Raw genomic sequence first — 255,749 nt, 5'->3', positions numbered from 1 at the left:
TGTCTCAAGGCGATTTATATTGTGAGGTAAAGACCCCACAATGATACCAAGATAAGATATAATTAGGCTGTTAATACTTTTAAATTGTACATAAGTAATTTTAAGAGTGTACAGTGTCCGAGAGAAAACATAAATAATACTGTAAATGATTACTGTAAGTCAGGGGGGGAAGATTTAATTAAGCTGTAAATAATTTTAAGACACGTGTAAGTCATTTTAAATAGTGTGTGAAATTGTTTCAAAATAGGTGAGAACATCTGTCCCACACAGTTGCTGTTTCAGATGCAGAATCAATTGTTGTTGGTCAGGAATAGAGAACCTTTCTTTCTTTCTGCCTCTAAAATTAATTGTCTCTATTGATTTTGTCTTTCTTGTAATGTATAGTTTAAAGAATCAATGGGGTCAGTTACAAACAGTATTTTCCGCTCAGAATACAAGAAGACAAACCTCCCCGATCATACAAGCTATACATTCAAATGAGCTTCATGTGATAAGGGATAATAAATATATTATATAATACCTTTTATTCGTTTTCTTCACATGTTTGGAAGGATATAATACTATGCAGGGATTTCCCTGTTTTTTGGGTTAAATGATGAAAGAGTTCAAAGGTCAAATCACAAGCCATCTCGTTTGAAGAAGATCAAAACATTATCATTAAACCTTCACATCTGTTATAATGCATTATGGCAATCACTATAAATGCAGCCACAAAATGCATTAGGCGATGATGATGTTTTTCTTTCCTGTGGTGTGGGTGGTAATGATTCAATTTACGTGATAAATAGGGACCAAGTGCTTCCTGATTAGTGAGTAAACTGGAGGGGGTGGGGATGTGTGTGTGTGTGTTTGTGGGGGGGGGGGGGGGGGGGAGAATGAGGAAGCAAAGACAGCAAAGACAGAACCAGGCTTGTTGATCCACAACCCAATCAACAAATGAAAAACAAAAAGTGCTTGAAAGGGAGAAGAAAATAAGTCACTGCAACATTTTTCTTCCACTAAGGGAACACGGCAACACAGCCTCAGGAGGGATTTTCCTTGGAGTTGAGGGGCTTATTTGAATTGGATCTGCTGTTGATTGAAATGCATCGGCCCAATATCACAACTCCTTATAACTCGATCCTGGGCACAGATGGACGAGTCATCTGAGAGGACACTTTCTCTAATCCTCAGTCCTCTCATGTGCTACGGCATTCTGGGATGTCGGAGAGGGAAGAAAGGGGACTGCAGACACCGATGACCCTTCAGGCCCTCCAGTGTATACACACAAAACTTTGCACACGCACACACACATGCACAACGATTCATCCAAGAGGCATTTGTGACTGTTGGCTCTGGGGCAAACTGATTTCATGCTAGACTGAAGAATGAGATCAAAAATAACAGAAAGGTGTAGGGGACAGTGTTTTCTTAGGTTTACTTCTCATCCAGCAGTTGAAGTTACGGGGTGCTCAAGTCAAAGGTCAGCTTGTCACTTGTAGTTGTCTAAATGTGGCTTTGACCCCTCTTCACCTCTACTGTGGTTGTTTTTCACTGAGTCTGAAAATAAATACCCATTTTTGTTTTTGATGGATGGATTTGCAACTTTTAGGTTTATCCAAAGGGGGACAAAAGTCTCTTCTTTTCTTACATTTCTTAACCCCTGGTATTTGAATCTCTTTTCTCTCTACTTCCTGCTGTTTAGCTGTCAACACCGCAGTTTCTGTGGCTCACACCCTTTCATCCAGATAAGCACAGTTGCTGATACATAGTAAAGATAATGAGACAAAGAACTGCAAATTTCTATGCAGACTGTTATTGCATCAGGAGCAGTGAATGATATGCAAACAAGACCTCATAACAAATTCAGTTAATGCACATATAAGAAAGGAACTGCATCTGACAGTCATTGACGATCATATTCTTCATAATCCTCATCTATTTTTCTATGCTTTGTGAAGATCGCATATAAAATAATTTTAGTTTCAACCACAGTTTAGCTTGCGTAAGTAATTAAAAACAATCCTAAGGCTGGTCTGAAAAAAGAATTGCCTAATTCTGCAAACATGGATTTATGCTCATTGTAATACTGTAACTGTACGCTACAGGTGGCCTGGCCTGGTAGTCAGAATTACGCTTTTGGTTTGATTGTCATAATTTAATGTTTATTTAATCTGCTAAGATATTCAAACAAATTTAGCATTACATCTTGTCAGTCATAATGCATCATTTTATCTGGTTCTCATGATGACTGTCGTACGCACAATGGAGACTATTGTTCAAAGATGCCCTTGGATACAGACTAATGGTTGCTATTTTTTATCAACAATACCTCAAAACACAACTGGTAAGTTTCTGTTAGCTTGAGTGGCCGCACACAAAGAAAGGCAATGTTCTGTGTTGACTGACAAAATATGTAAGACATAAATGATTTACTTAGCTTTAAATACCAGGGCAGGGCACCCCTAGTTGTGCAGTGTAACAAACCAGCAAAACAACTGAAGTGAGTAACCTTTTCATGCTGCTAAGTGAAAAATTGAAGGGAAAACTGGAACCCTGAACTGCTATACTGCTGTGATTGTTAGGGTCAACACAGTGGTGACCCTGATAACCCATCCACAGGGCCTGAGGGTTCATTGAATGGATTCATGAGTATGTCAGTACAATTAAATATCTATGGAAGATTTAGGACCATCGTCTGCTCTCCCCATGTGCAACAAGCTCTCCACCGCTACTATCGTAATGCAAACAGACTAGATATTTCGGGGAAAAATGTAGCCTCATTCCTCGGTTAGAGTTTATGAATGTAGTTTCATTCATGTCTGATGACGCAGTGACAGCTTGGTGACTGGTATGTGTGGGGAGACTTACTTTTAAATATGGTGCTGTTGTATATACATGTGTAAGATTTTTCCTCATGAGGGACATTTGTTGGTGAACAGCATTTTAATTAATCATGCAAACATAGCTTTCCTATGTTTTGGACAAGAAGGAGTGCATAAACATGGGTGGATGCCTCGGCGCTTTGACTGACTACTGACCTATAGTTCTTTACTGAGTCCTCATCGTTAATGTTTAGAGGACAGGCACATACATTTCTGGTCCTACTGGTATATTTGTATCTCAAACCAAGGGCAGGATACTTCAGCAATTCAAGATCCATTCAAGCTATGAACACAAAAAGGTTGCTTTACAGTGAGCTGGGTGTTTTGCAGCATCAGCTGCATTTTTACACAGAGGTGCACCCTTAATGAAATCGCAGCGATCACAAACACTTGTGTTTTACTTAGCAGTGAGCTCACAAAGATGTTATTTATTTAATGAGGTTTTCACTTCTGTTGAACGATCAATTACATGACATATTGAAATGTCAGTGTCATCTATCAATATGACTGAAGCAGATCTGAATCATGTCAGAATAAATGTCTGGATCCTGTGATAAACCATGTGAACAAAAGCATTGGGTAACACCTCTTAATCTTTTAATTCAGGTCTTTTCAGTCCTATTGCCACAAGTATGCACTTATGGTTTTAATTATGCTCACCTCACCTCTCCTTGATGTAGTTTGAAGCAGCCTGTAAAGGTGGCCTATTGGATTATACACATTATTGTATTGTTAAAACGTTATTGCAGTGCATCTTACTTTATAAACCTCTTTTTTGGATATACAGTGTGTAAGTTCTAATTCTGAACATAAGTAACAGTATGAATTAATGCCTCTGTGTCATAGTTCACTGCTTGAAAGAGCTAAGTGAGGCAGGTCAGGGTGTGTGTACATGCCTAAACCAAAAGCTTTTCTGTTAAGGACATACACTATACGGACAAAGGTAGGCCACACCTCTAATTCTAAAGCACATGGTATTGTAATAAGATTTCAACGTGCACTTGTGTGAAATGTCTTCCCTCCTAGATATTCCCCCATCAACTATAAGCAGTATTACTGGAAAATGGAAACATTTAGAAACTGGCTCAGCTGATTCAATAACTGCAGAGATCCAAGGTTCCTCTACCATTAACATCAGCACAAAAACTGTGTGTCGGGAGCTTCATGGCATGTTTTTTCATGGCCGAGAAGCTCCTTTAGGTGTAATGAGTATGTGGCCCAGTACTTTTGTCCATGTAGTGTATATTGTTCCAGTGTAACTGAATATAATTGAATGTGAGACAGATTTTCTTTTCTTGGACTCTAATCAATCCCTTCACTATCACACCACATGCAGAACACAATGAGAGCAGTATGAGGCACAGCAGCAGCAGCCACACAAACAGGTGGATCAGCCAGGATCTGACGGTAAATAACGTTTTCTTCTTCTATGGATCCTATAGCTGTTATAGACAATAGCAAAGCCGACCACTGCTCCGCATTATTTTTGCTAGCAGATTGCTCTCTCTCTCACCCGATTGGCTCATTTGTGACCAACTAATTTGCTGTTTTCTTAGTACACCGCAGTGGATTTAATAGACTGTGTCTGCATTTACAAATCTGCACATCATTACTAGATATATATTATGCAAATTTCTGTATATACTTTCTGAATCAGTACGACTGTGTACAGACTGATGTACGTGCTTTTCACAAACAGACCTTTAATGATGCGCACTAGGCATATGCATTAACAAACACATGCATTATATTCAATGTACATATTTGGTATTATGGCTTTATAGAGGAGCCATGCATGTCATTGCAGGTCTTTATCCATGCACAGGGGTTATACAAACAGAGCAGCAGCCAAAAGATACAGTACAAAAACACCCGACTCCTCTGCGTTTTCCATTAACCGTCATCTTGACACTCCACACTTTCCACACAGAGAGCAAAATTTCTTTATTTACTGTCGAGATTTGAATATATTTGATTGTCTTGAATTTCTCTTCGTATCTGGATTCTAGGAATAAGTCAACACTGTGTTCAGTTGCTTAAGTGTTTTTTTTCCAGCAGTTTAATCAGTCAAGATTTATAAAAGGAGCAAAAGAAGCATTAGGCTTGAGTTATTGAGAACAAAGGTCCTGCAGACTTTCCTGGTACAATGCAGACATAAATCATTGTATTCTTAATTGGATTAAAACCTCAAAGTGAGTTTGGAGACCTCCCACATCCAAGCAATGGAAAAAGCAAGCTGTATCATTGCAGATTTCCATCTCTTAAGGTCTTCAGTTTCTCAATAGCTATTAGAAAGGGATCCTTGTTACAAATTCTTTATTTTATTGAGGCAGTAAATCTATCATCTCTACAATACAGAAGGGTATACAAGCCTTTTTTCTTTCACTCGTTTCCCCTCAGTAAAGATGTTCCATATAAATAAACAAATGGTATCGTCCCCATCATCTTCTGTAATTTTTTTTTATCTTACTTCTCCTCCCCTCTCCTTTCCCAGGTGAAAGGAAATTGTTGGCACATGTCCATGGATTGCTCAGTCATGATGTACGAACAGCTCTGACAGTAATCCTTGCTGATCTGAGTGTTTGTGTGTGTGTGTGTGTGTACTTAGGTGTATGCGTTTGCTGTATGTTGGTGTTTGTTAGCGTGAAATTAGTTTGGGCACCTGTGTGCCGACAGCAACCTGCTGGGTGAGTAGCACCGATGACACTGTGACACATGTCAGCTGAAAGCATCCTGTTCCGTCAGCATTCATTACGACTATGTAAAGACTTACTGACACATACTGAGGAGGTTGAACATACAGTTGGGCATAAGTAGCACATACTTAGAATGACAAAGATGTTTGTTCCAACAAAATCATTTCACAATTTTAAACCAGATAGCTACAGTTTCACTATCACAGTGATAGTGAAATGTTGATCCAAAAAATAATTTCTTGAAGATCACAGCGAACAAGTAGTACATGAAACATAAAATAAAAAAGTAAACATGAACTAGAGTTGAACTCTGCAGTGATGTTGCTATAGAAGGAGATTTGGTTTGTCTATTCTGATGTTAAGTGTCACAAAACCTCTGTTAGCACAATGATTCCAAATTTGATTTCCTTTTATTCAGAAAATGAAAGAAGATCAAACTGATCTGTAATTTGGAAGGAAAACAAAGGAAAAATGATCTGTGATCTGGACGACATCTTTGACTCGAAGCTTTGCTGTGGCAACGAAATTGCTGGAATAATGTATTTATGTTTAAAACTTCTAATATCAAGCAGATCTTTTGCACATATTCAACTCCGTATATTTTATATATTTTATTATTATTATTATTATTATTATTTTATTTTATTTTTTTACTATTTAATTTGTAAAAATGTGTACACACACACACACACACACACACACACACACACACACACACACACACACACACACGTAGGAAAATATTTAGTATACACATCCAGAAATGCATACACTATTATATATTGTACATATATTTATTAGTTTCAGGTTGGCCATTCTTGTATTTTGCTCGTTTGTGTTGTTGTGTTTGCACATCTCTGTTGCTTGTGGGGCTCGCACACAAGAATTTCACTCGCATGTGCTGTGCCAGTGTGCCTGTACATGTGATGTGACAATAAAAAGTGATTTGATTTGATTTGATTTGATCTTGGAGAAAAGTCAGCCATGCCTTCATCTCATCGCTTTTGGACTTTTGTAATTCCCTCTACTTGGTTCACAGACAAAAATCCTTCATCAGTCTCTAGACCTCATAATAAATTCAAAGGTCTAAGTCCACATAACTCTCAATGCAAAAACTTCCTACCTCTTAGATGTAAAATTGATTTTAAACTTGTATTACATTAAAGCCTTACATGGCCCGTCTGGGGCTCTCCTCAGCTCCTCCCAGGAGGGTGGCACAGTTGCCCCTCCTCCGATGATCCTCCTTGGGTTCTCACTCTCTGGGGACTTTGGATGTCTGGTGCCTGGATCTCCTCCATGCCTGCTTCATGCCCTGGGGGTACGGGGGTCTATGGCTCCCCACACACCCCACACAGATGTACACACGGGTGTTCACAGACACAAACTACACCCTTCTTGGCTGCTACCTCAAAGCACATTGTGCGCTGTCAATCTTGCTTGCTGCCCAATAACATTCAATATTTAGGATTACGCCTCATACTCTCCTAAAGGTTCACACATCCCACCTCTTTATAAAAGTAAGGCAGACATTTTTGGTAAATGCTCCAAAACTGTGGACCTCTTTATCAGAGCAACTGAGTAGCTGCTCAGTGAATACTTTTAATTTCTAATGTATTTAAAAGTAGAATGGGAGGTAGAGCCCTCAGCTTTCAAGCCCCTTCTTCTGTGGAAACAGTCCCCAAAGTGCTTGCTCAAAGGTGGTCACATGATTGTTTGAGGCAATGATTGTTGTGATTTGTGATATATATATAACTGAATTAAATTGAACATATTTTTACTCTAAATCCTTCCATCCTCCCTTATCTATCTTTATTTTTACTAATTAAATTTTTTTTATTTTACCTGTAGCGATATTTTCTCTCTCTCGCTGTTTTATGCCATGTTTTTATTTACTTTTTCTTTTACTATGTTTACTTGTTTTGAAAATTGCTACAAGAAAAAAGTTTTATTACTGTTGTAATTAGATTAAAAAACATTTCCATTAAATGTAGTTGGAGTTTAACATAGAGTTTGTAACATGGAGTTTTTGTTTTTCAGTTATATCATTGACACTGACGTTTTCATCAGTGCATATTTACATATGAGCATTGGCTGAAAAAGAAGGAAGTAGGACAAAGAAAGTAGCAACAACACAGCAGCAGTTGACACCTAAAGTCCCATATGTGGCTTTTGAGCGAACATGACTAAAGCAGATTAAAAACAACCCATAAAGACATGAAAGAAAAAAGAAAACTTGTGCCAGGTTTTCATTTAAGCTCAGTTTAGACATTCAGCTCTCACACACAGGCAAAGGTTTCCACTTGCTCATCTGAAGAACCCAATACTCCCTGAATTATAGGGAGATTAGGCTTGGATTATGCCGCCTCTAAGAATCCCAGCCAGAGAGCAGCTATCATATCCATCAGTGGAGACACTGGGCCGCACCTGTTGCCCAACAGCCATATGGAAAGGGACAGTTTAGGTCCCATTTTTGGGAAATATTGTGGACATTTTAAAGCAAGAAAACCTCAATTTATTATTCATATAATAAAATTCTGTGTTGCTTTAACCTTTTATATTTCCTCTCCAAAGGAGCAATTGTACTTTAATACGCTGTATGCAAAACGTGTTTTGGATTTTATAACATTACTTCATTCCCTGGCAAAAGATGCCTCCAAGAGTATGTGAATGTGTGCATGGCCCAAGAGGTTCTTTATTGTCCCTGCAAGCACTTTAAAACCAGCTGTATGTGCAGTAATTCACTTGAATGCAATTATCTTGAAAAAGAGGCCCATAAAAAAGGCAATTTCAAGAAAATGGTGTCAAGAAAAGTTAATAAAAATAGGAGTTATTTACATGGATAACGACTGCTAATGCTGCTGTAATGGAAGGGAGGCGGTGGCAAGCGCTCACGATTAACTACTTCTCTTAAAAGTGCTGCCGACTTGCACTTGCAACACGCAAAGCCCTATAAATGCGTGCATCTTTGGGGAATAAAGAAAAATGGCATATTACTGTGTACGTGAAATAGTTGATCTTGTACCACCCATCAAGCACCACATGACCATGGACGTTGGCCTGCCAGTCAAGGTCTTTAAAAACGTGCCCCTTTTAAATCAAAAAGTAAAAAACTTCAGGAAAAAAGTTTATTTATATTTAAGTTTATTAGATGTTTACCTCACACATTACTTTTCTATGTTCTATGTGAATTCTTTCCAATATGACCTTTGATTGACATTTTAATTAGCCATGATCAGTCCATTCACTCCATGTACACAGACACAGATGGCATTGTATAAATATAGAGCTGAAGGTGGCAAAGTTGAAGATGCTAGGATTTTCACTGGGAGTAACCAGGATAGACAAGATAAGAAATTAGTATATAAGAGGGACAGCTCGGGTCAAGCGTTTCAAAGACAAATTAAGAGTGCAAAGGTTGGGGAGGTTAAGAAATGTACAAAGGAGGGATAGTGGATATATTGGACAAAGCATGCTCAAGAGGGAGCTATCAGTCAGGTGAAAGGGAAGAAGAAGAGAAGGGTCATGTAGAGTAGGGGGAAAATTATTTGATCCCCAGTCTCTAATTTTTCATGGCAGTTTCCTTTTAATGGAGAGGGACAGAATGTCTTGATGCATGCTCAATCATCCAGGTAAGTAAATCCCGAAAGGTTGATTCTGTTCATTTGGACGTAACGTTTTCAGTGGGAGAACTGACCTCACAGCCCATTGTTCATTCAGTGGTGCTAGTTTCAGTCATCGTGCAATGTAGTGTTTAGAAGGTTGGAGTAACCTGCAGTCAGCTGAGACTGAAGAAGTCACTTGGATGAGTGATTAAAACACTGCGTCCAGATGAACAGAATTAACCGACATAGACAGAATGTTAACCAAAATTCCAGAAAAAAAACTCATTAAAAAAGTATAAGATTTGAATGCCCGTACTAAAATAAATATGTGATCCCAGAGAAAAAGTGACTTGGTAGTTGGACAAGAAAACCCTTGGCAAACACAGTGGAAAGATGTTTCTTGTAGATGGTCAAGTTTGCACACATCTCAGGATGGATTTTGGCACACTCCTCTTTACAGAAATTCTCTAAATCTTTTAAGTGTCTTGGCTGATGGATAGCTGATGGATGGCCTGGCTAGGCCACTCCATGACGCTAATGTGCTTCTTCCTCTGTCTCAATTTTTATTGTCTTGGTTCCGGGCCATTTTCTTGCTGGGAGAGCCATCTTCAGTGTTCAGAGGGAAGGAGGTTCTAGTCCAGGGGTGGGCAATTCCAGGCCTCGAGGGCCGGTGTCCTGCAGGTTTTAGATCTCACCTTGGGTCAACACACCTGAATCACATGATTAGTTCGTTACTAGGCCTCCGGAGAACTGCAGGAGCTAATTTAGCCATTTAAATCAGCTGTGTTGTTTCAAGGACACATCTAAAACCTGCAGGGACACCGGCCCTCGAGGCCTGGAGTTTCCCACCCCTGTTCTAGTCCAAGATTTTATGGTATATAATCCCGTGCACTGGCTCCTCAAGTCCTCGGGTACCCTTATCGGCCCCAAAGCATGTTTCCACCATGCTTAACTGTGGAGATGGTGTTCTTTGGGTTATACTCTGCATTTCTCCATCTCCAAACACAGCGAGTTGAGTCGATGCCAAAGAGCTCAGTTTTGGTTTCCTCTGACCACAGTGCTTTCTCTCAAGCTTTCTCTGAATCATTTAGATTTTCAACGAAAACTGTAAACAGGCCTGTACATGTGCCTTTTTGTGTAGGGAAAACCTTTCGCTCCAAATCCATTACGGTTTGATGCGTTAGCACTCGTATTCTTGGTGACTGTGGTCTGAACTGTCTTCAAATCACTAACAAGCTCCTCCCATGTAATTTTGGGATCCAGTGTCTTTCTCATGATCAACCTCATTGCACGAGCGAAGATCTTGCATGGAGCTCCAGACCGAGGGCAATTAATGGTCCATTTATAGTTCCTATCAAAGTAAACTTCAAAGAATCAAATCATTATCTCACCGACTGTCTACATTTAAATTATGCATCTCATTGTGTTGTGTTTCATTGTGTGTTGCACGGGTAGCTTATTTGTACAGGCGTCTGCATAATCAAAACTATGTTTCAACAACCTTTCACTTTTTAAGAACACAAGTAGTCTTCAATATCTTTTCAGTTTCATTTCAACGTGTTTTCAAAAACTTCCTGCCGGTGGGCTATCAACGACATCAGCGCTGAAAAGCAGACTTAACTCAGTGGACTCACGTTGTGCTTACTCACTGAGAGCTTGGCGAAGAGAGGATAATTAATGGCTGGAATAAAAAATTAGATTTAGCGATTAAATAACAAGACAATAACAGCATTAAAGGATCAAGAAGTAAAGCCACTGAACACACCCTTATGCTTTCTTCCTTCTCTACAAATGTAGATTTCACAACCTCAGAATGACCGCACCTACCCCTAGCAAAAACTTTACTCTCCAACCAAGTATTTACATGGACAACGGTTAACTCATGCCAAGATGAGTTGTGCAAGCACGTAATGGTTTAACACAAAAGCACTGCGGCTGAATCAGCGAGCCCCACAGCCTGTCAATCAGAGCGTAGCTGCTCTTTTTACGTTGTTTTGATAAGGAAGTAAAAGCATATGACACAGTTATTTGAGCGTTAAAGCTTATAAAAACACGAAATTACAAGGTATATGTTAACTGAAATACTGCAATTACCCCAAATCAAACAACTACTTAAATAGAAGTGCACTTGTAATACATGTAGTGTTTAGGAAGGGTGTTTTAAAACTGTCTGCAAGAAATGGTCCGAGTGCAGAAAGACAAAAGCTTTTTCTTCACTGAGATGTAACCAGTCGTCCTGTCCCCACAAACAACAATGATATTGGGCAATAAATAAAATGAAACATTCCAGCTTGCTTGTCAAAAGACAAACAGGACAGGTAATAGTACATACTGAAAACAACCGGCAGTTGCTAAGGAACTGGCAAACAAACAGAGCATAGTCAAAAGGTGGTTGGGTGTAAATCAGCCTGAAGGGACAAGGGCCCAGTCACTGAAGCAGTGAGCCAGTTTCAAGGAAGGCCTAGCTGAGTATTTCTTCCTGTTTCTTTCTCACCATTGTTCTCTTTTTCTTGATATCCATCAGTCTTTGTTATCATTTCCTCTTATAAATGAGAGTGCATAATTATTTCTTCAATTTTTTCTGTAATGATAAGTTTCATTTATTTGATATTTTTAAAATGTGGTTTATGGAAAAGAGTCCTTAATCACTTCCCCCATGCTGGCTTGAGGGTGTAAACTTTTAATAGTTTATCAGTGGAAAAGATGCACAGTGCAGTTTATGATGTGCCTGTGCAATTAAGGGATGGGTTTTGCTTCTAAATATAGTCATCCAATCCATGTAGTTATTTTCCAGCAATAATCTTTCTTCAAGAAATGTGGCAGCTTGAAATTAGCCTGTCATATTTTAATCATAAATCTTAATTATTGTTCACTTAGCCCGTTCTGGGGCGTTTAAAAGCAAAACCATTTCACGTCGGCACGTGGGAGGTTAACAATTTCATTTGACCCCTTCAAACAACTATATGATATCCTTTTTAAATTTGAGAACGGCCTCGCAGCAGAACGCATGAACTTTGCGCGAGTCATCAGCTCTTATCTCGCAGCATGTAATTTTCTTTTCGCTTAACTTGCGCCAGCAGATGACAGAAGAGTTGAACGGGTAAAGTGAAAAGAACGCGACGTGTAGGTGTCTGCTCTTAACCTCTCGGTATCTCTGCTCAACTTAAGTGATACTTGTTCTCCAGTTTCGCTGGAGAGTTCCGCTCGACCGGATGGACTGGGGACATTCCTCAAATGAACAGGGCACTCTTAAACATACTTGCACACACCCCTGTCACAAGCTTAATTTATACCCACAGAGGCAGCAAGATCTCGTAATGTGTTTCTTCTCTTGACATGTTAAGCTGTGAAATGTGCACGAAGAGATGGTTAAGGCCTCGAGGAGGCTTAGTGGCTGTTTTTTTTTCTTTTTTACAAACAGTACATGTGGATCGTGACAGTGTGACAGGCGTTCATAAATGACCACACACACCTCTTTGCATTGAAACACAGATGCTTTATTAACCACCACTTATATAACGTCAGTAAAAGAAACTTATACTTCATGTATTAACATCCAAATATATTCAACTGGGTCATCTTCAACTGTAAAATAAAAACAACAACTTTGTTTTCTGATCTTGAATCTGCCCATTTACAGATAAAACTTCAAAGAAGTTAAGTCTCAGATTACAAACTAATGCGTGGTTCTAGTGATCACAAAAGTATGCTCACTGATAATGTGTGCTATTTATAGGCTGGGAAGCAAAAAGATTTTTATCAAAGCTGGTGTGCAGGAAACGTTAAAGAAAAAGTCAAGCCCAGACATGAATACATGTTTGTTTATCAATTCAATTAACCTGTTACAAGTCACACTTTAATATCTCTGTGTTCAAAAACCAAGAAAAGGAAGTGTGCCGCTTGCTTTTCTTTCCATATCACTCCTAACCTCATGTGAGCTGGATGTTGTTAACCCAGCTGCTGGCAATATCACTCGGCACCAGCGGCATGGTGCCGTGCTGCGAAGTGAGCTAATGGGCCCCGAGTTACTTCATCGCACTTCTAAGTGTTGCTCCATTTAAGAGAAGCCGAAATGACTGCAGAGGCACTAATAAAGCCATTCAGACGAGAGAGTGTCCCTTGAGATTTCATGGCTCTACTTGAAAATCGTTGACAAGTCTTTCCTAAAGGCCCAGGTGTATCCTTCAAATGGAGCTTTCGCTGCTCGCTGAGCTCCTCTGCAGGGTCCTTGAAGTGTCTCTAGCACATGCAACTGCTCTGCTGAACACGGTAAGTTCAGGTGCAGATTTTCTACTGTGTTCTTAAGTCATATCATATTTGATCAGAAGTTACTAAACACACAAATACACAGTGTATTGACTATAATCATGCACATTTTACTCAAAAACAAAGCTAAATTAGTTTTGGGTGTAGTAATGCAAATATTAACACTGAAAGCGATGCAAAACAAAATGTAAGAGTTGTAATGTGGCATTACTGTTTGGCCTCCAGGTGACTCCCCCATAAATATACAGAAAGAAATGTGTCTGAGGACCTAGGATGAATTCCTTAAGCAGCACAAAAATGTTGATGTGATGTAATCAGTGGGATGGATACACCTGTCCTGAATGTAATGTGATATACACATATATATATATGTTTTCTACATGAGCAGGAGCATCCGTCATCCCCAGCTGGGGTGATACGTGCAAAATGTCATGCATAAAACCCCTTGTCAAATTCTGTCTGTAAGCTCCTTGCAGCCTGCGTTTGCAGCTTCAGCCTTGCCTCTGAGGCATTGCATGTCTATAAATTAAATAACAAGTATACGACTGGTTGACAAAACACAGGGTTTGTGCATCTGTGCGAAGCTTGACATTTTGACATGGCTGTCAACACATCATGCTGGGTGTGAGCAGCAGTTTGTAAATCAACCTCTCTGTGCTTACGGCAGAGCTTTGCCTCACGACACCTACAAAATATTAGCACGGAAGAACTCCTGCTGCCCTTGTTTTCTCCCTCCTTTACAGTTACAGTAATCCCTCACTTCTTTTTAATTGATCTCAAATCAATAAAGATTAAGATTATGGCACTTATGGCACCTATTATCAAGTATAAACTGTTTTCCACAAGCTCGATCAGACTGGTGAGATCACCGCATTGGCATTGACACTCAGGACTGGACATGCTTTTCTCACCAGGTGAATTAGAGGTTGTCTTTATTTTACAAGAGAGGTATACTGTGTCTTTTTCCACTGCTCAGTGTTATTTTTCTCTGTTACTGTGATGCCAATTTTCCCAGTGCATTCACAGGATCCCATCTTTCCCCGTTAATACACATCACTCATTTCTTTTTAAGACAGGAAGAGTGATGGGAATTTAGGAGTTATTGCTAATAAATCAAGCATTGCAAGTATTTCCACTTGGAGCCATCAGGCATTGTTTTTCTTGACAAGTTAAGAAAACTTACAAATATGACCTACGTGGGGTCCTGTCTAAACAATGTGTAGTATTTGCCTTGCACAGATATGCATAGTTGAGAAAAACTAGAACTCTCTGATACCAGTGTAGATAGAGTTAAAATGTATTTCACGGTAAGTTTCAATGATCCATTGAGGACAGATTTATACTCATGCATCTAACTATACAAACAGTGTACAGTAAAGACTGCAGCAGTCAGCAGTGACATTTATCATCACACTGCTTTACAATACAATACACTGAATAATTTATAATGGTTGTTAGAATGAATAAAAGTGACTGGTAAATGCCAGATAAAATAAAAGCATAACAGTGATTAAATAAACACATGGTATTAAGTATCGCTGTAAAAATGTATTATATACTTTTCATATTAATGGAAAAGGTCCAGTTATAGAATTTCCAGTCCCTTACTGGATCAGGCAGAAGAAAACTTTTCCACTTACATTCTTGAGACTAATTCCTTTGAATATTTCTTTGTTCCAATACTAGACTGATTAATTCTGTGATATCACAATCACTTGTCATTCTGCTACATTATGAGTACTTTTACTTAATATGCTATTACATTTTTTCCAGGGGAGCACACTTGTGTGAAGTGTTCGGTGTAAAACATTACAAAGTAATGCATCACTGTAATCACACTACATTTTTTAAGTACCACAGTGATATAAAGCATTACTGTATAGTAACAATATTACAGTTGTAACTGTATCATTACTTACATTACAAAGGTTCTTCAGTTATCTGCAGGTCGGGCAGATGGAGAGAAAAAAACACAGATGGGAAGGAAAATGCTGGTGCAGTCTGCAGCAGCGATAGGGACATTACTTTTATTTTTATGGCACAAAAGGACATGAACACAATTTTAAAGTGCAAACTGTATCTGACACATAAACAACTGCATTTTACTCCTAACATAACTAAGGCTTTTTGCAAGCTTCACAGACAGCATGCTAACAAAAAGCTAGCCAAGTCGACTTTGTGTGTCCTCATTAGCATAGGGATTTGGGTTGGTGTGTGTGACTGAAGCCTAGAGTTTTATGTCATTAACTGGTAACTACGAGACAGTTCGTTTCAGGTGACTTTATGGAATAATGAGAAAGTAGCTAATTTTAGTTACTAACTTTAGTAATATTTGCAAAGGAGGACTTTTGAACATTATTTTTTTTTGTAGTTTGCCAGATTTTACTGTGTCATACTTAGCAAAGTGCCTAATTCAGGGCTATATGAAATATCATTAATACTGCATTATCAATACATGCTTTTGCTGTAGTAAGAAAGAAAGAATTTATTGCACTTTACAGATATGCTTTGCATGATCTGTTTTGGGGGGTTTTAGCCATGTTTGCAGCTGAAAGTCAAAAGCAGCAGTGGAGTCCAAAGACCTTCAAAGATGCCTTTCAGCATTCAAAACTAAGTAAAACACTGAAATGCTTAGTATTTCATAGTTTCTTACGCAGGTTTATTTCTCTCAGTCCTTCTGTCTTAGGAGTGCTGGTTCTGGTCATCAGACAGAGATTTAAGGGCACCTGCCTTGGGCAAGAGGGTTAATGAAAAAAATAAAATGAAGAATGACTTTAACTTAAAAAAAAAAAAAAAAACTTTCCTGCAGGCCTTAGCTGTTGATAGACTTAATGCCCATTGACTGATAAGGAGGAGGCAATCTTTCAGCATGCATTCTCCTGCAGGGATTACTTGGAGAAACATACAATTTGCCATCCAGGAGAATCTGTTGTTCCACACGTCCATCTGTCTCTCAAGTGGCATACACGAGGTGAGCAGTGGCATAAATAAAGGAAAACCTGCCAACCTTACCAGGAGGACAGAACAGCTGTCAGCAACTAGTGGCAAAGCGCCGTGCACGCCGGGTGTTGAAAAGCACAAAGTATATAAGAAGAACTAAAAGTGCTGTTTTCATCCCGTGTGTGGTGCTAGAAAAAAAAAGAGAGAGAATGGAAGAAAAAACGTAGCTTGGCTGGTAGCCAAGTATTGTCTGGCATACATCCAGGATGATGTAATAGTGGGTTAAGTAGTTCAGCAAGCTGCAGGAGTTTAGAGAGAAGCTTTGTTTTTGGGGTGTGTGTGTGTGTGTGTGTGTGGGTGGGTGGGTGGGGTGGGGGGAACTTTGCAGCAGGTGAACTATAACAATCACTGACTTCTTCTCCTATTTTTCTTCAAAAACCCAATGAAGCCTGTAGCTATCAACCTATTAGAATGCTTTCTGTCTCACTTTTCCGCCCATGTCTCCCGGTGCCAGGTCCCAGTTTCACTCTTGACTGTTCCTAAATGTTCACAGTCTCAAATCGTAACCTGTTTAGTATGTCTAAGACCTGCTGTCCTTGTCACCATAGCCCCACTGCATAACTGAAACCCATAACTGAAAGGAACAAGCAAAACAAAAACATTGCAAAAACATTACTCGTTACTGTCAATAATGCCATTCAAAAGGCCAACCAGTGCTCTATTCAATCAAACCATCAATCCTCAAAGCAATAAATCAACACACACCTCATAAATTATACACCTTTGCGTCAACCGTGCATTCTCCATAAACGCTAAATGACAAATCTGATTGCTGTGGCATGCAGACCTGGAGAAAATAAAAAGATGCAAGGTGGGGATTATGGGTGTGAAACAACTTCCACCTTCTGTTTTTTGTCCTTAGTAATTTAATTATGGTGTTATAATGCCCACATAATGCATCCGGCTGTCATGAAAGGTGGCTAGTATTGTTTAAAGCAGGGCTACTCCAAATCTGAATTGCACAGTACCAATCAAATGAATCACACATCTGAAATGGAACTGTTTACACAGCAACCAGGAATGCTGATTGCAGGGTGCATTCACAAGAGGAAATTTTACAAGTTCAATGATGTAAGAGATAAAGCATCGAAGATATGAAACAGTTAAATTGTTTTTTGTTGTGTGAAATGTTTATCACTTTATCAGAAACAGCTCGTCACAACACAATATGCTCAATCAAGACAGTGGCAACGGTTAAATGTGTGAGGCAATACTGAAGTACTGAGACCGGCAAAGTCCTTACCGCTTCACTGAGTATGCGCTCACATCTAGTGAAAAATTAATTAAGCTGAAAATAAAATTGAATTAAACATTTTTCACAGAATGTTAGATGTCTGGCAATCTCGTCTCAAGAAACACGATGCACAGTGCTGACATTTGGTTGCTCCTGCTCATCCTGCTTCCCATTTTTCAATGGCCTAACTCGTTGAAACTCGTGTGACCATGCAACTAGCATAGCTGCTAACCACCCAAACTCTATCAACACCTGTCCCTATGAAAAGTGGTGATTCAAAGACAGTTCTAGTCAGTATGTTACCAAACAGTCAATGTTACCAAGGAAACCGTTAAAAAGGCTGCATAAAAGATTGAATAATAAATAGAATTTAATGTCAGTGGCTAGAGGTGCCAAGTAGCCCAATATGACTTCTTGGTCAGAGCCCGTCAGTATTTAAAGCTATTGAAATTAATGGCGGTGGAGGGAAACATTATCCTTAAGTCCCATGGTCAAATTGAGCACAGAGACCAAAGGGTCTGCCAGTACATATGCAGCTAACCAAGTCTAATGTCCAAATTACATTATGGCACACTCAATCAGCCTGTGGGCTATTACTGGTCACAGGAGAGGACATAGGCACATTTGCGGAGAATGGTTTCATTTATGAAGCAGGTCGTAAAAAGTTGGTTTTGGGGGTGGTGTAGCAGGGTATTAAAAATATCTGAACAGGGGGACATGTCTTTGCTGTAGCAGCACTAACTTAGCCTTTTTAATCTGCATTGAAGTATGTTTACGTTTCAATTATGCTGAAGTAATGGGCTTCAGTAGATCAGAGTTGGATGTTAAAATTATGAGTCATGTACGATTTAGAGAAAAAAAAATTACTGAACAGACTTTTGACAGCTTATGTGTGGACAGAAAGACAGAAAAGATTCAAAAAGCTCCAGAAAGCAAAGTGAGAGTCTATCGTACATCTTTGCTGATGTTTGAAATTTTCTTGGCTACAGTAAAAGAATTACTTTGGCGTGTTTTTCCTGGTGATGGAGAGGCTTTACAGCTTTCCTCCAGAGGTCCCAATTGGTCGCTTTTACATGCAAATCTCGGAGTGACCTCCAACAACAACAGACACAGTCGAAATTGCCTCTGCTTGCACGTGTGCTTCACTTGAAAAAGATATTTAAGGTCTCAAAAACGAAGTGACGTTCACAGCACGCAGACATTTGAATGCACTTTTCTGTATGGCTTAAATTTAATAATAAAACCAATGCCTTTGCAGTGATTAGCAAGTTACACTAATTACGTACCCAACACACAATGAAGCTTAATTGAGAGGCTCTATAACAATGGCAAAACAAAAGGTATTCACAGGTGGATATTCGTGAACAAAGCTGGGACATCCTCTTACATGAATCAGTTTGAAAGGCTCATTGACCTCAAAAGCTAAAGTTCTATTTCAAATAAGCATGGCATGAGCGGCAGCATTAGTGTCCTGCTTTTAAATTAAAGTCCTTCTTTTTCCTGTTACAGTGAAGAGAGGATTTGCAGCGTATTAAGCCATTTTGCTTCACTGTCATTTAGCAATTACACGTCCGTTGAGGGGAAATGGGATGGAAATCCTCGCTGGGGGAGATGAAAGGCCGGCTCTGCATCACAGGGACCGAACTGAAACCCATGACTTTTTTTTCCCTCACTCGTTTTTTCTCTCATCCCCTCCTCTCCTCACACTCTCGCCTTTTCTCAAAAGCGTTTGCCATGAACCCTCCACCCCCCTCGGCTCTCTCTGTGGACTGTCAGCAAGTGGCCACCTTTGAGCATGGCACTGAGCTGCTGTGATCTAACAGCTATAAAATGCCAAATAAAACTTATGGACAGCAATTGCCAGAGAGCAGAAGCCTATACACCACAATGGATCATTGTTATGGAATGGGTGATGTCATGACTGTGTTGCTCTCTGAGCTGCTCTTCTTCATTTTCCCCATTTTTCTAAAGAAAAAAGAAATCTCTCCGTTCTATCTCAATGTATCTTTGATGATGTCATGTCTGATGTTCATGAAAGCTCTCCCCAAGTGTGTAACTGTTCAAATCCAAGTTCCACTAAATTGATGTGGTCAAGAAATGGAAACATATTCTAATCACTTTTGTAAAGACTTTTTTCTTTTTGCGAGCTATATGTTAAAACTTATGTTCAGATTATGTGAACAACAACATCTAAAACAGTGTCTCTAAAAGTGGTGAAAAACAAACTAGCTGAGCTAAAAAAAATCGACCCTGAATTGAAGTCCCTGTTTGGCAGACTTTCATGCTCGGTGTACGCGCAAGCTTTCGTTATGTGGTGAGCAACACTAAAATGCAACACTGGCTTGAAAAATAATAAATAATTGCATCGTTCCCCTCTGGCATCTTCACCGCAGCAAATCATTGCAGTCCTTACTGTCACTGCTCAGTTTGCAAGCTAAGTAATAATTTGATGCGTTGGCCTGATATGTTGATGTCTGCATAATAAGTCACTCGTAAAATTACCGGGCAGGTAGTAATTAAGGAGATCAGCCATAAATCGTTCCTCTGAAATTCAAGTTCGAGGCATCTTGTAACAAAGGTAAAAGGGTTTTCTTTTTTTATTTGGTCCTTGCAGTATGCTATAAATTATGTTGGATGAAGTGCATGTTCCAAACGTTGCTGGGTGAAATGTAAAGGTGTTATGCACTGCTCCTACCCGAACAAAGGGCCTTTTACTGTTGCTACCAAAAAAATAAATAATTGTAGCTTGAACTTTATGCTCTTGTGTGCAACCAGTTTGTCAAGAACAAATGTGAGCACTCTAGTTTGGTTGACATGTGAATGTCAGTTTTACGTTCACGCATGCTCACAGCGCAGCTTGGATTACCTAAAACTGTATTCGTCTGCAAGTCTGAAAGAAGGGTAAGCATAGATTTTAATGAAAGTATTCACTTTTATTCCGTAGTTAAAAATACTTTTGCAACTATAAAATTTATGTTGGAAAAAAAAAAGCTTTCAACAGTGTGTGCGTCTCTATCAGCATGAGTGTGTTCACTATTTTCTGGGTCCTTCCTACCCTGATCCTGTGTGCCTGTGTGTGGCTGGGGTAACCTAACAACAGCAGATGCAGCATATACAGCCACCATGCCATCCTTAGTGGTCCCCAGCGTTCAACCCATAAGCCCACCAGCAGGACCAGTCGAGCCGTCCACCCTTCAGCCATCCTGCGCTCCGTCACCCTGGCGTCGCATGACATTCTTTCCCACAGGCAGCCACATAGTTCCAGCGTCTCCTCATGCGAGGGGGGCTGGGACCCTGCAACAGGCGGGGGGCACTTCAAAGGCTGGCCGGCCCACAGCTGCAGCCTGTCGCTCCAGCAGCCAGCTCCAGTTTGTAATCATTATTAAAGGCTTGACCTCAGAGGCATCTCTGCCGCTGTTCACACCCCCTTCCCACCCCTGATAACGCTGCACGGGGCTCCTCACAAGGCGACTCCAGTTACCCATCAGTTGAGTGCATTGAAAGGGATGTGGCGCTGGTATTGTTTCTTGCCGTACTGATGGTTGAGGGTTTTTTTTTTATAGATACATTTGTTTTGGGCACTTGTATTAGATCAATGCAAGCATCACTGGTGACATTGCCCTGCTGGAGTCTTAACATGTCTGATGAGGGTTTATGTGTCATATTAGGACTTTGCACTAAAAAACAGACTCATTTACTTCACACTCAAACGCAACACAGCATATAATGCTTACTTCTCCTTATGATGGTCTCTTATGAGTAATAAGTGAAGCAGCTCAACACAGTTATATTATTTTTTTGTCCAAAATCTTCACAAATGGAACCCTGAGGCTTAACTGTGCACCTGTGGGGACGCATGGCCTACCCAGTCAACTAATATAGCCTCACCTGCCTACCCTCCTGCCCTGGCCACAAAGTGGTTATGAGCTTGTTAGCCCTTGTGTGATGAAGGAGGAATCTGTGCAATTTGCAGGATATACCACGCAGTGCTTAAAATGTCAGACCCTAATTCGTTGAGACAGTCAAAGTTGATTCCTGCCTTAAGGAGCTTTATTGTTATTCCCTCCCCCCATTTCAAAACCTTGTTAATTCGTAGTTAGGTTGGTCACAACCAATAAAAAGGTCTTAAGCATGAAGAAAGTCATGGCAAATGAGGGCAACGTTGCACGGCACATAGCCTCATCACTCAGCAGCTCCAACTGCAACAGCTGTGCGTATAGATTGTAAACAACATAATAAAAAAAAAGAGGGAAAAGGAATCACTTGTCTATAGCCGCGATTACACGCGTCATTTGCACTGATAACAATCATCAGAAGTACAATATACGGTGCTCTCATGCTCTGGTAATTCTTCAAATCTACAGCCAGATGTTAATGTGTCAGCAACCGGGATGGCATCCTTTCCTTTTCTCATTAATTCATCATGTACTTTATTGATGTAATGCGCTTGAGTCACTCCAAAACAAGAGCAGCAGCAGGTGTCCAGTAATGGCAGGCGTGCTAACATGAGCGGGAGGAGTTTTTACCAGGTGTGCTGCATTGGTGACAAACACTGAGCATGATAACCCTTTATTAAAGATTCCATAGTGTGTACGGCAGTTGATCTGAAACTATAATCAATCCTTGCACTAAGTCCCTGGTTTTATTGAGGCTTTTTGTCACTGTAAGGAAGGTTTGGGTGTTTTAAAAACTGGCATTCCATATCCAAGTTTATGGCTCTGTTAACAAGCAATAAATCTTCCGTGACATTTTTGTGTCGAGCTGTAGAAATCGTGCAGTTTAATTAGTCGAATCCATAGCAAAGCGTGATGAAAGAGTCTGTTTTGTTTTTGTTTTAAATGATCTTTTACCATCACTTAATTTAAAAACTTTTGAATAATGTCATTGTTAATGGCACAAATACGTTATCCTCTGTTTGCCCGTAGTGCTGGGTCGTGTTCGACAAAGCTTTTTTAATGGAATATTGAATGTCAAGTCATCCGTCAGCAGGAGATTAAAGAGGCAAACTTTGTGCTGCAAGTGCTTGAGCTGAAACCACATAAAGGATGGCTCTTATAACTAAAGTCTTAATCCTGACCACCTCTGACCTCCTGGTATATTTTAAAAAAAGAACAAAAAACTGACCTCAGAAAAAACTTTGAGTGGTAAATCTAAATCTATTTTATTTCCTCAAGCAATTTTTTTTGCATAATGAGGGGCATAAAACTCGTGAAACGTTTTCTTTGGATGAATTCTAGTACCCTGAGCTACAACCAATTCATTGAGATTGGTCTAAACCTTCCCCCTCTTTCCATGGCTACAGTCATAACAGTGCAGTAACAGATCCCTCGATCCCGTCAAAACATTTAAATGAATCTCGTGGGATAGAATCGTTTTATTAACGGAGATAAAGGATAGGAACTACAAAGAAACATCAAAACAGAGATGAAACATTGAGCTGTGTTTACATTAAACACCGTCGTATCAGTAATCGCATTTATCATTCGATGCAACGTGCCAGGAGACAGCATTTTTATTTTAAGGTTTGTGAATGGGGTGAAGCTTGTCATTGATCTTCCTAGCAGATGAGTAATGTCATGATGCTTGAACAGACAGGCTTTTATAAAAGTCTGTTGAAGTTAAATAAGACAACTGTGAAACAATGGAACCGTCTAATTAATAACACCTTGCGCAGAAATCCCCTATTAGATTTTAGGTCAGCGATTCAGTGTTTGTTTTTATTTTAAGAGTTGGCTCGCTGAAAAAGCCACATGACTGGTACGTCATATTTCAGTTATCACAACAGACGGGGCTGTGATCTGATGCACGCTTCGCTGCCTCGTGTATTTTCTATCGCCATAATAATGAGACAGCGCGCTGGTCTTTTTGACTCAAACTTCTCGTTCGCAACGTGTGTGGGTAAGCGGTGGCGAGTGGAATCATTCCAAAGGCCAAAGGCTGACCGCTCCAAACAGATGGAAAAGCCTGCCATGCTGCCTGCTCTCTTTGTCTGCCTTTCCCCTTTTGTTTTGTTGATTTGTTTATTTTTGGTTTCTATACAATCAAGGGCCCGTTGAGCTCAGAGCGCGGAGAAGCCTAGACATAATACGGCTGTGTCAATAGATGAGCGAGGCAGCATGGGACAAGACCCCCCCCCTCAGGCGTGCTGCAGGGGGCCTACTCAAGCAGGATGCCAGGAATGGCTCAAGGGTCCCAGCGGCACGAGCCTCCGACACTTAACAAGCGCCTTGCAGTTGTCCCCGGCCTTGACCCTGTCTCGTCTTAAGACACATATAGAGCTTAGGCAACATAGAGCCTCAGGGACATGATCAATTACACTGTCATTCTATAAAAATATCACCAATAGGAATATAATTTTTTTAAATCAGTTTTTCCATTACTTGTTCTCGTGGATGGCTCGACATGTATGGTGACGTGTGGCATTTCTCACCGGTTAACTCAGATGAGAGACGATTCAGACTGAATCAGAAGGTTTGTTCTGGTACAATTGTTTTAACTTGTTAGAAAGAATGATTTGAAATTAGAAAAGATGGCAAAAACGATCTGCTCTTTAACTGCAACTGCAGCGCTGTGATGCAGCTCTTGATGCATATTTTGACGCCGCGCCCCCTCGTTTTAATTCTGCCCTTTTCCCCCTTGCTGCCCCTTCCCTTCGAGAAAGTCTGGGGATTTTCTGACAGCCAGAGCAGTAGATGTCTCACCTCGGGGCTTCCTGTTACAAGACCATAAAAGACTTTGCTTGGTGAGTAACAAGGACACATTCCCTGGCTCATTGCATGTCCTCTGGGAGGCTGTGGATCACGTACAGGAATCAGTGCGCAGGTATGTAGGCTGCAAAGAAAAAAAAAGAAAGAAAGCTTTAGCTGCAATACAGGAGGTCGCATTCAACCCAATCACACAAAGCGCAAAAATGCATTCGACTAATGGCAAGGGGTCCCTTCGATTCTACTGGAGGCAAGGTTAGCAGTTTGCCAGCCCTGTGCATGTTGCGTGACACTGATGAGGGATGACTAATGTTACCATTTTTATTTTAAAATGCTTTAGGAGCTATAAAACATCAAGCTGACTCAAGCCCGAGCCTGACAGTTTTACAGTCTTATATTTCAACAGTCAAAAATGAGGAAGATCCACCGCTAATGCTTTATACCTCGTTTTTATGGGTTGCCAAAATCATCACAATGTGTTATTTTTAAAGCTGTAGATGAAAATCAGAAGGTCTAAAAATACTGATGCAAATTAAAAGTCTACAATTCAGCTCAACAGAAGACAGCGTTAAAAAGTGCTAAGCCACACGTGACAGCAGCTGTCTGTGGGATCAGTTGAGATCCTGGACTTGTAGTATTAAGTGCGCTACATGCTTTAAACAAACAATATCAGAAATTGTGTTGAACACAGATTCCCATTAACGCGCCGAATCTTTTTCAATATGGATGTCTTTATAATCAAACGGCAACTACACAGCCGCTCCTAAAAGCTCAACCATTAAGAATCAGCGCTCCACATACCAGGCGTTAAAGTAGTGGAAATTTGCCAAGTGTGGATTCCATGCAAACTGAGCTGCTCTGTCCTCTATTGGACTGGGAATACACAAAATGCCCCACATGCATTATGTGACACTGAATTGTGCTTTGGAAAACGTGGCTTTTAATGTTTCCCTAATTGGGGGGCATTAATCAATTGTGCTCCATCAGCAGAGGCTAAGAGGGCCTTTAAGCATCTGCCCACCATCCAGTTCTCTGACCCAAGACCAGCTGGCTCGCAACCCACGCTCTGCTGCAAGAAATCACTTTTGACTCCATCCATCAAAGCTACATTAATATTCTGTCTTAAGCAGCCCACTACTTGGACTGCATTCATGGTCTTAATTACCTTAGGCCTTGCCAGAAGAAGGTGACCGCAGAGGGCAGAGCAACTGTATCAGCTCTCCCTTCTTGTCAGTTACTATACATTTATACTCCATCAGGGACCGGTCACTCTTTCAGGCTTGTCTGCTTTGACTCATACATACTGAGAGTACAAAGGATGCGGGGGTAGGTTGGGTATCACAAATTGGGGACAATGGCAACAACTGCACATCTAATTTAGCTCCTTGTTTATCGCAAGTTTGTAATCAGATCCTCTGCACAATGCAGGGGAGCAAAAAGGAATGGTGATCAGGGGGCTATTGTTTTTCAGGCTAATTAGGCCCGGGCCATACTTCTGAATTCTCTGAGGTGTACAACCCCGGGGGTTAAATGTGGCTAAAAGTGGCCCACATCCCTGGTACCATTAAAAAGAGCCTTACAAGTCCATGGTATTTGGAGATGTAATGCATGATGGCCTACTTATCTGCTCATTACATTGCTCATTTCAACATTGTGCAGCACTCTGGGAGCCCAAAAGCCACATAACAGTTGTTTTTGCTCTAATGTTTTCCATTTATCTGTTATGCAGCCCTATATCAAATCGTCTTGGCCACAACTGCCACTCAAGCTAAGCTCAAGAATAACAGGGCCAGCAGGGTGGTGCAAACTGTGATAACACGACACATTTCAGTATTTGTCAGTAATGACATTTAGAATATCGCAGAACAATAATAAGTTTATAAATGTTAAGCTGCTTAGACAGTATATTCAGCTTCCCACACGCTCTCCAGTTCAATGCATCTCATTGATTGGTCTCCACTGTTGACTCAAACATTCAGCACTAAGTATGTGAACTCTTACAGGCAGAGAAAGCACAAGTTCCAAAGCAGCCTTGTCGAATCAACCTTTGACCTTAAGGCATTAGCCTCTGACCTGCAACAGGTGGAGACAGTGTCTTTCCAGCCAATCGTACTAAGTGCCGTGGGCTTTCTAGCATCTACTCTCTGCTCTTTGGCCAAATATTATCATTTTGCAGAGGACTACTCAAAAAAAACATGGTGTAGACTACATGTGAGGTCTAAGAGCACATGTTGTTACGGGTGTAAATGCTGTGTCTAGGACTAGTAGAGGCTTTGGCAAGGTGACCGAATGTGAAAACAAACCAAACACCTGTTCTGCACTAACTAACTCGGCACAATACTGGGAATTTTTTTTTCTTTCTTTTTTTTTTCTTAGTGAGGGAGGAGGCAGATAGGGGGATTTTCTCAGGGATAATAACTCATTTAAAGGCAGTCATGCAAAAATATATTGTACATGTAAGTACAGTTACTAGTTTAATCACATCAACTTCAGCCCTTCTTCTTCTGCAAATAAAAAAGTAGATTAACATTGAAACAAATTTCAGTTTTTACACTCCAATCTGTTCAAAGTAAGAAGTAACAACAATCCTAAATGTAACATTCAGCAGTTCTGTATAAGGTTTAACAATTACTCCTTTCAAAATCTTTGTAGCTTTTCTTCTATCAGACACCCTGCTGTTTTAGAGCTTATGGTTATTAGTAATGGGGCAAGGAGGCACAGAGTGCTCTCTTGGCTGCCTACCAAATGGACAATCTTTGATCTGTAACTGCATGGTTCTTGGGGCCAGGCAGCTTATGAGCCTACTGAGAGGAAGAGGCAGGCCAAGCTTCCCCAATAGGTGTTGGCAATCTCCCTCGGGTCTGTCCTCATCTTGAGAATGCACGCAAGTGGCCCTCAGAGACTCTCCCCCAACGCGGCGCTCGGTGGCAAACGAGTTTTAATGGAGAGGTCAGGGAGAGTTCCTGACCAATGGAGCCAGGGGCCAGGTGGCACATCACAGCGGCCCTATGCGCAGCTATCCCCAGAATGCGACACGGTGGCGTCGGCAAGTTTGCCTCTGATCAACAAGGGGAGGGTTGGGCATGATAGCATCGCCAAATGCTGTGGGGACTGTGGTACACTGTGTGCCAGCTCTTTGGTCTGGTCATTGTGTTTTCTTGTCAAACATAAAACTGCCAAGCGAAAACAATTAGATGTGTCACACGCAATCCAGTGGTTGTGACTTTTGTCTGACTGGAAATAAAAAACATTTAAAAGTTTGTTTGGAAGTAAAGAGAGTGCAGTAGCGATTGTTGTAAAGATGGTAAATCTGTTTGATATGTTTTCTTTGGATTTTCTGTTGATTAAAATATTTATTCAGCAGAATATCTGGTGTCAAACTTAACGGGACACTTTTTAAAAAGTTTTTCTGTAAACTCTGTAAGTGTAAAGTAGAAGAAAACTCAGTTTAAATTAAGTGTTCAGGGATGTCAAATTCCTTTTACATCATTGGCCGGACCGGTGAAACTGCCCTCCTCGTCAGTGAAAAGAAGTTTAATTACACATATAATTGAGATGTCCTAATTTAAAAAAAATAAATAAATCTAATTTCAACAGTATTTCTCAGTTTTTATACATGATAAAGAAATGTTGCTGTGGTAACTGAAATAAATGTGTCAGCACAACTCTTTGGGCTTAAAGTTTAAGAAATAAATGTGCAAAATTGCTCAGATTGTCCTGTAATTATACAACAAAGCTTCTGGTAATTCACAGAAAATGTCCTTTTTTTTTGCTTGTTTGTTTTCTTTAGGTTTTTGTTTGTGTGTTTGTTTGTTTGTTTTAACTGCAGAACTATGTAAAAACGTTCTCTTTTACACTTTCCAGTGGGCCAGATTTGACTCTTAGCTGGGCTGATTCTGGTCCCGGGCCTTATGTTTGACAGCCCTGTTTTAGATAAAGGTAAAGCAACTTTTGTGGGGAAAAAAAATGTATACTCTGAATATGAGGGTAAAAGATCTCTTGAGTGTTTGAAGCTTAATCAGTTAATCTATAATGACTCTAACTGGTTCAAACATAATACCTTCACCTGGAACACTGATGCCAGTATTGTATTAGATGCATCAGTGCATTATATCATATCATAATATTCATATGCATGACTTTTACCACATATCAGTCGCTGCTTTTCTACGGTCCACCCTTATGTAATATAAAAACTGCAGTTTAGCTTCATGTTTTAGATTTTTTAAAAACATAACAACATTTCTTGCCTGAGGAATTTCTATAAAAGAAACACGCCTTTAGTTGCAGTTTGAACTGCATGGGCAAACGCTTTTAGGAGCGTTGTCTGTAGGCTCTGAATCAAACACTTGTGCATGCTTCTTTGGCTGTTGTCATGATTGTGTTATGCCATCTACTGGCTGCATGTCACTTGGTTTGCAGAACATGCATGCAGAGCTGAAGAAAACTCATGAACACAGATATTAGTCTCTCTATTTTTTTCATCTAAGAAAAAGATGATTACATCAAGAAAAAAAAAAAGTAATCGGACTCCATTTGAACCAGTACAGACTTCACGTGTCTGTCTTTCAGTTATTTACCTTCCCGTAGCCCTCCGTCTCGCCTTAGGAGAAGGGCCTAATTATGCTGCGTAAGGCCCACAAAGTGGCTCTGTCATCCAGTGGCCATTGACGAGAACAAACAGTCCCTTGCCACTCTCAGCTGTTGGGAGATATTAGAATAACATTTTGAAACGCCAGCTGTCTTGCGGTTTTCAGTACACAATCCTCTAAAACCACAAGCCTTGTAGGATAGCAGCACGTCTGTCTGCCTCAAGTCAGGAGATAATACAGAGGGCTTCTTTTGTGTGTACTGTTCAACACAAAGCTTTGGGGATGACGGCGTCCACTTTTAAGTGCACCAGCATAACTCATTAACGACGAGTTAAGAGAACTAATCTATTCTAATTCGGAGCATAAAGGTCTTTGCTCAACACTGCAGAAGAAGCACACACGCTTCTATATTCAGCTATTTCTAATGCGCTGTTAATGCTTCATTCACAGCCGATAATTAAAGCATAATGTAAATGTGTCGACCAGCTGTATTGAAACCTGCAGGGAGGCGATGTCGTCAAAGATCCTTATTTCTAAAGAGACACACATTGATAAAGTTGCCAAGGGGAAAAGAGTTTTCAGAAAACTGACGAAAATGCCAAAGCTAATCACACTAAGTACAAAAAGAGAGAGAAAGAAAATCCTTGCAGCAGAATAATAACTCACAACTTACTCTTAAATTGAGTGCACCTCATTTGTGCTTTGTCTTTGTCCATGACTTCAGTAAAAACACAACAAACTGTGCTTTCTTTCACATTATGCAATTAAATCTTCAAACGTCGGATGCACTAGAGGGCAGACAAGATACTCTGGAAAATGCAAATGTAAATCTTGTTTTATACATCTGTGTACACATTATTCCCGTGAATTACAGGCTGCACTTTTTTCCCCTGCAAAAAGCACAACAGATTTAGCTCTTCACTTTAGAATAATAATTAGTGGAAAAGACAGCGCTGGGTACACAAACCCTATCTGATTTGCATTGAGTAAACATTTGTAATTTGCGTAAACAGATGTGCAGCCTAGTTTTTACACCTGCACCCTTTAATTAGAAATTCACTCCTCCCTAACAGCTAATTCTGTTATTTGTCTATTTTAAGGTGTCTTGTGCGTGCATGTGTCTCCTTGTGTGTGTGTGTGTGTGTAAAGAAATTATCCTAGGGTCGTAAACTAAAACTAGGCTGTTGTCCTTTAATAAACATATACAGACATCACCGTTATTTTCAGTTGTGAGAACACGGATGAGGTGTATCCATGAGTGCAACTGCTTAAATGCATTTACTGCAATTTTCAGTACAATAGCAGTATAAATATATAATACTATTATAGAAATGTGCCTTAAAAAATTACAGTTGTGTACCATGAAATAGTCCTGGTTATACATTTTCATAAAAAGGTCAATTAAATATATCAATAGATGTGCAGAAACCACTAAAATAAAGAAACTCTTTAATACAAGGGGTGTTCAAGTGAGCTACCACCATGCACTGTGGTTATGAGAACCTCGATGTGAGATCATCAGCTATAGAAAAAAGTGCACGAAAACTCTTGGCCTTCACATTAGATCTGTGTAAAGAGGGTTCTCTCGCGACTGTAACACAATAAAATGTCTGACCTTGATCATCTCTTCAGCGGCGCTTTAAACTCGGAGATCAAATGCAAGCAGCACAGACAGACACTTGCGTCCCTCCACTAAAGCTGACAGGTGCTGAAATATGATAAAGGAAAACACTTAAGAAATAAGGAGTACCATCTAAAGCCTTTCATTTGCCTCGATAGGGCAAATCCAATGCCATGTTCAAGTGCCTTCATAAGTGATATTGATAACAATCTTTTAAAAATGAATAAATAAATAAAAAAATAAACTGTGTTAAAAAAAGTTAAATTTTTTGGATTTTTTTAACCTTCATAATTTAACCTTGAATTTTAAGTTCTATAGTGATACAGTGTGAAACAATGTGACTCAGTGGCTAAGTGGAAAAAAATAGGGGCAGTCTTACCTGAAATAAGACAAGAAAAAAAACACACAGCCTTTACTCAACAGTACTAAACAGGAAGGACTATGTACATCGTTACTGTACAGGCCCCCGCAGTGACTGATCGAATCCATAAAATATCCCGCTTCCTCCCCTCTATCATTCATCCCGAACTCATCTGGATGATAATGTGGTCTTCCTCTCTTGTCCCAACAGATGGCGCTAGTGCTGCACTGCTGAGCTTCTTCCTTCTTCCCCGACAGACAAAGTGAGCCTTCAGTTTCTGCATATGTTTATATACGTATAGATGTCAGATGTGTGGGTACAACCCTCCCCCCGCAACATCTGTGTTAATTTGCTCAGAATGTGACATCTTTTCATTTCATTCCTTGAATGCAATCCTCACATAAGTTTTCAAATCTACTGTACATTAGCAGCACTGCCACACCACCGGCTTTAAGCCGATTATTGTGGAAGGCATCCTGAAAAGTGTAAACAGTCTGTTTATAACCATCTTCAAGGTGCCGTGTTTAGATGGAGCCAGAGCAGATGATGATGTAGATGCTGAGCTGATGAAAAGAAATGATGAGAAATTTGATGTGTTAAGCTTTGTTTCTTTACTTTACCTGGTAATATGTCTGTGATTTGTTTTCATCATGACATTTATGCTGTTCTTTTTTCTCCTTTCCACATCCTGCACTTACTCATGGTCTGTCAGACACTAAGAAAATGTACACAAAGACCAGAAACACACTGACACGAGCTCACATAAATAAAATTCCCCACCACACAGACATGCACGTGCGTCACCTGAAAAAGGGCACACATGAAAAAGACTCTTAATAACTCAATTCAGTGGTGTATTCACTGAACCGCACAAAGACGCATTCGAGTAAGGCGCACACACAAACACTTGATGATAAAATCTGATTGTGATTCTCGCGCTGCTTCATATTCTGGCAGTCCTGACAGCTGGGTATTGCTCAGGCCAGAATAATCCAGTCAAATGTGACACACAACATCATTTGAATGTTGAACAGCTACACCTCCCCCATTATAGTGTAGATTCTCCTCCTTGGACGACAACAAGAACTTTCCTGCATGTGAGAAAGGTATAATCGCTTTTTTTTAAAGAAAAAAAGAAACTTAAAGCTACCCGTTGCGAGCCGCCTCATTTCGTGTTGAGCATAGCCGCTAAGAGCAATTTTTCACAAGTATAAACCCATTTCTCGCCTTGTCCTTATTCAATATCTTACACTGGAGCAGAGACATCATAATAAATCCCCGGAGTGTGGGTGTAATCGAGCTCCCCCTCTTTTAAAGTGTATTATCGTCTACGTAACACATCAGTGAGCCAAAATATGGCGACATTTCAAAAAACAATGATGATAACGTACGTGGGCTTTAGGATAGTGCGCGGCTCTTCTCCCCGTTTTGCACTTTGATTACAATGAGAAAATTTTCTGTCGACGTTCATCCTCCTTTTCCTTTAAACAAAGCAAGTGTTGCTACCTGATGCTGTACCACACACGATTTCTAGTGTAAGCATGACCTTGTTTCTTCTTTTCAGTGCTTCCTCTTTTGTTATGCATGTGTGATCTGCGTTCAGATGAGTGGGTCTTGTTTTCTTTCATCGTACCTACATTTAGGTGCCCACTATAATGTGATTGTGGCTGCTGGCAATTTAAGAAGACTGAGAAATCGACGTTGCAGCTATATATTACTGCTAGTTTAGTAGAGAATTGCATCCGATACAAAAAAAGGAGATTCGAGCACAAGTATAGTTGGAAAAAAGTAGCTTATGACAGCTGATGTGTCTGTACTATGCATAGTTTTATATAACAGAAACAAAAACGCCAAAGAAGCTTTGTGACAACCCCACAAAGACTAGCTTCGGTGATTTTCCCTACATATTAGCACTGATGCAAAATGTGACACTCTTTGTCTCGCAACATTTGCTTGTATAGCAAAAGGACAAAGCCTTCAGAACGTGGCTGAAAAGATTTGTTGTCTGCATTTTTCAATTACCTCTCGCTTGATGCAAAGCCCCAACTTCAAAACAGTGTGCCAGTCCAAGGATGGAAAGAAGAAGTCATTGGAGGTAGGGAGGAAAAAAAAGATTCATCCTGTTAAAGTAAATAAGACAAGACGTGCTTCATACATTTGTGACATTCCTGAGTTTACCAAAGTGAATGCCAAGGCTCTCTCTCGAATGCAGTTTGGATGTGTGTGCCGAGTGGCTGTTGTGTCCTTGTACTAGCAAGTAATAGCACTAATGATAAAAGTTTAACCCAGTTTCCTAAATGAGTTCAAAAGCAAAACTCCCTGTTGTACTTCCCTACTTGCAAGTAGCATATACAGTATGCAGTAATTAATGCAAGAGCATTGGAGGCAAAAACACTCTCGGCTGGTCTATTTTGCATCTATAGCCTCGATGGAAACAGATACTAAATGTGTCCTTGGAGTACAGGGATATGGTTGGCAGAAGCTACTGATGTTAGCCATTGATATGCACAACACTGTTTTTTTTTCTTTTTGTCTTCCCACACCGGAGACCTCGACTTCTGCTTTTAAAATGAACCGCCCACCTCAATCAATGAGTTAATTAACATATTCCAGGCTCGCTCCGAGTAGTGTTGACGAAACTTAACACCAATCTGCGGCTCCAGTCAGTTACCCAGTGGAATGAAGACAGTTCCCAAGGTCGTACTAATCAGACAGCTGATTAAAATTATATTCTGCCTAAAGGGCTCCATAGAAGCAACAGTAGAGACTGTCCACCACAGATGAGCGTTTAAAGAGAGAAAAGATGCTGCGTTTTCACCCCGATGCTCTTATCATGTTTGTCAAACTAAGCTGCTCTGGGGCACGCGATTCTCTCAAAATGTCATAGCGTAAATCGTGCACAGCTTTGTTTAGTTTGCAATAAAATGTGCGTGGTCTTAGTCTTACTCCTCCGAGTATGTAGTGCAGACTTATTCTTTTTCAGTAGGGCTTGCAGAAATTGTTACATTATAAGCTGTTTGCAGGAGAGAAGTCAAGGGAATGAGTTACCAATCACGCTTTGAAGTGCTTCTCAGCCTCTTCTTTCTTGCCCGTCATGCTGCCCTCTGTCAGACTGAATTGCTCTTTTCTCTTAATAACCTCACTGACGAATTCTTTCTCTACCTCGCGCTCTCTCTGTTTTTAATCTCTTTCTTGCTCTCTATTCCTCTGTCACTAATGCTTACGCTTTAGGAGGGTTTTCTTTGCATCATCTGACAACCCTCTCAGTGTTCGAGTGTAATAGAGGTATGGGAAACTCATAGGCTTACACTTGCCCTGACAAGCATTCAGATCAAATATTTAACTGATGAAATGTTCTCTTTCGTGAGGGGTTTTCTTAGCCTAAGGGAAGGTAGGTGTTAGGGTCAGGGTTTGGGTTAGATGGGCCAGTTTTCATTTGGGTCTTTACTTTTTTGGTTTCTGCGCAGTTTTTAAGCAACTTCCTTTGTATTTTCATCATGCTGTGACACGTCTTCAAAATTCTGCGGGAGCGGTTGGTCTCCAAGTCTAAAAAAGGTGTTGCTAAACATCTTGAAAAGCTATTTGTCTTGTTTGTACAGATGATCTTTTTAGGCTGCTGTGACAACTGACGGCTCATTTCTGAGTGGAAGAGCTTCAAATCAGTGAGTGAAAAGTCAACAATTAAGGTACGCGAAGACTGCTTAGGATCATCCACTCTGAACCAAACTTCAGATCTACTCTTGTATGCCTTCGCTGAAATTTACTGACATTTATAGAAGAACAGATGTGCTGTTGCTCGTGGATATGAGAAACAAAGACTTCACTGAGAGCAAGTGTGACCAAACAACATATGTGTGATTAAAATAAGAAACCAGGTACACGGCATAAAATTTACACCTGTTGACATTCCTGCCTGCAAGGGTATTTACTGCATCCTTTAATGACTATGTAATTCCTCAGTATTGGGTCACACCACATCCAGCTTCGAACGTCATAAGGTCACAAAACCATAAGGTTTGACTGACTGTATCACACTTTTTATACAATTTTGGTGCTTTCCTCAGATTTAGAAACACCAGCCAGAGTACTTGAAGCCAACTTTGCAGTCTTGTCTCCAACAGTATGTGTCTCCACCACAAAGACAGACTGAGAGGGTGAAACATGTACCATCCACATATTGCAGCTAGTAATTAGTGGTAACTTTATGCAATGAGCCCATCTACATTGTCAGTTAGCTATCATTCGTTTGGATTAAACAGATATTCCAGTGAGCTAGTACGAGTATATCTTGTTGTTTCTGAAGATGTTCTGAAATCTCCGAAACGCCTGGAAATTATGTAGCAGGTGTTTGCAACTTCCTGCAAAATGTAAAATCCATCTGATATTGGTGCCCCTTGAACTCTGAATAAAACTATGTAATTTACTTCTAAAAACACAGAACTTTCCAGAAGTAGAAGCATAAATGTTTAAACTGGAACACAATTTTGTTGCGGCTTAATTTTAAATGTAAAAAGTTGCCGTTGAGATCTTATGGCAGCTTTATAATAATAACATAGAAATTAGTGCGGCAGAATTTTAGGGAAGTTTTATGAGTTGCCCCAGGAATGTGGACTGGGTGATGTTTCATTTTCATGTTATCAAGAAGGTATGCGGTGAGAAGCAAATCCTCTGGGCCATGTCATAAAAATGCCAAGGCTGAAAACTCTCAGCAAGTAGAAAAATAAAAACCTTTGTTCTTTATAATGTCATCCAATGCCACAGGGTTTCAGCAAATAGCTTACCTTACTTTTATTAAACCTTCAATCTCATGTTTTTTTTTTTGTCTGTCTGTTTGTGCAACACAAACATAAGTTAGTTCATAAGCTGCATTACTTGCCACAAAACAGTGAAGTAAAAATCTACCTGTGATATGTTGATTAATGAAGTTATCGGGTACTCTGGTCCCAGCAAAGAACAGTAGAGCTAGTTTCTTTTGTATGATTTCTAAACATCCCCTGTCCTCGTTTGGATTTTCATGGACTCCCCAACAGGCTCACCTCAACCTTGAGTTCCAGCCAGTGTGTCAGGAAACGTGTGTCTCACAGTTGTTGGAGATTGGAGAAAATGAAATATTTTTTGTAGTAAAAAGGTCAAGTAAGACCATTCTGTGAGGAAACTATCCTAAAACTTTTTTTTAATACTAGCTGGGTTTTCCCCCTCTTCCCTCTTTCATGCCTTTACAAACATCACCGTCCCACTGGATGGTTAACACTTAAATACACAAGAAATAGCTTATTGCAAATCAAGGGTGTTCTTTAATTATTCAAGCGAATAAAGTTGGAATAAGACATCATCTGCAGTCACTGTTTCTTTTTTTTATGAGGACAACAACACAGTAGTAATCCAAAGACAACGATAACTGACGTACATTTTTCTAAACTGTCACATAGAACACAAAACATGTCTGGATCTTATAACCACGCAATCACTTACAACCAGATTCCCATGACATCACCTCTTATTTTGAAATGTATGAGCATTTCATAATGGGGACAAATTGCTGGAGTTTATCGTATTCTGCTTGTTGTAGGACATCAACTCCTTAGCTGTTTGTGGCTTTATTTTCCATATTTTTTCATTGCACATTGCTCCAAATGTTTCCATTGGTTAAACATTCAGACTAAAGACATTCCAGTACCTTAGTTTTTTACTATAGAGTCAAGCTGTTAGTATGTAACATGTGCACAATGTGCTTTATCATTTGGAGCTAGGTCTTTATCTTAATTTTATATGTTTTAATTTTTACTTATTTATCTATTTTGTTGCATGACACAACTTCTCTGGTGTTCCATTGCCTCGTTCTTTTTTAGATGTAAAATACATTTTTTAATTAATCATCCATTTATTTACTTTCTTATTGGAACATACGCTTTAGAAATGTTTCTTTAAAAAGTGTTTTTTTTTCTTTAAAGAAAGTTGTAAAAGCTTTTGATTTTTCATCTTTTTCTGGGTTCCAGTTTTTCAGCTGAATGTAAGATGTGGTAACAGACTGATGTTTTTTTTCTCTTCTTTTTCAGCTTTTTAAAGTTGCCAGTATCTAAGCTTTTTTTTTGAAAATGCAGGCGGTGTATGATAACAGCCATTCCTTATGTACAAGGTACCTTGTACCTTACTGCATATGCACAGCAATTTTGGTTATCCATATCCAGACTGTATTTTATCCATGGAGACACTACTTACATGCTGCCAGAAGAATGCTGCTCGTATAACAACTTCTGACTCGATTAATGCATGAAAGAACATGCATGTTAGGCTGGACATAACCTATACATATATATGACAAAAATACAAGCAGAGATGTGTGATCTTTCAACAGCATGGCACTTTTGGCATGTTTGGAAACAGGGACCAAATGGCTTTTGTTGGTCATAAATACTGTTTCTGCATGCTCCAGCTTAAATTGGCTAATTCCACATAATAATTTGATTTGAAAATAGCTGCAGGACTAGAAACATCATCCTCCAAAACCCTGACATTATTGCGTCAGAATCTCTCCCCTCCTAAATATGGATTAAATGAGAAATATACAGAAGAGGAGATCTCATCCAGTGAGTTTGCAGCTTGCAGAGTTTAATGCAAACAGAGGAAACAGGGAGTATTTTTTAAATATATACAATGTCCAAATAATATTCTCTAAATATGGACTGTTCATTGCTTCTGGAAAGTGATTGTGCATATTACTTTTTCTTTTAACTAAAGAGCTAAATTAAAATGTTGCAGTTGGATGTCTCAAATGAAATATTTTGATAACCATGATACTTCAGAGAAATCTTTTCTGTTATCTATTTATTCTAAATACCATTTGCATCCTTTATGTGTATGTACTCTTTCAATCTTCTGTTAATCTGGATCTATCAGTATTGTAAATTGTAAATGGGACAGCAAATACATACTCAAATTTACAAATATTTCTTATGCTGATTGTAATGTAATAGTTATTATAATGTATACTGTCTAACTTCTGTTAGATGGTGCCCTGGGTTCATTATCTTAATGTGGGTATGATAACTGTTCACCTTAAAGTTAAGCAAGTAAGATCATCATTAAAGCTTAAAAAGGCAAAAAAAATTTTTATTATTTCTCTTATTTAAAAAAAAAAAAGTACATTCAATTAGTTCTTTAGTTGTGTAAAGGATACAACCTACTGGAGTTGTGCAAGAACTGCATGCTGGTAAATGTGCATTAACAGACAGGTAACATACCTGTTCCGGTTCCTGTCAGTTATGCAATAACCAATATTTTCATGGCTTGTACCGAGCGAAGTAAGCTAGTCACATGTTGCTAGTGCCACTTGCTCAGCCAGAATGGCTGTCTCCATAGGTGTTATCCAAAACAGGGGCACTTGTGTATAATGCCATGGGTTTAATGTGCTACCCTGTGCTTTGCATTACCTATCTACAGGATTCAGGATAGTCTATAGCTTAATGGTTGGAATAGGTCACCAAAGTAAGCTTTTAGCAGTGGAACTGCAGGAAAGAAGAGGTTAATGGACTGGAGTTCCTCCTTAAGAAAAATGCATAGATAGAGGAGCTATGTTAAGCACCGACTGAATGGCCTTGACCCAAGCAACACCTTCTCAAATAGGCTGCTGTGTCTTAGTCATGATTCAAAAGGAGAGCAGGAGCTGGAATGGTTTGCACTCCTGATGCTGAAGTCTCACCTCCAATGCCAGCACCCTCTTAGCTACATGAGAAGCTTGTACTTAATGAGGCATGCAACAGTAATTAGCAGAGACAGAAACCTCAACATAAACAGGCTTGTCTTCATCTTCTTTCTACTCATGTTGCCCTTTCATCTCTCACCCTTTCCTCCTCTCTCATATTTGTGAGGTGCTTTTCATCTCTCCTCCCTTTTTCTTGCCTCTGCTTCTTCTTTCCAGACAGATACGGCATCTTTTTGTCAAGAGGAGAATAGTTACAGTCGTTTACTGCAGCAGTAAAGAAAACCGTTATGGCGGATGAAGAGACATACTGACAGAAAGTTATGTCATAAAACAGGGACATGAGAGATGAACAGGTCCTGCACTTAGAACAGATGATTAACTGCTGAACAAAGCCATTTTCTTCAGGTCCCATAAGGGATTCACTCAAGGTGAACGCCAATACATGATGAAACTTGAAGCAATCTGACCCCCAGCCTGTGAAAATATGAAAGAAATCTTCTTTAACACACACATTTTGTCATTTAGTAAAAAAAAACAAAAACCCATTCTTCATTAAAATGTGAGGGCGAAAGAATATCTTATCTTATCTTATCTTTCATAGTTTAAAAGTACACACTTGCTGAAAGATAACCTAAAAGCAGCGATACACAACTTTTCACCTTGAGGCAGGAACGAAGTATGTTAGTCCTGCTCAACTCCCCTTCACTGGGTAAAGTTCACCTCCCAATAGCTGCCACTCATACTGATGAGCTGTCTTAAGTTGAAATGGCATGTAGCCCGAGGCTGAGGTAAAATGGTAAATATAAAGCCACTCCAGGTGAAGAAGTTAGAGATCACAAATACAATATAAAAACAAAAATGCTGTTTACCAGTGAATTATTTCTACTGGTTGTTTACTGTTGGCTGGTATTCAATTTGTTTTTCTTTTTACTACGCCTGCATCTACAAAAATGTATTTTTCAGAATCTTAGAAAAAAAGCAGGGACCAACAAAGAAGACACCTGAAACACAATTACATTTAAAGATTGCTTTCTCTAAAATCAACATTCCATTTTGTAATTTTCTATCGTTTGCCACAGCCCTATATACCATGTGCTTTCATTTTCAGCTTCTGTCTTTGAAGATGTCTTAAGGCAGGGATAAAAATGTCATCTGCACAAGGACCCTTCTCTCTGGCATGGTCAGATACTGTAACAAGATACGTGGTCAAAACCACAAAGCTGGTTAGTGAAGCGGATGGATAGGCAGAGGTTGAGGAAGGCGGGGGGCAGAACAGTGTGTGTTTGTGGGAAAGCCGGTGAAAGTCAAAACTGGCTTAAAGCGATGATCCAAAGTAAGCCGGTGGCCTGGCCTCGTCTAGTGTTCGTTCTTGCATCCTTCTAACAATCTGTCTATCGACTCTGTGTTTCCTAATGAGTTGTTTTGGGCCATGTGGGATTTCTGACTGGCGATCTTCCATTTGCTGTCTTTACCTGATAAGAATATAGTGTTCCACCCCCACATTCTAGAGCTTTCTTTAAAAGCTTCTCTGCTAACTTCCTGTTGAAGTTACTTGCTCATTAGCCATTATGTGATACTGTTCTTGTCAGGCATGATTCTATCTTTATAAAAAAGAAATTTAAAAAAAAGCAGTTTCACACTCTACCACATTCACACTCTTCAAATTAACATGACTCTTAGTTACTTACTTCTGTTTTGCTGCTTGTTTCACAGCTTTTCTGTAAACTGTTTAGACACATTTTCCAGCAACTAAACAAAGTTTCTCAGCAAATATAAAGACACTTCTTACATACAAAAATTAATTAAAAGACATCATCAAACTTATTCTGCATTTTAATATTATTGTGTTAACTTACAAGATGTCAGTTTGTGCATTCACGCACTTGTGTTTAAACATTTATATAGCTCAACCAATTATGTGCAATTACACAAGAATTGGCAAGGCTGAACTAATGTTGAAGCACTAGAAGACTGTGTTGTAAGGGGGGGATTAATGTTGCATTTTTTTTTTTTTTGGTTTGAATTGTTTTCACTCTTAAATCATATTGCCTAGCTTTACTAGGCCACCTACACACTGCATCTACAGAAGTTGCTTAGCCATGGTTACCCCAGCTGTGAAGCTCCCAGCACACAGTTGTGCTGATGTTAATACCAGAGGAGATTTGGAACTCTGCAGTTACTGAATTGTTGAGTGTTGGCAACATTTACACACTTTGTGCCTCAGCACTCAGCGATCCACCTGTGAAACTTCCGTCTAGAACTTCATGGTTGAGTTGCTATGCTTCCTAAATGCTTCCACCTTGTAATCGCACCACTTTCATAAACTGATTCGCTGCAACAGAAGCATGCCATTATAGTACCTTGCTAAAATTCAGTGAGCTCTTTAGAATGACATATTCATTCAAAAATGTTTGCAAAGGCTAAGTGATTGAATTTATACACATGCGCAAATGGGACTGAAAATACCTTAATTCAAAACACAAGATATGTGCTCCAATACTTTTGCCCACATAGTGTATGTTCTTAACAGAACATCTCCAGTGTTAAGCTTGTGCAGACATTCTAAAATTCCTACTTCACCTGGCTGTTTCATGAAGCAATAAACTATGAAAGAGAAGCCTTCATATATTTACTACTGTTACTGAGCACAATTAGAACTTAACTGCTGTATATCCACAAAAAGAGATTATAAAGTAGGATGCACAGTAAGAAAGTTTAAATAGGCCACCTCTACAGACTACTTTGAACAACATAATGGAACAGTATCCACAGTTAAAAGTATACATGCATAGTGTGCTCATGGAGATATGTAGTCAAAATTATACAGATGTTAACAATACCTGTCATAAAGTACAAAGCAGGAGAGACATTTTCTCAGGGTGTACAATTTGATTAATGAATTCACCATACACTTGGACAATTAAAGCGAGTGACTGTGAGTGCAGAATTTCCCTAACACATTCTCATTTGTTTTGCAGTTTTCGCCCACATCAGCAATGACTTATTGCTGCTGTGGGTATTTAAATCTTTCATTACTAAACTGTATGACTTAATTTTACTTATGGTGGCAGTTGAACAATTCCTACTTTAGGTCCACTGCAGTACTCCCATGACACAGTCTTAATTTAACTCAGCCCCTTCAGTTGTGGGAACATCAGCTCACAAAGGATTTGGCAAATGTCACAAATAGAAGCCACCACGAGTTTTATATATTCCCTGGGAGAGAGATACAAAGCTGGATTCTCCTGCACCAGTCATCCAGTCAGTTGTGGCTGCAATTTGATTGCTTGACTTGTATGGCTACTCCTGGCAACAAGATGAATCTCTACGGGCCACTTTCAGAAACCGGCTTTAAGAAAATCTGACTTTAATCCTGAACTCTGGGTTGATTAACCCTGAGATGAAAGAGTTTCCAGTTCCAGAACAGCTGATCAGAGTTAGTTCAGTTGACTCCAAGTATTTTCACCCTGAGTTAAGCAAACGCGTGGGTAATGAAAAAAAGTCATCGGCAACAGAACGTTGATGATTCCCCATGGCAACGGGTAAATAGAGAGCAGAGCCTTATTTAAATCCAGTGAAGCTAGAAATATGAATGCCTGCCAATATGGACCTTGACATTTATGTTAAATAACAAGAGTGAAGAAAGGAATCAAAAACAAACAAAAACACCATTTGATTAATGGATGATGAAGCTGCACCCCTGCAGAATATTACATTTAATCTTTAAATATGCTTATTGAGCTGTAATTACACCTGAAGATGAAAATGTGTTTAAGAGATAAGATATTGTGTATTTATGGAAGCATAACTGTAAAATCATACAAAAAATGAATATGGTTAGTTAAAAGTGTCAAGAAATGTCAAGGTACAAACTGACTGAAATTTTTAATCACTATCTTTCAACCATCTCTAGGTCATCATTGGTCAAAAAGCAGGGTACACCATGGAAGGTCTATCACAGATATTTCAACTCGTATAAATGTTTCAACACGAAATGCTGTGAAAATGCATAAAGACTCAGACTGTATTCAAAAGTTTACTCTAAACTACATTTACTCCCAGCTGCAGCAAAATCATGCTCACCCAAATGTTCACATCATGCCCCTTCACCTCCTCTGGTGTTCTACTTCGCCGCAGTAGAGCTCATCTCTGTCTTCTCGACTCGCCGTCTCCGAAACACTTCCATGTGACATCATATGACATCTTCTGTGCCTCTAGTTTGTGTCAGCATGGCAGAGGACACGAGTCAATGAACAAGCCCTGACCACTGAACTGTAAAGTCTATGGGAGCTCCTGTGGGGACAGCACCAAAGGGGCATGAACACAGCTGGCTATACTGGATATTTTGACAGTGTGTGGACATCAACATTACCTTTATGTAACTAAGCCACAGATGAGAGTGGTGTTCAATAAAATGCCTCAGTAATTTTCAATAAAATAAATTCTGCTATAAAACAAAAGCTGTATTTTAAGAAAGGCCAACATATTTCTTGTTTTCAAGTCCATATTCATAAGATATATTTTTATGATTACAGTAGTAATTGAAGGCAAAAATGAAGAGAGGCCTCACGCTGGTGTTTGCCCAGGACCATAAAATCACTATGCCTTCTTCCTGCTGTAATGATAAATGGATGTCAAGCACATACATTTTGTACCAAACTTTATTTGCCTTTCTTAAATCTTGGCGACAGTGAAAAAAAGAAGAAAACCCACTCTTTAGCTATTTATAAAAAGATCCTGGATGCACACCCACACCAAGAACACACACACATGCGCAGATGTCATAAAGGGCAATGAGCTACTTATTAGAGAATATGCTCCAGAGAGAAGCCCGGCTTTAATTAATTTTGTGCCTGCCAGTGACAAGAAGACGACAGGGAATATGGTCAACTTGGTCTCCATGGAGACATCTTCAAACCAGTTGAATGAGGCTATCCTGAGTTTACTTCCTCGATACCTGGATTTATTACAAATTTTCAGAGTGAGGAAAGAGGAATGTTTATTTTGCTCTTTGTTAAATATCTGTTTTCTCTGTGAGCAGAAGAAAAAAACTAATTATTACGTATTAATAGTATTGCCATAGTCAGAAACCTAGGAAGAGCATTGCTCTGGCAGAACATTATTCTACTTAAATGTGTCTGACTACTCTGTCTGTAACTTATTAAATTATTCTGTTATTATATGTTACCTTATATATGTAATCAAAGTAGTTGAATTAGAATACTGCTGTAGATCATATTATACCCTTTAATATAGAGTGTGTGATCTGTATGTAGTTTAGTTCTCATTATACTTTTGAGTTAACAGAACATATTCACATATTAGTTCATTAGATAAATGTGCATCACTCTGTATCCTTGATCTGCTGGGAATGTGTTACACTGTTTTCTTGACATGCTTAATTGTTGAATCATGAAGAGAAGGTTGTAAGCAGGAGACTCTGTGTCTAAAGACAGGGGAGATAGACAGACCACATTCCACACCCCCACCTTACAGAAAGCAGAGAAACAACTGCCGAGGTCATAACTTAGGCGCTGTAACAGAGAAAAAATGTGATGTTTTGGCTTTTACGACTAGCTGGGGGCCACTAGAGACTATAAAAAGCTGAGCAACCCGTCACCATTTTGAGACATGTGCCTGACCCTCTGGTAGCATCTCTCCCGTCCGGACGTTCTAATGCTCTTATTGTTGAATTGTATGTAAATAAATGATTGTTGATTGAGCATTGATACACCGAGTATTGTCCTTCCTTCAGCCCAAAGATTCAAAGAACTGCGTGTTTTCAACAAACTGATATTTCTGGACTGGACCGAAAGCATTAGACCTTTAGCTGAACCATCACTAAAGCCTCATGCCTGACTAATAAGTCTCTGTAGTCCTTATTAGGCTTGTACAAACTAGACGTATTGTGCGCCTCTAAATTCAGTGGCTGTTGTGTAGGATGACAATCTTTTACAATACTTTTTCTCCATCATATAACAAATTAAATAGACTGATTCCCAAGAACACCTCAAAGAGACGACTCTTCACTGTGCTCGTATCGATCGTGGCTCTGTAACAACTTGAGGGGCAGCTGGGAATTTTCTAAAATGGTTAAAAAGACAGTTGGTGGCTGATTAATCTGATGTATTTTGTACAGAGCAGTGGGATAGTGCACTAAAACTAAATAGAGCGACTCTGACAGAACATGAATTAGTGAATGAAACGAGGCCTACACGTAAAACTAAATGTTCTAAAATAAAATGACAAAACAGGAATGTTAATCTTCAGTTCATCATGCTGTGAAAAACATTTACACTTTGGTTCACTAATCATAGTCACTGCAACCTTTCGGGATAAATTTCACCTCAGATGAGAATGATGAAACAAAATAGGGATCAAATCTGTAATTACACAAATATCAAACCTAACATACTGTTTAATATGTACACTCACTTTATTAGGTCCACTGTGCTGGTACGGGGTTGGAGCCCACTTTGCTTTCAGAAAAACCTTAATTTTTCATGTCATAGATTCAAAAAGATACTGGAAACATCTCTCAGATAGATTTTAGTCCATTTTGATAGCATCAAAAAGTGGCAGATTTAGAGACTAAACATCAGTGATGTGGATAGCCCATTCCACCACATCCCCACAGGTGCTCTATTCAATTGAGGCGATGACGGTGGAGGGCATTTCAGTACAGTGCATTGTCATCATCAGTAAACCAGTTTGAAATGATTTGATATTTGTGACATGGCACATTATCCAGCTGGAAGCAGCCATCAGAAGGTCTGCACCCTGTGGTCATAAAGAAATGGACGTGGTCTGCAACAAAACTCATGAAGACTGTGGTGTTTAAACAATGGTCAGCTGGAAGTGTACTAAAGGTACCAAAGTAAAATATCCCCCACACCATTACACCACAGATTCAGTTGTTGACAGATCAATGCTTTCATGTTGTTGATCCCAAATTCTGAGCCTGCCATCCGAATGATGCAGAAATTCTTATTTTTCCTGGTCTTTTTCCAGGAAATTGTTTCCCAATCTTCTGTTGTCCAGTTTTGGTGAGCCTGTCAGGGTCTGGGCAGATTGTGGTGTTTTCACTTTTGCTTCCCTCTTCAGGTGGATTGGTGGCTAGCCTTAGGTGGAACTGCTCATTTCCAAGTTGCCCTTTGCACACCTGGTTGTCATCAGCTTATTGAAGGCTGCATATGTAGGACCAAACTGTGATTCTCAGCCAGTTTGTCTCAGCTGCTAGTGGTAAAACCAGCTTCCATGTTATTTATCAGCATTTTGTTCTTGCTTCCCAATGATATCTTTTTCTCATGTCCTTCTCAGTTCCTCACTCCAAACTTCACAGTACTCAACTATCAAACCTACCTGTTTTGCCTTTGGAAATCTCATTTCACCATTAAATTCAATCCCTGCCATCCTCCCAACCTCTTGCATCACTCTGATAAATGCCCCTCTTTTGATTCTGGTCTGTCTGCCCACTTTCCACTGCAGCCTCCTAACTAAAACTGGATTCCAACGTCCCCACTGACTGTCCTCTCTCTCTCTCACAAAGAGCTCACCTTCAGATACCAAGTAAGAGATTTACACCTACATCTGTTTCCATTCATCCCCAACATCCACTCTCTTTAACAATCTCTCTCCAATTCCACAGACCTTCCCTGACCACTGCCGAGTGATAGCTCCTGCCCAGTGCTTCTTTGCTTTGCTCCTGCTAAATTCTTCAGTCAACAATAAAACTTTTAAACTATCTCATAGTTGCTGTTGTCTACTCTTTGGGTTCAGAAACGCCATGATTGAGCCTGTGCAAACCGTTGCCTCAGTTTGTTGTTCTTAACTGACAGATGCGGCATCTGGTGTGGCTGCTGTTGGCCATCTAATTGAAGATTTAATGCGTTGTGTTAAAGAGTGGCCATTTGAGTTCCTGTCAGCTTCCTTTCAGCTCTAAGCAGTCTTCCTATTCTCGTCTCACCTCTGACATCAAAAAAGTACTTTCTCCCAGAGAACTGCAGCTCACTGTATATTTCTTTTATTTTGACCACTTTCTTAATACCCAAGAGATGATTGCGTGGGAAACTACCAGTAGATCAGCCCATCTGGCACCATACTTGCTGTAATCATTGTCACCCTTCTTCCTCATTCTGGTGCTCAGTTTGATCTTCAACGGATTGTCTTAACCATGTCTATATGCCTAAACGCATTGAGTTAGTGCTTAGAAGCATTAACAAGCTATTTCTAACCAAGTGCCTGGTAAGTGTACATCGTTCCCATTTAGGAACCAGCCCCTGTTGAGTAGATTGGTTTGGTAACTATTTAGTGATATACCCAATTTTGCTTAGGGTGATACATAAGTAACATGAAAAGCCACAGATTCTACATTTGTGTTGTGCAGGAGAAGGAGCAGTAGTCGTTAGTGATCGGCCAACAATTTTCTCTCTGCTTAATTTCGCAGGTTCCATGGATTCATTTTGTTCTCCATTAGCTAATTATTCTACATGTGAAACACCCAATAATATTGATCCAACTTTCAATAACAAAAAGCTCTGAGTTGCCTGAGCTCAATGTTGGCCATGAGCTCTAACCTTGTAAACAAGAAAGAAGTCTGAATACTACCAGGAGATTTTATAGCTCTGAGACATGACCTAAACACAGAGGTGAGACGTAACAGAGTACAAATGCTTCCATAATGTTCTTAAGTAAAGTTTTCAGGTATCTGTACTTTACTTGAGTAGTTATTTTTCTGGCAGCATTTCACTTTTGTTCCCTACTTTTTTAAACAGATATATGTACTTTCTACTCTTTACATTTTCAAAACAGGCTCGTTACTTTCGGTCTGACGCATATGAGGGGAGTTATTATTTCACATCACTGCAGGCCTTCAAACTTCAAACCAATTTGAGACGCATGAAAGACAATCCTGTTCACGTATTAATAGCCATCGCTATAGTCAGGGGTTTAAAGTGGGTCTGTGTCTTTTTTTTGGGGGGGGGGGGGGGGGGGGGGGGTTGGCAGAACACCAAACAACTGCAGGTGTCCATAAGTTGTGGTCGTGGTACTTCATCATCTAGCTAGTCCTATAGAAGAGGCGCGAGCATGAAGGGAGTAATATTGCTTTGGTGGCGGGTGTTGTGGAAGTTTTCCATTTAAATAAAGCCTGCAGACGAGCGGTGAGCGGTAGCTAACATTCTTTAATCCAAACACACAAATAACAGAAAACCAAGCTTGTGGAGAGCCTACATGACCGCGGGGCAGATGGTCAGCAGAGTCTCCCTGAGCCTAGCATGACTCTCAGTTAAATACCTTCTTCAGGAACAAAAGGCAGTACACAGCTGTTTCACACCTTAAGGTTCACACTCCCTTGCTACCTCCCAGGGTCCTCAAAGAGACAAAAGATTCTTCCTGTGGAGTTGTCTGCTTCCCCCAACTTCCTTACTTGTTGTTTGATACGTGCCGTTGGGGGGGCGATATTGATACATCCTTGCTATCTGTCGGACAGATTCCCCTATCTCTCTCTCTCGAACACTTCCTTACTAGAACCCCATCATTTGTCTTACAGTTTGGGTGTGGAACATGTTTAAATCCAGTGGCACCAAGGCATTATACAATAAAATAATGTGATTAATACTGTAACATTCACAAGAACCAGACGGTTGGGTCTCAGTTTGTCCGTTTATTCGGCACATAAGCAAGAGGATTGCTAACTCAGGGGAGAGCGCCCTCGTACTACACCTCTCTTCAGCCTAGCACACACTTACACACAGAACAACCAGGTCCCCCCTCCCCTTCCTGAACACCACCCTCCCTACTTCCTGCAGCACAACCAAACATGAATCCTAAAGGAAGAACAACAGTGTGCAGAGATAACCAACATGTCACTGTACAATAACACTTAACCATCGTTACAATACATAAATAAAAGAAATTCCTATACACGGGTAATTTCAAATGCAAAATTCTGTCAGCTCAACAAACATCAGCAAACACACAAACTGTTTGTGTGGAGTTTGTCGCACAGTGCGTTGCTAGCTAAAAGTACAACTGCAGTATTTTACAGGGAGAGAAAAGAAAGAGAGCTAACTTCACTCAGACATGGAGAAAGATAAGAAAGACACAGCAGGAAAGGAAGAAGAGAGGTTAGATTTAAAGATAAGGACTGCTCAGTGGGATTGGATAAAGAGGAAATTTAAAACTTGCATGTAAGCCCTCACGTTTATAAATCTAATACTGGCACTGTACTTGTGACATTATGCTTTTTCATATTTTGAAATGCGCTGCAAACAAACTGAGGTAGATTAACTGTGTTACTTAAAGGTCGGCAATGGCTTATTTAACAACAGAGTGTATTTTAAATGAAACTGTCGAGATGTGAGTGAAGTTCAGACATTTGGCTTTAATTCGTGGGGTTCAACAAAAGTATTACATTAATTGTGTAGGAATTTAATGTCACTTTGATACAAGTCCATCGTTTCGACCCATGTCCATAGGAAACATAAAGCCTGTGCGAAATTGCCTTAAAGTCAGGAAAAATCCCCATGTGCAGTATATACATTAGATACTCCATAATACGTCTTAAGTGAGTTTATTTACTCTAAGACTGCATGAGTTATAGACCTGCCCGTCTCTTTGTGAAGATTTGTGATTAATGCCAGCCATTTCTTTTGCACTGATGTTGTTCATTTCTTTAAAAGGTTTTTATCTCCATCTGACAAAGTGCCACCATTTGGTTGATTGGGCTCAGGTTTCTTCCAAGGCCGACGCATTTACATTCCAGGTCTCCAAAAACATAATTAAAAAACACAAAAGTCATTTAAGCCAACGAGGTAAAAGTGAAAGCCAAGCAAAAATTACAGTTATGATTAAAACAGGTGTTAAAAATCACTGGGATAAAATGATTAAAGGTATCGACAATTATAAACAGCCCAAAGAGCAGATGCTGTCTGCATTGTCTATGTTTCTGCCACAGCTAAGTCCCAGAGCGTTGTATTTGCACTGTTTGCCTCTGGCCACAGGATTACCCCAAATCCCTTAACCATGTGTAGAGATTCAAAAAGTGACTCACATGAGCCCTGTGTGATCTGCCACCATTATATGGTTATGTTTAGGCAACTAAATGACTTTGTTATATTTACTGTGGTTTATAAAGTCCTGGGTAGCAAAAGCTGATGGCGACTGTCGGTAGTGTTACATGCTTTATTCACCCACTGCGTTATACTAACAGCATACCTTTCTGCTCAAAGAAAACAATCTCACCTCTCAACTGTAGTCGGCTTTTTATTTAACATGAACATAATAACGAATATAGATGAGCTGAGATGTTGACAATACTCTTATTATAATAGTGCATGCTATATATTTAAATCCACAGCAACTGCTTTTTAAGGCCAATCAGCCATGATTACAAAATATTATATCAGGCTTTACAGCTTGACCAGAAAGAAATTATTATCTGAAAAGAGCCATATAAATGAGCTATGCTGTTGTGAATGTGAAGCTGAAGCAACTCACTGTTCTGTCAGACCTATACTGAGCCTGACACAACCTTTAGTTGCTACTCTTGAGCAACACAACCTGTTAAATTGGTATCCCTGTTGTGTTGTGTAGAAACTTGCAGCAGGCAGAATGGCAGAGCAGAGAGTAATGAGAGCTGAAAAAGGCAGTGTTGATTTGATAAATAATTTTTGCAGGGCTGGTGATGCTTTACGAATCAACGTTGACCTCCTGGTGTGATGGCATATGTTAATAAAAAGAACTGCATGGTGTCTTCTGCATCCTAATCTGCTGGTGTGAAGATGAAATTCTAGTGTGTTCGTGTGTGTGTGTGTGTGTGTGTGTGTGTGTGTGTGTGTGTGTGTGTGTGTGTGTGTGTGTGTGTGTGTGTGTGTGTGTGTGCGAGAGAGATACTCCACACTTCTGTGCTGTGGGGTCTTCTTGACAACTGTGGCAGCTCAAAGGAACGTGTATGTGTTGTGGTTTGTGTACGAGCACAAACTTTCATACGTGCCCACTGATCGTTATGCGTGTGGCAGACGTAGCGAGAAGCACAGCAACTAATATACATATCAATTTTCCTCATTTGAATACACCACTTATTGGGTGATAGTGGTGATAATTACCTGTTGTGCAGCGAGTAGGGCACAGACTCCCACTGGGCTTCTATTTGTCAGCCTGGGTCACTGAATCGGCACACAGTACAGTGGTATATTGCACACTGGGGACTGGAGAGAAATGACAGCACAGCGTGAGTCCCAGCTTTCCTTTGCCAGCACCAGACAATCCCTTGTAGCACGCAAGAACTATCATGTAGGAAATGACACAGGAATAATGTGCCTTAACATCGGGGATGTTTTCAGCAGCAACTTGACAATTTGTGCATAATATTAAGTTGTCTTCCAGCGAGCAATCTGCTGTGAGAGGAAGAATTGCAGGAAGGGTCAGGAAAAGCAGCGGAAAAAGACAGATTTTAAAGGTTCTCAGAATGCTGAATGGAAAATACCCACGCTATTTATATTCAACAAAAAGACTGCTACACTAAATGACACGATAGAGATTATAGCTGACAGTTTGTGATCAACGGCAACACTATGATAACCCAAAGAAGAGGCTAAAAGACTCTCCAAGTGTTTGATGCTTATTTTCATAAGAGCTTTTTCCTTCCCGTTGTCATGAGTGGAGAATTGTCTGTCACCAATATAGTTTCTAACATAATATATATTCATAATTTTCTCCTTCTCAAAATACAGCCACGCATTAATTTTGTTTTTACTATCTAAATGAATTTGTTAATACATTCAGCTCCTTTGATTTATTCAAAAAATATTAAGCTCAGACTGTTTCTTTAGGGTGAATACAGGTGACTTGTGCTGTCTACCCAGCAACTGCCCACATCACCACTGCTAAATGACTAAATCCTGAAGATCCCACTGAACAATAAAAATGATCCCTCTCATGCTCTACAGCTGCATGTTCTCTGCCAGGCCTTACCTCTGTGTTGCAGCCCAGCAATGTGCTGTGAAGGGCCCACAAATGGGGATGAACAGGTGTCACTTTAATTATGTGTCCTCTTGTTGGAACCTGGCAGAGTCGACCAGCAGATAGTGGCTCTTTTAATTAACCTTGGAGCTCTGCTGTAGAAACACAGTGGCAGTGCCACACTGAGCACCTGCAAATATACGGACAATATCTGCCAGTCTACATGACATTCTAGCATTTAATTACAAGCACAGAGGGAGTGGGCTCACTTTCTCTCGCCCTAGCATGCATTTTATTTTTCCACTCCACTCTCCAGTCTGTCTGCGCGAGACAGCTTCGGTTTCATATGTTTCAGTCCACTCAGCTAACACCATGGCCGTCAGGCCAAGTCTCAGACTGGCAGAATTCTCCTCTTTTGACATTTTCACCCAAAATGAGGTCACTTCGCTCCCAGAAAGTATTTTCTGTTATCTTTGCATAGATGTGTGGAAGCCCAGAATGAGTTGGCGCTGGAACTTTCAATTTCACTAGCCCTCCTCTTCGAAGAAGGAAGCGAATAGATCAGTTTGTCATTCTCTTCATGTTGGAATGATGCCAGAAACCACTCTAGTGATGCATATACAAGTATGTTCACTACCAATATATAAATCTCTCTGTAGATTTTCCACATTTTGAGTTTTTTAACATCACGGGTGGCTTTCCACACCACAGATTTGACTGACAATTTTATCCAATTATACTGATATTTATCTGTCAAATTACAGATGCTGCGTCTCACATGCTTCTGGCATCTCCTGACCAGAGGCTGCAGGAATCAAAGCTTATGCTTTGCTGTGATATAGCATTGCTTCATGTCATTTACATACTGAAAAGGTGTTTTAATGCAGTAAAAGAAAAACTGTAATTTACATTCTTTATAGGTTATACAGTGGAAACTGTGTTGAATGAATATATAAAACCAATGTATTAGTAATGTATTCAGCTCATTAGAACTCATGCCATCATGTTCATGATGTGTAATATACCATCTGGGAGTATTGGAATGGTTTACCTGGAGGCTTTGAGTGAAGAATGTTCCCCACCTTTTAGAAGGTGATAATATAGCTATAGATAGAGCTGGAATGGAAAAGAATGGAAAATGTGCAGCGTATAGAAGAAATGAATATGGATGATATCAAGAAGTGTTTGCTTGTACAGAAGAGAACTTGATCACATGAACCTAATCCTTTGAATCACAATGACCTCCACTGAAGTTACCACCTGAAAGGTTTAGTTGCATATTTCTAGCAAACAAAGATCGACTTGAAAGAGCTGTAAGTGTAAGTTGCTCCTAAAGGATTGTCAGAAAGCTGGAGAAAGGTTTTCCTCAGTTGCTGATGGAGTTTAATGTTAAAACTTTGTGACTTAGCTCATTTGCTTAACCTTTTAAATTACAGAAAAACACCTGGATTTAATTAAAGTAAATTCATGTTCCTTAAATGTTTATATTTAAGCCACTTTGAAATGAAGAAAACTAGGGATAATAGAATCACCGCCATGTCACGTTTTATAATCATAGTGACTGATAATGTCTTTTTCATTTTGGTGCTGAACAGGGACTGCACGCTAACTTGGAATATTTGAGGGAGAAAAAAATAAGAAAGAGTTTTGTTTCACGTGTTTGTACTTAAACTCACTGGACACTTTGTCGGGTACACCTTGCTGGTACTGGGTTGGACCCCATCTTTACCTTCAGAACTACAGTTTCTGCCCATCCATGAAATCTCTATCTGCAAAACTCCTATTTCACCGTTGGATTGAGATTTAATGAATGTGGAAGCAATTTGAGGATATTAAAATCCCATTGTCATGTTCAGGAAACCAGTTTGAGATGATTTGAGCTTTGTGTCATTGAATAGTACTGTCTCCCTCTTTTCAACACTCTCTCTTAAATCTTTTAGCACATTTTCGTCTCTGTTCTTCATCACCTTGACCTGCTGCACATCCCTTCCACTTCGATGTCTCCGTGTAGCCATCAGAAGATGGGTGCGCTGTGATTATAAAGGGATAGCAACAATATTCAGGTAGGTTGTGGTGTTTAAACGATGTGAAAGGTGTCAAGAAAATATACCCCACAAAATTTAACCACCAGCAGCAGATTCAACTGCAGAAACAAGACAGGGTGACATTTATGCCAGATTTTGACCATACAATCAGAATGTCACAGCCAAAGTTGAGACTCATTAGATCAGGTTTTTCCAATGTTAAATTATTCCAGATTTGATGACCATTTGCGTAGGTTACTCACATTACATATTTTAACTATTACAACAGAATACAGAAGTCAAATTAAAAGTTTTTATTAAAGATATTGGCTATCAATCTAGAAGATTTTGTTTTAAATAAAGACATTTCAGTACTTTCATGTTTTAAAGGTTTTTTTTCTTTAGCCAGACTGCCCAGCTGTTTAGAGTTTGATCACAGATGGTGCCTTAAGAAATATTGTATCCTTCAGTAGTTGGGACAATACAACTACCCATCCCACATCTGCACCATTAACAGTCCCAAGAGATTCAACTGATGAGGTTTCATCATCTACCTGTAGATACTAATTCTCATGACTATTATTTAATAAAAATAACAAATATCGATGCGATTTTAGTTATCGCACCAATATGCAACTTTTCCATGTAGGCTCATAATCAAAGTAAACATGCATTTTGTCAAAATGACGGAGGAACATAAAAAAACATAGCCAGCGAGCCAGGCAATGAATTGATAAATGAAAACTTAATAAGGCACTTAAGATTGTTTTAAAGTGTGGAAGCAGCAGTGTTTTCAGCATTTGATATGCAAGAATAAGGGTGAGAACGAGAAATAGAGAAAAGTATCCCTACCTCTGTAGGTGCTAATAATAATCTTTAATATCAAGGAGATACTCTTAGCCAAGTTGACAGAAGCTCCAGAGATGTGATGCCCCAAAAAACTAAATATGTATGCATTTAAGTCAGAAGGCATAATTTTCCCAAAAAATTGCCCTTTCTCTGTAAGAACAGCATTTTTTCCACATGCTCTGGGAAACTTAAATCATGTAAGTTTCTTGCTGAGATACAAATCTATTGAATATCCTTCGGTCTCGGTCAGTCTCTACTGACTTCTTTCTGTTTACTGTGAAGTATTGTGCTGCAGATTTTTTTTTTGTTCAGATTCAGCCAGATTCCATTTTCTGCCTCTTTTTCTTGCTCTCCAGCAGCCCTTATTTCTTTTTTATAGGATGGCAAGAACTCCTCTGGCAGTATTGAGTTTTAGACCTTTGGGCTCAACAGGTATCGCTCTCAGACGGCCTGCCTTTACCTCGCACCTACTGCACTCTGGTTTAAATTAGTGGATGCTCTTCAGGTTTGATACTGTCCCCCTTTACTGTAGGTATTGGATTTTCTCTCTCAAATTTCACATCTTACATCTGAAATATAACAGAGAATTGCCTCGGGGCACCATGTGTGCATGTGCGTGTATGAACATGTGTTTGTTTGCGTAATGGAATGCTCACCATGATATTGCTCACCATGTCAGTGTGCAAATAAAGTCAGGATCTTGGCCCACGCACAAATCCAATCAATAATGCTGTATTTGATCATGGTCCAATTTGCCTGCTGCACTTACCTAACAGTAAATTCGACAGCTTTTGAGTTTACTGGCTCTTGCTTCACTTGTTGTTTGTGTGGGTTAAATAAGGAATGCAGCGTTGCTTCTAGTGACATAACTCTTCCATTCTTTTTTGCAGGCCTATTGAAATGCTTGTCAACAAGGCCACAAAACAAATTCATTTCTGAAAGGTCAGAGAAGTAAGACATTTTCAGAAAGTAGCTTGGCAAAAGCAATCCGTGATTGAAGACGGCATCAATGCATCGGAAAGCTTGAAGTCTGAAAATTACCTACTGGCCACAGTGTGGAGAAATCCACAAGAATGCCATATACTCACCACTTCCTTAGGTACAGCTGCTCAACTGGCTTTTAAATCAAACATCTATTCAGCCAGTCACATGGCAGAAAATCAATACCTGTAGGCATGTAGACATGGTCAAGATGACCTGCCGAAGTTCACAGGGACGAAAGGTGATTTAAGGAACTTCCAACGTGTCATGGTTGTCAGTAACAGATGGGCTGGGCTGCTTTCAGAAACTGCTGATACACTAGGATTTTCCCACACAACCATTTCCAGGGTTTGCAGCAGAACTAAGACTAGAGCAGCACAAGATTGTACTGAGTGTTACTTTGTGGTGGTATTGTAATGGCTTGGGGGATGTTTTTGTAGGGTCCGTATTACCAATTGAGTATTGTTTAAATGCCACAGCCTACCTGAGCATTGCTCCTGACTGTTTCCATCCCTTTAATGACCATGGTGTACCCATCTTCTGATGGCTGCTTCCAGCAGGATAAAGCAGTCAAATAGTCTCAAACTAGTTTTCTTGAACATGACAGTGACTTCGCTGTACCCAGCAGTGCTCCAGTTATTGATGCTCCAATAAAGCACCTCTGGGACGTAGTGAAATGGGAAATTTGCATAAAGAATGTGCAGCTGACAAATCTGCAGCAGTGTTCTGATACTATCATGTCAATATTGGGCATCAGTATCACGAGATCTATAAATCAGCAAAAACAAAAACAAGCAAACTTGAAAAATGCAGTTAAGTTAAATAGTTAAGGGTCAGAATAAAAAAACTGTCAAATCTACTTTGCTGCCTGAAACCCAGAACCAATTTATTCCAGACAAATGTGATTTACACCATTTAAAGATTTCCTTTGATTTCCTTTTTTTAGTTTGGTGACGGTTGGTTCTGGCTGCGAGGGGTTTATTTATTCCAGCTGTTCCATCATATAAGCTATTCCCATGGCTGATTTTTGCAATACACTGTCTTGTGGCACATATTGTTTGTGAATAAAATGTGCAAGTATCTAGATCTATGATGTTTTGCCACATTGTTTATTGTGCTATAAAGTAATTCTCATATGGAAGCTGAGCTTCACACACTCAACATCATGATTTTTAACATATCAGCAAAGGGCTGAAGTTAAACTTACTAAACCACACATTTTGCATGCTGTATAGCGGTCACTAATGCATTGCCATGTTTTTAATCCTACCAGTAAACAGAATCTGTTCTAATAGTCAGTGAGTCTGAAGAAATGAATATAATAAAAATATTTTTGACCAAAAAGAATCATTGATAGCAGATGAAAGTGCTATCAAAATATAGGTAAAAGGAAACTTTTTTTTGTATCTTATATGTTTCAAGTTTTGTCCAATGAAAAGAGATTTAACAGATAACTAGTAACAACATTTGATGTTGTTCCTTAATGTCATACACATTAAATAAAGAGACTGTAGCAGTGATGTATCCAAGGATACTGATGTGCAAAGTTGGTAATAGAAAAAAAAGGTTTTTCAGACAAAGATGTTTTATATTGTGACATTTGGAGTTTCTGTAAAATTGATTTGGTTGCACAGAATAAAAAATGCTGGAAAAAAACTAAAAAAAAACACCAAATTTCAACCCACCATGTAACTCTGACAGGTTTTAGTGTATGAAGGTAAAGTGGTTTTGGTTCCATTTGACATGCGTTCACATTCCTCTTATTCTTTATTCTTGGCTATTAAAAATGGCATTCCAATGCTCCTCCGCATGGCTTTTGTACATAAATAAAAGTTTTTGCATAAATGCTAAAGGATCACTGTGTGCAAGCCTTTGTAGCATTTAGCACAATGTACTGGTAACGTTCCATAGTGAACCCAACTCAGATCTCCCCTTTGAAGCAAAGAAATTTGCATTTTCTATGTTTTAAAGTAACAATAATAAAGTATTATACGTATCTGTTCTGGGCTACTGTAGGATGACCGACTCGCAACAAAACCTCCTGTGTAGATCTGAAGGGCTCATCCTAAGGTTAACAATAACATCAGGTTGATTGTACACCACCAAAAACATATTTCGCATGACTCTTTTTGTTTTTTATTATTTAAAAAGATGCCCTTGAATGTGAAAAAGACTTAAAAAAAAGATTATGCAGGATAAATAATACACTTGACTTAGGGCATAAAAGGTTAATTAAACGAGAGATAATTAAATAAGTGGCTCCTTAGATGAAAATTTCTCCTTGTGGATGGAGCACTTTCAGGGCACCTGAAAGGTTTTAGGTTGACTTCCTCATCAGTTTTCTTCTATCCATAGACTTCTAATTATTGTCACAGTGGGAGGTGCTCTTCACTCACCTAATTCTGCTCCCTGATTACGTTTGACATTTTAATGCCAAGTGTCAAAACTGTTCTCCATATGTGTAAATGAGTTCAGAAATTCTTCATTATGCAGATGAGGTTGGTAACATTTCGGAAACTCTGGGATAAACATTCAGAGCCTATGACTCATTTGATTCAACAACATGTATAATAATTAATGATTAGAAGGGTACAAAGATTAATAATACAAATGTGTGTGGATGAAGAGTCAGAGTAACCGTGTTTCTTGTGAGTTACAGTGAGTGAGCAACAATTCTTCTCTGCTTTAACCGATGCACACAATATGGATGGTATTGACAGGCTGTAGATGGCATAAAGTGAAAAAAACATGCTGTTTAACTTGTGAACACAAGGGGGCAGTATGGAATCAGAATCCCCGAGTGAAAAGCTCTCACAAACGAGCAGGCTTTCTAAGCAGCGTATCTGCAAGTCGTGTATGTTTGATATCTGATCCAAAATGTTTGATCTCTGCTATATTCTCCAATTTGCCATTTTCACTCCTACCTGGTGTTCTCTTCAGATGTTTAGACTTTTCTAACTTCTCGACAGAATGAAAAAATGAAAAAGACGAAGAAAGAAGGAAAGGAAGAAAGGAAGGAGGAAAATAAATAAAGAATAAAATTAAATAATAATTTAAAAAATCCAGCTTGTATTGATGCCCAGTGGCATGACACATTATGAATCCTTGTGGGGTTTTTTTTGCTTTGTGTGCCTAATTAGTAACTTTCGGTTCACATAATCTCATCAAAGGGGTTGTTGTGTCATTTGAATGGTTTACATCTGACTTACCAAGAGACACTTAGAGGGAATGTTCAGCTCATTAGAGAAATGACTCACTGTTTTCTGTCCTTCCTTGACTACAAGTTTGGTCACAACCCCTAGGCCTAACCCCCTTCTTCCACGCTTGTGTGAATAACTCAATAACTCCCATCCATGGCACAATTAAGGCATTATTACACCCTTCACTGGACCTCATGCTCCGGGGTGAATTGTGGGGGCCATTCCTGACCCCTATTCCGTCAGTCCTAGCCCCACTGTGAAGCCTTGGCTACTCTTATCACTGACCCATTTTACACTCCCCATGTGCCCCGCTTTTACACGGCACACAAACAGTCCTTCACGGCTCTCCTACGCACACACATATTTACCCCCCCCCCCCTCAGTTGTCTCCACCCAGCAGGCAGAAGCATGGCATCACGAGTCACACCAAAGCCAGCAGCTGTGCAACGGGCGCCATGTGGGGCACTCGTCCGGCCAAGCAGTGAGATGGGGGGCGGTGTGAGCATCGTTAGGAGTTGAAGGGTGCCACCTTCCCTCTGTCTCTTTCTTTTTTACTCTTCCCATTTCATGCCTCTGCATGAAGGAAGCCATCTGCCTGCTGCCAGTCATCTATGGCTGCGAGAGAGTCTGTGACACTTTGCACTTTGAGCTTGTCTGTCACCCACCCACTTCTTTCCTTACACACAAGATGAAACCATGCTGACCATCTTTGACTTCTCCACTTTCCCCCGTATCTCTTATTTTCAATTTCAGCTGTTTTATGGCTTTGCACCTCCAGTCTTCACCGCCTCAACGTGCTGCTGTGTCATACAGGTGGGGATGCTGTTTGTTAGAAATTTCCTACTTCTGATGTCTGGCCCTTCTCTGGCCGTGGCATTTCTATTATTTAATTTGTTGTACTCTGTATCAAATCTAAAAGTTGTGAGAGCACGACTTGTTAGCTCAAAAATTTTATGTACTCTAAGCTGGTTTATCTATGCGATAAACCATGGGACCTGAGTCAATATTTGTGCAATTTGTTCCCCCGCAAGCTGATCAACTGCTGAACAAAACCACATCCCTTTATTCTTTATCACTGAAGCAACTCCAGTCCCCCTCTCTTGATAACATCAGAGACCAAGGTCTTGTTTTTTTTGTGTGTGGTTTTTTCCAGCATTTTATTTTTGGGAAAGATTTTTTCCAGTGGATTAACTGAAATAAAGGTCATCGCTGCCTTTCATCAGACTGCGGTAAATAATGTTTCATCGTCATTTACAGGAATTAAGTAGATAAGCTTGGGTTTCAAACAGCCAAGTCTCAAGCTGCCAAAACAACTGCTCGTGTTATTCTCTCCCTGTGTCCACTGTCCATGCATCATTAATATTCATTCACGCTAACAGTTTCTTGAATGCTTCCAACTCAAAGGGCTGAGTCTAACAAATGGACTTGCAATTGAAGGCTTGCACTCCAAATGTCACGTCTGCATGCTGTTCCATTTGTTTTGAATGCACTCCAAATGAAAAGCAATTTAAGAGCTCCAACCATTAAAAAGAGCCCTCACCATTGAAGTGCAAACTAAACCTTAATTAGGAAAATGATGATTGTTCAGTGCGTGCGCTCATTTTGCTTTACAATTAGCCAGCCCCTTTCCTTATACCACCCTCTGACAATTTATATACTTCAGCCTGTCTACATTTGCAAAATGTCAACATGCCAAAGATTAAATTAAAGCAGGTCTCTGTAAAGAAGACACATCTATCATATCAATCCTGACACAAGATTAACTGGTTGACATTTGTCTCCACTAAACCGGCACTATGGGACCTTATCCAGAAGATTCTCTATCAACGAGCCCTGTCAAACACACAAAGTGCATGATGGAGAATATAATTAAGTCAAATATCTGTTCTTTTTTTCTTCCCCAAAGAACTCTTTAAGTTTTTACGTGTTTTGTTTGCGCTCGTACGTCAAGGAAGCGGTGGGATCATATTGTCGAAAATGTCCTTTCTGTCAGGTTGACCGCAGGTCAGAAGCTGCGCACACATATCTGTGTGTGCTGAGGCATGCTTAATAATGTGTGCCCACAGCCTCACGCTTCACCTGTTATAATACAGTGCAAATACATCCGGAATAATTAACAGTCTAATATGGAAAGATGATGTTTGATCAATCCAAATTGCCCATAGTGTGGCTCCAGTCAACAAAGCTGGAACAAACAAAAGCGAGCCTTTAAAACAGGGAAAGGTCATAGGATCAATAATTCATTTAAGAAGCTCCTTGGGATTGACTCTCAGTCAGCTTGTAATCAGGAGAGGAGATTTATTTATCTTAACCAGCATTAAATGCGCATTCCTAAGGTGGAAAAACATTGTGCCAAGTCGGTCGATTTTCACTGCCCTCGCAAGGCCACCGGTTTTTCTGTTTTATTTACCACCCACCACCTGGCAAGGTTGAGCTCTTTAATAGTACTTCAGCTGTGGACTAAGCATCTGTTAAAGAAAGTTTAGGGGAAGAAAGGGCAACAGAGAAAAGTCAAGGATAAGGACAAATCCAAGGATTCGAATGCAGGGAATCACCTTGTAGTTGTAGAGTTGTACAGTAACAGCATGCAACAATAATGAATGGGAAATTGTGCTTAATCTATTTTGAGCTACGCAGTATTATGCGTCTACTGGATAGGATAAAGGAGTGATAATATTAAATAACACCCGCGTCATGGTTTATTATAACTAAATGTGCCTGGAAAAGAATGTATTTTGCAGTGTTTTCAAATATTATCTAATAAGCAGGCTATTTTACACATGCAGCTTCGCGGGACTAGATTTGGGATTCACAGAGAAAGACACCTCCTCTGATTTAAATAATGCAGCTCTGCTGACTCGCGGGGGGATACGAGAGGCTATGTTGGCTCAAACGCTACAAACCTGCCTGGTTACAAAAGATTTACTGAGTCGACTCTCAAAGCCCATGTCCAGGTGGGGTGAAGAAACAGGATTTTGCAAAATGCAGTACCTCGAATTTCTCAACAACAGGTAACAATGTTGCTTTCCAGATGAGGCTGTATTATATCAGGTGCAGTTTTGTTTCCTGAATAAATGAAGGGCCACTTTTATAGACTACTATATATTAATCAGCAGTTTAAGCATATAAAATGCATGAGGGAATCAGAGGTGGCATCTTAAAGGTTAAGGTTGGATCAGACTGCAGATAAATGTATTGTGACCATGGTCTTTCTCTGACCTTAACTAAAAGCTTCCAGTGCTTTAACATGACCACAAAAAGCGCGACGGTGTTGTCGTGACCACAAGTGGATAATTTTCCACAATATTGGGTGTTCTTGCAAAGAAAAATACAATTATGTTAATAGGAAATTTACTTTAAACAGACTTGTTTGTTTGCATATTCAACACCTCCTACCTAATGCGCAGTAAGTGGTTAAAATATTAAACAGTGACTTTTAGGATGCTCTCGTCATTTAATGTTTCTCCAAGAGACAGATGTTGGTTGAGTTTTTTGGTGTGTGTGTGTGTGTGTGTGTGCGCTCAACCAGCTGTCCTTGGCAAACAAATGACTATAAAGAAAGCATTTCATAGGCAATTGCATCAAGGAAGCAGCAGTATGGAGATTTGCTTCAATGTGTCACTCATCTCTTCTTTTTAGCTCGCTTGTAAGACCATATGGTTTACAGTTAGGAGACTACAAATGAGTTTGACTGACAATCTAATCAGGCTGTCTGCTTAGAAAAAAAACCTGACAATTTTCACAATTTAAATGGCGGCTAACACACAGCACGATAATGATATCAAGAACATGCTAGTTTTATCGTGGCGGTGACGGCGGCGGGGGAGATTTAGCCATGTATAGTTCAGCTTCTTCACCACCCCGACTTTTTCTCCCCTTCCACACCATGTAAATACTGTACCTGTCTGTAGATAATTTTCTAATAGAGTGCGTTGACATTGCAAACGCTTACTCTGCCATTTGCTCTAAATTTGTGCCTTTGTTAAATTGGATTCCAAATGCAATTATCTGCCAAGGTAATTCATGACACAGTAGCCCGTCACAACGGCTCATTTGAAGGGATGCAGAGTCATTTATGAGTCATTTTGTAACAATACTGTATCTCTCCGAATAGGTGAGGCCCATGGGGAACTCGACAAGCTTTCTACATTTTGCGGGAAGGAAAGAATGAATGATTAGCTCCTTCCAATCCCTAGTTCCAAGGAGAGTGTTTAAAGCCATAATGCAAGCAAATGTCTGGCCTAGATCTGTTCAGTAATGAGTTGGAGCTCTATGATTAGACAAATCCATCACAAATGGCACAATTTGTATAATGTTTGGAAAAACATGGCCATTTTTATTCACCACGGGAAACTTTTCAAGGGAAATAATGTTGTTGGCAGATGAATTCTCAATATTAAGACCAGACTGGTTATAGCACTCGCTCAGAGGTAAGCTTATACACACAGCAGCGAGTCCTTTCTCTGTCTGGGCTTGGTGTGCAGCAAAGAAATGCTTACTTTTTCTCTTCTAGGCTTCTCAAATAAGAGAATTGTTTCTGATTCCGACTTCAAGAATACTACATTCCCGCCTTGGCTGCAAGAGGATTAATCCAGCTAAAGAGTAATTGCCCTTGCATTGTATTGACTCTGTGCATGAAGGAATTCAAATCACTTTTAAGTTTCAGTTCTGTAGGATTGGAGCCAGTACTTCAGGCAAGTTAAGGTGTTTATGTGAGTTCATTTAATTTGGAGTAAGACTGCAATGGTCCTATTAATGGATTAAAGGGCTGCATGTAAATGTAATGGTGTGAATCTGCTGACTGCCTAGGAAAACAGAGGACAAAGCGAATAAACAGTAGCGTGCCTGCTTTTAACAAATGCCGTCAAAGTACACTTAAGCCAGCCACAAAACACTCTCGATAGCTTATTGCTGGCTGACTGTCCAACAAGAGCCACTGTGCAGGTCGATTAGGGACACGAATGTGATTGTCTCTGTTCTTGTGCTGCCACACCTGCAAAACGTTGCTTTAAACAGGATTGCGTTGGTTTTATTTCTACAACCCTTTTCTCGTTTCTCATTTTGTGATATAAGCAAAACACAAATTGCTGCCCAGCCTGAAGCTGCACGTAGCGTCTGCTTGAATCTGGACCTCATTGACAAACTATTGAAACATCACAAGGGTGTTCATTATACTCGAGTTTGCCTGCATACAGCAACTGGATCTTACATTAGTCAAAATGTATATACTGTGTGCATGTTTGTGAAGTGACTGCACATTTCCTGCACTCTTCTCGTCTACATCGGAAGGCCTGACTTGGGCCATTAATGATTAATATTTCCCAGTGGGCACCGTAGCATAAGAGTTTTCATAAAAGCTGCTCACTGTCTAGCATTAATAGGAATGAAAGAACTTTTGAAATCTGCGAGAACAAAACTAATGGTGAAGATTTCTGTGCAGACAAAGCAGTAACTCACGAATCTCATTCTCACTGACAGACCAGTGTAAACATAAACACCAACTCGAACATCAGTTTTATTCTCCAAATATACAGAGCAAAAGCATCATAGATTCACAGACCGGTACAGTTAAAATACATCTTTTTCATTTTTTTCTTAGATACAGAGGGCCACCTCCTGAAAATAGTGGTTCACCCAAAAGAGCATTTACACGTTGCCTTTTTATTACAATTACTGTATGGTTATGGTTCACTATTTATACAAATTCTTGCAATGACCATTTAAAGTACCTTCTGAGCCTCGTGTAGCATTTGCAAGTAGTTTGCGTTATTTGGAGTACAGAGCGAATCAACCAATGACGTTGAAGGGTACTCATTTGACTTCCAAAGGCATTCCTATTATACTTCCCATTTGCTTATGTGACTTGCTGCAAACTGTCTGCTGCAAACCAACCCGCACTGATTACCAATGCACCCTGCGAGACAAAGGAAACTCTGAGAGTCGTTTCCAGATGCTATTTTGTACAGGTCTTACACTTGGACTTTATTAAATTACTAACAAGGTATTGATTTGGTAGGAAAGAAAAAAGAAAGTGAGAGAAAAAGAGAGAAACTCAGTGACAGAAAGCATTTACACGGTTGAAAAAAAAGGCTTATTATGATCAGTTCAGATGGCACCTTCGCTAATGTGCTCCGTCATGCACAGTGACACCTATCATACACTGATGTAGATTTCAAATAACCCACACTTGCAAAGTCCCTTTGCAAGCATGACAAAACCTTGAAAGTACTAATGCTGAGTATTTCTTTATCTATTTTTTCCAAGTTATTTCAAACCAAGCAACATACTTTTTGCAATAAACAAACATAACATTGGCAATGAACAGAAAAAGCCATTATAAATTCCAGCCAGTGTCTTTCCTTCACACTGCTCCTAAGCTCTGTCTCTCACCTTAGAAACATTCTTATCCAGTGTTTTACAGGCTAGTCTTTAGCATCTCTGAAAAACAGTCTACGCTCCATGCTCTGCTCTGAAAGCGGTTGCTCTGTTTTATCAGGAAAGGGCAGCAACCCCTTGTAATTGTTCCGGGTCTTTGTGTTTATTCATCTGTTATGCCCTGGCATCTGTGCAGTGCTTGTAGCCAGGCAAACAGGCACCGCCAGCACCAGCCGGCGAGGCGTCCACAGGTGAGCAGGGCAGACTCCGTCCCCACATGGGCTTTGATTCCCAAAGACTGACATGGCACTCACATCCTCTAGTACTCTCATGCCCACTGTAGCTGTTGCCATTCTGGAGGGTGGGGGGAGGTGGGACAGAAGGCTGGCCTATCAAATATTTATCTGTTTGCTGTGCAGTGTGCAGATTCTCTGGACTGGGAAAATGCATTATGTTTGGATCAGTGCAAAAGCTGCATCAGATAGAGGAAACGATCCATTTTTAGAAGGACAGCAAATTTGTTTTGTTTTCATGAAGAGAGTTGCTAAAAGTCTGTATGGCAAGTTTCAAACTGGCACATTTTTAGAATTCCGATCATGTGAATGTAAAGTAATGCATAACATATGGACACTTTATTCTGTATTTTTTTTAATCCCCCAAAGTAGATTGCACTGTAATTGAATGTTGATGATATCAGTGAAATAATTTAATTCTACCCTCATAAATGCGGAAATGAATGAAAACCTGCGACACCCGTACTTGACAGTCATGGTGGTGCCAAATGCAATATATTGCTGGACATCTGGGCATCTCTCAGAGGGGCTGCAAGAATAATCACCTCTTACTGTATTTCACTTCAAAGCTGTCCTGGCTATGCTTAGCTTCTCATCCTATAGCCTCGTGTGTGCTCGGTGTGAGTAAGTTTTCCCTGTGAGATCTGGGGGAGGAGAAAACTGCTCGCACGAGCCTTTCATGTAGTTTGTGTGAAACGGCGAGGTTGATGATTTTTTGTTTTGTTCAGGACAGGAAACAAAGAAAGGAAACATCGTCTGTCTTTACAGTTCTGATGCCATGTGGTGTTTGTTGAGCTCTGGAATAGTGTAATCTGAATAAGAAAGAAAGCCCGGAAAAAAATTATATACAGAGAAAGACAGCATTAGAGATTTATATACAGTCTGCTAAGTGCCAAGCTGGATTATCAGCGTTGAAACAGAGCTTTTTGTCTTAAGCTGTACAATGGGCACCAATCCATTTGTAAAATTAGAGTCCAAACCGCCGCCACTCAAGTGGAAAACCCCATTCAAATGCCTTGAATATAATCATATGTAAAGTGGTTACAACAACAACTTGCTTTTGTTGGAAACACGGTGCTTGTTTTTTCATGGGTTGAGAGGCAGATTTTGTAGTTTCAGGTTCACACAGGTTCGTTCCAATTGACTGCTGCACTACATATGGAACAACTACCTTATTAGGTTTTCATCACACAAAACTATAAATGTTTTGTGTGATGTTTGTGTTTGATTTGACAAAACAAAGATGACAATGACATTGTGAGCCACCCTTTTTAAGTCGTTTTTTTTTCTTTTTTTACAGTAATTTTTCAGGAAGTCCGCTATATTTTACAGATCTGATAAAATAACAAACAGTATGGCTTGAAAGTAAGACCTTGAAAGTGCACAGACATATGAGGCTACTGAATGCTATAATTAAATGTGATGTGGGTGCAATACGTAACTGCAGCTATTGCAAAAAAAAGGATCTGTGTTTACTGTGAAGCGATGCTCTTATCAAAGCCTGTTAACACAGCTTAAGGTCAACAGCAATCTACGGTAGCATCCACGTGTTGTAGCATTAAGACTAAAATACGTTGGCTCTTTAGCTACACGGCATCTGCAGTGTTCCTTGCAAACCCTTTTTGATCAAAGCATGTGCAGTGTTGGACTATGACACCAGGTGAACTATGACAGGTTCACCTTAAGCATTTTACACAAAGTACGAGTGTTTCTGGTGCAAGTTAAATCACTACTCTGATTATACTCTCAACTAAAACAATTACAGTGCCAGTGATTGAAAAATAAAGCCGATCCATACATGTCACACGAGCGTGGATAACAAAAACTAAGAATGCACCCAACAAGCCACCATCAGCCCCCACAGCAGCTCTGATTGAATAGCAGACATCAAAATAAAACCATTTTTTTCTCTAAATTTGCTTGTTATGTCTCTTGATGAGCAGCACAATCACACATGGGTATACAGTCAGGATGCACTAAGCTCCAGCGTCAACAGTGATATCGACAAAAGCAATAGGATAACCACACAATAAGAAGCTAAAATATCATGTTTACATTTCCTTTAGCAGGGAACCTCAAGTACATGGTTGATGGTCTGTGGTGTTACAAGGAGAAATTCACAAGTACAACTCATTTTGGCTTTCCTGCTGCAGTTTCGGAGCTGGATTTTGGCGCAGTGACACCACGGTGGATGCAGCTCCCCCACCTGAAGAACTGATGGGGTACATCAATCTGGCTTCGTCAAAGTTTGTATTGACCCAGTTCAAGCAGTTCAAACAGACCCTCAAGGCAAGTAGATGTGGACAAGAAGAGGCGCCCATGTCTCATTTATAGTCATCCATGAGGGAAATCAGAGTCAGAAATTAGACGCTAGAAAAGAAATTACAGTCGCGTATGTACACTGATATTCTTTTATCGCAGAGTCTCAAAGTAAAATAATGACTCAGGGATTTAAAATGAGATCTCGGCCCTTCTTTATCTGCTCAGCTCTGTGGCCCAGATACAGCTGCGGAGAGGAAAAACAACCGCTGTTTTCAGCGCTTGAAATGTCTGTGGGCATATGGAGGAAGTTTTCTTACACCTACACAGGAGACGAGTTTGAACAAGCCGAGCTTAACGTACAGTGTTTAAAGGGAAAGTGGGAGTGGAGGAGAGAAAAAAAGGTGTTGTTTTAACAACTTAAAACCACATGCACATTGAATTTTGTGCTTCAAACTACAAGAGAGCAGCAGGACACTGGCTTGCGCTCATTAGCAGACAGTTTGTGCTGAGTGCCAAAACACTCATGACAACACTTCCAGTTTTTCGTCTTCAAAAAAGCGAAAGTGGTCCATCCCAAGGGTGCTGATTGTCACAGAAGCCTTGTTTTCCTGCCCTCTGATCGGTCAACAGTGTCACTGCAAAACCCAAAAGTTTAAACGCTGTACTCGTGCAGTGTTTGTGTTGGCAAATAACCTCTCTGTGGCAAAAAGCAGGGAATTGATGAGTTGAGCATGAGCGAAATATAAGGCTTCTTGATCCTTTTTTTTTTTTTTTTTCTTTTTTTGGGGACACTGGGAAGTCTAAACAAGTCACATGGTGCATTAAAGCCCCAGTGTCTTCAGGCATCCACAGAAAACACCTACTGACATTGTTCTTTTTAGGCGCTCCTCGGAGCTGGTTCTTTCAGTTTTACAATCCTAGCTGGTTTGTTTCACCCCTTTCCACAAGCCCTTCCCTCCCAAGAGGTCAGACATGGGTCTGCATGCGCTTCTGGAGGGGTCGGGTGAGGTCTGAGTTCTGTGAGGAGGATTGGGAATAGTGGGATGAGGAGGAGGCGGAGGCCTTGCTGTCTTTGTCGAACTGCACATAGCCGTCTGGCTTACTGTAGCTGCTGACGCTGCTGTCACACTGCGTGTCGATAAAAGAGCTGGAGTCGCTGAGCGAGCCGCGCTGGAACTCCCGCTCGCAAAGCTCAATGGAGCTGCTGCCCATGCCCAGCACGAAGCGTTGGCTGTAGTCATACAGTCGGTTGGGACCAGCTCCAAGAGTGGAATAGATGTTGGTGAAGGACATGCCCGTCGGTACCCGCTGCTTTCCCAGGGTACCTGTGTTGGTGGGGTTCCTCACCTCAGTGGTAGGGTTCCCTGTCATGGTAGGTGTGTGATGCTCTTTGAAGGTATTTACACTGTAGTAGCCATTTGTAGGGTCCTATTGAAAACACACGAAGGAAAGATTCTTTAGAGCTATACATCTATATATCACATATGCACACAAAGGAAAAAGAAGAAAGGGAAGAAAAACAAACAAATCTTATTTGTTTATATGTGAATGTACCTCTATCCTCAAAGCGCAACAGAAGTCAAGGTCAAACTGACAATAATTAACATTCAAACTGCTGAAATAAATAAGGAAAGAGTCTGCGGTCTGTGTAGGAAAAAAATTAAATAACTTTAAGAAAGAAAGACAAGAAAAAACAACACTGGTGAGGCTTAGGGGTAGGATTTAGTTAGCCCCCACACAGACCTTAAAATCATGTCTCTTGCTAATTAGGCAGGCCTTGATGATTCATAGTTTGGCATCCAATGTGTCATAGCAAAGTTCACTCTCATACTGGCTTTAATTGGACCTAAATGGATTGTAGTGTTTATAATTTCATGTATGCACCTAAATGGCTTCTGAGACCAGAGCTGTGCCACTTGTTTGTCTGCTTGGCTGCAGGCACTGTGCTGTTGCTAAGGGTCCAGTTAGGGTATGTGTCAGGTTTTTTTTCTGCTTCTCTTTTTTTCATGTCCTGGTGTGAACAGATGTAAATGTCAAGCATAGTGAGCATGGTGGCAAATCCCAAAAGAAGAATGCTCATAATGGGGAAATGAGAGAGACGACCTGAGAGGATGCTCGTTATGCTTGTCATTACCAGAAAGCAGACAGGGAGATTGTTTGTGCCTGCCCTTTATCACTTGTTCAGTCCCCTTTTGCTCTTGCCTCATGCAAGGTGTCATTAGCCGGGATCAAAAAAATAATAATCAAGCATGACAGAGAGAGCAGGTAAGAAGGCGAAAAAAAAAGAAGTGCACTCGCGAACGATAATGTCAGCCGTAATTTGGACTAAACAAAAACGTTTGTGTGAGGCTTGTTGTCTCCAGCAAGTTGAGCGTGAAGAGGCAAGATCTTCACAAGATGACCTGCTTAAGTTCAAACCAAGTATCAGAACGGCGAAGAAAGATGATTTAAATGACTATGAATGTGATAGACAGGCTGGTCTGAATATGGCACTTGCATGAGTTTTACAAAGAATCACCCCCAAAAAAGAAAATAGCCAGTGAGTAGCAGTACTCTTGGAAAAAATGCTTTGTTGATGTCAGAGGTCGGAGGAGAATGGCCACGTTGCTTCGAGTTGTTAGGAAGGCCACAGTAACACTCATTAGAAATAAGATCTGCAGAGGAGCATCTCTAGAGCAGACAGGCTACAGCAGCAGAAGAGCACACCGATTGTCACTCCTGTCAGCTAAGAACAAGAGACTGAGGCTACAATTCCTACGGGCTATAGACAATTGGAAAGAACAATTTTCTATAGCCAATTGGCTGCACCATTCAGATGGCAGGGTTAGAATTTGGCATAAAGAATGGATCCAACCCAATCTGTGTCAAGTGTTTAGGCTGGTTTTTCTTGATTTAATGGTGTGGGCTGATATTTTCTTGGCATACTTTGGGCCCCTGAATGCTTTAACCTATCAAAGTATTGATAGGGTATAACATTATACATTATCGGGTGGGTGAAGAAACATCATTTAGCTTTTTATAATTAATCTGTATCAATCTGTATGGAATAACACAAAAAAATAATTACTGCATTTCAAACAGGCGATGCCCTCTAAAATCTGTCACTACTGGCATTATCCCTTCATGAATGCTCAGTCCTGAAGAATATTTTAGCGCTTATGCTCTGCACATGACCTCTGCACCTGCTTGACCTGCGATGTGCTTCCATGGTTTTTTTTGCTAATCAAGTAGTCAGCTCTACTAAAGAGAAAAAAAAGTAGTATAGAGGCATCTACTTGCACACTGGCTGCCAGACCGCCTACATTCTCCCATCAGACCTTCATCCCTGCTGTGAGGCTTGCCTAAACAGGCTGGAGTGGTGCTCACTCCACAGGCCATCTGGCAGGTCTGTGCCCACTGTGCCCCACAGCGGTGGCCATCTCACTCCCTGCTAGCAATATGTCCACAGCTAAAACACTCTTTCAGGACCTGCTGGCCATCATTAAAAATGTGTCAGATCTTAGATGCTGATGACAGGTACATTGATGACCAACAGCCACCACTGTTATGGCATAGCCTAGCTTCCATCCTGTTTTACAGGGCAACATAATGAAGCCTCACTCTTGAATCAGTCCAGAGCTGTAAGGTGGTCCCGTATCCCCAATGGACTATTAGGATCATTCAACCGGAGCGCTGCTGCTCATATGCACAAGGCTGCTGAGACAATGGAAAGGGAAAGAAGGTAAATGGTACTATTTCAGTGCTGGTGCATAAAGAGAGGATCAGACAGCACATTGTCGCTGTCTGTTTTACTGACCTATCTGCAGATGTTTTTTAGATAAGGTGCTAGCCCGATCTATTTTATGCTACTGCCATCACATCTTGTCACACAGGATTCAGCAAGAGATCCCTTGTTTAAGTGCTATCTGAAAGGATCAGAGATTGTGTTCCCTTGTCAACTAGCTGGCATTTACCCCAGTGCCTCACCTGCTGGAAAACCCCAGTTCAAGCCAGGTGAAATCTGTCAGGAAATGCGGTCTTCCTCTGCTTTATCCTTACTTTCACTGAGAGAATTAGTGACCTCACGCAGGTTATCAGTCTCACTATCTTTGTTCTCTAATAGGGATGTCTAGGGCAGGGCTACTTTACAGCCAAATCCCTCTTTTACACCTAAGAGCAAGAACTACTTTTTTAGGTCAGAGGCTATCTTACTACAGGCCTTTTTTCTCCACAGTAATGTAGAAGAGGTGTTTCAATGGCTCTGCCTGGTGCACACTCGGTCTCATTATGTTTTGCCCATGGCTAGTAGACAGACACAACAGCTGCTTGTCCACCACAGAGGACACTTACTGTTTAGCGCTGGTTTTCTCACAGTCTGTATGATGCTGCCACGCAAGTCTACATACATGCAGCAGCAGGAGCAGACCTTCTGGCACACATATGGCTTCCGTGTGCACGCTGCAAGAACTTTATCCTCATCCACAGTCTTTCTCCGAGGGATGGAAGTGTCGCACATCTGCACAAGACCATGTGCATCTTTCCATGCCCCTTCATGCGTTTCTATCTGCACACTGTATCTGAGTCCTGACAGACTCAATCCCTTTTAAGCATGCTAGACAGTTGATGACGCGTTGTCAGATCTAGCCTTTTCATGCACGTGCCATGAGGTGTTCCACTAATCCCATCATTGTTTTTTAAGGGAGTGTTTTCCACACAGAGATCCATGGTAAATGAAGAACACCAGAACGCTTTAACGCACTTCACACACAGCTGCAATCTCATGTCCTTTTGCTGTGTGTAGACATTCTTATCTTATTATTTAACGAGAGACTCTGGGAGATGCTCTGTCAATATTGGCATAGCGCTATAAGATGCAGGTCCCACTGACTTGGCCTGTGTTGCTTCTTTGTGATAAAGAAAAAGTTGACTTACTGGTAGCAGATCTCGGGTCATGCAGTTGTTTTGAACAGAAGAGACCTAAGAAATCCTTTTGTGAAGCAGAAAATTTCTTCTTGAAAATTTTGCTTAAGTGGAGGGATACACCTAATACCAACAACTAGAGGACTACACCTATATTCTATCCTGTATTCCTTCTCTCTCCCCAACTGATCACAGCAGATGGCAGGGAGTTTTTCCTTCCCAAAGTGCTTCTCATAAGAGGTCATATGATTGTCGGGTTTTTCTCCATATGTTTTATTGTAGGGTCTACCTTACAATATAAAGCGCCTTGAGGCGACTGCTGTTGTGATTTGGCGCAGTATAAATAAAATTTAAATATTCATACAATGTGTGTTTACCGTACATAACCTGTGATAGTTTATATTGAATTGGTGACCAAGTGAAAATCCAATGGTTTTAAACTGCAGTATTAATATTGACCAATACTAGAAAAACTGAAACATGTAGAACAGATGGTGGCCATCCTTCACTTGATGGTGCTTAAAAGGGTTTCGAGAGCTGCAAAACTCAGCATGAATCATTTATTACAAGCGGTTAAGTCTCTTTACGTGCGATAGGAGAACTAAAGTGACCCTAGGTAAAGTGCCTCACATCTGTTTTACTGCCATGTAAATGGGAAGGTGGAATTGTTTTAAGTGCATTTTAACCAGAAAATCCCTTAAGATTAAAATCTCTTCTTCAAAGGACACCTGGTCCAAAGGTGCATCATTCCAAAACTTTATTACGTCCACTGACATATTGAATAACAAACATTTCATTAGACGCAATTGCAATGACATATTTGCCAACGAGTCTGCTGTAGAGCTCCAAATAATTATGAAAATTAAATGAAGAAGAAACATCTCCCCGAGGTTAAGAGGCTCATATTTTCTAAATAGAGCATTTGTCTCCTGTTCTTTGCCACTGTGAACATGGAGTAAGACTCACCTGCTCATGGTGTCACCACCTGTTAAGTGTTTTTGTGATTTTCTGATAGATTTCTTTGAAACAACACGACCCCCATCCACTAGTGTCTCTAAGTTCAACCGCTCTCTGATTTCATGAGCCACTTTGGCTGAGAAGCTAATTATTAAAATCAAACCCATAACAGGAATAATTTGCCTCTGGACTTACTTTGGAAAACTCATGTGTAGCAGAAGAGGGATTAATGCTTTTCAGCTATTTTAGTTCCAGAGTTGAAGACCACCATCTGCCCCAAAGGCATTCTCTCTCTTCCTCTCACCACTTCTTTTTTTTTTTTTTTGTCTTTCCACTTTTGTTCTCCTACGTTCGCGCCTTCACGCTGTCATCATTCACAAGCCGTACCTTTATGTGCTGATACTCCTTCTCTTCCTCTTGCAACACCTCCAGCTGCTTCAGAACAGATTCCTGCTGGAACTCTTCTCGTTCAACCTACGTAGAAATCAAGCAAAAGCATCTAAGAATCTGTGTAGCTTCCCAAGCTCTCCCACAAAAAGAGACATTTTGAGATGGATGGGTTCAACTTTTATCACTTGTTCTTTAAAAAAAAAAATCACTCAGACATGCTTCACCTTAACTCTGGGCTTGCAGGCACCATTAATAATTTATCCATGAATATCTTTTATTTATCTTTACAAAATGCAGATTTGTGAAGTAGATACGCTCATTTTCTCGCTCTAACATCAAGTGTCGACCGTATTTTGTAATTTGAAAAGAAATCATTATTTTGAAGGAAAATTTTAATCCAAGAGCTTTAACTACAAATAGACCAGCCCTGGAGCAAACTGCATTAAAGCCAAAACACTGGTAGAGCTCAAAAGAGGAAGCTGTTCTTTTTTGTGTCTAGCAGGCATGTGGATGCAGAGAGTACACCCACTGTAGGATTACCCAGTATACATCAGCATCCCCATAGTTAAAATGTATCGGGGTCTGTTCTCCTCACAGCGTCGTTGTTATCATGATGATATATATACACCCTACGCCTTGACAGCACATATACAACCCGCATGCCTTTCTGTTCTTCCATTACTCATGAAGTGAAGTATTCCACAGAAAATCCCCATACTAATTGCAGACCGCATTCATTACCTGTCCGCCAAAGAGAACATGCAACAACAGGGCCGAGATTCAATATTTGCAAAAGAACATGAGAAGAAGTAAAGTGGAAAGTAGTATTTTGTGACACTCACACTCACCATCAGTTGTTTCATGGAGGTGTGCTCTTCATTTTCTCGGGCTGCATTGTGGTCCTTGTGCACAATCTCCACCCGGATGTCATTTTTTGCCGACACGACTCCTTTCAGATCTAGCATAAGCAGACGCCACATATATCTTAATAAGACGGATAAACACTATTCTGTATTTGTTGACATTATAATTTCCCCCCAGTGCAGTTTGCAGTGTTACAGAATTTAACAGAGATCCCTGGGTTTGTTTTGTTAGAGCTCTCCCACTTCCCGAAGACAACACAAAGCGTTATTAATCACTTGTTTCCTGCCAACACAGGATTATGTTTGTTTTTTTTCTGCATATATATGCAATCTCACATAGCTTTCCTCGGTGGCTCATTCTGTTTGGGACAAAGCTGGTGTTATACTGTCATATAACAAAGTCTTACTTTCTGTCTTAATTTTGCTTGCAAGTTCTCTCTGGTGAGCACAGATGGAGACGGGCAGTGAGGGCATAACCAGGTGCGCTTCCTCTGTAGTGTACAGACAATAGACATGCTGAAGGGACCAGTAGCACAGTGTGGTTCTTGGATAGAGATAGTGGCTGAGTGCCTCTAACCTGAGTCACTTGGTACTGTATATGGGTGGGTGGCAATGAACACGGCGCATGATGTAAATAGCTTTAAATGAATGCAGCCAGACTGAGAGTGCATGAAATGAGCCCTTATCACAATCTGTCTATCTCGGCACCAAAAAAAAAAAAAGATGTCCATCACAACCACTGATTTCATCTCCTATTAAATGTGACACTACGTTCCTGACTTGCATCGGTAATTTCTGGCTGGCGATGCCTCCGTGTGTTTTATTTTTATGTAGATGGCCCATTTTTAAGACACCTCAAGTCACAATTTGCGAATGATCCAATTTGTAAAACATTAAAATTAAAACTACATAGATGGACATTTTTTTATGTGCTTGTGGGAAAAAAATGCAGTGCTTTAGCATGCATGCTTCAGAGGCAACACTGGAAAGGAGACGTACTTCTCTGGGAGCGGGTGCAGCAGAACGCTCCGATGGTGCCCATGAGGACAATGACGGCCACGAAAGCTCCCACGGCAATGCCGATGATCACCGCCACTGGGAGAGATTCTGTATAGAGCAACAACAACAAAAAACAAACATGTTCTTCTACAATGACTTAACAACAACATTTTATATGCACTTCCGTGTATTCAGTGAATTCAATGTATGACATGTTACAGGTGAGGACACAACAACATACAGTTATAATGTAAAAGCCACCTTTCTTTTTCAAACACACACACATTCACACTCTCTTCTCCTCCCGTCGTCCTCTTTAAGTCGGATTTTTTACTACCTAGACATTATTCACTGGGCACAAAACCAGATAATTTAAATAAGTACAGCGGTACAGGAAAAGAAAAAAACCCTCTATGTCGAAACAATAATTCAAACAAAAACTAATTACCAAACCCTTTTGCTATATGTGGAGGTAAACATTATACACACAGTAATATTGTCTCATTATCACACTGTTTGATAACTTTTAATTTACACTCATTTAGACTAATAGACGCATTTAACTGAGGGCTTTTATTTCCATTGTCGAACACAGGAGTGTGTGTGCATTTGTGAAGCGTAATCGTCCCCGTGTGTTCCTTGTTTGCAAGTAGGAAGAGACTAAACCAGCGGGCATATATCTATATGCTCTTCCAGTAGAAAAGCTCCTCATTAAAATACACTTTAATGAGAACCCAAGTTTCCAGCCCACATTTCTGACCTTGCCGTATTTTAAACAAACGCAAACAACCAAGTGCTCTTCCTACACCATTAAAGCCCATTTAATGTCTTCATTGATCAATGTCACTTTCACATAAGCAGCTTATAATTTATCATTTGCGATAAGTGGATAGAAAACACAGCTTCCCCGACGGTAGAGGTGGAAAGGTCACAGATACAAAGTATTCATATTTAAAGAAAGGAAAGAGTGTCTTTTTTTTTGTTTGTTCGCTGTTTTTTAACTGAAGGAAACCAAGTTCCATATTAAATTTTATATTGGGGTCTATGCTAAGAGACAAGAATTAGAAGACATTCACTTAATACCAGTTTTTCTGGAATTTATGTAATCATGACTTTTACAGGGATTTAATTGCAGGAATTTACAGTGCTATTGTTTAGGATGCTCACTATGACCTAAGAATGATAAAAATCGGGATTCGTGCTCAATTTAACATGTATGCAAAAATGCATTTGCACTAAAACACGCATGCGCAACCTCACACGCAACACAGTCGACGACACTGGATTTGGTCACCTGCAACAATGTACATAAAACGCCACATGGTCACTCTCTAAAAAACCACAGCCACGTGATTTGAATAAGAGGAAGGTGGAACCTGTCGAACCTTGGCTCCCACCTTGTTCCTTAAGGCGTATGATCTCGGTGTCAGAGCCAAAGCTGTTCCACGCGGTGCAGTTGTAGATAGTCTGAAAGTCTGCTGGGACAATGTTGCTCATGGTCAGCGTGGAGATGACGCCCTCCTCTGTGTTCACAGTTTCTACGGTGTAGCGGCCGGACGTTCCAGACTCTAACACCGTTTCCTTCCAAGACCAGGCCTGTAAAACAGAAAAATAAAAAAGGTGTATGTACAATGTTACTCATGATTATTATTATTATTATTATTTACTGTGGAGCAGGTAATTTTACTCCAGGTGTGTGGATCTTTGGTCTGGTACACAGTCCAATTATTAAAGGTGACCAATCAACCACAGAACACTTCACACAGTTGATTTGAATCCTGCTGGTCGATGCCTGGATTCACAGGAAGGTATTGCAATGTGGGCCTAGTCGTTTTGTCATTCCACCCGTATGTTCACGGCAAGCTCTTTATGCTATGTCAGCACGCTTCTCAATAGAGAAACATAATGACCATGAAAAGATCAACCTAGTGCTCTACGATGATACGGGGAGCGTTTGGGATGTTTTGTTCTGTTACAAGGTGGTATGAATTACTGATATCAGCGTAGAATGTTAGCTCATTTTGTCTGGTGAATAGCTCAGTGATCCACAGAAGTCTAGAAGAGGCATGAATAAATAGGAATCCATTCAGGATATTCAATGCTTCTGTGGCTGGTTAAAACTCTTCTGAATGCTGTGTTAAGGTTAAAAATGGTGGGATCAAAATTGTGCCTGTTAACTGCCCATTTGTTGCTGTTGAGTGCTCAGTGAAATTTCTCCTGGATCTGTAGACCGAGCTAATGTCTAAGCAGTTTTCTTTTCATCGCAGTGTTTGAATCACAGTCCTTTTTGCATTTGACTATTGGGAGACAGCATGCAGCCACTTACACAGAGGTGCGTGCTGTGAAACAGAAGAATCTGCAAAGAGGTACTGTGGATATTTTCAGTACAGTAAATAAATCCGAGTACAAAGAACAACAAAACAGTCTGAAGAATTCTCCATTAAAAAAAACTTGGATCAGGTCTGAAAAATAACATTTTTTTCTTTATAGAAGATGGAGTGCAAAAATGCTGGAATTCTTGCGTCCTTTAGCACATTTTGCATGCAAAACAAAAATATTTGAAATATAAGTGAATTCCTTGTCTTGGTTCTGTGAAAAGCCAGTATTGAAATAACTTTCTTTTTTATTCAATGGAGAAAAAAAGTCCAATTCTGAGTCTGTTCTGTGGATAGAAATGCAAAACCTGCATCATGTAAGATGTGGTTAAGTCGAGTTTACTCTTTAGACCTTGATTATTTTAATTGTAACTGTAGCCTCGTGAAAACATAAAATAAAATACACATTGAAACATATTTTGAGCCGATAATATGTGAACTGATGAAAAATACATTTTTAAGCGAGAAGCACTCGGAGAACTCAAACCTCCTCCGAGAGTGTTCACTCGGTTTTTTCATTCTTTTCAAGGAATATTTTTGTATATTTCTATATATTCATTTTGCTTTCTTTGTTTTTCAAGAAGTTTGTAGCGCCAATACTTTCTTTGAAGATATAACATATGTTGGGGTCAACTTGAAAGAAAGGCAGGCGTTAAATGTATACATGAGGTCAGAGGTCAAATGTGACATGATATTTGGATGAAAATTATAATGGGATACTCGAATCCCCATATACAATATATATCATTTCCTGAATGTTGCGATTGCACACAAAGGCAGCAGAATTTTAAGTATAATTTTAAAGATAAAAGACATTTTAAGTACGTTTGACCCTATTTGATCTTGAAGAAGAGGTCGTAGGTCCAAAGTAACATGATATTTAGAATCACCCTATATCATTCCCTATATATCAATATGCTCTCAATAAAAAACGATGGCATTAAGAAACAGTTTTAAACAGCTCCGACATGATATTTAAAATCATTATAGAGGTTCTCATGTTGATTTAATGCATTTATTTCTATGAAAATTTAACATACATATACAAAATAATCAATATTTTTTCAGGGGGTCTTAATACAGAGTGTATTGGTTTTTGAGATAATATTTAGATGTTTATTTTGAAGTATAAAGCATATTTATTTATGCTGGATGCAGAGTAGGGAAGAGAGATTTCTATTTTAACAAAAGCAACACCTTTAACTCGGAGCCTTGAGAAACATACAATGGGGGAAACAGGTGTGAAAGTCAAAGTCCACCATCACAGTATTCAAACTTTGAGGTTTAAGCTTCAAGACTTTATTCTAAAAAGACTCAAATCAATGTGTTTGAATGACTGCACAGTGTAAAACCAGCAGTTTTGCACGGTATACAATATGGACATCTCCTTGCCTGGTTCTATTTGAGGTTTCTTCCTGACAAAAAGGTTTTTTTTCTTCCCACTGTCGCCAATTGCTTGCTCATAAGAGGTTGTCTGATTTTACCTTCTTTACCTTGCAAGCCGTGAACTGATTGATGGTTATGAAATAAAACTGTACTGAATTTTTGTTTAAATGAAAACAAAATCACTAATATAACTAAATCAACAGTGACGTTATTGAGTTATCTCACAGTTTTTAATAGGCCCACCTGAAATAAACGCGGTATTAATAACACTGCTGGTTAATGTTGAGCATTAGTATAACAAAATACACATCAGATGACAAAGTACGGCAATTAACCACGCTCATACATGCATGCACAATATGGATACTCATGCAAAGCGCGCTTATTAAGTGTGTTTACATTGTACGAGCGCCATAAATCTTAACATGATCAGCGCAACACTGCTCACATGCGTGCATTAAATGAGAACCGTAGGATCAAGAGTATATTTTTAGGATCCTCTTTTATGGCAAAATACTCAGAATCTCAAGTATGTGAGCTAGACAGTCCGGATGCACTTACAATGCGGTCCGGCGGAGGTGTGCTTCGGATGAAACATTTGATTTGTCCTTTCTCTCCATGTAAAGCTTGCTGAGTCTGTGTGCTTGAGATAGTAGGCGGCCCTGAAAAAGAACAACCATTAAAAAAAAAAAGTTAGAAGATGAGCCACAGAAATTGAAACATGAATAATTAAATTTAGTTTCAGGTCATGTGACAAATCCTCTCAACTGAATTCTTGGTGGAAGATTATATTCTAAATGTCTCCTATTATAAGCGGTAACACCTGAAGTGTTCTGTAATTTGGGACTCCTGAGGAAGATTATATTGCTGTGAGATATGAACTTGCCTCATCCCTTAGTACAATCTAGCCAAGGGCACACCAGGACTGAACAAAGGGCATAAGTGGCAGCTTAGACTTCATTCTGGATAGAGAAACTGTTGATTTATGGCTGGCTTGATTTCTCCCGCTGAGATAAACGTTGTTCTTCGAGTGTAATCAGGACTGCACAGATGGAAAGAGAAAATGCCATTGTGGGGAGATAACACCCCTTGTCACAGTGTTTCACCTCAATCAATGTGCTTGCAGCAGAGTTGACCCCTGAACCAATAAGTCATCAAATAAACATTTAAAGCCAAAGCTCGCTATAGTTGCCCAGAATGACCTCTATAACTGAACTAATCACAGTATCGATCAAGATATTGTAAAACAATATCCAACATTTTATTATATCGAACTGTATTACGGCCTTATTATTGCAGTCAATTTTATAACCATCAGCTGACATTCTGTATAATCTGATTTTCTCAAATTGAGCCTGATCAAATGGAATGGCTTTATTAGCATTACAAACTACCCAGGCAAGGCAAGTTCATTCAACAAGTGCTGGGGCTACTGGACTTCAAGCCAGCATATGCTAAACCTTGGTCAGGCTACAAAATCTTGCCTGACAAGGGCAGCTCAGCCTAAACGACTGGTCTGCTTGCCATCTGGTCTTGAGGCTGCTCACACCAGGTGACAGCACTAATATGAAGACAAGCTGTCACACATAACCCAATTCCATCACTCATGTGATATTTCCCCCTCCTTTTGCCCTGAACTCACAGTGAGTAAAATTGGTAGAAAGGCAAGGTACCGAGCCTATGTTTTACACTTACAGTGTGATATTTAAAGACTAAATCAACCTGTGGAGGGAATATATGTTTGTTTCAAGCACGCCATACACATTAATTTCCACATAAATTCTTTTACAGTAAACTAAGAGTAGTATGATGGCAGCTGGTAATAGCTTCTTTCACAAATTCAAACCTTCATAATGCTGTTTGAATGTGAGGTGCTGATAACACTTTTCTCTCCTCTTAATTAGCTGCTCCCACCTTCAGTCTGATATTTCAAATTTGAATATCTTCAAAAGACAGAAATCCAACCTGACTGAAATAACGGGGCATGTCTGAGAAAAAAAAATCACATTCACTAAAATCATCATCCTTGACTTTAATCATGTTACTGGGGGAAAAAATTCCCAACATCCCTGAAATTCTTTGAATTAATTTCACTTTATAGTCCTCTATAGTACTTTATTTATTTTTATAGTGAATTTTCTTTTCATAGAGTGGACATAATTCACTTAAAACCCCCCAAAACAAAACAGCAAAAAATAAACATGATCACATCATTACAAACTGCATAATTGCTTACATCCACCTCTGCTTCCTTGCTTTTAAAAGCTGGGTTATTACAGAGATGCTCCTGCATAAATAGCACTGGTAAAGGCTTCCATCGGGTCCTTTATATTTGATTTAAAAAAAAAAAAGCTTTTAAAAAGCTGTTAAAATCAAGCGTTTTGTGACTCTCTTGTGATGGCTAAGGTTAAAAACATGGGTTTGAGTTTGAGGGTGTGGCAAGTGAGGTAGCGTCTTGATTAGTGAGACAACTCACATCCCCGCCGACTTCCCTCAAACTCCCGCTCTCAGCCATCTCTCTGACGATACATAATTGCAGTTTATTACCTGTCTCTTATTAAAATGAATTAGCATTTTAATGAGACTTTGCCAGATGGTGTCTTGGTATGCTACTGGAGGATGCTGGAAGGCTGCTACTGCTGCACGCTGAATGATGCAGACACTTTAAGAAAAATGGATTGAGAGCTGCTCCTCTTCTTTCACTGCTTTGCCAACATGGAATGATAGTATGAATGCGGGATGTGTGTTTCACAGTCATAATAAGGGGGTTTATATGCATGATCTATATGTACTAACCTGCTATTACAAGATGGAAATAAGTATGTGGTTAGCATGGACTCCAACTGTCAACGCACAGCAAGATCAATTGCTTGCAGGCTGCAAAAGGGTGGTGGTAGTGACTGGGGAGGATCTATTCTATGGATCAGAGCTGCAAATGAGAATTATAATTAGATAGCTTTATCTCACTGGCTCAGCCGGGGCTGAAAGTATGTGGGTGTGTGTGTGTGTGTGTGTGTGTGTGTATGCCAGAGCGTGTGCGTAAAAAAACGTGTTTGCTGCTTGCACTATGTGATCAGAGCAAAAACACGCTAGTAGCTGAGAGGTGGGTGGCACTACAACATCAATGGTAGCAGCAGGGGAGGTAATCAAAATGTTGGGCACAATGTTTCACTCATTCATTTGAGGAGGTGTTAACTCTAGAGTGGACATTGCAATCTGATTACACAATGTCGGTGTGGGTGTCAAAATGCCAGGGCTTCCATTTCCTTCCAAAACTGAGGCATCCGCTTTGAACAACAGCTTGACATTTCCTCTCTACCTCAGCGCAGCTCTTCTGATTTCTCTGTTTTCTTTTGTGATGAAAGAGAGCACAAACAGCTGCAGGGCAAGTGAAACAGAGGAAAACTATCTGATATGGTCACTGATGGCTGATGATTCCCCACTGGAGGGAGCCTGTCTATATTTTCCAGCTGTCGCGAAGTCAGCTCTTATAGACATTATGCGAAGAAGTCATACTTGTAAGAGCTGCGTCACACACTGCAGTGTGACAACACAGAAGACAGTAATCAGACACGGTTGTGAAGAGAAAGTGACTATATTGTTATATATTGACTAAATATTGTTATTAAGCTGGTTATTACTGGGAGTGACTGTGCTTAGAATAATCCTTCTGCTGTTCCACCTCCAACTGCACTATATCATAGTGTAGTGCAGTGTAGGAAAGATAGGTCACAAATGATTTCATCTTCATCCCTGATTGGCTGAGGTAACCATCATATGTAACTTCTGCTGAAATACAAATTTTCCTGGCCTGAATCATCTGACAGCTTCACCACATTAGCCTGCCCTGCTTGAATACATCTTTACGACAGGGACCAGACTGTATATTCTCCTTTCTATTCCTGCATGCAGCATGATCTATACTGTCTCCACACTCTGCTGTGAACACACATTTACAGTAATAACTCAGCATCACCACCACAGGCCACGGGCGCTTGTTTTATTTTCTGGCTACAAACAGTGCATTAACGACAACTGCAACTACAATCAGTATGCGCTAAGAGAATCTTTAAACATCAACATAAAAAATCTGGTTCAGCCTAAAAAAACACCCCCAAAACAGATTACAATTCTACACTCGAGAGCATCTTGCTTGCCTTGTGCACATAAGCATTTATTTTGAATGAAAACAACAATCTTGAAACGATCAGTCAACAGTAACACTTACTGTTCTTATGGAAAACACTTTTGAAGAGTGAAAAAACACGTCAAGAATGAGGATGGGATTGTTTGACGATGCATCTTATTTGTACTGAATGGACACACAGTGAAGGAAACGAGCACTCCACGACGCTGACAAAGACCTAGTTTTTCTTTACGGTTTTAACCTAAAGTTACCGTCGATGGCTTTGTTGAAGTAATTTTAAAAGTCATCGTCCTAATAAGTTTATAATCTGGCACAACCACATCAGCTCCAGCTATCACATGGGCACACACACACTTTCAGTACATACACTGCTAACAATTTCAGCAAACTGTGAGTTGCAGCAGGACGTGAGTACTGCGCTGATCGTTTAATTGAAAAGTGTTTCAAAGAGTTCTGACGCTTAATTTATCTAACCGCAGCTGTTTTTAATAGGTTTATAACATTATTTGAACAAATGATCACTTAACCTGAAACAGCTTTAATGTGAATTAAAATTCAACTTTCAACTTGCCTATGCAAGTTCCACTTTCCATCCACCCATCCTATGGAGCTGAGAAGAAGAAGGACAAGAGAAAGACTACAGGGAAGATTCACAGAGGTGGTGAACAAGTTTTTCTCTTCCTTCTACACTGGCTGCTTTTTCACTCATTTTCAGTCCAGTCCTTGTACCTGACCATTTTAAGAGCAATGTTATTTTGTTTGATGATGAAGCCACCTATCGTCATCATCAAATTGAATCATTCAAGCATAAGAAATGTACCTAAATGTACCTAACTCAAGGGATGAACCAGTTATGTGGTTCACATAACAGATAACTTAGCCAAGAACCGATTTTAAATGGTATCTTTAGGTAAACTGTTATTAAGAGCCGGTTGCAAATACACATCATATGTTCTCATTTCTTTAATTAAATCCATTAAAAATGCCAAAGATAAAATAGTATTTTTGGACCAACAAGATTATTGTGCTCCAGCTGAAAGCCTGGTATAGCTCCACATTTTGTATGTTTCTGTACTGAATGCAAGGTGTCCTTAAAAAGAGCTGTGAAAACCAGAAAAGTAGAGAACAACAGAAGAAGTGGCAAGTCTAAAAAGCAGATGAACAGTATCTGAAAGACGCATCCTTAAGAAATAGGAAAGAAAATAAAGCAAAGACCTGCCACAGAACCTGGGAAATGCACCTGCTCCTTCATTTAATCCATCAACTGTTCACTGAAGCCTCATCAAAAATGGTCTCAGTGGCTGTCAAGAAGCCATTCTTAAGGAAATGAAACGGGGAGAAAAGGCTGAAGTAAGCCAAATTACACAAGTGACAGCATGTTTTATGGTTTGATGAACTTTTGGTTCGAATCATCAACAATATGTACAGAAGACATCGAAAGAAAGGTCTCTACACGAATCTGTTAAACACAGCTGAGCCTCTGTCAGGGTATGGGGCTGCATGTCAAACAGTGAAATTGGGGATCTTGTTAAAATTGATTTTATTCTTCATTTTTAGAATGACAAACAAACTGCCAATTCATTAAAACACTCTCAGTTGTGGATTGGCCTCCCCAAAGTCCGGACCTCAACGTTATTAAAGCAGAGAGGGATTATTTTGACAGAGAACATAAGAAAAGGCAGCAGAAGAGCCTTGAATGTCCATTAAGGAGCTTGGAGAACTATTCCTAAAGATTACTTAAGAAATGACAAGAAAGCTTTCCTAAGAGAGTTCAGGCTGCGCTGAAGAATAAAGATACCAAAAATTGACTTTCAAGATTACTGGCATTGTACAAACTCAGTTTTTGGACTGTAGGTTCTATTGGCAGTCATTTGCACGCGGGGTCTTGAGGAATCTTGAGGGGTCGGTCAAGACTTTTAGACAGTACTGTACCTTGAAAAGGTCACAAGTTTGTCACAATACTGACACAGAGACACATACAACCATTCCCACTCACATGAATCAACACTAATTACACACACGCATGTGTTTGGACTCTGAAAAGAGACCATAGAAATGGAGGAAACCCATGCAAACATGCAAGCTAAGCTATGTTTTTGCAATACAAGTAGGATAACGCAGATAAGTGTCCCAGTTTTTTACTCAGTACCAGAAACAACAAACTGATCCTAGTGACCAGCAGAAGACCTGACCAAATTAGTGCTCTCCATATAAAAAGTTAACTACTATAGAAAATAGATATTGCTGCACATTATATTCTAAAACAGGTCACATAGTTACTAAAAGCATTGCAAGATGGCCACAAGCAGTCAATAACCACACAATATAACCACACTTCCTTCCATTTGTTACTCTACTCCTATCCTTGCTTCTCACTTTACTGAATCTTCAGAGCAAGATGTCTTAACAATTGTCCCCTCCCTGCACATAATTGACACATTTGAGCTAGTGACTTCAAAACTGTTATGCTCTAAAAATCATAAAAGCCCGCAAGAACTAGCTTGAACTTTTGAATGAACATTCCTGCTTGTACAGTAAACCTCACAGTGAGGGTATAAAAGTTTTTTTCCCCCTACATATGAAAAATAATGTCTGAGCTGAGCAGAATGAGTGCACATCAGGGGTACACATAATGGGAAAAAAATGAGTTCAAAGTCTTGCAGGAAGACTTGCAGATCATATCTCGCCAAGCTTAAATGTAGCCGGTCAGATAAAATATGCCGCATCTTAAATGTTTTCCTCTTCGTTAACTTGCACTTTTCTTTCTTATGTGGTGTCACAGCTAGTTTAAAGAAGGCAGGAATGCTAATTAACTTGGCACATAAAGACTGTCTAGGAAGAGAAACGGCAGAAAAAAAAGATCTATAACAACCCATTGCTCTGTGGGATATTGAGGGATTCTCCGTCCCTCTCTCTCTCCCTCACTGTGGTAATGGGTTTTCTCTCCCTGGGCTGCCCAAGTACTGTATGTGTGTTGTTATACATATTAATAGCCCAAAGGCGCACACATGCCCACAAACACAAACACAGACCACACATATACGTGGATATATATTAATTAATATGTACTGCCTGAGTATATAGCACTTAAAAGTTAAGCTAAATCCTTTCAAGCATGTCAGATAAGTCACCTCCTTCCAGTTTCTGCAGAATGGTCAAAAATATCATGCAAATACTGTAACTACACACATGGAGTTCTACTCTTCCTCGTATTCCCATCTACCTGACGACGATGTATGAAAAGCTGAGGACTTATGTATTCTAAAAACGTTTGTCTAGAGTAAGCAATATGTATCCATTAGTGACTTAAACAGAAACTGCCTCCCCTGCTAGCTGTTTGATTATAATTAAATTACATTCTTCCCCAGGGAAAGCAAAATCCTCATGTCTATGTGGTATGCCACAGTGGGAGCCGGTGACACAAAGCGACAGAGGGAGAGACAGAGGGAATGACAAATTATAAACACATGTAATTTAAACGATGCCGTTAAGGAATCAGGAGATAACTGCAGGGAAAACAAACTGCAGAGAAACATTCGAATGTGCAGCAGACACTGTCGCATCATGAATACTGTAAACATTCACAGCATTGCTCCTTTTTTGGGGGGTTTATTTGTATATATATATTGTGGCCGTCTGTGCAAGACAAACAAACTAAACAAACAGAAAAAAAAGTTGTACAAAAATAGTGCTAATTCGTTCGTTTATTCATCGTGAGAACCGGCCGTGCGCTTTCATTGCTGTTCGATGGCAGGATGATAAGAGGGAAGGAGACCTTATGTATCAGCAGTCGAGTCGTTGTCGTGGGACAATCAAGGAACCTCGGGAGACAACTTGGCACACGCCACCTCTTCAACCACAGTGTTTGCGCTTTCGCGAGTTTGACAATCTGATTCGCCTCAAGGTCTGGGTAAGAAATGACTCAAGATTTCTCGTGTGGTTTTGAAAAAGAGATGAATTTCAATTATTCAGAAGGGTAAAAAGGAAGGAGGCTTTGAATGTCAAATAACAATTCGGGCAAAGAGGTGGTGGGTAAGAAAAAAAACAACAACAAAAAAAACAAGAGAGAGAGTGTGAGAGAGAGGAAGAGAGATGAAGAATATGAACAAATAAAAGACTAGAAGACATTGGAAACTTACTTGAATTAAGTCTGCAGGGACTGAATAAACATGCTATTTCAGCTTTGTTCCATGTTTCCCAGTGTGCTCTGAGTTGTGTTGTAATCTTTATTAAAACAATCCGTCTTCTTTCTCTCGTGGCAGCATTTTCACAAAGAACACAATCTCCACAGATGCATGAGCAGAAACGAGATGCATCAAGATACGCCAGCACACTGGATATGGTGGATTCTGTTTACATATTAAGGCTGCAGAAAAGATGCCAGTATATGTTCAAAAGGATGGGAGAGAAAAGAATTACACATGAATTTTCCTCTTCTCTGCCTTGATTCCAGCTGAATTCCTGGCTGAAAATGAGGGGGGTTCATTGCAGTTCATAGAAAGTCATGGTTCTGATCTTGTGCTGGAGGGAATACTGGTATCCCATTCTTTCTGATATGCAAAACTAGCGTCTGGATTTTGAAAAGAAAATCTTAAAACACACTGTTTGCTACTTGATGTATCTTCATCCCCAAATGAGCACCAGTGTTGCTTACAGGCAAACTCTTTTGTTAGCTTTCAAAATGTGCATTGACACACTGTGAGAATTAACTCAACATCATCTCGTTGCCGGCATTGTAAAGCTGGATTGTTTTGTTTGGGGTTTTTTCTTGTTTCTTTTTTCCCCCTTTGGTTTTGCACAGGTTTCTTTCAGATGGACAAGAGGGAAAATAAGAAACATGCAAATCCCACAACTAAGAACCTCTGCCACACCGAAGCATGCGCCATGAATATCAAGCACTGGTAATGAAGTCATTTGTTTGAGAGTTGCCAGGTCTCCCACCAAGGCTGGTATTCATTAGTCAGTCAGTGCCTCAGAAAACACAGCTTCCCTGTGACTCACGCAGAATATAATTAGCATTTAAGTACATTTCACCTGTTTATGAAACGTGCGCCAGATCGTGAAAACACAAAGTCTGTTTTTTTTTTTTTTTCCTGTTTCATCAGCTGCCACAGTAATGATAGCTAACGAAACGAACTGGGTTTTTATCACGTTACCTTTGTTAGCAAAATTCATTTGCATGAGCATCATTTTATGGAACGCTCCTTTGCCGTGTATGCTGGTTTGTGTTTTGTTACTATGCTTGCCTGATAAAATTAGCTGTCTCTAAGAAACAGATACATTCAATGAAAAAGACTCGAGAAGAGAAATGCAGTTATATATTCTGTTGGAAGCTGCACAGAGGAAGATTTATATAAACTACAAAGGAAGCTGGATACAGAATCTTGTGACAAGTTGCTGTCTTCCTGCTGCCATTGACCTCAGACCTGAACACTCACACTTCTATTTGCATGCACTTCACAGCTTCGTGGAGGTGTATCAATACCCGTTTTTGTGTAAGACATGCAAATATTGCAGCTTACCATTGACGGTAAGAGAAACCTCCTTCTCCCCTGCTCCAACACGTGGCACGACGGCACGGCAAACGTATTTCCCAGCGTCCTCCTGTCTCACGGATTTCAGTGTCAGGAGGTTCTCGTTGCTAAGAACCTGCGGCAAAGAAGTCAAAGATCATCAAATGTAGCGACTCCAAAGTCACCTTTGCATTTGTGATGGCAGCAAAGCAGCGCTAACAGAAGAAAAAAAAAAAAACAAGGCAGCACACGAACCATTTAATACCTTAAAGGTCACCTCTTCTCAATTATTAAAATCCAATTTAGGGTCTGAGCTCAGGCGAGTAAAGCTTTGGCCTTTAATGTTGACAAAAGAAAAGGTGGAATGAGACTGAATTTGAGGATCAAATCAATGGATCTCACTTGAGAGCAGGTCACCAGGAGGCTGGGACAAAAAAAATTAGGTCTAATGGAACTTTACAAACCACTGAGCTATGATAGAAAAAATAACCCAAAGTACTTTGCAGAAACAAGTTCAGGAATAATTACAAAAAAGTTTGCTCTCGGCTGTATTATGTGATTATATAAGGTTTAAGTTAGCCTTTATCAGTGCAAACTGAAATACTCACCACCCCAGAGCCTCTTTTCATCCACACGATGGTAAGAGAGGGATTTCCTGTCCAGGCACAGTTGAACACAGCATCAGATCCAAGGTCAACCTGCAAGGACTGAGGCTCTGCAGCCATGCGAGGGCCAACTATTGGGAAAAAAACAAAACAAGAAAAACATCCATAGATCCATAAATAAAGACCCGAGTTCTTTGAGCTCAGTGTCACAACATGTAACGCAGCAATGCATTATTCCGCTGCTGGCATTAAAGGAATGCATGTAGGATTACTGAAGGAGAAACTCACAGTAGACATCAACATTGCGACTGATGTTGGTGCTGCCGAGAGGGTTGGTAACCTCGCATGACACAGGCTCCGTAAAGAAGGAGTGATCCACGATGACCTCGTATGTGTCCCCGGAGACCTCCTTAATTATACTTCCCCCTTTGGCCCACCTGGTGTTAGGATAGATGTCGGGACGGGTGTGAGGAAAATTAAGGAAAAGGAGAAAACACATTAAGACAGGTTTCTCACACCTTCTTGTGTCAGTGGTGTTCCTTTTGTGTAAATAAATCATCATTCTGGGGCTGGTTTTCTGTGCTGGCTTCAGCATATTTTTGTGGCAGCCCTCCATGCAGTGACAAGCTCCCTGGCAACTCGGAGCAGACAGCACGTTCCTCATTACGCCAGACAGAGAGTGCCAGAGCACTACAGAATGACAAATGGTTAGCTCCTCCACCTTTGAAGACATTGCTTGACACGTACTGTATTAAACACAACAGCTGACGTTAATAAATTGGCATGGGATCACATTAAAAAGCATCTGTTTGTGTTTGTGAATGATAGCCGGTGTGACGATGACACAGACCCCCCTCCCCCGACATGTTCAGGTGAGACTTTTATGATGTCACGGGCAGTGGCGTCTCACTCGGCGTGGCGCGGATGGCTCACTGCTGCCGCGACAGACAAGGCCCATTTATAAAAATGAAGCAAAGGCGCATGTGGATGTGCCGGATCGCTCTGGAAAAATTTAGACAGTGCTGTGGGGCATGCAATGCATCATGCACGCTGATATCTTCCACAGTAAATATGTGGCTGCATGCTGATGTGGCAAATGAAAACAATGACAGCGGCGCCAGTGCTTGTCTCCATTTTATATTCCTGCCAGTACCGAGAAGAGTTTTCATGGGATAGGGAACTCATTTGTTTTCCATGGCTAAGCTGGCCCCATGCTTGACTAAAAATCATTTAAATGAGAACAGATTACCTCATTCAATCAGTAAGTGAATTGAAGCAGAATTCTAATTGGGCTTCATGGGATTTTTTTTTCTTTCCCATGCTCGCTTATTTTAGGCAGTAGATCTTTTCCGAGCCGTGTTTTTGTGTGACAACAATACAGCTGAGAGCACTGCAACACCTGCGCTTCCAAAAATAATGAAATTAGGGCAGACAGGTGTTTTAGGCCTGTCTAATCAAGTAGTATTGATGTTTGCGAACTGGTCAGCTCGTGGGAGGATTACAACACACAAACTGAATATAACACAGTATGGCTGTAAATCTGCAAAGTCCAATCATTCGAGTAGCAGAGCATTACCCACAATGATACTTAGGATGTAGATTCTATACATTTCCAGATAAAAATAATGTGAAAACCATTATGTTAATGATGATGACTGCTGATGTTCCCATCATTCTGAATATGATTATTATTTTTTCAGCTGCTGTTTAGATGACTTGGATGATACAGATGTTGATGGCGAAGACGTTATTAATTACACTTGCGATGTTCTGGTAATCAGGATGAAGACAATAATAATGATGATTAGGATGATGACAATGATGATGTCGATGATGACACTGATTACTGAACAAAGAGCACGATGAAGGAGGATGAAGTACAGGAATTAGACTGGCAAACGGTTCCCAGTTTACTCTTGCTCTTGGAAGCAGCTACTGACAAAACCAAGCAGCAACTTCCAGCACTGAAGAAAAATGAAACTAAAGTGGGTCAAGTGGCTGGCCACTTGATGTTTGCTCCACGATTGAGTAAATCCCCATAGAACTTCATTTTAAACAGCAGAAAGAAATAAGTAACTAAGGCGGTAAGCCAGTCTTTCTAAAAACAGTTTGCGTACACTCATCATGTGGATGAATTTCATGGTAACTTTGGCCTTTTAATGATTGCTTTAAACTTTTCTCTTATCAGGTTGTAATAATAATATTAACAGCATATACCTTTAAAGATTTTCAAAGCTAGGATTGGGTGCATTATTTATTTCATTTATTAAATGATTTATTTTCTCTAATCCACACAGGGTAAAAAGTATGGTTTGACCCTTGGTTAATGTCCGTTAGCAAGTTGCACCTCGACCAGAAGCTTTTAGTAGCCATCAGCAAGCTTCTGGCATAATTCTGGCTGGATATTTCATCGCCCCTCTTGGCAGAATTGGTCGAGTTCATTTAACTTAGTTGGTTATTTGGCACACACCCTGCTTTTCAACATAGTCGCCAAATTTTCAAGGGTTGAGGTCATTAAATAAATTAATAAAACTAATTTTCTTTAATGTGTTCTTGAAATTCAGAAGAAAGCATGAAATTCAAGAGCAAAAAAGAGCATAAGAGGATAAAGTGCAACAGTTTAAGTAAATTTCACAAGTTATAAACCACGAAGATTATTTGATCCGAAAGCTTTGAAACAAGTAAAGTGACTCAGTAGATGGTTCATGACTGAAGATAAAGAGCAAAAACAACACAAACAGTGATGCTATGACATCTGCATTTACATAACACTATGCCACCGTTTCACTTTACCAGGGCATACTGTAGGAGTCGTAATGGGGTAAGCACAGATGTTCAGGCAGCCGGCTGCTCCCGAGTGGAGGCTGCGGCTGCCAGGTTTGGGAGCCTTTGACAGTGTTAGAGGGAGCAGAGACAGAACGCCGTCGTCCGCGGGGAGCATGGAAGCTCTGTTGGTGTGCTGGGCCTTGTCCAAGGCTCATGTCTAAACATAGCTGGAGCAGGCTAACACAAACACCTGCATTCCCTTTGGGAGGTTAGAAGGGCCAGTGCGAGCTTACTCAGTAGCTGACTCACTTTACACTGCTGTGTTCTAGTCAGGGATTTGATTCAGACAAAGGGTGTGAATCCTGTGTGCCTGAGTGTCTCTGTGCATGGGCATGTGTCTACGTGTGAACGCGCAGGTTTGTACAATGTGTGCGTGTGTTTGTAATGTTCATGGGTGTGTAAGTTAATAGTGTTATACAGATAAAAGGTCTGCCGTTAATGGAAGCTGAGGGTGAAAGTGACGTGGAGTTGGGGGAGGGGGGTGTATTTGCTGAATGTGATTAAGGCAATAAAACAATAACAATTAAATTAGGCAGGTATCTGTGCCATCAGCATTGAGACTCACAGTAAATCAGGCCCTACAGTTATTATCAGCATGGTTAAGCACGGCACAGCGCCGTTCTATTCTGCCTTCCATGCATATTGAAAGTGATGACTACTCTCAGAAGAACGTAAAATAAATATGCAGGTTTAGTAATAGCGTAGAGCCATTTTCACATGGACATAAATTATAGAGCTATTTTTTGATCTACGGAGAAACCGAAGCAGGTTCTACAGATATCGATTTGACAAATAATAAAAGTGTTTTGTGGGTCCTTAAAAGTTTAGGATAACCTCAAAAAAGTTAGGAATATTTTAGACCAACCAACCTTTCCAAGGTGCAGTCAGGGACTTTTTTCCCCACACAATCTTTATTTGTCTAGCAGTTTACTCATTTAGATTTATGCCAAGCTTTAGGTGGGGGCTATTAAAACAGTTTAGTTTAGTCTGAGCTTTTTTACTTCCCTCACCTTGACTTGTATATTTGCAGAAATGGTGCACGATGGTGCGTTTGCAAATATGCTCTGAATTACAGAGACAATTCTTTTTGGCATTTTTGTACATAACATTTTTTCTTTTCTCTTATTTCAATGAGGATTATGATGAATGTAAAAATTAGCCATGTCCCAAGCTTGTATTGATTTTGGGTATGGTCACAGCAGCGTAAGCCATGCAAGCGATCCATCCAGCAGTAGCAACAACAACAGCGCTTAAGTGTTGGGAGGACTGGGATGTTATTTGTTACAGTGTCATGCAAAGGAATGGGTTTTGCAGTTGCTCTGTGCACAGCTATGCTGTATCGGCAGATGAGGGACCTGATTTGCTTTGTTTGTTATTCTTTCTCTTCTCTCTGGTGGCTTCTTGTTTGGATCCGAGAAAACCTTGTGTGCTAGCTGCGTGATTCTGATGTTTGCCAGTTATCTCTCCCAACCATTATAAACAGTAATGAAGATGTTCCAACCCACTCGTCTTCCCCTCCTGGAGTATGTTGATTCCCTGACTGCCAGCGGAAACACATGCCAGTTACTCTTATTTCACTCTTTTGAGCATTGCATTTATCTTCACTTCCAACAGTCTCCTTCTTTCCTCTTTGCTCTTGAACTGTGATCTGGCACAAGTTCATGCATTTCAGGTATGGAAATATGTCTTATTACCGTTGCTATGTTTAAGCACGAGAGGTTATGAACAGCAGAAGGCACCATTCCTTTGACTAGTGCCCCCACTATCTTGGGTCTGTGTCTCAGGAGTCTATTGAACTGGAGGATGGCAAAGTGGTGCAGTGCACACTGGGAATGGATGGCACTCCCGGGAATGGAAAAGAAACCATCCGTCTAAGAACTCTTGTGTCCTTGTACTATATCTGATCTGGGGTAGACAGAGTGTATTAGTACTGAATAATGGCCCCACACTGCTTGACCAGCTTCCTGCTCTCCTCTGTGATATTGTTCTCTAGAGGGGAAATTTGTGAGGGTCTCTCCCTAGTCAAAGCCTATCAGGAAAGCGATATGATTCCCAAATTTTCTCAGTCTACCGTGACCTGAACGGCAACGGTCCATGGAAGTCCTAAAGTGCTTGTACAAATTGCAGATAAATCTGAATGAGGGACTATGAAACTGTGTAACTGTCAAAAAGAGTAAAATTTTAAATAATGGCAATTATTAGTCTGATTATGGTTTCTAAATCCCACTGTGGATTGTGCCAATAACAGTGGGGCGAGGAGAGAGAAAGGAAAAGAAATAATAAGATTTAAAAGAGGGGATATGGCACTTTTAGTCTCTTTTCTCTCAAGCTTTAAGCATAGCTTCCGAACCATTTTTGCTTTTTTAGTTTGTCAAACTAGAAGAAAAAGTTATCTCAACTGCCATTGAATTTTAGCTCTCGATACCCCGGGGAGAAGTCTGGCTCTCGCATTGATCCAGTCTTATAACAATAGAGGTGAAATCCCTTTTGCAGGTAAGATAGACGTTCTGTCTCTGCTGTGCACCTACACAATCAAATACAAACCTTGTTTTCCACAATATCACTGCCCTTCCTCCCCTTTTCTTTTTCAAAAGGGCAGGATCCATCAAAAGGCAACATCTCTGTTTTGCCACCTGTGAGTATGTTGTACATCCATTTCATTTCCCAGTACCATTACAAGATTCTGAGCCAGCCAATTCCCTTTGCTATCGATTTCACTCCATTTATTTTTTGCCGGGTTTTAAAAACCTCCCACACAGAAAACCATCTCTTGACAAATCACTTCAGTATTACACTTCTGGAAGGCTGTGCGAAGGCTTTATGAGAATAATTAATGTCCACTTCCTTGTGCCATTACAATTACTGATGTAAGAAAAAAAAATAAACACAGGCTAACATGTACAACTGAGAACGAGCCAAGATTTAACAGACAAAGAGGGCAACTGCTGAGGAAAAGCAGTGCATTAGAAATTAATTGTTTCTGTTTTTACTTTGATATTAAACCTGCCAGGTTAGTTGAGTGGTTGTGTGTCCACCAACATATCGGTTAAAATAGATACTTGAATGAACTTTACCATTATTTTAATGCACTCTAATGTAATCTAGCGGCTTGATGATATTTTATCAATACTCTGTCTGGCAGTCTACTTAAAAAACAGAAAAAAGAAAAGATTTGTTTGTTTAGCTGAAGCACGAGATGTGTATGTCTGACAAATACACAGAACAGATTTGAAGTAAACACACAGTATACAGCCTTCTAAGCTTGTATAGTTGCAGTACAATAAAAAAAAAACGGGAGGGGAAAATAAAAACCTCCAAACGCTTCTTATTTGAACAGCGGCTTCAAAAACGGTGAAATCCCATGACATTTTGGACATTTTTTGGCTCTTGGTACTTTAGATAAAATGAACTGAAAGGGATTTTTGTCAACAACCTTGACATAACAGCTGAAACTGAAAACATGTTCTGAAAACTGTCAGGAAACTTCCCGAAGATGAAAGAAAGCATATACGGGCCCCGGCGATGTTATCAGTCTTCAAGCCATTCAAGTGGTTTTCAGTGGCACCCTAATCTGTCCCTTTTGCTGTACCGGGCTGCTGAAGAACCTTTGCATTCTTGCACAGACACACAGATTTCCCCAATCTGCGGTCTTTGTCCCTTTTAAAGGCATCCAAATACACAAATATGTCTCTGCCCCGCACCACTCAGAAGCACCCGTCACAATGCTTCACAGTGGTGACAACATAAGATAAGCTGGGATCTGTCTACAAGAACTTGCGTTTCTTTTTTAATTAGACTAATGTCTGCCTCGTGATGAAGAGTTTGCTCATTCTGATCTGTTAACTTCGCTCTTTATTCTGTTCTAATGTGATGATTTAACCGAGTGAGTCAGTAAAATTGCTACATCTTGTGACACATCTTGCTGTGACCCTCACAATAAAACACTGAATCCAAGCGCGATAATAATATCCAATCTTTCAAACATGTGACTCATTTAAAAATACAACGAAAATAAAAATTATGTACGAGCCCTGCACGAAAACACTACGGGACATTTCAAGTTCAAGGGAGGTGAACAGCTCTACAACAAAGCCCTGCACTGGTTTATTGCAGCTCAGTAAAACATGAAGGTTTCTAAGGTGTATCTTTTGGCGAAACGTTCCTTTTCGTCTCTTCATTTTAAAGTGTGGGCATATATAATGGTGTCATGACATCATAAGGAGCTGGCTGACAATGATGAATGTGATCAATAATGAAGCGTTAATTCTGACTCTGTGTGAAAATGTATCATCCGCTGGCAACGTCAATTAGAAAAGACGTCATTTAAAGTTTACTGTGGTGCGTTGTTCTTGTACACTATATTATCATGGTTTGAGCATTCATGACTTGTTTTCATACTCTTTAATGATCTCACCTGTAGTGTGTGACAGGAGGGTTGGCCTTTGCGGAGCAGTGGAATTTTACGAGGTTGCCCTCCAGAACAGGCTGAGGCTCCACCGAGAGATTTACAAGTGGGAGATCTATAAAAACATAGAGACACAAAGACAACCAATTACTGAACTGGCAGCCTCCTCAAACATGCTGCAGTGAACTGTAAACCTGAGACAAACACTTTGTTGTCAACACTGTTTGTGGCTGAAAAAGACTCAGCAAGAAAAGTGAAAATTATGTCTAATTTTGCAAAGGAGACAAAATACCCTTATAAATAGTGGGGGGAAACATGCAGCCTCAAAATACAAGACGACCCGCTCCACCCTGCTTTCCTTTAAGCTTGTTGGTGTGGCAGGTGCTGGAGAGGGGGTGTGGCTTGTTTTCCAATCATCAAGGCTGGCAATACCTGGTCTCACTGGACCGGTGCTCTGCAGATATCCTTAGAGCGTAGCTGCTATGTGGCTCCCCAAGGCACCGTTTTGGATTATGGTTTGCTTTCTTGCACTAGCATGCAACACTGCATACACCATTTCATCACTCAGGCGCTCACTTACACCACTCATCACACTGGCCACACACACCATAGTTAGTTTAAGACTGTTCTTTGTTTCATTAATTTAAAACAAACAAGCTTTTAATTGGCTTCTGTGGGAATCTGCCTTTTTGTCCTGGCTGTGCAGTCGGGTTCATGACAACAAGGACTAATTAATTTTATTTAGAAGGACCCAGATTTGCCCAAAAACTGATTTAGCTGTGCAGGGTTGACAAAATGCTAGAATTTCAAACTCAAACTGATGCCCCCAACAACAAAAAAACCCCCAACAACCCCCCCCCCCAAAAAAAAAACAAAACAAAAAAAAAACACCTGACACGGTGTTTGATACTACAATTAAAAAAAAATTCAAAAATACTTAAATACTTAAAAATAAAGTACAATAACATCAATGACAACAGTGTTTTCAAGTGGTATGATATACTGTAAAACATTTATAAAATGAAATAAACATGGTAAAACATATACATGTATGTGTGAGTATTACATATACTGTTGTATAAAAAGAAATACAGCAGTTTGAGGTAGTTCTATGCTTGGCGACATATTTTTGTTGTTAAACAGATGTGGCTTGTAAGGTTGGCTGCCACTGTTTCTGTCTAGTTGCTGGTAGACTTTTCTTTGCGTCACTCTGGGACTTTACCAGAAACTGAACCTTTTTTAGATTTTAGATTTTGAATTTTAGATTATTAACATTCAGACAGTTAGGGCCAGCGCTGCTTGCTGCTTAGCTCCCATGTCAACATTAATATTTTATTATTAGCCACAGCTGCTAGCTACTTAAGCTGCATACAAAGAGGAAGTGATTCTCATCAATGTGGGAACCCCAAACCAATGGAAAATGAACGACAATCTCTGGGTGAAATAATCACTGGAAGTTTCCCCTAATTCCAGGCGAGCGAGTGCAGTGACTACAAATACGAGTGCAGAATACCACTGACTGAAAAAAACGACCTCGTAGCAAATATGTTACGACATAACTTAGGACACCAGAGCCTGTTTGTCGGGGTTATGTTTGCTGTAAAACTCTTGGTCAATGAGCAAACTGCTACCCTAACCCTACCCTTCTCTCACTACCCCACCGCTAACCATAACTTAAATCAGACTGTACTTATAGTTAGGGTGTTGACAATGCTAACCATAAGTAAAATGCTCCAAAATAAAAACTACAGGTAAAAGTCATTTAAATCTGGTGGTCTTAAAACAGATTACAGTGGTAGTTAGAGCAGTTGTGACAAGTTAGCATAGTTTGTTCTCCTAAGTTTTTCAAGCCATATTGTAACCCTGTGAGGTGTAGTTCATCACAAGTGCTAACACTAACCCCAACTTTACCCTAACCCTGTATTTTTAGGGAAAAAAGTAAATAGACTTTGATGTGTGTCAAATAGAATGATTTTTAATTACCTCGCTGCCAAGACTTGCAGAAGAGTGTGTTAAAAACACAAATGACATATTCTCATTGTGCAGAATTAGCAGGGTTAATGCTGGGGTTGGTGTTGTCCCCAAAGACATAATATTCAGAAATATTCATACCGCTCATGAGAAGACTGGGCGCTGTTGTTAAGTAACGCTGTAGTGTGCTTCACAGGTGTGGAGGATAACATGCTATTTTTATTCTCAAATATTATTTCTAAGGAGCAAATCAAAGGAAAACTTGACTTGATAATGAGTTTCGGCTAACGGCAATTTGCACACAGTGAATAGTCCACAGTGCAATACGCTGCAATTAAAATAATGTTATAAGGTACAATTAAAACGGGTGTTACAATTAAAAATATTCACATTATGCAAAATTAATAAACAACTTAATTTGTCCTAATTGACAAAGGTGGGATTCTTTTTGAAGATGTGCATTCATTTCCATATCAAACCCGTCCCGTGTGAAACAAGCAGCTATTTACCTCACCGTTTCACAGACGGAGATTCATTCAGCAGGGTTTCTGTAATTATGCTGGGCACATTTTGTTCAGTGTTGAGAAAATTATCATTTAATATATAAATAACCAGTAGTTGTTCAAGTGTATTAGTATTATTATTGGAAAATCAGGTGAACAAAGTGTTTTGAATTACAACTATTTTTATCCCTTGACTGTAAGTTAGTAAAACCAAATGTAATCTAAGACATGGTGTTATGTGGAAGCACTTTTTTCTGGGATACTAGTGGAATACTGGTAAGGCAGCAGCCACCAGGGGAAAGCGCTGGATCTGAGTTTGTTGCTGGTGTAGCCATCTGTTTCAAAGGTATAGCTGCTCTATGTTCAGTAAAAAAAAAAGAAGCAGGAACTGTGTTTGGATGTGGATGAAGAGCAGTGTGGTCGGCAAAGAGATTCCACATAGAATTAAAGAAACACCCAAACGCCACTGAAATGAAGCCAAACAACTTTGTGTATAGTTATGAAGTGTGATTCTGTACGACTGTGTGTGTGTGTGTGTGTGTGTGTGTGTGTGTGTGTGTGTGTGTGTGTGTGTGTGTGTGTGTGTGTGTGTGTGTGTGGGTATGAAGTGCAGGAAAACTGCTTTTTACCCTGTGGCTGTGCAGATGCTCTAGGCTGGCTCAGCTGCCACAAAAACCCAGAGAGGGGGGTGGTCCAGGTGTCATATTCCTTCCTACTCGCACACCATATTCCCCATCAGCAGACTCATTTCCCTCCAGAACAGTCCTCCCCCCCTCCCACCCCTACCCCACCTCCAACCACCTCCCACCAACTACTCTACCATGAGCTCTTCAAATCCACGAGCTCCACCTGTGCCAGCTCTCCCTGGGCCAATAGAGAAAACAACAATACTGCGGATGGAACAACCGAAGGCCACAGTCAACCAGGCACCGAGCGGCGAACTGTGTGCATCCACGTGTTTGTGAGCGAAGGCAGACATTCAAGGGGTTTTGTGTGCATATGAAAGTGCACATGGGTGTATGTCCTAATAAAACAGGAAAGCCATCCATGCCTCGAGCAATAGTGTTAGCTGCCCAGTACATTTTTTTTCTTAACGTTGCAAGCTGTTAATTGCGTGGACTTAACTGTGGGCAGAGGGGACCTCAGGGGTAAAATGACAGACGTGGCAGTGGTGGAGATGGTAATAAAATTCAGCAAGAATGTGCAAGAGTACAGAGAGAGGCATACATAAAAAGAAAGCAAGAGAGATCTGACGGATGTGTCTATGCTGATAGACACAGTAATGTAGAAGCTAATTCAGAAACCGTTTTCACTAAAAATATTCCTGAACTGTCCTTTTTAACTATGCCAACCTCTTTCTGGCCGCCAAGAGACTTCTAAGGACACAAATGCTCATTACTGTCTCCCCGGCTACAAATTAATGTTCTTTTCAAATGATTGAACTGACCCTCCCTTAAAAAATCCCCCCACTTTCTCTCAGCAAGTGGTAATGTCATGAGGATTTTACATCTATAAGTTACACCAGTAACTTCCTGGATAGCTCCATATCCCCCAAGCCGGAAGCAAAGACAGTCATGGGAGCAACAGCCGTCAAAAGTCTATCAGCAGTGCCCTGGGTGTGGATAAGGGACTGTAGCTTGTCTAACCACTGACCTTTTAGATATGACAGACATCTACTTAATAAAGTCCATTTGCTGCTATGATGTATAAATGCATGAGTTGCTGAGCGAGGGCATTTGAGGCATGATGCGACAGCACATCAATATGCAAGACTGTTAATTCCCAACATTTGTCAAGAGAGTAGTAGCAAGGGAGAGAGAGAGACAGAGAGAGAGAGAAAGGGGGAGGAACGGATGAAAAGAGGAAAAGGGGAATCGTAGGACTGATCGGAGCTTCTGTGAAAACAACAGGATGAATTGGGGAGGGTGGTGTTATAGTTGGCCGACAGCTTTTGATCGGTTAGTTCAAAGTGGAGACCAGATGGTGTTTTTGGAACAATCTTCCAACTTCTCTGTTTCCTGGAGATCGTGCCAGCAAAAAAATGCTTTTTTTTCCCTTTCTTAAAGCTCAATTTCCAGTCTCTCTGGGTCATTGCAGACAGCTGTTCTCCAGTAGGACCGGCCTCAAACTCCAGTAGCGTCAGATGCCTATGAAGGCTGGGAAAGCTGTTTGTGGGCCGCCCGCTCGTGGCTTCTAGCCTTAACGATATGGGCACACTGTCATGTGGCTGGCTGAGTGGCATACTGCAGAGAGGAACAGACTGACTGACAACCTGAGGTCTAACATTGATCATCTGCTGTTCACATGAGTAAATTCATTGAGAATTTAGTGAGTTTAATGAAGGCAGATGTTATTATTCAATTCATACAGGCGCTTAAATGTGTGCTTCCTCTAGCACATCTGTAGCCAATTACATTCCTGACCATCTCAGTTTTGTTGCTGATGCAAGGGTACGAGCCAGAGATCCTTTATAGCATCTGTGATGTGTTTGGGGTAATGAAAATGTAACATTTAGAAACGATATCTTCACACAGCTTAACATATAAGGAAGATAATTCTGTGCGGATGCATCATAATTCAGAGCATTTTTGTGCCCCTTTACCTTTTTACTCAGTCCTTCTCACTTACAAATTCTAACTCAGATAAATTTGCCATTACCTGCTTAATTAAGCACGGAGAGCATGTAGCAGAGCAAGCTACCAAAACAAATCCTCCCCAATTGCACATCTGCATGTTCTTTATTAATTAGTCTCAACAAATGGCATTCATTTTTCCCCCACATGGCTCAGCTTGTTTGCAATGCAAACACATGGAAAACCTTGGTTTTACCCGTCCCTTGTGCATTAATTTCCCACTAGCCTATGTGTTTCAAAGCATATTTCTATGTGGGGCACTGCTTTGCAAAGTATGCAACTGGACTAGAAAATGTTTGAGGAATATTTTAAATAGTTTGATGAGTGGGAACCAGCGGGACATGAAACTGTGGCACCAGAATCGTATTTCACTGCAGTGATATGATTGAAGGGTAGGGGAGTTTACTGATCTAAGTCCAAAGACTGTATTGCAAGTTCAGTCATGCTGCTGTAGAAAACAGCATCAGGGGGTAGCCACCCTTCTGCTATCAAATAATTAAAGTCAGCTAATGGACTCATATGGACAACTGTAGTCAGCAGTCTATCCAGGATTGTGAATCGCCTCTGTTGGCTCTAAATCCCTCTCATTTTGGCAACATCACCAGCGCGCACTGTATTTAGATGCAAATTTGTCCAAACCTGGGTCAGATAACACATGGACGTTGAAGGGAATAAAAAAAAAAAATGCTGAAGTGGGTGTAAATCATTTCAGTAATGATAAAAGAAAAGAAAGGTTGGTAAATGCATTGGGTTTTAGACGGGTTTAGGCTGTAGAGCAGTGCGCTGGGTCGTGTTTCGATTACGCTATTAGTGAAAAAGGGTACCTGAGCGTAGAAGCCGGCAGAATGGCAAATGTTGAGAGTGGCAGAGGGAATGAGAACGCTTTAATTACTTTTGTTGTCATTCGTATCATCTCACTAATGTGGCCAATTAGATTAGGGAAAAGAAGTGAGACTGTTCATTAATTAATTGTGGTATTTACTCACAACTAGACATCCAACAGGGGTTACCAGCGTATATACAGAGACATCTACATTTTTGGTGAATACACTGCTAATTGAGGATATTTGTTAATTCGCTGTCTTACTGACAACGAGTCGAGAGCATCAATATCAGTTTTATCTCACTGCTTTCAATAAACAGCGATCGCATGAAGTGTCAGATAAATAATTGAAAAACATTATATCTCTGGCTTTTTGGCATCGCTTGACAAAAAGATCCATAATAACCTTTCAGCAGTTCCAGTTAGAGGGAACTGGACTCCATCCTCTGTTTGTTTTGGGTTTTTTACCCATCATAGATTTTTTCAGACCAGACTATTTTAATTCCACTCCTATTTTTTTTTTATTTTCGATCAGAAAAATAAAGTTACAGTAAAGCAAATATGAATATTTGTCATTAGGTTTGTCATTAATATCATTCAGTTACCTCATTTGCATTGCAAAGCTGGCATTGTTTCACATATCAGTTATAGAAACATGATATCAACCAAGACAACATAACCTGGCATAACTTTGTCTTATGTGGTTGCTTCTAACGTTGGCTGTCATGAAGCTGTTATGAAACTATTATTAATCACAGTTTCCCTGACCTGAGAGTAAATTGGTCCAATTTGGACAAGTCATTAAAATGTCATTAAGTGTTGCTACATTTTTAAATGACTTTTAAATACCTTATTAAAGGCAATAGGCAGTGGGACAGTTTTCTTTGTGGACTTGCAGAACTAATATTTGGCTTGGCAGCTGGGTAAACAGGTCTGTCTATGAGAGCCAGGCTTCCAGGTTGAGGCTGTTTATTTATTTTGAACACAGAAGCTCAGTGATAGTGCTGTTGCCTTACACCAACAGGGTCCTGGGCATGAACTAGGGGGGCTCTGGAGTTTACATGCAACCCCCCCTCAATGTAAGTTCTCATAATATGCAGCAAATATTAGTCCATTAGATGGTTGTTACCAGCTAATGAAAACTTGTATTGTCTTTCTAAGAACATTAGCATTGCAGTCATGGCCATCTTAACAAACAGCAGCTTATGTGCTAATACTCAAAGGCTTAATGCTTACTATGCTATGTGAAAATAAAATGTTATGAGCTTCACATTGGTAGCTTAATTTGCTATTCTGCTTCTTTAACTCTCCACACGGCCCAACCACAGCAATTTCAAGAGGGCGAATGCTGGACACAAATTTCACAAAGGACCTAAAAAAATACAGCAACAGTGACAGCATATCAGTACAAAAAAGCATAATGGTAACAATGTAATCAGAGTTCAAAAAAATAATTGTAATTTTATATTATTTAAGAACATCACATAGGCTTAATTGTTTACATTTTGAGTGACATTCACATGACCCTGGTTTAAAAGTAGAATCCAGATACAGTTCAAAGTTATGGAAGTCAAAGGAAATGCAGCAACACTTGATCATACTCAGCTTAAAGAGGTGCAGTTCTGAATCATCAGTGTCTGCCTTGCATTTTTTCTACAAACACTTAACTCTGAAACAATTATGAACATGTATTGTTACATTCTTACGCTTGCCTGGTTTTTCCTCTAAAATAGAACACCCAAGAACAACTGTAAAGCAGAAACTGCAGAGAGTTACATATAACTCATAAGGTGACAGGAAGCTCCTGAAGGAACCCTTGCCTTGATAGGTAGGGTGATGGCTTTCAGCTTCTCTGAGAAAAGTCTCACTAAAAAAATATTACCGTGGAATAAAGAAATAGGTTCGCCTTCTAATATCACTCTTGCTCTGAATAAGATGTAACATGCTCTCTTGTTTGATCATATCATCATTATGATTCATTAAACCAAGTTACTATTGTTAGTATAACAAAATCAAAATAAAAAGCATGCACGCAAATACAAAAGGATCATCGTATATCTGTATGGCTGCTGTGTTCAGGTATCACGGGCATGGGATATTTGGTTACATCTGAAACATAAGATTTGTTCAGGATTGGGTGTTAGCTCTCTTGTTTGTCACTTTTTCCTTATTTGCTGCCACTACACTGCACTTTGTTTCATGCGATGCGATGTACAGCAGTCCTGTACACTTACTGAAGGCAGACGTTTCAGTCTTTCCTTTGTAACCCATCGCCCGACTGTACCTTTCTTCCCACTACAAACTGCTATTTGCTCATTTGTGGTGTGGACTCCATGCAAAGTATGTACTTCTACACAAAACAGCAAAGCAATAACAAACACACAAATCCCAGATCCATTTTAAAATCCCCGCAAAATGTGTCCGAGAAACCCATATGGAGAACATAACTAGTGAAGTCTTCTGCAATTTTCTGCATTATGACATTCCAGCAGACTTTTTGCCCTCAAGAAACAAAGTAACAAAAGATAGCGCTACCGTGTCTGCACATACACTGCTGAAGGTGTATTTGTGTGTCTGTGCAAGAGAGAGAGAGCAAATGTGTGCAGTTTCTGAGTAGAAACTCATGAGGTCGAGAGACAATTAAAAGGAATAGAGGAATTATCATACAGTGAAGTCATCGACCCAGCTAAGGTGGTTATGAGTTACTGATAAAAACAACAACTGTACTTGTATGATGCTAATTAATGTTTATCATTCTGGCAGTTCCTGCTGTTGAAACTTTGTCATGTGAGGACAGTGTCTTGGTAATTAACTTGTCCTTTATGGACTAGGCTTTGAGGAAGATCAAGCTCTTGAATTAGAGCACAGCTTGTGTTTATTTCCTCTTGTATAAGGAAAGAACTTTAGTGTGACGGCACCACCTTATAATGTTCCATTCCTGTCTTTAACACTTTTCTGAAGACGTTATATTTACAGCATGTTTGGTGAATAGTCAGGTCTTTAAAGCATAATCTTTTTGCACTTGTGTTACAGATGTTGTTGCTAAGCCAGAACCCTTGCAACCAAATAAGGCTGCACTGAAATTAAACAGATTGATATCGAGCACAAATGAATCAAAGTTCAACTGAAGCAAGTTTTATTTCAGTGGCAACTTAATTTAGAAGCGGATCTCAGCACAAACTGTAGGTTCTGCTGAACTGTGCTGAACATTACCTGTCAAATCTGGGAGAGGGCGGGGGAGGTGAGAACGAGAGAGACAAGAGCCTTGTGGGAGACAATTTGAATCTTGACAATTAGTCTCTGCTGTCGCTTGGTTTGATCTCACACTGTGAAAAATGTTTTCAGGAGCTTTAATTGTGTAAAGAGCACATTTTGGAATGCTAATTAGAAACCTGCTCCACTCATTTTTCAGGGTTAAATCATACATTCAGAAGCGAGGATGATGCTATGATGGCAAGCATTTATCACAGACGCATCATTATACATGGTGACAAATCAGTTTACATGTGGGATGACTTCCCTCTCTGACTGCATGACAAAAATGAAGAAGGCAAACTGAAAGAGTTGCAAACACTAACAATTGTTAATCATTTTTCACCCCCACGCCTGAGTTGGCCTGATCGTGTCGTGCCCGCTCTTGCCATGCTTGCCTCTTGTGGTGTGCATAATGAAAAGAATGGAGCCGTCAGTCATAACGGCTCTCTAAATAGCATTTTCTGCTTTATTAGTCATACTTAATGGTGTTGAAGGGGTTGTGAGTGATGCAAAATCCCTTTGTTCAGAGCCCTTCTCTTACTGTGAATGCTTCTTGATCGAAAAAAGATTCCCTGACAATTGAGACTGAATGTGTTTTACACGCTGGGCTTACTTTGCCTATTTTAGAGGGGAACTGTAGATGTTCTCATCAAAAAGATTGATGGCATGAGCATGGAAATAAAAGAGGTGGATACAGTTTGCACAGTACCATAACAGGCAGTGCCACAGCAGGTAGGTAGATGGACCAAAAAAAGGAGGCTCCATTCATTTTAGATAGACGGCGCCTTTGATATTGCATCAGAACAAACAAATGGAAAAAAAAGAAAAACAGTAATACAGCACCAATCCATACGCTGGATTACTATATGTAAGTAAAAATGGAAACCAATTATAAATATTCACCAGAGCCGAAAATGAATGCTTGATTTTCACACTGTTAGCCACGTAGGTATTTGACAGTGTCTTGACTCTACATGTGAGAAATACCTCATATACAGTATTTAGAAATGCATGTTTTAAGCTGACCCTTTGCCCACTGATATTCTTCACAGATGAGAATAACAGAGAGAAGAAGAAGTGGTATGCTTACGCTGAATGTCAATTGTGACACTGGTCTCCTTGCCGTTGGGGACTGCCTTGTTGGAGGCCTTACAGATGATCTGCTGACCTGTCTCAATGTTGGAAGGCGATAGGTAGAGTGTGCTTACGGTGCTTTCCCTCTTGCCATCCCGGAGCAAGGTCTGAAAAGAGGGAAGAAATACAGAGCAAAGTTAAGACAGTTCTGTGGATGAATGCTTAAGCCTCTAAATCTATGCCAAGTTTGTTTTGTTGTTCTAATGGATTACCATAGTGGGACCTTGGATTGGCTTTATCATAATCAATAAATAGAACCTGAGCTATTTTTATGCTGAGCAGAGTACTGAACTCCAAATGCTGCAGAATCCGAGGGATATTGGATTGTATCTTCAATAGTCCCAATTCAACCTGGGATTATAAATTGTTTAAGTGACGCACAAACAGAGAAAAGAGGCGGAAGAAACGCTTTGCTGGATAAGCTTTGATGGAAAAGGTATAAAATTGTTGCAAAAAGGCAGAAAATTTATGTATACACAAATCTACTCCCTTGGGGATCCAGAGACAAACCCTCAGAACACTCTAGCCTGTAGTTTTACTGCAAAGCAGATTGATATAAAAAAAAAAGTAGAAATATATTTCTTGAGTTTGCTTTTGTGTGTCTGGAGAGCTGCGCTCTAGTGCATGGCTTGTCATACTCCACAAAGGAAATCAATCTTCTTTTCAGCGTTCATCCTCTGAGCCCTACATTGTGGAAGCCATCTGGAATCAGTTGGTAGCGCTCAGTAGCTCTCACGCTCCCTCAAACGCTCAGGGGAGGGCTCTGGGAGTCTATGTTAACCAGTGCGGGACAGAACAAAGTCACTGACTAGAACAAATTGCTTGGGCAACAGGGCACAGTGTGGTCAACCACAAAGTCAGGATGCATTTCCCTGCCATCTTTTTAAAGCAGGCTCACTGTTGCTCTGCATTTCTTGAAGACACAAAAAAGACCTTCCTATTGAAGAACACCAAAAGATTTTACTCCTACGTTGACCAGAAGAAGCTCAGTTGACTTGCTTTACTGCACTGGTAACTTTGGTTTTACCTCCCAAAAATACATCCAGTACTTGCCCTTAACTTTGTATAATTTTGTAGCCAACCATTCAATAAGAAAAATACTGATGATCAGATCCTACATCTACTCAGCCGTTAGTTAACTACTGCAGGCTGTTGAGTATATTTAGATTTATAACGTATGCTGTTTAAATGACATAACTAAAACTTTGCAAGTTTTTAGTACTCTGTACTAAAATGCAACATATAGATTCCATCTACCATTACCAGTACCCATTAATCATTTTCCTGAGTCAAACTGAGATTCATTGCCAAAGTACAAACCAGTGGTAATTATCCATTCATTTCTGCACTTAATGTGAACATTTTAATTATCCACATTTATGCTGTCTTTCTCACTTAAGCATACTATATTGTAAATAGCATGATTAAAATGTCATGGAAGTTGTAAAACCTCATGGCTAGGCATTTCCAGGAAAAGACTCTGATCAAATTAAAATACGTCAGGGAAGAGTATCTACTAAACGTGTTTGAGATTAGAAACTCTGTATTACTGATGCGGAGAAAAAAAAGTATTCTCTTGTAATGGGATATTAGATCCCTTGCATACTTGTGGGAAGCCCATTTGTATGTGAAGAACCATGTGATGAAATTCATAACTGTGCATGAGTCACTTCTAAAGCAGAACACATTGGCTGTCAGACGCGGGATATGTCAATGTAATATCCTTTCTGACACAATCAGGATTGTTTCCCTCGTCGCTTTGGACCTGTCTGAAGTCATTAATCTTAGAAAAGGGGTTAGCTGGCTGCAGCATTGAATTCAACACCATGCCACATTATAATTTGATAAATTTTTATATTCATCTCCTAAAGCCATGTGAAGAATATTTTTACCATGGCAGGAGATGAATGACAAAATAACTGGACTGAGAGGGAATGAGTCGGCTTTTTTAAAGCCATAGTTACTAGGTACTAGGTAATTTCTGACCTCCAAAGGGTTACAAAAAAGGTAAAAATTGGTTATTAATAAATGTTAGCTGGAGTTTCAAGATGGGCATCTCAGTATGTCTTTTTTTCTCTCATTTTACTGGGGTCTAATATTTCCTTGCTTTGTAGACTAATTTGGTCTGGCTTAAGTAGGGGTATACCGTGCTTTCTGTGGCTTTCATTTAAGAGACAGACAGCCTTCTTTCACAGAAAAACAGCATCACAGCTAGATAGGCCCCTGGCCAGCTAATATAGCAATACCTACATAAAGCTAAATGTAAAGCTGTGACTGCCAATCAAAGCTTTAACTTAACATGAAGGTGACTTGGAAAACAAGCATGCAAGCAAACAAAAGAAATCTACTAAAGTAGGTTGCCTGAGAACTGAACGATGTCCAATAATTGCTCATCTAGAGGTGTTAAGTTGATGATTACAGCTCTGAGCATGTTTGTTTGATGGAGAAGTAAAAAACCCAAACTAACAAACAAATAAAAGAAAATCATATGCCAGTGGTTTACGGTGCTTCATTAACATAGAATAGCACAACCCCAGTACTGAGACCAGGTTTTAAGGTCTGGATAAAGTGCGTCGACCAAATTATTCAGAAACAGTATTAATAACAAGGGAGAACCCTGACTTAGAATGAATTCAGACACATGTCAAAATCACGAGTGTTATAAGTAATGCATATCCCAAGTGAAACATAACTCTGAGCAGCCAAATGTATCTAGGAAAGAAAGTAACAGTCCATACTGAAGACAGATCACCTCAGCATAAAGCATAAAAAATTCTGGAAGCTAATCTTCCCCTAAGTGGCTGCATGTAAAAAAGAAATGGGTAATGGAGAGAAAGAGAAAGAATGAACTATGAGCTTTTCTTTAGTGAGTGGTTTCAAAAAGAATATCCATTTAGTTAACTAGTCATTAAAATACATGAACCTAATTAATAATTTGTTAAATAAAACTTGACATACATACCAGAAAAGTTCATCTACTGTTAGTCCGAAATACTGTGATTACTCTGAAGCTCTCTTCTATTTGTATTTTTCTCAAATTGTAATACATGTAGCCAAAAGCAAAATGTTTTTGTCATTTAATGTCATTTAATATACAGTTAATTTAAGTGCAAAGGTTTATAGCCACCTCTAATTTTTTTAATGAAGTTATGAGCAATAGTTCTCCAGACATTCTGACGGTCTTTCACAGTTTCTCTTTGGACATTGGATACTTTTTCCACTCATTTTCAGTCCAGTTCTTGTGCCTGACCTTTTTCAGACCTTTGTTTGGTTGTTAATAATGAATGAATCATTCAAGCATAAATTGGTTTTTCTTCCTCTGTACTCAAGGAATGAACCAGTGTTGTGTCTAGATATGAAACTTAGCAAAGAACCAATTTTAAATAGTATGTACATGTCATAAAAACACATAATTAGTTCCCATTTCTTTAGTCCGATCTATAAAAAAAATCTCAAATATAATACAGTATGAAAGGCACAAAATAGTATTTTTGTATCAGCAAGGAGCTAATAGTTAAAACCATGGTATAGCTCAGTATGGTGTGCAGTGTGTCCTCAAAAAATTTGAGGAAATTGGAAGAAAGTTGAAGACATAAGCAGATGCAACCGGCCTAAGATAAAACTAATCTCTATCTAAAAGCTACGTACATAAGAAAAGGGAAAAAAAACTGAGCAACAGTACAAGTTAATAGAAAAACACACAACAGAAAACTATCAATTATGGATTGACCTTCCCAGAGCCCAGATCTCAAAATTACTAAAACAGTGAGATCATCAGTGAACAGAACAGACATAGCACAGGACAAAAGGCAGCCAACATCCAACGTTACAAAGTATCCCGAAGACTACTTACATAAATTGCTTAAGAGAGTTCAGGCTGTGTTGAAGAGTAAAGGTGATCATACCAAATACTGACTTTTAAACTCGAGCTTTGTACAAACTCTGTTTTTGCCTCATAAACTATATTTCAATGTATGTTTGTTTGTTTTTCAATCAATTATTTAATCTTTTACCCATTTTCCTAGCAAAGTATAAGAGAATGAAGGAAGTCTCGAAACCTTTGCATAGTACTGTATATAGATATAAATTTATATATAATTTTAGCCTAATAAGAAAATTTACATGCAATTTGCTACTTGTCAACACCAACATAAACTTAATTAAAACTGGAAAATCTGTAAAATCATAAGAAAAATTAAATTACATTTTTTGACATTAAGATGACCTAATTAAACTTTGAAGGCATACACAGTGATGTTGGTAAATGTACCGTGTAAAAAAAATATATATAATTGTTATTTTTCTAATAATTCTTCCAAAATTACTTTGACCTGATCAAATTATTTACATTCAAACAGTTTTCCATTTTTAATCTACACCACAAAATGTTCCTCTTCTCTGGAGTTAATTGCACACAACTTGGCACGATATATATACATGAAATATATACTTTTATTTCTTTTGTTTTTTCACATGGTAACTGAGGTTAAACAGGTTTCTTTTACTTAACTCAACTCATGGTTTTCAAAAGTTGTTGAATGCAATTAATCGAAGTGATCTATATTTCACCTTTACTTTTAATATTTAATAAATGAGGTTAATTGGATTGTCAAAATCTTTTGAGATCTTTTTAAAATGGAACCAGTGATTACGTGTACAGTTGAAACTAAGGAGCCCTTTGACTTACATCATTTCACCAGTCTCAAAACAAAAACAAATGCGACACAATAATGCTCGACCGAATTTTAATTAGTTACTTTATTTGTAAGTATTTCCCTTCCCATTATGCAGTGAGTGTGATGATTAAAATACAATAAAGTGCTCTAATTACACAAACCTCCCATGGCTTTATGAGAAAAAAACTCATAATGGAATAAAGGGACAGTAAAAAAAGCAGCTGTGTTAAATATTTCTGAGGGTTGAAAAAAAAAACAGACAAAAACTAAAAAAAAACTGTTTCCTGCTAACACTGATATTATCAACTTCATATGACCTTTAGCACCTTTACCTGGCATTAAAAGGTGACAAAGCAGAGACTGTATACAAAATGCTGAACAAGAATGGCTCATAAAAATATAATTCCTTCCTTTTTTGTTCTTTTTCCCCCTTCTACCACTGAGATAATCCTCTATCTCCCACTCTCAGGTTGCTACCAAAGTACATAGTGAAGAATGACTTTATGGTAAGGAAGTGCATCATGTTCTTCAAAAGATTTGTTGCACCATTCCAACACAAATGTATCATGGAGCAAATTTGCACACCTCCTAAGCACAGCTCAGACCTTGAGGCTGCGTGTTACAAACAGCCCTTTGCAGTTTTCTGCTGAGCAGCTCCACTGGAGCAGATGGGAGCTGAGAATTGAGCATTGTTCAATAATTTACTCAAGCCCAAGCAAGTCTTGACATTTGAACCACTCACCTTACTTTTCTCTCTAATTATTTGGGGTGCCTCCTCCGTAATACACCACAGTTTATATTTACTGAAAGCTACCCTCACTAATGATAAGCAATGCATCATTTAAGTTGCTCTCTTCCATGTGAGAACTGACGCGCATTTTTTGCCAAGCAATGGCGTTAATCATACATTTTCTCTTTAACCACTGGTCCAGTAAATAGTTTGCTAAGAGCTCGTGGAAATGAGGTTTTGAGGCCTTTAGTGGAAAATTATCTTCGGGTCAGAACCATCATTACTTTTGACATCATCAGGAAAGCTATTTCTGTGAATCCTCCACCACATCTGCTCACATTAGTCCTCTACATCTGTGGGAAATGAGAAGACCATCAGATCGGATGACGATGATGTAGTCTCCCACACTGCTCTTTGGATCCACAAAGGAGTCATGTTCTTTTAATTGACCCCCCCAAGCTCACTTCACAATGTTAGGCAATAGAGATAAAAGAGGAGAGACACACATCATTCGCCTCAACACAGACATGTGAGCATCCATCAGCTACCAGCACAGAATGTCCCCATATCTGCCTTCGCTCTGAGAGGAAGTGAAGGCAGGAAGCGCACTCCCCGCCCAGTATTAGCAAACGGCACCTCCAGCAATCACTTTATTCAAAACGGCCTGGTGCTGTACCACAGTCCAATCAATGGCATTTATATGCTCTTTGAAAAAAGCCGATAATGGGATGAGGCAGTACAGGGAGCGAGGGAAGGCGGGGGAGGTGTTAGTGCTCTAAAGTGCCGAGTCTCTTTATGTCCTTTGTTTAAATAGAAATAGAACATGACAGTGCTGAATGGACGATTAGCCTTAAGGGCTAATGTCAGTCAAGAGTCTATGGGGATCAGGTGATCCAAACATTGGGCTGGTGTGAATGGGCACTGTTGTGTACCGCAGCATCAAAAGCGTGATCTGTCATTGAGACTCATACTGTGGCATGAAAAGGTTCAGACAGATTCCAGCAGCGAAAGGGACATCGTCAAGTTTTTTAGGGTGGTGGGATAAATGCCACTGAAGGAAAATATCTAAACACCGAAGACAAACTCAAAGCCATGGATAGCTCTGTGATCTCACCACTATTTGAGTTGCTTCGGATACTGGAGGGGAAAAAAAGAAAGGAAAAAAAGCCGTATTTTAGTAATTCAAATGCAATCGGAATTTTCAAGGGACTGCATTTTTAAAAGCAATCCATCCATCGGTCACTCGGCGGAAGGGTAAAATTGGAGTAGAGTATAATTTAGGGAAAGAAAATGTTAATAATTGTAAAAAATTATAGCAAATCAAGTAATATAAAAAAAAATTCCACTCTTGCGTCATCACGTCATCAACAGCCCTTTTCCAGCTGGTCTGCATACCTGGAATGACACACACCTCTATGCTTACCTTGGAGTACATGGCCCCATTAAGGACCTCTCCATTGCGGATCCAGATAATTGAGGCCGCAGGTTTGGCATTGTCAGCATGGCAGGTCAGATTGAGTGGGTCACCGGCCCTTAGGCTTACAACTGGCCCTCCGCTGATGACTGGGTCTTCTGGAGGAACTATTGATCAGAGACAGAGGCAAAGAAAGACAGGCCGTTAGTAAAATGTGTAGACGTGAGATCAAGCTATTGTTTAATGTGTGATATATTTATGTTGATAGCAAAGTCGGGCATATTGACACCCGTATAGCATTATGATCCAAAAAGTTCAGATGACCCAAATAACACAAAACTGCCGAAAAGTAATGCCTGCTACGAATTCACAGCAAAACCCTAACTATATATCAGAGTTAGTTTCATTTTAATGGATGCACTTATGATGCCAACAGGGGACAAAATGCTAGTTCATTGTATCAAATTAGGTTTCTTCAGAAAACAAAACCTGCAACTAGTGTTAGGTGTTCATTAAAGGTAATGACTGCAGAGAAAAATGTATTTACCACACACCTAATGGAAAACTCAGTGAATGGTGTGGTTTCAAAGCAAGGAAAGCTTTGCAGACTGAAGTCCCAGCATGACTCTCTAAACAACAATAAACTCTATCATCACTCATTGCAGACTCAGCACATATGTGTCAGCATTAAACATAATTCAGACACACAGATGTACATTTCCTCTCTTTATTTCTTATTGTGTTGACAAATACAGCAGAAGGACAAAAGCAGCGCTACAGTGTTGTATGTGTCTCTAATGGCACTGATCAAAGTCATATTCCCATTTTACCCATGAGCTGATCTGTTTTCTCACTCTTTTTTTTTTATAAGTGAAACTGCAGTGAATTATTGATTGACCTGAGTGCTCATTACAATGCAGATCTGGGGCAAGATGAAATCAAAGGCTGCAGGCAGCTGCCATATTCCCGTGCAATAGCATCATGATTGGAAGAAAGGTTGTTATGGGTTAGATTTATGCTGTCAAACAGATGTGAGAAGAATGAAACCAGAGAAAATGCAATTTGGGTTCTTTCTGGACATTGAATGACAATATGTATAAAAGCACTCTTTAATGGCAACATTAGGGCTGGATGGCGTGCACTCAGCTATGCTGCTCTGTTGCTCACTCTTTAAATAACTGAAAAAAATGTTATAACTTAACTTAGTTTTAGTTCAACGTTGCTAAATGTGTTTTTAACAACACCGCTAGTTAAATCTCAGACCCAGAGAGCTGCATTTACAGTGAGAAGAACATTGTATTCCCTGCATATATTTCTGTTTATTTCCAGCGCCACATTTTAGACTCACTTTTGTTTCCCACTCAACGCTCTATTAAATTAGACATAATGCAAAACAAACCCTTCCGACTGAGCTTACTACATTCAGTATTCAGTTGTTCATTTTGAAGCAGTTACAGGAAACAGGTTCTCATTGAGGTTAGTGGTAAATACTGTTTATCAGAAATGTACTGCGCACAATAATAAGGTGACTATTTTGGGATTTTTGTCTGCAGATCCCTTTTAGATACAGCAGGAAATAATCGAACAAGAAGAGGCGGCGCTCGTCTTGTACTGTGGCTTGGAAACATGTATTCACTGAGCAGATGCAGTTTTAGAGTTTTAAATTGCACTAAACAAAGACCAATTCCTATGTTGACAAAAAGTTCTTCAAGCTGTGTTTGCTGCATTTTAAGATGTTGTATTGGTAAAATGGTCACCTATCTTTGTAGTTTGAATACACATATAGAGCCTGGTCATAAGGGTAACACAGCACTCCTGTGACAAAGACGTGCAGATCTTGGTCTTCATGCTGTGGTTGATTAGTGTAAGGGTAGATTTATGCTACTGTGACTAATATCATTGTATTACATAACATTATTGATTAAAATGTGGAAATGGGAAAAATCTTTATTAATCAAATAATCTGCAAGCATCACCATCACTACCACTTTTTTTGAGTAAATAAAGGCTTATTCAGACCAGCGTGGGAACAATGAAGTCTGTACTCTGGCTAGACCTAACTCTGACCAATCAGACCAGGAAAACTGCTATTTCACAGACAGTTCAGACTCACTGATTCCTATTATGTACTTGAGTGTGAAAGGCAGTGTTAATTCTGGCTGGCTCCCTTTCATCTGTACTTCGTTAATATGCGGAGGATCGGGAGAGGTAGAGGAATCTCAGGTCAGCACAAGCAGATAAGACAAGACAGTGTGCTGATCTAGGCAAGTAAGAAAGAATCTTTGTGAGAATGTGGTCACCACCTGGTTCTTTATCAGCAATTGGAGCAAGGTCAAAAAGATCACTTCATGTTATTCTTTTGCTAAGAATAGAAATTCAGCATGGCATGCAAATGCGAGAGAGAGTAAGAGACTGAAAAAAAGGCAGCATTATGAGCCTGGACTAGTCCAGAAAGCTCTGCCATCTGTCAATAAAAAAAAAAAAAGTGAGGCTCAGTAATGACACTTTGACTGTTGATTGCAAAAATACAAACCTACTGGTTTGCTGGCAGCGTTCCTTTGCACATATGACTGAAACATTAATTAAATGACAAGCAAGAAGGTTTTATATGGAGGGGGGATATAAAAGCTATTAGGAATTGCCAAGATTCTTTCGCTAATCATCACAACAGCAGCAGTAACAACCTCGATCAGGACAGGATGTTAGCTGATTTAAAAATGAGAGGGAAAATTTTGGTCCGCTCTCCCATACAAAATAGTCCCAGTTCAAGATTATATCAGGGATACCTTGACTTTATTTTTTTTTTTTTAATGTTTTGAATCATGGCACAACAATCGGCTATATTGAGTTCAAACTGCTCACTTGGTAATGGGCTCTCTTCTCATTCAATCATTCTGTTGCTGGCTTATTTTTGTGTTTTCGGCCATTGTACCGTTGCACCATTCAAACCTTTCCTAAACTTCAGGTCAAAACATTTTTTTCAGCGAGCCCATGAAGGAAAGCCCCTCTTTCCTTCAGTTCGATCAGAGAGACTTTGCTGTTTGTTTAAAACATGCTACCAAGGCCTAGTTGAAGTTGTGGTGTGTTTCTCTTAGTACACCTATTCAGAGTTTTCCTTGTTGTGAACATGTGCTGTTCCATTACTCTTGGGTCCTTTAGAAATATTTATGTAGTTCTTTTTTCCCGGGGATGTACATCTCTACGTTTTCGCATAAAGCTGTGATCAAGTCATTATCTGGACTTTCTTGCAAGTCATGGACTCGGGCTTGAATACCACACATTCATGTAAGGTGATATAAAGCTTAAACTGACTGAAATCTCACATAAAAAGTCTTGTTCAAGGAATGTTCAAGGAAACTTTCCTCTCTTGCATACGTTCTAACAAATCCGTTTTCTGTAAATAGGTGCTCAGCTAGGGTCGTAGGGTGATTCTAGTAATGAGTGTTGTTATACTCTCCCAGGTTGTTTTAGTAAGTAACTGTATGGACCCTTTTGACCTTTTTATAGTCCCAGTTGTTTATTATTCAGCTTTACGTATTCCTCTGAGAGGTGCAAAGTGGACCGTGCAAGAGGAGTTTATGATTTCATGCATAGTGCCGTTACATGGAAGAGGGAGTCGCAGCGAAAACGGCACTCTGGGTACGGTTTCAGGTCATGTCTCTCTGGAGGGATGCTTGCCAGGAAAACACAAAGGGTAAATGGGGAATATAACAAGGAGATGAAGGACATGCCTGGCTGCCTCCATCCAGCATACCTTTGTATCTTTCTATCCTTCACAGTGTTTGAGGTCTTATGCAGAGTGTGTCAATATGAAGACAGTTTGTGACAGCCTGGGCTGAAATTGTTGGTTGTGTTAATGAAAAAAAGCCACAACTTGTGATCATCGCCACTAAAGGAGCACGAAGAATGTTCTATTCAAAACAGAAATGCAGTTAAACTTGGCGCAGAGGAATTGGGAACATCTGACCAATAACCTAGCATTCATTGAATATATAAATGACCAAAAAATAGGATTAAAATAGATCTTTCTCTTCATCTAAGATCTTTCACTGATATCGCCTTATGACTGCCAGGTCTGACAGTTATACAGAGGCCAAACCTTGAACTTGAATCAGCCATCATCATTACTGGGCTGTTTGCAAACTCGGCAGTCCCTAATGGTTCTAAATTAGCTCTTTACTGCAGCCATTCGATGGACTTGGCATAAGTGTGGTCAGTGGTACAGATTGATCACTCCTCTTTAATTACAGGGCTGACTCATTGCAAACTCTGCTCCACTCTGTCCGCTTTTTTCTTCTCTCGGATAATAATTTAATCCCTTTCAAGGCTTTCTCAAATTTGCATTCGTCTGTGCAAATTTGCTGGCGTGAATTCACATGGACATCAACTTTTGCAGGTATTTCGGTGATTACACGTTTAATACAAATAAGCAGACGACTGATTGCTGAATTGCCACGAAGCGGTTTGTCTTACTCATGTATTAATCAAACATGCAGCATTGGCAGTGGCTGCAGCTCAAGATTTAGGTAAAGACTAACTGTAAGATATAGCCAGTTCATTACTTTCATCATTTGAAAGCTTTCTTTGGGCCTGATTTGAGTGTGTGTTTTGATCCGGTGGCTTCAGATCATAAATGTCATAGTGGGTTCTAAGGAGCCTTTTATTTATTTCTGGGATAAATCCAAATTGCTCTGTCAAAACTCACATTCATTTACCTCATCTGATGCTTCATAAGTCTCAGGATTCATTTATGTGCTTCGCGTCGCTATAAATGTCTGACTACATGCCCTACCTTCTATCAGAGTGAGTGAAAACAGACAACGATGTCAGAAAAACATAGAATTCAGTGAGATCATTTACTGGTAGTGTATAATCAATTAGACCACAGCATATTGATGTGTAATTAACAGTGAAAAGCAGTAAGTCTGTCAGCTCCAACAGGGGCTTAAATAAACCCAGGGGATCATAAAGCTGCCTTTTGTCTCATGAAACATATGAATTATCCAAACACTGGACATAAAGCTTGAATTTATGTGATAGCATGCACTAGAGTTAGCTCGTGATGATCCTGCTGAGTTTTTAGGAAACCAGCACTGGGAGAAGTCCTCCAAAGCAGCCAATGAAATCTTGTGAGCACCCCAGCTTTCCAGGAGTGCGAGCAAGGAGGAAAAGCAATTTGGAGGCAAATGAATGAGAGAGCTCCACATAAGGTGGCTGGACGATGTAGGGGAGGGGAAGGCTGGCAACGTGTCAGCTGTGCTTCGGCGGACGTGTCCTGAACATCAATGTGATTCCTGACTTTCCTGTCTATTCCAGAAGAATACTTGCACAGGCTGCCTGTCACCCTGCCGCGACAGCTTGCAGAGTTTGTGAAAGAAAGATCAGGAAAAACAGAAGAGTAGAAGGGAGGAATACCCAGCGCAGGGTGGATACAAGAGACATGTGTGGCTCACTGGCCCAAATCACCGGCCCTCTTCAAGTGCTGTCATAGTACATCTGTTTGGAAGCAGAAGATCTTCAGCCATGACTGTGCACATGCATGAGACAGGAGAACAAGTAAGAGTGAATAAAAATGAAATGGAAAGGAAAATAAGAGAAACAAACAAAATGGCAGATTGCAGTTGCAAAAACAACAGCACAGCACTGATTTGTAGAAAATCCGTGGCGCCATGGTGGAAATATGAAATAATAAGTTGCTAGAAAAGAAAAAGAAGATTAAAGAGAGTAAAGAGAGAGGTAGAGGAAAAAAGCAGCTGGACGCCAATGGGACAGTAAGGGGAGATGATCAAAAGGTGCAAAATTTTTGCTAAATTTTAATATGTACAGTGTAGAAACACAGCACGAGTCGGCATCATGATCTCTGCGAACACTGCCAAATAAAATGGAGGGAAGGAAGGATGAAGATGAGATGAGGAGTGGGTAGATGCCAGAGCTGTCAGAGATGTGCACTGCTTGCTCCGTCACAGCGCAGCCATGTGCAGCCCTAAGCTGCTCTCCACAGATTGGGAGGGTGCTGACATTGCTTCTCACCACCCAGCTGAGTTGTGCTCTATAATTACGTGTGTATTATGCATGTATGTTTGAATTTAAGGAGTGTGGTGTGTGTGTGTGTGTGTGTGTGTGTGTGTGTGTGTGTGTGTGTGTGTGGGGGGGGGGGGGGGGGGGGGGGTTTAGGCAAGGTCAAAATCCAAGTTCCAACTCACAGTTAAAAGTAAAAACTTTTCATTCAAAATTTCTGGCAGTTATCAGCCCTTGTTGTTATATTTTCTTAAGCCAATCATTAGTTTGCTGACAAGAATTACAGTCAACTGAAGAAAACTGACTCACTGAGTAGTGCGGTGCATTCAAATTAGCTCAGCACCTGTACACAGTCGGTGCTGTTGTTTCGCGGCACACGAATTCATGTCATTTCTTCTCCTTCTGTTCAAATGCTGAGAAGGAAAAAAAAAAAACAACAAAAAAACCAAACATCCTACATGCAGCCTGTCTGCCATAATCGCACACCTGCTCACTGCCTCTGATACCATAGATGTAGTTATTGTCCCATCTCATGTTGCAGAAAAGGCAGTGTAATGTGAATGTTACAGTCAAGTTTTCTCCCAGAATGACTGCCGTTTAGGACACCTTATCTCTCATTATACTACTGAGATGCTTGGCTAGGCTTAAATTACCTTTTGTAAAAGACAAATTGGTTACTTACAAGGAAATCTGCAAAGAATTTAATAAGGGTTCCTCAAAATGTGGCTCAAACAGCAGTATCCGGTAAAAAGGATACTGATATGGCTGACTTCGGTGACTGTAACTTTAACCTTTAATGAAAAAACGAAGAATCAAAATCTTAATAAAAGAAAGATCACGTGCAACTAATACAGAAAATACAGGTCTTCTATATAAGCTTTCACTTGCCCTTGGACTTACTGAAACATACTTCAAAGGCAGCACTTGAAGCTAAAATGCACATTAATAAACTATTTGTGATAATTTGTGTTTTTTTAGGACGAAAACTTCTAATTCTATAGTAGCTTTCTTGTCTTTTCTTTTCTTTTTTTTTAGCCCTGCCCTCAAAGTTCATTTCCATTACTAAAAAGATGGCAGTGTGATCCTTGAGAAATAATGAATTCAGACTTATCCACAGAAATGGCTGATTCAGCTTTGGCAGTTGAAAACAACAATAACAAAAGATACCCTTGGGCTTTTGTGTACATGAATATTGTTGCTGAAGCATGCGCCCAAAACATTAACAATGCAGGAAAGGGAAAACAAATATCTTGCACACAATGGTTCATTCAAATGGCGTGCTATCAATTATGTTTGTCAGACGACCAGCGTAATATTGTATTTATGAATGCTTTTCATTTCCAAAGATCTTCTGCGGGGGCTTTGAATTTCAACCGCTGCACCAACTGCACATTGGTTCTTCCAGAAGTCAATCAACCACATATGGTTTAATTGTAAATGTAAATGTTGAAATGCTGATGCGCAAATATGCAAGATTAATAACAGAGCTTATATTAGGAGAAAAAAGGTCAAAAATGTATCTTATTGCACAATCAGACAACTATTTAAGCGTAACTAGATAAACCGTACAATAAAGGGTTGCCACAATACTCACATTTCAAACTTGATACCAGCACTTGGAAAGATATTCAGTACTATTATCAACACATGCAAAAAACAGAAAAGGCAAAACAGATGTGAAGAATACCAATCCTTGCACGGCTCTATAGCCATGTTAATTTCCTGTGCTTTTGGTGGCTTGCCACCATGTTTTTGTTGCCGATCAAATAGAGCTGTTAAGGTAGGCTGTTGCATTTTCTGTCTAGCTGCTGGTAGACTATTCTCTGCTTCAATCTGTTACATTAAAAGAAACACAGCACCCCAGTCTTTCTTCATAAAGGTCGGGGTGCCAGTCTTGAAGCTGCTTCGCTGAGTCTGTTGCGCTACTGTTTGAGTGCTCAGCTGATAGTGAGAGGAGGGGCTCTGTGCCTGCCTGTCTGCACCACTGCTGTGTGAAGCTGTGTGTCAGCTGGAGGAGGCGACGGCAGCAGCACTGGTATCAATACTGTTACAAATGAGTATGTGATCCCATAGTTCTTTTCAGTATCCGTTTAGCATCTGAGTACCAATTTTTTGACATTATTCGGTACATATGATACATAATAAACAAAAGTTAAGAACTGTGATATCCAGAGACACCGGTGTTACACAACAAGTGATGCAACATTTCTGAATGGGGGGGATTATTGTCTACTACACAAAAAGCTTTGTAACTCTTTTTTATTTCCTCCAGATAACGTCGACATCTTAAAAAAATCTCCTGTTTTTATATCCATGCTTCAAGCCAAAAAATAATCTCATCAAGGTTAATGGATGATCAAAAAAATACTAGAGAATAGCCGGTGATGATAAATGAAAAATATTGGGCCTAATGGCCAGGCATTTTTTTTTTTTTAATCTTTTGAGTTTATCTTTAGTAAATTTTAATTAACAGCCAACAGTGAACAGTGTACCAAAAGCTCTCTGTTTGAGTTTACAAATTAACTGTGTCCTTTTAAGACAGGATTCAAAATTAAGAGAATTAACTAATTAAAGGAATTCAAGGCTGTCCATTAAGTAGGAAGGATTCATTAAGTGACTGGGGAAAAAAGGAGTGAGTAAATGCAGATGGTGACAAAAAAACCCCACTTAAAATAAAGACTAAAATGTCTGTCAATAAATGGCACTACAATTCATTAAAAGCATATTTCTTTTGTGTAAAGAATTACCACAATCCAGTTAATTTAAAATCAACCAAACACCTTAGATAAGTTTTTCAGCCAAAGACCTTAATCAAACAACAGTGATCCCACTTCCTTTCATTCCACCGGTCCCCAACCAAAGGTAGAAAGATTAGAGCAAAGGTCTGGAGAGGTGCCAACTAGCTGCAAGGGATATAATTAGCCTCAGGGGTCTTTTTTGGACCTGAAACCCTCCATTCTCTTCCTTCATGACTAATTCACAAGACCTTGATTCTCCTTTGGCATCTGAGAGTAAGCCTGCAAGCCATGCAAACTCTTATCCATTTAGTTGCCAAAGCTTTTCGATGAAAGGACTTCATTACCGTTTATAAATGTTGATGTAGTCAGTCTTTTTTAACTTCCTAACTCTTCCTTACTCTTCCCCATTTAATTATTGGCTGAAATGAATAAGAGTGAAGTAAAGGCTTTCGCTCCGTTTTCTAGTGAATGGGTGGGTTGTTTACACGTGTATTTTTTACAAGGCCAAACTCAGTGAAAAGAAAAGAGAAAAAAAGACAGAAAACTTGAAACATGCAACTTTATTCTTTAGCAGCATGAATATTCGTGTTCTGTGTTTCCAAAGATATCAAAGTTAAGTGTTGAGAAGTTACTCTGACATGGCACATGGATGTATATGGGCTGAAACTGAATTATAAAAGATGGAGAGGAGAGCTTTAGATTTATTCTGCTGTCAATTTGGAAATGGAAGACTTTGTGTGTGCGTGTGTGTGTGTGTGTGCACTGGTGGGTGTGAGGATGCATTTAAGCATAATGCATATATGCCTATGTGCCGTATTTGTGTCTGTGTGCGCGCATATAGGCATGTGTGTGGCCGTAGCTGCTTTCCAAGTTGATAGACACACTCTGTCACCGCTGGCAAGTAATTGACAGCTAGGAGTTTGCAGTGACACAGGCCTTGCATATATTTCCTCCATTACCTTGTGTGTAGATCAGCCTGGAGTTCTCCCTGGCAGCGCATTGTGGAGTCATTGAGCTTGGCAGGGGATTAAACAAACACCTACCATTCAGGCTCATGGGGAGGTATGATAAACTCTCTCGCTCTCAATAAATCAAATACGAATAAAGGTGTTCCCTTTCTCGTAGCTTATTAGCTAAGATAATACAGTTCACCCAAATGCTGCACTTCCTTGTTGCCGTGTGATGCTTACGGTTGAAATTTCAGGGTTAGTAAATAGTGCTTTATTGCTTTAATTTACTTGGAATATGCCAAGATTTGACCACATGGAGTACAGTGGGGGGTGAAATAAAACTGAAAGTAGAAAAATATTTGCATCCACTGCTTATGGCAATTGTGTGCTCCCATATGAGCATCCTTTCACTGAAGGCAGCTTTTACCTAGAAAATTTCCAAGGCCACTAAGGCTAAACAAAGTGGTGTTTAGAATCATATTAAAGAAATAAGACATAATCATAAAGAAAAGCTGGCAGCACAAGAATATTAAAAGTAATGCATTTTTTTTAAAAGAAAAAAGAGAAAAAAATGGTAAATTAAAAACAAATACAAATTAATAAAGATTATAAAGGAAGAGAAGGAAGAAATGATAAAACACTATAAAAGACACCAAACAAATAACTCAAAGTGGAAGCAAAGAGAAAGCCAGCATATAAAAATATGTCTTTAGAGGGATTTAAAAGGCGATAAAGAGCTCGCCAATCTGATCTCCTCACTGAGGTTGTTCCAAAGAGTGGATGCCCTGATAGAAAAGGCTCAGTCACCCTTGGTCCTCAGCCGAGATTGTGGGATGGCCAGCGCAGCCTTGGCTGAGAACCTCAGGTTACGACAGGGCGCACACAGCGTCAGAAGATCTGAGACATACTTTGGTGTGAGCCCAGAGCTGGCCTTGAAAAACATTATTAAAATCTTAAGATCAGTTAATATTAATAGGTAACCAATAAAACTATTTATTTATTTATTTTAGTTTTGTGTCTGACTGCTGCACATGGACAAGCTTGACAATGTTGATTCAGACATGTATAAAAATGTATTATAGTTTAATTGTAATATTAGCATGTATAACTACCTCTAGATTTCATTTGGTTACAATTTGATTGTAGAGCAACAACCTTTTTCAAACACAGGGAAGAAAGGGAAGTTTAGACATGGGTCCCAGCCTTGTGTGAACATAAAGTGATTTGGCTGAAATTTGTCAGAGATTTTTTTTTTATACATTCAACTTATAGCATTGTATTTATATAATTAATAATTATTAGTAATTAAGATATTATCATTATTATTTTTGAATAAGTCAGTGATCATTTTAACATATGGTGCCACTAAAAAAAGAAATAAAATATAAAACACAACTTCCCAAAAAAAAACAAAAAAATCCAAGAAAAACCAAAACACCCAAAACATCTTTACTTTGTCTCTGTAAACACAAATCCACAGAGCTAGAGAGTCGGTCCTTAAAAGCCTGCTTGTGGAAAAAATGATGAGGGGAAAAAAACTTTTAGCCTTGAGTAGCATGCTATCCCTGGCTCACTTGGTTCTCCGTCGCTGAACGTCTGCCTGAACCATGCACACAGTGAAAATACTGCCCAAAACAGCACAACCATAAAACACAGCAAAATCTGTTTTTTTTTTCTTTTTGTTTTGTTTTATTTAAACAACTGAAAAATTGCCAAACAGCAGATGGAGCTCCTCTATTGGTCACAAGTTATTTTGGAGCATTTTTACTTCTTTCCAGTTGTTGAGTGCAGCAGAGCCCATGCCAGATGTTAACAAGCCAGCTAGCTAGCATTACCCAGCATGGTCTTCAGTGGTGCCATTTTTACTAATAGGGATTTATTAGTTTTTGGACTAATTTATGCCTCAACCGAATACTGTGTTCCAGTAATGTGTTGAAAAGAGCCGTGGATTACTAATTGTTCCAAAAAGTTGAATCAACCTTTTGGGGATTTTCTTACCTAGATGATTGAGCATGCACCAGAACATTACTAATTGTTATTATATATTAATGAGTGAGTGATTAAAACTGTGACTGAGTTAATATAGACCTTTTTCTCCATACTCTAGACCAGGGGTCTCAAACTTAAATGAGCTGTGGGCCACTGCTGGCACTGTCATCTCATTGGAGGCCCTCTTTAGTGTTCAAGTAGTACCAAAAAAACAAACAAACAAACAAACAAACAAACAAACAAACAAGAAAACAACCACAAATATATCTGAAAATGTAGTGTTTTGTTTGTGTTTTTACATTTCAATTATTGTTTAACAACACAAAACTACAAACGTGAACGCAATTTTTTTTCTCACTCTTAACTGAAGCCTTTCATTGAACTACCAAATAAACAAGTTGTTACTCTCTTTCTGGCCGGACACGTGGCAGCACCTCTGCTATCATTTTGTTCGTATTTAACAAAATAAAAATGCAGACATAAGTGTACACATTAGCTAACTAACACAACCAATCCCTCAACATGTTTGCACTCTCTGCTCATATTAAATCATTTGTTGCTTTTTAAAGAACTTATTTTAACACTGCACTCGACAACAAACACGTCTACCCTAACAAAAAAGTAACTTCAAGGGCCAAATTGCATTATATTTCTTCACGTCAATATACGGCCCGCACTAGTTGTGATGTGGGCCGCAAGTGGCCCCCGGGCCACGAGTTTGAGATTCCTGCTCTAGACTGTAGATGTCATATGCTGTGGGAGTGTCTGGTTGGGCGTGGTCCAGGTTCCTGTCATTTGTCCCTGGGAGTGGAGTTGGCCAGCTCATCACCTGTTGTCAATCTCCGGGGCTCCACCTAGAGGGGTTTTAAGCCAGCACGGCCTGCCACTCCTCGCCAGTTCGTCCTGCTACCATCTGTGGTAAACTCGGCCTCCTCTGAGCTCTGACTCTGTATATCTGGACCTTGGGTTAATATGTTTTTGTTTCCTGTATTCTTCAGATTCTCCACCCATCGCACTCACTAGTAGTGCCGTTTTTGGTCTCCATCCTGTCCTCCCATCTGCTCGGAACCCGAGGATTATATACTCCACTTCTCCTCAGCCTGCCCTTCAGTCTGTATTCTCCATCCCCGTTAAATGCATGTGTGTGAATGTGTGTGTGAATGGGTGGATGACTGGATATGTAAAGCGCTTTGGGGTCCTTAGGGACTAGAAAAGCGCTATATAAATACAGGCCATTTACCATTTACCATTTAAATGACTAGGGTCGCCAAGTAAGCCCAAGACTATTCACTGGCACTCCGTACCTTTGTCCCTTACTCGTTTGTTTCCCATTCAGTAACATTTCTCCCCTGTGTTTACAGAAGTTCCCGTTAGAAGTCTCCCCGTGCTCTACGCCGGTTTCTCCGCCCACGGATTTCCTTTAGTTTTCTGCGTATGGTTTTTGTTAAACCCAGTTCCGTTCACGTTTTGTTCTTTTCAATAAATTATACACAGTTCTAAGCAAATTGAGTCTGCTCTTGAGTCCACCGCATTCTCGTCCGTGACAGTAGAACCTTTCAGTGGGAGGCCAGTGTTATGATTCAATAAAGTTGCTTGAAAAGCCAAAGTGGAAGTTTAATGTAGGAGAATCATGCATTAAAATGGGTTTTGCGTCCAGCAATAACATCTTGAATTGCCTGTCGGGCTTTTTTTCTTTTTCCCCTAATGTCCCCTGAGTGTGAGGTCTGATTGCAAAGTTTCTAAGAAAGTCTCGATGTTAGAGCATCTGAACTTTCAAAGATGTAAGCATGCACCCTAAAAAGGAAAGCAGTAGATGATGGGAAAAGTGCAGTCACACCAGACATTTTAAACTCTGAAGAAGTATCCATAATTATTCACTTATATCCATTTGCAGGGAGGGGGCTTGTGCTGCCAGAGAAACATTATGCTGCAATTTGTCTCCCCCTCTCTCATTTTCTCTTTCTGTTTTCTCCCCTACAAAATCGTTAGTTTCACTTTTCATTAGGCTGGATCAATATGGCGGATGAGTTGCTAGTGGTGAGGAGCGGGCGTCAGACATCCCACAAATTCCCCACTCTTTTCACTCATTCCTTCCTTCGCTCTCTTGCTCTGCCACCGACTTGAGTTATCTATTCAGCACTCACCTACTGAGGAAGGTTAAGGGAAGAACGCTTGAAAGACCCAGGTAAGAGACGTGAGCCAGAGTTTGGACTAGAGCTACCCAATAAGGCAGAAATGAAAACACTGAATGATAACCCAATAAAGTTTAATTAAGAGCCTGTCACCTCTCAAGCTTATGGTAATAATGGAAATGAAGGCTGCATGCTGAGGAAGGAAATTAAAGTGGAAATAAGGTTCTGTAAAAGTTTCGTCATATTGACACCGTCTGCCAAATGGGAAAAAGTTATCACGGATTCCTGATTCCCTTTCAAAAGCTTAAATAAAGGATCTTTTCTGTTCAAGATTTGCAACATCATTTTTTATCATGTTTTGGAAAACATCACATGAAATATCAGTTTTGAGTTGTTGCTGGAAAGTGGGAAGAAAAAAAACAACCCTAAAACCTTTTTAAGCATTGAATTTGTTAGTGTTGCTTTGAGCTCTGGTGGTGCTTCTATCCAGTGCTCAAGAATACTGGGATTTAATACATGTATATTGTTATTACACTATTGTATCAAATAATTGGAACAAAGGTGTTTACTTTGTTCTACACATTTCCCTAAGTTAAGAACTGATAGTTGACAGATTAAAAAGAGAGAAGCCAGTGCTTTTTTTTGCTTTTTTTCCACAAGCCATTTGCAATCCGGTGATTGGAGCCTGCTGGCACTGGTACAGTGGGTTTGTTTGGAGTTGCCGTGTGCTCAGTGTTGACTTACCCAGAACAGTGAGGCGGGCAGGACGGGACCTCATGGCAGCCTGAACTGCCTGGCACTCAAACACTGCATCATCCGTCAGTTCAACACGCTGGATTCGCAAATGATGCTCCCCTGAACCATGGTCGCCAATCACTGTGTAACGAGGGTAGCCTGCAGTGCAAACACATTTGTCCATTTGAAAATGAAAATACTGTGCACTCGCCAAAAGCAAGATGATAAAATGATTATTTTTTAAAGCTTTTAATAACAAAATCATTTTGTAAAAAAAAGGAAGAAAAAAGAAAATGCTGCTTCGTTACCTTTCACAGTTCAGCCATTTACATATTAACTTTAACTGAGCTGCAAAAGCATGTAATTTAGATAACAGAGAAACTGATTTTACAATGACTTTATAGGTGAACATAGCTTGAATGTTAATTTGTTACTTTACTCACAATGCATTTTCATACATGTCCATGTTTTTACAGCACTCCTGCCAATTTTAAGGAGTAGCTGTAGCATTCAGGATAATGATTTTTCTTTTTTTTTACTTCAGCTATAAACAGGAATTAGTTTGACTTGTTCCAGCAAAGCTTTCTGAAATGATTTACAGCTTAATAAGGGAAGAATGGAGAACAACATCCAAGAGACATGGACATTTTGCACAAGTCAAGAGAGATGGTTTCAAAGAAATCGCCCTCAACTATTATCGAAATGTGCACTGCGAGTTTTTAGCGGCACGCGTCCCTCGATGGGGTTAGATGAGCAAGAAGAAGAATGAGTTTAACTGGGCGGCTCTGTGGGGTATTCCGCATGCTTTTGGATTTGCTCGTTTCCTAAGATAGATTCTCTTTATTTTTCATGCTCCATATTTTTAATTACTGTGGATACAGTGCTTGGAAAACACGGGGAATGTGTGTTTATACAAATTAAACTCCCACAAATGCGAGTAACTTCCAGCTGAGAACTGCTTTTTCCTCCAGTAGCGCTTATAGAAATATAATTGATGAACCTTGAGGAGTGAATTGGAGAGTTTTACAGGGGAACAACGGCACTCCAAACATTGTGTATTGCAACAGGAAACTTCACACTTTCTGCTCACATACTCAGAATTTTTGTTCCAAAAAAAATAAGTTTTGGTTTCTTACCAAAAGATTTTTGGGAACAAAATATGGATTTTCCGATAACAACCACCTTATAAGTTAAGTTCACTTCAGCGATCCCTCAGAATCACTATAAAGGGTTTGCTCTCTGATTATATGTTTTACTAACCACAGGGAACATAACAGACTGGGCAGCCTTATAACAGCTTTTAAGTCCTTGAATTTGTCTAGTGCAAAAGCCCATCGTATGCTCAAAGTCCAATTACTGATGGTTGCTTCATTGAATCCAGTAGCCTTTAATAGAGCATGAAGTGGGCCTCATTATATGCTGGTGGGGTGAGTTACAGCCGATTAAACTACTCTCTGCATTTCATCTTCCAACATGTAGCTTTTAATCTTGTGGGCCTATACACTGGGAAGAACAAAGGACAAAAAAATGCCTAAGTATAAGCAGTACAACCAGGCAGAGGACACAGGAGAAGTTTAAAGACGTGGCACGCTAACCAAGATGACCAAAATGCCACCAGCTACTGTTCTGAGGGAATACTTAGAATGCAGTTGATAAATGTCTTTTTTCTTTCAGTTTCATATGGAGGAATGGCAGTAAAAAAAAATGCTGTACATACAGTTAACACAGGCCCAATCACAAGTAAAAGCTCCCGTGAATAGTATTAATAACCACTGCCTGAAAAGGCGCTTTCTACTTTTCCACACTCAGGAAAATTTTTTTTAAAAAAACAGAAGCTTAAATGAAAGGATGCACCATTATGTTCACAAGGTCACCCAGAGACCCATTTTGCTTCAGTTTTATGTTCACTGATGAGATTCAAAGCAATAGTGCCATTTTGGATCACAAGGGTAATGATCATTGCGCAAATCTGAATTATGTGACCTTGAGTTGACTGCAGACTACACAGCCGAGCCTTAACTGCACCCGGGAAACAAGATGCACTTCACAACTTCGCTTTGCTGGTCTTAATTGTGGCAAGGTACGAGGCATGCAAATTTCTGTTACGCAAACAGATGATCTTGCCAATTACCTCATCTGTGCCTCTGGCAAACTAAGAATAATTTCGCTATGTGAGGACATGGCTCCGTTCCAGTTTCATCTCCGTGCATCAGCCGAATCCGAAAGGAATACAATTTGCATTTGCCGTGGATAGTAAATGACAAGAATGTGTCTAATTTCCAAACAGTATAAACATGCTGAAATGTGTTTTTGTCATCTCATAAGCACCTTGATCATGTATTTTGCCAATGTGACTGAAGTTATACTGACACACATGAAGACTGATCACCTCGGCACATGTGACGCGGGTCATTGATCTTAGATCTCGGGGAATTTCAAAGACACCGCGCGTTACCCAAAGCAAACAATGTAAAATAGGCCCATTAAGGAGTAATGAATCCATCAGAGGAGAATGGATTTGTCTTCGGGCCGAATCAATGGTGACCATGCGCGTGCGTGTGTGCGTGTAACTATACAGAGACTTGAGGCGTGGCCTAGTGATTTATGGCGTTTACCTAGAGCACATTTCACACAGTGTAAGCACTGGGGGATAGAGAAAGGTTTTGCTGCATCTGTGAACAGATGACCGGAGTGTTCAATTTGATCTCATGAGAGGCAGGAGTAGCACCTGCTCGCATCTAAAGGTCTGCCATCAGTCTCTTCTCAAGAAAGCGTCCTCCTGGAGTATATCCACAAGTGCATGGCAAAACGTATATAAACACTTCCCCGTCCATCTCGCTCTGCGTGCACACCGGGAGAATTCACTTATAGCCACTCTGCCCATTGTCGCCGTCAAATTGTGCAGCAGTTACATATTCATGGCATTGACTGGCGTGTGGAGCTGCTGTGGGGCTACTTCACTTTTCTTTAATTAGAGTGGAAAAGCATGGCACAAAAGGGAATGAAGAGGAAATTCAGGGACAGATAGGAATCATTGGCTTTTGTGCTATGATTTCTCGCACTGAATGGTGAAAGAGTTCTCTCAGTTTAATCACTGCTCCTGTGAATGGAAACAGGTCCCAGGCGGAGCACGCTGCCAACGCAGCTTCTTTCTATGAATACCCAAGCAGACCTATATTATTGAAATGCTCCATGCAACATTTGATTCGTCGCACTTTTTATGTATACAGCTGCCAATTTCCTTTCTTTGTGTACATCTTGCAATGATGTACCATCACTCGTTTACTTCTGCATGCGTTACTTGTTTAGGTAGGCAGGAGCAGCAAAAAAAAAAGAAAAAGAATAAAAAAGGGACAGCTGTGGAGTACTTTATTTTGAAAAAGTGTCATCTGCTTCAATAGGAGGCACTCAGCTCCTGTCCGTATCGCTGGGTTGATTTCAGCAACCTTTCCTCCCCCGACAGGAATCTATTCCTCCTTTATATGAAACTGTGCACATTTTTAAACTCTCAAACTCTACACATCGGGCCTGATCATTCACCCAAACAACAGGAAGAAGAGAGCTGATGGAGAAGGTCAGAGTTTCTACATCCTGCCCGTGGCTGGGAAATTATTTACAGATGCGTTGTTAAAGAGTGATCTGCTGCAGTTCTCCTCGGTGTGACGACCCGACGTTCTCTCTTTCCTCTTTTCTCCACCTTACTCCGACTTTGCCCATTCTTGAAATGAGATTTCATCTTGATCGTCTTGTCTTGTTAAATCAATAAAATAGAAGAGGATAAACATCTCTGCTCCACTCTGACCCTAAATAAAATTGTGCTCCCTCTTACTCCCTCTCTCTTCCATTCTATCTCCAGCAATCATAAGTACTTTCCCTGTCTGCCTCCTTTTCCTCCAAAGAAGACTGTGGGACTATTGTTTACAGCTACCTCTCAGCCTCCCCTGTGCCTGATAAGGACCTGAAGAGAGAATAAGATGGCTTTACTGGGGCTCTGTCAGCCACTGAGGTTTAATTACAAACCGCGCTGGTGACAGGAAAAGGCCTTTAAAGAGCGTTTGCTAAAGGTCAGAGGGTAGAGGACCTCAAATCTGTAGAGCAATACATATTTAATCGCCGGTGATCACGAGAGACATTTGTGTTTTGAAAATGGCCACAGTTGGATATTGTGACACTGTGCCGCGAATCGCAATTAACTCCGATTTCTCAGTGGTCACAGAGCAGACGTGCACGAGGTAAATTAGACAGCTCTAAAATAAAGACTGTGCCCTTAAAGAGTAATGCATCCCGCTGCGTACGGAGCCCTGCGTAAACATTCAAATGAATGTTTCGTGAGAATTTTATGAACCTTTCAATAAATAATGCAACAGCGACATGGTGTTGCAGGGTTTTCTTATCCAGCAGCTTTTGCGCTTCAAAAGGTTGTTCAGGTTTATTGAAAGGAGCGATGCGTTTCCTTGAAATTCATCAAGGTCGCCAGCACACAAAGCTTTGATTGGTTTGACAACAGGCTACTAAGTGACAGTGCAGTAGTCACTTTTGCACTAAATTAAACAATTAAGACAATTATGCACGAGGTGCAGTGTAATTAGAGGACACCAGGTACTCTTCAAAAAGCCATTTAGAAGCCTGAAGCACCAACAAAGACCAGGGCAACAACTCATTTCGTGCTGCAGTTGGTTTGAAACTATGAAAGATTCAACTTTGCATGTAACAGAGTGACATAAATGAGTTCTTTTTGCTCGTTCATGTTGAGTGATACAATTAGTGCACTTGCAATTCTTGATTGATGAAACACACTATTAGGGGCCCTGCTTTATCTCTCTGTGGATTCATGTATTTGGCAAAGGGTAACTTGTTGACACGTGTGGACTTGAGATGACAAAAAGCAGCCATTTGAATATGACAGTTATATTAGAGGGTATAATTAATAGATGAAACAGAGGGCAACACAGAAATCCAGGGTAACATGCTCAAGGGAGGTAGATGCTTACCAGAGAGGTCTCTGCCCACACCCAGTGCCAAGCCGTTTTTGATCCACAGGACGACGCCGTGATAGCCGGGGATACTGCACGGTAATGTCACAGGTTGGCCTGCCACCACCACCAGGTCCTGTGGCTGCTGGGAAAACATGGCCACTGTCCCTTAAAAAGCAAAAGAAAGAAAGGCAAAAAAGAAGGGGGATGGTTTAACCGTAAGCAGATTAAATCACTGCGCTATTTTTAATGTAAGCTAGTAAAGTGAAGAGGGCAAGAAAATGTTTACATCAAAAAAAAAGAAGGAAAGAGAGATGTTTTTATAAGCACCTGCTTTCAGCGCGCAAAATACCGAGTGAAGAGAGAGGAAGGCGTGCGGAATCACGTTGAAAGAAGCCTAAAGGGTGATATACAAATGTGGCACATCCTTTCAGTATTCATGATACTGAGGCAAGATACCGCGCATGCATCAGAGGTGTCAGTGCAGCAACAGGACTGAAGCACAGGCTAAGAGACAGCCGTCACAGTTCGGCTTGGTTCATTTATGAAGGATGTCACCGTACAGATGGGCTGGGCCCGTACACACCACAGCAGATAACACAATCTTGTCTGCCAACACAGGCTCTAGTGGCATATATTAACTGAAGCTCACACCCATGTAGTCCAACTGTGTGCGACTACTATTAGATGCACTCCTCTACTGCACGTTCAAGCGGAAAGTAGTGAGTAGTGAACTCCATTAGAGGCAGAGTGTGTTAATGGGGAGGCTGTTGTGTGTGTGTGTATGTCGCACGGGGGTAGAAAGGGGGGGTCAGAATGGAGGGTACAAAGTGGTACTGATGTGTAGTTCAAAACACTGGCAGGCTGCCGATCAACTTAAGCCTACACACACTGACACACATTCATACAGACGCCCTCAGACTGTTTTGGGAGCACAAACCGCAGCAAAGGTTTGAAAAGTGTTACTTGCTCTCTCGCTTTACTCAGTTTTGTTCACAGCGCTGTCTTATTTTCAGACTTCTGAGTTCAATTGTTTGGATTTGATTTTTCTAGCCCTTTTCTCCATTAGTGTCCTGGTTTTCGAATGTGCTGGCAAAAAGCCGGCATATTTTACAGACTGCTGCTTTTTGGGGGGTTTTAACGCCGAAAGGGGCTCACGCACACTCACACATGGACATGTTAGTCACATACAAATAAAAAAAGCTGACAGAAGAGTAGCATGTAGTCAATTACGATGATAAACAGAGCAAAGACTGTGTGGGACGTTAAAGAGCGTTTTCATCTCGCATCTCTGCATCGCGCTGCTTTCTTATGCTCGCTTTTATATTCAAAAAGAATTATTTATCCTTCAAGATTTCAAACCACAAACAAAGGGAGGACTGCTGTCGTACAAGAAACAGATTTTGAATTCAACTGAGGAATCCTGCAATCTTTCTTTTCACTTTAGAGCTGAATTTCTATGATGGATAACTCGTTGAAATTGTACTTTTTCATATTCATTCTTGCTCTCGCCTATGTACCCTGTCAAGGAATACACAATGCAGTACAGGGTTGCCTTTCGATATCCATCTATCACTAGCGCCATAACCGGAAAAGAAATGAAAATAATAATTAATGTATTCTTTCTCAAAACACGGAATGGGTTTTTCATCATCTTTCGACTCAACATTTTCTCTCTGGATCACGAGGCCCTTTGAAAAAAGCATGTAAGCCATGTGAGCCATGTGAGCCATATGCATTGCCCTTCAGATCAAGACATCTTCATTCAGCCTTTGCTGTGTTTCCATGTGTGGAACTTATCTTAGTGTTATTTTGCTACCCATTGAACACACAGATGAAGGACTCTAACATATAGACCACAACTGAACAGATCTACTGTCTTGTTCAGAAAAACCATTGTTAACAAAGGACATCACTGAATCTGATGAGCTATGGCATTACTGTTAAACCGACAACCTCAAGTCAATCAATTTACCTTTGGAAGGCTGGAAGCACACATAAAGTCACTCTTTCTACACGTCCCGTATAATCACTCGTGTCTCACATCTGTGGATGTAAGAATGTGGATTAAAGATTAGCCATGTCAGTTTGTTTTGTACAAAGAATTTAAATCTAAGGACTAGTTTTCCTAGAACTGCTACATGCAAACATCTGTATCTGAAAACAGTCTCTTTAAAGGTGTCATCAAAGGTGTGACTGCGCACCTCTCTCCCACACATGAGGTATGTATGATATGCCACCCATTACCGGTAGACTTACTTGAAGTTGTGTCTTCACTGAAGCACACCACACATTTTGAGTGTTAACATCAGCTGTAGCGGAAAATATGCTCACTGTACTAGTGTGTTGCTTAATTGGGAAAATTTCCACAAACAGAATGCGTTGTTAAATGTGCTCCTGTGGCTGTTTGATAGAGTCTGCCTCCCGGCATCACATTTTAACACACTGTGTAATCCATTCATTTAGAATATGTGGGTATGTCAAAGATCTATGCAGATAGACTTCAGGAGGACTCCCACCATGAGTCTGTAATCAAATGTCTCTGCCGGTGTTGTAGAAGTCATAACCCAGAAAACTGAAAATCATCTTGCATATTGGAGAAATCTCCATAGTTGAATTCTAACTTCTCAGTTAGGCAACAAATTTGTCTTCTAACAGAAATGTTTCCAGGTGACACAAATAAGTTATGGCCCAGCCGGTGACTTTTGAAGTTGCTAACCACTCATCAGTGGTGTTGAAAAATGAGTTCTAAGTCCAGACATTCCCTAAAACATTACAAAGGGACATTTAGAAACTTAGAATATCCAGAAACTTTCCCAGGGGACACATTCACAGTGTGTTTCTGCATTTAATATTTGTCTGTTTGCCTCTGTGTATTTGAAGATTGATTAAAAATAATAATTAATGAGTTCTTTCTTAAAAAACAGAATAGGTTCTTCATCATCTTTCAACTCAACATTTTCTCTCTGGATCACGAGGCCCTTTATAAAAAGCATGCACGCTGTGAGACTTTATCAGTTGATTAAAAATGTTTCTTAAACTATCGAGCACTGAGCACCTTCGGTCACTGTGATTGGATGAGTTCTTGTGTACTCACCTTGAGCACTCAAAGTACAACATGTCTCTACTGCACACACATTAGTTCTATCTAACATTCGGACACATTCACACCCTGATGAAGGTTCAGTATCTTGTCCGAGGATACTTTGACATGCAGACTGGAGCAGCCAGGGAACGAAACACCAACCTTCTGTTTAGTAGCCTTCTGAACCATAGCCATGACATAACCTGACCCAAGAGTGACAGAAAGTTCATTTGAATTTCATTTAATGTAACTTAAGTTAAAAACTTAAGTTCATTTCAAAAGCAAATGTCTGACATAAAACAAATTGGAGCACTAGGATAACATCACTGTGCATACCCAGTACATTAAAAAGTGTCAACCAGGGCTCATCTGTGTCGAGTTAAGCTGGAAGTGTCATGTGTTGCATGACAATGTAAAGACCGTTCAAAAGGACAATGCTGCAAACATGCATACTATCTAGCAGTCTGGGCCTAACACATGACGTAGCACATGCACCACTTTTGGATCTTGGTCTTAACTTAAAATGAATCTACAACACTTTGACATTGGAATACTAAATTGCTAAAATAACCCTTAACCTGAATGTGATTATTCTTGGCTTTCGCTTGAGCACACCTTAAACAACAAAACTGTTCTCCAGCAAAGACTGAAGAACAGATGGTTTTATTCTAAAAAAAACAAAACAACAACCCACAAACCCGTGGGAACTTGAATGCAATTTCAGCTTTGCTCATTTTAAATTAGGACTTGACACTCGAGACTTCATCCGTCTTTATTCAGAAGGTATTCTTTCAAAACATTTTCTTTTAAATGCTGCCACTGCAAAACTAGTGTCCTCAGAGGACCATCAAGCCAGCGATCAAGAGAACGTAGGACTTAACCGGCACCAGCCTGTACCTATCACTTAAGCAGTTAAAAAAAAGTGACCTCCTTCATTCAATTTAAAGCCTGGCTGGGTTTTGCAGCTAATGTGTCTTCATAAGGGAGCAGCAGCAATAGTGACATGGGATGATGTGTGTGGGTAGGCTGATGTGGCTGCATCTTATCATTCATCCATCCACTTTGCACCAAAAACACTCTTTGTCACATTTCCCAGAGGTATCCATCACCGGGGAATCACAGTGGTGGCAAAAAACCGAGCCACCAAAATCTACTTTGTCTTTATTTGCCTGGCATGTGCGTGTCAGAGCAACAACTTCTCTCCTCACTTGTTCATGAAGAATGCTTTCATAGCTAAAAAGTGCAATTAGTAATTAATCCCCTCACTTAACTCTTCATTCCTGACAGGAAAAAAAAGGAGGAGGGGGACCGGGCTCGGGTGCCCACAGAGCCAGAGATCCACATTAATAGAAGAAAAAAAAAAACAGTTTAGTCGAGAGCTTGCTCGAATAAATAAATAACTAAATACAATCAAATGGAAAAGAGTCTAGACATGCCAATTTGCTGTGAGTCAAATGGGTCTTGACTTCGGGGGTTAGGTTCTGTAAATGTGTGGGCACATAGAGCAGACACAGACACCTTTTGTCTGTCGCTAGAGACAACAGACAGCCCTATGGGTTTTTCTCACTCAGCAACGGTGAGCCTGTACTATGAATAGAGCTTAAGAAAATGAATAAAAAAAGTCAAGTACTTATTTGGTTTTCATATAATGTCTGAAACAATAAGTCACATAAAGAAGTGTTTTACAGCTCTTTAGTTTTGGCAAATTGAGCAGTTTGCTCAAATCATTCACATGAGCTATCCGCCTATTATCTCACATCCGCCTTTCGCTAAGCCAGCTCTGTCAACAAAAACTGAGATTGTTTCAGAGAAAGCAAAGCATTCCCTCTCAGCTCATCAATATTTATCCGCATTTAACGCATGTGGCGAAACATAAAGACGTTTTCAGCATTTTCATATCCTCATATTGTTATTCATCTTTTATACATTCGATGCAAAGTAAATTATAGTGTATGTTTACTCGCATGAAATGATTATGATTCATGCTTGTGATTGAATACCTTGCCTAAGAATGTGAGGCGGCCAGAGATCTTTTATAAGGACTGCTCAGTTGCTTCAAATGGTGTAAAAAAACACAGGTAGTCAAAAACATAGCATGGAGCCATATTCATAATGTGGACCGGCACTTTGCATCGCCTAATGTTGTCATTTCACTTCAGATAATTTGTTTACCATTGGACGGCTGCTGCATTTCCACACACTCCAGCACTATTTTCCCCTCAGTGCTAACTGCCCCCAATTTTATCGCTCTTTGCCAATCAGGCCTGGAAATTACCATTACGGACACACATCCGTGTACACACGCACGCACACAAACACACACACACACTTCAGAGAAATAATCAGCATGCTGTCTGTGCGGCATGTGGCCACACAGCACCAAAGCTTAGCCCAGGATCATTATCAAAAACTATTACCCCTCTGGCCTGGGCATTTTATACTAGCAATTTAGAAGCACAGGAGAGATTCGGAATATGGGGGAGTGTGTGAGTTACTCATATGTGTTGTTATTTGGTCGCCACTGACCACAGATTCTGCTGGTAGTTTCTGGTGGCATGGAAGTGGAAGAGCACTGGAAGGAGGAAAAGGTTTGAGTGAGCGTCTGAAGGATATGTTTTATCTTCTTCTCATGTGCTGTAGCTGCCATTACAGTCAGGTTGTTTGTTAGAAGGGTGACGAAAACGGGACTAAATTAAACGATTCTTATCGAGTGTATTCCCGTGACCACAAAAAAGAAGTACATTTTCTAAGCACATGACTGGATTTCCATTTTGCTGTTTTCGCAAAGCTCTGTGAATTATTGCTGAACACTTCAAAAGACTTTGTAGCTGCAGTTGTGAGTCACAAATCCACTGCAGTATTAATGCTGATTATCGAAATCTTTAGCTCTAGCAACTGAATTTAAAAAACAAACCTAAATATTCAAATACAATGTACTTCCATGTCCTCCTTCATCAGACACTGATTAGTCATAAACCCACAACTGGGCTCCATTCCTCTCACTTTCCACATAAATCTAATGGCAGTGGTATCTGCACTATAATTATCTACAGCTTGAATATTATTTCAACAGTGCTGATATGTGCTGATCAAAAAGCTGTGGCTGGAAAAGAGAAAGGCGTTCAGAAGCGGAGACAGGGACTGCTACAGAGAGGCCAAGTACAGGTTCACTAAAGAAGTGGACATTGCTAAACATCAGCACTCTGAGAAAATGCAGCAGCAGATCTCAGAGAATGACTCGGCCTCTGTGTGGAAAGGTTTTAGGAATATCACAAACTACAAGCCTAAAACCCCCCACTCCACTGATGACTTGCTCTTAGCCAACACCCTTAACGACTTCTACTGCCGTTTTGACGAGCCATCAGGCAGCCTTCACACCTCCAACGGCCCCAACAATAGAGACACTTTGGACACTAATTCCCCCACCTCTCCCCCCTCCATAGAGCCATCACCACCTTCAAACCGTTCACCTACAACACCCCCCTCCTCACCCCACACAAAAGAGGATTTCACACCACCTCCTCCCACCACAACTCTTCATATTCATGAAGCAGATGTGAGGAAGCAGTTTAAGAACCTGAATGCTCGGAAAGCTCCCGGCCCAGACGGTGTGTCTCCTGCCACCCTCAGACACTGTGCAAACGAGCTGGCCCCAGTGTTTTCTGGCATTTTCAACTCCTCACTGCAGGCATGTCATGTGCCTGCCTGCTTCAAGTCCTCCACCATAATCCCTGTCCCCAAGAAACCTAGGATCACTGGACTAAATGACTACAGACCCGTGGCTCTGACATCTGTGGTCATGAAGTCTTTTGAGCGCCTAGTTCTCTCCCATCTCAGGACCCTCACGGCCCCCCTCCTGGACCCCCTGCAGTTTGCATATAGAGCCAACAGGTCTGTAGACGACGCCATCAACATGGCCCTACACTTCATCCTGCAGCATCTGGACTCCCCAGGAACCTACGCCAGGATCCTGTTTGTGGACTTCAGCTCTGCCTTCAACACCATCCTTCCAGACCATCTCCGGGACAAGCTTTCCCAGATGAATGTGCCTGATCCCATCTGCCGGTGGATCACTGACTTCCTGACGGACAGGAAGCAGCATGTGAGGCTGGGAAAGAATGTCTCGGACTCCCGGACCATCAGCACCGGCTCCCCTCAGGGCTGTGTTCTTTCTCCTCTGCTCTTCTCCCTGTACACCAACTGCTGCACCTCCACCCACCAGTCTGTCAAGCTAATCAAGTTTGCAGATGACACCACCGTTATTGGACTCATCTCGGACGGGGACGAGTCTGCCTACAGGAGGGAGGTTGAACGTCTGGTGTCCTGGTGCAGCCACAACAACCTGGTGCTGAATGCCCAGAAGACAGTGGAGATTATTGTGGACTTCAGGAAGCACACAGCCCCACTCCCCCCCATCATCCTGACTGACACCCCCATCACCTCTGTGGACTCATTCCGCTTCCTGGGTACCACCATCACCCAGGACCTGAAGTGGGAGCCCACCATCACCTCCGTCATCAAGAAAGCCCAGCAGAGGATGTACTTCCTGAGGCAGCTGAAGAAATTCAACCTGCCAACACGGACGATGATGCAGTTCTACACTGTTGTGCGCTCTGCTGAGAAGGTGATTGGCTGCAGACTCCCATCTTTGCAGGACCTGTACACCTCCAGGACATTGCGGCGTGCAGCCCGGATCTCAGCTGACCCTTCTCACCCTGGACACAGTCTGTTTGACCTGCTCCCCTCAGGCAGGAGGCTCCGGTCCATTCGCACCAGAACCTCTCGCCATAAGAACAGTTTCTTCCCCTCTGCTGTTGGACACATGAACAATAACCATATGACTGTACCCGCCACTAACACATGACCCTACGCTGTGTCACTGCATCATTCTATGTTTGGCACTGATCACCACCTGCACTCATGTATATATCTTTCAACGTAGCACTCTTAATTCTTATTCTCATGTATATATCTCATGTATATCTCATGCACATATCTTTCCACGTAGCACTTTTAATTCTTATCCCTACTTTTATTTTTTTCCATGTCTATTTAAGTGCTATTTATGACAGCATGTTTGCACTGAAGCACCGCAGCAATTTCCTAATGTTGTAAACCTGCTCAACATTTGGCAATAAACCCCATTCTGATTCTGATTCTGATTCTGATGTAGTATGACATCCGTCTTGCCCGCATCTACAAGAGTCCATTCCACGTTTGTGAAAATCACTGTTCGATTGGTGAAAAGTGAGTCCCGTATGATGGCTGAGAAAGCATTCTGACATTTGTGAAAAGAAAAACACACCCCAATTTTGGAGGTGTTAAAGCAATGTCGCTGCAAATGTGTGACAGAAACTTGGCAGGAAAAGTGCGAGCTAATTATCAAACATAACCAACCAAAGTTGCACGTCAATCAACTGTTCAATCGCTTCTAATCAAATTTATTCACAATACAATTCCTGAAGTTGCCCAGTGATTTTTGATTTGTTGCAAATGATCAGCGGCTTTGTAGGAGTTTAATTAGGCAATTACGAAGTTATTATAGATTTTGGCAGTCAGAATGCACCCTGTGCAAACTACCTCAAACCACACTGTATAACATTAGCGTTAATTTTAGTGCTAATTCTGCAGATGAAAGTTACTGAGAATGCATAGTTTTAGTTCCCTCCGAATAAATCTGTGAAAGTAGCGAGACAGGTACAGTATGCAGATACAATGAAAAGGGTCACATCTACAGTCAATGAACAAGAGAAGTGCAACACCAATAATTTTTTAAAACTCGCTGCATTCTAAAAGAAATTGCATTCCTTGCGTTCTGAAAGGCAGAAAGGACACTGTGAACAAACATCTACTTTCAGAGAGGAGGGGAGCAGCAGGAATGACAAGGCCTCAAATATTTGCCTGAGTATCTATCATAAGCCTGCTCTGGGTGGGACATGATATTCACTGTAATAATGGGATTTTTTTTTCATCCCTGTTAGATGAAAACTGAAATTCAACTTTCTTTCAAGGTTTTACACCCAGGGTTTACACAAAATGCAACCTGTAGGCCAGTGGTTAGCCTTCGCGACATTCTGTGTGACTCACAAGCACAAGAAGGAAAGATGAAGCATCCACACTTCATGCTACGCCTTATGTCCACTATATGGACAACAGCATTGCGCCAAACTTCATAATCTTTGAATTCACCGCCACAAGTGACAAAAATCAAGAACCTTGCTTGATCGATCCGTCTCGAGTGAAAAATGGGTCAATTTAAAAAGCTGGCTGAATTAAAGTGTAGTACTGTAATAGGATGCCACCATTAACGAACAACTCTAGTGAAAAAAAAAAAGCCAGTGCAAACCACCATTCTCCAACCACACGTTTCACAAACACGAGCTAAACGTGTTCGTGGAATGCCATCAATCATACCCCTGCTCGTAAACTGGCGTGTCGTAGTGAAAACTTTGAAAACCCCCCTTTTTATACGAACTATGATATGAAATAACGCAGTATTTCTCAGAGTCATTAGGCTTGTCCTACACGGGCTACTTTACTAATATAAAAATGCGATCCCTCAGACGCAGCTGGCAACGTTACAACAATAGTAGCCAATGATGAATATTTCATAAAGCTCTATCAAGCCCATTAGAGGAGGCATATATTACTATCAATCTGTCTTCCTCATCAAAATATTCAAATCCCCCTTTCCTGCCTGTCCACTTGTAAAACAAACACTGTATACAGACTGATAATACACTGGGCCTATCTACACTGTGATGCCTGCCATTATGAGTAAATTGTGTCTATGGGAATGCAAATTCATGAAGCAGGGAAGATAAACATCAGTGCTGCCGGAAGACTCTGCATTTATGCCCCCTCTCACACTGTGCATTAGTGGAGCATGACAGTTGCCAAGGCACAATCAAGATGTATCGCCCCCAGTGATGACTTCTAAAAATTACAAATGGCAACAGCGGGAAGGCCTTGCAGGAGCCCGCTTTATCATCAGCTACATGGCCAGAAGAAGTAAGATTTCATGGGCATCAGAAAGTGGAGTATCAGAGCCGACAAACCGCTTGTTAAATTTCTCAAGGCTTCATCTTTCCTGGCAGTCTGCATACAATAAGCTAGAAAAGTCATCCATGTAAAGCAAGCCGGGGGTCGTAAAGGTCGTCAAGGCTGCTTCCAAGCAGCCAGTGAGCATTCTGAAATGCCGCATAGCTAACAAAGCAGGGTGCTATACCTGTAAGATGTATATGAGATTCTGTATTTATATGTTCTGTAAACTCAAGACCTCGTCTGACCACTAATTGTAATTACTGTTATAAAACAAGTCCTGTGGGCTAGTTTCCAAGGTAACTACAGTTCAAAGAGAACAGTTCAAATATTCCAGTTAGCATAAATGCAACTGAACACCACATAACCCCCCCTACCCTGACTGGTATTGATTAAAAAGTGTGGGGAAATGGAGCGACTCACTTTGTGAACTGGACTACTTTTTTTAGCGTGCACTTTTGCATAATAGAAAGCAGGGACATAAAAGAGATGCAAATTAGTGAGGAAGATGGAGAAGAGAGGGAGTTTGTGAGTTCAGATGGGGCCTGATTGAACAGGAAGGGTCCCTTCTGTTTCTCTGCTCCATTATATCCTTTCTGTGTCCACTTTCCTCACTTCATGGCTTCCAGTCTCTTCACTACCCTCCTGTTACTAGAGTCTTTGTTAAAATGTTTGCTTTAAGAGCTCAGGGCCAGCCCTGTTATTGTCTTGTTGCTGACATAAAGATGTCGGAATATGGATATCGACACACTTGATGATTCATAAAGGATACTCCAGAGAAGGGACCGTGGAGGGTGTTCAGAGCAGGTGTACATTGGGATTGATCACATTCATTAAGGAGTGATGAGTATTTGAAACAGACTCAGGTGGCTGATTTGATGGATGCGGTGTAGAGAAGGTCTTAGTCCAATAGGGCATACACTATATTTTGAGGCAGAGCCACATTTTTCTATTATACGATATGTCAAAGGAACAGAAAGCTGCATTAAGTTGTCTTTTGTCCAGCCATAACTCATATTTTGTCGGGCTGACAAGATAAAAGTGTACCTAGACTTTCAAGACTTATTTTAGTATTTTTATTTCTTTGAGTGTGATTAAATAAAGAGATAGGATCAAATTGCTTTCAAAATATAACCAAAGTGCATGGAACAGTGTGTCTCGGAGGTGTATAGGAAAGGTTTCCAATTAATTTAATTTATGTTATCCATGAAAACAAAAACCTAAAATGGTATTCATTCAGTTCAGATTTCTTGCCAATTGGGAAATAGATTTAACTTTATAACAGCAACTGTAAAATTATAGTTGGTTAACACATTCCACTTCAAGGCCCTAACCCCTATTAACAAGGATTAGGGGTTAGGATTTAGGGCTAGAACCTTTAATTGCACAACTTCAGTAACAAATAAATATGCACTGCTACTCTAAATGAGCACTCAAAGCACGTTTTACAACAACACTCATTCACACACATTCATACAAGCACCTTTTTGCATACCTAAGCGCCTTAGCTAGCATCTCTGAAGGATGCATCGGGGGAAAGTTGGGGTTTGATTATCTTGCCCAAGGGTACTTTGACATGCAGACTGCAGTAGACAGGGAATGGATCCACAGACCCTCAGATTGGTAGATGATGCTCTCTCTCTCTATATATATATATATATATATATATATGTGTATTTTTTTTTTCTTTTAGTTTACATCTATTCTAGTTTAGAAAAAAAAAAACAAAGCAAAAAAGACATCTTTACAGAACAGGTGCATTGAGAAGAGGAGTTTCAAATGGTAAGATGCACCATAAATAAACCATACTCTGGGTTTTTTTTCCCATCCATGATAAAGCTCTCACAGAACAACAGCGAGGGCACTTTGAGCTGTTTACTCATTTCAGCATCCCACTGAAATGCACGCCATATCTGTCAAGGTAAGTCTCGCAATGCTGCGTTGTATATTTTCACTCACACTGTTCCCTCTCAACTTTGGAACACAGGCACCAACATTTTGTTCTTTTTGTGAGGAAACGTCGGGCTACACGAGGTGCTGTGTTAGGTAGCTCGCAGGATTAGCAAAAGGTTGAGTGTGATATGTGAAGAACATGGGGAAACATGGGATCAGCAAGTGTGCTTTAACCGCATCTTTCATCTACAAAAGATGCCTGTAAAGACAGGCAGGCAGATGTGGCTACTCCCACAACCCAATTCTGTGATGATAATAGAAATACTCTGAGGATGAGGGAATAAGCAGCAGTAAGTCACAGTGCTTAGTGGTAACTGATTTTCACAAACTTTGTTGTCTTGGCTTTGAAAAACTCTTTTAAAGGGAATGCAGACAGAGCCATAAACAACTGCCGATGTCACTGTTACTTTTCTGAAAGATTGTATTTATTTTCACTTGAATTTTAACAATCACCAATCTGGAATTGAAAGGGTATTCTGAAAAAAATATGCAGTCACATTAAAAGAGGCAATTTTACTGAGCTTTCTCTGACTCAGAATCCCCATTCGACACCCTCTAGACAGTGGAGACATCCATTTTCCTCTCATCGTCTTCAACTATTTGCTTCCCTTGGAGACAGCCTCATCTCATTCTTCTTCCCTGGCTGCTGTGACATTGAAAGAGACTCCTAATCAAAACATTTGTCTTTCTTTCAGCCTGCGCTCAGACCGGTGAATGAGAGCTGACACCAGAGGGAGACGTATTTGTCCCAATCAGGGCCTCATCTCTGTGTCACCGCCGGGCGAGTGTTTCATCTCGACAGGGCACTGATGAATCCACCACTTAGCCTTGATTTGGAGGAGCGGCTCGCCGCCGCCAAAGTGCCAGGTTAAATCACAGCGTCAGTGGCTCAGCCATGGCCATTACAGGCAGCACAGGCATTCTACCTTTACCATAAATGCTTGGAAATGTTACAATAATGATCCCTGCCTTGTCTATTCTAAAGTGAGCTGTAATCATATTATTATAGTACATGGAAATGAGATTCTATTATAGCAGAATTTGTGTGTTTATGATTTCCCCATAAATGCTAATTATCATTAGGTTGTCGTACGTTTTCAATATCTTTTTTTATCTTAATTTAGGTAAATGCTGAGTTGCAGGATGTCTGTCTTTATACTGCAGGCAGTGAAAGGCTATGGCTTAAAAAACAGATATACCACATTTAGACACTTATTTAACAAAGCAGGCTGCATGTCATTAATGCCCCAACACCACATAACAAAGCTTAGTGAGGTAAGAGTTCAAGTGAGGAATGCTGATCTGTTGTGTCACTTTCAGGAGGAGGTGTTTGAAAAGGAGGGATCCGATATTTCGTAACATCCATATTCCCTCTTATCCATCGTGCCTACCTTGTGCAAATTTGAAAACAACTCGGCGGGTTTGATTTTCGAATGGACAACTACTGCCGGCTTGTTTGGCGTACTCAGTTTTTCCATTGCACAGTGTACAACTTAATTCCAATCTTGTTAGCAGAATGTACGGTGTCAGCAGCTCTAACCATTAAAGAGGGCGATTGGGATGAGTGGGATCAGTTAAACCAAACGTATTTCTGATACTGCAGCACTGTGTGCTACGTTAATGGGAAGGAAAAGCAAAAAATAAAAAATTGGGGAAAAGTGAAAAAAGCCTTGCCTTTTGTGTGTGTTGTGTGTAGTGAGAGACAGAGAGATGAGAGGCAGGATCCAGCTAGCTACAGTACCTGTCAGACAGAGTGGAATGTTGTTACAAGACAAGGGAGGAAAGGAAGCTTTATCAAGGTGTGCAGGATAACACTGACACGAGATAAGAGACCTGAGTAGGAACTACATTATGCCACACCTTCACTAAGAGAACTCTGTCAAGACACGAGTAAAGAGATCCATTTCAGTGTGGGAGCCACCATAATACTTAACTGCAGAAAGCCATTACCTTTCAAGTATACACTCTACCTTTAAGTGCATATAAGGCATTAAGCAGACACTCTATCCTGTAATTTCATTTGGATTCCCAAAGCCTTTCTTTGAAATCTGCCCTTAAATGGACAAAAAATCTCATTTCCAGCATGCTGGACGCATCATTTTTAAAGTGGCTGGAAAGCTGTTGGGTGTTTTGAACTGGAATTTCACTTTTACAGGAGGGGTGATTTGCAGTGAGAAGACAAGACGAAGACCGTTCGCAAGGTCTTTCATCACGCTGGGGCCTCAACTTCGTGTCCTACAGCGTCCCCTAACCAACCGTTTCGTCACAAAGCCCCAAATGGGACCACAAAACGTCTCCCTTTGGACTTGCTTTCACACTGCCACTTTGTACACAACGCCATTTTCATGAAAATCCCTCAATCAAAGCTTAATTTGCATTTCAAAGTAGCACTTTACAGCTATGGTGAGGACATAAAATCACATCTGCCTTCAAATAAATAAATGGGAATTCAAAATGGTATAAAAAATGATATAAAAGCCAGAGCTGGCAGAAAACTAAGTTAGTCGTATTTCATGTCATTTACAGTACATTAGCAAATGCCATAAAATTGCACAGCTGTGCAGAATGCAGTAGTCCAACAATTTAGGAGACTTAAGGCAGCAATATAAATGTGATGGCGACAAGAGAAAAAGAGGTTTACCGGAAACTGTGGCGGAAAAAAAACATCGGAAACAGTTTCTTTTACTTTCACTTTTATTGTAACATTATAAGCAATTCAACGTCTTTAAAGGGCTGATGATGAAAACACTTAAACGGAAGTTAAAACTCTGTACTCCCATTTATTTCAACAGACCCTTCGTCATAGCAACAGACTCTAACCTTTACTGGATTTTCTGAAGGGGTTTTCTTTCAGATATTTGAAAGTTTCCATATGGACCAAAATAACTCTGGCTGTTGTAGTTATTGCTGTTACTTTTAAATAAGTGAGCAAGTTTATTATTTTTTCCCTATTGGTTTAATTGGGTTCACTCTATCTACTTTTACTGCTTGTGTGACAATCTGAAAAATTTGAGGTCATAAAAATCGAACTGGCTCACAAATGTTCAAGCACCACTTTATATTAGACTATAGATTCCCAGTTCCCAGATTTCACAAAACACTCTGGTTACTGAATATTGCAGACAATAGAGCAAGAACCACTCAGCTGAACAAATTATGTACCTCTACTTAGCACCTCTAAATATTATATATATATATATATATAAACCATCTGGCTTTAACACATGCTATAAATGTTCTCTAATACATAAACCAAACCATGGTTACCAAGGGCAGCAACTGAAAAAGCATTTCTACTGAAGAAGTACAAAACAACACCGAAAAACTTTAAACTCTCTCTCCTCATTTTAACCACAAACAGCAAGCCCGGCCAAGAGAACTGCTCCTTCGCACTGTTACAGAGAAATCAAGTGACCAGAAAGCGTAGTCTCCACTGTATCACAGGAATGGTTTGATACTGAAGCTCGGTACCTCTCATCTCGGGTTACTGTCTCTTAGCGCTCCTGGCCTCCCCTGGGGCACTTTGCCACATCCAACTCAGCATCCTGGTTACTAGACTGTGAAGTCTCAAGAAAGCTTTTTTTTTTTTAAAAACTACACCCCCCCACCCCCCATTTTTTTTCCACACCTCTTGAACTTTCTTGCCAACAGCATTGCCTGGAGGCATAATTCTGCTCCCAGTGGTAGGACAGCTTTGAACCCCCACGATCCTCTCATCACTACCTGCAACCCCCCCACCCAGCATTGTGTCTGTCTTTTGCTCTTTCTCGTTCTTCTAATTTGATGCCCGCTTTAACACTTGCCAGTTTTCATCCTTCTGCGCAGTTAAAGGCGTTAAGAAGTGTAGCTTTTTAAAAAAAAGAATAAACACTGCCTCTTCCACACTTTTAACTTTTAGCTGGGTGTTGATTTGATTTGACTAATGATTCTGTGTACGACAAGGACTTTACAGAGGTAGTCAATCTGTTTAGTGTAGGCCAGAAATGATTAAGTCCCTTTTTTTGTATGTGTCACTTCACCAAATTAGTCAGACTGGCTCCACAATCAATGATGAAGTGAGTGACTGAATAGTTCCTTTCACACTTTATGTCTCATTAACACCAGAGGAAAGAGGCAGGTTACTGCCAGTGACTCTTACTCACATTTAGCTCTAGTAGGAAAAGATGCAGCACTCAGACTGTTTCTCTCAATAGTCAAGTATTTACAAAGGATTTACCAGATCAATGTATTTTAAGTTTTAATAAGCTATACAACAGTAGTAAAGCACAGCTAAAATAACATGCAAAACCTCAGTATTACCTGACTGGTTTAGGTTTATAAGAACTCAGATGGGCCTAAATAAATTCTGCACAGAAGAGGTAGGTAGCCAGTCTCTTAAAAAATCCTCCTCTATTACCCATAAATCCAAACTGCAGTGGTATGTAGTGAAATTATAGCTCAGGGAGAAGATCTACCACACTGTAAGCACAGAGAAACACCCTTACACTATGGTATATTTGCTGTTTCTTAATTTGTGGATGACATAGAATTAAAAAAGTTTTGGCTTCCATTGTACAGTGTTGATTACCAATATAAACTTTGGATAACTACTATCATAACATGAATCAGTGAGTTACAGAGGAGGTGTTCCTATGAGGCTGCCAAATTTCCTAGCAACTATGTAATTAAATCTGAGTTATTATCTCATTACCTAAAACAGTCGCAACTACACGATACTTAGTTGAGCTGATGGGTCACTGTGGAAATTATTCTAGCTGTTACCTACTTATTATCTACTTATTATAAGTGTGATATAGCCAACAATGCACTATAATTTACCAAATATTTACAGATAAATAGTTTATAATTATGCTGTTCCAAATGGAAGAGTTACTCATAAGCTGGTAGAAAGAGTGGGAGAAAAAAACAAAACAAAACTGGATGACCAGAATGGGTTTTAGAGTGGGGAAACATGCTGAACTGCCTCCACTTAATGAGAGCTCATTGGGAATGTAGACTGTTACAGCCAGAATGCCAAGCATTAAAAGCAGTCATAAAAACTGGGCCATCTACCATAGAGTTCTCTCCAGAGACCAGCTATAAGTCATTATATCAAACGAGCTCCCATTTAAACCTGTTCATGATTCAGGGTAAGGTCCTCTCCATCTCTCCATTTAGTGCCCACGACTACTGGGTTATGGAGGCGTATCTTAAACTACTGTAAGTGGTGATGACATGGGTTGTAAACCAATTAGATACCCTCAGAGAGAGTGATATTATACCCCTCTCGTCAAAAAAAGTGACAGGTTACTTCCGGAGCTCATTAATTATTCATGAGCTCCGGAAGTCCGGAAGTAGGAAGTAATTAAATTAGCCCCTAATTAAATTAGCCCCTAATTAAATTAGCTCCGGAAGTCCGGAAGTAGGAAGTAATTAAATAATAAAAATATGATATTCATAAAAATATGATATTCATAAAATATGATATTCATAAAAATATGATATTCATAAAAATATAATTGATTATTTAGAAAGTTTCTTATATATCAAAATAGCATTCTTTTATTTCTTTAAGCAATTAAAAAATTTATTTATTTTTTTATGCTCAAAAAACGCCATCTGGTGGCGGGTCAGTGTGTGCGCGCGCCCGCGCGCGCCCGAGGCTGTGTGTCTGGGCGCGCGGGGGCGCGCCCGTGTCTCCGGACCGTGCTCTCTCGGGCTCCGTGCTCATGTGTTTAAAAATGTATTAAACCATATTAAAATTGTTTAGTTAAACTTGTGCTTTTGTAACGTTCAGTATGGCCACAAACACATGCTGCATGCCTTGGGGGAAAACTTTATTTCGATTTATATGCATTTGTAGATTTAGAATAAAACTCATACTCAGAAAAAACAACTCGCGATCCCCGCAGCCCCCTTAACCTAATCCTTAGATACATAAGCAGGGAAAACTCCTTAAAAAACCCTCCGCTATTTCTCCAAAACCCTACAATAACTTGTTAGGGTACCCCCTCTATTCCCAAAAGCTTATATTCGATAACAGGGAAAATCCTGAAAAAATCCTTAGTCTTTTTTTCTCAAATTCAGCGCCCCGCGGCTCCCTTCATGCTCAGCCAAACAAAGCCAAAACTCCTTTTAAAAATTTCTCCGCGATTTCTCCAAAACCCCTATAATAACTTGTTAGCTACCCCTCTATTCCCAAAAAAAAAGCGCTATAATCCAAAAACATTGGGAAAGCTCCTTACTCTTTTTTCTTCAAAAACTTGCCTCTTGCTAGCTACCTCTAAAATTCTACGCAGAGTCTAAGTTCTACCTCGCTCTTAATCGCACCGATCCCGCAACAGCTTCCAGAGCACAATTTTTTCCTGCTTGTTCGCTCCCCGCTCTGGTCCCGAATGCGCTGCTTACCTCGTTTGAAAATTCCCCCCTTAGACCAACTCCGCCTCACTGCGCCCCGCTGCCAATCACATAACCCTTGCACCGCTCCCTTCGCACCCCGGTTAGCCAATCGGCTCCAGGTCTGATTTTATGATCTCCCGCTGATGTTAAGACTATCTTCGAACCCCCAGAACACATCTGCCTTCAGCCATATCAACAACTGGAACCGCTCACACTGCTTGCGAGTTCGCATAGGGAGCGGCCGATTTCAACAGCAACTTGCGTCTCTTTCCTTATCCGCATATCATTCGGTAAGTGTTAATCTTCCTCTCTAACTACATTTTTGCATTTTCCTTTTTACCATTCTGTCAATCCTTTCATTTAAAAAAATAAATATCACAATGGTTTGTAACAGGTACAATACCCCATCCATCCATCCATTCGCCTCCACTTATCCTTTTCTCAGGCTCGCGCAGTGCGCTGGAGCCTATCCCACGTACAATACACTTTAAAATATATATAAGCTCCACTTTTAACTCCCGTAAAAGTTTATACATTACATGTCTACATCACCTATCATGTCCTCATCGGGTATCTCATATCATCTTGTTATTGTTATGTTATGCTCCTTTGATATTTTGCTAGTTTGCGTGTTTTAAAACTCTTTTTGTTTTTCTTTATATTTTTAGACCCACATGTGTTAACCTGATCCCTGCGAAACACCAGCTCTGCGTGGATTTTGACCGCGAGTGACCGGATGTTGTTTCCGGCCTGAGGTTGCATGAAATGCCGTGAGGCTCGTTTGAAAGATTGCGCCCGAGACCAACTCCGCCTCCAAGGCATGCCTACCTTTAGCTGCCACCAGTGAGATATCAGAGCCGGGCTCCACATATCCAATCAGGAGCACGAGCAAGACAGCTTTTGCAGACTCTCCAGAAATATACAAGTCCTTACCAACTGCTCTGCAACCCAGTGTTTCTGGTCCCCTCACTAACATCGCTTTTTGAGATATTTTTTATGAACCACCAAAAAAGCAATTTTACCCCACAGTACAGAAGACTGGGTCTGAGGGCAGCAGCGGGGACAAATGATTGTAATGAAGCGACGGACATTTCATGGGTGGTCTTGCATAATCGTGAGTTATTATGTCATATGGTGATAAGTACATAGTTTTGCAAGAGGCATACAAGCACTGTGGAAAAAGTAATCATAAAACTGTTTTTGTGAACACCCTACGTTATGCTTTAAAAAATGTGATACATGTAATGTGATCATCAAAGAACATGATTTTTTTAAAAAAAAAAACTTTTATTCTTATGCTTTTAAAGTATGTCAGATTATCTTAAAACACTTATTTGTATGTTATAATGTTTTTCTTACACCATGTGTAATTTTTATAGACACCTTATTCATTGTATCAATGTGTAATTATGTATCTTTTGATAAATAAATAAAATATTTAATCTTGTATTTGTGTACTTTCTGGTGATTCAATAAAAAATTAGTCACATATCGCTCTGATAAACACAGATGGCTGAAAGAAATGTTTGATGGAACAAAGGAAACAAGTGTCTTGCTGCTAAACTTTTAAGTCACCATGGTTTAAATGAGAAAGTCTGTATGTAAAACATGAAAAACTCCATATCAGTGATATCTACAAAGGTGTACTCATTTCTTTGTAATGGTACTTTACTGTTCCAATGAAACAAAAAGAAAATCTCATTTTTAAAGTACATTTTTCGGCCATCCTGACCTATTTTCAGGGGCAAGAATGTTGATGTTAGACTGTGTTTTGAATCAGGTTGTGATCTTAAACTAACTATCACAGCACTGATTTCAGTTGTAATCTCAATTAGAATCCCAATTTGGCTTTTCTCCAGTCAGTGTTATGGTGAAATTTAACTTGTTCTTTTGTGTAATTGCACATGGCCCAGCAAAGGACCCCTTAGTAAGCTGTACAGCATAAGTTTTCAATTCACTTTTGTCAGAAAACTTCACAGTATGAGAAGTTACAGCACAGTTTCTCCAAACGTGTGGTTCTTTTTCAGCCAGCGTGCTTTTAGAGCATCTACATTAGCTCATGTAGTAAAAGTACAATCAGTAAGTGTACTTTAACATTTGAGATTCCGAGTCACTCTTGCTTAGATCATGTGAACTATATCATGAACCTTTTTTTGTATAATGCATCAAACGTGTTCAAATCAGTTTATTTTCAATTTATTTTAACTAATCTAGAGACAAGCAACTCCTTTTTAGCTTCTGTTATGTATTTACCTCTCACACCTTAATCTAGATGTTAGTGTTCTCAGAGTTAACATGTCTCATGTTGCCATGTTGTATTTCTAATACCCAGCCTCAGTGTTCGCCCTGTTGACCCTCAAATCCAAACACCAATGATCTAGATATTCACAAAATTCATAAGGAGATTCTTAAGGTCTTAAGTTTTGTTGTTTTTATGTTTTACAAAAAAAAACTTCACATTTTTTATATTTTTAAACGAAAGTGACATGCAAGGATATTTTTCTTTAGTGATGTTGCTTCAGCAATCTCAAATACTAATTATTCTGGGAATTTTTATGGTCAAACTATGTGATTTTCCAAATGTGTGTGTGTGTGGAGTAAAATGACCTTGTTCTTATGATGTTGTCACCGTGAATCATTTAGGATTAACAACACAAATTGTATCGATAGCAGAAACAGTCTTATAACTTATAATTCTCACACGTTACCGCTAGTTTTACAAACGCAGTCTTCTTCAGCTCTGTTTATGTAGCTTTTATGAAACTGATTTTCCATAGTACAAGTAGAATTTAATTTTTCTTTGCTCTCCAGTATAAATGCAATAATTTGCAGGCTTTTTACTGAAACTCTCACAATGCAACACTCAATGCTCAGAGCTTCATATATCAACAGCTCTGAAAATATCTTCTTTTTTAAAGTAATGTAGGACAGGATCTCTCACTCTCTGTGTCTCAAAAAAACCCAACTAAACTGGCAATCACCACTAAACAAATGAAAGTAGTTTATGGCTTTTTTATCAGCTGCATTTCTTTCATTTATGTATTGATCCCATTGTTTATTGGTAATGCTTTTAGGTCACTGTTTTAGCATGTCTGCCTCACACTCCATTTAAACAGTTTAACAGATAGTGGGGTCTGGTAAGGAAGTTGGGGGGAAGCAGACAACTCCACAGGAAGAGTCTTTTTGTCTTTTCTCCACTGTAAAAGATAGCAAGGCAGTGTGAAACTTTCTTTGCGGGAAAGACAAAACTGAGAGCCATGCTAGGCTCAGTGAGAGACTCTGCTCACCCTCTGCCCCAGCGATGGCAGTCCCTCACCAAGCTTGATTTCTGTTCTTTGTCTTGATTAAAGAATGTTAGCTACCGCTCATCGCTTGTCTGCAGGCTTTATTAAATGGAAAATTTCCACAACAACCTCTAAACAGTGGTTTATGGCTTTTTGTCACCTGCAACACCATGTAACACTTGGATGTTAGATTCTTTTACCAGTCAGTGTTGTTAGCCCCAACCCCCAGGCTCCAGGTGTCTGAGCTCTAACCCTGGCTGCCAAATGTCCCCCTGAGGCCTTTGTGCCTTTTACCACCAGACTAAGTTTGTAGTCCTATCTACTAATATTATTTTATTTTTTTATTATAGCACAAGGTTCAGTTAGGTTACTACTTTTGACTTCCTCAATTTGAGCACATTTCTGACCCGATACTTTATCAAGCTTTTACTCGAGTGTTTTTGACACTAGCAGCTGTACTTCTACTTAAGTGAAAATTGCCTGCAATTTTGCCACCTCAGTTGCCACTTTTCTGGAGTTTGTACACTTTTTATATTGAAACGTTCAACGTTTTACGTGTTATCCTTGATCACAGTTCTAAACAAGTTAACTTTCTTCACTTCAAAGTAACCCAAAAAAAGAAACTATATGTCCAGTTCTCTTTACTCCAAACCTGGTTTAAGGCTATGCTGTTGTTGTGATATGGCCATACAAATAATATTAAGTTTAATTAGTCTTTTAAAAAAATGGCTGCTTCATGGCTACCTGTTCAGAGAATTTGCAGACTTTTATGGAAACTGTCACAATGTAACACTCTCACTGTCAAAACATGGTTGATCCATGTTTCTATGAACACTGATTAATATATCAACAGCTCTGAAAATCCTTTTTTTTTTTTTAAGTAAAGCAGAACAGGATCTCTGTATCTCTAAAAATCCCAACAAAACTGGCAATCACCTCTAAACAAATGGAAGTAGTTTATGGATCTTTATCACCTGCAACACCATGTAACACCTAGATGTTAGACTCTTTTACCATCACATTTGCAAGGGTTTATGTGTTATCCTTGATCACAGTTCTAAATAAGTTAACTTTCTTGACATAAAAGTAGCCCAAAGAAGACAAATATATGTCCAGTTCTTTTTTACTCCAAACCTACTGATCGGAAAACATTATGTGATGCTGGAAGTTTTCATCCTATCCACCTGCAAAACAAGTTTACCTGTAAGCCAACACATTAGACGTAAGCAAATTTGTGAAATTCCTGAACAATGTGCTTTGTGGAGTAGCAGTAGTACTAGAACTAGTACTAGTAGTCCTAGTATTCTGCAGCAACCAGGCTTCAAGAGTGATCACTCTTCTGGCTTTCAAATGGTGAAAACATGTCACAGTCTTAACCGCAAATCAGAAATGTTGGTAAATTTAAAAAGGAATTTAAACGTCAGCTTTGACATAGACACAGACTTTATTAATGCCACACTCAGGAAATTCACATGTTACACATGATTTAGCTCACCTGCTAAATCCCCAGAGCAATAACCACATCAGCATCATTAGCCTGAGTGTTGATCCTCCAGGTGAGTGAGTGAGTGAGTGAGTGAGTGAGTGTGTGTGTGTGATCAGAGGTGAAGCTGCTTTCTGCAAAGTCTCATCAACAACATCTTTAGAAACAAACATCAACAACCAGGAAGAGTCTAAAAGCACTAAATATGAAACAGACCATTTACCATACCCAACACTGAGCTCCTGCACAGTCAGATGGAGTGAAACATAATGTCCCAGTGGTGTTCTGTTGGATTTAGCAGGTGAGCGTTGTTGCCAGTCAAAACCTTTTTGGAAACTCTTTACAAGAATCAATGTAATTATTTGTTTTACTTGAATCAAATGTATTGGTTTATATACCTGAAATAAAACTTTTTTTTGGAAACCCGTTACATCAAATAAAACTTTCTTGGAAAAGCATTGCAAGAATCAATCGAGTTATTTGTTTTACCCCATTCAAATCTATTGGTTTCATTACATCAAATTAAATAATTTTGGAAACCCGTTACATCAAATAAAACTTTCTTGGAAAAACTTTACAAGAATCAATGTAATTATTTGTTTTACTTGAATCAAATGTAATGGTTTATATACCTGAAATAAAACTTTTTTGGAAACCCTGTACATGAAGTAAAAGGTTTTTGATCTTGTAAGTTCTGGCTTTAATATTTTCAGCTGATAAAGTGAACTTCATACAAACTCTGTGTTAGAAAAAGGGGATAGTTTACTACATGCTATAAAAACACAATCCTTAATCTTTTATTTTGCAACTTTATCTTTCTGTTCTGGTTTTTAGAGTGATTGTTTTATTGACTCGTACTTTGGGAATCACCCTGTTGTGAGAAAAGGATAAGCTGGGAGAGAATACAGCATTATACAAGCAGAGTGTTTTAGCTGTATCCGTAGATCTAAGACATAAACCTGTTGTTAAAAAAGAATAGTTAACTGAAGTGCAGATTTAATTTTAAATTATTTCACGAACTGTCCAGGAATTACAGAGCGCTTTATACTGATATGGTAAAATTCTCTGAGTGTATTGGTTGTATATGACAAGTATTTGTAAATCATTAGTAGTTACTCTTGCATAGGTGTTTTGCTTGTTTTAAATTTGTGCACTATTTATTTTTATTTTTTTGTATTTTGTAATGAATCTCTAATTCACTTTTTCTTGTTGGCCTTGTTGTGTGTACCTCACAAGTCAAATTATACATTGTGATGGAGCAGTCACAATACACCCGCACGAGACACAGTTTGATTTTTCTAACACAGAGTTTGTATGAAGTTCACTTTATCAGCTGAAAATATTAAAGCCAGAACTTACAAGATCAAAAACCTTTTACTTCATGTACAGGGTTTCCAAAAAAGTTTTATTTCAGGTATATAAACCATTACATTTGATTCAAGTAAAACAAATAATTACATTGATTCTTGTAAAGTTTTTCCAAGAAAGTTTTATTTGATGTAACGGGTTTCCAAAATTATTTAATTTGATGTAATGAAACCAATAGATTTGAATGGGGTAAAACAAATAACTCGATTGATTCTTGCAATGCTTTTCCAAGAAAGTTTTATTTGATGTAACGGGTTTCCAAAAAAAAGTTTTATTTCAGGTATATAAACCAATACATTTGATTCAAGTAAAACAAATAATTACATTGATTCTTGTAAAGAGTTTCCAAAAAGGTTTTGACTGGCAACAACGCTCACCTGCTAAATCCAACAGAACACCACTGGGACATTATGTTTCACTCCATCTGACTGTGCAGGAGCTCAGTGTTGGGTATGGTAAATGGTCTGTTTCATATTTAGTGCTTTTAGACTCTTCCTGGTTGTTGATGTTTGTTTCTAAAGATGTTGTTGATGAGACTTTGCAGAAAGCAGCTTCACCTCTGATCACACACACACACTCACTCACTCACTCACTCACTCACTCACCTGGAGGATCAACACTCAGGCTAATGATGCTGATGTGGTTATTGCTCTGGGGATTTAGCAGGTGAGCTAAATCATGTGTAACATGTGAATTTCCTGAGTGTGGCATTAATAAAGTCTGTGTCTATGTCAAAGCTGACGTTTAAATTCCTTTTTAAATTTACCAACATTTCTGATTTGCGGTTAAGACTGTGACATGTTTTCACCATTTGAAAGCCAGAAGAGTGATCACTCTTGAAGCCTGGTTGCTGCAGAATACTAGGACTACTAGTACTAGTTCTAGTACTACTGCTACTCCACAAAGCACATTGTTCAGGAATTTCACAAATTTGCTTACGTCTAATGTGTTGGCTTACAGGTAAACTTGTTTTGCAGGTGGATAGGATGAAAACTTCCAGCATCACATAATGTTTTCCGATCAGTAGGTTTGGAGTAAAAAAGAACTGGACATATATTTGTCTTCTTTGGGCTACTTTTATGTCAAGAAAGTTAACTTATTTAGAACTGTGATCAAGGATAACACATAAACCCTTGCAAATGTGATGGTAAAAGAGTCTAACATCTAGGTGTTACATGGTGTTGCAGGTGATAAAGATCCATAAACTACTTCCATTTGTTTAGAGGTGATTGCCAGTTTTGTTGGGATTTTTAGAGATACAGAGATCCTGTTCTGCTTTACTTAAAAAAAAAAAAAGGATTTTCAGAGCTGTTGATATATTAATCAGTGTTCATAGAAACATGGATCAACCATGTTTTGACAGTGAGAGTGTTACATTGTGACAGTTTCCATAAAAGTCTGCAAATTCTCTGAACAGGTAGCCATGAAGCAGCCATTTTTTTTAAAAGACTAATTAAACTTAATATTATTTGTATGGCCATATCACAACAATAGCATAGCCTTAAACCAGGTTTGGAGTAAAGAGAACTGGACATATAGTTTCTTTTTTTGGGTTACTTTGAAGTGAAGAAAGTTAACTTGTTTAGAACTGTGATCAAGGATAACACGTAAAACGTTGAACGTTTCAATATAAAAAGTGTACAAACTCCAGAAAAGTGGCAACTGAGGTGGCAAAATTGCAGGCAATTTTCACTTAAGTAGAAGTACAGCTGCTAGTGTCAAAAACACTCGAGTAAAAGCTTGATAAAGTATCGGGTCAGAAATGTGCTCAAATTGAGGAAGTCAAAGTAGTAACCTAACTGAACCTTGTGCTATAATAAAAAAATAAAATAATATTAGTAGATAGGACTACAAACTTAGTCTGGTGGTAAAAGGCACAAAGGCCTCAGGGGGACATTTGGCAGCCAGGGTTAGAGCTCAGACACCTGGAGCCTGGAGGTTGGGGCTAACAACACTGACTGGGAAAAGAATCTAACATCCAAGTGTTACATGGTGTTGCAGGTGACAAAAAGCCATAAACCACTGTTTAGAGGTTGTTGTGGAAGTTTTCCATTTAATAAAGCCTGCAGACAAGCGATGAGCGGTAGCTAACATTCTTTAATCAAGACAAAGAACAGAAATCAAGCTTGGTGAGGGACTGCCATCGCTGGGGCAGAGGGTGAGCAGAGTCTCTCACTGAGCCTAGCATGGCTCTCAGTTTTGTCTTTCCCGCAAAGAAAGTTTCACACTGCCTTGCTATCTTTTACAGTGGAGAAAAGACAAAAAGACTCTTCCTGTGGAGTTGTCTGCTTCCCCCCAACTTCCTTACCAGACCCCACTATCTGTTAAACTGTTTAAATGGAGTGTGAGGCAGACATGCTAAAACAGTGACCTAAAAGCATTACCAATAAACAATGGGATCAATACATAAATGAAAGAAATGCAGCTGATAAAAAAGCCATAAACTACTTTCATTTGTTTAGTGGTGATTGCCAGTTTAGTTGGGTTTTTTTGAGACACAGAGAGTGAGAGATCCTGTCCTACATTACTTTAAAAAAGAAGATATTTTCAGAGCTGTTGATATATGAAGCTCTGAGCATTGAGTGTTGCATTGTGAGAGTTTCAGTAAAAAGCCTGCAAATTATTGCATTTATACTGGAGAGCAAAGAAAAATTAAATTCTACTTGTACTATGGAAAATCAGTTTCATAAAAGCTACATAAACAGAGCTGAAGAAGACTGCGTTTGTAAAACTAGCGGTAACGTGTGAGAATTATAAGTTATAAGACTGTTTCTGCTATCGATACAATTTGTGTTGTTAATCCTAAATGATTCACGGTGACAACATCATAAGAACAAGGTCATTTTACTCCACACACACACACATTTGGAAAATCACATAGTTTGACCATAAAAATTCCCAGAATAATTAGTATTTGAGATTGCTGAAGCAACATCACTAAAGAAAAATATCCTTGCATGTCACTTTCGTTTAAAAATATAAAAAATGTGAAGTTTTTTTTTGTAAAACATAAAAACAACAAAACTTAAGACCTTAAGAATCTCCTTATGAATTTTGTGAATATCTAGATCATTGGTGTTTGGATTTGAGGGTCAACAGGGCGAACACTGAGGCTGGGTATTAGAAATACAACATGGCAACATGAGACATGTTAACTCTGAGAACACTAACATCTAGATTAAGGTGTGAGAGGTAAATACATAACAGAAGCTAAAAAGGAGTTGCTTGTCTCTAGATTAGTTAAAATAAATTGAAAATAAACTGATTTGAACACGTTTGATGCATTATACAAAAAAAGGTTCATGATATAGTTCACATGATCTAAGCAAGAGTGACTCGGAATCTCAAATGTTAAAGTACACTTACTGATTGTACTTTTACTACATGAGCTAATGTAGATGCTCTAAAAGCACGCTGGCTGAAAAAGAACCACACGTTTGGAGAAACTGTGCTGTAACTTCTCATACTGTGAAGTTTTCTGACAAAAGTGAATTGAAAACTTATGCTGTACAGCTTACTAAGGGGTCCTTTGCTGGGCCATGTGCAATTACACAAAAGAACAAGTTAAATTTCACCATAACACTGACTGGAGAAAAGCCAAATTGGGATTCTAATTGAGATTACAACTGAAATCAGTGCTGTGATAGTTAGTTTAAGATCACAACCTGATTCAAAACACAGTCTAACATCAACATTCTTGCCCCTGAAAATAGGTCAGGATGGCCGAAAAATGTACTTTAAAAATGAGATTTTCTTTTTGTTTCATTGGAACAGTAAAGTACCATTACAAAGAAATGAGTACACCTTTGTAGATATCACTGATATGGAGTTTTTCATGTTTTACATACAGACTTTCTCATTTAAACCATGGTGACTTAAAAGTTTAGCAGCAAGACACTTGTTTCCTTTGTTCCATCAAACATTTCTTTCAGCCATCTGTGTTTATCAGAGCGATATGTGACTAATTTTTTATTGAATCACCAGAAAGTACACAAATACAAGATTAAATATTTTATTTATTTATCAAAAGATACATAATTACACATTGATACAATGAATAAGGTGTCTATAAAAATTACACATGGTGTAAGAAAAACATTATAACATACAAATAAGTGTTTTAAGATAATCTGACATACTTTAAAAGCATAAGAATAAAAGTTTTTTTTTTTAAAAAAATCATGTTCTTTGATGATCACATTACATGTATCACATTTTTTAAAGCATAACGTAGGGTGTTCACAAAAACAGTTTTATGATTACTTTTTCCACAGTGCTTGTATGCCTCTTGCAAAACTATGTACTTATCACCATATGACATAATAACTCACGATTATGCAAGACCACCCATGAAATGTCCGTCGCTTCATTACAATCATTTGTCCCCGCTGCTGCCCTCAGACCCAGTCTTCTGTACTGTGGGGTAAAATTGCTTTTTTGGTGGTTCATAAAAAATATCTCAAAAAGCGATGTTAGTGAGGGGACCAGAAACACTGGGTTGCAGAGCAGTTGGTAAGGACTTGTATATTTCTGGAGAGTCTGCAAAAGCTGTCTTGCTCGTGCTCCTGATTGGATATGTGGAGCCCGGCTCTGATATCTCACTGGTGGCAGCTAAAGGTAGGCATGCCTTGGAGGCGGAGTTGGTCTCGGGCGCAATCTTTCAAACGAGCCTCACGGCATTTCATGCAACCTCAGGCCGGAAACAACATCCGGTCACTCGCGGTCAAAATCCACGCAGAGCTGGTGTTTCGCAGGGATCAGGTTAACACATGTGGGTCTAAAAATATAAAGAAAAACAAAAAGAGTTTTAAAACACGCAAACTAGCAAAATATCAAAGGAGCATAACATAACAATAACAAGATGATATGAGATACCCGATGAGGACATGATAGGTGATGTAGACATGTAATGTATAAACTTTTACGGGAGTTAAAAGTGGAGCTTATATATATATATTAAAGTGTATTGTACGTGGGATAGGCTCCAGCGCACCGCGCGAGCCTGAGAAAAGGATAAGTGGAGGCGAATGGATGGATGGATGGTGTATTGTACCTGTTACAAACCATTGTGATATTTATTTTTTTAAATGAAAGGATTGACAGAATGGTAAAAAGGAAAATGCAAAAATGTAGTTAGAGAGGAAGATTAACACTTACCGAATGATATGCGGATAAGGAAAGAGACGCAAGTTGCTGTTGAAATCGGCCGCTCCCTATGCGAACTCGCAAGCAGTGTGAGCGGTTCCAGTTGTTGATATGGCTGAAGGCAGATGTGTTCTGGGGGTTCGAAGATAGTCTTAACATCAGCGGGAGATCATAAAATCAGACCTGGAGCCGATTGGCTAACCGGGGTGCGAAGGGAGCGGTGCAAGGGTTATGTGATTGGCAGCGGGGCGCAGTGAGGCGGAGTTGGTCTAAGGGGGGAATTTTCAAACGAGGTAAGCAGCGCATTCGGGACCAGAGCGGGGAGCGAACAAGCAGGAAAAAATTGTGCTCTGGAAGCTGTTGCGGGATCGGTGCGATTAAGAGCGAGGTAGAACTTAGACTCTGCGTAGAATTTTAGAGGTAGCTAGCAAGAGGCAAGTTTTTGAAGAAAAAAGAGTAAGGAGCTTTCCCAATGTTTTTGGATTATAGCGCTTTTTTTTTGGGAATAGAGGGGTAGCTAACAAGTTATTATAGGGGTTTTGGAGAAATCGCGGAGAAATTTTTAAAAGGAGTTTTGGCTTTGTTTGGCTGAGCATGAAGGGAGCCGCGGGGCGCTGAATTTGAGAAAAAAAGACTAAGGATTTTTTCAGGATTTTCCCTGTTATCGAATATAAGCTTTTGGGAATAGAGGGGGTACCCTAACAAGTTATTGTAGGGTTTTGGAGAAATAGCGGAGGGTTTTTTAAGGAGTTTTCCCTGCTTATGTATCTAAGGATTAGGTTAAGGGGGCTGCGGGGATCGCGAGTTGTTTTTTCTGAGTATGAGTTTTATTCTAAATCTACAAATGCATATAAATCGAAATAAAGTTTTCCCCCAAGGCATGCAGCATGTGTTTGTGGCCATACTGAACGTTACAAAAGCACAAGTTTAACTAAACAATTTTAATATGGTTTAATACATTTTTAAACACATGAGCACGGAGCCCGAGAGAGCACGGTCCGGAGACACGGGCGCGCCCCCGCGCGCCCAGACACACAGCCTCGGGCGCGCGCGGGCGCGCGCACACACTGACCCGCCACCAGATGGCGTTTTTTGAGCATAAAAAAATAAATAAATTTTTTAATTGCTTAAAGAAATAAAAGAATGCTATTTTGATATATAAGAAACTTTCTAAATAATCAATTATATTTTTATGAATATCATATTTTTATGAATATCATATTTTTATGAATATCATATTTTTATGAATATCATATTTTTATTATTTAATTACTTCCTACTTCCGGACTTCCGGAGCTAATTTAATTAGGGGCTAATTTAATTAGGGGCTAATTTAATTACTTCCTACTTCCGGACTTCCGGAGCTCATGAATAATTAATGAGCTCCGGAAGTAACCTGTCACTTTTTTTGACGAGAGGGGTATAATATCACTCTCTCTACCCTCTTAACAAGCGGTGGTCACGGTCTTCTGCAGGTTTTACCGGGCCACTTATAGGCTCTTCTGCTCTTGCTTTTTGCCCGGTCACCAAACTGCCTCTATGACTCCAGCACAAGAGGAGCTACCCTCGGCTCTTACCCCTTGGCTCCCGTTGCCTAGGTAGTCGGAGCTTTTGTGCCACAGTTAGGCAAGAAGCCAGTCGCAAGCTAGAAAAATTCTACAAGGCATAGATGCAGTATGAGATGTGCACCCAATCATATATGATCTCAGAAAAACACAGAGATGACCGCCTATACAAATGGAGTGTCGCTTTCTGTAGTCACTAATGGAGATCATGTTGCACTATTAAAGTTCGGGTTAAGCGAGATTAGAATGGCTGCCACATAGTGACAGTCTGACCTTTAGTAAGCTAGTCCTCTCTGTGTGACTTCTCTCCTGTTGCCCTGCAGAACTGTGTGTCAATGCTTTACTTACAGAGGCTTGTACTGTGCCATAATCATTTGAAACATGAAGCTTTAAAAAAAAAATCAGCAAACATATAAGAATTCCCCCACACTTAAATTTATGAAACAGTGAAAAAACAATATCATCGTGTGGGAGCAAAACCTTCTTTTTGAGAGGGAAAAATCTGCTTGTATTAATCCTACACACACCACCGAAAATACCTTCAAAAGGAGCTATAACCGGACAGTTGCATGGAGAGGTTTGGATCCAAGTACTGTAGAAGCACATGTCAGTGAGTTTGTTTGCAATCAGCTGGAGTGAGTTGGACTGGCAGTGTGACGTGATGCCCTTTGGGATGATAAACATCTGATTCTGTTATGCTTTTGCAGGCAGTAAGCGTGTGCGCACAGTGAGTGTCAGTGCTACCTGTCAGGTGTGAATGAAAAATAGAGAAACAACTACTCCCAGGCAGTTTTAGACCTTACAAGATGCCAACTCTCTGCTGCACCTGGCTGCAGAGGAGCAATTAACATGTCACAACCTGAGCCTTCTGTCCCGAGCTTCCTCTGGCTCTGTCTAGCTCCCTGGGTGTCCATTTCTATCCTTCTCTCTATCTGGACCTTAGTTTTCACAGTTTCTTACCGCTGCTGCCATACTGTATGCAGCCCCAGAGGGGACTGAATAACCACGGCTAATTCTGCAGAGGTTGATAACAAGTGCCATAACTGTTCCCAATTAAAAGAACAGACCCGTGGACAACCTTGGACTGTAAAACCATAAATATGTAGTATAATACAATAGAAAAAAATTCATATCCATTACTAAAGATTAATGGCTGTTCACATACATAGTTGCCCAAACCATTAATGTTTAGTTTTAGCTTTAGCATGGGACAGTTTGACACTAAATAGCAAAAAGGTTTCTGCCAATGTTCTCATAAGTAACAGAAGGGAATAATAAACCAAATATCGACTGTTCTGATGGAAATAAAGGACATAAGCAGAGTGCATTAACATGCATCCCTGTAGTGACACCATTACGGCTGCCGTTCTTTAATACCCACGTTTAACCTTGGCTCAAATAGTGCTGAATATGAATAACGGGCTGCAGGTGATAACCTGTGCGCCGGCGTTACCCTGTGTTAAAAATACCCTCAAATGCATTACCACGATAGACCAGTATGCATAATGTCTCCCCATTAATTTGCAGGTTCGTATTTTTTATGAATAATTATTGCTGGTATCACGGCATCTCCGCAGTAATGATATCGTCACGTGGGAGAACAAGCAGGGAGAAGTATCAGAGGAATGAGATGTGCAAGAATAATGGGGGCTGAGGCCACTGAAAACCTCCTTAAAGGAAGAATTAGTTATAGAAGTCAACGCCAACTAAGTTCCACTCCAACTGAAAAATACCTCCTAATCTCAGAAAATGTTTTAGAAAAAAGAAACCCCATACTCTTGACTATCGAAGCACACGCAGTAGTAATGTGGAATACTAAAAGCAACTGAGAAAAAAGGAAAAACGGCAACTTTTTCTGTGAATATGTGCGTGTTTTGGGTCAGCACAGCAGGATTTATTACCCAGCTGTTGGATGATATGCCTAATGATTTACCAAATGTTACCACCATTAAGCCTGTTGCAGATGTACTAATTGATAAGTATTAATCCTGTTAGTTTGCGCTTTAGTTGCGCATGCATGCACGCACACACACAAAAAACCCTTCTTTTCTTCAAGCAGAAACTATTTGAGTTGTCATGTGGACTACAACAGATTGAAAAGTTCCAAAATAATGTTAAAGTTACTGATGGAAGCTATTGATTATGGAAGCAAACACCCAAACTTAATCAATGTATTTACTATGAAATATCAAATATAGCACAGAATAGCATCTACAGTCTAAAACTGAGCTCAAGCAGATGGTTGTTTTACCAATTTTATCTAGAGCGAAGGACAGATGCTAATGGCTGTTTACATTTATTCTCACAGTTGGCTCAAAGAAATAGAAATGATTTATTTCCATTTTTTTCTAATGGAAGACTATTAAAAATTGATGCTGATAACCCTGCAGAAATGTTGATCGAATAGCCTTCTTACCCGCAGTATATCTGCCAGCTGTCTCATCTCCGGGCAGCATGCATCAAAACCGGGTCTGACATGATGCAACTTTTCATCTGCAGGCTTCGGAGTCACATAGGTATAGATCAGGTCCTCTCCCTCTTTCTCTTTCTCTTTCTTCTGTCTGTCTGTATTCACGCTTTCTCTCTCTTTTTTCCTCCGAGCCCAAAGCATATAATTTGTCATCTGGAGAAATTGTTCCCCTCTCTCTTGCCATCATGGCGGAGCATATTTCCGTGATCTTGAGGATCAAGGGGTTTTCAATAAAAAGACTCTATATCATCCAGTGACCCTGGCTTCACGCGGCAAGGCTCCTAATGAGCCCTCAGCAAACGGGCTGATTTTTTCCTTGTCTGTGCCAATTGAGCTGTGACCCAGCTAAGGCCTTGCAAATCAAAGACATCTTCAGTCTACTCATTATTTACTTGTGACAGCTAGCAGGGAAACATGATTAAAGCAAGTCAAATGAAAAAGAGGGTAGAAAGGAAGAAACGGGACCATTTAGATATGTGAACCGATTTTTATCAAGCATTTGCTTGGCGGTGGAACACAGCTAAAGGTCACAGCTGCCAATTGCTCACAAAGAAAAAGCTGTTTATTACACTATTTTATATGTGCTGAAGATTTACACAAGCTGGGTACTGGAAAACTTTAATTAAGGTGTTCTTGCTTTGACGCTATAGGTGTGCTGTGTATACGAGCACACGGGCAACAAATATTTTCCAGTGGGTCTCTGAGGACGACTGGAAGGATGACTAAGCTGGGTCTGCGGCTCTATCCATCACTGCTGGGTTCGCACATCTCCCACACCTCTAACGTCTCCAAGAAGTCACTTTGTCCGTCACCGCTCTGTGTCACTTTGCTCAAGAACATTCCGGTCAGCTCACTCGACACGCGTTCCATACTGGCGATGATGAGTGTTTAGGAAAGTCATTACCCTTATCAAACAGTGGCACCCATGAATCAGCGACGCACACCTTCTAAAGAGTCGCAAAAACAAGATCCCCCAGCCTACTGGGGACATTTTTTTCTTTTTACAAAGAAGGCATATCTGAGCCAGTTACACCAGATAATTAGAAAATACCAACCCAAAGATTTTTCTTGTCAATGAAAGTCTCCATTAGTAAAGGTCCCCGATGATCAGAAATTCTGAGATGTGTACTGGTTCAGAGCTTATGTGCCTCAAGAAAAATAAAGGAGCTGACAGTAGATTTTTATGTTATCAAAGTTCCACTGCTCGAGCATATGTTGGCACAGACAAACATAGTTGCCAGACACAATTTACCCATTAGAAGGAAGCTTTTAGATGTCAAGGCAACATGTCCTACAGGAAGTGATAGAACAGGTCTCAAGGGAACTTAGAGAGAGAGAGAGAGGAAAACTAAATCTAGCATGTCCCCACCAATGTGGAGAGGGCTTAATTAGGGTCTGGGCTTTTCATTAAGGCAGCCATTAAAGTCAGCATCATGTAGTCCAACACTGGCATGCCACAGTGGGGCACTTGAGCCATCACACACACAGACACATATGCACATGGATGCAGTCATGGCAGTTCTCATCCAGTGGACCTGAACAATATGCAGCGGGGCAAATTTCTTTCATTATAATTAATTAGAAAACCTTCCATCCCCGATACATATTGTATCCTCCACCCGTGTTTCTTAAACGCACAGAGGCCATCCGTCATTCTGCCTTAATGTGTTTAGTTGCACCACACAAGGACAGGGGATTTTGATGAAATCATAAAGGACACTTAAATTGCCGTTACATGCAAGAGGGGATCCCATATATCACACCCCAGTGTGTGTTCATTTCTAGGAAATGACTCGGCCCCTATGCTGTAATAAATGGTTGAACACTTCCTCCATCTCCTTTTCTCCACCTCATAAATATGAAAAATATGGGAAGACGGTAGCAGGCGGTCTTGCTGCAACTTTATCATGTTGGGAAATAATCACTTCCTTTTGTTTTGTTTCCCCTAATGATAAACAAAACATCTTGGCGCAAAAAAATCATAATCTTCGCTAAATGCATTGGGAAAACGCAGCGATGGAGTACAATGTGATTTTGCTCAGTGTCAGTTTAAGCTGAGCCACTGTCTCGCTTTCTGCCAGCCTGCTTTCCATTCTTTCCAGTCAACTGATCTCTAAACCGTTTGTTAGCCTCTCCATGCAGGGACTGCACAAGTCATCCCATGAAGGGATTGGGAAGATGGGAAGACAGCAAGGAAGAAAAACAAGTGAGTGAGGGAGAGATAAACTCATCTCTGATCTTAAGTGACAATTTGACTAGGCATTTTGCCAGGAGAACGCCGTACTGATGAAAGAGTGCATAAATAAAGGATGCCGCGAAGATGTCAGGCAGGCACAGAAGAGTGGAATAGACAGAAAGGGAAAGAGAATGGGGGGAAAAAGACAGGGAGGGATAGTGAACCATTTGGACACCTCTGGCTAGACTCCCCCTCGCCCATTACGCCGTCTGGATCTGACTTCACATGCTATTAGAAGCAGTGTAAATCAGCAATTAGGTGCACAAATGAAGAAATGTCAGCAATTACCTGGAGCACAACAGGCCAGCAGACCTTGCCATGGTGCATTCCAGCACAGCCAGGATCCCTTGTCTTACAGCCAGTCAACCACCCACAGAGGTATGTGCACACACACACACACACACACACACACACATTCTCCAAGCGTGTCCCACGTGCACACGCACCCACGTGGGCTGCCACTCACTGTTTAGCTGAGCAATTCCTGACTGGTTCTGGCATCGGGATGACACTGAGCTATGTGGCTCAATTAGACAACTTGTTTTATTTTATGGTAAGAATGACAACCGTTCACTCTGGAAGAGACAAAATGTTTTATCATTTCTGCAGAACTACAAATCTCAGTCAAGTAAAATGTTTAGCGAGCCAGAGAGGCAGTGGTGATTTCCTTCATTATTAGAATAGTGAACGAAAACTAAACATACTGTACATGAAAATTACACAGCGATAAGGGCTCATTAATTTGCAGAAGCTAAGGCTCTCTGTTCATGAAGGTGTTTATTATTGTTATTATCCTTTCTTTCATCACATTTTTATAATTTCTGAAGGGGGGTGGGGGTGCAATATTGTAAAATCAGACCATTTTGCAGCACCTTCAACACGGTTGTTCTAATTATGCAGCTACCATAACGGAGCCATCTCTAATCTGGCCTATCAGATATCCTGCAAATACCAAATACCACTCCACCATCCCCCATCTCCCTCCACCACTAACCCCATCCCTACTCCGTGCACGCACGCCTGCACACAGCACAGACGCACGTGCATTCTGGCCCTGCACCCTCACCTCACGCCTTCAAAGTCAAAGACATTTACGCTGTTGCGATAAGATCGACCATAAAGATGCGGGACAGTAGATTATTCCATGTCTGGGTGTTTGTTTGCCAGTGTGAACGGCAGGGTGATGGGAGCGCTCATCTTGCAGATGCAGTACCCTCTGGGAATCTGCTTACTCCAAGTTATTAAAGCAAACATCTACATTAGCCAAAGGGAACCTTTTGTGTGAGTTGATGCTCTCCGTATTCTTCGTATCCGAGAAGTACAGCGGTGACATAAACATTCAGCATTTGCACTGCACACAACCGAGCATTCTGAGTTTCACTGACCTCTGTGTTTTGCTGCATTTACCTAAGCTTTTTAACCCCTCCCCCCAATAGCCTCCTTGGTGATTTGCTTGGTAATTAGATATATTCCCAGTGTTCTGCACGAGCGCTAAATGTCATTATACACCTCATATACAGTAGCTTCTTCCTCTGAGCTATGTAACACATTATAATGAATAACATTTTTTATTCCCATTCAACCATTATCTACAATGTCCACCTTCACGACACAACGCACACACACACTCCTCTTGCCATACTAGCACCTGGTCCACACTGACATTTTAGGTTCAGAGTAGTGTGATACCAGAGGCGCTATACGGGCAAATTAAAGTGACACCAATTTGCTCCTGTAACCCTAGGTCACCATGCGTTTGTCTGGGGAGAAAAAGTGTTAAGTTAAAACATTAGTTACGTAAAAAAGTAACATCCCAAGAGGGATGAGCATGAGGCTTATTGAGTAGACAGAAAGTGTAAGATAATGATGCACACTAATTTGTGATTAATTCAATGTGTGTTAGCATTTTACAGGGCGTACTGTGTGATACCTCATAATCTGTGTGCGTACATGAAGTCTAGCTTCTGTTACAACAACGTAAAAGAAGTTATGAGGGGAAAGTGAAAAACTTGTTGACTGTCTGTCTGCAGCACCTGTCTCCCGCTAAAATTCCAGATGCTTTATAAGTAGCAGAAAGCTGGAGGGGTTTAAAGATGCTGAAGATACTTGGAAAGACGGGGCAGACAGCAATCATGCTGCTGAAGGCAAAAGCTCTCTGCACAGAGATGCATTTTTCAGGCCAAGCCTGGCAGCAAGTTTGCACTGCAGACCCCCCCCCAAAACGCATGACAGACGTGACATAAAAAAAAGCAAGAACCATTTCCCAGATGGAATACAAGAACATGCCATGTGAGTCCTGTTATGAAAGGCATGGAATGATTTTTTCCCCCCAAAAATAAAACCGTCCATCTAAGCAGAGTTTATATTCTTGCTACATCTCCGCTCACATACGCACAAACTCAGCTGAGTAAGCACAGATGCCTGAACGACTTTTTACCTTTGCCCAACTTCTTTTTTTTTTTATTCCTCTTGCCAGATGCTGTTTGTCTTCAAACCTCATGCTTATGGTATCTGGGGCCATCTCAGCAACCCTGCAGTAGAATTATGCACTGCTGGGTTTACAGCGGTGTGTGGGAAGGATTAATGTGACAGAGCCTCCCCAATGTGCCACAAAACCATCATCTTTAGCTCTGGCAGCAAGAAACACACACAAAGGGGGTTAGTAAAGATGAGCTAACTGGCTGGCTGCTATCTACCACAAACCCCCCACAACTAAAACAGGGCTTTGTATGCTAATGAAACTCTGCAGATCAGCAATGGCAGGAAGGAGAAAAATGTGCAAGGCATTAAATCGTTTCTGTGGTAGCATTAAAGAATAATAATAATGGAGAACATTGAGACGTCTCTGGTTATTGATGTGTCTTTTATGACAGACCTCTATTGAAGAGAGTGTGACACTAATGTCTGCCCTGTGGCAGGAAGAGAAGGGGCATTAGAGGCAGCGGCCGCTGTTCATTTATTTGCATGAGGGAGAGAAAAAAAGAGCGCTTTGTCAAAACACATATGCAGTAATAATTTCAAAATCCAATTTAGCCCCTTTATGAGACTTGGAAGTATATATCAACAATACACCAGAATTTACACGCAATTCAGTGTTATCATTTCAAGTTTTTTTTTTTCATTTTATAGATGTCTGCTCAAATGGTTTTAGAGATTGGAAGAGATGAAATACTTATCAAGCTGGCTGGAGGGAGAAGACATCTTATATTGCAGCAGTTTTTCTTCAAAGCGCCCGTGGCCTGATTGTAGCAGAGTTTAGTTCGAGAAGACTCACGCCCCAGGTGCCACCGTGTGACAGTTGGGCTCAGATGGATCTAAACCACCATTTGCAGCATTGGCAGCACTTTGCTTCCATATGCTGTGAAGTGGGCAGGCAATGTGGGACACTCAGCTGGCCATGCGGAGTGGGTCAGGGGGACAGGGTCCTTTGCCCAAGGCTGTCTAGGGATTTGCTGTGTCTTTGTGTGTTTTTTCTGCGTGGGTCTGGGATGATGCTGATAACATGGGAGCTCACGTTAGTCAAACAGTGGACAGAGATACTAGAAAGACACAAATCATCACTAATGTGGCGGCTAGAGTTGCCCGACTAGACCCTAATGTGAAAATATCCCACACGGGTATAAAATAAAGCTTCTATTTTGAAATTCACACATCATATTAGTCCCTCTTCTTTTACATTTCCTTTTATTTTATTTTTAGAGCTGCTGCTATGATTCAATAAGTTCCCACAGAAGACGACCTTGCCATGCAACAAATGTTCAGTGACACCAGCGATACGTACAAGCAAATGAATATGAATCTCTTTATGTGGCTCAAATAGGAGCTGTTTTATCACTTTAGTTAAACACTTATTGATCAAATTAGCTCACAGGAAATGAATAAGGATGGATCCCATTACTTTTTTCAGCATCCACAAGGGATGGCTGCCAAGCTACAAATACAGAAAGATGCTAAACTGTTTCTGCTTTGCTTGTGCCACTATTATGCAGGGATAAAACAAAAAACAACAAAATGCCATGATAACAGGGTGTTGACAAAAAGTGATGTAAGATTCAGGCAATTACACTGATCTCTAGTAAAAATCGAATCATCCCCCTCCATAGGAATCAGTTAGAGCGGACACAATGTCACACTGGAGATTGAAATCAGCCTAACTTTGCTTCTCACCTCTCCCACTCGGTCAGCAAGCATGTAGTGTTACACAGCAGAAACCTACAATAACATGTGTTTAGATATCATTTTGATCCATCCCTATCATTCTTTCCCTCTCTGCAGCTTCATAGTGTATTCTGACACTGAGGTCCTCAAACGGTCAGCTTTGCTTCTATTTCAGTTTCACTTTTTTCATCCTCTTTCTGTGCGCTGCGCTACTTAAATTTCCAGAACTCCACCTGACTGACCCCACCCAGCACCTAAGGCCTGCCTGAGCAAGGAACCTCCGGCAGATCTCCACGTGCTGTACATGATTCGCCAAATGTGTTTGTGCTTTCCTCTGAGGGTGAGGGTAATGGAATAGCATCTTCCTGAGGCGATGGCTGAGCGCAGAGATGCTAGAGAGCATCGTTAAAAGCATATGAGCATACTCATAAGAGAGAGAGGCCAGGCTGCTCAGGAAAGGGCAAGCTTTTACAGGGACAACCTTTGGCTACAAGTGCAAGCAATCAACAATCAGCATCTTTTCTTTGTCCGAGGCTCTCAAGAATTCCTTTTTTTTTTTCTTATTTGTACTTTATTTTTGCTTCGCTCTCGGTGTCCCTCTGAAGTTTGTTGAATTTTCCTGTCACATGGCCGTGACAAAATGTTGAAGCAGAAGGTCAAAAGTCTCTAATAGGTTGTTGCCATAATAGCGCTGATTCACTTTCTTTATAACCGCTCGGCGTTAATGGGGGGGGGGGCAAGGGTGACAGTAACACCAAATGAAAAGAATGGTGTTTGCCATGTACTGGCTTGTTGATTTGCAGCCTGATGGATTTTTAATATTCATTGCTGGGTCGTTCCGGACGGTTGGTTGTGGCTATTTAGCAGCTTAGGGCTTCTGGACGGGAGCTGTGCTGCCACCACAGAGAGGAGGCAGGGGCTGGGAAAAGACAGAGAGGACAGACACTTCACATGAATGATGGTCCGTGGCAAGCCCGCTCCGGTCTTGGCCGGTCTTAGAAGAGAAGATGTATGTTCAATGACTAAAAGGTTTGTTCTAATTAACAGAAGTGACTGTGTCTGGATGGAGAGCCAATAATCAGGTTTGGAAAGACGAGAAGGAGAATGGGGACGCAGTGACCTCTTAAGGGGGGGGGAGAGATGAGCAAACAGAGCGACGAGGAGAGAGCAGTGCAGGCTTGGTTAACTGGCTGCAGAAATGTACGTCCTTGTAGTGACTCTCTGGTGTCTAAACACCTTGAGTGCAGAGCCACACAGGTCTGTTTACTCAGAGAGTGAAATGGATGTCTGAGATAGTTGCACAGTAACAGCACTGCACCTCATTCGAAACACAGTTATGTACTGTTTCTACAAAGAGAAGCATTTAACATAGTATGTAAGCAATCTCACTTGCACAAATCCAAAAAGCGTGGGGGCTGCATGATAAAAAACATTTTTTAAAAACGATCAAACCCAAGCCAACAGTGTGTGAGATATCCTAACTTGTTGTCAGACTTTAAATATTGAAAACTTAAAAGGTATTGCATTGCATTTCACCAATGTAATTTTTCATGCTCTTTGCTTTGTAGCTCAGGTCTTCTGTCACGTCCCTGAGCATATACTGACGCTGATGACATTTTCATTTGTTTACTCAAACTTTAGAAAGCTCACCCAGCCAAATAAGGCACTTTCTGGATGACTAAATTTAACTTTGCATTGGTGGTCCGAGAATTTAAGAGACTCGGTGATAAATCACTCAAATCATTTACAATGTGGAAATATAAAAAGAGAAAACGGGTGAATGTCAGGCACTGTAAACAAGGCAAACGCTTCTGTTGAACATCGAACATAATACATAATATAAAGCATTGAAATATATAGAAGTAAATTCATTTTGTAAGTATGTTAGAAATGTATTGATTTTCAACCAAGCCCACTCACTTTTTAGTAATGCGATACGAGACGTATTGTCAAATTGAGCTGGTTAAGTTTCCAGTGAAAGCATTCCGTGGTTTGTTTGTGACAGAGATCACTTACTTTCTGATGACTTCATAGAAGATCTCATTGCGGGTTAGTTACAGTTCTGCTATAACCTCGTCTGTCTTCGTTCAGAGGTCTGCACTATTTGCACACATAGTTGGATTAATCGGGAAATGCTAATCTTTTTTTATTGGAGTGAGGGGAAATCAATACAGGGTAGTATTATATTTTGCATGGAGATGCTGAGAGACAAAATGTTGATCAAATATTCTAGGAATACTAAGAACAAGAGGGCCCATCTCATTCACCACCATCCTAAGATATCATTAGCTGAGAAAACTTAGATCAATACAGCTCAAGTGAAAAAATGAAATACTGGACACACTTAGCTTATCAAAGCCGCCTCCTAATTCAGAGTTAATATTAAGTTAATGGCTCAGTCATATGAAGAAAAATAAGATAGCATGTCCTATTTTAAAAAAATCAGTAGCTACCTGGTGATTCTACTATTTTTTTTCTTTACATTTTGCAACCAATTGCATATTGTAGTGACTTTTAATCGCAAGGTGGTTGCACAGGTTGCCAGATAGGAAGCATCCTTTCTGCAAACGGTTGCAGTCTGACTTGGATCGACTGCAGTCACTCTCAGAGAGATCATTAAAGGTTTGTAAATAACTGCTGTCTAATTTATAAATGCAGACAGATTGCCAACATGTTGCCATCAGTCTGAATGAGCCTTTATCAATGAACTCAACTGGAGGGGACTCGACCCAACTTGGTCGCCAGCTGGTTGTACTGTGATTATTTTCCTATAAAACACAAAGGCTGCTGAACACAGATGTAATATTAAACAGAAAATTCTGTTAAATGTTTATTTCTGCCTATGTAAATAACAACAGATATGCAACTTTTGACAATCTTTTACAGTTAATTGCTGTATTATCAGAAACAGATTGCATGTAATCAACAACTTGACCCTATTCCATCACAGACTGACAGCAGACTGACTCATCTTATGGCAACATTTACAGCAGGTTTTAGTGACAGTGCTGTTATGGTTAAAAACCTAATTTTGCAGCAAAAAAAATAAAATAAAATGACTGCAGTGAGATAACTTTACCTTATTAGCTAAAACCAATACTGGCAAAGTTTGACTTAGAGGACATAATCTGCAGTTGAAAAGGCAATAAATGGCAATATACGTTATTAAAATACTCAACATATTGCAAAATGTTCAAAATTTTAATAACATTTTATCGTGCATAAAGTATTAGGATAATATCGTGGGGTGCCTGGTGATTCTCACATCTAGTATTTGAAATGTCAAATCTTTCTATATAACAGGTCACGTAAAACACTGTCTATACATTTCCAGAGTAACCCCTTATATCTAATGTTTCTCTTTCAAACTACAGACTGTATGTGTCTCAGGTGATGTGTTATGAATTCCCCTCCATTTGTAGGTAGGCCTAATTTGACACCTGCCTCATCATTTACAATTAGACATTATGGGATGTAATTGGCCATCTGCCCCTGCCATCTTGTGATTCTGGAGAGAGGCCATGTTTGTCTCTGGCTGGTTAGAGAGCTTTTATACTTGGAGATGCTGTTGCTCTCAACTCAACTGTTTTTTTTTTTTTTTTTGTCAAATGAGTAGCAAAGTAGGAAGTATGGGCAATATTATATACATATAGGGACCAACATGAGGTATTAGACGCTGTACTATTAAACATTGCTCACCTATTCTGCCTGGAAAGCAATATACGCTTTAGATGGGTGGTGCTCCGACTAAAAAAAGATTCTGAAATTTCCAGGTAAATAAAACCCTTAACATCAGGGCTAAGAGCCATTAAAAAATCATGTCTGACAAAAAAGTGGCGATTAAAAAGATTTGAAGGAACAATATCTAACATAAGTTACATATTGCCTCCTCAATTATCCTCACCTCTAGTGAACTCAAAGCCCTTGGCAGGCACTGTAATTGCTCTGTTCTTCCTGTCAGTCACAGTTAACTCTCTTCATAGCCGTTCCCACTTTTAGTTCCACCTGCGCTTCGTCGCCAGCTCACTGTGATGACAGGCACCACATTTCTAATGACAGGCAAGAAAATCTTGAGTGACAGCGGCTTTCATTTCTTCATCCCCGTCACTCATTCTGGCCACTGGGAACAAGTTTCAACCTTGCTTGTTGTGTCTGTACTGTAAATGCAGGGCACTGACAGTAAGAAATTATGTCTTCTCATGTGCATTTCTCAGAGACCCGTTGGCTGATGTTGAGTTTAAAGGGAAAAAGTCTGCAAACCGCTGTAGCAGTAAGTAAACAATCTCACGCACGACACAATGATCACAAAAGATTGTTCTTGTTTTTTCCAGCAGGTTTTCTTTCAGCTTCAGGGCAAAGTCCCGTGGTCCAAACAGTGCCACTGAAATGACTACTGTTCTCCTCTGAAATGTGTTATTTTAAGTCCTCGATCAAAACACAGAGGCCACAGCACCTGTGGCACTTTGATGTGTTTTCTTACTGCCACACTGTGCCAACAAGAGCTCAATCTCTCCGAAATGCTACTCGTGGCAACAGTTTCAGGGGTCAGTCTTGTTTACTATATATTTTAGTTCTTGATACGTTTTTTCCAAAAGATATTTTCTAGAATAGTTTTATTAGAAAATGGCATTTCAATCAATCAAAACATGAAAAGTCCAAGGACATAAGAGAAAACCAAATAACAAATATTTTCATTAAACAAAACAAAACAAAGACAATTACTACATAACCAAAACTGAAAATGACACCGCACCACGCGGACACAAACAACTTAATTTAAGAACGTATTCAGATTTTAGCCCTCGGTTTTTCAGTGTGAACCCCTGTGCACTGCATCTGTGCTGTCCAATCCTACATCCTGGCTCATTAGAATCTCTGTTCTCTACATTATGATGGATTAATTAGAGCATGTGGACACATATGCAGTGTTTTCTGACACTGTGTATGTGTGTATGTGAGTTGGTCATGTCACTAATAATGTTTTTTACTTTGCAGATGATACAGCACTAATAGTACCGCTCCTTAGATAATCCATGAGAATACTATCAGCAAAAATCCCAAGCCCCCCAGTTAACCGTGATAAAGTAGCCCTGTATGTCAAGCTGCATTCATTAAAGTGAGCCATATTTCACTAACAGTCTGAGTTTGTCTGTATTTGTGTTATTTTCCAGTTTATTTGCTTCTCATAAGTTATCGATTGCGCATTTCCATTGCATTTCAAATATTATTATGAGTGTTGTGTAATATACATCGTTCCAAGGCACGAGAAAAAACAAAAAAGGGAACCGATCTCAGAAAAAGAACCCACACATAAAACTTTAAACTTTTCCTTAGACGCTTGTTTATCGCTTAATGCCATAAGTCAATTTCAGACTTAGATGCTAAAGAGTAAACAGAAGCCCAGATGAACACACCACGCTGTGCTAGCCAGCAGACATCTTAGAGATTCACTTCACTTTTTCTAGGTTAGATCTAATCAATTCATGTTGACAATCAATACTTGGTTGAGCAAACTTGAGAGAAAAGTGAATCAAAGAGAATAGTTTTGCACAGAGTATTGTATAAGAGCAGCTCTAGGTGAGATGGTTCAATGTACAGTATCTGTCTCTGGAGTCTTGGTAATGCAGTCATGCGGGTGCAAATTGGAGATTAAGGTCAAGCCAGACTTGTTTTGGGTATTTTTTTTTATGATCATAAGACAACATAGTGCAGAGGGCCTGAGAAACTAAGAGCAAATAAAGCATCCTGCTCAGACTCCAATCTAGAAACTTGTACAGCAAGTTGGTATGAATCAGACGGCTGGGTCTGAAATGTAATGATGTAATGTGTGGGTATAGGTATGCAAACCGTGAGTTTGTGTGTAAAGTTTTTTTTTCAGCTCAGTTTCTCACTTTTCTGTTCCTTTGCGCAACCTCTGCTATTTATGTAATGTAAGTACTGGTAAGCCTCATTACCACAGACACTTAACCTCTCTCTTTTGTCTGTTTTCTTATATACATATCTATCTGCACGGTGACAGAGCGCGCCCTGCCGCAGAGGTGGGAGTCAGCTGGTTGCTGTATCACAATGACAAAACATGACAGATGTGTTTAGGCAGTGGAGTGCCGGACCTGCCACACAGTATTAAGCTCATACAGTCAGAGAGGAGAGCACTCGGTATTTCCACACAGGGAGTCCAATCATGAACATAATAATGGTTTGTCCACAGCGAGGATCGGAAGCCTGAGCCGGCCTGAGAGACCGCTGCAGAATCGGGAGTGCTGTAACTCAAATCTTCCTGGATATCAGGATTCACTGTTGGTTTTGTTGATGTGGAAGATTTCTAGGAACAACTTGGTTTAATGGGCTCGCGGCGTACAGAGAAGTTCAATAGCTGAATTCAGATGACTTACCGCAAATTACTGACATGAGCTAACATAAAGTGATCAAAGACAATCTCATTATTCTTCCATCATTCACCGAGACTTTTCACAAAATCCTGATTAATCATTAATTCATTATAAGGGGCCATGAACACAAGGTTTGGGGAACTGACAGATTTGACAGGTATCCTAACGCAGCTTTTTATGTTCATTTCTCATCTGCTGCTCAGCCTGTCTGAAACCAATCAGTGAACTACAAGGAAGCCCATTGTTGATAAAAATCTGAGCTGATGACGAATCCCTCTTGAAAAATTCAGCATGTTTGATGAATTATGGAACAGTATAATGGAAGTTGTGGAAGACCTTTCTTCTAATAGAGGCCCGTGGTCAAATGTGCCGCGCGATATCCTCACTCACTCCATAAAAGAGCTGACTTGAGGACATAATGAACACAGCCTTTTGTTCCTATTAGCAGCCCACCTGTGGCCAGTTTTACTGTACTGAATTATGGCAATTACCTGAAATATCCCTGATAACAACTTCAACTCAGTGTAAAGCCCAAAAAAAAGTACAAAGGCATGACTTTCACAGCAACCTTGGGAAAATGGGGCTTTGATTACCATAAAATCTACTGCCTTACAGAATGCTTAATAACACGTTGTGGGTAAAATGTGTAGTACTTCACTCTGGACCATAAGGAATACATGCATGGGAACTAAAACTAGTCAAATACTAAAAACCTAGGCAACACATGCAGAAAAAAGATCAATTATGACAAAACTGCTCATGAAATGCGGCGAAAAAGGCAAGCCGACTATGGGGAAATCAACTCTTTGTTACTTTACATTTATCATTTCAGTAGAAAATAACACTATATATATAACTAAATCATCACGAGTCTCCATGTACATTTACCTAACCTGTTTTACTACCAAAGCCCACAAACCAACAACAAACATAAACCTGTTAGAATCAACAGAAATGCTTTTAACCTTCACTCACATGAGTTAACCAGCAGGGATGAGTAAGTTTATGTCAAAAGCAGGCTGTGCCACTTCGGCTGTTTGTTAGTGAGTGATACATCACTCCATGGCATGATTTTAGAGCCCAGCTTGAGCCCTATAAATCTTCCTATAACCTGGTCTCATCACTTAAGGATAGTGGACACATCATGCCTGGGGGAGTATGTGTGAAGTGCAGCTGCTGTCAACATGACTGTGGTCACAGCAGAGGTCAGCAGTGCTTGAACCCTCTGGCTAAGGAATGGGTTCTCCTCAATTAAAGGTCTCTGTATCACTCTCACTTTCCATCCTCCCTTCTGAATAACGATCCCGACCGTGCTGACTTAGATGCGTACAATGGTTTACACTAATTTTTCCACCTCTATCTTTAATAGATGCATGGACAAACTCATAATACTCTCACACACACACCAAGAGTGAAGTAGATTTGCTGGACTCTAAAGTCTGGCAACACGTACATGATAAAAGTCCGAAATTGTCCATTAATGAAGCACTGATGCCTAAAAGCCTCACAAATTTTACTGAATGACCACCCTCCACTTCACTACTGTTCACTCAGACATCCATGATGAAACAACATCAAGCTATCATAAACAAAAGCAATATCAGTTTAAGTGGCTGCATAAGTAATTTAAGTGCCTGCAAATATGGCACAGTATGTAACAAGCCCACCCACTGTTCCCATCCTGAGTCACTTGGCTGTCGCCATGGCAATTCAGTTGCCTGATGAAAGCTGTCCACCAATGAGATGCATACGTCACTCTAATCGGTCAGGCAGCCTGATCCTGCTTACAGCAATAAATCTTCCCACTAATTTGTCAGCCGTAGGCTTTAGAAACTGCATATTTCCTTTCTTCCCCGCCTTCTATACTTACAAGAGAGCCTAATGAGAGCGCACGTGTTTGGCTCTAGACTGAGAGTGGTTCTGACTTTATACCTTAAGCTAGGACTGAATTCAACACTTGATGTTGCTGTGCGGGTGTGACATTTCCCAGGCAAGGGCATATTCACACACCTTTCGCAAGCCTCTGCTCTGGGGCTTGAATCTAAAAATAATCTGAGGATGTTGTAGTGATGCAGTTTCACAATAAAACCTCTCCTGAGCCTCAGTCTTTTACTGCTCCCTAATTGGCTACAGGACCTTCTCACCTACTTTATTGGATGTTTTGACAGTGTAAGAGCCCAAATACTGCCAGCAGCCTTGCAAAGTGTTTTCTTTTTCTTCTTTTTATCACTATTTCACCTTTTGGTCACAAACGGTACGAGACATAGCTTACGCATTTTAACTGTGTAATCAGTCAGATGTTTTGTTTGATGACCTTGTCATTCTATAGGAGGACGTTTTTGACCGTCCTCTAATATCAATAATATAAAAGCCATGTAATAGAAAAATTAGATAATATTAGCTCTCATTGATTGTGGTGGTCACTGCCCTTTAAGAGAGGAAAAAAGCACATTTGAATGCATCATTTTTGATGACATTCCTTCGATTAAACCCCCCCGTATCATTCAGTATACACATTTTGTCTCTTCCAGCTTTTGTTGTTGGTCTCTCGGATGCCGTTGTCAATGCAAAGTGAATTGCACACATCAAATGCAATATGAAAGCCATACTCCTTGGCTTTCCCGCATAACCATTGTTGATCTCATAAAGCTTTGATTAGGTGTTTCAGAAAGGGGATACTGCATAATTTGAAAGGGAGAAGCACATAAAAGATGACTGCACTGTCTTATTGAATTCTCGTATGTATTTTTTTTTCCATTTGTTTTTTCTTTTTCAATTTAAAAAGAAGACAAATCAGCACAACGCTACACTGCTGTTGCTCATATTTAGTCCAAAGCATGGGGGGTTTCCATCCGGGGGCTTTGACTGGTAGTCGGAACGTGTGTATTATCGACACACTTGCACTCCAGCATGCATGCCAGAGAGCATAGGGCTAATGGAAAAACCTGCCTGAAGGTGTGGCTTTCCACCCTCCGGCATTATTGTGCTCCTGAGCAACATGGCCCCAAGTAGCAGGAGAATTAAAAACAAGCCCTGCCAATTTTCATTATTAGGCATCAGGTGTTTTGCCAGGTCCAGTCATCATGCTTGACTGCTCTCCACCATCCTCAGAGCCTTTTAACCCTAATTGACAGTCTTAAGTCCACTATCCTGGTGCTGCTGAGGAGTCAGACACACGGGAAGGGAGAGAGGTAGGATGAGCGAGTGGAAAAACAGAGATTCAAAAAACAAAACAGCAGAAGAAACTCTGAAATATTTTCTGTGAAACCAAATCAAATTAAGATACTTCACCTTCACAGGACTAACGTGCGACAGCTTTTTTTGTGTTTTGCAACAAATCAGCATATTAAACCAAACACACAATGTATGATTCCATGTTTTCTACTTTTTTATTTAGTCGTTTTGGTTAAATAATGAAAAAATTCTCTCGGCTCTTATCATTTAATTGAGACAATGCCTCCTATTTCATTGTCTCTTACTCCCGAGTAGGTGAATACCTTTATCTGCTAAACACGGCCGAGCATTTACCGCTGAACAAGTTGACTCATAAGCTGTGTAACCATCCCTGCTGCTTCCATCGCCTCGCTCCACGCTGCAGTTAAATGCTGAAACCGGGCGAGCCATGCTAATCGGTGGAAAGAGGTGACTAAAGCTACTGCTAATCCATTCTGGAATTACGGGGGAGAACAAATTAAGAAACTTCAACTCATTAGCAGAGCTTTAATTCACCGCCCCTCCTGGAGTAATCCCTAAACTCAGCTGCTCCAGTTAATTATACCGAGGCCCTGGATGAGAGGCCCTTCATTGTGTTCCCGTTGTTGTTGTGCTGTGTTAAGTTTGTTGGTTGTGCATGTGTGCCTGTTTGCCTTGGTGGTTTTTACTGAGAAAAAATAAAGTCTGGCTAAAAGGAAACATCAATATCACATCGCTATCCTACACCGAGACTCACATAATACTAAATATTCTCCAGTTTAGGTAAGATAAGTGCAACACTTTTACAATTCCAGTGATTTATCCGAGCTCTAAGGGAAGATGTGCGTTTGCGTGCGCGGAAGCTTTTCTTCCTTTGGTATGAAAGTAAACTACATGAAAAAATAAAAGCCTTCGATCACAATTATTCTCCAGCACCTTTCTGCGTGCACGCTTGCAGGAGCTTTTGGGACCCCTGTGTGCACGTGGGAAATGACAGTGCTGCTGTGATGAGCGAAGGCAAAGCGAGAGAAATCAAAAGACTCTTTTATATAAAAAGTCACCTGAATCCGGCTGCATGCTAAATGATTCACATGCTTTGGCATTTTCCCTAAGCTCGGAGGACTCATAAATGTATCATGCTTACCATTTTGAGCTGGAACCAAAGAAGTGTAGCGTTCAGACCGTGCATCTTTTGAAAGCTTGTCTGTTCTTTTAAATGTTCAAATGTCTGGACTATAGATTAATGCTGCTGAAACGCGGCAACACCCCGCTGAATGTGCTTAAAAATTCTCAGAAATTCGAAAAATAAATATCAATCCCTCCTCTCAACAAGGCTTGTTCTGAAGCGGATTTAGATCCTGTGCCCACAAGAGTGCTAAACTTGTTTTTAGTCTAGAGCCACATAATTTTTAATCCTTTTTATAGACTCCAGATACTTTCTAAATTGACAGTAGTTGCTGTGGCCATCAGCACCTTTGGGAGAGGATTTCAATGGCTTTTTGAGATGTGCAGATGGATTCACATTTGAACTTTGTCATTACATGGGTGATAAGCCACCCATAAGAGAGGCTTTTGTAATTTCAAATATGGCTAAGAGGCGGTAGAGGATCAAGCAGGAGCGATGGATGGGTAGATGGATGGAAAGATAGATGTGCGAGCCTGTGCTTTAAAACCACTTCATGTGCCTCACTTATGTAGCCCAGAGGCATGTGGTGATTGCTGTAATCAGACAAAGGCCTCAGGGAAGCCTAATATGGACACCGCGTAATACCTGTTCCAATTTGCTTTGTTTACGCTTCATTCGCACAAGTGGCTCCGCCATTTGCGATCGCCGCCTCAATAATTAACCCCAAGTATTGTTGTCCGACAGACAGGACAGATGCTCTTGTTGTCCCTCCCTCACACATCCTGTTGTGATCACATTGATTTGTGGGCCACGGAAGGTTAGTGTGGGGCCACTTGCCACGGATCTCCCATCAGGCTAATGAGGCACGGCGTGACAGCTTTGGTGATTGGGTGAACGGAGGACGCTGCTCGCGGCGTGTTCTGTCACTGAGCAGTACATACTGATGCCAGTCCCCTTCAGTACAGTGCTGTCGTTCTACTATAGGGACTTATTAAAAACAGAGGGGTCAATATGTTCAGCAGTTCTTAAGGCGCATTTTGACGTTCTAGTTAAAATCACAGATTGCCACCGGCATGGTATATTATTTGTACACTCGCAAGAAAGCGGGACTGTTTCGGTAGAGAATCTGAGGAGACTGAGGGGGTTTGTGTGTGTGGTCACATGAAAGAAAATACACTTAGTGGAGGCACATGCTTGAAAAGACAGTTTTCAATTCATTTTGACAAAGAAAGAACATGGGGAAGAAAAGAAAACGGAATAAAAATCCTTGATCCTTTTTTGGTGTTCTTAATTAGTTTTTTTTTTTCCCCCGTACGTAGAAAATAAGCCTTTGTTTTGTTTGCCTCACCATTGTTCCATGTCTGATAGCCTTCTTTGTGTAGCAGATCTCAAGGTGTAACAAATGTTTTGGATGTCCACTGGAAAAACAATGGCGATACGGAATTTTCATGACGGCTGAACCTTCGGCATCGCTCTCAGGCGAGCTCGCTTCTCGTTACCGGATTCTGTCACCCCCGAAGGTTCAGCGTTACCCCGGATGAGATCTCATCTGATGCGGCGCGAGAACACATCCGTACTTTTGCCAGCAGCTAGACTGGGAAAAAAATAATCTGTCTTTAATACCTGAACCTAATTAGCTCTGAAATCTGAGGTTAATTAAACAAAAGGAGGTTAAATTAAGTGACTGGGATTTAAGTGGCGACATACCGGATTAAAAACACCCCCGTCTTTCTCTGAATCACTCATCCTTGCTATCCACGAAAATCCTCTTCTCTCATCATCCTCTTGTATTTTTTTAAGACATTTGGGCCTCGTGTAAAGTGGCCTATGCTTTGCTTTGCTACCAAAACACGTGCTGACGTTCCTTCATTTTCCTACAGCTGCTTGACTAGCGAGCACTCGGCAGAATAACACCAGATGAAGGAACGACTAGCAAAAAATGTACGTTGCTCACACAAAGGTCAACATAATGAGTTGATTAGTAATTAGTCATCCCACCGCAGTGCATCTGTTTGTGACTCTCTGTGGCACTTGAATGCGGCATTAGAATACCCATAAGCAGACAGTGGGAGAACATTACCATCAGGTTTGTCACGTATAAGCAGACTCGAAAGGGATCAGAACCCTTTAATAAATGCTTAATTGGTTTATCAACTAATTGTCATCGTATACATCATAAAGCAAACTAACGACTCCATTCAATGAAAAGCTTTTGTGTCAACATAATGCCTGTAAACTTTGGGTTAACAGAACATCTTTATATAATGGGCTGCACGGGCTTTCTAGCGCATGAATAAAGAGATAATTTTGTGTGACTGCAACTGCACAGAGGGAAATTTTGGCTCCTTTTGCACTGCATAACCTTAATTTTTTTGTTTTGTTTATTCATTTAAAGGGTACCCTGCCCCAGTCGCCACATTCATGATTGCACAGAGCAAAAACACAAGTTCTCCTCACTCCCACTCGCACAGTGTCCTCATCCTCCCTCGCTGCACTGTAGAGCTAGATGGAGTGTTTTCAGCACAAGAACACCTGCGATACAAACACATATTTCAAACGTTGTTATTTAAAAAAAAAAAGTTATACAAGCTGGCAAGGGATTTTTTTTTGCTTTGTTTTTTGTCTAATGAAAATGGAAAATAACTCGAGAATTTAAATTGCAGCATAAATATTTTACCTATGCAGAAGTCTGTGTGCACTTCCACCAAGGCCACTAAAAAGCCTGTCGCGTTTTGTTTAAAAGCATTGCCTCTCCACAAATGACCTTTCATGGGTGGAGAGAAGAAGCAAATTGGCCATCCATTCCTTTTTTTAGGGACAGAGGTGACATGGTGATAGCCCAGCCATCGCTGGCACTTGAAAGCCCGCTACTCTTATTGCTGCCACCTGTGTTTGTTGCACAGGCTTGTCTGCACTCAGGCTTTCAGGGCTGGTTACTTTCTCTGCAGCTTGCTAATGATGTTTGCTAGACTTGCAGTGAGAAAACCCAGATCTCCATGAAAGACTCTTTGTATCTTAACCTAATCAATAATGCCTCTTACCCACTATAGAATGTCACTGCAAATAACCTTAAGAAGGAAAGAAATGAGAAAAAAATCTTCCCTGTGGCAAAGTTTCTTCCATTAATGTCCTTCACTCAACCTGGTATCTCACAGTTTTCTTCCAAATGGTAGCCCGAGTCAAAAGGATGACAGCAAGACAATAAGCAACCGTTTTATATTATCACTGTGCTGCATACTGTGTATGTGATAGTCCTATTATTGAGCTGCTAAACCGAGAGAGGCGAACAGGCTGCTAAGAAGTCCCGACAAAGGACCAACAGCTGGATGCATTCCTATAATCATTGGATTCCTGTGTGGGTAGAGCCCTTAGTTTAACCACCATTCCCTAACCACCCCAGATCTATCATTATCATGTAGAGAGCAGCATCTTAGTGTCATTGTTGACACTCAGTGCCCACCTCTGCCGGATTGGCTTTATATGGTGTGTAGGTGCAAAAGTATAATTCTACTGCACCTCCCTCTAACTGACCGCTCTGCCCGTCCACCCACTCCCCTCCGCAGCACCCCACACTGATGCATGCACACACATTCCTACAGGATGAAAGGACTGGCCTGAGGGGGGTCATTTGTATCTGCTGCCCCTGTTCCTTGTCTTTGTTGTCCAGCCTGTAGGCCATCTAGTCACATGGAACCAGGTGTCAAAAGGAGTAATAGCACAAATCGATGTCAAAGGATGCTCTAGCGATGGGGAAGCATCCTTTCCCCTGCATTTTGTCCTCCACACTGATTTAAAACACACAGCTGGGGAGCTGTGAGGGGATTTTGCATATGTTTGTGTGCTGTGGGGTCAGAAGGGCAACACGCAAACATTTTTTTTCTTTGTCTTTATGTGCCTGTCTCACACGCCTGCAGCCAGAACATATTTATAATAAATAAAAAAATGGGCAGTTTGGGCGGCAGCTAGGTTTTGACGATTTGCAGTCACAGCCTGTCGACAGAATCTTATTTAGTGTGATTTTAAACTGGGGGATAAAATGCATACGTATTTCTCTGCTGTCAGAGAAAGTACCTTTGATGTGAAATTGTTTTAATTGCTGATTTCAGATAAACACTGGAAGTAAACGATGCTCTTTCCCAGCAATTTTGAACAAAGGCAGAATTTCTGGAGAGAGATAGTAAAAACATGCAGGTGGGTATAACGGTGAGACAAATGTTGACTTTCTTCGAGCGCTGACGTCATCTGTTTCCTTGCAGCGCAGAGGAACGTCCACATCGCCGCACGCTGCTTGCTGTTCCATAAACCAAAGCCTTTGGAAGAGATTACCGGAGTAATCATCAGAATGCGGTTCCTCCAGGAATCAGCTATGAGAATGAATGGATTACATGAAAGTAATTCCAAGCTCAATATCAGAAGCTATCCTGAAGCTAAGAAAACAGATTCTGATCTCATACTGTTGCTGTGTCCTCTGGCTCTCTGTAGCCGTCTAAGTACCTTTGAGACTCATAAACCACCTTCGGTTTATAGCACCACGAAGGTCAGGAGTTCATTTGGTGATTGCCCGCTTCTCTTTCTACACACTTGCCCAGTGTTTTCAATGTTTTTCTTCTAAAATAACAATCCTTGCGTGCATCCACATCAGAGAAGTACCTAAGTAAAAAGCCAAACACAATAACAAGAACAGCAATTTAAACAAATCTCATATCTCTAAAAAACAAAACTTCAGAAAAAAGGAATTTCACTCAGTGTTCTTTCCTACAGTAATGACATGGGTCCACATCTGTCACCTTCTGCCCATGGCAAGACCCCATCTCCTGAGAGAGAAGGTAACAGGCAGCTAATCAGCTCCCTCTGACATCTTCATCACGACCAGCACACACTGCTGCTCAGCTGCACACCAACAGACACACACGAACGTGCCCGAACAAATACAGAGACCCACAGACACAGCGCAGACAGATAAAAAGGATTAGGGTCTAACAGGCCAGCAGACAACAGGACGACGGAAGGACATGCTGTGTGCGTGTGTTATGTGTGTGCATGTATAACTCAACCAAAGCCCTCTCTCGTTCTCTGCACGGTAGATTATGTCTGTCTCTCTTACCTTGCGTACACAAACCTGAACACACAGTTCCACCTACCCCTGTGAAACCCACATCTCTGCTATGGCCAGCGCGTTGTGATTAGCGAGTAATGCAAAATTGCTTATTGACTTGAACAAAGGTTATTTCTAATATCATTGTCTAGCTCTCCTTGGGTCTCCACATGAAACGGCAGAGTGGCAGCTTTATGCTTCAGCCAATGGATGGGGTTTTTCAACAAAAACATCGGCTACCACATGCCAGGTTTCATTACGTCCTGTTTTGCATATGCACAGCATGCGTGCACACAGTGGCGCAGCAATAGAAGCGAGCATCTTTTGTGGAATTGAATGCAACAAGGTGCAAGCCATTTCAATTTTAAGAATCCAAGTGCAAGAAGCTAAGGATCTGAAAATGCCTCAGTAATGCAGTTTCTAGATGAGACCAGTGCAAGGGTAAACACAACAGCGATAAATCTGATGTCGTTCGCGTCTGATCCGAAATTTATTGCCCGAAAGCAAAACACCTTCTGTACGCTTCATTTGCCAACATGTTATAAGGAAGTTAAAGGAACATTATTGTCCTTGAACTTTGCTTGTGAACTGCTTGCAAATGCTTTGCAGTTCTGATTAATGACGAGAAACATTTCTGACAGACACTATTAAACTCGGCTCCTTACTGCGATCACAGGCTTGCAAAAAAAGTTGCATGTCCCCACGAACCCCACGCACTCGGCATTCATTTGATATAACCATGGCAAATTATCATAGATCTACTAACTCGTCGATCAAAGCGTGAACATTGGAGCCCAGACAGCTGGGCTCACACTGATTACCCCTCTCACCACTGGGTATAAATGAAACATGCTTCTTTATGCAGCGTGGGGCAGGTTCACTTTTAGACCAATGTTCAAAAAGGGCGAGAATGTGCCTTCCAATTAATGATTAATTAAAGTTCAACACAAACGGCTATTTTTCTTCACTTTTGGCTTCAGGATGAAAGATTTCTGGCTATTCTGTTAAGGACTGAGAGCTGAAAAATGTCAAATGCCATATGTGTAAATCCTCTGAGCACCAAAGAGTTCACCTACTGTTGCCCGGATTACCGATGTAGCTAAATGCCTATACAGATTACATAACTGCCTCATCAGACGTTCTTAATGGTCCTGATGATAAAATATACACAGAATACAAAGAATACACAAGAGCCTGAATAGTTGATGGATTTGAATGACTATCTGCAAGGACGACACTTGGTCAGACGAAACCTTCAAGACGTCCCGAGTTATGGGTTGACAATACCACTGTGGTCATAATATTGAACAAAACATGATCAGCTGACATGCAATGATTACAAAGTCTTAACTAGGTTTTCCACAACAGCACCTTGATTAGATCCAGTCCACTAATAACATAAGGAATATCTCGAATGGGAACTGTTTTTTTGTTTTTTGCTGTTTTCAATCTAATTTGTACTTTGAGTATTATATACTTCAGCTCTGTCACCCTGCTAAATGGCCCTTTTTTTTTACCCTTGAGAGGACTCTTCTGTCAAGAGATGTCTCTGCATTTGGCGCCATTATCATCTTTCTTTTTTGTATACACGTTTTTTCAACAGAGACCAAAAAATCTCCTGATATTCTACGCAATTTCAAAGAGAAAGCTGAGCACACATCGCTAATGAATTACATTAAGTGCTTTCTTAATGTTCGACCTAATTGATGCACCAATATGTGCCCCCCCAAAAAAAGTGGACACAGACAGGCACTTGGAATGAACATTTGACAAGATGAGCGGGGGTAAAGACTGGCTCTACACCTGTCTGAGCTGCCAGTGCACACCTGCTGCCAGCTGGGGTTAGATCAGCATTAGCCTGACATTAGCCACAACCTCGGCACCCTAAACCACGGGCAGAGAGCAAGCACCTATTGGATATTTTGCAGGGAGCAGCTGCAAAAACGACATCCAGTGCCGAGTGGAACACGAGAAGCCAAGAGGTTAGAAAGCCCTTCTTTCTCCTTTGACTTTCTATCACGTCACAGACTTTGTGCCTCTCGCTCACTTCTCACCTCCTCCCCGCTCTGCGGCCAGGCCATTCTCCCTCTGGCTCAGTCCTTCTTGCTTTTACTCTCGCTCTCTACCTTATCCCTTCCTTCGCTCATGCATAAAATATATGTGTGCCTGTACTTAATGCACGCACACGCGCACGCGCACACATAAAGTTGAATCTTGACAACCAGTGGGCTAAACCTAGCATTTACCTCAACAGCTGGGTTCACCACCAGCTACAATTACAACCATTAGCATGCTTAATTAACAGATTCACTGGCAGCTCATGCAGGCTGAACATAGTTCCCCCTCGTGCCTCAACCACCAGGTCTCCAGAGATCCAACTCCCACACTCCTCTCTCATAAGGACGGTACAATTTGGGGAAGCACGGAGAGCACAATTGTGCTGTTTAGCCCCGAAGGAGATAAATATATAAAATAATGATAGCTATTTATTTGATTTTTATTTATTTATTTATTTTGCTTGACTCTGTTCCACTGTCCTGGGTTTTTGTTGTTGTTGTTTTTATGCACACTGCCGCAGCAGTGTCTCTTGACGTGATGTGCACGGCCAGAAATAGTAAACATGTAAACAAAAGCTGTGTGAATGAAAACATCAAAGCTGTGCTCCTCGTCATTGTGGCTCGCTGGGGGGAGAGACACTGACAGCAGTGCCAGCTCTGGCACAAGTCCGGCACATTTGAGAATGCCGCTGAGCCGCACCAGTACGTCGTTTTCAGAACCACTTCTTGTTTTGAAAGAGTAAAGGTGGTGAGAAAATGTATAAAGTTTAAAGTTCAAACCATATATTCAGATTCATGATATATTGCTTCTTTACCTGCAGTTGGATAGCGCTTGCTTCTAAAAGAAAATCACAATCGAAATCAGGGATGTCAAACATAAGTACTGAGGGCTGGGATCGGCCCGGCAAAGACTCCACTAAACAGCTTCAGAAAATATGAAGGCTTACATCGACTTTAACTGTATTTTCATTAGTTTTCTAGCTTTTTCACAGACTGCCGCAACTGCCATTCATACTACACCAAAGCAATTAACAGATAAACAATTTAATTAGATTTCATTTCATTTAGTGTTCATTTCAGATTCTTATAATGCACTTTCACAAAACACCAAAAAGAAGCTCTTGCAAGTTTTCATTTTTTCCTTTTTCGAGTTTTCTCTTGGTAGGTGATGTCATTGAAACTTGAGTGAAAGCAAGTCAAATGAAGTGCATGACGTAAAGAGCAAAAAACAAAAACAAAGTAAGGTTTCATGGCTGGACAATCCTCAGTAAAGTGGTTGGGGATATGCATATAACTTCATACAACAATAACGTAACGCTACAATGATGCTGGAGGAGGTGAAAACCCAATTAGATGTGGGCACTGGTGCACAGTCCTCCAGAGAGCCTGACTGGCTCTGTTAAAAATGTATCATAGTGCTCAGCTTATTAAGATGTCATCTATGCAAGCTCTGCAGGTTCAGGATAAATACCCTCATGGCGTATTCTTCTGTGAGCATGTCGATCCACCCTGTCACCGCTTTTGCAGTCAATGGCTCTTTAGTGGCTGTCACTGGCTGCCTAGAATGCTTCATAAACATCTTGTGCTTTTTCACCTAATTAAGCTGGAGGGATTTCATTAAAACAGGGGCAAGGTGGGGCGGGTAGGTGGGAGCTTTGCATCGCCAGTACTGAAGACCCTCTGTGTACCTCTTTCCGGATACTAACCTAGTGCTCTTACTTCATCCATCCTCCCCTGCTCTGTACTTTTTCAACTTAACACTGCCACATCTTTTTTTTCCTTTCATTTTTAAAGGTCGACAGTGCTAAAAATATGTTTCTTTAAAAACAATCATTGCTTTATTTTCAGCTCTAATTTCTTCCTGTTTTATTTCACCAGTGCCATGCACACCTTTTTTCTCTCTTATTTACATATTTTTGGCAGACTTTAAGTTTATAATTGATTTTATATCTCAAGCATTGTCTACTAAACACGGCACTGTTCCCAATTAGACTGCAGCAGAGACAATACCCGTCTAATGCAGTTAGAACATTTGTTAACCCGCTTGCACTGTATCAGATTTCTGCCAACATTTGCACACACATGCATTCAGATGCATACATATTCATGGCCGTGTATCACACACGCAGTGTTGAAATGTGTGAATGAGACATCTCCATAACCAGACCAGCTGACCTGAGACTTACAGAGCTGCTGGTGACTCCAGGGAAAAGCATAATAGAATTTCTCCAGCTGCCTTCCTGTTAATTACAGCAGACCTTGGCTCTGAATAAATATTTATTCAGAGCATACAGCAAGCTGCATGCATATTGTACACGACCAGGCTTGGGCCAGGCAGGACAATGGTGCTGCAGCTAAACAATATCAGAAATAAATGATGAGAGTAATAATAGTTGTATAAGTAGAGACGTGTGGGTCTAGCATTATGCTGTTTTTAATTACCACCAAGAAAAAAAAGGTTAAAATAGATGCACCAACATTTATTATTGCTGTTATTATGAGCATGTAAATACCTTTTCGAGAAAAATGTTAGACTAAATCTGTAATAGGTACAGACTTTATTGAAAAAAAAGTCACCAACAACAGTTGGTGTTTTACATTGTAAGATAAAGACTCTCCAATAATAAAGAGAAAAGACGACCCCCTATGAGAAAGCACCTGTTGGAAGTGGGAAGGAAAAAGTCCATTTTAACAGGAAGAAACCTCGAACAGATCAAGGCTTTTTTTAAATTGCTAATATGCTAGGGCTTCTTTCTGATCTCAGAGGTACAGAAGAATTACGGGACAGTTTGTACTAATTTATCTGTCAGATGCAAACTTTGCAAAACCAATCAAGAAAAACACATAAAATTGCAGTGCCTATGGCCAAATCCAGACATATATACATCTCTTTGTAATCCACCTTTAATGGGTTTACACTCATATACCTCGAGCAGACAAGAATATGAAGAATCAATGTGGATATAACCCTCTAGTACTCATCAACTCCATATTTTTTCTGAATTTACTGTATAAAAAACTATAGATTCTCATTTGCAGATAATAATAATGTGCATTGAATTTCCTGCATTACAAATCATACTGAAAGAGATCACACACAGCAACATACTGCTGTGCTGCAAAACTTTTTCCTTGACAGATGGGGTGGGGGGATAAACTATAAAACTATAGTTTGGCTCGTTAGCTGACGGAACAGTTGGCAGAGAAAACATTGAAGCAATATAGAGAGGGAAATATGACATGCTGTAATATACCGAGGTGACTGAGAGATGGAAAAACAAACTTTTTCTATCAATACTGATTCGAAATGCACATGTACATCTACATACAAATAAATTCAACCTGATTACGTCTCCTTTTTTTTAATCCACCCTTTTTTACTCACAGCCCCACATATCTATGCACACACAAACACACACACACACACACAGAAACATTCCCCTTTGCTCTGTGGGCCAGGCAACAGCTGTGTTTGGTGCAAGTGGAAGAGCAGCTAATGAACCAAACAGAACGCTTGACAATTCACATCTGCTGACACTCTCCAGCTGCTGCCAGCAAGCTGGCCTTTGCAACCCTCCCTAGACCAAGACCTAAAGCCAGGGTAAACACCTGGGAAAGATCCTACAGACATACACACACTTTCAGGCATATAGATACAAACATGCGCATATTCTTCAAGAATTGGAACAATCTGCAACTATACCAAAAAGCCAGAGTCTGATTTCAAAACAAGTGAGGATGCAGACATTAATGCGGAGGCGGCGGCAAAGCGAATCCATTTGACCAGAGTTAACACAAAATGAAAGCACAAAAGCCACAAACGAGTGGCGCACGCCTACCGACTGTAGGTGCATAAATTACCTGATACAGTTTGTCACATGCAGCGTTGCCTTGTTATACCTCAGAGCACAACATACACCAACAACATGCTGTTCGTGCTGCTATCTATGATACAACACTCACTGCCTGTGTCTCCCTGTGCAGTGACTCTATTTATAGCTGTGTTTGAAGAGAAAGAAGCCCTGCTGCGATATATACAACTAACTTTTCCTAACTATTAGAGAATTGCAGCTTTATGGACATTAACTGTATAGGTTTAAAGATTACAATAAAATAACACATTACAGACATAATGTGCAGCATACACTCGACCCACACATGCTGCAGATAGAGTGATGCTCCATCTGCTGTAGTAACACTTAGACACAGTGATGAGGTACACAATGGTGAATGTAAAAGCAAGCTCAGTGCAGAGATGGTAAGATGAAAAGTGTTCTCCTGGGTGCTTGTCGCTGCCCTACTCTGTCGCCTCATTTAGTTAGAAATGGTTCACCTGTGCAGTGAAACTAGGAACATATATATAAGCGCTCTCACACCACACACACACACGGGTCCCATGTGTCTCCCTCTCCCTACATGCTGCACATTGTGATGAAGCATACCTGCTTTCCTGGTACACCCACCCTCCCACATACCTATACAGAAAACATTCATATAGAACTTCCCTTTCATATCCCATCCTTCTCACCACCCACTGTCTCCAATTTGCCCGAGATCCTAATGCAGTGGTGAAAAATGGCTTCGACTTTTCTGATTGCATTTGATAACAATTTTATCAAGGCTCCTCTGGCAGGCGGCGAGGAGCAGTCCCATCAGCAGCTGTAGCTAATTAGCCACTATCGCTAGCTCTTTTGGCTCACCCTCTGCTGCTTCCCTTGGCCCAGTCGCTTCTAAGTATAAATTATTGGATTGTCGAGATAAACGAGGGCTGGCAAACAAGTGAGCAAGAGAAGAAGAAAGATGAGAAGGGATCCAAGACAGAAAGCATACAGAGGGGAAAAGCATAGAAATGCTGGTAGTCAGTGTGACTCATTGAGTTTGGTCATGACAAAAAGAAATAATTATAATAAAGAAATAAAAAAGGAAATGAAAGTATAATCGATGTTTCTTTTAAGATGTACCATGGTGAAATCAATCCGATTCACATGTAGCCTTCTGACAAATCTGATATAATACTAATATAAAATAATGAAGAAACAAAAGAAAGTAACTCTACTTTCCCACTCCTACATTACTGTTTAATAAGCACACAACAGAATGCCCTTTCCCATAAATTTCCTCATAAATACGTAAGATTGAATGCTGGAGATAACACCAAAGCAGCAAAATCCCAACTCCAGAGGACTTGGAGATAATTTGCTTTGCAACACCAAGGTGCTGATAGTTGCTGACCGTACAAGGAAAATGCCACCGAATTATTGTGATAAATAGAAAGTGGCCTGATGAAAACACTAGGCAATCACGGAGAACAGAAAGTCTAGTCAAGGACAAGCGGCAAGCAATAGGACATGGGACATCTTTTATCCCCCTCTGATTAATTCCAGTACCTCTGTATTGTAAACTGAATACAGTGTCATCAGCAACCTCTATGTTATTGGAAGTTTCAGCAGGGCTGCAGGAATCTAGCCCATAGAGAGCTGTTAGTGTACCAAGATTAACCTCTTGGCCATGAAAGGCATTTGTTTGCTGTCATCCAACATCCTGCTACAGATATTGCATATGCTATAAGCTAGCAGCAGGAGGAGAAATACAACAAAAGCTATAAAAAAACAGTATCCTAAGAAAAGGAACTGTTTTAGTTTATTTTAAAAAGGTCAATCAGTAGATCTTACTAACAGAAAGTAAATATGTCATATGCTGTGAAATCATTTGAGTAGAAAGTGCTGATCAAAATATAAGGCCCCTGAACGCATGAAGAGGCAACTGAAAGCAAAAGAAATTACCTGGAACTCTGGCTCATTTTTTTTTTATTAGACCAGTTACTGGTCGGACGATAACTTAATGAGATAGATGGCAGCACACTGGAGTTTTACTGAAGAAATTGTTGCTTACGTTTTTTGGAACTGTCTCTCTAAAATGCATTAAGGCATGGCGCATCATCAGTTAGCATGCTGTATGAGCCGTTTTTGGCAGTAAGCCAGTAAAACTTACAATGACTTATGAAAAGCAAAGGTTTAGCCCACCAATTTCATCTGGCCATCCCGCTGATGATAAATGATCTGTGACCTCACACTGTAATATGTTTAATATGTATCTCAAGCAAATGAAAGCGCACAATGCGCAAAGAAACTATATTATATTCTGGGAAGTGTTTGCCATGCAGGCTATACGTCAAGTATATATTGACTTTTTTCTGTTCTTTTTTTTTTTTACTTGACCAATCTCAGTGATTTTGAAGAGACATCCTGCCATTCCGCATGCACCTACCTCTCCCACTTAATCAAGTTGGAGTTTTGCTCAGATCTTGAAAGTAATCCAGCTTTGCCTCTTTTCTGCAGATGTCCCCGCTGCATTTCCCTTTTATCAGCTGAGGCTCTAACATATTGGATGTTCAAACCACATGGGCTGTAACTGCTGCTGCCGTTCTGGCTAACAGGTTGACTGGGGAAATGGGCTACAAGCAGTGATGATGGTCTAGCGTAGGCTGGCATGATGTGCAGCTGTTAGCAGTATGATGCATATGTGGAATGCATACTGTCCAAAGGAGTTCAGTAAAACTCTAAATACGTAGATGAAATCTTGACAGTTTTGTGAGATTTATTGCCTAAAGCTGCCATTTCTAAGACGTGGCACACAGCAGGTGATAGTAAGCATCAGGCTCATTCTCACTATTTGAAATTATTCTGGTTGGTTTGTTTGTGCATGTTGTGTGGCATGGGTGGAGGGTACCGCTCACTACTGCTTCTCTGGGCAATTACTTGTGTTATTCCCAGATTGGCTCAATCAGATATCACATACTTTGAGGTAGAGAGCTGGGTAAATTCTGTCTGTCTCTAGAAAAGTCAGCATAATGGCTAAAAAAGTCATCTTTCAGAAACCAGTGGAAGATCTGCATCTGCATTTAATGAATAAAGAAGATTATGGAAGTCAACAAAGTCTTCCCAAATTGGCAACTGGTGCTAATTGAACAAAAAGCCCCAGAGGCCGTGTGTGTCAGCTAAGGTGAATGTTTCAAGTGGTGCAATTTGGTTCAACCGGCTTATTTCTAACACCTACCCACACCGGCAGTGTTTTTGCCACATCTGGTGCGGAAAGTGAGTTTGTGTGGATGTGCGTATTCACACAGATTATTATTTTTTTTTGTAGAGGATAAAAGAAAGCAAACAAATAAGTTACTGGCAGCCCTCAAAAAGCTACTAAGCAATATGTGTTTTGCAATTCGTACACTGACCTTCACAAGTCAGAAAAGGCCTACATCAGAGGGAATGGCATTGCACCGCTCATACTTTGTGTTTGTGTCAGTGTGTGGTTGTGAGAATGTGTGGTCTTGTGTGTGTGTGTTTTAAAGTTGGAGCTGCCATTGACTATTAAACATACACTAACAAATGCAGTCTATTCAGAGTGAGAGGAGGAAATAATAGTTTTTGTTATTGTAGAGAGAGGATGTTGATACTGTGTGAACTATGAGTGTTCTAATAGTAACATGAATGGGATGAGTACCTGATACCTGACTTTTTTTTTAAACCCTTCATCTTCAGTAACATAAAAAAAAACATTCCTAATTCCTTGTTCCTTGTTTCATCAATGAACTTCTCTGTGTGCATCATGGTGGCACAGTGGTTTGAAGATCACCTCCTGTTTTAAATCCCAGCTAGGACCTTTCTCTGTGGAGTTTGCATGCTCTCCCTGTGTCAGTGGAGGTGAATCCAGGTACACTGGATTCCTCCCACAGCCCGAATGCACGAATTTTAGGTTAGTCAGTTATTTTACATTCAGATCAGATGTAGATAAAGTACTTAAAGTGTACAGAATAAAGTACCCTATGAATGTATGGTTAAATGTGGCTTGTAGTCTGAAGCACTTTAAGTGGTCGGTAAGAATAGAAAAGTGCTATATAAATGCTAGACCATTTCCATCCCATCACTTGTTTCGTTTCCCCCTCCTCCATTTCCTCCTCGCCATTCTCTTCTTTTTTAACTTAACACATCAGCGTAGTTCCCGGGTGCTCGTGAATGACAAACTGTCCTTTTAATGAAATTCTTTATAAATCACACAAATAACGGCATGCACCCTCACGCCATGCTTGACAGGTAATAGACAGATTGAGGATGCAGCAGAGGTGGCATCAAATGACACAAGCCATTAGGTGCAGGGTAGAGCTATTTAAATCAATACCTCTGTCTTGTTACAAAAAAAAAAGAAATAAATAAAATCACCCGCTTCCTTTGAGGTCCAGACCTGTCAGATAATGACACCTCTATTTGTTTACGCCGTCACATTGTCCCGCCCCTCACACGCGCACGCCCGCACACACACTTTACATTTCTGCAATAAACCCTGCACAACATATTATGCTGTGACCCATCAAGCAGTCTTTTGAGGCTGCTTTTCACTGTTTGTTGTTTATGCCCCTACACCTCTATCCTTCACTCTTAGACATTAAGCGTAAACAAGCGAATTTCTTGGATTTTCCCAACTTAATTTTTCCTTCTACAAAACTAAGTTCTTTCCAAGCATTTTGTTCCCCCCACTCCAGGAGAGAGCTCAGCTGACACACCAGTGCAACATTTAATCTTAGCATAAAGAGCATAAAACGCAACTTTTCAAATGGTAGCACACCACTTTAATGAAAGCATTTCATGCTGTTCTGTACCCACTGTCCCTCAAGAGTCCCTCAGAGTATAGTGACTTAAATGGAGCATCACATTATTATTTATTTATTTATTGGCTCAGCTGTTTGGCTCCAGTTATTTTTATTTATTTATTTTTAACATAAATCCAGGACCCTTGATTTTAAGTTGACTGATAAGAGGCTGGCTTAAAATTAAATGTTAAAATTAAAGTTCGAAATATGAGATGACTTCTATCAATCACAAAGTAAGACATGTTTGTCTGTCTTACTTTGTCGCTCATGGCAACGCAATAAAAGAACTGAGCCAGGCAAAGCAGTCACTACACTGGTAGAGCAGAATGGTGATCTGAACCCAAAACACAGAGGAAACAGGCACGAGAGGCCAAGATGCTTACCACTGCAAGAGGCTTACTTTCTTAAATAAATTCTGTCACACTCTTGGAGGCAGATTGATAAATGGGCGAAAGCATAGCATGACATTTAGCATTCAGAGTAATGAATTTGTCTTTGTGTGTATAATATAATATATATTACGTAAAAAAAATCCTTAAAAAAACACTTGTAAATTCAGAAGAAGCCATCCCGCTGTGCTCAGATCTAGCGAAGCGGTTGAAGTACAAACGAGAGAGAAAACATGAAATCAGAGTGGGTTGTGACTGATTGTTTTTGAGTAATAGCTCCACACAGTGTTAGATCCTCCAGGCCCGCTGCACTGCATCTGGCCAAAGACAAAGCTAATCGCACAAGACGGCGATGTGAGGGATTGCGGTGGACGGGTCCACCGCAGGGCAGCACGGCTCATGCTGGGTGTGATGTTTGTGTGTGCGCAACGTGTGTGTGTGTGTGCCACGTTGATCATGAGCTCAGTGCAAGGGTCATAGCATAAACATCACAGAGGTTTACCTCAAACTCTACATCTTGTGCATGTGGCTTTTTCCCCCCCATCCTTCTTTTGTTTGTCACGGATGCGTTATGCACATGCATTTGAAAGCTTTGTCTTAAAAACTAAGACCACCCCAAGCTGTGATTGCTTCGCAGAGCATAAAAAAGATACTTTCTTCCTATTTTTTGTGGCTGACTGTTTACAAGACAAACAACATTAGTCATCCTCGACAGTTGCTGCTATCGCTTTGGTTTAATGTTATTCCAAATAAAGTGGACTACATTGTCTCATCTATTTTTATATGTCTCGTATTTGTTTACGCGCATCCGGTACGTGAGTTGACAAGAATTGTGAGGCCGAGCATGCCAACGCTGCGCGCTGCATTTTGCATGATAGGCTAAACTTAAGCTTCCCCAAGAGTGTGTTCTCTTGAATTGTAGGGTTGTAGAACTGAAAAAAAAATCTATTTCAAAAGCACTTTTTCTGTCACTGTGTTTTTTTTCTACTTCAGCATCAATATGTTCTTTATTCCTCGGATCCATGTATGAAATTATAGAGAGCTCTTAGCATAATGACCAAAAATGATTCACTCTAGGTACATTTAGCACACAAAAGAGCTAAAGAGGCCCGTCACGTATTTGCAGACTACCGAACCCACGCGGGATAAGTTTAGCGAGCAGGCTCTGTAAAGCTCTTTTACTGACTGGCTTTTGAAGGATGGAGACAAAAACTTCCAGGCATCTCCGGTGAGTGAATGATGAGCACAGTTGTATTGCTGTGGACCGACACCGTGTTAGAAGAATGGTATTGGAAGGAAAGTAGTCATTTGCCAACTCTGACACTGCAGGGAGGCATTGTCAAACACGAATGAGAATACTGAATGAGCGATGCAGAGTGGAGTGAGACAGTGAGAAAAAGAGTGGCCTGCTGGGTCCTCTGCACCCGAGCAAACGGGAAAAGTAGCGGAGATTGTGAATAACAAATTAATTAGAAATGGGAGCAAGATAGCGATGGATGAGAGGCCCGACGGACAGGGTCCAGGGAAAGGAGGAAAAAAAAGGGAAAAAAAAGCCAATCATGGAGCAGTGAGCTGTGAGCCCCATCCATTATGTGGGGACTGACAAGTTACCAGCAGTCAGAGCAGGAGCTGCACTTAATAAATCAAAGCTGACAACTCCTCCTTGGCCCTATCTCAAGTACAGCTTTCCTACTTCCCCTTCCCCAGCTTCCATTAAGCTTCACCTTCTGCAAATACAAGCTCTACAGCTGCCCACCTTCCAAGGGCTTTGTGTGGACTGGATTTGTTGATCCTCCAGTTGTTTCTGAAAATATGAACTTGATACTGGATTAAGCAGTGGATGTGGAAGTCGCCGGGCTAACAGGGTTAAGTTTGGGATGAATGGATTGTTGAGTCATGTAATCTGCAATTTATATTATTATAAGAAATACAAAGGAACATATTATATGGAAAACCCACAATGACAAATTTCTAAGCTTATTGGAAAGTGGAATGGGATATAAATGGAGCTTGTTAAACTGCAAAAAACAACAAATACCATGTAGATTAAACATTCGGTTTTGCACAATGTCCCTGAGTGACAACTTGATGTATTTAACACAGAAGAGTCCTGAGGTGATAATTGTGTGGAACTGCATTAAATAGGTCTGTTTTCTATAGCCTTTACATCCACCTGTGCGTATTGGAAAAGCTTTAAAAGCATGCAAGTAGAGCTGCCTGTTTCAGAGGGGTGAAAAACATCAAAGGAGCTGAATGTCATCATTTAGTACTTAGAATTTAACACCATTTGTTTTTAGTAATGGCAGAACTCCAGAAAAGTCACATTTTAATTAAAAGAAGTTTGTGCCTCCAACAGTAACAAGTTTTTGCTTTCTTTCTTTCCTCCTTTTTATTAAGTCAGAAACCTTTCAGAGGTGGATCAATTAGCACCTGCCAGAGAAGCAGAATGTCTAAACAAGTCCTGTGCAGCGCGGCACAACATTTTCAGCAATTAAGACTCTTGCTTGTTCTAAGTGGGAAAGGCTCTTTAGGGAACGCTTTTGCAGATACACACACACGCACACACACGCACAGTGGGTAAACAATTACTGTTGCAGATGTTTCAACTGTAGACCTCACTGGGATCAATTGTAATCAAGTGTCTAAAGGTTGGAAATCAGCCTTGGCATCCTTTTGTTTTCCCCCTGGTTCCAATTCCAAGGTTTTGTAGTTTTCTTTGTTTTTCTTATTAAACCGCAAACACACACATCACAGGTACAAATCTTAATTTTTGGTTCAGTTCTCTCCTTAAAGGCTAAAGGGTGAGTTTAGATCATTAAGGTCACTGGAAACACAAACATATTCAGAAAAAGAAGAGCAAAACACTTAAATCAGGTATGACTGTGACATTTTGCAGAAAAAAAGTGGATGCTCAGATGACCTTGATAATGTTCGTGATGAATTTTTGACTGAATATTTGCTTCGTTGGTAAAATTATTCCAGTGGTTATGTTCTGCACCTGATCGTGAAAATGTTTTCAGGTTGTTGTCACGGTTCTTTCTTTTTTATTTAAGACAACATTGTTAAAGGAAATGGAAAAGTAAATGGCCTTTCGATTAAACAATTACCGCCACGCTGTGCCGGTAGGCTGAGATCGGACAAGTCCCGCTGAAGCGCTGTATAATTGCGGCAAACAATGTTCTCACCCCTGAGCATTTAAATACTCTCTGGCCTGCACTGACATACAGTATGAACTGTATACCTGCAGTTTTCTGATAAAGGGAAGAGAGAGTTCAGAGATTTACTGAACACAATGGCTCACAGTGAGATAAAAAATGTTTCCCTATCACAACTAAAGCTTTTGGAATAATATGTGCAGTTTCATAATCTGGAGATCTTCTTTGATTTGATAATTAAAAATGCAAATCCAAAGAGGAAGCGCAGATAATAAGCAGCAGTTGAACTCATCTGAAATCTGGCAATGCATTTTCATCTGTTGGAAACATTTGGCGAGTTCATTTGGAGTTCTTTTTTTAAGTTCATCCTTAATGCTGTAGATGAGACAGAATAAATTTATTAAACATAAAGCAAACATATACATGAATACATAGTCAGTTAAACACAAAAACCATTTCTCCCAAGCCAATGAGCTAAATTTGGGGGTAAAACATCCTAAATTGTATGTTTCCATATAACTAAACTGTCTTTAATGACATTTTTAGCATTTGTGACCGAAATCACTTTATGTCTTCTACATTTACCTTCTTGCTTTCTTAATGTCTCTCCCTTTCAGGCAGTCAATTATATATTAGGCGAGGCAACGTTTGCGCCAAGGCTAACCAGACAATGGAAGAGCAGATTCTTTGTTAGTAAAGAGTCTATTTTTTTTTCCTTTTATACCAAAAACACAAGTGTTTGCCCTGAACCAAATCAAGTAGTGTCAGGTGTTGAAAAAAACACCTAACCCTTTGTGCCAGAACCTCACAAAAGAATCAGGGAGAACAACAAATGTAAACAAAACTTCAGTGCAATGCCCAAAATATAAAACCTAGTGAAGATATGAGAGCAGGTATAAGAATAGAAAGAAGTGAAAATATTCTACAGAAGAGTCAGTGAAAGTCTATCTAACTTGTCTCCTTTATCAGACTTCACTTGTTTAGTTGTATGGGAAGTTTTAGAAGATGTTGGTGGATTTGCATATACCTTATCCTGTATCCAGGCAGACCAGAATTAAACTTGCTTGTTCCCTTTTATTCTTTATGGCCACTGGTGACTACAGAGTTTACACACAAGATCTGTCCTATCGCTATAGCAGTGCCCAAACATATTAAATAAACAAAATAATATTATTAATATGAGTTTTAGGAGCAAAGCACTCTAAAGATAGTTTCCAGAGGCTGCCACGATAGGATAAAATAAGATAAGATATCTCATAGTGTAAAAAAAAAAAATAAAGGCTGTAGCTGAGCAGATTGGTGCTCTAATTTAGCTTCGACCTTCCTGGCACGAAAAATCAGCAGCATGCGGCAACAAGCCTACTCCAAACCCTATTTAACACATTTTGTGGGTTTAGTTTAAACCTAATGCAGTATGATGGAATATATATACAGTTTTTTCTTTGAAGACACATTTGTCAAGCAACTGTAGTGTAATGTATTAAAACACACCCTTGTGCATATGATCTTAGCATGCCATTTTTAGTGTCATTTTTCAATAAGCAGGGTAGTCTGGAAGAGTTTTAAAGAAGTCCTATAGCATCTGAAAAAGATAAAACATAAACCAGATGTTCTCTGCTGATGTCACAGTATCAGGAGTTATCACTGTCATAACGAATAAAGTGGAGAGCAAGCATGTTGCAAATGCGATAAAACTCCCTACAAACCCATGCTTAAGAAAATTTTCCTGTAATTTGGTTATGTAAACCTAACCAAGCCGTATACAAAGTAAATAGAGCTTCTACAGGGGATGTAAACTCCAGTCTTTTGGATGGAAGTTATGAGAGTTAAAACTCTACTACCCCTCCAACTCATGATACACACTGCTGTGACTTTTTAAGCTTGCCAATATGTTATTTGAGAGCACAAGCTCACACATTGAAAAAGACAAGATCTCTTGAGGTACCAATTGCTATGCATTTACTCTTGAGGGGGGGGGGGGATATTGAGTGGAGATGGGAACTTTCCCACATGAGGAAAGTTGTCACTTCACTACATGTGACATTAGCTTCATCCTGAGTTTAGGATATTGGTGTTCCTGTCTCTTGGCCCAGAAGGCTAGAGGTTAGAGGGCTCGAAAGAATAGAGCAGGAAAGGAGGCAACAGTTCACTGGCAGTGGGTATGCCTTCACAGAATGTTTCTGATGAGGTCCCATGAGCTCTGTGCATCTGCTGCTTCAGATAAGCATACCTAAGATGCCACTGGGAGAGGCGAAAAAAAGAAATGGAAAGATGAATCTTTTTTCTCACCTTTCCTATTTCAGAATGAAATGGAAATAGAACTTTGCCCACAGTAAAACATGGAAATTCACAGATGTTCAGCCTCATGTTGCTAGTGTTATAGCCAGGCCAATGTGACATTGTTGTGGCCGCTTGAGATGCTGTGAACAGAGGGGGACCGGTTCTTATGCCCTCACGCATGTAAAACTTAGCTCTTAAACACAGTCACAGGTTCCCTTTGAATTTAACCTAGCCGAGAAAAATTCTGTATAGTAAATACTATTAGACAAAGAAAAGATGGAAATCTTAGATAAACTCTCACCAGTCAATAGACTGACTTTGCTGTGTAATTCTCAGGTGCTAAACAAGGATTTGACAGTGCATACTCTCACATATCTGAATTAGAATCGAGAAAAAGTAAGAATCCATCTTTGTCTGGTTTGACTCTTTCCTCCCGAGGCCCTGTGACAGACAGATGGCTGCTGAGATTATACTAGCTGGATGTGCTGCCTGCTTTCTCCCTTAAGTCACTGTGTTTGATGTTGCAAGGCCAACACTTTCAAAATAATAACAGGCACACAGTCAGTCTCATGCATTATGAAGACAGGAAGGAAACAGCAGAACTGCAGAACATCAGCAACAATAATAACATTAGCTCTGGAAAGAAAAACAACTCAGTGACAGTAGCCTTGGCTTAGTGTTTAACTTAGCATGCTAAAGATTTTCCACTTTTCTTCTTTGAAACTCACAGCCAGCAAGCACCAGTCCAGCTGAGTACATGTCTATGTGATAGAGTACTACGAAAAAGAAAAGGGATGCTTGGCTTAAGGTATGTGTTGATATTGAGCACAGAGCCGATACCAGTGTTAACTTTATATGGCGTTGTGCTCACTGTAGGGAAAACACTGGGAATCATTCTCTCATATAAAAACAATGTGACTAATACATACAAAAAACTAACGTCTTAAACTGCTATTCATACGTAAAGTCATAAATAAAAACAGAATCAAAATAAATAATTTCTAAAATTATTAATGTGAGGTTGAAGTTCAATTAAAAACTACTGCATGAAAATAAAATCTGTTGATGTAGATCAAGTAAAAGACCTCGAAGCAACCATGGCTTTGCTGTCAGCCTTCTCACTGCTACTTCAGCTCTTTCATAATTGATGAAAACAACATACAACTGAACTGAATGGATCGACCATAGGCCACCAATGTGCCATCCAGGTTTTCTAGTCCAAACAGTTTGGCTCTCCAATGCTGACTATGGTTATGAGCTTCCTAACAACAACATCTTGCTAAAGTTACCCTTTGCTTGACTACTGTCGCGGTTCGAATTTTTGAGGAAGAGACATATGACTGAAAGTCCATAGTGGGTCAGCACAAATTATTTTATTAAAGCACATATATGTGGTGAAAATGGGCTCTGCAAAACATCAGGCTCCATCTCCCACCTGACAATAGATGGGTGTAATATTTATACTTATGATGACCAGTAACTCCAGCGAGGACATATTCTAAAAAGGAACCACTACTTCCTCTGTTCCTCCAGATGCTTCCTGTTATTACACTTTTCTAGACTTACACAACAGTTGCAATCAGTTTACCCAGACAGGCTATGTGTCTGTGTTGTTAACCTCAGTACATGACCCCCCTCTACGTCATCTGTTACCAGGCAAACTCCAGTGCAGCAGGCTGCTAAATGCACACAGGCAACATGTAATAAATTATACTGTAAACATGTAGGCAACCTTTCAATAGCTGAACTTTGCTCCATTGATCGGCCAGACATCGCGCTGCCCGTAGCTTCAAACCATTAATTAACTTGACCGAGCTTCAACCCTTTAACTATGCAATATGTGTATAACATGATTACAGTTGCACCTGCAATGAAAGATTATGTGCTTATGCTAACACCTGAAATACAGACTTTAATATAACCTCACCAGTTTCAATAAATGTGTCAATGAAATGACAACAATGATAAATCATAAATGATGAAACAGTAATAATAAGGATTATGAATAGTAACATAGATTATGAATGTAAAATAATATTTCATCTCGACACTACTCAAAAAGTATCATCATTTCTTCACATTATTTGCTTTTAATTAGGTTAATCAAATAATTCCACTTGGCATGTATTTTTACTTACATGAAAATTAATATTTAATCAATCTGTCAGAATGCTTACTAGCATTTCAACAAATTTTCAGCATATGCAGTTCTCAGCATACCTGCAATTTTTACTGTGATCACACAGTGTGTATCTCTGGTCAAGACATGGTTAAATGGCTACAGGGGAAAGTGCTTGATCTCCCTTTCTTGCTTACTGGGGCTATTTTTATGACTGCTATGTTCAAGGTCAAACAAAATATGTGCAAAAAATTCTTCACTGTGCTCTTCTGTATGATAACGAGACATCTGTTTGCTAGCATATCATTTTTTTAAATAAATGTTTTTTTTTTCTGTTTTCAGTTTACTGAAAGCCCAACCTCATATGAAACAAAAGCATAGCTTTCTTTCTCCTCACACATGTACAGTGAACCTCAACCTGACTGAACACAGCGAATTGGAATCATCCGACAAGACAATCTGAGAAAAGGTCAACATCCTTATCCCTTCAGGTCCCGCTCCCCTCTATGTGACTTTGCCACTGTTCCTGAGTAAATGCCTGCCTTAATTAAAATATGGCTGAGATGTCTCTCTGTGAACACCTGTACGATCGTAAATTCAGCTGAACTGTGGAGACGCTGTCAGAGTGAGAGGAAAGTGGGAGAGGAAGGTTGGTGTGCAATATATGCGTGTGTGTGTGTGTGTCAGTGTGTGTGTGTATATGTGTGTTTGTAGGTGAGTGGGTGTTCTTGGGGGACTATTTCCATTCTTCTACCGCCATCTCTGGGCTGCAACACCCTTGACCTGCTTGTCACCAATCCATCATGACAGCTGAGTGACGGCCCCAGCGCATCTCTTAACCTTCTTTTAATCAACCTGTCTCTCTGCATCACCTTAAACATAAGAAGCAGCTTAGGAAGGACAGGGGGCATTTGTCTTTGCATTATAGGCAGACAATCTCTCCTTGAAAAGCCCACCAGATTCATCAGTGTGATAAAGTGATGTGTGCACGCCTTAGAGGAAGCCTTGGGAAACTGGGAGGAGGGACAGATACAGAAGCACTGAGAGTGGTAAAAGAAAACTTAACTATCAGTTAGTGAGGAAGGGGGCTCATCTCACTACATATATATTTATATATAGATATAGATATAGATATGATTTGCAACGTTATATATTAGCAGTTTTATGTAAGATAATCTTATCAGATAATGCAGCAACCAGCATGAATGGAGCATGAGAAAGAGGCTACGGGCCTGCTATTAACTTTTAGTTGGACCTTTTTTCTTTTCTTCAATCATTTCCATACTTTTCCCTGTACCTGTTTTGATGATTATTTCAAGGTTGCTGGCTTGTGGTTGGCTCTGACTACTGATTAGCTTTAGCTTCAGCCTTTGTTAGCTTCCTTAAAATGTCCAGTGGTGGAAGTGATTTAAGTGTGTGATTAGGGCTGTTGTTACGAGTTTTTGCATGGTGTTCCCCTCTCAATTTACTATGACAAACTTTTGTGTTTTCACTCATAGTGAAGAGCTGCCATGCTAACTACACGTTAGCATGTGGCTATAAGTGTGATCACGGTTAGTTGCCCGTGCCTGTGGCATATGCATAAAACAGACCAGCTTGTAATTGACATATGTGAGATATCTGGGAAGACTGGAAATGGACTGATTGCGATAACTGGCCATTCAGTCGGTGCATTCCTACTTGCTTATTAATATAAAAAACAAAATACAATTCAGGTGGATGGCTATTCCATTATTTTGATTGTTTTTCTAGTTCCTGTTGAAATAAATGATTATGAATAAAAACTAATATAGCAGACTTATCACCAGATTTTGTCCTCAGTGGCACAAAAAATGGACAAACATGAAAACAATAACACATATATATATATATATATATATATATATATATATATATATATATATATATATATATATATATATATATATATGCGCCAAGTTTAGATGTTCACTATTAACTCTAGTGAAGATGTACATTTCATCAATTTCAATCAACATCATATATTGATTAGGAAAACAAGACATGATGGTCCAAGCCATTATTCTCCACTTGCTCTTGTCACAGCTCTTAACAGGCTTCAGCTGAAGAAGCTTCCATTTTATCCCTGTGATTTCTGACAGCAACAGGCTGGTTCCTCCTTAATGTCTCCCCCTACCTGTCATCTCCCATCAACTCTAGCAGTGCCTTTGTTTTACCTCCTGCCAAACCTGAATCTTTATGACTCACCCAGAGCTTCCTCCTCCTCCACATACTATTATTCATGCTAAATAACTTTCATTCTTGACTATCACTGGCAAACGCTCAAGCCGCCCTAGCCACCCAAGAGGAGGCAGCCTTAAGCATCATGCTTCATCATCCCAACACAGTGCTAGACTCCTTTACAGGCTGAAGGTCGACGCTCCATCAAACAGGCTTTTTGGTCATCAGGGAGGTCCACTTCCTGAACCAGAGGGCATGTTTTAATCCTGCAGAAAAGCTGACAACCTAATTGAGTGTTTACAAAAATCTCAAAACCCTGAGTGTTTGTACGAAAGGTTGAAAAGAAAATCTCATTAGAGAAGTCTTGCCACATTGACTTCTCCAACTTTCTTAGTGTAGTTGGTTAATTAATGCAGCAGAGTTGAAGAAATCCCCATCATTTTCTTAGACTGCTTTTACTTATTTTCACCCAATTCTTTCAGCTGTGCAGAAAAACACAATTCGCTCTGTCTGCTAAGAATCTAAAGATTACTCTAGGCATTTTCTCATCTTTCTAATGTTTCAAGGACAAACCCAATCGCAACATACTTCATTCTCTTCGTAAACAAGGAGAAAGTTCTAGACAGAGACTTCATACCTCAGTTCATTTCATATACCCAAGGGAGGAGAGACACAGAAATCATTAAAAACAATATTTCATAAAAGGCATAACAACACAGTCTTATTCACCTTTGACTGTTAATCTAAGTAGCAGCTAATTGATTACCTGCTGAAATCTAAAAAGACTGAAAAGGTCAAGGTATGGCACCATGCAAAGGACAAACACCACAGGCAGTGAGGAAAGGTCACAGCCCCTTTGCCTTTTTGAAGAAAGGAGCCTTGGATGAGCTAACAGGAATCCCAGGGGAGCCACAGCATGAGTAATTTTGGGGCAGACGGCAGTCTTGTCTAAATATAAGCTCTCAAGCTGTGCTGGCTGGCACATGTTCAAGACCCAGCCTTGAGACAATGTTGAAAACCAGGTCAGAAGAGAAAAAAAAAGCTTTGCTTTAAGCTATAAGCTGTTCTATACTCTGCTATACACAGTAGTTAACACTGACTGCTTTAGTGTGATTGACATTTACGTTAAAATTTACTATATAGAGATACTAGCTAAAAACGGTCAGATTTAATACTTGAAAACACAGACGGAGGTTTGGCTATATGCAGAATTCCTCAGATTATGTTCCTGGTAAGTCACTGAAATAGTACTCACTGACCTAGCAACAGTACCTGTTGTTCACCTTTGTTACAAAACGTGAAATCTACATTTTTTTTTTGAGAATGAAGCAATAATGGTCACAACAAATATAAAATACACATGTTTACCCAACCTCAACAGCCCGATTTGCGTGCATTCGCTGAGATTTACATCTGTGTACCCACTCCACCCGCTAGATCCATTATCACAACACACAGCCATTGTCTCAAACCTCAAGAGCCTGGATACTCAGGTCTGTTATTATGTTTTGGAGGACTATTTTTTAAAAACAACAGATCCATTTATTTGTCACCATAGCTGCTTTTAGCTGGCGACAACACTCTACTTTGGCCTTTTATCCACCACACCCCAAAAAAAAGCACTGAAGTGCAATGGTGGTGACAGCCACATCCTTGCCGGAGCAAGCCAGACACTGCTTGTTAACACACGGAGAATGAAACAAGACGAATGTACACTTCAAGGGCAAAGAAAAGGGTTGAATAATTGAAAGCCCCACTCTCACTAGAACTATGTGTTAAAAGAGCCTGACGATCACATCGCGTTGCTTTCGCTTTTTCATTTTCTTTCTGCTCTAGTGCTGGGCAGCTCCTGTCGGCACACGGGCATTAGGTATTCTTTCACGTAAGCTCTGTTTCTCCCACGAGTGCTTGAGCTTTATTCAGGGTACAAAGGGGAGATAGTGTTTGCAGTCTTTGATTTACTGATGGGGAGCCCATAAGATAAAAGGAGCTTGGGAGTCAAACTGCTCCAAATACTGTGCTTAGTAGACAGCAGTTAACCAACAAGGCTCCCTTAGGACCTGTGAGTCCTACTTGTCAGCTTGACATGCTACGTATTGCCATTTGCACTTTTACCAAGGAGGTTTTGCCTCCCTATGGGGACTATGGAAGACTTTCTTCTTAGAAATATTCAGCACGACAATAAAATCAAAATTCATGGCAGTCGCAGGTCTCTTATAGAAGCGGTGGTTCATGTGAACGGTTCATCTGAATCCAACTAGCCAAATCCTAATCTCTCGAGCACAGCAAACCACACACATAAATGAATCGATGTGCAAAGACTCGCACACACACATACGTGGTAGCAGGTGCAAGTACATTAAAAAAATTCAAGAGTTATCGCTAAATTAGCTTAGCTGACTTGAGCAAAATCTGACACCAACTGCCAGAGTTGCACTCTTCGCCTTTTTTTATTGTTTACTTCACAGTTTTGTAAAGGTGTGTTGAGAGGGCTACAATTGCTGGATATGCTGCATTTGCTGACATGATTGTTTCAAAAAGTGTCAAGACTCAAGCAACTACCAGGGTGGCCTAGGGGGCTCTAATGACTGTGACACATGGTGTTAGCATTAACACTAAATGCACAGCAAAATATTACCTTGTTTCTCTTCTTTCTAAAAGGTGAGTTGCTTATATTTTCCAAAACATAAACAACATATCCAAAGTTAATGTCAGAGCTCTGCAGATTAGGACAACCCACTAAGACTCCGATGATCATTCACTGCCACAACCCATCAGTCAGATCAGAGGTGTCAGCAGATACAAGCTGCTTGATTGATACTTTGTGTCACTGAGCTGTGAATTTGATTTAGGTGGCTACTTGGAGCCTTTGGGAAGTTGAACAGTATGTCCCTTGCCAATCTATGATTATCCAGTGGCTCCTTTGTGGTGAGGTAAGGTAACATTGTGAGTCAACTGTCAGCTTTAGCACTGCTGTGTTTCTGAATGTTAAATGTTAATGAATTTATAAATATCTAGTTTTTCATATTACTATCATGGGATTACTAGCAGTAGTCACTGTTGTTTCAATAGATTAGACTTTAACCAAACCATTAAAATTTGGTGGTTAAACTCACTCATCTCCTTATTGTATATATGTGTGTGTTGCAGCACGCAATGAGCTTTCCAGATCAGAGGGCCTGCTGTCGAACTCATTAATGGATGGGGAGGAACAAGAGGAACAGAGATCATATTTACGAGATGAAACACGCAGATGAACGTGTGTGAGTGCATACACACACAACAAAGCATACTCTTCCCAGACAGTAGAGTGATGGCATGTAATTATTTCCTCAATGGCCGACCATGTGTTTATCAGAATGTTAATGTATGCATAATAACAGGCTCCGCAACGCCTGCAAGAATGTCAAGGCTGTCGGCCCGTCAATCAAGCCTCAAAATAGAATGGCAAATAAGTATGCACTGCTGTCAAACTAAATGACAGACAGAGCCCCTCCATAGCCCTTGAGCAGACAAATATCAGGGCAATGCATGGGGTGGAATTGTTGTATCAGGGAGCATAGCGAATGGGTGGTCATTTGGCCACAGGCGAACCAGAACCTGAATTTGGGGAGCACTGAGGTGTGGAGCTGCAGGAAAGGAAAACGATAATATACAGAAAGAAGGCAGGGGAGGTGACGTAGTGGACAACAGACATCGCAAACACAAGAATGAATACAGTACAAATCAGAACGGTGATTCAAAGTATATCCACTATGGGGAAGAGAAGACAGTAAAAAAGCAGAAAATAAATTAAGTACCCACTTGTAGCCAGCTCCTATTGATTGTCTGTGGCCTCTGTGGGAGACCCCCTAAACTCCACCCAGTATTTAACTTAAAAAGAAAGAAAAAAAACATATAAGGAACAAAAGAAAATCGAAGACTGAATCCGTTTTAGTCCTCGAGTGACAGTCTCCCTTTCTTTTATTTCTGCTGGATCTTTGTTGAAAGCACGTAGGCCTGGGAAATGTGAAAAATGAGTGCACCTGGGGAAAACAATGCATGAGGTTAAATCGTCATTGTCATCGAGTTATACACATCCCAGTTCTCTTAAATGGAAATTGTTTCTAGCCATCACTGCTAGGTAAAATAATAACAATCTTAATCAATGCAGCTCTTTTTGTCCCCCCTTTACCCGATCCCCCATTGCTTGTCAGCATGGCAGCTTTTATCTGCTTTGCCTTATTAAAGAGTGGAACCTGATTATCTGATTTTCTTCAGATTAGTTTAAAGATGGTTCTTTAACGAGGGGATATGTCGAAGAAGGAAACGGGGACAGAGGCAGAGGTGGGATACCAGTTAGGCTCCACAATTGCCTCTGTGTGTGTGTGTGTCCGTAACCCCAAGAGCCTTATCTCAAGATTTTAGCTCCTGTCTGGACCACACATTGTGGAGGATTATGACCAAGGTGTGAGCTGATCTGTTTCCAGAAGACATATGAAATTAAGAGTCAGGCAGACAACAAACATGCACAGCCTGACACATATGAAATAGTTGAGTGAGTTTACTGTGCATGTATTTAGAAATAATTTTGCGAGGACGTTTTTTAGTCCGCTGTGTCAGAAAATGTTAAAGCGCTCATGGCATTGGATGCTCGTACCACAAACTTTGATTGTTAATTTTTTTTTTTTTTTTTTTTGGGGGGGGGGGCTTTACATTGATTGCAGTCATTCATCACAACAGAGGCATCGTCTTTGTTAAGAAATTCCAAGCTCAGTCCATAACAGTGAGGGTGGAACAACAACTCATCAAAGATACAATAGCTTTGTCCTTAAAATTTTACTCATGAGAACATTGCTGTCATACCTGTCACAGACTGTCTGCCACCACAATGCAGTGCATCTCAGAAAACAAGTTGTTTATTCTCCTCATATTACCCATGCCTCAAGCAAAGCTTTAACAAAATGAAGAAGGACAAAAAACAGAGTTTACGATGGGGGAGCAACCCATAATTGTAGAAGAGATGTATGAGAGCCTGCCTGGCCGATTCCTTTCTTCTTCATCTGTTAAGGCAATAAGAGCTGTGGCTGCCACTAGTGAGCTCCAGGCTCTTATTGGCAAGGACATTAGGAGCAAAATCTCGCCAGTGTAAATCTTTAAACAGTGAGGTCACCTGCACAGATTTAAAAGAATTAATGCCACGGCCCGGGGGACAGGATGACGTGTCAGTCTGTAAGAGCGAATGCCACTGAATCGAGTTAACCAAGCAGAATCATCTTACAATAATCAATTCTTAATTTCATGCTGAGTGCCTCAGATTTATCTGTGCAGCAAGGAGAAAAGGGTGCGCTTTGATTTTCAGCTGTGTTACACCGCTTTTTCAATGCAAAAAGAAACAAAGCACGTGGAAGTGGATAATGATGGGTGGGATTTCTCTGTGCCATTCAAGGGCACGCAAAAGACCAACCATATGGCTGAAAGAGTTATGATACTGAAAACCATTGCAATGATAGCAAGGAGACCACTAATGGATGCCAATTACTGCAGATGATATAAAAGCACTCCGTCAGGCTAAATTAAAAAAATGTTTTCTGGAACCCACCATCAGTCTTGGTAGCTTTAAATTAGAGAGCCAATAATATGTGGTTGCAGTAGCAGTGGAAAACTGCATGATGCATGGAGACATTGAAAGCCTGAAAATGCTTTTCCATGGGGATGTTTCACAGTATCTTCAGCTATTCAGTTAAGTGACCTAATCTCATAGGCTGATACAAGATGTATGATCTTTTTTAGTGTATAATCAGCAATATCCAAGTCAGATCAGTAAGCCCCAGTGAACGGTTTATTGAATCAAAATGAACAGATACTGCTCGGTAGGCAACACTGAAAGCATTAGACGTAAAATATACCGGTATGCAACGTACGATGTACAATACACTTCTAATGAGGCTGTCCTCTGATGTGACCTTGATCAGTGCTCTGACATCAAACTGTTAAGAGCACAGCATGCATACACACAAATACATTTGGGCTCGGGATGCGCTTGCTAATCACTGGGGCCAATCTGGTGAAAACAATCACTCAGTTAATTGAGAACTGTTTAGTGGATGAGTGTATCAAACGCATACAAACACACACACCAGCACAGTGGAAGAGAGCTTAAAGGGACGTCTTAGTTATTTACTAACTCATTTCTCTTATCACTTAGGCTTTGTAAACAGCCAATGGGGAGGTAATGCAATCTCCGGTGCTGCTCACTCAAGTCTCAGATCGGAAAGAGAAAAAAAAAGAAGGCACACCCCCTCCTCCTCCTCTGGTCCATCATTCATGGCAAAGCAGCTACCTCACAAGGTGATGTTGAACGATGTTGAAAGACTCCTTTGCTCTCTCTCTCTCTGTCTCTCCAGATAGATAGATAGATAGACAGATAGATTAAATAATATAATTACAGGTCTATGCCTCAGTCAGTAGCTTGAGACAGAGTATGACTTTTAGATTGATTTAGTCGTTTACCTTGTGTAATTTAATTATAACTAACTCTAATTAACATTTAGAGTTGGAACCATAGTTGTAAGGGAGTCTCACATTCTCCTGTGGTTTGTACTATTTATATATAGATATAGATATATACATATATAGATATATATAGATATAGATATATACATATATAGATATATATAGATATAGATATATACATATATAGATATAGATATATATAGAAAGAGAGAGAGATAGAGAGAGATAAACACACACATACTGTAGCTGAGGATTGATTGCTTTCAAGTAAAACAGGCATAGAGTATAAATGGTTTATTGTAATTTTTCTGCTATTTTTGTTCTCAGAAGAGAAGCTTCAGAGTGAACAGCAAGTAACATTTAACCGACCATTACAAATTACTGGTTTGAAAGTGACAAAGTGGGTTGTTCCACTTTGGTATATCTTTCTCCCAACCACCCTCTATTCCTACCTCCCCCACCATAACGCCTACCACAACTACCCGCACATACCACCACACATTATGATCTGGGAAAATGCCTTCTCTTCACATAATACAAAGATTAGGATTCTATCTAACACCTGTATCTGTCGAGTGCTATTAATTTCCCAGCTCTTCCCATTTCGCTCTGAAGATCCGTACTGTGTGCATCGTTACGATAAAGTCACTTAAATGGATGGCTCTTTGGCTAACTGTAGATAATCTTCTCTGAAGAACAGTTGTTGTTGCAAATGCTCACCTATGACTGTGTAGCCATGCTGTAATGTATGATGGGCAAAACAGTCAATTTGTTAAGCAACAATTTCTGTACACCAACACTTGTCTCCTGAAGACAAGTTCTTAATGAAAACATGATAAAATCCATCTTTTGCCAAAGCTGCAGCTCTATGATGTTATTCTTTTTAAATTATGATTCAGAACTAATCATTTCTTGATGGCAATAAAACTGTTACATTGATAACCAGCCAACATGATAATGTTCAAAATCCCTGTAAGTCAGTAGGTAGCATTGCAATACAAATTTACTTTACTTACTAAACTCAGGTGCATTTATACTGCATTTTTGTCTTCATACCCATTTTCAGATACATGTTCAAAGCTTTAACCATTCTGCTGTCTTTAAAATGCCAGGAATGTTTCCTGTAAAAATCCACTAAAAAGCCATAATGACAGTCGGTACGCCTATAAACAATTCAAGACACATACCATGACCCTATGATGTAACAGTTTACTTACTTCAGTGTGACTGTGTGTGAGGATTACACTTTTGGCATGACAATAAAGAAATGCTGCATGCATCAGCCTAGGGACGTCGACTTAAAATTTCAATCGTGCTTACGAGAGTTTGTGAAAGAACTCATTTATGCTGAGACAGAAATGAGATATTTATGCCGTCAGCCTCTGTTTCCATGTGTTCACCACAACATCCCACAAGTACCATGAAATGGGGAGGGCTCTGTATGCGTTTCCATCTAATCCTGCTCATGCTAAATGAAGGAAGCCGCAATCTTGCATAAAGATATGATCACTGCATCTATATAGCTAGTTGAGCAAAGCACGTTAGTCATCCATATTGAGCTGCACAATGAATTCTCCCAACAACATTGCTACTTCACTTATTGCCATAGCAAATTACTCTAACTACTCCCAACTCACAGTGAAGAGCTGGTGTCTCAAAAGTAAAGATTCAGGATAAACATGACATTTTAAAAGTATTTTTATTGATACACATATCAGTGTCACATATTTGATTTGACATATTTTTTAACATCAGATGCCCTTCCTGATGCCACCCCAAGGGATTTTGAGTCATGGGATCAACCTTGGGGGCTTTCGCTTGTTAGGCAATTATGCAAACCATAAGTAGCAGATTGGCTTTTCAATATGTAATCTGTTACTTATATAAAGGCTGTTTTAAACATAGCATAAGTCAGCGCCTGTACCTCAATCAGTTCAGTTCTATAATGTACAGCTCACTATTTTTTCAGTCACACCTTTCTCAAGTCATGCACAATGTACTGGACACGTCCTTACTAGCTAAATTATTTAATGTCACTATACAATAACATAGTCTTTCATCATATGAGCTCAACAGGCCATCACAAACTGTTAAATTGAGGGCTACCAGGAAAAAGGCTTTTTAATGTCTCACTGATTTGGACATTTGCATTCTCTGGAAAGGATTGTCTGTAAAAGTTCACAGCTGCTGTTCATGTATGACAACAGCTCCTGACTCATATTGAGAAAGCACACTTCCATTAACGGGAATTACATAAACAAATGTGACTGCTCTCAGCAGTCTAATCCTACTTAAGTTCAATTGCTCATGGAGTATTATTGTTGGAAAGGTAGCCATAGGTACTTGCCAGTTTCTTTGAGACTACATTGTCTCAAAACAAGATGTGAAGAATCTAAGCTCCTCTAAATGAGACAGTCACTTATTTTGTTAAGCAAGGACACGAGCTATGTACTACAACTTTAGCACACTGGGATGCTCCATGACAATAGACATAAAGATGAAGAAGATGTAGATGCTGATCAAAAAACTCCCAATGTCAGAACTATTTAGTTTTCAAAGAAATAAGCATTTTAAAGTAAGGCTTTGAAATCAGCAATTGCTTTTTCAAAATCCAAAAAGTTAAACTAACTGTAAACAAAGCAGAAAAAGTTTGCTAGTATTGATTAGTTCTTTCATTCTGAAAGTAGGAGGATAAAATATGTGGGAAGAGGTCCTGTGCCATGTCCTTTGAATAGACATATACTGACAGGAAATATACAGCTGCAATAAGCCTCCAGGAGATTTCAATTATAAAAAGAATAGCGCTACACACACACACACACACACACACACACACACACACACACACACACACACACACACACATACATACATATATATATATATATATATATATATATATATATATATATATATATATATATATATATATATATATATATATATATATATACTTACGTTATTTCATTGAGTATAAAGTCCATTATTTGCATTCTTACATTTTCTCTATAGGTGTGCTAAAGAAAAATATTAGTTGCTGACCTCTATGGCGGTCACACCAATCACACACAGATTCCAGATAATAATAGGTAGTGGGGTAGAGGTTTGCAGCCAAGTGGATTCATCAGTAAAAGTCAAGGTGCATTTCATTTATCAGGATTCTTCATCCTATCAAACTCAACAGCTAGCCAATTGGTATTTCAGGTCCCTGAAATTGGCCTTTAGCCACAAGGCCAGGACCCTTTCTTTCCAATGGTGCAGACAGAGTAACACATACTCTCTTTGGTGCGGTATTGGTGGATGCACTTTTTATCCTCTCTTACTGTTAATAAAGGAAAACTAAATTGTGTTGTAATATTTCTTTTCTTTTTTTTTTGGCCTGTCCCGTTTGGCTCTTTTGCCATCAGAACTGTTGTAATATTTCTTGACATCCACTTTCCATCAGTTTCGTATGTATTTGAACCCCCACCCCCACTCACCCACACACACAAACACATACACCCACCCCCTAACCGCACACACACACACACACACACACACACACACACACACACACACACACACACACACACACACACACACACACACACGTACACCCACCCCCTAACCACACACACACACACACACATATGCAAAAAGACATAACATATTCCACCCACATCAGGCTTGCTGTCGAGGCATCTCCTTGTAATCGGTAAGACTTTTCGTTTTGCATTTTCCCCTGCATTGCTGATATTCAAATTATTATTCCTGTTGTTGTTAAATAAGCAGATGATGAAGACAACATGAAACCGCACTTGCCTTGACTTACAGCAGTTAAGTTTAGATTTGACCACATAAAAATGAGTTTACACCTCTTTCATCTAAGAGACAAAAGCTTACAAGAAAACAGTGACTTGAATATATTAAAAAAAGAGTACATATTAGGATATGAAGGAAGAAATTTGGTTTCTAGATGGACACAGGGTCCAAGAGATGTTGTACCTTCCTGTCCAGTAATGTGGGCTTGCTAGGTGGATTAAAATAGGTCCTAAGCTGAGTGCTACAGATTGTCAGGATTTAGGGATTTGCTGGGGAGGGATTGATGGTAGTGCGTGTAGATCGGGATGGAGATTGAGAGCAGATGGCTGTGATTTGGGCATGATTATCCAACCGATATTGTCACTGATCTCCATCATCCCGTTTCATTTTCTCGTGAAATACAGCTCATCTCAAACAGAGATTCCAACTGCCCCAATCCCAGTCAATGGACTCTGTTAATGGGGAGGATTAAAGGTACCTCGCTATTTGCAATGCCTCTGTTTCCTCTCCCGACCTGATGAAGTCTAACCTTGGCTCACGATCACCGCTTGTACAAACATTATGTAACATCTGATCTGCAAGTTTCTGAATTGGATTAAAGTAAGATATATATTTTTTAATACCTCCTTCAAAATAGAGGCATTGACACATGTGTTGCAGTGAAACCGCTGAAGCTGTAAAGATTTTGAATCACTGAGGTAGGTGAAACCAGAGCAGATCACAGAATTAGATCATAGGCATTCAGAGAAAAAGGCATTCTGCTTCAGAGAATGGAACAGAGGCCAAAGCGGCTTGCCAAAGAAGGAAATTAATTTGAAGCTATAGCAAGTAGTGAGTGCTGGAAGGCAAACAATATTAATCTCAAACATGAGCATATGTCATCAGGGTGTTTCTTGGCACTGCGAAGTCCATTAACAGCCAGTTTCTATCAAGTGTGATGGTATGTCCAAAGCATAGGCCGCACTAAGGTCAACCAATCTTTCTCACATGGCATATTTAAAACAAGGTTAATCCTGGTGCTGTCTCTGCCTTATTGAGGGTGCACTAATCTGTGCGCTCCATTAAAAAGCCCCAGGAACGTTGGCTTTGAAGCCCGATGATTGAGAATAACGCTTTTTTCTAAACATGCGCTCAAGCATACACTCAAGCCCCTCCCGCTAACACCTGTGCTTATAACCTGTCAATGTTTCAGCCTTCCGGGAAACAAACATTGTTGACTTTTGACTTTCATTCTTTACGGTCAACATCTCAAAGGCATTGAGTGTTATTGCAAGTCAAACTTCCACAGGGCAAAAAGAAAACAGCCGCTTCCATTCATGCTAATCTTTTTTGTTTTTGTAATGGTAGGGATCAAAGGTAACTTTGTCAACCAACAAATATATATCAAAATAAAATACAGACACAATAATAAACCATGCCACCTTTGTTTGTGACACCTCATCTGACTTTTGATTCTTTCCCAATTTTTTGTGGTAGGGCGCTCTGCGAATAAGACTGGTGGCATAATTTACACCAGAACAGGGTGTGAGTGTGAATCCCACTACAACAACCTATTAACGAATCCTCACGTTGATATCCGTGCTTTTCCTGTGTGATGGAAGCTGTCATGTATGTGTATATGTGTATGTGTGGGTGTTGGGGCCGACATACAAGACCCAGGGCATATAACAAACATAGGAGCACTAAATCTGGAGTCTGCGGCACCATCAGTAAGGAGAGTGAGGAGACACTATGGGGCAAGACAACAACCCCCTGACCTCTTCTTCTTCTCTCCATTCAGTGCATTACTGCCACTTTGTCACTTCAGTCACACAAAAATTGAGTGCGTGGGTTCAGAGTAAGAGTTGTGCCATTGCTACCAACTGTCTCCAGTTGTTGAAGCTTGCTTTTGTCTTCGTGTTTTTTTTTTTCTCTTTTCTATTGCCTCCTTTCAGCCATTCAGCTGGGGGAAAAAAAGAAAAAAGTTTGTATAGTTGTGTTGACTTCAATGTCACTTTGTCAGAGAACTGTTTAGCTACTTGTCGCCGCAGATTATCTCTAATGCTTCAGCCAACTGTTTCAATGTCAGCACATTCAGTAAACAACATGAATCATTTTCTGCAAATATACAATTTTCAGAAAGCATTATAAGGTCTTAAATCTCAAATCTTTTTTGTTCTTTAGATTAAGTGGACCCACATAGTGTTTAGATTTTCTGGTGAGAAAATAGAACAAGAGTACTGAAGCATCTGTTTTAATGAGTTATAAGAAAGTCAGAGACTTCTCTTGTATTATTGAAATTCAGATTTTTTTAAAAACCTGGGCATAAGAAGAAAAAAAAGGAAAGAAGAACAGACTGCCTTTGCTATGTGCGCCACACACTAGAAGAGTGTTTACTAATGCTAATGAGACATTTTAAGCAGAGGTTAACATTCCTTTTCACTGAAGGCTACTCTACTCCTAAGTATGATGGGGAATGGCATGGAGGGACACTGATATTAAAGCTTTAGACTGTTTTTGTTTTCAACCTTGGGAAGGTTTCTAACTCCGTGCTATAGGAATAGAAGCATTATGCTAATGAGAGCTTGCCCTGTGAAGAATACATTTGCTGTTGGAAAACATTTTGGCTTCCGCCTTGGGAGCTAATTGAGTACTCTGACAATGCAGTGCTTGGCTGGTTCATGTACACACAGGGGTGGAAAATTCAATTTCGCAGCAGGTTCAGAGCACTCTGCAAGAAGAAGCAAAAGAAAAAGTGGTGCCTGGATTAAAGAGTCTGAGCTGGCTCCGTGGCTCTGGCTCAGTGGGTATACTCTTTTCATTGCACCGTTATGTTTTATTGTTTTATTGACCGGCTGACAGTGAGACTGAACATGTGAATATACATTAAAGTGCTTGGCAAAGGTCTTTTAAAAAACGCATTTTGGCTTGTCACATTAGCATAACTGTGAATTTATTATAAATATGCAAAAATGTAAGTAAGTAAGTTAGTTTCGACCTCTTTTGTTATTATGGAGGACGCAGGCAGCGATCAGTCTAATGTGGTAAATGGACCAGCAAAAATGTTCTACTGTCTATATAGTGAACAGTTTGAATTCTATCACAGCATTTTAAGAAAATTTGCAATAATGATATTTCTGGCTATACAGAATAAAAAATATTGAACATTTTATTGATGCTTGCAGCTTGCAGGCTGTCATTAATGACAGACTGCCTAATTTGAACAGGGACTCAAAAGCTGCCAGCAGCAGTGCCAGTATTATAGTGCAATAGTAGTGACATGGCAGTATATCCAGTAACACAGTGTAATTTAAATGTAAGCACAAAAGTAGCAAAGGTAGTGTTCTCCTTGGAAATGTACGAGCACAAAATCACAGCTTAACACTGTAGCTCAACAAAAAACAAACTGGCTCTTCAGCAGCCTGCATAATACTGTCAACTAACAAAAATTTAAAAAAAATATTTGATACCTGGGACGCTTTATCTTGGGTGGAGCTTACTGCTTAAAACTCTTGTTTCCCCACTATTTCATTTTAGTCATTTCCAATTAATTGGAGTGCAGCTAGCAAGTGCTCCACTGGTTTAGTTTGCACATCACCAGCTGCTAGCATCTCCTTCATCGTAGCCTTATTGTTCCATGTACTAGAGAAAATAAATAGCAATATCATCCTGCCGTGAAATTTTTATATCACATAAAAAATGATACCGGTATTATCACGGACAATATGATATGCCGCAGCCCTGCTATACAGATGGATATTAACACCTTTTTGCCTCAGATGAAACAACAGTGTGATTTTTCTGCAGAGTCCTGTGTCTTCAATCGAAAGAACACTGTGAAGATCAACAGCCACTGGCAAAACTTGTGTTTTTGGTGTCCCCTGGATACTTTTTCAACCTCAGGCCAAAAGTGTAACACAGAAAGACAACAGACGGCATAATCCAACAGTGAAAAAGAATCAGATATGATCAGAACATTGATATGGGGGTCTACATACTCTGTGGTCCATACTATACTGTGTGATATTACCAGAGTTGGCAAAAGTACAGACATTCTGTACAAATACTACCATTACAAAATAAAAGTTGAAAAGTTGATTCAACTTCATTACTCAAATAAGTAAAAAAGTGCAGGTTCTGAAATGTACTCAAAGTAAGAACGCAGCTCTTTGGAGGATGTTTCTGTTTTTGTGCAAAGCTAACTGAACCTTGTGTTTTATTAAAATAATGACAAAATAATATCAGTAGATTGGAATATAAACTTTAACTCTACTGTTTTATTATAATTCTACTCAGCTTGAATCTGAAGAAAAAGAAAATAAAAATTTTGTGTTGCCATTGTTGAGGACAACTTTACATCTAAACAGGAAAATCAGTACAGTCAGGGGTTAAAGTTGCATTGGAGGTGGAGGAGCCCTAAAACTGGTTGTAATAGCTCAGTGTGGGGAAACACAACTCACAATAATTTATAGTGAGAGCTCCAGTAGATTTTCTTAGTGTACAGGCTGTGATCAGCTGACCTGCTGCTCTTTGGGATGGACACAGCTGAACTCAACATGATGTCAGCAGATGTTTCATTAGTCGTCCTGGCTGATTTCCATCCTCTGCACTGACAGTCGATGGATCTCAGAATCATCAACTAAAAGTCATGTGAATCTCTGCAACCCTTTTTGTATCCTTAGTCTGACCATGAAACCACAGCCACTGTGCACCAGTCACACACTGTTCTTTGCTGTAAATCCATCACACCAGCTAACCCGTTTATCCTGCACTAACCTGCAGACCATTTTCCTGCAGCCTTTAAATAACACAATTAGTCTACCTCAGTTTGACTTGCATGTTTCAAAATATGAAAAAACATAATGTCACATGTACAGACCCATGATCTAACTTCCAAACATGACGGCTTACATGTAAGTTTTAAATGAGCAGTCATTACCTTTAAATACAACCTCTCATATTCCTCTCCTGACCCCTTTCTTATCTTTCTCCATCTGTGAGTGAAGTTAGCTCTTTTTTTTTCTCCCTGTGAAGTACAGCAGCTGGACTTTTAGCTAGCAACATGCTGTGAGACACTTAAAAAAATGTTAATCCGTCTATGCTAGCTCCTCTTCAGTAGGGCTAGCTAGATGCTGAAATACTTTTAGACACCTGCAGTTGTTCCGTCGTTGTGTCAAAAAGGCAAAAACAAACAAACGCAGTTTCCACTTTTAACCCCTGGCTTTTGCACACATCATTTCTTTTTATGCGACATCCCCCGGTGAATATTAAACGGAACACCACCGCATTTCATGTGTTTCGGTTTAGGCTCAAATTTTGATGTTTGGTGTTTGGAGGCTCGCAGTGATCGTACTTTAAAGCTAAAGTAACGAGCCTGTTTTGAAAATTAAGAAGTACAAAGTAAGGATATTTGTTTAAATGTAGGGGGTAAAAGTATTCAGTATTCACGAAAAAAGGAAGGTAAAGATTCCTGAAAATGGCACTTAAGTACAGTAACAAACTTCCCACCTCTAGATATTAAAGTCTCTACAGGCCAAAATTACAATTTCTAAAAAGCAAAACACACTGTTTAAATGGTCACTTCTTTTCATTTCTGCAGATACCGTTAAATATGTTTTATTACTACATTTTTATTTTATTTTATTAGTTTCTTTATAAGGCAACCATACACATTATATATACATTTAACACAATGACTAACTAACAAATAAGTGAAGCCTGCAAAAATCAAGAAAAATACAAACAAGCAAACAAACAAACAAACAAAAACCTATTTAAAGAGCTACTAATTTGAACGCTCTTGAAGTGTAATGGAAGTCTTAATTAAAGCCTTTTTAAGGCCAGCACATTGAAAGGCTCCTAATTAAGCTTGTATAAAACAAGTCACAGTTGTGAGACACCCATATGGAAAAGAAATAGTAAAAACTTATATGTGATTACTCATGAAAGTGGCCATTTTCTCATTACTTTCATACATTGTTTTAGTAAGTATCCAAAACATACATGTTTCATTATATAATTTTTCAAGGGATCTTGTATCCGTTTTCACTCTTATATGCTTTTCATACAAGTTTCACACAAGACAGATACAAACTTTATAAGATTTATATCTATCTTTTCCATATGGGCAAATACACATACACATTATCTGCTTGACTGAAGTAATCAACCTTTGTCGATTAGATCGAGGTTACGTCACGATAAACACAAAGTCAAAAACAAATAAACAGGGGTCCTTACCATCCAGCTTCCTGGACTTAAATTAAACCCTTGTCCAGGGATGTCAAACCCACTCAAAATATCCACTTTGATCTTAAGCGTGCTGGACAAGTGAAACTCGCTTTCTGTCAGTGTAAAGACGTTTAACAGCATAAATTAAAGAAGCACGGCTATGGAGGAGGCCATTATTAGCAGGAAAAGCTGTAAAACTTATAAAAAATGCAGTTAATCCAAAAACGTATGCCCTCCTTCATAGGGCCGGATTGAAGTCTTTGCTAGGCTGATTCTGGCTCCCAGGCCTTGCGTTTGGCAACCCTCCCTTAGTCTTTGAATGGAAGAAGAGTTAAAATATCTCCACCAGAAAAAAAGTTTTTGATCCAAGATTAGGCATAATCCTCATCTTAGAAACGAAGTTCAAGTTTTTGTCACAGTGACCCTGAAATCCTGTCTGCGCTTGTATGATCCTATCCAAATATGTATTGCAAGTGGCAGAGGACCTCAGCTGGTACTACTACTACTAGCTCAGACCTTGACCCGGCCACAGCACTGGGGTCAGCTCCAGTCATAGAGGATTGCTCTTTATGCCTGTCTTGCTGATACAGCGCACAGACAGACGGTACAATGAAGTGTCAGTGCATGGCCCCAAGAAAACTGGGGACAAATCAACAGAGATGAACTGGCCTCTCACACAGCCATCAGAAACACACCCACACATTCACTGTGACACCGTTTTCATCAGGTTGCTACATTTTACAAATGAAGCCATACTTAATTAATAAGTCAAATATCCATAGATAGAAATAAAGATGAAAATGAATGAATGAAAGACGTGTATATTTCTTCTATTTTTATGCCAGAGTTTCGATTCCACAGCGATGTGTTGTTGATAACCTTTAAAAAATGTCAAGACAGTAAAGAAAGTTGCAGAGAAGAAGATGCTGTAAAAAAAAAAAGAAAAGGGAAAAAAAAGCAAGTGCACTTTGAAGGTAGGGTTACAACACTTTTGGGACAGACTGCAGATTTCTTATTGTCATAAACATCGACATGCTCCTTGATCAAAGGCACACACTGCCCCCATTGTTTGAACCGCAGATGCAGGAGGAAGAAAAATACTTCCTGCAGTGCTCCTGAATACAGAGAAATCTATTTGTTTCAATTCCCTTTGAAAGAAACACTGCTGAATCAAGTTCTTGTCTGACAAATTAAAATCTGTGCACAGACCAAAGTGTTGCTTTGTGCTCATTGATTATGGGGTCCACAGTCAAAAGCCATATTTTCTCACAAAGGTAGTTTTCTTGTTTCTTGTTTGATGGAATACTTTGAACCTATTAACTGTGTTGTTTTGCTCTACCTTTGTAATTACTCGCAAAGCTAAGCCCGGGTTTAAATTTGCATTACAATGTAGCAAAAGCGCACTCAGAACTACACTTCCAGAGTTCTATGCAAGATAGCAGAGAAATTAGCTTGTAGGCATCGCAGTGCTAGGCTGAACTCAGTTTCTCACTAAATGACTCTTAATTCAGAGAGGCCTTTTTCTCGCTTTGAATACCGAGCAATTAGCATTAAATGCTAGAGGTGCCATAGATTGTGCTTTGGTATAGCACTGTAGACTGTAGAGCTTCTGGAAGAAAGGACGATTAATGTTAATTTCAGTACAGGGGTGGCGAATCGTGGGAGGATGAAGTTGAGATGCATAGCATTTAGTGAGAAGTACCTACCACATAACTAGTTATAGAGGTAGGATACCTCTATAGCTAGGTGTCTATCACATATCTAGTTATAGTAGAAGAATACTCTATGCCATAACTCATTTTCACCTTATAGAAATAAAAGTCCAATAGAAAATATTTCACTTTAAGCCTTTGGTATTGTTGCGGATGCTGCCCTTCTGCGAAATACCGACAGGTCTGTGGTTAGTGTGGGAGAAAGAGACTGATTGAATGAGATAGAAAGAAAATATAGGCCACCTCAGAGCAGCCAGGGTCCTCTGAACAAAAAAACAAGTTCATCTTTTAGTCTGGTGGATGACAGGGTGATGTGGTATGGTACTCTGCCCGTTCTTTTAGATGGTTCAAAAGTCCTTGGCATTTCTGCAGCAGTAACAAACAAGCCGAGCCTGCACGTGGGCTGATGTATGTTATGTTCATGTTACAAAAAGTTCCCATAGATCCATGCATTCAAAGCTGAAACTTGCAGCTCATGCCCCAGTTTTCTACTGCTTGTCTGAAAGCAAACCGAATGCAGAGAGGGAGACAAATGTAAAGTCAGTTTTCCTTATACTGTTCTCACTTCCCCCTTAAGACATAGTACTCTGCCATCAGTCATCTATTTGCTTCACTGTCACACAGGCATATGTTAGAGTTGTCCTGTCATGTTGCATTTTGTGAACTTTAAGATGGACCTGACCTGCTTTATGTCGCCGCAGGGTGAGGAAGCTGCAGGATGGCATGATGGGATGTGGGCTGGTGTGCAGTGTCCCAGCATGAGTCTCTGGGGCCAGGTATAAGTAAGTGCACACGTGATATGCAGTCATGTTAATACTTGCATGTTTCTATTTATTTCTTTATTTCTCTGTTGTCATCCTGTGCTTCCCTAGCATGCTCTGGTTCAGTTTCCCAACTCTCACTCCAACCGTGTGACTTAATCAGTCTGACAGACTCTGGGTGCCTGGGGAAAGTCTCTCTCTCTCTGCAGTCCCCTTTCTCCTCAAGTTTACGCGCTCTGTGACAAACTCATTCTGGCACCTTTCGAAATGCAGTGCTCTCTGTTGGACGGCCCTCCATGGTCTCTTCACACACACACACACACACACACACACACACACACACACACACACACACACACACACACTAAGCCTAAGTGCAAAACCTCTCTAGAGTACACGCCATACACAAAGCATTCATAGATGCACACAGGTACAAGGGGGAACACACAAACACAAGGCCGTACAAACACATAAATACACAAAGAATGTAGCTAAGAAGTGGGACGTACATTATTCCCAAGGCACTCATATTACGTCTCACACCCCTCTCCCATAAAAGCCCTCCTCATTCCTACGTAAGTGCTTCTGAAAGCCGCTAGCTTGCATAGAGAGGTAGCAGTTCCTATTACTGTTTTACTGTTATTGAATGACATTCTTAATTAGTTTTAATGAGAGTCTCGTGGTGTTTGACCTCTCATGTATTTTTTTAAAAGCAATGGGATTCTATGTCCACCATGTAGGCAAACCTTGGCTGAAGTCCAGCCTGGCTGGCTAACAAAGTGGAGTAGGGGAAAAAAAACAAAATACAAAAACCTTAGCTCGTGGTTAAGGATGTCCCTGCAGGGCTCGAATGCTTTACTGTTTAATTCAGCATCATAACAACACCCCATAGCATCAACGCTCTACTCGAAGAAGAAGAAGAAAAGAGAAAAGAAGAAAAAAAATTATTATTTTCGGGAAAAGCTAAATGATCTTCCTCCACCTCTTATCTTTTGGGACCTCTTTAAACTTTGACAGCACGTATTTGCTCTACTTCTACAAAAACCACTGTTGACAAAGCTTGCGATGGCTTTTCAAAAATCATAACCTAAGCTATGAAAGTAAAGAAGAGGGTGCAGGCAGGGTGGAGCGGCTGGAGACAAGTGTCAGGGGGGATTTGTGACAGAACGATAGTAGCAAGAGTGAAAGGGAAGATTTACATGATGATAGTGAGACCTGCTATGATATATGGTTTGGAGACAGTGGTGCTGACAAAGAGACAGGAGCCCGAGCTGGTGGTGCCAGAGCTGAACATGCTAGGATTTTCTTTGGGAGTGACCAGGATGGACAGGATTTGAAACAAGTGTATCAGATGGACAGCTCAGGCTGTGCTGTTTGGAGATTAAGTTAGGGAGGCAAGGTTGAGATGGTATGGACATGGGCAGAAGAGGGATAGTGGATATAGGACATAAGATGTTAAAGATGGAGTTTCCAGGCAGGAGGAAAAGAGGAAGATGACAGAGAAGATACATGGATGTAACGAAGGAGGACGTGCATTCTGTCGGAGTGACAGAACAGGATATTAGGGATAGGATGAGATGGTGGCAGGTGACTGCTGAAGGTGAGCACCTGAAATCCCTAGGTGTATACACACCTAGGGATGGGTACCGGTGTCCGGTGCCATGATGGCACCGGTTCTGACATAAACGGTAGTAACCAGACCGAAAAGCAGCGCACATTTCGGTGCTTTATTTCGGTGCTTTTTTTTCCTGAGCTGTGATACACTTCTAGCCAATCATTTTACGTTTCCGAGGATAGTAGGCGGGGCCAGGTATGTACGTTCTTTTAGAGCAGAGCTACAGATCAAAAATGCCCAAGGCGAAGCGGTCAAAGTCTGGCTGTACTTCACAGCAAAATATGCAAACTCAGCAGCCTGCAACAAGTGCTTTAAGCTGATACTGTGATACTGTCAAAGGAGGTAACACCTCAAATCCGATGAAACACCTGGCGACGCATAGCGTTTTTTTTTTAAAAGCCGAGAAATGCGCCGTATTTGATAGCTTGCTGCAAGACCTCACACATCTACTGCGGGTGGGTTGCCTGTTATTGGACCCGGATTTAGCAACATCCCCCAAAAACCCGAAGAGTAGAGTCCTGGCCCCTAGCCCTGCCAGTGTAGCAGAAATGATGACGGATGATGATGATGGCAGCAGCAGCCATTCTTCTCTGCATGAGTAGCTTAATGTTGTTCGTGTGTAATTTACGTTGAGTAGGCTAACCACGTTATTACATTAATGCATGTAAGGTGAACTAGCAAACATCATCATAGCTACATGCGGCTGTCTTCTTGTTTGATGGCAGATACTCTCTTCACCCTGGCCAAAAAGGCTAAAATGACCAAAGAAAAAGAGGGAAACAGCTAAACATGAGAGGTTTTTGGACAAAGCTTGTGTTTTTTCCATTGTTTAAGCACTGCTTCCAGCCAAGAGTGATACCATATATGTCCCATAGCTGCAGAAAAGGCTAACATTGTTATCTTTTTACAAAAAACCAGCTGAACATGAGAGGTTCTTGGACCAATGTTGTGTTCTCCATTCTTTAAGCACCGGTTTGAGCACCGTTTGAGCACCGGCACCGTTTCAAAAGTACCGATTTGGCACCAGTATCGGATAAGACCTAAACGATACCCATCCCTATACACACCTTTGTCATAGCAAATGAAAATAATACAAAAAATAAAGGGTGTCTTTAAGAGGATTTAATCTAGTGCTGCAGGGGAATATAAACCACTCAATTACAATGAAAGAACAAAACAGGTATTTGCAAAGGCTTGAGTCAAACCTGTGTGATTGACCTAAACTCTTCATGGGGCAAATTATTAAGGTCTGCTTCAATTACCTTTATTCTATCAAGCTTATCTGACTCTAATTCCTGTCCTTTGTTCCAGTTAACATCTCCATCTTGCCAAAGCAGGAGCTTTCATCCTGTCAAAATAAGTGTAATAACACTAATTGTGCACCTGACAGATCATATCCTCATGGGGTTACTGAAAATTTTGGAGCCCTTTAGCAATTTTTAGTTTGGTTCATTTTACTTATTTGTGCAATTTGCCTCTTTATTTATTTTTTTCAGACAGAATGGAGTGGTCTTGAAAGTGGACCCTCTCTGACCTGCCTTTCTTTCAAAGGTCTCTATATGCAACAGCTTTCATACTGATGGTACCTGACAAACGTTTCCCCTGACATACCTCCCATCTCTTGTCGTTCTCTTCCACATGCCTAAGCTTTTTAATGACAAAGGCTTCCAGGCTTTCTCCGGCTTGGCTGAATTGGTGGAGCAAGGGTCCTACAGAGCAGAAAAATCAGCAGCAAAACAAGACAAAAGGGACGAGAAATGCAATGCAGAGAGGCAGATTTTGAGGAGTCTGATAAGGGACATTTTAGGTCTGCTCAGGATTCTCTCATTATTCTCCATTTTGAAAGGAAGCAATAATGAGAACAAAACATTTCCTATCTTTCAAAGTGGCAATTTGCCCATTTAATGCCTGTGCTATGTAGGCCTGACATCCCTTAATCCTCTCTCTTTGCACTAATTTCATTCTTTTTTCCTTTTATTTCTTGGCTGATAATTCTCACTTTATTTCCATTAAGCTTTGTTTATTCACAGCGATCTGTTGCTGTAATTTATTAGAGCTGTCAGCGTAAATGATGTGGCATGCCGACACGGCCCAGCAAATAGTGGCTCCCCCTTTCCTTTTCTCCTTTTATGGAAAGCCGCCCTAGTTTTTCCCCTTTTTTCCTTGTTTTTTTTTTTCTTTCATAGAGGAAGAGAGAAACATTACAATTAAGATGGTGACATCGACCCACTGGTGACCATGCTCTGGGACCAGATGTCCTGTCAGAGAAATGCTGGCCGTCACCTCGAGGGAGCTCTGGGTTGAAATCTGGTTCATGTCTCAGTGGGGGAACTCTACAGATCCTGTTCCTTCATTAATTCAAGAATAACTCATTTAAGTTGTAGTCTCTGTTTTCTTTTCTTTTTATGTTGCTGGCATTCTTCAAATCGGCTCGATAACATAATACTGAAAGTCACTTGCAAATTCTCGCGAAGGAAAACTTCAGGACCTCTTGGCCTGAAAATTCTGCATTACCTATTGAGCCCAGTTTAAGCCGAAAGAAATGATCCTTTCACAAAAGCAGTCATTTGCTGTGCCTTTTAAATTGAGTCAAGATTGTTTCATTTATTTATTTATTTACAACCACCCCTACCACCACCCCATACACACATATACCCACACACACACTTCCTTAAGCCCCGGTTGTTTGACAGATGCCCGGCTATCAATGCTGCGTGAAGTACATGTCATTTTCCTCACAGGAGGCCTTAGAGGAAATGCGATCACAACGAGACCCCACAATCTTTACTGTTTCATTTTCAAGCCCGGGATACTGCCTTTCTCTCTTATTTCGTCCTGTACTTCTTTTGTACGAGGCAGCTGCTGTTTTTTGAGATGAAAGACTGTTTGGCAGTCTTCAAAGAGTCACAGAACTCTAAAAGTCACTTGTGCAGCAGCGCTGTTCATTCTCCATTTTATATCCAATATGGAGGTGATGATCAAAAGGATCTGAGCTGAGGGAGAAGCTAAAAGATGTCTGCTTTGGAGTAAACAACAGCCATATCAATCCCCAGACCCACATGGGGCTCTGGTTTAAGTACTGTCCTTTAGCTAATGCCAGACACAAGTATTACTATTTCTGTATTTGAAAGAAACCTGTTATGGGAAAAAAAAAAAAGATTTAATAAGGAACAAGAGTGAGAGGAACTGATTGTTTTGAAATAAATAAATGCGGTTATTAAGCAGCCTGCCGCACCGATACTAAACATCTCATCTCATTTAGTGGAGGAATGTAAAATCATTAGGAGTCTGCTCATGAAGACTGACAGCAAATCCAAACCATTAACTCTTCCCTCAGTGTGGAGCACACCCATCTGGAAGAGAGTCTTTGGGCTGCAGGAGATCCAACATATATTTATGAGAAGGCTTCTCCATGTTTCAAATGTGGCTGTGTTGCAGTTGTGCAGCTGGTCTGAGCAAATTGCATCTTTTTTAATGAAAGCTGCATTAATAATGCATACTAGTAACCTGGGGAAAGTTTTGGGGCCACGCACTGGAGGTGATGGGGAGGGGGGTTTGGTTGAGAACTCTGAACATCCAACTGTGTGCTGCCACGATCATCCTTAGTTGCCCTGCTGCATTTTTAATGTCCTGCTGTGCCACTGTCACACAGGCTTGGGACAGGGGCAATGACTCCTCTCAACCAGATCATAGTGGGACATGAGCTAAAAAGTCACATAAGGGTATTCAGAAAAAGAATAATCACTTAAATGACTGTGCTACTTTGCACAACGCAAACAGTACGGTATCCTTTGAAAACAAACATTTGGAAGTAGTCTGAACCAAAGCTGTTGAGACTAAGATAGGCAAACAATGCAAAGTAATAGAATTAGCATACAGCCAAAGTGAAAAATAATCACATTTGTGCTTGTTCGCACATATGCACAAATACTCTACTTAGACAACAAATGCGCTGGCATTAGGGATTAGGGCTGCAAGACACAGATATGTTTTAATTTCTGACAAGAAGGCCAGTCCTTTAGAGATGGATTTATTTCCATTTTTTATGGCTTTGTTGTTCTGTCGTCTCCTCTCGGTTCCTTTCCTAAGAACTAGATATCTCTGTTTACCTTGGAAGGCATTGTGTTGTCATTACTATCATCTGGCTGCTATTAGATGGATAATGTTGCCTTAAAGCAGAGAGAATGTCCTCTAGTCATCCCAGAACAATACTGCTACGAAGAAGAACAGGAATTTCACCTAAGTACAACTTTACCACTTCACCAACACTCCACAGCATGTTCGAAAAGTACTGTTACGGGTAAAGACAAGGAATTTTGAAATGTAGATTTCATATATCATGAAACCAAACACTGCCTTCAGGGATTCTACAAATCTCTGCAATAACACTTTTCCCCCCAGATGCCTCGTGGTTATCAGTGATGTAATGGGATCTAAATTGCACTGAGCACTGTACCTCTCTAAACTGGATACACCTGTGATGATGACACTGTAGGGTAACCAGGGTGCCAGCAACTGACAGTCCATTTTATAGTGACTATCCGCTAGTCCTATTTCCTGCTCTTAAAGGAAGATGAGTTGACCATAGTGGACTTGCCTATTCGCCATAACTATCTTGCCTGATGTCAGTTCTTTACAGGGTGCTGTCCACTCATCCGTCATTACATGGGCCTTTCTGTAGTAACATTATCGCTTTAGATAAGGCTTCAATAAACTGCCACAGCTTTTAGGGCTCTCTCTCTTGCCACTCTAATCCAATCTATGATGTGGAGTCTGTCCATCATCATGCACCGCAAGGCATTTCCCGTGTCCCTGTGCTCTTGGTTGCACAAGAAATAATGGATGGCCTTGCCCTTGGTTCACGCCAAGGCCTTATGGTACCTTTTCAACTGTTTGTCTTCAGGTTGTCTTAAATGGATCTGCACTGTGGTATTTTGATTTGATTAAATCAGGTTTAAAAGGTTAGATATAGAGAGAGGGAAAGCATTTGCCGTTCCCAGTACTGTGAGCCAGTCCTCTGCCATTTAGCATTGGGCATTGGCCAAAGGAAAGTGGAAAACTGAAATGACTTCTGTGCTCCTTTGTGATTTGCGCTAATGTCCCCCAGGGATTGAGCAATGACCACTGTGAATTCCCCCAGGACGCCAGCCAGATTGAAACCCCTGCCAACAGATTTGAAAGGATAGCAAATCATTTAAACTCCCCAATGTGCATTAGCATTTTTTTTTCATTGCCCAGGCCAGCCTCCACAATATTAAATTGCACTTGATAAAATAAAATAAAAATCAGAGAGTGCGACAAGAGCTCTTCAACCTCCAAATCAGCAAAGTGAATATTGGAGTGGCCACTAAAAATTAATTATACTTTAATTCACTTTGTTTACTCTATCAGGTTTCTGTCATCCACTCAAAGAACCCAGCAGAAAGAGAAAGGACTTAAGACAAAAGAGGAGCAACGGCCTTAAGAGGTGTGCGGTCGCAGAGACCCACAGCAGTGGAAAATATATAAGGATTGCCTTTAGCTGATCCTGTCTGTAACACCAAATTATTGCCGCGTATAAAAATAGGACTAGTATTAAAGTGGGCAGAGTGAATCCTAGCAGTGCCATGTAAAAAGAAAACAACAAAAGCACAGGCTAAAATCAATAGAGGCGTTTTTTGCTCGTTTTCTTTATATTAGGATATATTAATATTTAAGGATCAATACAAACCTTTATTTATAAAGTAGCATGTAATGAAATCTACAAATACTGGTCATTCCTTAACACTCAAGGTTTTCTTAACTATTATTGTGCTCAGCCAGCCAGATAATGCAAATGAGGTAATGAAATATATGCTTTAGTGTGTTTGCATATGAGTATTATGACAGATGAAGCTTTGCTGTGTAAACCACTGTTTAAGGTGCAATCAAAAGGTCTCATTGGGATTCCACATAATGTTGCATATTTTTTTTTGACCACTTCAGCACATTTGTGATTTTCATTACAGAGGAGTAGCACTACACTGAACCCCATGATCTCAAATACAAATTCAAGTTTAAGGGTCACCACCGTAACACAGCGTTGCACGGTGCCTTTACACGCAAACCTTTCCCATGTATTAGCATGGGAGGAGAACCTGAAGCAACGTATTGCTGCATAGGGTCACAGGGTCAAATATAGCCCCCAAATGGATGGGGGCTATATTTAAATTTGACATATTTGCTTTATAAATGCGCAATCACAAAAGTTGCACTTCATAAAAGTGTCTCATGAGACCAACAGACCAATAGAGGGATGGTGTTTTACCATCTCAAAAACTCTCTCACACACACACAGGCTGTCGTCAACTGCTCTTGCTTTCACAGAAACCAAAAGATAAATAGAAATGAAAGAAGATGGCACAGTGCCAACACCGAGGGGTTCTAAAAGAGTTTGGGAAAAGGGAGGGTATGCTAACACTGAGATCCCCACTACCGAACAGTCCTTTCTTCCCAATTGCTTAATTGTTTTAGTGGGACAGGCAGGTGGCTCAAAGCCCCATTTGGCATCTGGTAAAAAAAAAAAAGAAAAGAAAAGGGAAAAAAAGCTCATCTACATCATGTATGAAAGTATTGGGGTGGGTGCCAGCATTAAACATGCACCCACCCCACCCCACTCCTAGGCCCCAACACCCACTAGTAGATTTCAAAAGTTTGGCTTGGCTCAAGAGCAAGTTTGTGCTGCTATTGTGTGAGATGTGCTTTGCTGAATAAAACATCTTTTGGTATCAGTGGCAGATCAAATAGCTTTTCAAAAAGCCATGCCTCTCACCACTGGTGCCTGGTACCACAGAGAGAACTGTTTTCCAACCCCGTTTAATAAATAGAAGCCACTGTGCTCATCCATTTAGCAACGTTAAGCACAATTTAGATGTATCTACGAAAATGGAAGCACACAAGCAGAGGAGGCATCTCACTACGGAGGCTGTCCCACACAATGATGCTTTACAGCAGTTCCCGTGAGTGTTCTTTATTATATTGGGGTCCAGACACCTACAACAGCCTCAAGGTTTACTTACAAATTAAAGTACTATACATTACTATCCATTGCCAGTTTTTAAAACATGCGCAGCAGTTGTAATGCCAGGCAGACACATCAACATCAACATTCACCCACAGGTGAGAAGCTTCTTTCTTCCTTAGATAGAGCCTGTACACGTTAAAAGGCTGATTTGCATTTATATTGCCATTCAGGGCTTGCAGCTGTAATTGCAGGAGCACAGTAAAAGTGCGCTGATGTACTCACATGTATACACAGGCGGACACAGAATGCATGTGAAGTGTCCGGTATGAAAACCTTTTCCTTGCGTCCATTGTTATGAATCTTTGGCATGAGAATGTCGGAACGACTACAAGGAGAAAGAGATAGGGAACAAACGGGAGAGAGGGGAGGAGGGCGAGTTCACCAGAGTGTAATATTGGGCTGTCCCAGAAACTTCCAGCCAAACACTAGGAAGTTGTTATCGGATCAGCAACCCAATTCCTCAAGTGACTGCTGTGCTGAAGCGTCACATGCATCTTAGGGGCCCCTTCCAAGCACAGCCTTTCACCATAAAATCGATGTATTGCTAGGCTGGTTTGCTAACAAATTCCCTGAGCAGTAAAACAACACAGGTACGGTGCTGCATCATGCTTGCATGCAATTTAATTAAACTTGGAGGTGAAGATTTGCAGAGATAGCACCACCCTAAGGAAAAATGGGCCAGAAATGTTAGGCAAAGACAGTCAACTATTTAAAAATAAAAAATAATCTTGTGTGACTAACACTCAAAATGAGGAATGCTTGGATTTTTAGCAAAATCCAATCCTGTGCCCACCTGATCATAATATCAAAGCAGCAATCTGTCATTTTCTTCAGATTCAAACTGCAACAGAGACAACATGCATGCACTTTGTTGATGTTGCAAACTAACTGTGAACTAACTAAACTGCTCAGTTGCCAGTAACAAAATGACAAGATTGAGCTAATAATTTCCTATTACTAATGTACTGGACGCAGGTTTAACTCAATGTGTTGTTCGATCAAATGTCTGTGAGAACAAAGGGATGATCTGGAAAATGACTAAACAATAATCTCAAAGCCTTGTGGTCTTTTCTTATCTATTAAGTCATGCTCAGTGGTTTAATCCCAGGCATGCTAATGTTGAGAATTTTAAAATCCATGCATACATATATTCTTTGTGCTCACATTATGAGTGAGATGATCGATTTTTTTTCTCAAATGAAATTTGTAGAGTAAATCTGCAGAACCATGATGGGAAGAAAACATAATTGACTGTGAATTATATATTAAGGTTAAATGTAGGCCAAAATAAACACTAATCACAGGCAGTCGCTCTGTGGGAATGTTTTAAACAAAAGACTTATTCATGCCTCAGGTCTGCAAAGCAGTATGCTGACAAGTTAGGAACAAACTGCTAATCCCTACATTGTCTGAACCCGTCTAGCTATCAACAGCTATGTTCCGCAAGCAATTACAGATCCTAGCAGCAAGTTAAAAATATATCAAAACCACAGCTGGGAAAGACCCGGATTAAAGGAGGAAGGATACAGTCACGTTAAACCCATCAATATATTTCTTGAGGCCCAGTTATGCCAATGTTTACCCTCTCCAAGGAAAGATAACACAGTATGATCCAGCAGTGCTCTATATACAGCACCCCCACATCTGAACACACAGTCCTGTAGAGCTGCCTTAAAAAAAAAAGAAAAAAAAAAGCATAGCCTGTTGTTTCCTGTGCATTAAACTGCAATTTAGAAGCCGGTAATCCTACCCATAATCTGTCACCAAATAAAATCCTGACTGGGGTTAGAGAGGGCTTCCACATGCTTCTTCAGCATTAGTGAAGTATCGATATTGTGGTATTATTGCGCTGGTCTATTTAAAAAACTTCTCTGTTCTCCGAGGATAAAGTCTCAGAGGGACGGAGACATGACAAGAAAGAGCAGAGTGAAGAAGTGCAGCTGCTAACCCTGACTTCACAGGTGACCCAGCGATCACAACAGCATCTGGTTGAATTACTTAACACTGCCGCCCAACAGACATGTAATCCGGGATAATGCCCTTTTGCTGAGTGCTCCAATCTGGATAAATTCATCCCAGAGGAATGGGATCCAGCAGCGGAGACTCGGAAAGAGAGGAGATGAGGGCCTTGGGGTTTTGATTGGTTGGTACTAAAGAAAACTGGGAAGAGCGTCTAGATAGATAATGAGGCCCAACAGTAAACAGCTTGATTTTGTTGACAGACTGACTGACGGCATGAGAGGAGCAGATCATTGCCTGGTTTTCCAAGAAGGCTCTGAACTAATCATTTTCCCTTCCCTGGCTGACCTGAATCCTGGCAGACTCGAAATGAGGTTTTCATCCAGACCATAGTCACTGGATAAACGACACTTAGGTTTCACATTTTAATAATTGTAAACATGTATGTCAATATAATATTATCTTAATATATTTTTCTTCATTTCTCTATTCGAACAACAATCAACAAAACTCTGTTTTTAATCTTTTTTCCTTCTTTCTTTCTTAGAAATAGCATCTCTCTTTAATGCCAAAAGTAATTCCTAACATTGAAGCATTACAAGTTCCAGCTGTCCAGCAGCAGCCTCTTAGATTATTTATTCATATGTTTACTTATTACCATAAATATCCAACAGGGCATTCGGCTCAGAGGGATTACAGTGGGCTTAATCTATCGTGGCATAGAAATGAGCAGGAGTCACAGTGGATGAGGTGACTTAAGCTGGCTAGCCTTAATGGGACATGCAACACAAACAAGGCAACAGACTGCATGCCACTGGGCTCCATCATGAACTGGTGACATCATCCGTCACTCACTACATGACTGTCACGGTTAGTGGAAAAGTCATATGACCTGGACAAGGCAAGGACGTGCTTGCAACTCGTACCATGCATTTTAGTAATCCTGTACCGTTTCAAAATACAGACAATGCTCACGACCAGTACAGGAGGCTCTTGAACATATGACTTCTAGAACAGCATGTTGGAAAATTTACACCGTTTTTAGCATTCCAATAGAACTGGGGTAAAATAATTAATTACCTCTGCGTTATTATAGTCATAATCCATGCATTAGACAGCAGAGTGTGTTGCTTACAAATAACTATTCATAATAATGAGGCTGAAAATTGGTATTTCTGTTTGAGTAGTGTTGTGCAGAGTCATGAGCTGTATTTCTTCCCCTCTTTCCCTCCCCTCTCTGAAGAAGCAAGAGTGATTTCCCATCTATAAAAAATCCACATATCCAAACATGACATAGAAAAGACATTTAATTATACTTTGGTGGAGAAATATGTATCAAAGCCTGCCGCCCATGAAAAGCGGATTTAGAGTCGTCAGACAGCAGTTAATAGACAGTAGTAAATGAAAAAGGGGGCTGTTGGGGGGGTACTAAGACGTGCTTTCCAGGACTAAGAAACAGCTTAGTCTGGCTTGGTGGCAAAATCAGGAGTTCCGACACCAGATATATTTAAGTGGTGGGAGATAATGAAGGTGACGGGGGTGGGCAGCAGATTTAAGGAGATTTTAAGATTGGGATTTTCATTCCTGTGCAGCAGCAACACCCCTAGTGGCTAAAACCCACATTAAAGATACCCTAACAGAAGACAAAAGATTAGACACTTTGTATGTTGATGTCACATTGTGAAGAGAAAGGAAATTACATGAAAAAGGGCAGGGAAATACAGGCAATGAGAGGGATATAAAAAAGGCTGTACACTTAGCAATGTTTAGTTTTTCTTTTGGTCATTTTCTTCGGAGTCTAGCACATTCAATAGGAGGAACTGCCCCTTTCCAACATATTCAGCTTTTGCTCTACACAGACAATCAATCACCCAAAGTAAGAGGGAAAAAATTCAAATAAACACAAAGAGTCAAAGAAGGACACTCAGTGAGTACATGACAGGGAAATGTGCCACTGCAAGGTGAGGAGTGAAATCGCAAACAGGCTGAAGAATATGAGAGTTGCTATACGGTGGATTAGACGGCAGGAGAAATGAGGAGCGGGGAGGTGGTATGAAGGGATGGACTAGGGCCTGGAAGAGTTTGGCCTGAGGTGAATGTGTTCCTGGAGACTGTCTCCCAGATTTCTGACTGGAGCTGTGTCATCTGTCACTGGCTGAAGAGGTGACAGCGAAAGAAAAGGTGCCCTAGATGCGATAACAGTGCAGTCAGGAATGAGAGCAGCTCACAACAGCTTTCCCTCTCTCCTTATTCTCCCCCTCTCCGTCTTGTTCGCTTTGGACCATTTACTTCTCAAAGTTGAGAGAGAGAGAGAGACAGAGAGAGAGAGAGAGAGAAAAGGAAAAACTGCTCAGCGCCACTCGTTTTGGACTGACTCCTCTCTCTCTCTTGCTCTCTTTCTCGCTGTCTCACAGGATAGCTGCGTCGAAGTGTATGCCTGCAATGGCCACAACTCCCCACTGTCCCCCATGTTCATAAAAACAAGATTGTTTTTCGCAGCTTTCTGCTGACACCGGCTCGACACATAAACAGAGCCGTAATTTGTACAACAACAGTAAGCTTCAGGGAAGCACTTTTTTCTCCCAAGAGGCATGAATAGAGAAGGTAGGCTGTTATCCCCCGTTTACCTGGCAGGGAAAGTGGTATTTTATATTATGGTAATAACCAACTGTGCTGAAATGCACAATCCCATCTCATTCCAGTTGTAGCAATCGTCTCATTCCAATTGGTATATATGAGATTTGGTGCTAGTTGTTCCCCACAACTGGGGCTAAACCTGCGATGATGGGAATGAAAATGTTGAGATTTAGGAACAAAACAAAATGAGATCTTCTAATGTTCAGTGTTGAATGTCTTCCACAGCTTTAGTTTTATCTACACCAGACATGGAAATCAAGTACAGTCAGAATATACTGCTTAAGTCAACTGCAGATAAAATACTTAGCAGATGCATAACAAAGTGGGAGATACTAATGAACGATCATGTATTTCTGCATCACAATAAGCACAGATGGCACAGAAACACTTATGGAATCAGGGGAAAAGAATACAGCAAAGCAGCACAATCAGGAATAGCATCGTCTACGGTGTTTGATGGACCACAACTTTCCATTCCCAAAGCCAAGAGAGAGAAAGACAGAGAGAGAGAGCGCTTCCACTGCTCCAACTGCCCGTTGTTTCAATTTACACAACTAGCGCTACCGTATCCCGAGACATATGCTGTCGTGAAGAGCACAAACCATAAAGACGCTTCATCTGCAAAAGCTCTACCCCCTGTTAAAGCATGAGAGAAGCCGAGAGGGGGCTTAATTGCTCCATCAGTCAGTTTCAAATAGGTCTGTTATGATATCATTATTTTCTATTTGCCTCTACATGAAAAATAAGTCAGCTGAAAAGAAATATAATCACAGCAAATTGCTGCGTTTGACGAGCAGTGCATTTTTTTTGCCCCCCTATGCTATAGACTATAAATCATAATGTGAAACAGCTGAATTCAGTGCAGAAGAAAATGATGTTGTTTACCAAGTTTCATTTACAGCTGCTGTTTTATCAGCATGTTACCAACTTTGAGCTGTCAGTTTCCGAACAATGTGTCAACAAACTGAGATCTCAGGGTTTTTTTTGTTGTTTTTTTTTGTATTGGGGTTTTTTGCAGTTTCTGAGCTGTGGTTTAAAACAGAAAATAAAATAAAAAGGTCACAATTACAACTCCCCGTGGGAAACAACTAAAGGCACACAGACAGGCATTTGTTCAGCCACTGCCTCTTTAGAATACAGCCCAATGTGACGGGGGTCAAACCGCTGTAAAGAGGTGGTGAGTTATTGGCTCTTGCTCCCTGTAGTATAAACCAGCACACTCATTAACGGGGGGGGGGGGGGGGGGGGGCATGATGCTGCAAACCTTCCAGCAGGAACTCTGACAGTCTGATTCAGCTCTGTGTGTCTCTGCGTCTCCCAGCGCCACAGAGGTGTTACACAGAGTCAGACTTGTGCACTACTTTACTCACTTCTATTGTTTTCCAAAGACAACCACCTGGTGGTAAGCAGGGGAAACAACTAATCCATCCTCATTCTGTCCACAAACAGACTGTCTAGGAATAAAAATAACAACAGCAGATACTGTCCAAAGGGCTGGGGTTGCCAAGCTATCCACATGGGTCTGCCTTCTGAAGCACTTTACCGTTAACTTTCCTCTCTCTCTCTACATTCTTTTCACCAAGACCCCCTCCTCCCTTTAGCTGAAGTCAATGTGGAAAGGGCTGTCAGTTCAAAACAATGTGACTCAGGAGTGAACGCTCGACTGAACTGGACTGGGTTTAGGGGGCTTTGTTTGTGTGTGTCTGCGTGTGTGACAGGAATAACAAGCCCACATAGGAAGTATTTAACTTGTCTTGCCTGAACAGCTATGAGCAACTGACGGAGAAAAGTGCAAACTGCACTATTTAACCTCCACTACAGTCATACAGACTTTGTTTTTTTTCCCCTTCTTCTTTTTTCTCTCTCTCGCTCTTAATTCTCTCCTTTCTCATTCTGCATCAGACATCACAGCGCACACGGGAGCGCTATATCAGAAACAGTTTTTTTGTTTTTTAAAAAGGAAGAAAGAAAAGCACGCAGATGGCACAGCAACAAGCGCAAGAAAGACGTCGCAGCAGCAAGACATGGGTATAAAGACACAGTTCTCAGCCAGCCAGTCACACACAGACACACACACAGCAATCATGAGAACGAGAGATGTGATGAATTAGCAACTTTAACGTGAAAAAAAAACTTACCATGTCCGGAGATCCACGGGAGCAGCAGAAGGACCCAGAGGATCATGACTGCGGAGTGGAGAGGGGCAAAACCTACGAAAAACAGTAGGCGAGTGTGAAATTGAAGTTGGCAGGCAGAAACACATGCACGAGATGAGACAGTGCTCCTCTGTGCTGCTGGGGGGTGGTGGTGGTGTGTGGTGTGTGGGGGGGGGGGGGGGGATGATGCTACAGTCCCTCAGTGGAGTCTTGTTTTACCAGAGGAAAGCTGGTTGTCTGTCTTCTGTCCTCCTCTTCTTCTGGTCCTTCTTCTTCTCTCTCCCTCTCCTGTCTCTCTGTGTCTTTTCCCTCTGTGTGTCACTCTTGAGTGTAGCCGGTTGTCAGCTCTGCCTTTGCGCGCTCTCTTTGTGGTGTGAGCTTGTAGACTTTCTGTGTCTTCGCCGCTGACTCTGAGAATACACACTCGCTCACTCTGCCTCTGTCGCTCGCACGGTTTCTCTTTGCCCATCCATTCTGAGTGCCTTCAGCCCTCACTTGCCCGCTCTCTCTCTCTCTCTCTCTCTCGCTCTCTCTCTGTTGCTTTACCACAGCAGACCCTGTCAGGGGATAGAGCTCCACTACTAGACTCCTCCCTCCATCGCTCTCTCTCAGCCTGGCTGTCTGGGTGGCTGTGTGCCTGAGTGAGAGTCTGGGAGGCTTGGGTCTTCACTCTGGGAACCAGAGCTGCCATGGGAGAGGGTGCAGCTCCAATTAGAATGAGAATAGGAGGAGACCTCTGTAGCTACAAATTATGCAGACATTCACAAACAAAAACTGCACTTTCAGCCCCTCCTCCCCGTTAAGACCTTTGTCCTTTTGTACATCCCTTTTTTGGATTCTTTAGAAGTGGATTTTGGAATCTGTAGCTTTTTCTCTGTGAATGAATGAAGACCAGATTAACATTCACCACCAAAGCCGTATGATTCATTAGTATCCAGTTTTTATTAAGGGGGAATTAGATTCATAGTCACTCATTCAAGGAGATATGATGCAAGGCACCATAAAATAGTCAAATGCACTGCATGCTTACTGACAAGTTCTCCTAGTTATGCATGTTAAATATTTAATACAGGGGAATTTTTTTCATACAGGGCAAGCAAGGTTCATGTGTAACAGTATTCCACATCTTGTACTTGACTTTGTTGCTGTTCAAAAAACCATTTTAATATCCACCGGGTCTCCTCCGAGTACTCTGGCTTCTAAATTGTGTTTCTAAATTGCCTATAGATGTGAATGCGATGTGAACGGTTGTGTGTCTCTGTGTTAGCCCTGCAACCAGTCCAGGGTGTACCCCGTCTCTCACCTTATAATAGCTGGGACCCTCCCAGCCAGTCACATCAGATGTCTGCCCGCTCTGAGCCTTGTTCTGTTGGAGTTTTCTTCTTGTTAAAAGGGAGTTTTTCTTTCCCACTCTCGCCAAGTGCTTACTCATTGGTTTGATTGTCTGGGTTTTCTCTGTATTATTGTTGGGTTTTTACCTTACAATATAAAGCACCTTGAGGCACCTGTTGTTGTGATTTGGCACTATATAAATTAAACTGAAATGAAAGGTGGGATATACCAGTTTCTGCAAATGTTTTTACTTAACATGTAGCTTGCCATCACCAGTGTGTGTGAATGGGTGGATGACTGAATGTAGTGTAAAGCACTTTGGGGTCCCTAGGGACTAAGTAAAGTGCTATACAAATACAGGCCTTTTACCATTTAACATTTAACATGGAGTTAACAGGGGACAAGAGTGTCTATAGATATAAAATGTCTTAGTCGGTTGTGTTCTCTCTTCGTGTGACAATGGAGTATATAGTACAGCTCTACAATTTTCATCAGAAAGTGTACACATTATTTTTTCATTTAAACATTTTAAGGTAAATAGTTTTCAGCGTCATGAACATCTCCATTACTCCAGAGATGTTTTCACATGGGAACTCTTGAAACTCGAAAATGCCAGAGAGTCATTTCAGGACATTGTCCGGCTGCTGGCCTTTCTCACACGTGGCTCATGACCTCTTTAAAGGGAGAGAGCTGACAGACTAACAGCAGCATACATGACACCAACTTGTTGGCAATGATTTCACTCAACCATAGCCAACACTTACATATGGATATTAAATTGACTTAGTGCAATAAAGATAGAATAAAAATGAAAAACTGTTTCATGTGCAATCCAAATGACTCTGGTGTTTGCAATTTTGTATGTGACTAATTCTTGCATAACACTGGTAATCTTGAGAAAATGTTAGGAACAAATATATGAAATGAGTCATGACTCAAATTATTGAATCGCTTTTTTTGTTTACAGCATTGCAACCCCATGTGTGCACCACCGCATTTGTATAAACTTGGCACGACTGTCAGCTTACCAACTAAAATTAAAGAAAACAAACCCTTTGTCTGGGACCGGGTCAGGTCTTTATCAAAAATAGTAACCTGTCAAAGCAGTTAGTTAGTTATGAACCATCTAGTCAATTTATCAGCCTTGTTCCTGCTTTTAATTCAGTTTAAATTCCCAGCACAGTAAGTTGTTAATCCACAGCTACTGTAATTAACGCTGTACAAGTCTGAGTACTGCTCGGTGTCTGATATTTAAAACAGAACCTTTATATATGTCCAGATAATGAATAAGGGTGGGAAAGGAGGAGAGAGGAAAAAATGGATAATTGCCGGAAAAGAAACATGAAACTAATAAAGGAAAATGATCAGTTTTAAAAGACAAAAACTTTTCTTCCTTTCCTTCTTTCTTATAATCCTGTAAAGCTGATATGGATTTAAATACCATTTCTCCAGTGTCATCTGCAGGTAAGCAAGATCTGTAAATAATTCACATACATACTGGATAAACTATATTGCTTTTTAGAATTTTTTATTGCATATTGAGAGACTGACAGGCTGCCTTTGTTTGTTAGAGATAACTGTTTGAGGTAGAAAGAAGTGGTATTTAAAAGTAGAATAGAAGGCAGATCTTTCAGCTTTCAAGTCCCTCGTATATGGAACTTCCAACTCTCCCAGTTTGGATTTGGGACACAGATACCCTCTCTACCATTAAGATTAGACTTAAAACGAAGCATAAAGTTGGCTATGCCGAAGGTTTCTTCCTGTTAAAACTGAGCTTTTCCTCCCCACAGTGGCCAAGTGTTTGCTCATGTAGGGGTGATCTGATTGTTAGGGTTTTCTTTGTATTGTTATAGGGTCTTTACCTTACAATATTAAGGACCTGACAGGTGACTGTTAATGTGATTTAGTGCTATATAAATAAAACTGAATTGAATTGAATAGAATAGAAAACCATCAGCCCACGTCTTTATCATCTCAGCCTGTGATTCTATCATTGAGGTGATGTAGGTTTTATGAATCCTGTGTTTAACTATTAGGACCCTGGATGATTTATTGAAAACACAATTTATATGAATCAAGTTGGCACTTTATAAATTGTATATCCTATATTTTTTTTCTTATTAGTAATGACTGATATTAAAATCCGTACTACGGGGATGGACTCCACATGAGTACGAGAAATGCTTAATACATCTGGATCAGAGCTCTTGTAATGACACAGTAAGCACTGTATGAGGGCCTAGTCTATTTTATATCAATTTAATCCATCCTTCTGACCTCCTAATCTAATCAAAGGGCCAGCAGATGACAGGTGGTCTTTTCATCAGTGCAACTAACAGCTACACATAAAAACAACCCCTCTGCGGCCCGAATCAGAGGATAACAGATTTGCATTCCGCCTAAGAACATGATGAGTAGGGGCAAAGAATAACAATGGAGCAATGGGGGTAAAGGAGGTAAACAGGCAAATAAATTTGTACTTCCAGTGCTCACAATCCTCCATTTTGTAGGACAAACCTTAACCTGGATTATTTTTGTATAGGATGATGGAGGGCAGACGTAATATATCTAAACAAATTACAAAGACTGTAAATGAGATTATGACTATGACTTCATTTTGAGGCAGGAACATTTCCATTCTTTAATTTTTATTTAGCCAAGTCTTACAGCTTGTGTCATTCACATCCAAAATTCTCAAGTAGTTAAAAGCAGACCAGAAAAGCCCCCCTACCCTCTTACAGACAAAACAAAACAAAAATCAACATGCTTTGTTTTGTGACGTCCCTGCACAGAGCTGATGCATGCGGAGATGTGATGTCTAGTGAAGGGCTCTTACGCTCTTAAACCCACAGTGCACCCACAGGGGGCATAATCTTAAAAGACTCTGGAGAGAGGGAAGTCTTTTTTTCTCCGGATTTAAGAGTCTCTTTATATCAGCTATGACCATAATCCCCCGTCAAAAGGACAAGCTTGAAAGGAACTGAAAGTGAGCTGAAACAAAGTATAACATTAATCGCATGTTGCTGCCTGTAAATCACCCACATTCTTAATTTCAGGTCATCTTCATCATAGCAGTCAAGGTCATTCTGTCCTCAGGTAATAATGCAGTTTATGTGTGGGTCATATGTAGTCATGAGGAAATAATCTGTGTGACTGATGGGTGTCATGTGGGCAATCTATTAAAGGGTATTGCTTCCTTCAGCTGGAGCACAGTCACTGCACGTGTTAAAAATCCAGTCTGGGCCCAAACATTTGTGTCCACTTGATCGAGCTGACTGACATCAAACAGGCTTTTCTCCGTTGGAGAACGATCTGTCCAATGAGTGCCACAGGAGGACTTACCATTAGCCCATCAGGCCCATGGGCGGGGACTAAGGCCATTGTCGTGCTGTTGTAAACGATTGTCAAGTGGTGTGCTGCCACATTGATATTTTAAATTGCCGGCGCTCACTTGTTTTCAGCACACAGAGTCATTCCCGCTGAACAACAAATGGAGAAACACGCTGAACCGCTTTTACTTTGCTCTGCTGAGCTCCAGCAGGGTAACACATTGGCGATAACTTCAAATAACCTTAGATTCAGGAGGATAGTTTGTCCTCTAGTAACTGTTTAATGGCATTTGGATCTCTGCGCTAAAAATATTTGTAATTAAAGGAGTTCCGCACCTCTATTACCGGTACACTCTTGGAGTCGCAAAAGGCAGTTCAGAGAAAATATGAAAATCCATATAGCTCATTCTAGCAGTAGATAATGCCTCAAGCTTTTAGTGTACGGCAGAGACGATGAGCAGACCATACAAAACTCTGTCAAACTCACTTATTTGTAATACTGCTCCTGCATTTTTCTTTTCTTCTTTCAAATTTAGTCTTTGTCTCAGTTTAGCAGATTTTACACAGATGTCAACAGTGCTACAAAGCAGTTTAAAAGCTTCAAGGACTTCAAAATGTTTACATACTGAGTTAGGCTACCCAACTCCCACTATTCTGATATTCAAATTGGAGGTTTTTTTTTCTTTTACATGTCATGGTCTCTTTGATAACCTGTAAAACAGGAATCAATGCAGCTATGTAGATGCCATTTTACAACTGTGGTATGGTTTAAAATAACACAAAGCCAGTCCTAATAAAATATATCTGAAGCCTGTGAGTTAGGCCTTATCATTTAACTTAGCTGCACAACAAAGAAAAACAGGTTTCTATTGAAATTGCAATACTTACGCTGCAGTATTGTAAGTATAAAGGACTGATTTTCATGTTATTCTGACTTTCAAGAGACAGGATTATTCAAGGCAGCCAACAGTTTCCTTTCAAGTGAGAAAAGGCAATAAATCTTATTTATCCAGAACTTTTTCATGTCTGCTCGTCAAAGCTCAAGCTCATCTTACACCGCGCAGCAAAGCAGCAGCTCCAAACTAATTTAATTAATTAGGTTTGGTTACAAAGTGACCTTTGAAGCTTGAAGGCTTAAAAATTACTAGGAGCAGATTGAGAATCAATCCAAAACTGAGAGTATAGGAAAGAAAAATGCAATTTAGAGGTTATGAGTAATTTTCATGGTTATCAACTGTTTAAGGAGAAAAAAATTATAATGCTTTATGGATTAGGGCATTAATCTGTATTTTTGTAACTGCAAAGCTGCCATGGAGAAAATGAGATTTTTGAAGTGTTGAAGCTACTGTATACTGTTTACCTTTTTTGTTCCACCCATGAAATCTTTTGCCTCCCCGCCCTTTTCCACACTTCTACATCAGATGAAATGCAAAGTCTCGTTCACACACTCAAAAAAATGACACATCGAGATGATAGACAGCCACCGTGTTTTTGAGCTAAATAGAAAGTGACATATCTGTTTATTTCTCTTGGGCCTGCATATCCGTTGTTGAGACACTGAAAGGTCTGAAGCACATCTGCCTGTAGAAGCGTACGTGCATCCTAGTGTTCATGTGTACGGTAAGTGTGTTACCGTCAATTTGTATTTTGAAATTAACAAATCAGCCAGTTGTCTTTCAGGGAAGGACATCCACTCAATCTTTGTCAGTCAGATGATTCCCTAGAGATGCTACATCTCTAGCCCTGATGGCTAAGATTCTCATTCTAATCAAGCCTCCAAAGTAGCAGAACAGAGGTCTAAATAAATGGAATTAAACAGTACGGCAGGGCGCGGGGAGAACGCTTAAAGCATGGTGACATCTTATTTTTCTCCAGAGCACATCTGAACAGGACATTTACTGGGAGAAAACCAATTCCACTGGAATTTTGTTCATTTAAATTTTATTTTGTATCAAAGTAGAAAAATCAAACAAACAAAAAAACTGGGCAAGAAATTAGTTTTGCAGTATCTTTTAAAATTATAATTAACACTATTCCCTTTAAGGTCTTTGCTCATTAGCTTTTAACCTTGCTGAATGCCGAATGGCATTTCAGGAGCTAAATTGTTTATTACGGTAGATACATTTTATGAACCTTCTTAAGCTTAAAAGGTGTTTACCCCAAAGCCTCCGAACTAATGCCACTCTTACACTTAATTTGATAAATGAACACATATACCCAAGAGGAAAAGGATGAGCATCTGAAGAAATTCATGCTGTTTTCCACATGCTTTAATGCAGCATGTCTTCTATGCTACCAAACTGGCTATTATCTAGTGAAATTAATTCGGATGTGTTTTGCAGGCTCTTAAGAGTATTGTTTAAGAATATATTTAGCTCCATGTTAGGCAAACCAGTGTGATCAGAATTCCACTATGTTGACATGCCCATTCACATCACATCCAGTGCAGCTTTACTGTGCAAACATGTCCTTTTGTTCATGTAATCTGACCAAATGGTGTTTCTGAACCAAAGTATACAGTCTGCTTTAGCCTGGAGCTCTTCTCTGACTCAGTCAAATTCCTACAGCTCCAGGGCGGTTGGGTCATTTGACTCTTCCCAATTTGAATTTCATCTCCCTTGCACTGTGGAAATTAGGTTTTTACATGCAAAATGCTGCTATAGATTTGTTTGCCATGCTCATCTGGAAGGTAGGTAAAGAGCAGCAGTCAGCATTATGCACCTTAGGAAAGGTTCTTAGGGGTCACAGGGTTTTGCATAAGTCAAGTTGGATTCTTTCTTTGGAGGGAAATTGGTACAAGTTGTTTAACATCTAATGGCTAAACTGTTGACATGCATTGCATGCCCATAGCTGACACACTGCGTGGTAAATAAAAGAAATGTGGTGAACTATGGATTTACCCTCAGGCTTGGACTCTCCGTATGACAGTGGGAGAGAATACAACAGCTAAAGGATAAATATTAACCAAAGACAAAATGTATGTATGCTACTATAATCATATTTGGTTAACCAGTGTATCTTTCAGAATATGGTATGATAACTGTCTTCCCTGGTTTTTAAACTAACATGCAGAAAAATGAATGTGAGAACAAATGGGGAAAAAAGGATAAGAAATTGTAAGAAATCCAAATTTCTCCTTGTGAAAATTTGGATTTGATTGTGAGTTTTTCATCCCAATGCTACATTTATTTCTTCTTCGTTTTTCAGAGTTCCAGATAGAAATATAAAATGCCTTGGGGTAGATTTCCAAAGGAAGTAATCCCAGCAAAGGATATGTTACTCTGAAGTGAGTAGCACAAACATGAAGATGGAGTGTTTCTTAAAAAAAGTAAAATGCTGATGTGCAGAAAAAGCACATATGCCGAATCAGCCGATTACTAGCCTAGCACTAATAATATTCAGTTAACCTAAGGTAAGTGTTTTGCCAGCAGTCTTAATTGAAAATGCGGAATGAGCCTCAAAGTCTTTGCATCCAAGATGCTCGAAGCCAAGCATTTGCCTCCGTACACAAATTACTCTGTGACGACCAAAAAAAATTATATGCAAGGAAGGTTGTGTTACAGTATATTTAAATGTGTAATTCAGACAGCCTTACAAAGATGCAGGCCTTCAAATATGCTAGACACTATTTCAAATCGCCACCATGGTTAATGAGTCTACAAAATGAACTATGCATTTTTTAAATAAATATCTTTTTATTTTATACTGATGGTATGCACACTAATCCCGATGTTAAAAATTTCATTTAGCTTTGAAAACCTCAGTTACACCCATCACTAATTTTTGAAAACAATAACACACAGGCACAACACTTACGGATGTGTTTTTTGTTCATTGGATGAGCTGTACACAATTAACAAGAAATAACTGAAGACTTTATGAAAGTTGTTCAATGTCAGATGGGTGTATAAAAGACACACTCCTGTGCTCTAATAAAATCAAGCTCAACAACTACCAACACACAAGACAATATTAGTGCTGTAAAAAAAAACATAACACTTAAGTACGTAAACTCTTTAAATTGAAATGACCTCCATCCATCCATCCATCCATCTTCTTCTGCTTTATCTGGGGCCGGGTCGCGGGGGCAGCAGCCTAAGCAGAGAAGCCCAGACCTCCCTCTCCCCAGCCACCACCTCTAGCCTATCTGGGGGAACACCAAGGCGTTCCCAGGCCAGCCGAGAGATATAATCTCTCCAGCGTGTCTTGGAGCACCAATCCGTCTGTCGATCTCCGGCTCCCTTTTCCCATCACTCGCGAACAAGACCCCGTTCCAGTGCGAGCTGGAGGCCCTCACCCGATGAAGCCAACAGAACCAAATCATCTGCAAAAAGCAGAGATGAGATTCTGAGGCCACCAAAGTGAAAGCCCTCCGCCATTTGGCTGAGCCTAGAAATCATGTCCATAAAAATTATGAACAGAATCGGTGACAAAGGGCAGCTCTGGCAGAGCCCATCACCCACCGGGAACGACTCCGACTTATTACCGGCAATGTGAACCAAGCTCTTGCAACGGTTGTATAGGGATCAAATGGCCCGTAGCAATGGGCCAGACACCCCATACTCCCGTAGTACCTCCCACAGGACACCCCGAGGGACACGGTTGAATGCCTTTTCCAAGTCCACAAAACACATGTAGACTGGCTGGGCAAACTCCCATGCGCCCTCAAGTATCCTTGAGAGGATAAAGAGCTGGTCCAGTGTTCTGCGACCAGGACGAAAACCGCATTGTTCCTCCTGTATCTGAGGTTCGACTAGCGGACGAACTCTTCTTTCCAGCACCCTGGCATAGACTTTCCCAGGGAGGCTGAGGAGTGTGATCCCCATGTAGTTGGAACACACCCTCCGGTCCCCTTTCTTAAAGATGGGGACCACCACCCCGGTCTGCCAGTCCACAGGTACTGCCCCTGATCTCCACGCAACATTGTAGAGGCGTGTCAACCAGGAAAGCCCTACAATGACCAGAGCCTTCAGGAACTCGGGGCGGACCTCATCAACACCAGGGGCTCTGCCACCAAGGAGTTCTTTAACTGCCTCAGTGACCTCGCCCCCAGAAATTGGCGGGTCATCCCCCTCATCCCCAGACTCTGCTTCCTCCTCGGAAGACATGTCAGTGTGATTAAGGAGGTCCTTCCACCACCCAACAATTTTCTCAGTCAAAGTCAGCAGCGCTCCGCCAGCACTATACACAGTGCAGGTAGAGCACCGCTTTCCCCTCCTGAGACACCTGACGGTTTACCAGAATCTCTTCGAGGCAGTCTGAAAGTCTTTTTCCATGGCCTCTCCAAACTCCTCCCACGCCCAAGTTTTTGCTTCAGCCACTGCCCGAGCCGCATTCTGCTTGGCATGTCGGTACCTGTCAGCTGCCTCCGGAGTCCCACAGGCTAACCAAGCCCGATAGGACTCCTTCTTCAGCCTGGTGACTCCCTTCACCTCTGGTGTCCACCATTTGGTTTGGGGATTACCACCATGACAGGCACCAACCACCTTGCAGCTGCAGCTCAATGCAGCAGCTTCGGCAATGTTGAACATGGTCCATTCGGACTCAATGTCCCCAGTCTCCCTCGGAATGCTGTTGAAGCTCTGCCGGAGGTGTGCGTTGAAGATCTCACGGACTGGGGCCTCTGCTAGGCATTCCCAGCACACCCTCACAACGTGTTTAGGTGCACCGGGTCTGTCCAGCGTCCTCCCCCGCCACCTGATCCAACTCACCACCAGGTGGTGATCAGTTGACAGCTCAGCCCCTCTCTTTACCCGAGTGTCCATAACATATGGTCGCAGGTCTGGTGATACGATTACAAAATCGATCATCGACCTGCGGCCTAGAGCGTCCTGGTGCCACGTGCACTTATGGACACTCTTATGTTCGAACAAGGTGTTCGTTATGGCCAAACTGTGATTTGCACAGAAGTCCAATAACAAAACACAGATCGGGTTCAGATCAGGGAGGCCGTTCCTCCTAATCACGCCCCTTCAGGTCTCGCTGTCGTTACCCATGTGAGCATTGAAGTTTCCCAGTAGGACAACAGAGTCTCCAGGTGGAGCACCTTCCAGAACCCCACCCAGGGTGCTCTGAACTGCCACTTGGCGCATAAGCGCAGATGACAGTCAGGACCCGTTCTCTGACCTTAAGGCGCAGGGAACAAACCCTCTCATCCACTGGGAAGAACCCCAACGTACAGGCAGCAAGTCGAGGGGACATTAGAATACCCACCCCAGCCCGCCGCCTCTCACCAGGGGCAACTCCAGACTGCGACAGAGT

The 255,749-nt window shown here is 40.3% G+C and overlaps 1 protein-coding gene across 8 annotated transcripts; it reads right to left on the bottom strand.

The window, feature by feature from the left end:
• Window positions 1–64,156: 64,156 nt before the first annotated feature.
• Window positions 64,157–245,490, bottom strand: kirrel3b (kirre like nephrin family adhesion molecule 3b). 8 transcript variants are annotated; one of them, XM_026192359.1, is made up of 17 exons: window positions 245,047–245,490; window positions 244,810–244,881; window positions 133,647–133,796; window positions 128,665–128,814; window positions 114,091–114,260; window positions 107,230–107,380; window positions 96,964–97,069; window positions 90,012–90,160; window positions 89,727–89,854; window positions 89,128–89,254; window positions 80,020–80,120; window positions 77,083–77,293; window positions 75,698–75,805; window positions 75,106–75,189; window positions 74,678–74,793; window positions 73,833–73,919; window positions 64,157–69,017 (listed from the first exon to the last, which is right to left on the bottom strand). In XM_026192359.1, exons 1-17 carry the CDS (start codon window positions 245,294–245,296, stop codon window positions 68,556–68,558), a joined length of 2,622 nt encoding a protein of 873 aa, XP_026048144.1. In that variant the 5' UTR covers window positions 245,297–245,490; the 3' UTR covers window positions 64,157–68,555. The 8 variants fall into 8 exon arrangements, with proteins under 8 accessions (XP_026048144.1, XP_026048145.1, XP_026048147.1 ...); XM_026192360.1 differs by having other exon boundaries at window positions 74,684–74,793; XM_026192362.1 differs by having other exon boundaries at window positions 77,095–77,293.
• Window positions 245,491–255,749: the final 10,259 nt, after the last annotated feature.

Source organism: Astatotilapia calliptera, chromosome 14 (assembly GCF_900246225.1).
Source record: "Astatotilapia calliptera chromosome 14, fAstCal1.2, whole genome shotgun sequence".
Lineage (NCBI taxonomy): Eukaryota > Metazoa > Chordata > Actinopteri > Cichliformes > Cichlidae > Astatotilapia > Astatotilapia calliptera.
The sequence above is the reverse complement of the archived record's forward strand: the minus strand, read 5'-3'. Positions and strand labels throughout refer to the sequence as shown.

Coding starts and splice junctions, on each gene's coding strand:
- kirrel3b (XM_026192359.1), bottom strand. CDS start 245,296: ATGGGCAAAGAGAAACCGTGCGAGCGACAGAGGCAGAGTGAGCGAGTG. Junction 89,855..90,011: donor TCGCAATGTTGATGTCTACT/GTGAGTTTCTCC, acceptor TTTTCCCAATAG/TTGGCCCTCGCATGGCTGCA. Junction 89,255..89,726: donor TGAAAAGAGGCTCTGGGGTG/GTGAGTATTTCA, acceptor TCTTTGCCGCAG/GTTCTTAGCAACGAGAACCT.